At 45.2% G+C, this 288,358-nt stretch overlaps 1 protein-coding gene across 5 annotated transcripts; it reads right to left on the bottom strand.

Annotated features, from left to right (window-relative positions):
- Positions 1 to 49,421: 49,421 nt before the first annotated feature.
- On the bottom strand, positions 49,422 to 285,279 carry VSIG10 (V-set and immunoglobulin domain containing 10). 5 transcript variants are annotated; one of them, XM_069214493.1, is made up of 9 exons: positions 284,813 to 285,279; positions 188,249 to 188,524; positions 151,313 to 151,618; positions 118,805 to 119,086; positions 101,519 to 101,812; positions 95,375 to 95,485; positions 81,922 to 84,069; positions 81,268 to 81,349; positions 49,422 to 54,494 (listed from the first exon to the last, which is right to left on the bottom strand). In XM_069214493.1, exons 1-7 carry the CDS (start codon positions 284,880 to 284,882, stop codon positions 84,056 to 84,058), a joined length of 1,353 nt encoding a protein of 450 aa, XP_069070594.1. In that variant the 5' UTR covers positions 284,883 to 285,279; the 3' UTR covers positions 49,422 to 54,494; positions 81,268 to 81,349; positions 81,922 to 84,055. The 5 variants fall into 5 exon arrangements, with proteins under 5 accessions (XP_069070594.1, XP_069070593.1, XP_069070592.1 ...); XM_069214492.1 differs by lacking the exon at positions 81,268 to 81,349 and having other exon boundaries at positions 49,422 to 53,122; positions 54,387 to 54,494; XM_069214494.1 differs by lacking the exon at positions 49,422 to 54,494 and adding an exon at positions 60,917 to 61,135.
- Positions 285,280 to 288,358: the final 3,079 nt, after the last annotated feature.

Genomic DNA, 288,358 nt, shown 5'->3' with positions numbered 1-288,358 from the left:
CTCTGTTTTTTCGGTGTTAAGTTTGAGGCGGCTGGATTCCATCCAATTGGAGATGGCTTGAAGTCCGTTGTGTAGGTTGTTTTTGGCAGTAGTAGGGTCTTTTGTGAGGGAGAGGATCAGCTGGGTGTCATCCGCGTATGATACTATGTTGATGTGGTGTGACCATGCGATGTTGGCGAGGGCTGGCCATGTAGACATTGAAGAGCGTTGGGCTGAGGGAGGATCCCTGAGGGACGCCACAGATGATCTTGGAGGCTTCTGACAGGAATGGCGGAAGGCGGACTCTCTGGGTTCTGTCGGCGAGAAATGATGAGATCCAGTTGAGACCCTTGTCGCGGATTCCGGCGTTGTGGAGTCGTTTGCAGAGGGTGTGATGACATACCATGTCAAAAGTGGCAGAGAGGTTAAGCAAGAAGAGTGCTGCGGTTTCTCGAGCATGGTTCTTATGTTGTCTGTGGCAGCGATGAGTGCGGTCTCGGTGCTGTGGTTTTGTCGTAGTTTGGACCCTTTTTCTGAGCAAGACTGCTGGTCTCAGGATGACAGTACTTTCGTTTGTAGGTGACTAAGTCTCTTCCTACAACTAGTTGTAACTGTTGTCCAAACCTTACCGGCTTACTAGCAGTACCTCACCAGAAACACAATAGTAAAAGGTGATTTTGTAGCAGTCGCTTACGCATGGACTCAAAGTAAGATCTCTCAGGGTTGTCGTGGTTAAACGGAAATTACCCTTTTCTCACAGATTTATTATGTCTCATACAAACAAAGGCAATAACACAGATGCAGTGAATTTATAATAGTTTTTATTCAACATAACTGCAATTTGTGATAAGTTGCATGAACTGCAATGATTAGGATAATGAATATACCAAGCAACAGTATTGTAAAGAAGAGAGTCATTGTTATAAAGACCCCCACCATTGTGCAATATATAAAAGAAATATATGTATATGTATAAGATGGAATATGCCCTAATACCCTAAGGAGAATAGGTCTAACCTCCTACCTAAAAGGAGAGCTGGGTTCGTTAAACCTAATCTGCCAAAGCTGTGTCCATGAGAGGAGCCCCCAACCCTTGTTACCTTGGAATGAGGTCTCTATCTCAGACTCCGCAGGGACACGAAGACTGGGTCAGCGTCAAGATGACTGCAGCATCGGTATCAGTGATGGTGGCGATGCCCTCTGGTCGGAATCCCTCTGATTACCTGTCTAAAAGTGTGTTGTATTTATACAGATCTTCAAGGTCCCCTGACATAAGTGTTATTCATAACAATAGTAACAGGCATGCTTGGGACGGCAATTAATATCAACAATCCCTCGAAAGTATAGAGAGGGAAAATCCCTAAGTGTGAATGCCTACTGTATGTTTGTCTTTCGTGCTTGATCTTGACGCCTTGGCGCAGTGACACTGATAATAGAACCCATAACAAGTGGCCTAACTATAAACAAGGCCGCCATCTTAATGGAAATAAATAATTAAATGGACTAAGACAGAGCAAGCTATGTAGGTTAAAAGTCACTGGGTGACGGGGGCACGAGTTTACAAGCCTACAGCTAAACTAACTCCTGTTATCCCGTTAAAACAAACTAGGATTCACTACAGTTTTTCCGGAAACCGGATTGGGACGTGTTGAGCGCCTTACTGTCTTCTAGGAAATGGGAGAGCTGGGTGTTGATGACTTTTTCGATGACCTTGGCCAGGAAGGGGAGGCGGGAGATCGGCCGGTAGTTCTTCGGGTCATCTGGGTCCGCCTTGGGTTTCTTTAGTAGTGCGTTGACTTCTGCGTGTTTCCAGTTTCCGGGAAGGTGACTGATTCGAAGGAGTTGTTGAAGATGTGGTGAGGGGAGGGGTCCGATGGGGATCCGGAGTGGATGGAAGCCATGGTGTGAGTGACGATTTCTGTGTTGATGAGGGTCCAGTTGTGGAGGAGGTTGGTGTTACTCAGGACGTTGGGTTCGTGAATGTTTGCGGTCTGTTTGGGGTTGAAGCTGTTGTGGGTTTCTTCTATCTTGCGGCGGAAGTTGGTGCCGAGGGAGTTGCAGAGATCTTGTGACAGAGGGGGTTCGTTGGAGCAGGACTTGGAGTTTGAGAGATCTCTGAGGATGCAGAAGAGTTCTTTAATGTTGTGGGCGTTGTTGTCTATGCGGTTCTTGACGTGGGTTCTTTTGGTGGTGTAGATCAGTTGGTGATGCTTGCGGATGGATTCCTGGAGTGCGATGTGGTTGGGTTTGGTGGGATCCGTACGCCAGATCTTCTCTCTTTTGCGGCGTTCTCATTTGGAGTTCTGAAGATCAGGGGTGAACCAGCTGGTCTTGGCGCTGTGCGGGATGTTAGAGGGTATTTTGAGCGGAGCAAGGGTATTGGCGCAGTCCGATAGCCAGTGATGCAGGTCGATGGCGACTGTCGGTGTCCGAGGTACCTGGCGGTGGGGTCTGGGCGAGGGTGGAGATCAGTTGTTCTGTCGAGACTTTGCTCCAGTTGCGTCGGGGGGGTTGTGTGCGGTGGTGGTGAGTAGTTGTTTTCTGGTAGGTGAAGTGGATGCAGCGTGGTCTGTCCAGTCCAGCTCAGAGGTGTGGCTGAAGGAGACGTGGCTGTTGGTGGGGAAGATAGGGTCGAGTGTGTGGCCTGCGATGTGGGTGGGTGACGTGACGATTTGTTTGAAGCCAAGGTTAGCGAGGTTGTCCAGCAGGTGGTTGGTGTTGACGGCGTTGTTGTTTTCTAGGTGGAAGTTCAGGTCGCAGAGGAGGATGTAATCTGCTGAGGCGAGGGCCTGGGTGCTGACGACGTCGGCAATGGTGTCGCAGAATTGTGCTCATGGTCCTGGGATCTGTAGATCAGTGTTAGAGCATTAACAAAGAGCATTACCGGATGTTTGGAGATTGTGTAACCCCACATTACAGGAATTTTCCTTTTTTTCCCCAGTACATTCTTCCCAATCGAGTATTGATTATTTATTTGTCTCAGAGCATCTCGTACAACACGTTTTGAGTTCGGAAATTGGTTCCATATTAATCTCGGATCATGCTCCAGTGAGTATGGATCTTGAGCTTATCGCACATAATCAGCCAAGTAATAGATGGAGATTTAATAATTAATTCCTTCTCAATACTAATTTTATTCAGGTTTTTGAGAAGTTTGTCACACAATTCTTTGTAGAAGATGATACCCCTCCGATATCTGTTCAAATTATTTTGGATACATTCAAGGCGGCCTCTAGGGATTTTATTATATCTTATGTTGCCAACAAAAGGAAAACGGCTAATAAAAAATTACTTAGTTTAATGGATCTTATCAAACAATTAGAAAACCTGTACTACTCTTCCAAATCTACAAGTTGTCTTAATGACTTACTTCAAGCTAAATTTACTTTCAATAAAAACTCAACTGATATTGCTAATTCTTAGCTTCTTAAGTCCAGTGCTAAGTATTATGGGGGCCAAAATAAATCAGAAAAACTTCTAGCAAATTATCTTAAAATCAAAAAAGATAGAACAACGATAGAATCTATTTATAATTCCTCCAACCTTTTATTACATAAGAACGAAGACATTTTGGATGAATTTGTTCATTTCTTCACACAATTGAATACTCCTGATTCTGTTCCCACACAGGATCTTATTGATCAATAACTTGTCTACCATTAATCCACCTGTACTTCCCTCTTCTGATTTTTCTGATCTTGCTAATGATATTTTGATTAATGACATTCTCAGTGCACTAAATCTTATTAAAAAAAGGTAAAGCCTCCGGCCCTCATGGCTTTACTATTGAATTCTATTTACGTTTTTCTAAATTATTAGTTCCAAGATTATTTAAACTTTTTACCTATTTTGTTGATGCAAAATCCTCTGGAGGGTCTTTTCAAGAAGCCTTAATAGTTCTTATATCAAAAGATAACAAAGATCCAAAGTTTTGTAAGAATTATAGACCTATATCTCTAGTAAGTTTGGATTATAAAAGTTTTGCTAAAATTATTTCTATGCGTTTGGAATTGATTCTCCCTAAGTTAATTGGTAAAGAGCAGTCTGGCTTTATTAAAGAACGCTTACTATCTGACAACACATGCCTACTTTTTAATATTTTAAGTAAGTCTGTGACGTATAAGGACGCTCTATCTGCTATTGCTCTAGATGATGAAAAAGCTTTTGATTGTGTTGTTTTTTTATTTTTTCAACGCTTTCATGGTTTGGCTTTGGAACTAAATTCATAAATGTAAGCTTGTTATTGTATTCCTCTCCTAAAGCCGCTATTTTTCTAAATGGTCTCATCTCTCTACCTCATTCTCACTTCATGAAGGAGTTTGTCAGGGATGTCCCTTGTCACTGCTTTTGTTTGTTCTTGCCTTGGAATCTTTTTTATTGAAACTTAGAGCTAATCCAAATTTGCATGGTTTCCAATATGGGGAAAGACAGATAAGATTTGGGCTTATGCTGATGACATCTTACTTTTTAAATCAAATACGAAATCTTCAATTCCTTCCTTTCTATCAGAAGTACAAACTTTTGCTTCTATTTCAGGGTATAATTTAAATAAAGATAAGTTTGAAATACTTCCATTAAATAAATTCTGCTTTCCTGAAGATTTTAAATCCTCAAATGTTCACTGGAACAATGATAAAATTAAATATCTAGGTCTGTGGTTTAAACCCTCTTTTAAAGATACAATTTCTTGTATTTTTTGCAATTATTTTCTGTTCTCGATTCTCCTATATCTAAATGGAACCCTTTATTTTTATCCTGGTGGGGTAGATTAGATTCTCTTAAAATGATGTTACTGCATGTAATTCTCTTTTATTTATCAAACGTTCAAATTATTATCCCATGTTTTTCTTTTAAGAAGCTGAACTCTATTTTAATTAAATTATTATGGAATAATAAGAAACCCAGAATGTCCCTCCAAAAGTTAATGAGACCCAAATGCAGCGGAGGGGTTAATTTCCCAAATCTCTGCTCTTATCATATGGCTTTTTCTCTTAAGCAAGCTTTTTGTTTATTGAAGGATGATAATTCTACTTTTTTACCTTTATGGGTTGAAGTTGAAAAGTCTTTCGTTGTTCCCTTTACATTTCCGGAGGTATTAACTCTGTCAAATAAACCAACATCTATCTCCCTCCCGATTTTGAACAACTCCTTTAGAATTCAGCAGCCTGTTTTTGCTTCATTCAACGAAGATAGGGTGCAGCTTTTAAATTCGTCAATTTGGTACAATAAGCTCAATAAGTTGAATAATAGAACCATCTATTGGAAATCGTGGCATTTGAAGGGGTTAAGATGGGTGCATAAATGATTTGAAAATGATTCCCCTCTTTTGTACAGGCACAATTTATTTTTTTGTTTCCATCCTCTTTTCATAAAAAATATGACACTCTAATACACGTTATAAATAGTTTATATCAATCTTTTCCAGTTCAGCAAGAACCTTTGGCACGTCCTCTTCCAATTAAGAATCTGTTATTACAATTTGCATCAGCTTCTTCTCTTTATCAAACTATTATGGCTCTTCTTGAAGATAGACCTAAATCAGCAATAGAAATGCAATGGGAGAAGTATTTGGATATTTCACTTTCACCTTCTTTATGGAATAAAGTGTGGATTAAAATACGAAAGTCCTCTAGAGCAGCTAATGCAATTTTTTTTTATATATAATAGGTTATTAATTACACCTTGCTCTTTACATAAAATTAGTTTTAACCTTTTGTCCTCTTGTTGGCCGTGTAATAAGCCGGTATCCAGACTTAAACACATGCTTTTTGAATGTCAATATACATTTCAATTTTGGGTTAAAGTATGGAGTCAAATTAATACTATTTTTAAAACTCAAATTCCCTTAAGCTTTGCAAATATATTTCTAGGTGGCCTTGCAGCTGATTGGTTTCTTTTTCCCAAAAATTCTATTGTAATCTTGCATTTATTGTTGGCTGTTGCTTTCCAACAAATTACGAAAAATTGGAAGGATTCGTCTCAATTATCCTTTCAGACTTGGTGGTATGGTGTATGTTATAATCATAGGCTGGATAGAGCTTATGTCTCCCCCGTATCCCTTGCTATTAAAAGAGACATGTTATGGTTACCTATTACAAATTACCTAAACTCTTTGGCTTATTCTTTGTGCAATCATATTCCTAGAAATGAGGAGGTCTCTAAACCCCCATGAATTGTGTTTCTTTCTCTATCTTATTGTACTTACTTATATTAAACTCTCTCTCATAATATTTTTAATATATGCATATATACTTAGTGAGCTCTTCAAATACGTGTTTCTCATGAAATTGAACTGCTATTGTATTATTTCATTTCTGTTATCAAACCTATTTATATTTCTTGTATATTGTATTATTTTTCAATAAACTTTCTCTTTAAACGTAAAAAATAGAGGCAATCAGAAAGAGCTGCTCACTCTATCCCCTGTTTTGAGCCCCTAGTATCGAACCTTTTGCTGCATAGATTAAGGCAGAAGCAAACATCCAGGGCATCCTGTTCGTTGGCCACAATCACAAGATTATCCTGTTTGCCGAAGATGTGCTTCTCCCACTTACATCACCACACTCCTTGCTTATCCAGGTGTAGGATCAATTATCACAACTTGAATCTGTTTCAGGATTTATGATAAACACCAATAAATCTAGGCTTACCACAAGCAGAAGCCACCAATCTTCAAAACAGCACCACCTTCAAATGAGCGACTAAATCCATTAAATATTTGGGAATTAATGTCACAGCACACCCAGGACGTAGCTTGAACAGTTAGATTGAGGGGAGGGTAAGCTTCAGGTTTTCCAACAATCACGCTGGCATATAATCGTAAAATACATTATACAACAAGCAGGATGCATGAGAGGTGTTTAAGGGGCAGTAAAAAGGGAGAATAATGTGGATTGGTATGGGTATTAATTGAGAGAAGCCTTTCAAAACAGAGAGAGGGAGAGTTTTGGGTGATTTTTTGTCTATGGGTATGTAAAAATTACTGGTGAAATCTGACACACCTCCCCATACCGGACTGAAAACACCTGTACCCAACCATTTACCAGAAAATGCATTTACTAGGGGTTGTAACACCCCAAACACTCCGCCTAAAGCTATGCTCCTGGCCAGATCTTTGGTGCTAGTGTCTACTATTCTTCTTGTGGTTAGGCCGAATGCACACTATAACAAGCATTGGCAAAGCTAATAGGTCATGCCTATGCAAGTGCAATTGGCTTTGTCAATGTGTTTTGGCCACGTTGTATACTAACGTGGCTGCTGTTCACCATGGCTATAATTTAGTGCCATAGAGAAGAGTGGCTGGCATGGAATGGAGAAGAGTGGTGTGTGTAGAGTGGTGTGGTGTAGAGTGGTGTGGTGTAGAGTGGAGTGTTGTAGAATGGAGTTTTGTAGAATGGAGTGTTGTAGAATGGAGTAGTTTCATCAAATTTAGTGGTGTAGTGTGGTATAGATGGAGTAAAGTAAAGTAGATTAGAATGGTGTAGAGTACCATAGGGTGGTGTAGAGAGGTGTAGAATGCCAGAGTGGAGTGTCAGAGTAGATGGGTTTGGAATGTGTGCTCATAAACAATTACATTTTGTAGTGTGTAGTAAATAAAATACAATATTTTGCAACTGTAATCTTACATAGGCCCCCAACCATCAAAATGTGTAAATGCCTAAATCCAACAGGATTCAGAATTTGTTTTAAGGGGAGGGGATATGGCAGTTATGCTGGAAACATTTAACTGAACTCTTGGGGGGAAAAAAACAGATTTTAACAACACAAATCTCAGATCCGGAAAGGGCAAAAACCATGGTGTTGCAGTACCACTAATTGCAACTTTTGTGTGCCCAAAAATATATGGTTTTATAGAAAAGAGAAAAATACAAATATATATCCATTCTGTGAAGAGGGTTTCAGTTAAGCTCTTTTAAAAGTTGTTTTCTTTGCAAGTTCCTCGATACTGTGCTGCTCCTTTATAAAACCGAAATTACATTGCCAGAGATGCCAAGACGCCCCATGTCAGGTGTGAGTAGTTTATGTCCATTATGTTCTGGGATTTGCAGTTTTGCTTTTTCCACTACAGAAGATAGACTATCTTTCCAGAGAGATGAAAATGGAAATAGATGGGCAGTGTAGTGATCCACCCAGAGAGTTTTGAATGCTGTGGCGACCCGGATGTACATGACACGAATCCTCAGGCCAGGCATGCTTTAATATTAGGCTTCCCAATAAAGCCATGAAAAGAGAGAGGCACCTGACCCCAACCATGAATGACATCATAGCAGATCTCAATGGGCACGAAGGTTCTGAGGCTCAACCTAAACTCAGGCTACCACCAGCTGCTCCTAGTGGAGGAAAGCCGCTATATTAAAAGATTCTCGACCCGTCTAGGGCTCCAAAGATACATAAGGTTGAATTTTGTAATCTGTTTAGCTGCAGATGTGTTCCAGACAGCCATTAAGGAAACCCTCTCTGCACTCCAGGAAGTTATGAGCATAAGTGATGATATTTTAATAATCTCAACAACAGCAGAGAAACACCTGAAGACTACATTGAAACGCCTCCAGGAACACAGAGTTACGCTACACAAAGACAAATTGTCTTTTTTTTTTTAATTCCATTGAATTCTTCGATTATGTATTCAACCAGGATGGCATATGAGTGGACCCAAGAAAATTGCAATCCATCAAGCAAGCCCCCGGCGCCTGTTTGAAGTCCGCAGCTTCCTGGTAATGGCCACATACTTTGGCCATTTCTTCCCCAACCTAGCCACAATCACAGAGCCTCTGAGGACCTTAATGAAAGAAGACAGCACGTGGAGGTAGGGACAACCAGAAGAACAAGCATTTCAGAAAGTCAAGACAGTTCTAGTGAGCAAAACTACGATGGCACACTTCGACCCCACCCGACAGACAGAACTTTTGGTAGATGCTAGCCCAGTGGGAGTCAGCGCTGTGCTAACACAAGAGGTGGAATCTGGCAAGTGGGTGCTGCTAGCTTTCGCCCCCTGGGCGCTCACCCAGACAGAGACCAGATACGCCAAGGTTGAAAGAGAGGTGCTGGGGATCAAGTGGGACTGCACTCATTTCCACTTATACCTCTGTGGTAGACCATTGAATGTGGTGACCGACCATCAGCCCCTCATCCCGTTATTCAGTGGCACGGCTCGACACCCACTGCCTCGGACAGAATGTTGGGCTACCCAATTTCAGCACTACACTTCAGCATCGTACACAGACAAGATGCCAGGAACTCCGCAGATTTACTTTCACACCATCACGTTGATGACTTCAAAGGAACTGAGAAGGAGCCCAAGGTATCTGATGACTATGCCTACCTGGTGACACAAGGGGCATGCCTGAGAGTGATGAGCCTCAGTGAGGTCCAGGAAGCCACCATGAAGGATACCGTGCTAGCAAATGTTTTGGATACACTTAAACAAGGGTCCCGGCTGAACTTCCTCAGAAATGCGAACCACTGGCAAGGAATGGAAAGGGAAAACCTTATACAAATGTAGAGGATTTGGTGATCCCTGCGAGCCTGCAACATCATGAAACATCCCTCACACATGGAGGTCACCATGGTATGGTGAAAATGAAGTCAAGTTTCAGAGGCAAAGATTGGTTCCCACACCTTGAACGATGGTGGATGAGCTTATATGGCATTATCCTGCCTGCCAGCTTACAAGCACCCAAGAGATGCCAGCACCCATAGTCACAGAAGATCCATGCCCGGCCCTGTGGTATAAGGTAAACATGGATTTTGGAAGTTTCCCAGGTGGAAGAATGTCAGTGTCCTGGTTGATGGGAAATCCAAATACCCCATAGTTGGTGTTGTGGAATCGACAGCATTCGTCGACGTGGCCCCCTCTCAGGAAAAGATATTCACATTATTGGGACTACCTGATGAGCTGAAGACCGACAATGGGCCTCCGTTCCAAGGGACTGAGGTCAAATAATTCCTAGAACACCTGGGGTTCCGACACTGCTGTATCACCCCCAAATGGCTGCAGCCGAATGGGGATGTGGAGAATTTTATGCACACTCTTAACAAAGCCTTGGGATAGCAGTCCTGGAAAGAACAGGCCCAGTCTCCACAGGTTCTTGAAAGAGTATACACCACATTTCACCACTCAGCAAGCCCCATGGACCATGAAGCTAAAAAGGAACAGACGGGACACGATCCCAACATATCCTTAATGGTACCCACCATCCTACGATCCACATGAAACACAGAACTGGCATCAACAAAACAATGTTTGAGTCAGTGAAAGGAGACATGCCAAAGTCTGAAACATCATACCTGGCTATGAAATGATACTGAAAGATAGAAGACCTGGCTGGAAATTCAAACACCCTTCGAGTCTAGAAGGTTGACAATTCTGAGTGGAATGATGTTACAGCTCACAAAGGATTATAGAGACTGTAATGAGGAACGTATCATGGTTCCGCAAAATCTTGACTCCTATCACTCCAGCAGCAGGAGAAGTTGAACAGACGGAGACGATGGACAGTTTCATCGATGGGAGCGAGGAACACCACCTGACCCCTATGACTGACAATCCACACCAAAGCCAGAACAGAAAATTCACGAGTGAGACCAGCCAGGCAAGAAAGCAGGCAGAACAGACAATGGAGAGATCTCATTATCCCCGATATGACCCGAGACTCAATCCCCTATCGAACCAGAGGCTCAGACACTATGGGCCTGATTCTAACTTTGGAGGACGGTGTTAAACCGTCCCAAAAGTGGCGGATATACCACCTACCGTATTACGAGTCCATTATATCCTATGGAACTCGTAATACGGTAGGTGGTATATCCGCCACTTTTGGGACGGTTTAACACCGTCCTCCAAAGTTAGAATCAGGCCCTATGTGAGCATAGTTCAAGGTTAACAAGGGAAAGGTTGATACCATGTTGGGGATGGATGTAGTGAGCCACCTGAACCATTGTGACCCAGATGTATACAGCACGCATCCTCTGGTCAGGCGTGGCCAGAGGCTATAAATAAAAAGGTTGTAGACTGCACAGGGTCTTTACACCCATCCATATCTCGAGTTGCGTCCATTATTGTCAATGACTATTAGATGTAGGCCTCTTAGCATTGAGGCACATTGGAGAGGCCAGTTAGAGGCAGCTCACATCACATGTGGGCCAACTTAAGTAACTGAACTCAGAAGCACATTTTATTACAGTGTTCAGGTTCCACATTTCTTATCCTAAAATCAGGACTGCAAGCACCACATTGCAATGCAAATTGATGTGGCATGGCTGAGTTAATCAAATGGAGGGCCATTTGAAATGAATGTGGTGTGACCCACATGAGAGGGGTGGGGATAGTGGAAAAAAGAAATAGAAAGCAACCTCCCTCCATGGAGTAGAAAATGGGATCTCCTGCATTGAGTGTGCAACAAATCAGCAATAGATTAAACTAGGGCTTTTTCTTTAACATTAGAGGTCATATATTTTTGTGAAGACAAGAACATATTTAGCCAGAAGGGTGGTAAGAAGACCTCATAAAAGAGCACAGTCACAAATGTTTAAAATTAATTCCAATTTTATAAAGGTTCAATTAACCTGAGTCCCTGATGGAGTAATATTTTTGCTTTATAAACCCTGATTTGATTTGATTTGACCTGCTCTCACTTACTTAGGGGTCCGAATGCACACACAGAAATCAGAATTGAGCCCTGCATGTTAAACATGAAGGCTCCAAAACGCTCTTCTGTGGGTGCCGGCAGCTGGAGAAATGTTTAAATTTGGGCGAAGGATTTCAGACTCACTGGCAATGTCCACCCCTGTGCCTTCTGCCACTCCCACTGACACAGGCAGTATGTGCATTCACAGTATCCCAGTTCAGGTCAAAACTGCAAGCAACACATGCCCTTTTGACCCCAGGATGAAGATGGTTAAATACAAGGGTCAGTAAATGGTATCAACTCAGCTACAACATGAATGGGCATGTAGGGGGTACTAAAGGGGAACTGATACAAGGGGACAGCAAGTGGCGTACACTAAGACAGTCCAGATGAACAGCGGAAATCATTTTAAAATATATGTATCAACTTCGAATGCGCCTTTCCGCTTGCTCTTGTCCCCACTGCACTGTGTGGCTGAGACAGCAGACTGGATAAACACCAGCACAGCGCTCTTCTAACCTGCATTTTAATTCTCCATGAAATGCGCAAACAAAAACAAGCGATCCTCCAGAGCTTCAGGGCACAGACCGAGGGCTTCCCAGGGCACAGAGCATGCACAACAACATTGCAGCATTGTGCCTTTCATTTGTTAAACAATCATACACCACTCCAGAAATAAGTGTAAACGGCCTTTTATTAAGATAGGATTGCCACAAATAAAAATCAAATCAAATCAAATCAAATCATTAACATTTATAAAGTGCGCTACTCACCCGTGCGGGTCTCAAGGCGCACGGGGGGGGTTACTGCTGCTCGAAAAGCCAGGTCTTGAGGAGTCTCCGGAATGCGGAGTGGTCCTGGGTGGTCCTGAGGCTGGTGGGGAGGGTGTTCCAGGGGTGTTGCCGAGGATGAGGACTTCCGTTTTGTCAGAGTTCAGCTTTAGGCGGCTGAGCCTCATCCAATCTGCGACGTCCTTCATGCCCTCTTGTAGGTTGGTCTTGGCGCTGGCGGGGTCCTTGGTGAGGGAGAGTATAAGTTGGGTGTCGTCGGCGTATGAGGTGATGATGATGTTGTGCTCGCGTACGATGTCGGCAAGGGGGCTCATGTAGACATTGAAGAGTGTTGGGCTGAGCGATGATCCTTGAGGTACGCCGCAGATGATCTCGGTGGGGTCTGAGCGAAACGTTGGGAGGTAAACTCTTTGAGAGCGGTTTGAGAGGAAGGAGGCGATCCAGTCCAGGGCCTGGCCTTGGATCCCGGTGGAGAGGAGCCGGGTTATTAGGGTGCGGTGACAGACGGTGTCGAAGGCAGCCGAGAGGTCGAGGAGGATGAGGGCGACTGTTTCACCGTTGTCCATCAGGGTTCTGATGTCGTCTGTGACTGAGATGAGGGCGGTTTCAGTGCTGTGGTTGGTTCGGAATCCGGTTTGTGAAGGGTCGAGAAGGTTGTTGTCTTCCAGGAAGTTGGTAAGCTGTTTGTTGACGGTCTTATCTAAATGAAATAAATATTTTTATCATAGCATCAAAACCGCATCTTTTAATGCAACTTTCCCCACATTCTCCTTTTACCCTGAACTTCCACTCCCACACACCCTCTCGCTTCCTTACTTAACTTCATCCACTCGATAACCACTTACCATTTCCAATCTCTTTCTCATTTCTGTAACCTGAGCATCCTCCAGTAAAGCCTCCTTCACCCATCCCAAACATGCTGCACACATTCATCGTTCACCTGTGCTCCCTTCCTCCCTCTGTGAGAGAGTGGATACACCTGCATGTGACTCTCCACCCCCCCAAACTACAGTCCCACTGTCAAGTGCATCGTGCAACCTGTCCTATCATGGCAAAACAATTCAAGAAAAAGCTTTGCTCGCCCCTGCCCTATGTCTTTTGTAGGGCGGATGGGTGGATGACAATGTAAAATCCGTCCGATAGCACTGCATTGCCGCCAAAGAGAGGAACATCCCTTCCTCTCAGCAATATATAAACCCCTAACTAACCCTCCCACCAAGCTACATTTCCTGTCCTGGCCCATTCTGTTCTCACTATGACTCCAAGGGGAAGACTAGACTTCACCCTTCACTTCCCCTGGGACCCTTCATCATGAAACAATCATACACCCCTCCAGAAGTAAGTGTAAAAGGCCATTTATTAGAACAGGATTGACATAAATTAAAACATAATAAACATTGCCATCATCTCGCTTCCTCACGAAATGCCATCCACTTGATAACCACTGACCATTCCCGATCTCTTTCTCACTTCCTTTACCCAAGCATCCTCCAGTGAAGCCACCTTCATCCTTCCCAAACATCCTGCACACTTTCATTGCAGGGGCGGCTCCTCCGTTAGGGCGGAGGAGGGGCAGCTCCTCCGTTAGAGCCGAGGAGTGTCGCCCCCCGCCAGCAGCAGAAGCTGCAAAACTATGGTTATTATCCCCTTGTTGTGAAAGAAGTGAGGCATCTGGGATGAGGAGCAGTGAGGGGGAGTGCTCAGCACTCCCCCTCACTGCGCATGTATGTTTGGCCAGCCGTCTCGGGCCAGCCAAACACACATGCGAGGTAGGCTCTCTCCAGCCCAGCAACACAGTTGCCGGGATGGAGAGAGCCTGCACAGGCTCCCAGTCTGCCTGGCTTTGAGCAGCATCAGGATTGGCCACAGGGCAGACTGGGAGCCTGTGCCTGCGTGACGCCAGATTTTCCATGATCACGCTGGTATCAAATGTTAGTCATTATATTAGAAGCAGCGCATGAGGGGGCTTAAAGGGGCTAGTGGAAGGAAGAGTGAACTGTGAGTGTTACATAAAACACAGCATTCTGTAAAATAACCATGTTTTAAGGCATTCAAGACAAGAGTGTGTGTGTTTTTGTCTGAGTATTCAAAAATCCCAGGTGAAATGCGACAGACAGTACTATACCTCCCTGAAACTATGCCCCTGCCCACAAGCAATTTGGGGAGGCAAATTCGGTCCCTCAACTTAAAAAAGCCTGCAAGAAGGGTTGGACGGGCAGACATGTCTGCCAATAAACATTCTAGTACACCGGCATGCCCTGTGTATCTGTAGGAAGTGGAGCACTTCTGTACCATTTTCAGGATACAAGCATTCATAAAATAAAAACACAAATGGCACACTGGACTGTGCTATGGGGAGGGACACACTGCTATGCCAAGGGGAGCAAAACTGTGAGAGCAAATTGGATTGCATGCACAAAAGAAAACTAAACAAGAAAAAAAAGCTCTATGATGGCAGGCGTTGACCATGCCATAGCGATTGCCTTTTTTACACAAAGGTTGCACAGCAGCCCTTGCTGCTGTGCAATACGTTTAAAAAACGTGTGGAGGGGGTACTATGGGGCAAGCAAGACGAGGAGGAAGGAGGGAACACCTGATTGGTGCAGGAAGATTTGGAGGGAGGAAGAAGAAATAATACCTCAATCACAGCATGAACAGTGGACAGGTACTAATTAGGTTGAATCAATATGTACTTGGTCCAAGCCTCATAAAAAGGAACACAAGTGATGCTTGCGCTGTGCTGGCAAATTAGGAAGCTGCAAAGAAGAGTGACACTAAAGCCAGCAAATAGTAAGCAATGGGTGAGTTCCAAGCCCATTACTGAACACAAAAGTCTCACTGGCAAGAGAGCATGTGTTTGCACATGCTCATCCAGGTTCGACCTAAAAATTTATATTTTACCAATAGTACTATAACACTTTCAGGCCGTCCCATCTCAGTCCGGTAAAACTGCTTTGCAGCATTGGTAAGTGCAATTCTACGCATTTTATGGCAGGAAAGATGGCCATGACTAAAATATAAAGTAGTGTGCAAAGCCCTATGGCTAAACACTGGGGCAGCATTGATAAAATCGATAAAGCTATTGTGAGAGAGACAATACAGGAATTGGCCTGGAATCAAAATGTCGTAGACCCCCTAATGTGTATTTGAGCACGCTCCCACACGCACTGCACTAGAGGTTTTGGATTATCTCACTTGACAAACTTCAGAAGTTTCATTCGCATCCCAGCAGACACCCATCCATCAAAACCCAGTGTATACCCCAGCACTGAACCCAGATTAATTGTTTAAATGAAAGTTGGCACCTACCTGACTGTCTTAAAACCTTTTTCAGGGCCAGACCTACTCTCCTTTATGAGTTGTAGGCAGAGGTTTCACTTGGACAATGTGGAAAGCTACCAATTTGTTCAGCTGAGACAAGGAGTGATGCTGCCTGAAATTAAATCAGCTGCTACACGAGATCTTACTCTCTTGGAAACATTTGTTAAAAATGCTCGAGCTACAAAAGGTCATATATCAATGTTCTGTCCCATTTTACTATAGGTCTTGAATTTATTTCCACATCCCTACCGAGACCACAATGCAGCAGTTCTGGTGAAGTCAACAGATGACAATCAATGGATCCTCCTTTGGCAAGACTTAGCCAAAAATACACATAGCAATCTAGGAAGAGAGGCCCACTAAAAATTGCATACAATTGGTATTTTTATCGAGCTAAATTGTAGAAGTACTATCCCCAAGTATCTGATGCCTGCTGGAAGAGATGAGCACTCCTATGGGACTTCAAACTACCATAGCAAACAGCGAATTGGAGGAGGAGGGAGCCTCCTCTGGTGGTGCATTGGTTCATAAGATTGTGGATAGTCTACCAATGGAACACTTCTCAAACACATTCACAAATAGACATGTAGGTTTTTATACTATTTGATACTCTCCGTGATTACCTATTACAGTGACTATTGATGGCCTCAGGCCCCCAGTGAGTCTATGAGCCCTAATCCTCTTGCATTCGATGGATATACCACACTTGAAGGGTACAATGAACCCAATCAAACACATTAGCTCACTGAATTATAAGGGTACATATGGCTGCCTTTCGAGGGTTAGACCACCACTTCCTAATCACTGAACTCAGCCTAAAATGATTTATTATAAGAAAAATCAAAATTGATTGATCATGGCTGTTTTTGTTTTTTCTTCTTTTTCTTTCTCTTATTGTGGAAGGGAGGGGGATATGGAGCTTCTGTTTATTATGGTAATGTGCACCTGGAGACACATGTTTAAACCACTAGCTTTTGTTTATGTAACCCTAACTGTGATATGTTCACTTTTCTCACAAAATGATTAAGAAAAGAGACATGATTTAAAAAAAAAAAGATGAAGGAATTGGGACAGAAAGAGTAGACGAGTGTAAAGGTTAGGGAGAGAAGGGAACAGGAGGAGATAAGGAGAGTACTTTAAGAGAGAAGAGGCAGATTAATGGGATGGCTACAATGGAAGGGGTGAGTAGGGATAGAAGGGGACCGAAGGGAATGGGTTTGGGTAGGATAGGGAATACGGGTTAAAGGGAGGAGAAAAGAAGGGAGGGGTGTGTATGGATGAGAAGGAATGACAAAAGGTAGGTAAAGGATATAGGCCCATATTTATACTTTTAGACGCAAAACTGCGCCGACGCAGTTTTGCGTCAAAAATATTACCGCCGTCTAACACCATTTATTTGCGCCGTGCGGGTGTCAAATTTATACTTTGACGCACGGCGCGCGCAAACCACAGGTGTCATTTTTTTTACTTAAACCACTGCGTGACTGTGAGCCGGTTTACGACGCCGCAAACACTGCAAGATGTTTATAGGAGAGCCAAAATGGATCACAGATGCTTGCACAGACCCCAGGAAGATGACAACAGACCAGGAACCAGCCAGGAGGACCCACACAAGACCCAGGACAGGGAGAAGAAGTAAAGAAAGTGTTGCTTCAGTGGCGAGGAGCAGGAAATTCTGGTGAAAGAGGTGACGGAACACCAGCACCAACTGTTTGTCACCTCAAAGTTGCCAAGTAGTAGGAGAGAGTAAAGGGGCATGGCACGGGGGCATGGCCCGTTCAGAGGAAACCTGGGGCACAGTACTACACTACACTAACAACCTTTGCATGGGGGTATGCTGCCATGCCAAGGATGATGGAAAGGTAAAGCCTGGCCAGGAGGGTAGGGTACAACGTAAAACTGGTCTGCTGTCACACGTCAGCCAGTATTCTCCCTACATGAACTAGGGCCCAATTAACAATCTCAGGCCATATCTTCAAGTGGAATTTAACATTGACAACAGTTGCCACTACCACCTCTGCTGTGTGTGCATGTCAAGAAGCTAATGGCAGTAACGTCCGTATGGATCTAACACACCCAAATTAGAGGGTTCAGGATGACAACGTTATCAACCCCCTGAAATCAATACAAATGTTCCAATCCTGTCAAATGTGATTGTCCAGAGTTGCTACAAACATCAGCCTTTGTCATAAACATTATGAGGTACTCAGCACTAATGTCATACCCATGCTGCATATGTCAGGGTCCACCCTATGCCTGGGTCACAATAGCTTCAATGCCACCATGCAACATCCCAAATGTCATACTGCTCAGACAACAGCATTGAGGAGGAGGACATATGTAAATGGCTAGTGAAATACACCCGCAAAGTCAGAGGGGGAAATGGAACACTGCTAGGACCATCAGTGCAATCCAATGTAGCACACATTTTCCAACATCAGCAGTACACACTACCAATGCTGACACCCGTATCATGCATGCCAATGCAATACATAGTATGTGCTAGGTCTCAGCAACATATAGGTGGATGTGAAATATCTGAGACTGGATCAGTTCCAGAGTGTTAAGTGTGGTGCAAGTGCCATCAGAACACCCACAGCCAGTGAAAGGCCTCACCATGAGACTGGAAGTAGACGGAGGGTTGAGTAGGACAAGAAGGTAGCAATTCACAATCTTGCCAGAACCAACACCTAGAGGATGTGATGCAGACAAGTCCACAAACTGACCACACTACTTGTGGGGCATAGGCCTGGGAGAATGCTAATATGAAAGACAGGAACAATGAACAGGAACCAAAAACACAATGTTAAAATATTTGGAAGGCAGGCATGTCACATTACAAAGCCCACAACACAGACACACTAATTGTACCGTATCTCATTGCAGAGGACGATGGCTTCCCTGCAGATATGCCTGTCATAGACTTCCCTGATGACAAGGATGACGAGCTGACAAACATATGCCACCAGACCCTCCAAGATGTCCTTGAAACCCTACAGAGCCCACCTTCAGTCACAAGGAGGAGAACAGATACAGCAGACATTACAGAGGACCCAACCACCACCCCAATTGTACAACCTGCCAGCTCCAACCCAGCTGAGGACTCTGACGACCCTGGCGCCAGGTTTGCACGAATTGTAGTTGGAGTACAGCAGGAACTGGCCAAGGAGGTGCCAGCTCCTGCAAACTATGGCAGCCAGCCTAGAGGGGGTGCGTTTGTGCATGATGTCAACTGAAGAACAGGCAGCAGCTATGCAAGGGCGAACAACAATCATGCAGGAAGTAGAAAAAATGTTGAAGGTAATCAGCACAGCTGTAATACAGTTGACCCAACACTTACAACAACAATCCTGTCAACGCGTGCACAAATGCAATATTGAACCCCTTAGGTCTGACCTGGCTGCCTACCACCATCATGTGGCTGCTATTCTTCAGAACCAGCAGCTCCTCCTTGCTGCAGTACTGCCCTTAATAGACCCACAGTTGGCAGCTACCGGGATGTCTGATGCCATGTCTTCAAACACTGAGGTGTGTGTTGCCCCTTCACAACCACCACCACCAAGGGCAGAGGAGACAACACACACATCAGAAGATGAAGACATGGAGCAGATCACCTTCACCCATAAGAGTACCCGGTAGCACTAGTCCCTGCCACATGGCCACCTTATACCAAGGTCCTGTGCTTTGTAACATGCCAGTCTTGCAACAACTGTACTCAAGCACTGTTCTTCAACCCACTGTTTATCTTGTCACCCTGCCCTGTGAATGTCTCTCACTAACTGATTGGCAAATCCTGTCCCTCTGCACTGTCTGACACTTCACCCCAGCATGTCCAATGACATGTCCTTTTGCACTTATGTAGCATCACAATGAAAGATGTCACACTAATGGACTCACAATAATGGACAATGTACATATAGCACTACAGCACTTTTAAATAAATAGCACTTACACAACAAATTTGTCTCCGTGTAATGTGACACATCAACCGTGATGGCCATCCGTGATGTTAACCTGAGGTCAATGAGCATTGATTGTCTAGACACCTGACCTGAAAAGTTCTTGGCTGATAACTATGCTCAGTGGCCTGGATTGTACCATCATCTGCCCTCCCTGTGGATTATTTCATAGCAAAATAGAAACTATGCACCAAAATGCTGTGTTGTACAGAATAACGCCTCCTCAAGGGATGTCTAAGCCAGAAAAAAGTCCCTTCGATTGTTACCGAAAGTCAAAACTTATGTATGTGACATATTAGCCAAATTTTACCTAACACACACCAAACAGCATGAAGGGATATGTATGAGTTACCATACAAATAAGTAACCGTGCTGAACATTGTAACAAATGATAGGTGTGAGTTATGTATACCATACTACATGAGGCATACTACCACTCACCTTATAAGGATTTTCTGGGACATCAGGCTGCAGGCAGACTTTACACAGTGTCCCCAATACCAAATGTGGTAGCAAAGTATGAGACCTTGAAAACATACAGCACTAAATAACCACACTTTTGGATCCATTGTAACCGTGAGTGGTGGGTGCAATGGATGGACGAATCTTAGCTAAGTAGCTTTGGCGTAGCTGCCAATGTAACAGATCAGTTGGGATATGGTTGCAGCATGGGACACAAAAGCAAATACCAAAGAGACACTGTTCGCTCATGGCAAGGCCCTGACCTACAAGTATGTGACACATACTGTAAAGGGTTACCTAGACATTTATTAAGCAGTAAAAACAGAAGCTAAAACCAGGGGAAACACCTAACCTAACCTATTCTACTCTAACTACACATTACCCACAACTGTCCCTAACTAACCTAAGCTAAACTTACTTATCACATTTAACGAAACGATCTAAACATCAACCCCCCACCCCTGTTATGAGACGGGACACATGGAGGACAACAGATACTAACCTAAATACATACTATCTTATACTAAACAAAGATATATTTTTTGTTTTAATTTTTTTGTTTTACATTTTTTTTTTTTTTTTAAACACCAAAACCCCAACATTGCCCAACACACATAATAAACAACAGTTGAAAAAAGTATGAAACCCCCACCCACTACCACTAACTAAGCTAACAGCCTATACTAACCTAACACTAAGCCCCCTAAACTCACTAAGTTAAAGAACCAGGAAAGAGGAGGGAGGGAAGGGAATCATGTCAGAGTCGAAGCCTACAAGTTGGCCCTCCTCAGGGTCTTTTTAATGGCATGCAACCTCCGGATGAGTCGTGCCACCTCCTGCTGCAGTCTGGTCATTTTACGTAGGACACGGTCCAAGTTCCTTTGCATCTGAGCAAAAGCTGCAGGGTCTATGGCTGTAGCAGGGGTGGTCTGGGTACCAGTCGATGACGTATGGGCCCTTGTCAGTGCCATGTCCATAGGCTGAGGTGCAGGTGGTGCTGTGAGTGGTCCTGGAGCTGTTGCTGTAGATGGTCCAGCAAAGGACCCAGCTACTGTTGGGGCTACCTGGGTGGTAGTGGTGGTGCTGGTGGTGGTGGCTGTGGTGGACACGGAAGAGCCCCCGTGTGCAAATCCCCTCCACACTCCGGAGGCTCTCTCATGGCGATATCATCTTGCCATGTTGTGGTACCCAGACTCCACATCCAGAATGTGGTGGTAACGCATTGCCCTGCATTGAAACTCTCGAAGCTGGATGGGAGTCATATTGGCTGCTGTTAGACAAATAGAAAACCAAACATTAGGTACTGCATTGTGTGAAATGACTCAAAAAGTAAATCAGACAATACATCTAATGTACCTGTAACAGCCCATATCATCATACAGATCACTGATAGTCCGTGACTAAGTACATGGCAAGCCAGCCTACAAATGTCCTATCATCAAAAAGCACATCCAAACCCTACAAGATGGGTAACAACTGGAATGACTTTGGCATCATAGTTCTGCCAGTTGTCAGCTACAAATCATGCTGCATATCCTCCACCACTGACAGGACAACAAATTTCTATGTTCTGGATGGCAATCTAGGGCCACAACATCTGCGAGTTTTAAATGGACTTGCCAGTATAGAATGCATGTGCCAATCATGGGTGGGTATCCTAGGTATGGAGAAGTGAATTACTGATTTACATGTCTGTGTACCACACTTGGATCATCAGTCCTAGGTACACTATTCACAACCCTACGCCTGTGTCTGATGGAGGGGGGGGTGGACATGCAACTAATCATTTCTAACAACAAGGACACCCAGGAAGCTTTGGAAAGCTGTACATGTGGTGTGTTGGCCAAACCCAGGTAAGGAGGAAGTCCAAATAGGATACACCCAAACCTTGGACAATCCCATCAACACTTATCTTTGGAAATGCAGACCATTGTCTACATCATTCCCTCCCAGTAAGCCATGACTTACATCAAACAGATAGATGCAAGCACACTTCTGGCCATGAGCTGCATGCACACCTAGGCCATTGTACTCAAGTGCCTCATACTCGTAGCACAACATGTGGAGCTACATGCTGCTAGGAAGTTAAACATACAGTCCAACATGTTCATTAGTGATTATGGAAGCTGAAGTCTGTGGGTAAGACTTTGGCATCTCTATTATGTGAAAATCAGGGTCTGACTTGCTGACTAATTAACTAAAATGGTACACTGCTACATTTTCTGATTTCAACCTTTATCCATATAACTCATCCCTTTTCACATTGCTGTGCCTACAGGACTGACCTAGGATCCCAAAATATGCCAATAGGATAATGATTGCCCAACTCAAAGATGGTGATATAATGATACACTTTGCTATGTGTCCAACACACAAGAGTCAATCACACATCATCAGCAAACACAACACAGAACAGGAATATCAACACTTACTGGAAATGTCTGGGTCCGCAAATTGAGCCACCTCGCCAATAGCGTAGGGTGCAGGTCCACCTGTAAGGCATGGAAGGGAGAAATGTGCTCAATGTCTGTGCACTGTACAACACTTCAAAATACAAATACTATGTGTAATATTAACTCAGAAAGTAAAGCCTATCAGACATGATGATACTGCCTCCTACATACCACTGCAAACATGTACAGACCCGGGGACTCCAGTGAGTGATACACACATATCCGCACACATGCAGTGGCCCCAACTATCATGTGTTGGCAAAAGCTCCTTCATTGGTGAGCAGACAAAATCATGGAGTGTATTCATCTCATCATGTGTATCCATGAGAGACATCCAAAGCCACTTTCCGTGAGGACTGCAATACCAGTCACCCAACATTATGACAGACCAATTTTAGACACACAGGTACAATGTACAGAGGGCCAGGGACAGTTGTCAGCCCTCAATTTGTATCATTTTCTTCATTTTATGTGCCACAGCTATGGTGAGTTGCACCAACCATAGAGATATGAACCCGTGTGCATACCTTTTGCCAGCCATCCCAATTGAAAAGTGGCACTACAATCTCAAAATATCAGTCTAAGATGTTACCTAAGGTAGGCTATTACTTTTTACGTCTGTGTCAGAATCCAGTTCAGACATGTATCCGAAAACAATTGAGGGGCACAATATTTACGAAAAAAATCTGGTTTCTAAGATATGTTTCCTGATACACTCATCGACCACACCTGAAACATATGTTTCAGCCACATTGCCATCATCAATTGACGTGAAGCCAGCACTCATTTTCAGGCTCATGTTGTGTTTAGAAAGTTAGTCTATCTGTTGCATCAACAAATGATGATAATGTGTAGGATAGTTGTATACCTCACAGGCAACTGTGGCTCATATCTATACCTAATTTGCACCACATTTGTGTTGCTGTTTTACACAAAGGTGGTGCAAACTTACAAAATACAATTGTATTTGGTAAGTTTGCACCCCTCTTGCTTCAAAACAGGTCGCAATTGCAGTGCTAACAAAGTAGAACTATGGCCCTCTATGTTTCTCTAGCATTCCACATGTTCCAAAACATTGCCGGCAGAATATGAACAATTCAGCTTCTGTCACTACAGAGCATTTAAACATGCACATTACTCTGATCTGATTTTTACTCACCAACAGGGCCACCAATTACAATCCCCAGGTGGTCCAGAAGATCTTGCTCCCTGGCAACAAGGTCAACCCAGCGGTGCTTCAGCTGGTGGTCATTTTGTGGCATGTTGTATATTCTCTGCAGATGGTACAACACCTTTGCCCACCAGAGCCTCCTTGCCTCTGTGTGATAGCCTTGGATCACAGGACCACCTGCCTCTATCATCAGGGATAGGAAGTGGCACACCAGCCAAATAAACCCACCTAGCTCCTCCTCTCCCATCCTGCCAAGACGAGGCCTACCCAACATTATAGTACCAAAAATAAAGAGGGGATAAAGGGGAACAAAGGAGAATAGAGGGAAAGTAGGACAGGAAAATGTGAAAAACTACAAACACAGCCCAACTATACCCAAACTACCACTACCCACAACAGACTCCCAACACAACAAAGACAAATGTTGACAACACAACTGACCACAAAAACACTCAGACAGGATACCACAGACAGTTATTATACACAAAAAGACAATTTAAAGACCACACTGGAGACAAAAATCACAAAATGCACAAAGAGACAGGTCTATACACAGCCACACAGTCAGGAAATATCACAGACTGCAAAGTGAAAGTGAAAGTACAACCACTGTACCAATTCTGTAAACAGGATATCCTATTACATCACTTCCTGCCTCAAATGCGGTGCGTTTTTATTGTTATGCGTCAAAATATAATGCCACTTACAGTCTGTGCGTCATTTATTTTGACGCACATGATAAGAAATAACCCTGCAGCCATATTGTTAAATATGTGTTATACTTAACCAATTTCCCGGGGGGACAGTGTGGGAATTGCCGCTCAGGGCCAATGGATGTTGCAGGGCATTGTGCGGCATATTTTGACGCATAATTTTTAGACGCATGTGCCTCTTTTTTTGACGCATATGCATCAAAATTTCTGTCATTAACAGGGTTTGGGTCATTTCCCATTTTGAATGGGACATGACAGTTGTGAAAATACAGAGATAGGCTGATTGCACCCACATTGGGCATTACGGTGTATGGGCACATGTGACAGATCATACTACTGCAGACCATGATCCTCTACTTGGTGTACCGGATTTTCACGCATCACTGACGCAATACATGGCCAAACGTGTGGAATACAATTATGTATTACCCAGTTTGGGCATGTTTAGCATTGAGAGGATAGCAAGGCGACGCAACTCACTACAATAACTCAAAGCCTATGGGTCAGTGTGTGTGAATTGGCTATTACTATTGTTGTTGACCCACTGTGTGAACATCACAAGATGCATTTTTGCTAATCTGCTGGTATGCATGTGGAGTCAATGTGTCCAACCCTCAGATGCAAGTCAGTGTGGAAATGAGAGAGGACATGTGTTTGTCATACAAATAGCAAGAACTGCTGTGTGCACTTCCTAGCTTCTTTGGAACATAAACACCACAAATGACAAAGCATGCACTGGAGAGTTAGCAGACGGTTGTCAATGTTCCAAAACTTAGCCATCACATGTCCTGGAATATCGGATACTACTTCCTAGGCACTTGTTTGTTAACACACCATGAGTCAGGCATGGGATCATACAATGTGGGTACCTTGCTTGTGACACGCAGTCACTTCTATAATACACAATTGTAATGTTACACCGCAGTTGGAGTCACATAAATGAGCCATGTCTCTCCTGTGGCAGTGGAGGACCAGCAGACCAAGCAGCATGTGTTCACATATTTCCAGTGGTAAAACGCACAGAGGTGTCTGGTTCATGTGTGTGGGCCAATGTTTAGCCTGTATAATTATTGGGGTCTAAGTTGTCACAGTTACATGCAGGTCTAGTCATGAGTCCGTGGAGCTATTTCCTGCATTTACAAAGTATCCTTCCCAGATCTATAGAAGGAAAGCCAATGGGAATGTGAGAACACACATGGGAATGGTCCAACCCTGTCACTGCAGACGTGTTATGAGACTGTCAACAGGGCAACCTTGGTTTGCTGACAAAGTTTATCTCTGGAATCTTATACCAGCAGGTTTCCTGACAACATTTGTACACAGGTTGGCCTTTAAAATTCCCACAGCATCTGGGAACATAAGTGCCTCTGTGCTGATAACTCTCACAGCTATTCACCATACAAGCCCCATCAATATGTTGGGAGCAATGTGAATCAGCATGCGGACTGTCAGGGTCCTTAGATGTGTAGACATTTCATGCACAATATCTGACGTTGTTTGTTGTGCTGGAGGCACCACACCCAATCCATGTATACAGCCATGGTACACTGTCACAATTTGTCACTCATGCATACATGAGACCCAGACAAGGGATAGGCAATGATTCAGCTATTTGGAGACAAGTTCCCCCCCATGGTGCAATAAATAAACTGATTCTGCCATACAATGTATTTGAGTATGCACTGTAGACCCACCTGAAACAATACCCCAGGAGGATTATGAGGGTTGGGAAAGCAACTATGATACAAATGTAGGCCCAAGGAACCTTTAGGCTAACGCTAAGACAGGAGCCAGTCAGGCTCATAGGGTCCAGGGTCAATCAGGTTCCAAACATTTCACAAGGTAAATACACAGTGGTCAGACAGAGTGGTCAAAGGAGGAACAAGACAGTGGAAATGGAAAAGTGTGTTTGTCCTGTGTGTTGGAAAGTAACACATTAACCCAAGGGCTGTGTTACACTGCTGATTTATACTGGAAGGCATAACAGTATTATGGATGAAATGACAGCTTCTATTCTGTTCCAAGCAGTTGCAAGGGCAGTGCATGTTCAAATCACTGGTGTCTACGGAGGTGCTCACAGGTGTGTGCAGCATCAGTCTCTCGCAAGTCCTGTAGGTGAGATCAAGTTCAAATGGCCAACAGTACCTTTCACATGGGAAGTAATGTACAGGTGATAACAGGGTTTAGAGACTACAAGCCAGTGCATTATTTAACCTGACATCCATGCAGACAGAAGTACAATGACTATGGCATACCATATTAAAGAGGGTAGCACACTGGATTTACATTGTTAGTCTGGAAGTGTGTAGAAGAGGGATTATCTGGCAACACATATTATCATTCCAGGAACCTCTGACAAAGGGTGGCGTGAGACTGGGAAAATGTGTGTGTCAGGACTTAGGACATGGGCTGCCACGTGCAGGGGATGTCCTGTGAGCAATGCTAGTCACACCTGGGGCACTTGTGCTATGACTTTGCTGCTTATATGTAAATCTAGTCACACATAGTCCTTGCAAAGATAGGTGATGTAACAGTTACTGCTGTCCAGAGTCTGGTCATACATTCCTGTTACCAATGCAATAGCACATCCACTGCCTCATGTATGATGCATTTTTTTTCCATTATTGATTGATGGTGACATATGCTGCAATGAACCATGTTGCCAACATGTATGTGTGAAGTAGGTGTGGTCCTCTGCAATTTCCCTTCAAATGTGACATGTACAGGATATATGTAATTTACAGTGTGAGTGAATGTGGCTGTACATTCATACGCATCTAACTACTTGTTCTGTGTCCTAATTGGTATTTCAGCAATGCTCCATGAGGCTACACTCTGAAGCTGATAATGTTATGCAAAAATGATTATCCAGACCATGATATGGTGATTAGTATAGGTGTTTATTTACATATGGTAAGACAGTGGTGATGGTTAAGTAGGGTTAAAAGAAATTTTGGGCAATATGTTGTCTCCGACGCAATCCTGCAGCTGTGTTTGGATGGTCCCCCTCATGTTGATGGCCAGCATCCTCCTCTTCCTCCTCTTCAGGCATTTGGGGGTCGGGTTCATATAGGGGAATGTTCCTTCTTACACATATGTTGTGCAGAATGGCACAGCTCAAAATTATTTTGCACACCATTTCTGGTGAGTATAGGATAGGATAGGAGGCTGCCTCCGGTGATGTCAAGGCACATGAATCTTGACTTCAGGATGCCAAAGGTCCTCTTGACTATGGTGCATGTCCTCCTATGTGCCTCATTATAGGCACGCTCTGCTGCAGTGCTTGGGTTGGCAAATGGGGTCATAATCCATGGCTGGATCCCATACCCCTGATCAGCTGAAAGAGATCATGTTGATGTAGCTTGCCCCATTAATATCACCTTTCATGGCAGTAGTTATCTTGTGTTGTCTGTGACTCATTGGTGTTTGTGTTATTGTGTGGATTCCTAGGCTTCAAGAACGTACCATTAGCATTGGGTTGTTTCCTTATCTGAACGGGTGTTGGCTGTTGACCGGATGTCAGCAATATTTTTGGAGAGTTGCAGTACAGTGTGTACTCCCTTGCATTGTGACTTGTGAAACAGGTGTCACTGTGTCTTAACTGGGGTGAGAATGATAGCTCCATACAGAGAATCAATTTGACATTGGTGGTAACACGGTTGCATCTCTGTACCCTGGACATCCCATACAATTTGACATATGCAATAGATTAATTTAAGCATCAATGAGACACTTAAATTTTGAAAGGTGACAATGAGCAAAACATCTCCATACGTTGTGAGCACTAAAGTGTTAACAATTGACTATGCACTAATTTCACATGTGTGACAAGTTCACTGCAGACCTATTTCTCTGCCCTTGCTAAGTTGACTCAGGTTGTTACGTGTTCCTATACTAGTGAACATGTTCAGGTTCCGATGGCTAACTTGGTTGTGAGGTTGTCATTTAGAGTTTCAGAAGTTCCGTATGGCAGTACATCTGTTGTGTGTGTGTTAATTTGTCGCAATGCGTATGTGTAGGAGTGTGCACTTTCAATATTGTTCCATCAAGATGTGTTCTTTGCACAGTCCACTTGCTTCTTGGTAGTGGGCAATGAGAGAGCAGGAGTGATGTGAGACATTGGAATGGCCTCTGATTGCACGTGACCTTCATTGTAGTCATCATCATGCTATGTGTGTCATGGTGTTTGACCTGCAGCAAAAAACATTACACCCCCCTTACACAGTACATATTGATTTGAAGGGTGTTGGATTGGGTATTATTGATGTAATATTGAAAGTTTAATCTTCCCAGATGTACTGCCAGTTGGGGCCATGTGTTTGTCATTGTGTTGTTTTACATTTTTCCCTTGTGTCTGTGGAGTGGCATCAGTTGATATTTGGAACGGTCATTTGTCCCTAGGTGTGTCTCCCATTGGGTGAAGATATCAAACATGCCTAGCGGTGTCACAACCTCACTGTGTTCCTGTCCACGTGACAATGTCGTGGTGTATGTGTTGTGTGTCCTAGAGGGTTGCTGTGCAGTGTGTACATAAGTAGGTTTCTGTACTTACCAACAAGTAGTCCATTTCCATATTGTCCATCCTGAAAGTGTTGATTGATGGTGCAGTGACGGAAGATGAATGAATCATGTACACTCTCAGGATACTTTGCCATGTTGGTGATCAATCCCCGGTGATCGACAATGGCCTGCACATTAATGGAGTGTGTGTGTGCTTCCTGTTGCGGTATAGATGTTCAGTTGCAGCAGGTAGTACAATGCGTACGTGTGCAGTCAATGGCACCAAGGACGTGTGGGAAGCCATTAATTTGGTAAAACCCCTGTTTTGTCTCCTGCTGCTTCTGCTGTGTGTTGGGGAAGCTGATGTGAAGGGGTGTGAGTGAGATGATGGCATCCAGTACCTTGGGTAGGAAGCCGGAGAATGATGGCTGTGAGATCCCAGCAACCAGGGCGCCAGTGGTTTGAAAGGAGCCACTTGCCAACACGTGTAGTACAGCTAGCAGCTTGGTTTCTGGTGGAATGGTGCGGGGTGTCTGCAAGGTGGGTGCCAACTGTGGCTCAATGTTGCGCAGCAGATGCTGAATGGCTTGCCAGTTAATCCTGTACCTCTGAATGATGTCTTGTTGGCGGAGTCCCATAAGGGTGGTCCTGGTGCGGAATATCCTCTCCTGCCTTCTGCGTTGCCTTTGGGGTCCCTGCTGGTGTTGTGGAAGCTGCTGTTGTTGGTCCTGTGCTCTGCATCTGCATACATGCTGGATGAAAAGCACCTCCATGTCTTCCTTTTGGAGCTCTGCTTTTGCTTCTGTGTGTTTTAATTAAATACAGGTGTTTGCCCGATTTTAAGGCCTGCCCTGACCCAGGCGTTATTTTTTTACGCAAATCGGGTTGTGCGTAATTTTCTGACTCCCGGCCGTGCATCATTTTTGTGTGGTAGCATAAATACAGCGCACAGGTGTTTAAGTCATTTTTTGAACGGGAACGCCTACCTAGCATGTCATTAACAGAAGACGGTTTCCCGCATCCAGAAAATGACGCACACAGCAGGATTTTGGCGTTCGCGGGCGTCAAAGTTTAAATATGGTGCACGGGTTGCGCCGATTGGGTGTCAAAATTTTTGACGCACATTCAGCGCAAACAGAGTATAAATATGCCCCATAAAGAGCAAAGGAAATACATGCGAACAGAGAGAGAAGAGATGGGGACGGGCGTTAAGATAATAAGTGGAGTAGAGGAAGTGGAAAGTTTCAGGAAGGTGACGGAAAATAGTGCTTGTGGTAGGGTAGGGGTTGGGTTTGGAAGGAGAGTGGTGGGAAAGAAAGAAGTTGGGATGGAAAGAGGGCATTGGACGAGTTTGGCATGGAAGAGACTGAAAGCAACAAGGGAGGGCAGTGAAGTGGTTAGGTGAGAGATGGGAATATGAGAAAACTGAAAGGAAGGTGAGTGGTAGAGAAAGGCATGGGAGAGTGGGGAAGGAGGTTGGTTATGGAAGTGGAGTAAAGTGAATAGGGTGGAGGAGGGAAAATGGGAGCGGTGTGAAACATAAGAGGATGGGAAAAGTGGTAAAGGGCTGAAGGAAGAAAGGTGATGAGATTACAAGTGAGGTGACCATTGTAAATGCTGACTGAATGGAAGGATAATGAAGGAACTGTAAGGCCTAGGAAGTAAAAAAGAGTTTGGTTAGGTGGCAGGGAGCAATGTAATTAATCAGTAAAAGGGAAGCAGAGTGTGAAGTGGGGGGTCGAAGAAATGGAAGGAGGTAAATAGGGAAGTATATGAAAGAAAAGTGAAGAATAAGGTTGGGCACGGTTGGGTTGAAGGGTAGAGGGTTGAAAGAATGCAGGTTGGAGAATATACGGCAAAGAAATTGAAGATTTTTATGTTATCTTTATTTGTAGATTGGGTGGGTAGCCCGGTGATTAGAGAAGGGGGTGCTGCCTTAACTGGGGCCCATTGGAAGAGCCATGTTTTCAGTTTCTTTCAGAATTCTAGCTCTGAGCTGGCGGCTCTAATGTGATGGGAGAGTTCATTCTAGGTTTTAGGAGCCAGGAGCCAGCAGGCACTGTTGTCACCTCCAGCTCTTCAAATGTGAGAGACGGAGGTGAACAGACGGCTGGAGGATAGTAGGTGTCTGATGGGGGTGTGAAAGCTGGTGGAGCTGTTCAAGTAAGTGGACCTAGGTTGTGCCATGCTTAGTATGATTTATTTTAAACCATTGTTATTAAATTTCAGAGGTACAACTCCATATGGCATACATTCTTAGGTTAACAGATTCTCATACATAATACATCTCCATGTATTATGCAGAGTTCGTAACCTCATAGGGAGAAATACTTCATAACACAAAACACCCTATTCCACCCTCCTACCTCTCCCATATGTGCATCTGTTCATGAAAAGACTGTGCCGTGGGTGCCAGCCGGATTCCCAGATATTGCACATCAGTGGTCTCCTGTGGTATTGTCAATCGTGGGAGGGTTTCAAGAGTCCGGCCTGCCAGTGAGCCCAAAGGTAATAATTTAGATTTGGAGAGGTGAATTCTTAGAGGTGAGACTCTCAAAATCCTGCAATAGTAACATGAGATGGGGCACTGAGACTGATGGGTTGTGCAAATATACCAAGGTGCCATTGGCATACAGAGACTACATGTGTGGCCTCACCAACTGAAATGCCCCATGGGTTCAATGCTTGGTGAAGGTGTGCTGCTAGCAGCTCCATAGCCAGCTCAAAGAGTAACAGTGGAAGAGGGCATTCCTCTCTCGTTCCCCTATCAAGAGTAAAAAGCGACAAGACATTCGTCCTAGTCTTCAACCAAGCGCATAACTCCGTATGAAGGAGCTGGACCCATCGTATATCGGCTGGTCCAAAACCATTGCAGAGAATCGAATGCCTGTGCTATATCTAGAAATGCCAATGCCATTTCCTTCGGATGAGATTGTGTGGAATGACAGACGCCGGCTAGCCGGCGTAAATTATGTAAAGTGTTGTGTTTAGGAATGAACCCCGATTGGTCCGAGTGCACCAGGGAGGACACATAAGGTAGGAGGGCCAAAGCACCACTCAGCACCTTAACGTTATTGTTCAGGAGGGATATCGGTCGATATGCCGATGGTACAGTGGGGTCCTTATTCTGTTTAGGAACCATAATCATAAGCGCTTCCTGCATTGTGGGAGGAAGCTGACCAAGATTCAAGCATTCCTCAAAAACTACAAGGAGTTTATCCACCTAAATATTGGCATATTTATGATAAAACTCCACTGGGAAGCCATCGTTACCAGGAGTCCTCGAGGTTTTTTAGGAAATGGATTACTGTTACTAACTCCTCCTTAGTATTAGGGTGATCAAGGGTCTTGCAGGCCTCCGGGGTCAGCCCTGGGAGAGTCACCAATGCAAGGTATGCATCAATGTCTCTTATACGTATGGAGGGTGGTGGTGCATCGCAGGTGCTAAGGTAAGCGAAACACCTCATTGATAGCCTCTTGAGAGTAGTATGTTTGGCCATTGGTGTCAGTTAGGCAAAGGATAGGAGTGTCCGAATTTTCCTGACTTACCAACCTAGCCAACATCGCCCCGATCTTATTGCCTTCAGCGTGAAGACGCTGGCAACGGGCTGTATAAAGATGCTTTTCCAAATGGCCCCATGCTTCTAGTAGCAGCTTGTGGGTTTCATTCCAATCTCCCAGGCGATCAGGTGTAGTCAGGAGCTCCTGTTTGATTCCCCCCAAGTGTTTCTCTAGGGTTTGTTTATCCTTCTCCAATTGTTGCTGAGCCCCATGAGACGTCTTAAGGCAGACCCCATGAAGGAGGAATTTCATTGCATCCCAGTCAGTGGCTCTATTAGCCGAGATGCCCCAGTTTTCCTGAAAGTAAAGGCCTAAGAACTGTGCAATAGTCTGCTCAAAGGGAGGATCAGTAAGGGTTCTACGTGCATGCACCACAGCGGTATAGGTGGGTGCCCCAAGATCAAGAGGACCAGAGAATGGTCCGATAGGAACCTCAGGAGATTCACTATATTATCTACATCTATAGCAGAGGTTAAACCTTCTGAAGTGAAAAAGTAATCCAGACGACTGTGAGTTCCTGCCGTGGGAATATAGCAGGAGAACTGTAACGTGGCAGGGTAGCAAACCCTCCACACATCACAGAGCCTCATTTCCTGCAGCAGGGAACGGAGGTCAAAAGTCATATGTGGCTAAGTGTGAGGTGTGGGTGGTGAGTGGTCCAGATCTCCGTTAGGCACACTATTGCAATACCCCCACTATCACCTCAGCACTGAGAAAGGGAGCGGCTGCTTGTGCTGCTTACGTAAAAAAAAGTCAGGGAATCCAAATTAGGGGCGTACACATTAATTAAACACATTTTGTGTCCATTAAGCAGACCGTACACAATCACAAATTGACCCTCGGGATCTAAAATATGATTCCGGTGTACAAAGGGGATGCCCGGGCCACCCGTATCAATACTGCCCTGGAAAAGCCTGAATAGAGTGTGGAGTATAGTTGCCCCCTCCAACTTTTATTGAGGGACCGGATGCATTCTTCCTAAATTTGTGTCTCCTGCAAAAAGTCTATGGAGGATCTATAATGTTTTAAACCTGCATAAATCTGTCTACACTTCTCCAACTGAGCGATCCCTGGACATTCCATGTTATGGATTTAGTATGGAGATCCATGTTGTCGTGGAATGGTATGTGTGTTTCCCATTCTTTGCCTGCACTTCAATCGATCAATCATAATATTTGTAAAGCGTGCTACTCACCCGTGAGGGTCTCAAGGCGCTTTTGAGGGTGTGGGAGGTGGGGGGACTGCTACTGCTCGAACAGCCAGGTCTCGAGGAGTCTCCTGAAGGTCTGTAGGTCCTTGGTCTGCCGTAGGTGGATTGGGAGGGTGTTCCAGGTCTTGGCCTCTTCCCTCATTTTGCACTTCCCTCATTTTCCCATGAGTGACAGACAAATGAACCAGGTGTCGAGGAACATGACACCTACGGATGCACAGAATATGAACAAGTATCTCAAAACCAATTTCATCATCCAAAACTGTAATACCCCAATCCCCCCACCCAGGTGGGCAGCTCTACTAAATATACCCACCTACCCTAAGGCCAGTAGTGAACCCGGAGGAGCCGCCCCATCACCCTGATTATGTAAAATCAACTAAAATCGAAAATACAACTATTCATTAACAATAGTGTCAACCTTGGTTGTGAAGCTAGAGGGGAGAAACCCTGAGGGGGGCGATGCAGGCATGCTCCACCTCCCCCTCTGTATCTCCCCACTCATAGATGTAAACTCTAGTTCGTCAAGGGACCGATGATAGAAAAGAGGAGAGACAAACATATGCACTAGCATCATTTACAATGGTCCCATTAGATGTGCCCCCCGATCCCACTCAAAGCAAATTCAGGATAACAAGGTAGCATGAATCCTTATTTGGAGGCGAGCCCTCCACGTCAGATTGATAAGGATAAGCAAGCATGCAGGGTCTGCCCTCCCCCCCCAACCAGGGCATGAGTCTATCTGCCAAGCCAGAGCCAGCAGTGGACATGCATTTAAAAAGTTATCAGTAACCATAATCCAACAAAGCTGTCCTAGGATTATTCAGAATCATTATAGCACTGCTGGGATAAGTCTCCTGGGCCACCTTGATTACTGGATTCCCGCAAAGTACCTTCCGGGCACACTCTAATCGTACTGGAGGAGTGGCCGCCCACCTTCTTTCTCGCTCGAGGCTGTCGATGGCCGGACGGGGTCGCCGTCCTGAGGCTGAATCCCAGCCTCACCAGGGATGGTCTTGGTCCGACAGCTGTGGCAGTGAGTTTAGCCACTCGCACGCGTCCGAGGAGCTATAGAAGAAATGTACCGTCCTTTCATGCTGGACATGTAGCTTGGCAGGAAACAACAGACTATATTTCAGGTTTCTAGTATGCATCCATTATTTAACAGCAAGGAAGGATTTACGCTGTCCTGAACCCGCTGGGTGTAGTCTGGGAAGATGGATATCGGTTTCCCCTGAAACATTCGAGAACCTTGGGCTCTCACTCATTGGAGGATTGCGTCCGTGTCACAAAAATTTAATAGACGTGTAATGATCGCTCTAGGAGGGGCCCCGGCCTGGGTGGTGGGGCAGCGCTCTGTGGGCCCTCTCAATGGTGAAGAAATTTGACAATTTCTTGGGCATGAGCAACGTTGTTATCCGTTCCCCCAAAAATAATTCCATGGAGGGACCCTCTGCTTTCTCAGGGAACCCCACAAGGCGAAGGTTGTTCCGGCGGGAGTGTCCCTCTGTGTCCCCCACCCTGTCATCCAAGCGAGCTGTCATTTTTTGGCAGATCCTGCACCACAGATAGTAGGACTCCCATCTCTTGCTGTAGCGCCTCCACGTATTTTTCTGTCTGTGCCAGGCCCTCTGACACTTTGCGCAGGTCCGCATGAAGTAGATTGACCTCAATGGCCACCACATCAATTTTATGTACCACTTCAGCCTTGGGGCCCTGTATCGCCGCCATGAAGTCAGCCATTGAGAGGGATGAGGTTCGTTTGCCCCCTCCTCCCCCCAAATGCCACTGAGGGGCTGTCCCCTGAAAGCCCTATGTCCTGCTACTGGGGGCGAAAGTACCTGCGTGTAATTAATAATTTTATTAGATTGCGGCAGCATTTGACCTTTATCTTTCACCATTGTGTCTCTCGCACAGCAGAAACCTAGACGGTCAGGGCATCCACTCACCGTATCTAAAGTCCAGTATCAATGCTGCACCACGCAGGACTCAGCACTCCTCCCATGGGGACATAATGGACCAGAGCAGCGGCCCTCCACCTGTAGTCAATGGGATCACCAGGCGCGATAAACGAAAGCCCGGTATCACAGCTACGACTGGGCTGTCATTGAGGATCCCCAGCACCACCAGGTAAATATGGGGGCCTCGGGTGACCCCGCAGCTGTGCCTTGAGGGCCCCCAGAGGGTCCAGGGCCGGGCGATCCACACTGGCCCACCAGCTCATTGCCCGGACCCCAGGCCACCACTTGGACACAGCCCGGTGCCAGAGGGGAGATGTCCCTTCACCCCAGGGCGCCGGACCAAACCCTTCTCGCATCGGTGCAGGTCGGAACGCGGGGCTTCAGGGCACTCCACAGCAAAGGAGGGCTGTCCCGTCTCCACTGACCCAGTGGGTAAGAAGGGTTTGGTCCAGCACCCGGGGATGAAGGGATGTCTCCCCTCTGGCACCGGGCTGGGTCACGGTGCTGAGGCCTCCCCTCGCTGTACGCCTCTGCTCTTTACTCTTTATCGGCAGGGAGGCCCCCTCATGCCTCCGAGCGTCCACTTCAAGGGGGGCTGCCTCCATTGGGCCCCCTTTGGGATTCTCAGTTGCACCCTCTGAAACATGCCAACACAGCTCTGTGGGGGCACCCCAGCTCAGAACAGGCCGCTCTGCCATTCCGGGCCCAATAGGCCCTCCACACCGTGGCAGTTCTCGGCTAGGTTTCTACGCTTCCTCGACCGGAGTGCGGGGACTGGGGCAACAGCACTCCTTATAATGGTGGGGTGGGGCTTCTGGAGTTGCGTTAGGCCAGGTGGGCACCAGGATAAGCAGAATAATCCCGAACAAAGATGGGAGCTAACAGGGGTGCAACTACCCAGCCATCTTGCTTGATGCTTTGTATGTTTGTGTGCAAGTAGGTTGAACAGTGGATGCTTGTGGATGGGGGAAAAAGTGGAGATCTTTGAGGTGAGCGGATATGAGGGTGCAGTGTGGGAGGTTGACAGTGAGCCTGGCCTCTCCATTTTGGATGGTCTGGTTCCTTTTGGTGAATTGGGTGGAAACTCCAATGTAGAGTGTGTTCCTTTAGTCTATCTTGCTGGTGATTAGCACGATTAGCCGTGATTGTTCGACTTATGTAGGTGAGGAAGCCGTCTGAAGATTTTCCTGAAGATCTTGAGAGTGTGGAAGCAGGAGAAGGCAATTGAGTTAACTTGGCTGGACCTCAGCATTTGGCTTTCCATCACAGTCCCTGGGTTAAAGGCATAGCTGGATGGTTTGGATGTTGCTCCTAGCTCTGATGATCACCAGACAGAGAACTTCTGAGGAGTAGAGCTTTCTTCATATCCAAGTCGAGCATCAGGCCATTGGCTTTCATCAAAAAGGTGACTTTGACACCGTTGATAAAAATCACTTAGGTCCTGGGGGTGTTTATGACATCTTGTATGTCATCAGCATATGAGATGATCTTGGGTTCCCATGATGTTGGCAAGTGGGGCCATGTAAAAACTGAAGAGGGTAGGGCTGAAATATGATTCCCTGGCCGCCAATCCAGATCAGGTTGGAGGGTTCAGAAGTGTAGAGGGCTAGGCTGACCTTGTGCATGCAGCCTGTGAGGAAGGAACTTCTCCATTGAAGACCTGTTTCTTGAATTCCTGTCTTGCGGAAGCATAGGATGAGGACTGGGTGCAAGACGGTGTTAAAAGGCAGCAAGGAGGATGAGAGCTGCAATATCACCCTGATCCATGATGAAAGGGATGTCGATGGTGTCAGCATGAGTGCAGTCTCAGTGCTGTGGTTAGGTCAGAATCCTGACTGGGATGGGTCAAGAATATAGTTGTTGTGGTGTGCTAGTCTCATGTTAAGTTTCTCCAGGACTTTCACCGGGTAGGGTAGCTGGGCGTTGGGTCTGTAGTTTCCTTGTGTAGTCTGATCTGCTGTAGGTTTTTTCTGTAGTGGCGGGATAGTTGCATGTTTCCAGGCGATCAGAATGGTAGCTGTGATGATGAAGTCATTGAGGATCAGTGTGAAGGTGCTGCAGGTGGGCTTAAGGAAAAAAAAAAGTGCAACTAAGTGTCGAAGGGAGCTCCTCAGTGGATGCAGCAAATGGTGGTGGCGGTTCCATTGGGTGATGGTGGGACAGCAAATCAGGGTGATTTCTGGCATATTCTCATCATGATGGATGCTGCCAGAGTAGAAGGGTTTAGTTAGGGTGTGAAGTTATCATAGATTGCTCTTTACTTCTGCGACAAGATGAGCACAATCTGAACTAGTAGGCAGAAAATCAGAGAGGGAGTGATGGTCATGAAGCAGACTTCAGGGGAGGTAAATTACTTCACTGTGGAGAAGATTTTCTTTGAGTTATTTGTGCTGTTGTCAGGGACAGCCTAAGGATTTTGGGGGCTAAGGGCCAAACATATTTTGGGGGCCCCTGTTCGAACAACTTTGAATTTAAGATGCAGCTTCAGTTCTTTCATTTATGGATGTTGTAGGAAACAAAGATATTTCTCTGCAAAACATCCGCAATAGACTCCCACACATCTCCCACATTAAAAATAAATTTAAGGAAAACTGTATTTTAAACAAACTTTTTAAGAATTATTCAAGGTCATCAGCGTGAGACTGTTACAACTCTGTTTTTTCTCCTCTGGGGGATGCTGTACACGGATCATCTGCAGCCTGGGAATCACCATTACAACACATCCAGAGCCCCTTTCCAACTCCCACTTGCTTACCATTTTGATATTGTTTGCTACTGAAAACCTACAGTTTCCATGGACTTCAAGACCCGCAATGCATTGCCTACTAGTCCGTATGACCTGGAATCCTGTCCATTGCTTCCTTTTGGAATAGTCCTGCTGTTCCTCTGTACTGGATTCTCTCCTCCAGGACTTGTGAGAGACATTAATTGTACACACCTGTGATCAGTCTTGTGCAGGCCAGCCATGTGACTCTGCCCTGGGATTGCTGCTGCCTGGAACTGCTTATAAGCGGTCATATCCTGAAGCTCCCTGTTCGTGCATTGAAGTTTTTTCTTTGGTGCACCAAGCTCTTGTTGGTTTGTTTTCCAGTCCTGTTCGCTTCAGCCTTGTTTGCTGTCCCTGTGCACCCTGCTTCAGATTTTTCCCAGTCCTGGTTGCTGTGCCCTGTTCCTGTGCAGCCTGCTACAGATTTCTCTAGCCCTGCTTGTTTTTTGTTTAGTCTGGCCTTTTGTACTCTTGGTGCAGCACTTGAGCTGCTCCCTTTCTAATTGTTCTCAGTTTGTTCCTTCTGATCCTGCTATTATTTTTAAATTACTTATTCCTTTTGCTTGAACTTCTGTAATTTCTCCTTTGTGTCTTAGATTTTGTTCCTGGTTGATATTCCCTTTCTCTGTGATTCTCTTGCCTGTTACAGTTTCCTAGAATCCTTGTAGATCTTGCCTGTTCTCCCGTTTTGTTTCATGCATAACCTGTTCCTGAAATATTAACTACAGTTGTTAGGCTCCTCTCTACCACTTGCTCTGTATTTTCCTCCTGGGCTATTGTGTCTGGTGTGTACTATTAGTCCTCAACTGTGAATAAGTGTTTTCACATGTACAGGGGTTGGCTCTGGTTTTCAGGAGGCAATTTCGGCCCCATCCTTTGTCTTCTGCTGTATTGAGTCTCAAGTGCTTTATCTGTGAAAGCGTGTGATTGCCTGTTTACCAGGAATTGCCACTGCGTCCCTAGCTGGACCCACAAGGGCTTGTCTCATGTATGTAAGTACAATCCTTGCTTGTGCTCTAAGGGTTCAGAGGCAGAATCGCTTCTACTGCCTCCCTTCTATGGAACTTGTGGGGTGATTATCTGTAAGAGTAATCTGCACAGAGGCATTGACATTCCCCGTTACTGTGGGAAGTTCTGAGCCTTACCTGAGTACAACCTTAGTGGTTGCCAGTGTGTTGTCCATTATTGGTTTGTTCTCTATTTGTTCATGCTAAGGGTGCTCTGCCTTCACTATCCTGTTCTTGTGCTCAATCTATAAGTGTTCTTTCCTGGTGTATGCCTTTTTCTGTTGTGGTACACTACGTCCATAGGGAGATATTTTGTGGCCTCGAGGGGTGCTCCACCTGGAGTCTTTGCAGAACAGAGCTGGCTCTAAAAGGGGGCCCCCTGAAAGGCTGGGGCCCTGGGCCAGAGCCCACTTTGCCCATGCCTTAAAACATCTCTGGATGTTGACCTGTTTGGTCAAGGCTGAACGCTTGGTAGCTCTGAGTTGCTGGTGGAAGTGTTGGAGGGCTGATTTTTAGGTATGTTTGTTGTTGTCCTTGTGGTTAAGTCGCCAATGGCAGCACTTAATTTCAGCTGCTGGTTGTCAGTGGGGGCCACCAGCACTCAATACTGGGGACAATCAATCACTTATTTTTCCTCTTAAAACATTTCCCAAGAGCAGAAAAAGGGGGAGGGCAAAGCACAGAGAGGAAAGACAGATGAAAGAATACCACAAAGGGAGAAATCAGGAACGTGTAAGAGATGAAGAGGGAGGGTTTGGCAGTGAATAAAGATGGCTGGGTGGATTCAAGGCTACGTAGCCTTGGTAGTCAGCATGCTCACGTTTAATAGTGTCAGATGCAGGCTTTTGATTAGAGATTTGGCACTGCTACAAATTAAGCACTGGCCTTAGATCATTGTTGTAACAACTAGCTAGAGGTCTTGTTTGTGCAGTTGTGGTTTTTAGTGGGGCTATGATGTCCATGAAGGAAGTGATCCAGGTGTTGAAGTTGTCAGTAGTTTGGGTGAGGTTGAATTGGTGCTTTGGGTGGTGTTTTAGCAGTTCTGTGGTCTACGTTTCCTCAGAATTGGCATTCCTATTGCATCAAGTGGTTTTGGTTGGTGCATTTCTTTGTTGATAAGGTGTTGGTCAAAACAGATGAGGGAGTGGTTGGTCCAGAAGAAGGCAGGAGAAATTTGTGACCAGCAATGTGGAGGGGGCCTTTCACTCATTGGGTGAGTCTGTGTTCCTGTTTTCTAGGTAAGTTGTTTGGGCTATGGAGTCTATGGAGGAGGTGATCTGGTTGTTGAAAATGTCAGTAGATTGGGCATAGTTAAATTAGGGCATCATGTGGTGCATTAGCAGTTCTGTGCTTCAAATTTCCTCAGAGATTGAGTTCCAATTGCGTTGGGTGGCCTTGGTTAGTGCTGTTCTTCACTAGTGGTTAAGGTATTGTTCAAAACAGATGAGGGAATGGTCAGTCAGACGGGTAGGTTTATTTACTGTGATGTTGGAGAGGTTGAGGACAATAAGGTCCAGGAGATTACCAACAAATTGGGTGGGACCACGCACTTGTTGGGTGAGTCCAAGTGTGTTCAGGTTTTTAGGTCGATTTAGTTCTCATGGTGGTTTGAGGTCACTGAGCAGGATGAAGGAGCCGGAGTTGAGCATAAGGAGGTGGCAATGATGTCTGCAGTGGTGTTTCTGAAGCAGGCTCTTAGCCTCAGTGGCTGATAGGGTAGGGATCCTCCCACTGTGATGTTGTTGGAGATGCTGAGTTTGAACGCCAATTGTTACAGTTAGTTACAGGAGTTCCCTGATGTGAGGGAGCATTGCATTTGATCCTTATATGTATGATAGGGATTCCTCCTCTGAGTTTACTGATTCTGTCCTGTCTTGTGATCTTGCAGTCTGGTGATAATGGCTTTTGCGATGCCTAGACATGAAGTGGCCTTGAGCCAGATCTCAGTGAAGAAGAGTACTTCTGGGGAGAGGTCATACTCTAGGTCCCAGTTTTCAGTGCAGTTCTCAGGAGGGCGCAGGGCATTGTGGATTGGGTGATGTGTGAGTGTGTGTTGCGAGGCACGATGTGTATGTTTGGAGAGGGGGAGATGTGGGTGGGATGAGCTAGAAGGGCACAGGGAAAAAAAGCAGGGTGCACAGGAGAACACACCTGGCAATGGCCAGATAGAAGCACAGGGGGAGATGCCCAGGATTCAGGGCATGGAGGACTTTGGATGGGTAACATCTTGGAGTTTTTTGCTGGGTGGGATGAGGACAATGTGATCCTAGTGCTGGGTGCAGGTGGGGCACACAAGGGCTTGCCTTTGTTGCGCCTTTGGCATGCTTGCCATGTGTCCATGCAGCAGTCACTATTAAGAAGGTTTGAGAGAGGAGCAGAGATCTTGGGGAAGTGGATGGGGCTAGGATTGGCCACAGCATGTTGAGGGTGAATGCATAAACCAGTAGCAGGACAAGTACGTGAGAGCATGGGGTGGAAGGCACAAAGATGGGAAAAACGGCTATCGAGGATGAAAAGAAGCAAAAAGAGGGTACGGCCAGTGGACCAAGGTAATGAGTTAAGGCGGTCAGATCAGTCAGGCAGGGCCAGGCAGAACCTTATCAATCAAAAAGAATTAAGGTGAGTTGGGATTTCAGGTCAATTTCAAGTCAGCTTACATTTCAGTTTTGTGTTCGGTTTTAACTTCAGTTTTACATTATTTTCATTTGGTTTATTCACTCACCTTTGTCCTCTTGCTCCTTCCTTTTTGAAGCCTTCTTAGCCCCTGCAGCTTTCAGTGTCACCAGCTCTAGTCACCAGCAATAGTAATTTCAGTTTTTGTGTCCAATGCTGCAGATCCCTGGTCAACAGCGTTTTATTCAAAGGACACGTCACAATGAATATTTTTCAACTTGTCATCATACATCACTACCTTGTGAGTAATATCATTTGGTCTGAGTTAGCAGTGTAAGGCATGGACAACATCCAGTTTTTATTAGCTTTATCCAGAGGCAACCATGAACCTGAAAAGAAGCTATCCAACATACTTCACAAACACTGTCCTCTCATTTTTTCTACTTCAGTGGAAACCTCTCCTCTGCACGTACCATGGGTCAAAGGACATCTCATTGCAGGGTCTGTGATATCATAAGTGTTCCACTCACAGGGTCCTTCTTCTAGTGCTGCTTGTAAGGGACTAACATTTTCAAATTAATTGCTGGAATGTATGTTTTTATCAGTTATTGTATAAAATAAACTATATTCAACATAATGCCTATTCTCACAACCTGTATTCCTAGAGCTCTTCATCTGTCTATAAGGATCCCCATCCGGCCACATCCACACGTCGGCCTTGCTCTTCCATTCCTTTCAAGAAGTGTAACTATCAATGGAGTATACTGTTTATGCGAAAGGTAAATATAGAAGTTCTCAAACTGTGATTATTTAATTCAGTGATCAGAAGGGGTAGGTCTTAGTAGTGCTTATGGAGTCCTGCATGCAGGAAAAACCCTGCGCTGTGTTGGTAACTGCCTCGGGTTATCTCTTATGCTTCAGGAGATGTCTTCTGTGGTTTCAATGTGGCACTCCTAATGAAGTCTGCGGCTACTCCGGAAACCCAAAAGGATTAGTGGTAGATTAGCATAGGGAAATACGAAAACAGCATTAGTATTAGGAAATATGAGTTAATCTGAGTGGTGCTGTTAAATCAAAGGCAAGATGTGTTTGTACAGTGCACATCCTGAACTCACGTATTTGAAGATGATCTCAAATGTGATAATCAACAAAAAGGAGGCTCTGTGAAGTAAAATACTTGCCTATGATCACACAATTTGGTAAAGCAGGGAAGCCAGGATTGATCCAAGTTTTTCAATGTTCTAGCTGTTGAATTCAGCAACTAGATTGGGACCTCATACTGATATCAAAAGTTGCTGCTTTCCCACAATAGACGCCAATTATGTTACATGTTTTTTTTTTAAGCCTGGTTCCATATGTTACATGGTCAGTATGGCCAGCAGAGGTATCTATTAGGCCACATTGCCTTCCGTGAAGGTACTGCTCGTTTTGGGATTGTGGTTCCCAGAAAACCTTGCATTGAGCCAAAGCCAGGCGTTTGGCTTGAACTTTAAGTGGCTCGACCATCTTTACTAGGTGTCCATGTGTTGTTACAGAGAGCAATCCTAAATGGTTAGTTCCATGGATAATGCCGTTTCATTTCCACAGGATGCTTAACATGATGAGTACTTGCGCAGTCACTCTTAAATGCCTGATAACCTTTCAAATATGAATTACCTAGGCATGCATTTTTAGTCGCTGCTTAAAGTGCACTATAGCCAGCATCAGAAGTACCTGCTGCAGGAGATGCTAATGATAAACGTTGTTAATTCGAGGCTTGAGCAGCAAAAACACAACAGGTGTGCTCTACCTCTTTAGAAGCTCAGAAAAACTCCTGTCTCAGTGTATCCTGATTCACAGGAGACCATGAGAACTACAAGTAGTTTGTAATGCTAAGCTGTGTCGTCCCACAGTTGGTGCGCACTGAACTCACACCTTCACAGCCCAGGCAGGCAGTACCAAATAAACACAAGCATTTGCAATGCAGTGGGTCTTGTGTTTACTCGAGTTAAAGCTATTAGCATTCTAATTGCCAAACCAGACTTTTCTCGCCACATAAACTGAAAAGTAAAACAGTTTCACATAAGCGAGCTGACAGCTTCCATGAGCGCAAAACAAACACACAAAAGGAAATGAAAGTTTGCTTGCAGTGAAACGTATCTGCAAAAGTCAAATTATCAATGCAACTGGCAAAAGTGCAAATATCCAGGTAACAGGGTCGATGTCATGCAAAGCGCCCTACTACTGCCCAGCGAGATCACGCTGCCTATGAATTAAAGAGAAAAAATAGGTCAGAAACCATATGGAAAACATGGAGCCTTGTATGTTTTCAGTAGTTGGCCGGGGAGCTCGAGGTGGGCTAAACACCGGAAAAGGCATGACGTATGCATACCTTTCACTAATTAAATCAAGCAAATTTTAAAAGGCAAGCCCACGAACCAACCAAACTGATGGGCTTGACATGGGTGTGGTTAAAAGCCCACAGAGAGATTACACCAGGGACAGAGGGCTTTGCGCTTACCCCTAAAAAATTGAGCAGGTGGGTAAAACAAGTACAACAGGTGCAAGACAAGCTAGTCCCCTGCCCCTCTGGGCCCCAGTGACATTGCACCAGCTGTGACACTGATAGCTACGCTCTTGGTCTGGAAATCTTTAAAGTCCTGGTTGTTGAGTATGCCACCATTCCAGGTTCCTTGCACTGGAGAGGAAAGAGGGGCTTGGCCCTCATTTAAAGAGGGGCCAAGCTTCCCTCACCTTCAAAGTCGGAAGACCAATTCAGACCAAAGAGAGGTATTAAAAAAGACAAGGTCTGTCTTACCTGGAAGACCAGTAAGAGTAGAGAGGGACAGGTACAAGTACACTTGTTCCACCTTTCACCCCTGTGTAAGAGCCACTTTCCTGTGAGTTAGAGAGAAGTTGTCCAGCTGAAAGGAATTAAACTGATAACTCCATAGTCTCCCGCAATGATTTATTGACTTATCCATGGAACTAACAATAGCTCACAGGGATATCTCAGTTAAACATGGTTTCCCATCGCCTAATAACTGACTCACTTTGTCATATGGACGACAGTTAGGGAAACGTATTTATTGGCACCATAAGAATTCACAGGCATGCTGTAATGACCTAGAAACATTATCATATTTTATGTAAATCAAAGATTATAAAATAAAGGCCTTGTTCATGATACTATACAACTGCTGATAAGTCAAAGAGGCCAGCGGTAAACATACAATACCACACTTTTACCAAATGACACCTCACCCCATTATAAAAACAAGTCACACAAAATGTCGTTGTGCCACATGAACCACATCATCTTATAAAACACCATCACCACATCACACCGTACATCATTGGGGTTAGGAGGTGGTGGTCTGGGAGATGCTGAGAAGATATCAGGGTCAGAACAAAAAATTGGAATAGGCAGGGGCTGGAAAGATGCAGAGGTGATGCAGCACCCAAAGACAGGTAATGAAACTAAGTAATATCGGAGGTATGAGGGAGACACAGATATAGGTTGATCATGGGGCATTAAGAATGGCATAACTATATTTAGGCAAGCAACCATGGTGACTGGGCATCCCAAAGAAAATAGAGTAGGGCGACATAAAACCTTTGTGCAAAGCAGCTTTGAGAAAATGGGATTTGGTGACCGGGAAATGCAGGCAGGGGATGCACAGAGACAAGAAGACATGATGACAGAGAGATACTTGAAAAGAAGAAGATAGTAGATGGGGGGATTTTCAGACAAATGGATAATAGAACAAGAGGCACAAGAAGAATAGATAACGTGGGAATTATGATAGATCGGACTAAAGTACAAAGAAGAGGGGTAGCAAGAAGGCACTAATAAGATGTAGATCTAAAATAAGAACTGACAAAAAAGAAAAATCAGTAAATCAAAATAATGGCAGATCAAAGACTCCAACACACCTACATATGTCATATGGATGGGCAATTTAATTGATTCCCGTACAAAAATCTCTCTGCTCCCTCCCCCAATCACTACAATAGAAACACTGGTATAATTGATGACTTAGTTGATAGGACTCAGGATCCAAACCACGCCTAACTTGCATTCCAACTGGATTTTCTGAAATCCAGCTCAAATTTACACTAGTTCGGTGAAAAATTGAGAAATCAGGCCCCTAATCATCCTAATGATTGGCACTTCTGAGAACACAACCCACAATTCTTCGGCCCAAGGGAGTATTTAAAAGAACTTCTTTCTTGGAGCCAATTTTTTGACTTAACAAATTTCAGACTCCAGTCTTCCCTGAAAACCTATGACATCAATGTGACAGGGAATTGGTTAAAAAAAAAGAATAGCATTGTACGAGCCAAAGCCATCTTTAACAGACATGGAATAAAATCCCTGATATTCTTGACAATATTACACTCCTTGGTGTGATAAAAATGCTGGCGGTGTTCCACTGACCAGTTTTCAGTCCAGATTTTAGCCATATTGTTGACCATTTCCAATGCGCATTAGATGTCTAAGCATCTCGATATAAAAACAAAATAGTACAGAAAACAAATATTTATCGGTAAGTTGATCTAAACTTCAATCACAGTAGCAGGTAAATTGATGCCATAGGGGTGCTCCGATAATAAGGTAATGTTGGCATCCTTAGGTCAATATACTGCCAAAACACTAAGAGGCAGAGTTAAATCAGCAGGAAAGTGAAAACGTGAGCACAGGACAGTAAAAGTAAGTCCAATTTAGAGAAACAGTAAAACAGCCATTGGCTAATATTGTTTAATATAATGAAAACTATGACTTTTGCATAGGAGTCCTTGTATAGCCTGTATCTGGGAGCAACCTTTCTGCAATATTGCATGTGTTGTAATAATTACTAACAATTTTAAAAATGTTTATTGGTTTGTTGTAGAAAGTCAGCAGCTGGAAACGATGGACCAAAAGCCCATTTTTAGGGTCAAGCCTGTGAGTGCAGGTGCTAGCGTCTCGCTTGTGAGACGCTTGTGTACAGTAAAGGACTTGGAGCCTGGCTGTCACTTACCATTTGGTGGTTTATGTGGCACTCTTCTTTACAGCCTCGTAATTCGTCAGTACAGGCCAAGCATCATTTCCGTTCCTCTGTGTGGAGCAGGGACCAAGCTCTGATTGATTCAATTTAATTAGTGCCTGTGTGCTGGTCCCGATGTGATTGAGGTACTATTTTGTTTTGTTTTTTTAACTTCCAGTGCCCTGCAAACAGAAGGCTTGTGACTGGCAAGAACGTGCTTAGCAGGACATTCAAAATTGCAAAGCTTTATTTTTTATAGCTAACTTTATTTTGTGCTGCCAAGTCGTCTTTTCTCACTTTCCATTAATGTTTTCTTTTGTTTTTACTTGTGGGCGCTGTTCTCAAAAGATGACGATTATCTTGTTCTAAATATTGCAAAGCGACATTGTTTCTTTATTATGGGTGATTTCTGAACTGATACTTTAACACATAATCATGCAGTACACCCCAATCCAATTTGCCTGTCTACAATCCACCTTAATCCACCCCACCTCACCCATCCACCCCACTACAATCCAAACCACTCACCCCATTCCACTCCAACCCACAGCACTCCAATCCTTCTAAACCACCCCCATCTAATCTGACCCCCTCCAGTTTACCCAACTCCACAACAAAACAATCTGTACCAATCCAAAACATTATGCCTCATTCCAATCTTCCCCACTACAATTCAAATCAATCTGTCCCACTCCAATCCGCCCCACTCCAATCCAAACAATACACCCACATTAATCCACCCTACTCCAGTCCAACCCACTCCACGTCAAAGCACCTTAATCTACACCACTCCAGTTCACCCCTCATCAATTAATCCACCAACACCAATCCAATCCACTTTACACTTTATTTCATCAACCCCATTTTCTTGTGTGCAATTTTATATAGCGCACTCTCAACCCAAAGGTATTGGAGCACTTTATATGAGCACCAGTTACATTACACCAGGACACATTAATTATTTTGGTAGGCAAGGGGAGATTAAGTGATTTGCCCAGAATCACAGGCTGTTGAGCTGATGCCGAGACTCAAACCTGGTTTCACAGCTCCAATGTCGCATCTCTGGCAGTTACACAACATCCTCTCTCTATTCCACTCCAATCCACCCCAACCCACCCCATCACAGTCCACTCTAATCCACACTACCCAACCCTATCCAATCCACCCCACTTAATCGAATCCAATGCACTTCACCAAATTTCAATCAACCCCACTCCGATTGAATCCACCCCACTCCAATTCAATTCACCCCACCTAATCCCAATTTAATCCACCCACTCTATTCCAATCCAATCCAATCCACCCCACTACCTCAATCCACTCCAACGCCACTGTACAACATTCTCTGCCACTGTCCCACTAAATTCTACTTCCCTCTACTCAATGACAATCCACTCCACCCAGTCCACCGCACACCATTTCAGTCCAATCCACCCCACTCCAATCCAATCCATCCCACTGCAGCCCACCAAAACCCCTATCCAATCCCCCCTTTCACATTCTAATCCCCTCCACTCCAATCCACCCAACTCACTCCAATTCACCACACTCTATCTCAATCCCCATCCCAGTTCAGTCCACCCCACTCCAATCCATCCAGTTCACCCCACTCCAATCCACCCTACTCCAATTCAATCAACTCCACTCCAATTCACCCCACTCCAGTCAAATCCACCCCAATCCAATCCACCGCACCCACTCCAATTCAGCCCACCCCACTCCAATACAATCCATGCCACTCCAATCCACCCCACTCCAATACAATCCAGTCCAATCCACCCCACACCTATCCATTCTACCCCACTCCAGTCCAATCTAAACAACCACACTCCAATCCACCCCACCCCTATCCACCCACTCTACCTCAATCCAATCTGTTCCAATCCAATCCACTACCACAATCCACCCCAAACTACTCCACCCTATTCCACCCCAATTCACTGTACGACAGTCTCTGCCATTGAACCACTAAACCCTACTCCCCTCTACTCAACAACGCTCTACTCCTCCCTACTCCACGGCACTCCAAAAAATCCAGTTTACAACACTCTACTCACCCACTCCACTCCATGCTACCAATTTGTAGCCATGCTGAACAGCAACCACACTGGTGTACAAGATGTCAAAACACATTGCCAAAGCCAATAGCTCTTGTATAGGCGAGACCTATTGTCTTTGCCATTGCTTGTCTGTATACTGTGCTGTCAAAATCCAGGTCTCAAAGATGCTGTTAACGAGTTTAGCTGTAGCACTCACAGCAGAGATTAAAGCCGATCGTAATCCATTTGACATTATGGATCAGGCATGTGCAATACACCAATATATAAATATCTTTATTGCTTTTTTGACAATAACGACAGATGCAAATCTGAAAATAGAACAGTGTACATGTGCTGGAAGTTAAAACAAAGAATACTTATTACAAACCATGAAAAGCAACGTCACAGATGCAATTCACACGCACCACATTGGCAGATCTACAACACATTTGAATTTAAAGGGCAGATATATCCACTTCGTCCAGGTATCTGCTGTGTTGCTCTTTTTCCGAAGTCCCTGTCACACTATGAATGCTGCTCTACAGACCTTTAGGCACTAGAAGGAGCGAAAACCTGATCTTCAGAAAACAGACAGTTAAAAACAGACGCCACGGCCGCAGGTGTGCCTTCTGGGGCAGGTGGATGGGGCTTTCGAGGTTCAGAGTTGATAAGGTAGGTAACTTTAAAGAAGAGTGACCGCATATCCGGATTTTGAAAATCTCGACATTCGCTACTGGTAGTCGTTACGATTTGAGTTTAAAATCGTTTGTTCAGTCTTTAAATTGTCATATACTAGCACCAGCCTATCGAAACACCATAACCATCCTACTTCGCCGTGCCCACATGCTGAGACAACGGTTAGCAACCTGTGCAACCATTCCTAATTATGTCTTTATTTCCAGTGTATTATATGACTCTAAAGCTGTCGCTTTGTGGTATTCAGAGCATCATATTGAAACAAACTCTTCTCCAAAGATGAATAAGGTCTACCTATCTCGTCACTCCGTGACAACAGTACTTTTCTGATTTTGAGGACAGTTCTAAGACCAGCCCACACAGGTTTATTTGCAGTGTAGCATACTATATACCTGCTCTCTTATTCTGACTCAAATCCACAAGCTGCTAAATGTGGCATGACAGGCTACCGGGACCACAGTACCCTCCTCAAGAAAGGTTTTCTGTCTCACCACGTGAATCTATGGGAACATAGATGAAATATAAGGAATATACCCAGGCATATTTTCAATATAATTTGCAGACACCAGTCTTTATTACTGCTGTTAAACACTGTGTAGTGCGGCACTGTTAATACTACACAGAGACCATTCCAGCAAAGATTTCTGATGCTATGATAAGTGTACAGGCACTTTAACTGCTTTGCTGACACATGTTTCGCTGTGTAGCCTGGTGGGATCTAGAGCACTAGCAAGATTGGAATATAGCTGTCCTTATGAGCAACATATATGTCAATAAATTAACAGACAGTTCTCAGAGTTGCCAAAGGTTGATGCTTCAAGACACGTTTGTTTGATTTCTGGCATCTTCTTGTGAAGACAGTCAGATATAATGGCGCTGAAAATGCTTTTCAGTTAAAGTGTCCAATCTCCTCCGTGAACACTTCTGCTCACATATTAGCTTTTCATGCTTAAGTTCAACATTTCAGTATATTTTCTTGCTGAAATTAAAGATTTCAGCATTGACCACCTCTCTCTAGAAAAAAGAGAATCACTGTTGTAACGTGTGAGCAGGAACACTTGTGCACTAGGCAAAGCTCAACTGCCTGTAGAGGAAGAGTTGGGAAATCTCTCACCTGAAGATGCTATCTAGAGCTTCGATCACTGCCAGTGGCGAACACCGCATAACTCAAGGCGAGGAGTGGGGGGAGGGTGGGTTGCGACGGAGACGTCCCTGCTGTCTCTTGCTTTTCTTCTTCTGGTGTCCCAGCATTCACTGCTGGGACACCAGTACAGGTTCCCCAGCAATCCTGGCACTGCTTTCATGTAACACCTTGCATGAAAGAAGCTCCAGAACTAGTCTGAGGGCCTGTGACTGCTGCTCAGATACAGCCCTGGGGTCTGTGCAGTTTCTTTAGCCCAGTTGGTAAACACAGCCGAGCTGGAGAAACCCTAGTGCCTCAGACGGCCGGCCAAACACACATGTGCACTTAGGTGCTCTCCCTTTCTTCCCTCCTCCTACCACCCGAGGCCCAGCCTCCCCTCCCTGCATGATTGGCTGTGCCAGAAGCAGAAAAATAAAACAATAGTCAACTATTGTTTTATTTTTCTGCTTATGGCACAGCCAGTGGGGCAACACTCCTTCGCCATAGCAAAGGAGGCACCTCTGGTCGTTGCCCTCCTACCTTTAGAGGAAGACTCTTCCACCACCTGAAGCCAGAATCTCCAGTATTGCTCACTATTCTCCTTCCTTTAAGGGGGGATTTCACAAATGGTCACTGTGGTTTTGGATTTCGAGGGACGCTACTGTACTGGCCATTGATCACCTGCTAATTAGTGAGAAGTTGATAATTGCTGTCCTGCCGTTACAAAGAGGCTCCTGCATAGGTCACTGTTTTTCTGCATTTAGAGGGAGGCAGCAAAATTGGTCACTGTTTATGGGACTTTAGCGAGAGTTTCCTGCCTTGGTTCCAGCTCGATTGCCTGCAGGAGACAACTGCAGTTGTCCAGTTCTTCTACGTACCTATGAAGACTGCTGAACTGTCCACCTCCACCCTATATTTTTTATTAGACTCCTGCACTGATACTGTTACAGTCTTTAAATAGAGGCTTCTGCGTTAATCACTGCTTTTCTGTCTGCAGAAAGCAATACCTTCATTGCTCTCTTCTATCTTGTCTTTTAAGGCAGAACCCTGCTTAGGTCACTCTACTTCTGCCTGACAATGGAAACTCTAGAGCATTGGTGACTGTTCTGCTGTTTGAAAGTAGAGACTCCTGCATTGACCACTGCATCTTTGCAAGAAAAAAGAGGCTACTGCATTGGTACCTGTTGTCTTGCCTTTAGAGTGAAGACACTTGCAGTCACCATCACAATTTTCTCTGAATATGGTGTTGACTGCATTGGTTATTGCTCTCCTGCTTTTAGATCGAGAAGCATGCATTGGCTTTTCTTTTCCTTTATGATGAAACCCTTAAGATATTTTTTACTATTTTTTTTATGCTGAGCCCCATGCATAAGACCCCACAAACCAGTGTAAGGACCACAGTTGTGCCAAAAAAATCTCACACGTGTCAAACATCCATGTTGACTAGAAATCCTAGATCTGTATTATTGGATTCAAGTGGTGTGTTGAAAAACCTCTGGCAATTTACACCATATTTGTGTAGTATGCCAAATCTACAAACATCTGCTTTGAGATTTCAGAGATGCACAAAGTCCACACTTTTCTATAAAAGACTGTAAAGATTCCCCAAAAGAAGCAAATCTTTGTATTCAAAAGTCAGTGGTGCACAGAGAACACATTTCTGGTATTATGCTAAAATGATTTCCAAAAATCTAAAAACTCAAATTAGGGCTCTTACAGTCCCTCTACATTCGATATCACTTGTATTGTATTTCAAAAATGTCCAAAATCCTCCCATTACTTGCACACGTCTCCACTGATGCTGCAATACCTTGAATGACATCAGACTCCATTGAAGCTCCAACATGTCCAGAACCAAAATATGAAGGCAGGCTGGCATCCCAGTTACAAGGCACAATTGTTTTACGTCTCAACCAACTCTTCAAGAGGCACTGTTAATCCCTTCTGGAGGCCGTTTGTCCTTGTGATATCATGGGTTGGTATCCCAGGCAGAATATTTTCTTCTGCAAAGTACATTGAGGGAGAAGGAGGAATCTGGATGCTGAGTTGAAGGAATCCTTCCCAAATGCCACATGACACGAACAATCCATTAAATTCTATCAACCTGAGTTATTCAAAGTTATATTACTACATAGAAGACAATAACGGCTTGAGCAAGATCTACAGACAGAATCAGAGGGAAAAGACAATACAATAAAAAAATTATTTTATGGATATTAGAACAGGGAATACAAAGTTTCTCGAGATAGAATTAAAGTCGGTGTGACACAAAACCAGACAGGAGGTAGGGCAGAATGGTACAGCAATAAGGGGAAAGTAAAGAAATGAGAAACATCGAAATAGGAGAAACCTAAATATTGAATGATGCATAATAACAGTGAAGCAAAGAGGAAAGGAGGGAGAGAGGAGAAGAGTGAGGAAGACTGAGAACTGAAGCTAAGGAACTAACAGTGTAAGAAACAACTCTAATTATGCCAGAGGTTAAAAAACGTTAAAATCAATATATTCCACATTGAAACAGAATGTTTTAATTGTCTTCTCACATATTATAAACCATCCACAAGCTACATATAGAGGATTCTGAGTAATAATGAGCCAGAGGACTTTAAATTAATCCAGAACCACAGTAGAGGCATTCATTTTCTAGATCCTTTTGGAGAATCACAAAGACATAGGTGTGCACACAAAAGTAGAGTGAGAGACAATCAGAGGAGCAAAACCTAATAGGTAAAGACAAACAGCAGAAAATTCTGAATGCAAAAAATACTATAAGAAATGAGGAAATGTGTGAAGGGGGGAGGGAGAGAGGTGAAACTGCATGATTACTATAGAGCCAGAATCAAGAAACGCTGCAGAGAAAGAGTAACTGGACAATTGTCTCGGGTGGCAAGGGGAGCAGGTTACAGGGGAAGAACCAGTTCTAAAGGGTTTTGGAAGAGAACAAATAAGTCAATTAAAGGACCAGCAGAGGAGAACACATATCCTTAGCAACACAGCGTGAACAAGAGAGAAACTGATCTTCCACAATTATATCACGTCTGGCACCAGCGCTGAGTGAAACAGACAACCCATTTTCCGCTAAGCTAAGGATTTCTGTCTAGATTTTAAAATGTGGTTACCTGGAGTAGAAAGAGTATGCTAGCGAGAGAAAAACAAAAGCAACACCAAAAAAGAAAGAGAAAAAATGATAATTTCAGAATAAATAATAAATAAGAAGATAGACTGTGAAAGGTAAAGCAGTAAAGAAATAAATAAAATGAATGAATATCTAAGGGGTCGAAAAAGAGAAAGAGAACGATCTAAATAGTTCAGACTTAACAAGATAAACTGAGAATGAAGGAACACGCTGAGAAGTAGTAATAAGGACACAGTTCATGAGGAGGGGTAAATACCAAAAAGGAACATGCTAATAAGGGGGACAGACCGGGAGGCATTGTGAGGTCAACACAGAAACGTTTTGTCTTGGGCTACACATCAGGACTCAGTAAATCCTCTTCAAACGAATTCTCACTTTGCAGCTCGTTATTGAGACCTGAAAATGACACAAGAAGAGGACCAGATTTTTAAAAAGATAAGATCATATAAATGGTAGCATTTTATTTTGACAAAGCGCCCATTAGGACACATTTTATCTGCCCAATGTCATAAACATCTCTAATCGTTTGCTATCCCTGATTAACAATTTGTTGAAAACACCAGCCCCCCAAATAAGTAATGAGACCTTGTAAAGCAAAATGCTACTTACTTTGTCAGCATCTCTTTGTAACGTGTAGTGCTATAGATACTCATGCTTAGCATACGCACCCCTGCCATCTAGAATTGGGCTCGGACTTTTGCACATTTTTTTGTTGTTCAAAGAGGTCTCGTGAGTCACAAGAGGTGTTGTAATTCCTCTTGCTGTTCATTGCACATGGGGAAGATGCCATGTTAGCTTGTTTTCTGCACAGCGGGTGAGAGTAGGTATGAAGTGTAAAAGTAGGTAAGCTGCATGAATGCCAGTGTGCAGTGAACCTACGAAAACAAGAGATCTGCAAAAGATCCTGGCTTTGGGTGAGGGTATACGAATCAACAGCACTATATGCTACAAACAGATGTATACAGATGTACTTTCAGTTTGTAGCATGTGTGGCTATAGAAAAACATACTTAGCATAGACTGTGGTGACCTCTGAAAGCAGTGACTAGTGTGTGGATGATACAGCTTTCTGAAACAAAGGTTCTTAACACCTTCTGCGCCACCATAGCCTTTTGCTGTGGCAGGATGTCTATACTGTAGTGCTTGGTAAAGGTGTGTGGTGTTGATCAGATGGCTGCCTTACAAAATATCCAATAGTGAGATACTTTCCAGGAAGGCCATAGTTAGTCTTATATTGCAGTAGGTGTGTGCCCTGGACAGAGCAAGTATAACCCTCTTTGTTTTATGAGAAGAGATGTAGCCAAGGCCTACTTTCTGCAAGTGTAGGATGTAGGTAATAATATCCTGAACCGTAGGGTTTAGTGGTTCCAGGTTTCGGGAATACAGTGGTGAACAAACCTTTTAAATGTTGCTGTGTAAAAAGGCAGTGTTGTGGGCCATCTGACTTTTTTTTAATGAAGTATATGTATTGTTAGGGAGGTTTGAGGTACCTGAATTCTAGGACTTTGGCTGCCAAATTTAAAATCTGAGCTGTCCAGAATCTGAATGCCTCACTCTCTTAATTTCTTATGAGGTCTCTAAGGATGGGTGGAGTACCAAGACTTTCTGGACCAGGTTGGTGCTACCAGCATGAGGGTTAGTGACATTTGCTTGTGTTTCTTCACCAAAGAGTAAAGCATAGGCACATCCCTAAGTAATTAATTCATAGTGCTTTCCCCATGGACTGTGGAACAAGGTAACTGGGGAGGAGTTTGGGTGTTCGGAATTGGTAGGCAGCTCTATCTGTAGCGTTTCCAGTGTTGTAAGTATCTGTGAGGGACCTCGGGAAGGCCTTCCTACTTGTGGACTTGTTGATGAGTTGAGTTGCGCTGAGTAGGTCCGTGAAGTTATTGTCTTCCCTCGCAAGGTGTTCCACCAGGAGCTGTACATTGTGGAAGAGTGCCTAATGCCAAATCGCCAGCCCTAAGCAAGAGAGCTGAGGAGACTGTGTGCCACCCTACTTCTGCATATGGTACATATTGGTCATGTTATCCATCTTAATTAGAACCACTTTGCCCTGAATGACTTGTATAAAGGCCTTCAGAACTAAGTGAAAGGCTAGCACTACCAAGCAGCTGATGTGGCAATCCTGTTGTGGAGTAGGCACATTCCCTGCACAGTCATGTTACTGAGGTGCATGACCCAGTTCTGTGACAGACGCATCTGTGTAACAGGCACACGTAGTACAGGGTCTGTAAAAGGCCTGCCTTAAAACACATTGCTATTGTTACACCATTGCAGGGAGTGGTGTGCTTTGGTCTATACCAACATGAGATATTCCCAATGGCCAACCGCTTGAGACCACGAGGCACTCTTGGAGGGGACGCATGTGAAGCGTTGCAATAGGAACAATGGCTGCAGGAGGCCATCATTTCTAGAAGGCACATGACCTTACGTACTGTGAGCTGACAATTTTACTTGAACAAAAGGAAGCAGGTCATGAAATAATACTCTTTGTTGATTGGGAGTACATTTTCCCTATCACTGTGTCCAATACAGACCATAGAAAAGGATAGATTTAAAGCTGCTGCAAGTGGGACTTGGTAGCGTAAATGGTAAAGTGCAGACTGTGGAACAGGGACACGCTGTTTTGGTGCATGCTAGGTACTACAGCTTGCTGCTCTTGATCAACCAATCCTGGAGATAGGGAAAGTAGTGAATGCCTTACCTTTGTAAATGTGCAGCCACCACTGCTAGGCATTTCATAAACACCCTTGAAGCTGTGGTGTGCCAAAAAGGAAGTAATTGAACTGGTGGTGTTGTCCACTTACAAAGCAAAGGAATAGTCGATATTCATGGCAGATGGGAATGTGGAAATAGCTGCCCTTGAGTTCGAGTTCTGTCATGCAATCACCTGCTTAGGGAGGGGGATGACATCCAGCAGAGTTGTCATGCAAAAATGTTCTGATAGAGTATAGCAGTTGAGGGGCCTTAAATCGAGGATGGGCCTAAGACAGCCATACTTCTTGGGGAGGAGAAAGCATAGAGAGTAAATGCTGCCCCCATGGTGTTGCGGGGGCACTGTTCATAGGAGGGAGAGGTATTCTTTCCTGAGTGTGTGTGTACAGGAAAGAATGTTGGGACTGTGGTTGTGTGTAGTTTGAAGCAATATCCATGCTGGACTATGATTAGGACCTACTTACAGGGCAGGAGTTCCTTCCAGTGAGAGATGACCAGGATTGGGGGAGAGAGGGCAAGTCACTGTTTGGAGGTTGCAGTTTCTACCTGCCCAGCTGCTACTCTACTGTAACCCCTCCTGGCTTGTAGGTGTAAGCCTGCTGCTCCCGCTGGCAGGAGTAGGGCTGCTTGGGGGAGGTGAGCTTTGCTCCCCAGGCTACTGCTTTTGAAAGACTCTGAATGGAATGGAGTGGTCTAAAGTGCTCCCATGGACTTTGCTGTCCTTTACTTTTTTAATTTATATCCTGTGGCCTGAAAATGTGCTCTCCATTGAATGGGAGATTGAGGAGATGCCCTAGTCATCTACCTTAAACCTAAGATACAGAGTAAGGCAATGAGTTTGAGTATGAGTCTTGTATTGCTCTTCCTAGGGCTGTGCCCCAGGCATCCAATGGACAACAGATGCTGGCATTGGAGATGACCTTGCCTTCAGAGACTATCTCATCTCCACTCTTCCTGTACTACTCTGGAAGGTGCTTGAGGAGCTCTTGCACCTCTTCCCATCGTGCCCTGTCACAGCATGGCAGAAGTGCCACCGAACTGGATATCTGCCAATGGGTTACTGCTCCAACTGCCACTCTCTTGCCTGCTGCATCTAAATACTTGGTCTCTGTGTCTGGAGGAGGGAACATCTCTAGTGGTCTGTGGCAGAAGCGCACTTGGAGGTGGTGTGCACCACTTGGGAGTTGAGTAGAACCTGCCCCTTAATATATGTTGGGTTTTCGGGAGATGGACTGAATTTCTTTTTGACTCTCAGGGTGATTATCCTAGCCCTGACAGGCTCATTGAAATTGTCAACACTCCGATATGGAGAGTGTCTCCACAAGAAAGTCCTCCTCCTCCTGGGTGAAATGCATGTCAACCCTGTGGAAGGTTGCACCCCTCTTCATGACCCCATGATAGGTTGTGATGTTATGAGGCAGTGCTTCCCTTACTGGGTAATGTTCCACTCTGGGATCATCTGGGAATTCACGCTGTAATCAACTGAAAGATTGTCAGTGTGTCCTTTTCCTGATGGCAACCAGACCATAGGGTCTAAGTGGCTCTGAATATGACAGAGTGTACCCCTTTAGTGACTCTAATAGAGAGAGTCGGGGAGTTGGGAATAGGTGTGGTGGAGGTGGGGAAAGAGGGGGTAATGGAGGTGTGGGTGGACTATGGCGAAGGAAGAGGACTGGAGCTTCTTGCAATTCTTTTTTTTTCACTGGCTCAGGTTAGGGAGACCTGGAAGAAGGTTTGCCCTTGAAGGCCAGTCTTCTCTTTGGGGGAAGAGGTTCCAGAGGTGGCGGTGGAGATGTTTTCACCGTGATTGCCTGTGACTGGGTGGATGAACAAGTGCTTTTGTGTGGCTCCAGTTCCTGTTGCAGCCTCTCCAAAGGTGAGGCGTCAACGTACTCATCTCTTGGCATTGATAAAAGTTAGGTTCCGCGTCAAAGAAGGTTTTGCCATTTAGGCAGATTTCTGCTTGACGGGCTCTTGTGCACTGGTACGGATGAAACCTTCGGTGCAGGTTTTGGATGGGACTGATGGTTTGTAGTGCCTTTGGCTGGAGGCTTGCCTGGCTCTTGAAGACTTCTGCCAGTGTCAAAAGGAACCTGAAAGCAGCTGGGGCCCTTAGCTGGCCTCTTCTTGGTGTTCATGCTCAGGACTCAATGTCAGGCTTCCTCAGGAGTGGTGCTCTGGCCTTGGCATGGAGCTTATCGTGTGCCATTTCAATGTCCGCCATCTGCTCGTCACTGGCTCACTTGGCACAGTTTCTAGACTAGGTGATGGTTTTGGCAGTTGCGTAGCTGGGAGACCTGATGGGCTGGCCTCTTGCTGTTCCTCAGCACAAAAGGGATTTATTTTCTTTGTGGCAAATGCCTGAGGTGTCCTGGTGCTGCATCCTCCTGTGTGCTCAGTGTCATTCCCTTCAATACCGGAGGATCAGAAGGTGAGGCATGAGGGACAGAAGGCATCATTGTGGTTGGGGACAGTCACAGATTGTACACCTAATGCTGATCGGCCCTGGGGTATTTTGAGTGGCCGCATGGACAGGTGTGAAAGGTTGTATGATCCATGACCCTTGTCGCATTCTCTCAGTGCTGCTGAAAGTCTTCACGTGTTGGGAAACCTAAGGCACCTGAATTCAATCAAGTCCAATCTGAAGGGCTGGAAAAGAAACGGAGCGGCCTATGTGATCAGGTCACAACGATCGCAAAGCTAACTTGGGTGTTCACCCGAATCAGACTGCGGGGAAAAAACCCAATCTAATATGGACTCAGTGCCCATGCACAATGTACACGAAGAGGAGACATCACACTACATCTTGTGACTCGAGAGATTTCTTCATACAAAAACAACTTGCAAGTGTTCAAGCCCAACACTAGATGGCAGGAGGACTCCAAGCATGTGTATCTATCACCACACATGCTACAAACATAACCTTTTTGGATCCTAAAATCGTGTAAAACTGGCAGAGAGAAAAGTGCAAACCTTTTTAGTTTGGAGCACATCCTCCACATAGACCGCTGAATATGTGCGTATACTTTAAATCAGCCTCACAATGGACCACTGGATATAATACTGGAGAGGAAGCCATCAGAAGGAGGTTAAGAACTGAGGCATCAGTGCTACAAACGTAAATGCTCCTTTTACATCTAGCACCTTCCCATTCAGAGCTTGTTGGGGTTCTGTCTAGGTTTAATAATTTAAAAATTATACATTTATTAAGTGAATACCATAACATTTCATGTTGTTCTGCGCTTAAGTAAAAGGTGTTTACCCTTACACAAAGTACAACCCAAATGTGATATTTCATATGCCTGTAATTAAAAGAAAAACAAGCGAGATGGACAAAGCATTTTACCATTCACAAACCCTCTGAGTCGGTAAATCAGATGGTTTGCGAATGCTGAAACCCTTTCCTAAAAGTACTAAGCCCACTTAACCATTCAGATTTTTTTTCTAAACTGTTAAATGGGCATAGAAAACCATACCCAATCAGTATTCTGGAGAGGTGTGTTTAGGTAATCCTTCCCAAAAACAGATTACTTATAGTATGTATCATTGTTTTGTGATCGAAATCCAGTCGCAAAACATTGATATTTTAACAACATCTCAAAGGAGTTGGCAACAAATTTGCATATGTAAAAGAGTCCACAAGGCCCCCTTCTCCTTTGTGAACACTGAAAAAATGCTTTTTAGGGGTGGGCAGTGGTCCCTGGAGCCACTGCTAAATCCTAAAAAAAGTTTGTGAAAATTCATTATGTTGGTTAAACATGTTGTTTACCTCTAAGGAAAATGAGCTGCTTTTAAAAACAATTGATTGCTTTATTTAAAAGCAGTCATAGACACTGTGGTCTGCTGACCCCACAAGGCTAACATACCTGTGATGGCAGTAAATCGTAGTGGGCTGCAATTGTCACAAACTACCTGATTAATAGTCATGAAATAGTTCAAATTGCGACCCACTACAATTCTGTATTTTGTGAGCCACCCTATTGGTACATCGGTGGGTTTACAAAATATGAATGCATTCGGTAAAAGCGGGTGTGCAAATTACGAAACCTTTGACCGAATACATTCTTAGTACAACTGGCCCTAATAGCTTGTTTCATTTCAGTGAGCTTTTTAATTCATTAAACATACACACAAGTTTTATTTTCTTAAAAAGTCAAATTGGTAAGAACTAGTTCAGTTTTTCCTCCTTACTTGCCTGGGATGTAGCAAAGGGGAATGCGCACGACTCCTTGATGAGATGAACACTAACTCTTTGTAAGATGATATCGATTCATTTTGGCTACACACAGTTGTTAAGGCTTTCGAAGACATGGGAGTGAACTGTAAAAGAAATTCTTGGTCACAGCAGTAGCCACTGTAATTATTTACAATACTCTGCCACCGTTTGCAATGTATGCAAATCCGCATGAAGTCACCATGCTGCATTTTGTAATTTTTGTAACTGTTTTACGTGATACACAGGGATGCCAAAATGTAATGCACTTTCATATGAAGAAGCTGTGGAATAAACATTGTCTTTGCTTCTACTGTGCTGTGCGATTCTCCATTGGAATAAACAGTGGGTTGGTATAGGGGCCATATTTCAGTTTGAAATAAGGCTACAGCTATATATGCTGGTTAAGCATTTGACCCCAACTGAACTGTGGAAGCAAAGCCAAGGCTGTTGATCTTGGTAGGTCTATAAGTAAACATAAAATAAATATTTTGTCCTAACCTGTTGTCAAGTTGTATATTTGGGAGATGAGCTGTGCATCATATAGATTTATAAACATTTTATCAGATTTACTAAGATGTGTGTATGAATATATAAGGTGTTTTTGTTTACCCCTTTGTTGTAACATTTTGTGTGGCTGAGGGACCAGTAGAGTACACAGTGACAGATAGCAAATTCATGCTGTGCAGCCCGAGAACTCTAAAGCACGCTTCAGCCAGAGGAGTGGTGAGGTGACAGAATATGGCACCTTGTAACATGGGTCGTAAGCCATTGGAGGAAGCGACAATGAACGATCAGCGACTGCATGTAATGATAGCAAGATAGGTGCAAGGGAAATACTTTTTTCTAGGCTCATTAAACTGCTCAGAGCCCAGGGCTATCTCCTTTGACTACACTGACTAGTTTAATGTGAGCCAATAAGATCCAGACGTAGGACTCTTCATTATAAAGGAGCAATCGCTCAAGCTCATTGGCAAAGTGAGAGAGACGGCAAGGAAATAAAACCACACAAGATCATCTAAGAGGATAATGCTTCATACGGGGTGTGATTTGAGATCCAGTACAACATAGAGACCTATTAGATAGCTGAATTTCTGCTGAAAGAGAGCAGACTGATAAGAGAGATTGACACTGAATGATGTTTCTTCACTCAAGAGATTTGGTTCGGTTAGTTGAACACCTTCGATGCAAGGCGTAATACTATGATACTATGAGTAACTTTAGGCTAGGTAAGCCTGTTTAGAAGTGCATTGTAATCTTTCTATTTTAAGTCTGAAAATAAAATAGGTTAAGTGTACATTTGGATTAGGTGAAATCTTGGCCCGACAGTACAAAGGACATATTGCAAACCAAGATGTGCATGACTGTATTGCGAAAATGTCTGTAAGTTGCTAATGTAATCAATTGCACCACAAAATGTATATTCACAAGTAGTCGTAAAATCTTCTGCAACATGAATATGAATTAAGTAGTAGTCATTTTGTGACCTCCTGCAAGGGGCTGCAACTGCATGGATGGAATTCTGCAAGGGACAGCAGACTTCCAGCTATGCAGTCACTTTTCCATTCTGAAAAACGTTTGTAAGTATGGCATTTGAGGCTGATGTATCTGTCTTGCCAGAATATGGTTTTCAAAGAAATCAAACGTAATATACTTAAACAGAGGGTCTTTTGGTTAGTAGGCTTCATCCATTTGTCTATTAAATTGTCATTCACATTTTGCTTCAGTCCACCAAAACAAACAGCATGAGACAATGGGTCAGCCAGCACTACCCACTGACTCCCTTCACTTTGTGTGACTGCACAAAGCTTGTGCACATTGCTCACTGCAGACGAAACAGTTCCTTTCTCTTCAGTGATAAATCACTTTCAAAAGTGTGCTTGTTTACATTTCTTTTTGTATCTAAAATTAAAAAAACGGCTAATTCATACACTTTGTGGATCTTGTGAATTATTTTGTGCCTTCTTTTAGTCATGTGCGCAAGGACTCTGGCCCCGTTGTAATCTCTCTGTGGACTTTTAACCACACCCATGTCCTGCTCATCACTTTCATTGGTTCGTGGGCTTGCCTTTTAAAATTAGCTTGATTTAATTTGTGAAAGGCATTCATACGTCATGCGTTTTCCGGTGTTTAGCCTTCCTCGAGTGTACCGGCCAACTACTGAAAACAGAGGAGGCTCCATGTTTTCAGCATGGGTTCTGGACTACTTTTTCTTTTTATTTCCTACGCAGCGTGATCTAGTTGGGTTTTACACAGCACAATTGCGCTGGTTTTAAAAAATATATTTTTGGGTAAATTTCCCCCGTCCCCTCCCACACCCCCACCCACCTTCCCCTTGAGATTTGCAGCGGCGCCACTTCTCATACACATTTCCAAGCGTCCTCTAGTTGTTACCATGTATTTCCCCTTTTAGCCCTGATTGGTTTGAATGCACGATCATTCATTCCTAGCTGCATGTTGCGTACTCTTGACCTTTAAACTTCCCACTTTATAACTTGCTTTACATGTACCATTATTGCCGCACTACAGTAACTCTCTCACCTAAAACTTATTTTGTTCATTAACTTTAGGGGGAGCCGCCATTTCTGTAGGTGGCTGGCTTTGTAACAGCGATTACCGAGCACTTGTTTTATTTTACTCACAAGGGTGCAAGGTCATTGTATTTCTTTCATCAGTGATATCCTCCTCACCACCATAGTCATCACTCTCAATTACATCGTCTGTGTTGGTGTCAGAGATCAACTAACTCTACGTTAGTAATGTTAGTGTCACTACAACGACCACGATGGTCGCCTGCAGAGGATACCGCCACTATTTCATTTATTGCTGCTCCAAGTGAAGCGGAGCAATATTCAATGTACTGTGTGTTGTTTTGTATGTGTGTACATGTGGGTGAGTGTGTGAGGGAAGCGTATAGTAGATCAGAGAACAAACACTGCCATGGTTGGTATACATACATTTTAAAAGTCGTATTCATTAATTACCGATTTTCAGTATACCATTTTCCATGGTTAATAAATTGAGTGAAAATGAAAATGATGTATGTAACATCACAGTTTGGTCGGTGGTCAAAAACTATTAGTGGTGTGTCTTATTGTATTCACAAGAGTGCTTAATTTGTAAATAAAAACGTGCCACTGCCTAAAGCCCTCCTCTTAAACAATGCTGCAACTAAATGTGCGAACACAGAATACTGAGGCAGCGTAATCCTGAAGCCACCTGTGGCCTCTTCAATCCATTTACAGCCACTCTCTGCCACTCATCTTTGCAGCTTTCTGCTTTCTCCCGTTGTGATGCTTTTTCGTTTCTCTTCTTCTTTTGTCTTTCCCATTTGTCTTTTGCTCGCAGTAAATGCTTGAGGCAGAAAAATAAGTGTGGCCCTCAAAAATAAGCGCTGGTGCCCCACACCGAAACAACAAGCACAAATTAAGCACTGATTCACACTATGAAATCTGATCATTGATCAAGTTCTTGAATATTAACATTTTGCGCAAGTCGAACTAAACTCTCTCGTCTTTCATTAGTTTCCTTGTGCCTCTTGTTTTATTATCATTATAACAGCAAGTGTGCCCACAGATGTGAAGTCAGCTTCCACCATCTAGGGATGAGCAGTCGGCTCTCTCGGTGCGCTCTCAGCGGAGAAAGAGACTGGAGATCCCTCTTGTGGCTACGGGAAAGAATGAGCAGGGAATGGGCGTAGAGATGTATACAAAGAGGAGAGAACCCAAGTGAAAACAGGGTTGACACATTTTCTGATGAAAATACAAGGCATTTGTTACGGTTTGGAGATTCAGGATGGGCTTTCAGTTTGCTCTTGAATTAGAATTAAGGTAAAATCTGCTGTATTCTTTTTTTAGGTCGAGTGCTCAAGCGCTCTAATGTGTTGTAATATATTTGTGGGCTTTTAACCACGTCCACTGCATGCCCATTCCTATCACTCGTTTGTGGGCTTGCCTTTCAAAAATTCTTCTTTATCATTGATAAACGCTTTACATTTGTCCCTCTTTGGGGCAGTTTTGTTACCACCTTGGCCACCGACCCTGTTAAAAGGATAATTGCAAGTTTGCTGGTACGTTTGACTGTGACCGAACTTCTTTTTCCTTTTGTGCCTCTCCTCCACGCTCATGGCGGCTGTAGCGCTTTGAATCGGCTCGCTTATGCCAGCTGCTTTACTTTTCATTTTCAAAGTATGTGGCAGGAAAAGTCCAGTTAGGAGTTTACAACGTTAACAATTCTAAATCAAGCAAACGCGATACCCATTGCATTGCAAATGCTTGTTTAAAGTTGCTGTTAAGAAGAGTTTGATTGACATTATGACATCATACCTGTCTGGATTCTGAGTATGATTATGTTGTCTTGTTGCCTTCACAAAAATTAATGGGAAAATGCATGCACAACAAAAAGGTTTGTTTTAAAAATCACTTAAAACATTCATATCAGTGAATGTTTCTTAAATTATTTTTTTGTTGCAAGCATGTGATGGTCACATTTAGATTGTGGTGTATGTTTTTTCTTTTTTTTTCTTATTTGCACATGCTTTCAATAAAAGGTAAAAATATATATATTAACTGTTGCACCAACATGCCAAGGCCAGACTCATTGACTTTGCCATGGCTTGTGTTTTCAAAGAAGTGTACATGCCTTAACACCTTCGCTGCCAAGCCTTTTCCCCTTCCTGTGCCCAGCCTTTTTTTTGGCTATTTCGGATAGTTTGCACTTAGGCCCCCATAACTTTTTGTCCACATAAGCAATACATGCCAAATTTGCCTCCATTTTTTTCAACATCCTGGAGATTCTAAAGTTATCCCGAGTTTGTGGATTCCCCCGATGGGGAAAAGAAATTAGCCAAAATACAGCTAAAATTTGGAATTTAGGGGAAAAACAAGAAAAAAGTGCTGCAGAAGAAACCATCTGGTTATTTCCCTGCAAATGGCATCAACGAAGGGTTTGCAGTGCTGAAACAACTATTTTCCCAGCTTTCAGGAACAGGCAGACCAGAATCAGAAACATACATTTTTCAACACCATTTTGGCATTTTACTGGGTCATTCCCAATTTTTCCTATTTTTTGTGCTTTTCAACCTTCTTCCAGTTAGCAATAGATATGGATCTGAAAACAATGGTGGATCCCAAAAAACCACCTCCCTTGTGTGGGTGCCCAAAGCAGTGTCAGTGTAAAAACATTTTAAAAAATTGCACTTATCAACTGTGATATCCCTCAATCTCTACACATTTTTTGGCCTTTCCCTGTTGCAGGCACTTGGCCCACCCACACAAGCGAGGTATCATTTTACTCAGTAGACTGAGGGGAATGGTGGGTGTTAGGAAATTTGTGCTGGCCCGGTGATACCAGACAGAAATGTGAGAAAAACGTGAGCCCTGACCGAGTCCCGGGCCCCGGGATGGGCACTCCCTTCCTCCAGCCTGCCGTACCCTCAGTGGCCCAGGCCTGGGAGTCCGCTGGGCCCAGTGAAGCACCCCCTTCTGGTTCGAGTTCCGGGGCCCCGGGCCAGGGCTCTGTCAGGTCCTGGGATGGGAACCCCCGTCCTAGGCTTTGTCCTCCAGCATGCCGTGTGGCATGGCACCAGGGAGGACAGGGTCCAGGGAGGCATCCCCTGCATGGCCGTGTTCAGAGAGCCCCGGCCAGGCCCCACTGGGCCCTGGGACAGGCATTCCCTTCCTCCAGCCTGCCGTACTCTGAAGGGCCCAGGCCTGGGAGTCCAACGGGCCCAGGGAGGCTTTCCTGCCAACTTGGGTTCAGGGGCCCTAGCTGGGCCCCCACTGGGCCCTGGGGCAGGCCCTTCCTTCCTCCAGCCTGCCGTACCCTGATGGGCCCAGGGCTGGGAGACCACCGGGCCAAGCGAGGCTTCCACTGCCAGTCTGGGTTCAGGGGCACAGGTGGGCCCCGGTGTGGGAGCCCCTGTCCTGGCTTTGCCCTCCAGCCCACCAGGTGGCAGGGCACCCGGGACAGGGTCTTGGGAGGACTCCCATGCACGGCTGTGTTCAGAGAGCTCTGACAGGACCCATGGCCCCTGCCGGGTCCTAGGATGGGCACTCCCTTCCTCCAGCCAGCCATGCCCTGAGGGGCCTAGACCTGGGAGTGTACCGGGCCCAGGGAGGCTTCGCCTGCCAGTTCGGGTTCAGGAGCCCTGGCCGGGCCACCACCGGGCCCTGGTGCGCTCCCTTCCTCCAGCCTGCCGTACCCTGAGGGTCCCAGGCCTGGGTGTCCACCAGGCCCGGGGAGGTTTCCCCTTCTGGTTTGAGTTCAGGGGCCCCAGGCCCCCAGGCCCCCAGATGTCCTGATGAGGGCTTATTTGCTTCCTCAAGCCCAGCCAGGGCTCCACGGGGTTGGGTGCGTTCTTGCCGACAGACCCCTCCGTCCCGCAGTGTGCACTGAGTACAAGAAAGGGAGTTAGCCTTCCTCCAGGTAATAGGGACAGGCTACTCCGGACCCCCTTGGGGTCCAGTGGTTTCAGGACTGGGGCCCGGGAGTGCAGCCACCTTGCAGCCCTATCTGATGGGTCTCTCCTCCAAACCTGGTTTCCCACAGAGCAAACTGACGTCCCAGAGCCTGGAGTGGGTGCTCCCTTCCTCCAGCCTGCCGTACCCTGGAAGGCCTTGGCATATACTGGGCCAAGGGAGGCTGCCCCTGCTAGTTTGGGTTGAGGGGCCCCAGGTCAGGGCTGTGGCACGCCCCAGGGTAGGAACCCCTTGCCTGGGCTTTGTTCGCTGCCCTGCTGGGTGGCAAATAGCCTGGGACGGGGTCCTGTAAAGCCCAGGGAGGCCTTACCTGCATGGCAGAATTCATGAGCCCTTACCAGGCCCTGGGGTGGGCACTCCCTTCCTCCTTGACTGTAGCGGAAATATCTATCTATTAAGATCACATATGACCTGTGGCAAAAAATATGTAATATATATCATAAAATGCAAATGTGAACGCATATATGTTGGCAGCACGATACATCCATAGAGACTAAGAATTGGTGAACACTTGAGGGCATTAAAACAAATGGATGAGAGATATCCAATTGTACAACATATACTGTCTTGTACTAATCAAAATACCTATGCAAATATAAAAAAAATTGGTTTGGAATATATTCCTGTGGACCCCAGGGGAGGTAATAGGGAATTACAGTTGAGATGTAAGGATTCACTGGCTGATTTGACGGATATATTGCTGATGTAATGTGGAGATCTAACGCAAAGGTAAATGATTTGGAATTTGGATGGACATTTAAAGGATTTATGTTGGACTTTCATAAGTTACAAGGATCAATGTGGATGCCACATAGGCGCATATATGGACTGTGAGGAATTTAAATAAAAATCACATGAAACAAATTGGAAGCATTGGTAGTATCATAAGGCCAGACGTTTATAATAAGCAATTTTAATATGTATTGTTGTGAGGGTTGAATAATGAATGACTGTTATCAATGAATACTGATTATATACTGTGAAATATATAAAACTGTGAATTATTAACAAGATGAGTGCCTGATAATAACTAAATGTAACTTACCTGCAATAAATTGTTTTGCTGGTATACAGGGTATTTTTGGGGGTGTTCACCCTGTTCAGTGCACCTTCTAGGCTAACAAATGAGTGAATCAAGGGCAGGAAGCGCCATTATACTCTGTGAAAACTTCCCTTAATATATTAAGATTACTTGGGAGTAGGCAGCTCCGTCTTGATTCTTTAAAAAAAACATACACAATGGAGAGGGAGAAAATGGCCGAAGATTTATCCAGCAATTTACTGAGAGGTCATACTTTACAAGAAGCAATGAGTAGTGGGTACCAGACACACAAACAAAACTTATCGGAGAAATTTAGGAGATCAGAGAAACTAAAAAAGACTGAAATGTCAAGATGGTGGAATGGGATGACATTGAAACAGTATAAGAAACTCAATAGAGTCCCTAGAGGTCTCAGGTCACAGATTTTCCCAACATACGATGATTTGGACTTAGATCTATTAACACGATGGGACAAAGAATTAACATCAAGTGCCATGAGATTAATGGATATCCTCATTGAAAGTGCTGACAGGAAGGTTTTCAAAGTACAGGCAGAAATAGAAATATTAGAACAAGAAATCAAAGATACTGGTCTACTGGAAAAACTATGAAATATTGAATGGTATTTTAACTCACCATCAAGAAGAAATTAAACAAAGAAAAGCAAGGAAGCTAAAAAGGGACAAATTATTTGAATGGCAGAGTTTTTACTTTCGCTAGGAAATCTGATTATTTAGCCAAGGAGACCAATATTAAAACCCCTTCAATTTCCTCTTTAAGCTCTGATTCATCGTCAGTGGGTAATGGATCAATATGTGAGAGTGACAATATTAGGAGAGAAGCAAGTACAAGTGCAGATCCCACGAATGGGAGTTCTTTTTCACAGGAGATATTGAGAATAAAAAAAGGGAACCAACAATAAAGAAGAGAAGCAACAGGCAAACCAGGAGGGGACAGAGAGGGAAGAAACGTCATACAGAGAAGAGGAATGAAAACGAGATCTTGGGCCAGGAAGGCACAAGGCCTGTGACAGGGCAGCAAATTAATTTAATTAATTTCTCAGATGAACACTTAACTACAGATATGATCTTGTTGCTTAGTAAAGGATTAGGATTCTGCCCCACGAACAAGGGAGACCTTTGCAAACAGCAAATTGATGTTTTCAAATATGTGAGATGTTTGAAACTTAAGAGATTCTTTGAAATTAAGAAGCAACTGGGACAGAACTCTGATCCTATCAGAAAGGAGATTGAATACAGTGAATTGACAAAATAAGATATACATGATACAGCAACCATAATGTCCATTACGGACTATGAGGGAATACCTACTATCACTCAAAAACTACTAAATTATTTAAATATCTTTTCAGATCTACATGAAACTAGTGGCAACGATAGTAACATTGAAGTTTTCTATCAATCCGTAATTAGGGATTATAGAGAACACTTGTCTAAAACAGAATAGAAAAATGAGGAACAATCTCACTAGGAAGGTGTGGCAGGCCTTAATCTTGTTACAAGAAGATGAGGACATAATATTTAGACAAGCCGACAAAGGTGGTAATATTTTTTTTATGAACAAGAGAGACTATGATGAGGGCATTTATAGACGGTTAAATGATAAAGATTGCTATGCTATGAAATTCTTCCCCTCCAATCCAATACATAGCCTTACGAGTATAATCAACAGTCTATTTGGAACATGGTATCAGCAAGGCTTATTGGATGAAGAAGAATACATGTATTTGAAAGTAGATCGACCCAGCTATCCATGCTTCTACACTTTACCAAAAATACATAAAAATCTCCTGTTTCCCCCTGGGAGACCAATTATTTCAGGGATTGGGGGACCCACGGAGAAAATCTCAGAATTTGTTGAAATTTTTTTACAACCACTAGTGGTCAACCTACCATCCTACATTAGAGATACTAAACACATATTAGGACTGCTGGGAAACATACAATGGGAGACAGATATGATGTTAGTAACTTTAGACGTGGTGGCATTATATTCGAGCATTAAACATGGAGTAGGTCTTGAGGCATTGAGGTATATGTTAAATCGTAGATCAATAAGTCTGCTCAAACATACAGAAATGATCCTGAATATGGTGGAGTTAATTTCGAATCACAATGTGTTCCTTTTTAATGACCAATGGTACAGACAAAAACAAGGAGTGGCAATGGGAGCCAGATTCTCCCCTTCTTATGCCAATCTCTTCATGGGATGGTTTGAGGAGAGGTGGGTCTGGGGACCTGGTGCCAGTGAATGGCAAGACTATATATTATACTGGGGATGATTCATTGACTATTGTTTTATGATATGGACAGGCAATACAGAGCAACTCATTGAATTTTGTGATTATTTAAATAATAATGATGTGAATATTAGGTTTACCTTCTAATATAGTAAACACAAAATAGAATTTCTAGATGTAGAGCTATTCATCAATGAGGATTAGATTCACAGCAGAATGTTCAGAAAACCCACTTTGTACAATGCAATATTACATGCATCTCGCGCACACCCGAAGCACCAAATACAAGCGATTCCATTTGGGGAGCTAGTGAGGGCAAGACGTAATTGTAGCAGAGATATTGATTTTGAAAAATGCATACAAGATATGACTGTATGTTTTGAACAAAGAGGATATAATAGGAATACTATTAAGGCTGCACAAGAGAGGATCAAGAAAATCAAGAGGATGGAGACCTTATTACCAAGCTTATAGGCTTGAGAGATGGATACTAACAAGGTACAAATGATCATGGACTACACTGATAGTGCGTATACTATGAGAAAGATGATGAAACGACATTGGAATATCCTTAAACAAGACAATGTTTTGAATACCTTTACCTCGTCAGATCTGCTAATTACATATAGAAGAGGAAGATCATTAAATAATTTGTTGTGTTGGACCTACTCAAGACCAAAGACCGAGGAGAATTGGCTTACAACAAAGAATTTAGGTTTTTATAATTGTGGTCATTGCGGTGTTTGTAAATGGGCTTGTCATGGCATAAAAGAATATGTTGACTGTGGCAGAAATATCTATCAATTAAGATCACATATGACCTGTGGCACAAAATATGTAATATATATAATAAAATGCAAATGTGAACGTATATATGTTGGCAGCACGATACGTCAATTGAGAGTAAGAATTGGTGAACACTTGAGGGCATTAAAACAAATGGATGAGAGATATCCCACTGTACAACATATACTGTCTTGTACTAATCAAAATGGCTATGCAAATATACATTTTTTTGGTTTGGAATATATTCCTGTGGACCCCAGGGGAGGTAATAGGGAATTACAGTTGAGACGTAAGGATTCACTGCTGATTTGACGGATATATGGCTGATGTAACGTGGAGATCTAATGCAAAGTTTATGTGATTTGGCATCTGGATGGATATTTAAAGGATTTATGTTGGACTTTCATAAGTTACAAGGATCAATGTGGATGCCACATAGGCGCATATATGGACTGTGAGGAATTTAAATAAAAAACACATGAAACGAATTGGAAGCATTGGTGGTATCATAAAGCCAGACGTTTATAATAAGCAATTTTAATATGTATTGTTGTGAGGATTGAATAATGAACGACTGTTATATACTGTGAAATATATAAAACTGTGAATTATTAGCTGGATGACTGCCTGATAATAACTAAACACTCCCTTCCTCCAGCCTGCCGCACCATGAAGGGGCTGGGAGTCCATTGGGCTGGTGGAGGGCGGAGGCTTCTCCTGTCGGTTCAGGGGCCCCAGGGTGAGAGCCCCCATCCTGGGCTTCGTCCTCCAGCCTGCCGGGTGGGAAAGTGCCCGGGTTGGAGTCCTGCAAGCCTCAGGAGGGCTTCGTCAGCATGTAAAGAGCCCTCGGAGGCCCGGGACAGAGGTCCGTCGAGGCCCACCTCGGAGCCCTGTACCTGAGGGCCAGCGGGGGCTCTAAGAACCCAGTCCAAAGGGTCTCCATTCCCTGTAGGGGAGAGCACAGGCTCCTTATGTTAAGGCACAGTGCGACCAGATGTGTATTCTCTGAGCCCAGCCATCTGGTCACGCTTCATGCATTCCTATGGCACGTCCAGATGGCCGGGTTGCCGCGGGGTGGGTGCCCCCATCCCGATCTCTGTCTTCCGGCCCCCGAGGCCAAGGCTCCTGGAGAGCCTTACGTCCATGTGGCCTGGCCATCTGGTCGCTTGGACAACTCGGGTCATCTGGTTGTGCTCCATGTGTTTCTATGGCACGTCCAGATGGCCAGGATGCCCTGGAACTCCCGATGAGGGCTCATTTGCTTCCTCAAGCCCAGCCAAGGCTCCAGGAGGTTCGTTGCTTTCTCATCGGTGGTCCCCTCTGTCCCTCGGTGTGCACAGAGTACAAGAAAGGGGGGGGGTAGCCTTCCTCCAGATTACTAGGGACAAGGTATGCCAGACCCCCTTGTGGTCCAGTGGTTCTCACCGGGCGATACCAGGGCCCGGGCCAGGGTTGGCCTGCCCTGGGGCCCGGGTGTGCAGACACCTTGCAGCGCTGTCTGATGAATCTTTCCTCCGAACCTGGTTTCCCAGAGAGCAAACTGACATCCCCATACACGGTGGCCTGCCCCCCCCAACAACTCCTGCCCCCATCCCCTCTTCCCACTGGGGAAGAGGGTTCAGCCAGCATTGTACTCTGGTCAATTGGGCAAATGTGGTCCATTTGGGGATGAACTGCTTGGCCAGCCTCTGCTGTTGTTTCAAGCAAAGAGCTTCGACCCCCCCCCCACCCCCCCGGGACCATCTGTTCGCAGAGGTCCTTCCCTTATCTGGCAGAGCGAAGGCCAAGCAGCCTGACAGCTTGTGCCCCTCCATCAGTCTGACCAGTGTGGAAGGGATTGGGTGGTGCCAGGTCCTGCAAGCTGCCTGCCAGTCCAGGCACCTGTGTGCTAGCACCCTCCTCCACCCAGAACATTTCCGCAGCATCTCAGAATTACCATTTCGTGGGGTGCCTCTGGTGGCCAAGGCCGGCAGGCACCCCTGTCTCTCACTCAGGCTGCATCTTAGCCTGGCTGTCTCTCTCCTGTGGAGATGGCTGGTGCCTGCCGGTGCCTGTGCAACTGCCCTGTTGTCCCTAGAAAGCCCCAGGCAGAGGCTTCTCAGCAACAGGCTTCCCCCTCTGGGGTATGAAGCTCGGTCCAAGACAGACATGTGGTCCCCCCCCATCCAGCAGGTGCAGCTACCTGGTTGATCCTTCCAGTAGCATATGCTCATCTCAAAGATTAAGCCATGCACGTGTAAGTACACATGGCCGGTACAGTGAAAATGTGAATGGCTCATTAAATCAGTTATGGTTACTTTGATCGCTCCATCTGTTACTTGGATAACTGTGGTAATCCTAGAGCTAATAAATGCTGACGAACGCTGACCTCCCAGGAGGCGTGCTTTTATCAGACCAAGACCAATCCGGGCTTGCCTGGCCAGTTTAGTGACTCTAGATAACCTCAGGCCGATCACACGTCCCCATGACAGTGATGACACATTTGGATGTCTGCCTTATCAACTTTTGATTGTACTTTTTGTGCCTACCATGGTGACCACGGGTAATGGGGAATCAGGGTTCGATTTCAGAGAGGGAGCCTGAGAAACAGCTACCACACTCAAAGAAGGCAGCAGATGAGCAAATTACCCAATCCAGACTTTGGGAGGTAGTGACGAAAAATAACAAAACAGGACTCTTTTGAGGCCCTATAATTGGAAGTAGTACACTCTAAATCCTTTAACGAGGTTCCATTGGAGGGCAAGTCTGGTGCCAGCAGCTGCGGTAATTCCAGCTCCAATAGCGTATTTTAAAATTGCTGCAGTTAAAAAGTTTGTAGTTGGATCTTGGGCTCGAGCTGGAGGTCTGCTGTGAGCTGAGCTACCTCCTGTCCCAGCCTCTGTCTCTCGGTGCCCCCTGATGCTCTTGACTGAGTGTCCTGGGGGTCCAAAGCATTTACTTTGAAAAAATTTGTGTTCAAAGCAGGCCGGTCGCCTGAATACTTCATCTAGGAATAATAGAATAGGACTCTGGTTTCTATTTTGTTGGTTTTCGGAACTGGGGCAATGATTAAGAGGGACGGCTGGGGCATTCGTATTGTGCCACTAGGGATGAAATTCTTGGACTGGTGCAAGACGGACCAAAGCAAAAGCATTTGCCAAGAATGTTTTTGTTAATCAAGAATGAAAGTCGGAGGTTTGAAGACGATCAGATACCGTTGTAGTTCCGACCATAAAGGATGCCGACTAGTGATTTGGTGGTGCTATTCCCATGGCCCGCCGAACAGCTTCTGGGAAACCAAAGTCTTTGAGTTCCGGGGGAGTATGGCTGCAAAGCTGAAACTTAAAGGAATTGATGGAAGGGCACCGCCAGGAATGGAGCCTGTGGCTTAATTTGACTTAACATGGGAAACCTCACCTGTCCCAGACACGGAAAGGATTGACAGATTGATAGCTCTTTCTCAAATCTGTGGGTGGTGGTGCATGGCCATTCTTAGTTGGTGGAGCGATTTGTCTGGATAATTCTGACAACGAGTGTGACTCCTCCATGCTAACTAGTTACGCGACCCCCAGCGGTTGGCGTCCAACTTCTTAGAGGGACAAGTGGCGTTCAGCCACAATAGATCGAGCAATAACATGTCTGTGATGCCCTTAGATGTCTGGGGCTGCATGTGCGCTACACTGAATGGATCAGCATGTGTCTACCCTTTGCGGACAGGTACGGGATACCTGCCAAACCTCGTTCATGATAGGGATTGGGGGACTGCAATTATTTCCCATGAACAAGGAATTCCCAGTAAGTGCGGGTCTTAAGCTTGCGTTGAGCAAGTCCCTGCCCTTTGTACACACCGCCCGTTGCGCCTATCGATTTGATAGTTTAGTGAGGTTTTTGGATCGGGGTCGGCAGAGGCCCTGGTGGAGCACCAAGAAGATGATCAAACTTGACTATCTAGAGGAAGTAAAGTCATGACAAGATTTCCGTAGGTGAACTTGCAGAAGGATCATTAACGGCGGAGCGGCCCGAGAGACTGACGGCGCCAGACCGAAGCCCTTGGCCGCCTCCAAGAATGGAACACCTGTAGGCACAGGGCCTGGCCCTCTCCTCGTGCTTCCTAGCTAACGTAAAGGTCTGCGGCCACTGGGGCGCTTGGGAGAAGACTGCGCGTGGGGTGGGCTCCTCTGCCCAGGAGTGGCAAGACAAAAAGCCCCTCCTGAGATGGAACCCACTATCACACAGCATGACCCTGGGAGGGAAACTGAATTGGAGTGTCTCCCCAGACTGGGACCACCCCCCTGAAAGCCCTGCTGCATGGGCTCTGCCGCACCTAATTCCCAGCCTGCCTGGGCTTTGGCTGACTGAAGATTGGCCCTTCTCAGGTGGCAGGGCGGCCTGGATGAGGAGGAGCTGGGGCTGTGAGGGAACCCTGTCTCCCCTCGGTCAAAGTGTGTTAGAGGGGGGACTCTTCCCTTCTCGCACCTCTGGCCAGGGCAGTGGGCTATCCCCCAGCCCACTGGCACAGCTCAGGGCAGCCGCCTTAAGCCAGTGACTCTCAACATGCAGGGGTCAAGATCTGGTGGGGGATAGCTGGTGTGCAGGTGGGGGGACACTCCCTTGCTGCTTTCCTCCCACCTCTGCTGCACACACAGGACATTGATCATGTCGCATCTTGTGGCCCGGGTTACTCCTGCCTGTCTAAGGGTTGCTTGATTGTCAATTGCCCTGGGACTTTCCCAGGGCACAGCTGGTGCTGTTGCAGGGTAGCTCTGCTCCCTTTGCCCCCCCCCTCCAAGGTCAGACCCCCTGATTGCCTGCAGCAGTATCCTACCCTTGGTCCTGTCATTGAGGTATGCTGCCAGTGCACCTAACCTTGCCACCCTGCCTTGGCAGTGTATGGGCAGGGGACCGGTCTGCCCTGGGCACATCCTGGGGTGCCTGGCTGCATGCGGTTGTCTGTGGTGTTCCAGGGTTGCCTATGCACACCTCTGTGGCTGGTGCTCTGGGGGTGGGGTGGGCCAACTGCTGGCCTCGGGTTCAATCCAGGAAAAAGGGTGTGCTGCCATGATTCCCTGTCCCCTGCAGCCCAGGGGATAATGGTCCTGGCTTTCACTACTGCTTTGGCATCTGACTACGACCTCAGATCAGGCATGGCAACCTGCTGAATATAAGCAGATGCGGACAGAAGGGGGCCGCCTCCATCGCCCTTACTGCACCGCATATTCGTTGGCACCCCATGCTAAATCATTTGTAAATGACCTGATTCTGGTTCAGGGTTTCTTAAGTATCAGAGCTTATTGAAAGTCATCATGAGCCAAGATTTTGTCTCTGTCTGTGGGCCCTCGTGTCCCCCCACCACCACACCAAGGTTCCCCGGCCACCAGGCTGGTGGGGAGGCAGGGGGCTGCGGGTCTGTGGGAGGCTGCCTCCACCACGTGGCACCCGACCCGGGGGCCTCCCCCTCCCGCCCTGCGGCACTCGGTGCAGAGATGGGGGCCACAATCCCTTGCAAGTCAGCAGGGTGACCAGATGGTCAGGGTGGGAATCCCTGGTCCACACAAGTCACCAAGAGCCAAGCTGCCCTGGGAAGGAGCCTTTCAGAGTACACGGCCGCTCTTGTCTTTGCAGGGGTGACTGCCATTCTGCCTGGTCACTCTGCCCGCTGGGTCATCCCAGGCCATCTCCGAGTCCTCAACCATCTGCTTGCTTGGCAATCCAACCAGATGGCCCACCGGCTGGGCAACCAGATGGCCGGCGGGATGGGCTGCCGGGCTAACTCAGACTTTTGTCTCCACCCAGGGTTCTGTAAGCTTAATAGTCAAGGAAAATGGGCTGGCCAGTAGGGAGAGGGTGTGGGGCAGTCCGGGCTTAAGCTTCCTGGTCTCCCCGTGCCCGGGCTCCAGGAAGGTGGAAGGCACCCACCCAAAGGCAGCACCCTGAGCCCATGGTTTGGTGAAGGCAGTCACTACACAGGGGAGGGTGGCTGCAGACCGGAGAGGACTCTTGTACTCCCCCACCAGGTTCAGGCCTAGCAACCCCCCCCCCTCACCCGGAGGAAGAAGAGGAGCCTGGGAGAGGTTTGAGAAGCCCTCAGCAGGGTCCATACCAGACAGCAGTGCTGCAGACGAGGACATAACCATTACGTCCTAGGCACAGAAGGGGTTAGGGGGACAAAGTATTCCTTCTACCCAGGGCTATGGAGCTATAAGTCGCGTAATATTTCAGGATTTTCCCTTGGATGGAAGTGAACAAATAAAACATTCACATGGCCCAAAAAGGTACATCAGCCCCTTCACAGTATCAGTTCCTGGGCCTTCAGTGCCTGTGGCCCATTTCCAGCACCTGTTTTAGTGATATTTGCATCATTTTGAGTTTTTCTGGTTCAAGGGCGCAAAGTCACTCCTTCTAACCAGAGTTATGGGGCTCCAAGTCGGGTAAGGTTTTTCCCTTGGATGGAAGTGAACAAAAAAAACAAAAAACACTCCACATGGCCCAAAAGGTATACAAACTCCTTCCCAGTGTCACCTCTGATCCTTTAGTGCCTTAGGCCCCTTCATTGCCTCCCAGCACCTGTTTTAGTGATATTTTCATCATTTTGCGTTTTTCTGATTCAAGGGGGCAAAGTCACTCCTTCTACCCAGGGCTATGGATCTCCAAGTCGGGTAAGATTTCAGGTTTTTCCCTTAGATGGAAGTGAACAAAAACAAACACGCCACATGGTCCAAAAGGTATACAAACTCCTTCCCAATGTCAGTTCTGAGCCTTCAGTGCCTCTGGCTCCTTTCTAGCCTCCCAGCACCAGTTTTAGTGATATTTTGGACATTTTGAGTTTTTCTGGTTCAACGGGGCAGAGTCACTCCTTCTACCCAGGGCTATGGAGCTCAAAGTCGGGTAAGATTTTTGTTTTTCCCTTAGATGGAAGTGAACAAAAAAACACCACGCCACATGGTCCAAAAGGTATACAAACTCCTTCCCAATATCAGTTCTGCGCCTTCAGTGCCTTTGGCCCCTTTCTAGCCTCCCAGCACCAGTTTTAGTGATATTCTCAACATTTTTAGTTTTTCTGATTCAAGGGGGCAAGTCACTCCTTCTACCCAGGGCTATGGAGCTCCAAGTCGGGTAAGATTTCAGGTTTTTTCCTTAGATGGAAGTGAACAAAAAAAAACACGCCACATGGCTCAAAAGGTATACAAACTCCCTCCCAGTGTCACCTCTGATCCTTTAGTGCCTCTGGCCCCTTTCTAGCCTCCCAGCACCTGTTTTAGTGATATTTTAAACATTTTAAGTGTTTCAGGTTCAAGGGGGCAAATTCACTCCTTCTACTCAGGGTTATGGAGCTCAGAGTATGGTAAGATTACCGGTTTTTCCCTTGGATTGGGGTGAACAAAAACAAAAACAAAAAACACGCACACATCAAGTAGTCCAAAAGGTACACAAACTCCTTCCCAGTGTCAGTTCTGAGGCTTCAGTGCCTCTGGCTGGGTCTGGAAGCTATGACGTGGCCTGGCTGGGTGGGGAAGCTATGACCAGGCACCGGCTAAGAGCTATGGCTGGCCGTGGGTGGAAGCCCCACTCCAGTCTGCCAATCCGCAAATATAAATTAACCATTAACAAGTGCTTCTAGGTAAGTAAACCTTGTGGGATCCACACAAAACACACCACATATTATTTCTTTAGTGACTAGTTTCCAAAAAAGATGTGACGGCAAGGTGTTCGCTACGGAGAGAGTATGCATGTACGGTAAAAAGCAAAGATAAACACAAAAACAATATTGCACACCCACCCACTAGTCCATCTGAGGTATACTGGCTGTATTTTGCATGAGGGTAAGTAAATGGTTAAAAAAAAAAAAATGACTTTATGAAATAAAATCCCTAAATATCATTGATAAATCAAACATTTAAAAGTGCTTTTAGGTAAGTAAACCTTGTGGGAGCCACGCAAAACACACCACATATTATTCCCCGCTCTGATGACGTGGGCTCGCCATGCGTGTGTCGCCATCATCAGATCACCAAAAGGGGTGTTTAGGGGGGAGGGGGGTCAGGGGTGGCAGCGGAAGGTATTCCTTTGCCATCCCCAGTGGGGGCTTGTGGGTGGGTGGCCCACGGGGGAAGCACCAGTGCTTTCCCCGTGGGTCAGTCCCAGGACGTAATGGTTACGTCCTTGGCACAGCAGTGCTGCAGCCTAGGACGTAACTATTATGCCCTGGGCACAGAAGGGGTTAAAAGTGCAGGTGCTCCTTTGAAAAATAACAATGCTTGCAGGTTGGGAGGACATCAGTGGTAGCATGGAGTGGTCCTCTGGACCATGGTCTACCCCTCATTATCCACCCACAATGATTCTCAAAGGAGAAAAACATCTTCCCCCACATGATTCTGGTATCACGCCAGCTTGGGGGTAAGTTACTGACCAGTAGTTTGCAACTGCAATTACGTTCACAAACTGCAGATACATATATTTGGTTGTCACACAAATGTAGTTGGCATTTCTATTGTGCTACCGCCTATTTCCAATTCTGAATGCCTCCTTGGAAAGGCAGTCTTCTTTGAAATGTCCCACATTTTATGGACTCCAGCCCCCCACAGCCATCGCCCTCCCCTTCCCCAAAATTCAGTATACTTCCCTACAATATGAATCCGATATACAAAGGAATTTTGTAGTAGCAAGGCTTGGAGATCAAACTCCTCCTTGAACAGGGCAGTTTCCAGTGTCTTTTGTATGACAGGAAAGCAGGCACAGCCATTAAGTAAGGATCTAGTGCTGCTGCCTGAATTGTGTTTAGCAGATCATCTTGAATGTTGCTTGACATAAACTTCAATGTTTCCTTCTATAATTATTAAAATATTATATCATTAATAACTTAGTAAGCAGAACTTTGAATCTAATTCTTTGTTCCAGTATGACCTAGATGACTGTTCCCAGGACTATTGGGATGTGATCAATTTATGCAGGGCTCAAGAAAAAACTGGCTGGAGTTTTCTATTTTAGAGTAACCTACATTGGAAAATGTAAAATGTATGTTGTTTCCACCAAGTGGCTGACGTGGTACAGTGATCCATACTACCATCACCAGCTGGATGTCAGGGCTATTTACGACAGCTACAATCTTTTGGAAGAAATAGTGTCCTGAATCCAACCACATGCCAAGGATACTAAAAAATATGATAGTCGGTTCATAGCCATCCAGCACGTTTTGTGAATCCCGTCTTTCTGAAGGCTGTGTTAAAAGAAGTTATATTTCCTTACTGGCGCCTATCAAAGAGTTTCAAGCTCTTAAAATGGCTCCCGCAAAGACACCTTTCTCATAACGTTCCGTATTATATTCTAGCAAAATTAGAAGAAGTGCCTTGAGGAAGCGGGAGATCCGCAAAACATCTTGACTAGCTGTAAACTGAATGCCTTTATCAATCATAAGTTGTGCAGCAAAGTTTTGTAATAAGGAGGATTCATTTGGAATATTTGTACGTATTTAATTTGTTGTGATGCGACCACCCCTTAAAATAATTAATATTTCAAATATTGGCAATGGGTATCGAGAGTATGGAATGCACCACAAAGTGCTGGGCTACATCCAATTTAAAACCTAAAACAAAGTGAAGACAGATTGACCAGCAAAAAAATCAACCAGATCGTTAAATCCACAGGCTTTGCCTATGGATAAGTAAAATTAATCTGTGTGGCTGAATGAATATTTACCCACTCATCTGCTGTAATGTGGCCATGCTTTTCTCAAAACCAACTCCTGTCTTGTTCAAAGGCCAGTTACAGGACTGCCTGTCTAAACAGTTCAAAGACATAAATATTATTACATTTTATGGACACATAGGACACGATGTAAGCACTTGCAAGGACCTAGCAACACTCAGTCGAAAGGATCCAAAATACACAAAGCAAGCTAAAGAGGAAGAAGGATTTATTTGGCTTACAGATTCCCCCCGACCCTTTCGACAATCCCAACAAATATACGTATTTAGACTACAGAAGATCTACAAAACCAAAGTGCAAATAAGCAAAAACAAGGTTAGACACTCTTGGTAACCTAGCTATAATTAGAAGTGGAACTAACTATTGAAACAGTCTCGCTGATTATGAAATACCTGAAGTTAGATTGAAAGGCATAAAAAGAAAAGGCAGACATCTAGATAATTAAAAATGTAGATGCAAAGAGCTCAACTGAAATGCGTGCAGGCACAAGCTAAGCAAAAAAGATCTTGAAAAACACAGTGCAAACTGACAACTCAAAACCATGGTTCTGGACATAATTATGCAGCTCATTCTTTCCATAATTGTAGGTTAGAGAGTGTTACTACTCTACTGTAGGGCTTTGCTTCTGTGCTACACCGTACTTACTCTCTGGGACATGGTGGAAGATAACTGCATGTCTGATGTTACCATTTGCTGCTGGGGCTGTGGTTGTTGTGTCACTGCTGTCAGATACTTTCTCCTCTGGCATCTCTTCCTCGTCATCTGAATCTATTAACACCATGACGTCCCCTGTTCCATGAGCCCTACACAAAAGAAGAGGGAGATACTTGTCATTTTTAAGGCTTGTGGAACATGGTCTATTTAAGAATATAATTAATTTCCATCCTCGCACTGTCCAGCTGAAATTAGGGAACTGCAATAAATCACTAGACTGCAAATCTCGACAGAGAATTGCCGGAGGAGACTTTACATGCTTTTTTAGCCCCCTGTAGCTAAAGGTTTCCATATCCAAACATAACTTCCTACCTGTTCAGGGTACACAGAAATAGTTTATAGGGAGTGAAAATAGAGTTTGTCCTCAAACCATTTAGTCTTCAACCTCTCCCTAAAGGCCTTAGGGAAGGGAGGTTAGCCTTTGTGCCTCCACACTTTCTCTGCTTTTTCTCAAAATATAATCTCTGGGATATAGCTACATCTTTTTCTTTGCAGGGCACATGCCTAAGCGGCAATAAGTGAGTTTATTTTCCATATCCATGCAATCTGCTTCATGTTAGCAGGTTGGAAAGAACCTAATTTATGGAACAAAGAGCCTATGTTCTTCTGCATACCGAGCTGCTATAGTTCCTATACCAGTATGGACCTTCTCTTGCATTCATAATGTGTGGTTGTTATTTCCTACATACAAGCTGTGGGCTCTTCCTAACCACCACCACCAAAAACTGTTTATTCATGACAGCAAGGTGGAATTCTTACTTTGCAGTCTCAACACTCCTTAAAAGAAGTGGTGGAAGACGGCTCCCCCACTTGACACAAAGGACACAGAGTACAAGACCTTCAACTGTTCACCAGTGGTTTGAATCTCACTGGAATAGTGGTCATCACAATTTGTCACCAATTGTCACCAGGTTTGTGGATGCTCTATGCTAAACAAGGCTATGGTCAGTTACAAATAAGCTGCAGCCCGATTAACAAAGCACCACAAGGGGTGTAGAAGGGTTGTCAGGGGACATAATAAAGCAGAGACAATAGGTTCTCTTTTCCTACCTGTTTGCATAGTAAAAGACAACCATAATTATGTTTTAGTTGTCCCCTTGTCTCCTGCACCCTGTGCTACTGCACTTTCAGCAATATTAACTGCGCCCCTGAAAAGCTTTACAATAAATACCTGCCATTCCAGGAAGTACCGGGGCTGAAGCCAAGGAATAACTAAGAATGCACATTCAAGATTCCTCTTCTCAACAGAGCAAGATATTTAGTTGCAGGTCAGTATAAAGGGGAGAAACGCTAGGTACCAGATAGTGCTGCATTCTCTACCTGGTACCAATGAAAACATATGTCTGCCTGATAATACACACAGGTATTGCGGGGCAATATACAACTTAGTACTTTGTGATCAAGCCATTACCCTATCTACATAGCTGACCCCAGCAAGTATAGGGCAATCATGCACTTTCAGAATTAATTCTGGTCCTTATTCTTTACTTTTAGTGCTAACTATGATTTGGTGCTCTAACCAACCAACAAAGTGGCTGAGACTAAGTCCTCTGTCACTACATTTAGAAATTACTTGTGAGGGCCTGATTTACGCAAACCTGTGTCCAGCCCCAAAGCAGAATCTAAATCGTGAATGTGAAGCACACAGCTCCCCAGTCATCCAAGGATGCATTCAGGGGCTTTATGTGCAAAACACTTTTTTCTTGATGACATTACACTACAGTCAGAAGCATCAGCATACAGTTTAATTCAACGTTCGATGCCTATTTTTATTATTTGCTCTGTGATAGTGTGATGTCTGCACACTGCTTGGGGTCCACGCTTTTCCACGATACTTGTTCTCGTACAAGAGACTTCCAGTGGAGGACTGACTGACCTGAGGTTTCCCCGTATTAAAGCACTGGGAAGCAGGATAGTGAATGTCTGATCTTTATCACTTTTCTAGGTGTCAGTAAATACTTATCTCTGTACACCTCAGCCTTAACTGGACCGCCTGGATGCAGTTCGCTTGCTGTTGAGTCTTTCTTTTTGTACCAAGATGGTTATGTTTTTTGGCAAGGGATACTCACCGTGAGCGCACTGAAAGGTAAAAAGAGAGACGAGAACATTAGCAATACTAGCCAACATTTTGTTTGAAATGATCTAACCATTGTTTTTGGAGCATCCTCTAAGTCGCGTGGCATTGTTCTAAACAAACAGAAGCATTGGATTTGGTGATAAACAGGATTATGGGCAACACCCAGACTTCACATACTGTTACCTCTTTGGGCACCACACACCATAGATGATCTCTAACTCTCCCCTTGCATTCTGGGCACATTTTACACAGACCTTTGTGAAACAATGCAGTTTTGGTCTCCACACCTTTACTAGAAAGATGCTCTACGAACTCACTACCCTTTAGATTAGAAAATATGTACATAATGAACCCCTGAACATGCTTATTCAGTGATTTACAACTCTATATGAAGATGTATGATTAGATTGGTTAGCACTAGTACGTCATCGGTGGTGGTTGGCACAGTACTTGGTGCAAACATCATTTACCAATATATCATGAAATTAGATTTGTGGCGGTACTAATAGGTGACAAGAATGCTTGCACATACTGAAGCACAAAGATTTCAGCTAAGATTTAATGATACAAAAGCACCGCAGCAATATAATACCGTGTTACAGTTTGACATGTCTTTGGTGGTAAAAAGCACTCTTCTTGCTGTTAACACCTTTTACCTTTGCCTTATTAAAGAAGATTTGAGGAGGTGGTAATGTGTGAAAATAATGGTTGTGCATATTTGAGCCGGTAGACTGCTACCACAACAATGGTAATGTAACACTGCATTACAGTAACAGGACTACAAAAGCAATATAACACAACTAAGACATTACACTACATTAACAAATGCACAACACAAGAACAAAGAGAAAATAACATAAGACATAAATGTATTTTTTATAAACCCCCTAAGAATGTGTAAGGGCGCTTTGCAAACGAATAGCACAAACCATGTCTTAGCACTAGTATATAGCAAGGGAAAGATGAATGGTTAGGTAGGATGAAATAGACATTTGTGAGTGAGGTAAAGCCGAATTGGTGAGCATTTAGGTGACCCAAATTTCCCTTATGTCTAAGAGACATAAGGAAAGGTTGGGTACTTAGATCAGTTGGAAGCGAGTTCCATGATGTAGCTGTCATTCCAGAAAATGATTGGCGTTGGGCTAGGGTGGTTCTGAACTTCAGTACTTATAAGTAGACAGAATCCTGAATTTTAGTTCTCTTTTTCCACCCCAGAGGTAGAGTAGACAGGCCAAGCATGAAAGGTAACGAAGCTGAAGAGCCTTCCACACAGGGCGTTCAACTATTAATTCGACTCTTGCAGCCACTGGCAATCACTGAGAATCAGACAAGATGGCATAAGGAGAGCTGAGTGAGGTTTGAGGTAACCTGGAAAAGTAGCATTGCCGGAGCCTAGAACGACCAATGCGTGGCCAGTCATCCTTAAATTTGAGTACAACAGAAAAAGTTTAATTTTTTAAGGGAATGTAGGTGAAATTTGCTGCTTTTTTATTTTTGTGTATATAGGAGGCCAGGGAAAGAGAGAAGATCAGATTGAAGTTTAAAGATTTTTCTGTAGAGGACAAGGACATATAGAAATCTGTTACAGTTAAAGCCAGATATAAAAAGAACTGATTCACTAACAGCAGCAGAAAATTGTGCACCAAGGTTTTACAAACTGTCTGTGGTTTTGTGAGGCGACCTATGTACTAATAAGCTGGTTCACGCAATTCCCATTCTGAGTGGTTTGCACTCCAACCTACCTCATGATTACTAATGAGGTACACTGCAAAAAGTGACTCTCTAAGACTCGAGGCCACAAAGAGATGGTGGCCTGCTGGGGTCAGCACACTCTATGTTTGTGATTGAGTCTTAATAAGGTAAACATTATTTTTAAATGCTGACCGTTTTACTTACGTAAAAAAGGGCATTTAAAAGGTTCTTTAAAAAAAAAAAATATGTTTTACATTTTGCAGTGGTCCAGTGGACCACTACCTTCTTATCAATAAACTATTTTTTAACCTTCACAAAAGGGCATGGTCACATTAGGGACCCTTCACTTTTATGAAAGAGTTACCACCTCTTTTAAGGTTTTGGTAAGTATCCAATGGTTTGCAACTGGAATTCTGATTGCAAACTATTGATACACCTGCTTCCGAATTTCAGTTTGGAACACGCCTCTTCCAAATTATGATATGCAATCTATTTCCAAACCGATTTTGCGATTCAGTAAGGCTTTACCGAAACGTAAAATGGGGTTAGAGCATACCTAAAAGCTATTTTTAAGTTACAAAGACTTTAATTTTGCATATCACAAGGTTTGCACCCATAAAATGGATTAGTATATCTGCCCTTAGTTCATTACGAAGAGCTGGGTCAAATTTGTTTCTATGATTTATGATCAAGAGGAAGAACTGTTTTTTTACCGACTGAGCAGTAGGCAGTTGTTAACCATTTACGACCAGAGTTTGATGAAAGTAGTGTGCAAGACGATTATGCCATTTATGGAGAATATTTTGAGACTGGGTATCATCTGTTTATTGCTGTATTGAGACTTCTGTTTTATCAAATTACTAAAATAATACAATCCACCACAGATGCACATTGTAGTAAAATCTATTAATTTTCAGTTGTATGCCTTTTCTGTCTCACACTGGCAATTGCACTACAAGCCATTCAAGAGGTGGTTTCATCTATATATTTTTTTCATAACAGATTTTATTGAGGGTTTTAAGATGATATGGCCTACGATTCCCTCTAATGCATAAGAAATAAAATCATCTATTTGTTAATAGACTATAATATAAACCTTGCAAATAAGACCCCCTCTGTCTTGCCACCCCACAAGCATTAAAAGACCCCCAAGCAAATGACAGTTCACAGGGATATCTCATGTCCCCTTCCTTTAACTCCATACATCTGAATCTCTTCCTCAAGATGCATGATAATAGTGTGGACCAGCTCCAAAATAATCCCTCCATAGTCGGTCCACCTGTGACAAATTTTATGGTGTTTCTGAGGACATCCCCTTGCCTAATACACCGAAATCTCTAGCCCCAGGCAATGGTCGAGTCATCATTCCACAACGCGAGGAAAGGGGAGGTGCTCAGCCTTCCACACTTTAGCAATGTCCCTTTTTGCCAATGTCAACTCTAAGAAGAGGAGTGCCCTTTTATATCTATTACCTCTAAACATGTCTGTGACATGCAAAAAGGATCAACTGTGGGTCCAATGGGATCGCCAAATAGAGGACTTCACTAAGACAAGAGGTCACCACACGTCAAAATCTGTTTAGCGGTGTACAAGCCCATACAGTGTGTAGGAAAGTCCCTTCAGTTATCCCGTAACGCAGGCATATCGGGAAACTCAACATTCCAATGTGCCATTGATAACTGAGTTGGATGGGTCCGAGACGTGCCGATATGGCTGCTTCTCGAGGTGCTCTCAACGCTGTGCTCCAATCATCATCTACAGGGAGTGCAGAATTATTAGGCAAGTTGTATTTTTGAGGATTAATTTTATTATTGAACAACAACCATGTTCTCAATGAACCCAAAAAACTCATTAATATCAAAACTGAATATTTTTGGAAGTAGTTTTTAGTTTGTTTTTAGTTTTAGCTATGTTAGGGGGATATCTGTGTGTGCAGGCGACTATCACTGTGCATAATTATTAGGCAACTTAACAAAAAAAATATATACCCATTTCAATTATTTATCATTACCAGTGAAACCAATATAACATCTCAACATTCACAAATATACATTTCTGACATTCAAAAACAAAACAAAAACAAATCAGTGACCAATATAGCCACCTTTCTTTGCAAGGACACTCAAAAGCCTGCCATCCATGGATTCTGTCAGTGTTTTGATCTGTTCACCATCAACATTGCGTGCAGCAGCAACCACAGCCTCCCAGACACTGTTCAGAGAGGTGTACTGTTTTCCCTCCTTGTAAATCTCACATTTGATGATGGACCACAGGTTCTCAATGGGGTTCAGATCAGGTGAACAAGGAGGCCATGTCATTAGATTACCTTCTTTTATACCCTTTCTTGCCAGCCACGCTGTGGAGTACTTGGACGCGTGTGATGGAGCATTGTCCTGCATGAAAATCATGTTTTTCTTGAAGGATGCAGACTTCTTCCTGTACCACTGCTTGAAGAAGGTGTCTTCCAGGAACTGGCAGTAGGACTGGGAGTTGAGCTTGACTCCATCCTCAACCCGAAAAGGCCCCACAAGCTCATCTTTGATGATACCAGCCCAAACCAGTACTCCACCTCCACCTTGCTGGCGTCTGAGTCGGACTGGAGCTCTCTGCCCTTTACCAATCCAGCCACGGGCCCATCCATCTGGCCCATCAAGACTCACTCTCATTTCATCAGTCCATAAAACCTTAGAAAAATCAGTCTTGAGATATTTCTTGGCCCAGTCTTGATGTTTCAGCTTGTGTGTCTTGTTCAGTGGTGGTCGTCTTTCAGCCTTTCTTACCTTGCCCATGTCTCTGAGTATTGCACACCTTGTGCTTTTGGGCACTCCAGTGATGTTGCAGCTCTGAAATATGGCCAAACTGGTGGCAAGTGGCATTGTGGCAGCTGCACGCTTGACTTTTCTCAGTTCATGGGCAGTTATTTTGCGCCTTGGTTTTTCCACACGCTTCTTGCGACCCTGTTGACTATTTTGAATGAAACGCTTGATTGTTCGATGATCACGCTTCAGAAGCTTTGCAATTTTAAGAGTGCTGCATCCCTCTGCAAGATATCTCACGATTTTTGACTTTTCTGAGCCTGTCAAGTCCTTCTTTTGACCCATTTTGCCAAAGGAAAGGAAGTTGCCTAATAATTATGCACACCTGATATAGGGTGTTGATGTCATTAGACCACACCCCTTCTCATTACAGAGATGCACATCACCTAATATGCTTAATTGGTAGTAGGCTTTCGAGCCTATACAGCTTGGAGTAAGACAACATGCATAAAGAGGATGATGTGGTCAAAATACTCATTTGCCTAATAATTCTGCACTCCCTGTAGAGCATCAAGATCAGTCTCCCACAGTGTTCTAAGTGGGTGGGGCAATGTGTGTGGGCTATGCCAAATCAGTGAACAAGATATTTTTGTGACTTTATGATCCCCTAGATCCCTCAGGAGAAGTTTGCCTTTAAGGAGATTAAAGTCAGGGAGGGTCTTGAGACAACTAATATAATGGGTTATGGCATGGCGAAGCTGTAGGTAGCAATGAAATTGGCTATGGTGTAATTGGTATTCAAGCTGTAACTCTTGAAATGATTTCAGAACTGTGCTACTCATTACATCTCCAAGAGTGGAGATACCTATGGTATCCCATTTCCTAAAGCCCTCCAATTAGGCCACAAGTTACAGCACATTACCGTGACATAATGCGGTCTACTCATTCAATTATCCCCATCACCCCATAGAACACAAGGAACACTTCTGCACCTTTAGGACTACCTCAATTGCCGGCGGAAGAGCAGCAATTCTGCCTCCTCCATATAGATCTTCCAGCAAGGGGACCGTACACATCGCCCATTTCACAGCTGCATACGCTGGGTCTCCATGATGGTCATACCACAAATCATTTATGATTGCTAAGTTAGAGGCAATGTAATAGCAACTGATATCCGCTGTTGCAATGCCCCTATTATAAGTAGATTGGAAACATTTAGAGAGGGCAATACGTGGAGTCCCTCCATCCCAGACAAATTTGGTAAGGATTGTATTTGGCTGTTGAAACCAGGACCGGGGGATGGCATATGGATACTTCTGCAATTGGTATAACAGTAGTGGTAGGGAGATTATTTTAAATATAGCTGAGCGTCCCATGAAAGATAACGGCAGGAGAGACCAGGTCCTCACCTCTTACCTCACCTGGACCCGAGCCATTTCTAAGTTCCTTGACCATGATGCATCCGGTGATATATACAATCCTAGATATTTAAAACCATGTTCCACTGATTTCAATCCTGGTGCTCAGTCTGCTGGCCCTGTGCACCCATTCACGGGAAACACAATGGATTTTGAAATATTCATGTAAAGACCGGACGTTTCTCCGAAAATGTGCATGATCTTTATGAGCTGCGGTCCTGAGGTCTCCAGGTCGGTCACAAAAAAACAGGATGTCATATAAGTATAGGTCTATCCTGTCAGAGCATTCTGAGCTCCATTCAAAACCCTGTACCTGGGCATCCATCCTGACCCAAACCGGCAGGGGTTCGACAATCAGCACAAATAGCAGCAGGGAGAGGGGACACCCCTGGAGCATCCCCCGCTGAATCAGGAATGAGTCCGATATATGGTCCGCCACTCTGACCACCGCCATCAGGTCAGTATATAACAGCCAAACATAGGGAAAAAATCTGGGGCCAAATTTCAGGCTCTGAAGCAGGGCAAATAGATAGTCTCAGCAGACTGAGTCGAACGCTTTGGCGACATCCATCAGGCGTATTGCTGCAAGCCACCCCAGGTGATGTGCAAGAGCTAGGGCATTTGAAATGTGACATATTGTGGCGTGTGGCTCGGCCAGGCATAAGGCCTGCCTAGTCGGGGTGGACCAATTCTGAGATGTAACATGCCAGTCTAATTGGCAGGGTTTTGGCCAGAAGCTTTGCCTTTATATTCAGGAGGGAAATCCAGCAAAAGGAGGAATAGTTGTCCTGTGAAATATCACAATTTCGGCATGTCACCACTCAGGTGGAAGGGTCGCATCACCAACAGTGGTGTGAATGGCCTCTAAAATAGGTCTCCTACGTTTAGGCATGAATGCCTTAAAAAAATCCACAGGGGAGCCCGTTAGGACCTGGAGCTTTACCCCATTGAAGCCCCATAAGGGCCCCTGAGATTTCTACCTCCGAGAGCATCTTGTCTAACTGGGCAGCACTGTGTCTGATAGGGTCCGACGGGGTAACAAGTCAACAAATTGGATTATCTGGTCACGAGGCAATGTCTCTCTATGGGCATACATGGCCCTAAAATAAGTTGCAAGTCTGCAGGCTTTCACCTGTGGGTCTACCAACAGTGTCCCCTGTGTGCCACTGAGTAAAGGAAGGGCAGTAGAACGATACGCAGACTGGCACAACCTATGAAGGAGTTTGCTTGATTTGCCACCCCATTGGTATATTTGGCTCTGTGCTGTCCACCAGATCGGTTTGGCTTCTTCTAAAAGTAGTTGTTGACATTGCTGTTGTACTAGTCCTAGCTGCTGCAGCGCCACCTGTCCGTCTGCATGATGGCTGTGCTCCTCCAAGTCCTGTATCTGTGTCTCTAGATCTACCAGGGCCTGCACTTTACAACATCTCTCCTCAGCGCAATACCTGATGTCAAACCCCCACAGTGCTAGTATAAAGGCCTCCCAGAGTGCTAACACAATAGATACCGTGCCCTCAATAAAGACAAAGTATTTCTCTATAAATTGTGGCATCTGCAGTCTATATATGGGGAGCTGCAAATGCCACGGCAAGAGGCGCCAGTAGAAGGCTGACCCCCCTGCGGGCCGATTCGGAGCCCAATAACTGCCAGCGAATGGTCAGACAGACCTTTAGCCAAGATACTGGCATTTAAAATCCTGAGTACTTGAGTCGTGGATACAAGAAAATAGTCTAATCTAGATAGGGACCCATGGGCAGTGGAAAAGCAGGTATAACCTGATCCTGATGGGTGGTGAGCTCTCCACACGTCGGCTAGTCCCAGGTTAGAGGCCAAGGCGGCAAGCCTAGATTTTTGCGAGTCTGTTACATTGGGATGTGTGCACCACCTATCCACCTTGGAGGGTTCATGACACCATTCCAATCTTCCCCATTCACGGACAAGCCTCAGGGAGACCCCCTGCCCTTGAATGCACAACAAGGTCTACAAAGGCCTGTCGAAGAAGGGGGAGGGGCATATATACTACAAAGCGTAATGGATTCACCATAGAGGATGCCTGTGACCACTGTGTATCTGCCCAGATGGTCCACCCAGGTCCGCCAAGAAGATGGGTCTCCTGTAACATCAATATATTCCCCTCCAGTCTCTTAGCACATTTCAGGACTGCATCACGTTTGATTTTGTCTAGAACCCTTCAGACAATTCACAACACTATGCGGACATAACACATGGGGTTGTCAGGTCCCACAGTACTTATGACATATTACAGTGAGCAGGGCTGTGTCGCCTCAGGTGATCATGGGCATGAACTTATGATGGATGTGTGCGTGCACACCTTGTTCAACAAATAACTTCCCCCAATTTGTTGTGGACAGTGAAGACAGAAGGCCCCAACGGGGGACCTCTATATTCACCCCAAATGGATCCTTCCTCCCCATGAACACAACCCCTAGAGACTAATCTACTTCTATTTCCAGAGTTGGAGGTCAAGCATGATATAACCAACACTGCTGAATACACAGACAATATGATTTAGATATGTAGTACCCTGGTGCCAATATGGTGGTTCTGTTTGCAGAAGGGGGAAGTCCGATCAGCAGGCTGTCTGGTCAACACTACAGGTCTCTGTCCTGTTAATAATTTCTCCAGGAGGAGCGGGACCAGTTATGCAGCATCAATGGTGTTTTCACTGGAGGGTCCCTCCTATTATCCTGCGATGAATCGGAGTCCAAGTGAGCTGGAATATGAGGCTTCAACATCACCTTCTAGTCGGTCCAGTGAAAGACCTCCTCTGGAGTCTCAAAAAAAAGTTTGCGAATTAAAGATGACTTTCATGTGTCCTGGGTAAAGTAGCATACACTGTAACTTCAATTTGCAAAGGCGTTGTTGCTGCACCATTTTTGTATAGTCTGGAAATATAATTATTTGATAAGATTAGTAGATCTACCAATCTTGCCCACCGAGCTGATCCACTGTGTCAAAGCATCCATGGGCTGCACCTCACATCCCTCTGAAAAGCCCACCAATCTCAGAATATTGTGGTGGGCTACCCTTCAGCCTCCTCCAACTGTAAGGCCAATTCCTTGGTCACCACCTCAAATCTGTTCACTTTCTGTTGAAAGGCAGTCACCAATTCCTCCACTCCTGAAACCCTTGTCTCAGTCTCAGTTATCTGTTCAACTGCTCGTCTGAGATCATGATGAAGCAGAGTGATGTCAAAGCCAACTGCTTGGTGTCAAGCATGTCTCATGATTGTGTTATAGCCACCAAGAGCATTGCATTGTCTGGAGCTGATGCTGCCTGCCCACCAGCCCCAGGGTGATGCACAGTGCTCCTCGGCTGTGCATATTTATCCATGGTGCTTTTATTTAGTAGCAGGGGTGGGGGGTTGTCTTTAGTCATGGATGTTATGGCATTGCAGTGCCCACAGCCCCCTCTACATGTGTCTGAGTCTTTCCCCTCCATCCACTAGGTTCACAGTCATTCAGTGTATGCCTGGCACGCCCAATCAGCTGCTATCCCTATATTGGCAAGGCTCTGTTCATGTACTGAGGCCTCCAAGTCCTTTCCCGGCCTGACCTCAGAACCGTCCCAAACCCGGTCCTTCCTGCACCTCCTCAAACCTTCAGGTGGGAGTCGAAGTAGTTACCGCACCAGGAAGCCAGAGCCTCCATTGATTGGGTGGTCTTTGCTTACGCAGGAAGGTGCAACTGGCAGCACATGAACCAGCAGGGAGGCGGTCCACACAGGTCCACAGGTGAGCGACCGCTGCACTCCTCTGCTTCTAGTTGCGGCAGGCTGATGTCAGGGGTGTGGGGGGCAGATGAAGGTGGAGGATGAGGCCAGAGGGATCCAGAGCCCCCAGCCAGCATCAATAAGTCAGTCTGTAGCTCCAAGGCAGAGTTGCGGTCTAAAGCAGTGGCGCCATCTTGGGTGGCGCTCAGCGGCGCAGCCCCTCTAACTCCAGTCCGCTTCACAGGGTGGAAAGCCTGTGTGGGCAATTCAGGTGTCGCTTTCGGTCCCCCTCAATCCAGCAGTGCCAGGGCCCAACACAGGGCATGATACACAGGCAGTGTGGATTGAATTGCGGATAAAATGCAACTGCCGGGAGCCTACTTAACAAGCGGCCGCCATAGTTGACGGTTAAGCCAGTCCCCCTTACATCTATATTTTAATATAGCTGGGCACAAACATGTCTCCCAAACTATAAGCAGAGATTACAAAAGGCACAAAACAGATCTGTCTGTATCAACTACAGCCTAAAAAACACGCAACCATTTACCACCCAAGAAGTCTGAAGTGGCATATTTGACTTATCTGGAGTGAAGTGAGTGGACAAGCCTAAAATACGGAACCTACCAACTTTGTAGTCAGAACTTTGAAAGTTGGAGAACTTAACTTTGGAATGACCTTTATAAAAACATCAGAGTTAAAAAAAAAAAAATCTGACATCCTTCGAAACGAAACTCAGACAGTATTAATTATCTTAATTTTCCTTACGTACTATATGATATACATTTTATTACGCACTGTAGAACTATAGTTGTTTGTTGAGCCTTCAAGCTAGACTCCCACCAATATTCCACATTAGAAATAACAAACAATAAACCAAAGCAACACAACAAAAATAAAAATTGTGTTTTGTTAGGTTAGGTTTTATTTTTGTTAATGTTTTGTTTCTGGGCGAGTAACTGTGTTGTTATTGGTTGCGGTTTTGTTGTTGTGTTGACTTGATATTGTGATGTCTTGCTATGTTGTACAGTCGTAATATATTTTTTTGTGGTGCATTGTTTTTTTTAATTACTATGGATGTGTATATGTCAAATACTCTCTTTTATTGCAATACTGTGGTGTTTGTGTATTGTTTCTATTCTGCTATTTTCTTCTGCTGTTTATTGTGTTATTCTGGCCTGTGCTGTTTGTGGCGTTTAGTGTTGTATTTTGGAGTTTTTAGAGTTACACTTTTATGTTGTGCCTTTGTGTTTTGTTAAGAAGTTAGGTCATATTGTTTTGTATTACTGAATTGTGATAGTGGTGTACTTTGCTACGTTTGTGGTGAACTGCAATAAGTTATGTGGTGTTCGGCTCCTTTTTCGATAGCATTATTGTGTCTAAGCAAGTGCTAGTTCTTATCAAATCGAAATCTGCCATTTGTATTAAAGTTTCAATGAAAAACATCCTTTTACATCCGCGAAATACGGTGACATACGCTGCAAGAGCGCTACCACTTTGACACCAGTTAGTCTGAAACAAGTCATAGCAATAACTGCCTTTTCCTCACTTTAGCCTCATTACAGTCTGTTAAATAATAAAGGTGTAAATGTATTCCCAGGTCATTTCTTTTTAAAACCCTCGGGCAAGCAAATGTGAATTCCTTGATATAATTCAGAATGAACTACAGTGATATTTTACAAAAAAGATGCACATTACTTGACTTGACATACCTTTCAGGCAGAATTCAGGGTTACAGTACAAAATTAAAATGGTGATGCTCCCAATGGCGAAGATGAAGAGGATCACCAGGGCAGTGACTATCCCCACAATGTTGCGCTGACCTGTGGAACAAAGGACAAGGGGTGGCTGAGCTTTGTTTATTTCCTCAACTGATGCCTTTCCAGCCCCAGATTCATCTGTCTGGGACACTTGACCATCATAAAATATCTGCCGCCCCCCACACACAGACACATCGGACAGTCCTGTGACAGGGTTCTTGCCCAGCAGTAGCACCCTTGGACACAGATGAGATTCAATAGAGCACACACTGATATTCCTTTTGCTCCCCATCAATTGTTAGAACTGCAGAGATCCCCGTTACCCAGGTGACAGCATGTCCCAAACTAATGCCATACACTGATTTGCCTCATGGTGTTAGTTCTAAAAGAGAAGTCAATAAGTAGTATCTATAAAATCTACCACCCAGCGACGGGGGGTATATATTCTATCTCTTTATGGAGCCTGGTATTTCTTTTACATATCCTTTTTCTCACGAGACTTCAACATGTTGCTGATTTAGAACAACTGTTCTACATCCAACAGTGAAAGCCAACAAACTTGCTTTTTTCTTGCAAGCGTTAAGGTAAAGGAATTGTGATCCATTTCTACTTTCTGTAGTAGGTTTAGAGAAGCATCTTTACATCTTACTGTGCTACTGGGACGCACCCATCTTCATTAGAGTCTGTGTTATTGCTATATTTGTGGAATCCAACATCAAAGCGGTATTGAGCGACAGGAAAATACATCTTAATAGGGCATTAGACTAAAAGGTAACACAGAATGCCTATATCAATTAAACGTTATGTTCTCAGCCTTAGTTTTTCAAACTTCTCAGGTTATCAGTGACTACATACCACACAGGACTACAACGCCCGCCTAGGTTACTGTTTTGAAAAAATTTGGATTTATAAGCACATGCCAGTGGTGCTGTTTGTCAAAATGTATAACATTTCCAGTTGATAATTGCATGCTGGAAAGCTATCGACCATTAAACTTAAAAGGAGGTGTATTTAAATAATAAAAGCTCAATAAAATCCTATTTCGAAAAAAACACTCAACCATTGTTCCAAATTCCAGACAGTGACACTTGGAGAAAATATGTACAGAGTCCATTGCATGTTATCTTCTGTGCACTGTTTCACAGTGCACACGCACGTGATATATGTAATGCAATATCATTATAATGTCAACTTGTAATTATATATTATGAAAGCTGTTTATGGGAACATTATAAATTTAATTTTAAGATATACCGCATAAAAAAGTAATATAATCTCTGGGAACAGTCTTCCTGATGGATGGCCTATTAGTCCCGATATTGATCATATATCGATAGTGGTGCCATGTGCAGATTGGACCTGGAAAATCTTATCACAGCCACAAAGAGGAGTTGAGCTGGCTTTTAAGACTTCTTCATCGCATCAATGACATAATTGACGCCAGAAGTGACATCACTATTGCATTTGGGTACCATCCATGCACGTTTCAGTTCCCACTTGATTTCTCTCCGGAAGAGTAATCATGGAAAGCGATTCCCGCACTTGACGACACTGACAAGAAAGGCATGGGACATGTAGCCCTAGCGGTAGCAAAGACAGATATAGCCAAACGATGGGGGAACCCCCTTCTGCTCATAATGTGCGAGTGGGAATTGAACCTTAGCTGGTGTAGGAGCAAGTGTATAAAGCTCTGGGTTGCCCCTGTTCAAGAAAGTATAGAGCCCCTGGAGGACTGAGGAGGCCTACTGTCGAGGGCCGCTACCCCGATGAGTGGTACTTAAAACGGGTAACTGGTATGGACTGCATAAGCAAAAGTGGGAGGGTTGCCAACGGGAGGGGGGCTTGCAGGGGCGCACGAGGTAGGCCACAGCAGACACCCGAGGATAAATCCCATGCTTGTATCCACACCTGTGTTTTGACCATCTGCTAGAATTAAGGGATGTGAGGACAAACACTAATGCCTGATACAGTTGCACAATGCATGACAGACAGTCTAGAAAATGTCTGAGTTGGGGGGGGGGATAGTTTTGTTGAAGATGATGGGGGAAAGTTACTTGGCGCGTATCTGGCCTCTGCTCTGATCTGCCTTTCATCTGATTCATCTGATGGAGTAATGTGTAAGCGTATGAGGAAAATGCCAATAAAAAGATTCTTAAAATATATATATATATATATATATATATATATATATATATATATATATATATATATATATATATATATACATACACACACACACACCCGATTCCCAATCAAATGTGTAGGAAGGATGGCAATCATCAATCACTATGCTGGAGGCAGTACCCATGAGTAAAAACTGGCCGCCAAAGACAAGCAAGTAGTTCTTCTGTCGGATACCCTTTATACAATTTGTTCTTTTCTTGAAAAACTCACAAAACAGTAATAACAAAGAAGGTGGGCTAAAGGTGGAACAAAACTACAATCTACTGCAGAAAATGCTGTAGCATGCTATGACCAAAGTGAGCTTCCTCGCTTGACAACGTGTTGAAACAGCACCACTTGCCAAATGAGTATAGAGGTGCCTACAAGTCCAGGAGTAGAAAACCCCTTTTTAACTGCCAGGTTAGGCCCTCTCTGAACTGGAACACAAGCAATGAAAGACATGTTTGGCCCTCTTCTGCGCTGTGCCTTAGGATACAAACAATACCTCACTGACAAGGACTAATAAGTCTGAAAGCAGTCTCGAGTTGCTTGTGTTCCCTTATGAAGGGGGCCTCTCCTGACAGTTTGGGATGCACTGGTCCCATTAGAAGCAGAGTCAGTACTGATTTGCATAAGGCGAGTCTCTGTCCAATGTTGCACAGTGGGTGAAAAACAATCGATTGGAATGCTACCCCAAGCAACTGCAGGCATTCCTTGCATCATTTGTGTGTTTGTATTGCCCATTCTTTAGATCTGGAAGGCAAATGGATGGCCTGATGCACCAAAGCCTTTATCTCTTTGTGATACAAGAATAAATCACAATGAAGAAGCTAACTGGCTGTAAATTATAAATACATACATAAATAACTACAATTCCGACATGTACTTTGCTACCCTTTTTTATTGGACTAATGCTATTCCAATGCAAATACTTTATTCTTCAATCAGGAACCACTGCTGTAATGCATATCTTGGACATCTGGCAGAAAGTTTGGTCGTAAATACAGATCTAGGCCTATATGTAGTGGTTTGTGGCCTGTATGCTTCCTAATTCTAGAGCACCGGGTTGGGGAGTTCTGCCAGAATACCATCTAGAGGCTGATAGATGCCATGATGATGGTTAGTTTAAGGTTCAAGCTGCCACTTGTATACGTTAGGCGCCAAGTGGTCACTGGGAAAATCATTATGTCAGGAGGTGGATTTATTTTTGCAGATGAACAGCAGAGTGAATGTTGACCTCACTGTACACACTGACAGCTTCTTGACCCACCCAGGTTGCCATCACTCTATCCCAACAAACCTTCAGTGTATTTACTCCTGCTCAAATGTTTAAAACGAATCTGGAAACAGCAGATGCCGTGAACCCAGCCACACCCTCCTAGCCCCACTGTACCATAGTAATATGTTTTCTAGAAGTCGTAACTGATTAAATATTAGATGTAGTACTACAGACACCCTAATTCACTCTTGTAATTCTACTCACTCTCTTGAGAAATGGTACTCCTGAGATTCTTATGGTGATTATTTAACTGTAGACGTAGAACTCATTACAGCACACTCAATTGACTGAAAATGCAAGCTGTGTGATCGGAACGATGCCTATTTATTCAGATTGCTTAATTTACTGCAATATGGAATTTCATGTATTGGGACTCAAAACTGCTGTAAAATTGTTGCCATATTTGTAGAACTTTTCTCCCAGTTAAATCACAATAGTTACAATTTCTCCAAAAGTATAAAATGATTCCGAATTCATTGTTAAAGAAGACTTGCCTTGCTAAAAACGTGTATTGCAGCCTTCTGGTACACTGCCTTCATATTTTGCTAGTAAATTGCCGTTTGAACCAAAACTCTTTTCCAGAAGGAGATTGTAGAAGATGGTAATCTGTGCCAGTGATGGGAGTTTTGTAGACACAGAGAGATGTATTCTGAAGCTGAGATGTACTAAATCATGGGTACTCGCAAACATTTTCCCAGGGGCCAAAAAGTTTGGTCTGTGACGTGCCTGGGGGCCGTAATGATATCAGGGCAGTGGCGGTCGGGTGGGGTGGCTGGGGGGATTGGTGGCAAGGTAGTTGTAGGAGAAGCAAATGATATACATTTAGTGGCCTAAAAAAACAATGGGAAACCAGAAAACCTGGAATTCATCCCGGCTTACCCACTTTTCTAAATTGTGTGATCCTAGGCAATTGTTTAGTCTCACTTTCCCTCCTTTTTCTGCATTATCACATTTAAGATGACCTTGAAATACAGGATTCATGGTGTGTGTTGCACAAAATCTGCTTCTATTTTTGATTTATTAAACTATAATGTTGTTCATGTATGATAGGAACCAAGGCCACCCATAAAGTGCACATACCAAGTGACTTGCATATTTAATTTACTATTGGTGGTGTTCTCAGGGTAAGGGAAATAACTTATGTTTCCAAATTTATGTTTGAAAACTATCACTTTTAAATGAATACATCTCAATGCACTGATAAAATAAATTGTACTAAGGCGAAAAGGTTCTAAATGTTAACTAAATACACTTTTTTAAATTTGAAGAGTCTGCCTTAGTTTTACACTTGTGCTGCAAGATGTCTTTAAAAATGAAGGCGTTTCTAAAGTTAAGTGCAGGAGTCCCTAGTTACTTCCTTTCTTTAACACCAAATAAGTTTGAAATAAATGATTGTGTGTTTATTTAATATTTGTATTGTTACTCCTGTTGCCCAGGGGGCCGCATGAGGCCCGCGGGCCCTACTTTGAGTATCCATGTACTAAATCATCCTTCCTTTGAGCATTCATTCTCCTGCAATATTATGCTTCCCTAGCAGCTCGCAATGTCTCCTAAGTACTTTTGCCAATTTCTATGGCTAACCACCCCGTCCATCTGGTGCTGCTGCGGTTCTTTCGGCTGGCTCACCCGCAGTTATAAGTCATGTGTGTCGTAGAGTCTAGGGTTGACACCGCTTATTTTTCTGTTCAATGCAACTGTCTAGAATTGCATGTTGACAGCACCGATTCTGGCGCTGCTCAGGACCAAGTCAATATTTATACTAGGTTCCAAATTTTACCTCATCAGGCAAATAACTTAAGGTCGAAATAGGGATTACTAGTAATACAAAACACCAAAATAGAAATTTCATAACATGTTTAGGAATCTAGCAAGTAATATAGGTCAGGTACATCTGAGGTATGTGTGCTATCTGCATATCACATGCACTTTTTAAGAGAGATGACTCAGCCTTTCATCCTTTTGAGGTAAGTAAATAGGTAATAGTAATATTTGTTTTTGCTTCTCTATCCTACTGTTATTTGTATATGTATTATTCACTTGAAAACCAAAGGAAGCAGTTTTACCACGGTAGTTAAAATTCTGGGATTGGTTTATTTTGTCTTAATTTTGGCATTATTACCTCCTTGGTGTGCTTTTCAACTTAACAAGGATTAGTCTTGTTTCTACATTAATGTACCTACAGGTAGGTTTATGTACCACGGTTTAATCTCACTGCACAGTTCTGCAAGTGAATGACCATACAGCAGCATAGCTAGTGGACATCAATGAGTAGTAAAATATTTTCGAAATCTATATCTTTGATTAGATGGGTCTTTCGGGCTAACGTTGTTTATTGTACCCAACAGAATATGGTTGGTCAGTAGGGTTTGCTAGCCCATCAGAAAAGAGAAGAGTCACTACCTTCATGACATGAATTCAGGTGATGGGACCCACTGTGATCCCCATGCCCCATCTTTTTCTACCTTAGTCACAACATTAGAGAGGCGCCATGAAGTTTGGCCGACTTGTCTGAACATCCTAGGACATACTCAAAGATCATGTGCACCAACCGTGTAACCCACCCTTATTGCATGCTCTGAGGTAACTGAACAGAGATGCAGCCCTTTAAAAACAACTAAAAAATAAAATATAAATTGAAAGGCTCTGTCACTCACTGCGTACGGCCAGCCAGACGTCCAGTTCTCTAACCCCCAGGGGGTTCTCAGCTCTGCAGACATAGTAGCCTTCGTCAATATCCCGGGAGCAGTTGTGAATGGTCAGAAGTGATGATGTGGCATTCTGTGTGATCTGATACTTCTCATTGGGTTGAATCTCCAACCGAGGCTCGTTGATGTTCTTGAGCCATGTGAAATTAGCCGGGGGATTAGTGGATGTTGTGAGGCAGACCAGGGTAACGTTCCCTCCAGAGAAGCAAACTTCCATGGGGTGAGGCTCCAGCGTTGGCAAGGCTACCGTGAAAAGACATGTTGGTGAGGAAAACCAGTGATCATAAAAGAAAAATGTGGAAAAACGGGGAAGGGCGCAACAAAAAGAAAGAAAGAAGCAGGAATAGTGATAACAATACACATTCTGGAACAGAAAAAAGTACTGGAAAAGAGGAAGCCAATGCTAAAAGAGGGAAAGAGACAGATGGCACAGGGAAGGGAAGAGGGAGTGCAAAAGCAAATGTAAATATGAAGTGGAGTACATTAGAAAAAGAGTGCGGCAGAAGGACGCAAGAGGGGAAGGAATGGGAAAACAGATGGAAGTACATAACTAAGTGGAATAGTCAAGAAAATGTATGGAGTAAAGAGGTAAATGGGCAAAGAGAGGGAAAGCAGATCTGATGGGAAGAGGGTGAATAAGAGGGAAGAGATGGAATGAGGCAGAAGAAGAGAGGGAAAGACATGAAAGTGTCAGAATCACAGAGGAAAGAAGGAAAGGGTAGGCTGAGCAGGAATGAGGTAGAGGAAGAGAGGCAAGGAACGTGGGATGCTTAGCAAGGGAAAATAGGCCCTAACGAGTTGAATTAAATTAAAACACAAGGAGAATGGTAACTGACTAGTCACAGAAAAACACAGGGCATAGATGTCCTTCCAAACACGGGTTGACATCAGAAATTTTCTATTGCATTGACTGATGTCTGTCTAGCTCTGTGAAACATTTAAACACAGATGGTGATCACTGAAGGGTGTTGAAGCTGAAGCTATATAGGTGGCCCAATATTACAAGTACTTATGGCACTCTTTCCAGAGAAGATGTGGAACACTCTCCACACAGTTGTATTATTTAACGTGCAGCTGTGCTAGTTTTTTGTACTTTTGCCAATTTAAGGCACTAACACGCATCACAACTAATCAAGGGCATTTGACCCACAGGCATAACTGCTCCAAGATGTGACGGCATTGTGGGGGTTGCAGTTATTGAACAATTTTGTGACAGCTCTGAGCAGTTAGTGGGTCTGGGACCATGCTACTGGTATGTGTGGTATATGTCTTCTTTCTCTGACAAATCGGTGATGTTTCTCCCTTGCTTTCAGTTCATGATCAATATATCACACGTGATATAAAAATAACTGGTATCAGATACAAATGTATGCAAGAGGCCTAGAATTGCAGGATTTGGAATAATGAAGTATGTGGCAAAGCACAGAAATGGAGGCATATGATATTGGTGTTTATAAAACAAATTATGAACTCCTACCATATATAACTGCTTTTTTAAAATATCAATTTAGGATTAATGCACGTTAATTAGCACTGCAATTTAGGACACTTGGCATGACAAGTTGTCTCCAACCAGTTGATTGCCCGAAGACACCTTCAGAGTAGCTCACACCCTTGAGTTCATTTTAAAATAAGCACAGGTTCATATTTCCTTTTTAAAGTTAATAGAAAGCTGTGCTTATTTTAAGATATTATATTCAGGCTGTAGATTCAGTGCCTGATAATGAGCAGTCCTGGAGTCAGAATTATGACGGAGGGCACAGAGGTGAAGAACTGAAGTAATGAGGTATTTAAGTTTTAACTAAAAGTTATTGTCTATTAGTGAGAGGAACAAATTGATGTTTCTCAATGCGTTTAATGGCGAATATTAAAATTAAGTATTAAGTTAATGATTAAGTAAACTCTTCATTTTCATTTTCTCCTATTGCAAAGTGACACATTTACAAACAGCACGCCTCGTGCTCCCAGTGGCCAGTAGATACTGATATATTTTTAACTGAAAAATTTGTCATTTTTAGGGTCGAGCCTGAGCAGCATACGCTAGCGCATGTGCTGTTGCTTGTGAGATGCTGTTGTGTATATTAAGGGGCTTACAACCCACCCATTTGTTAGTCCCTCTGTCCCACTTCTTTACTGTCTCCTACTTGGCCAGCATGTACCTTGGTGTCACGTCTTGTTTTGTCTGGGGAGCACAGCCTAAGCACTCTGCTAACTACGCTGTGACTCAAGTACTGTTTGTTCATCTTCTTTTATCTCCCTATTCATCCACCAGTTATTCGCTTTTCTTTCAGTTATTTGTAATTCTTTATGTTGTTTGTGGTTTTTTTTGTGCAGTTTATATAGCGCTGTACGCCGAGACTTGAACCTGGTTCCCCAGTTCCAAAGTTGGCAGAACTATCCATTATGCCACCACATTTTCTCCATGCGTTGTTCGAGTTTCTTTAGTTCACAGCTTGGTTAACTGATTCGGGTAGTTTTTGTGCAGGCAGCACCTAAACAAAGCTTTGAGTTTTGCCTTTTATTCAAAAGAAAGAATCAAAATGTAGTATGCTGATTAACGCTCTGTAACCATGCTTGCTCTGTCTGGGTATTGTGGAAAGACTAAGTGGAGTCTGGTGAACTTTGAATAATGGGCTCAATATAGCGGGTTTCTTTTGACATGGGCCATATTGCATTTTTATAAAACAGAAACTCCAGTGGCCAGTATTGCCACCTGGCTCAGTGTGAGCAGGAGGTGGGTGTGGAAGAATCCACGTAGTGTTTCCTGCTGACATACATTGCACTGCTATACACTGAGACTGCATGGGCATTTTGTTTCTGCTGTGTGCAGATTGTGTTCAGTGGCATAGTCATGAGTAGGGCTAACAGACACTTTCACATTCACAAAATAACATAGAGGTTTAGAAGGAAATAACAAACTTATGACTTCCAGCCTGTGTTTTGAACCAGCAACATTAGCATCCTTGGGCTTGTAGGCCACACGTGTAGCGGGTAAAGTGAGATGACATATCTCAGCATGCTTGGACCGGAAGGCCGCAAAGCCAGGACAGGCGTAAAGTCACCCCAGTGTGCTTGGGCAGTTGTTGACATGTACTGTATAGGTCATATATAGTGCTTTCATGAACGTGGTGGAGGGCACCAGGCAACATTGGAATAAAGAAATGCAGGCCAAATTTGTCATAAGTAGACCAGCACCCACACCCTGCATTTTTTTTGATCTTCTGCTTTTGTTTAACCCCTTCGCTGCCAGACATTTTCCCCCTCGGGTGCCAAGCCTTTTTTTGGCTATTTGGGGCAGTTCGAGCTTAGGCCCTCATAACTTTTTGTCCACATAAGCTACCCACGCCAAATTTGCACCCTTTTTCCCAACATACTAGGAATTCTAGAGGTACCCAGAGTTTGTGGGTTACCCTAGAGGAGTCCAAGAAATTAGCCAAAATACATCAAACATTTCGTTTAAAAAAAAAAAAAAATGGGAAAAAAGGGCTGCAGAAGAAGGCTTGTGTTTTTTCCCCTGAACATGGCATCAATGAAAGGTTTGAGGTGCTAAAATCACCATAGAAAACCATATTTTTCAACACAATTTGGGCATTTTACTGGGACATACCCCATTTTCACTGTATTGTGTGCTTTTAGCCTCCTTCCAGTTAGTGACAGAAATGGGTGTGAAACCAATGCTGGATCCCAGACAAATAAACATTTTTGAAAAGTAGACAAACTTCTGAATTTAGCAAGGGGTCATTGTGTAGATCCTGCAAGGTTTTCCTACAGAAAATAGCAGCTGAAATAAAAAACAATATTGAAATTGAGGTGAAAAAATGGCCATATTTCTCCACGTTTTACTTTAACATTTTCACCAGCTATTTTTCTCCATGTTTTACTCTAACCTTTTCCTGCAATGTCCGATTTTTGAAACAATATAGTATTACGTCTGCTGGACTCTTCTGGTTGCGGGGATATATAGGGCTTGTAGGTTCATCAAGAACCCTAGGAACCCAGAGCCAATAAAGGAGCTGCACCTTGCAATGGGTTTTCATTGTAGACCATGTATACAGCAATTCACTTGCGAAATATAAAGAGTGAAAAATAGGTATCAAGGAAACATTTGTATTTCCAAAATTGGCACAGGGTAAGGCAGAAATGGCCTAAAATAAATTTGCCCCCAGGGAAGAGACCCTTGCCAAAGGGGTCGCTCCCTTTGCTCCCTTGCATATGATTGGCGCAAAAAAAAAAAAAAATCCCTGGAGTCTAGTGGTTTCTGCCCCCCTCGAGGGCAGACTGGCCTAAGAAAAATAGACCAATCTGCCCCCAAGGTGGGCAGAAATAGCCTAAAATAAATGTTCCCCCCAGGGGAGCGACCCTTTCCTAAGGGGCTGCTCCCCATCTGTATAAAATAAAACAAATAAAAAATCCCTGGTGCTTAGTGGTTACTGCCCCCTTTGGGGGCAGATCGGCCTAATAAAAATAGGCTGATCTACCCCCAAGGTGAGCAGAAATAGCCTAAAATAAATTCCCTCCCCAGGGGAGCGACCCTTGCCAAAGGGGTTGCTCTCCTTGCGTGAAATTGTCACGAATGAATAAAAATTTCTGGTGTCTAGTGGGATCTGTCCGCTAAGGGGGCAGAAATGGCCTAAAAACAATTTGCCCTCCACCTTCCCAGGGGAGCGACCCTTGCCTAAGGGGTTGCTCCCATTATCAATGTAAACGAAAAATCCCTGGTGTCTAGTGGCTTCTGCCCCCCGGGGGAAAATAGGCCTAATTAATATAGGCAGATGTGCCCCCGGGGGGGGGGTGGAGGAAAAGGCCTAATAAAACAAATTGGCCCCCGGGGAGTGACCCTTCCCTAAGGGGTCGCACCCCTTATGAATATAAATAAAATAAAAAAAACATCCCTGGTGTCTAATGGCTTCTGTGCCCCCTCGGGGCAGATCAGCCTAATTAATATAGGCTGATCTGCCCCTGGGGGGAAGAAATGGCCTTAAATAAAATGCCCCCCTTGGGTAGCGACCCTTGCCCAAGGGGCCGCTCCCCTCATGCAAAAATTCCCTTGTGTCTAGTCGGCATTCGCTTTGCGATCATGCTGCACGAATGCTCAGAGAGACGTGAAAAGGGAAGGAAAAGCCTTTCCTACCCTTTTCATGCCTTTCGGCCTCCACTGCCCCCGTACTGAGAAGAAACTAATCAGTTTCTCCTCTGCTGCGCTGGAAGCAATGCTTCCAGTGCAAAGGGATGGGAGGCAACTTCTGATGAGGTCAGCGCGCAATGGCACGCTGACATCATCAGACATCACTTGGGGGTATGTGGAAGGGGAAGCGATTCCCCTTACAGCCTTGGGGGGGGAATAGGAGGAAGGCCCTCGGGGGGAGCGCTTCCTCCGAGGGGCTCTACCAGGACGTAATGGTTATGTCCGTGGCATCTCAGCGCCGCGCAACCAGGACGTAACCATTACATCCTTGGCAGGGAAAGGGTTAACATTGTCCATCTACTTTTCCTTTTGGGGACAGATTTGTGATTGACAGTTTATATATTTCCCACATGTGGTAAGTGAGGAGACTGTAACCTGCAACGTTTCTTATGTGTTTGATATTGTAAGTGTTTACTGCTGAAGGAGCTTCATTTCGTGATACCACCAGGCACCTCCGTAGAAAAGTGATGGTGTTGATTTACATTAAATTATTGAGTTTCTGACTCGAAAGCAGTCGACCCAGTAATGCATGTGGCTTTAAGTTCTACAGTGGCTTATGGGTGGATGAAATGCACTCACTAACTGTTATTTACAGTGCAGTCTTGCCTCATAAAAACACATTAAATTTAGCAGCTACTGGACTGACTCAAATGTGGGGGTGAAAATTGCAAAAGCAGACTTGAGCACTTAATTATTTTCAAATTGATCCAAATCTTTTGTTTTCTGCTCTGTGTGGAGCATTGGTTGTTTGGATTGGGGGGTGAGGGGGAGAGATCTTGTCTTCACAGGTATATGAAAGCTAATCACATGGTGGCACCAAATCCCAGTGGTCCAGCTTCCATTCCAGTCAGAACAGTCAGTGCTTCAACATGGGAAACAACAGTGCCATTTTATTTTTAAAAGACTGAGACACAGTGTAGTGATATAAATGTATCACAAACTGAAACACAGGAAGGCCTTGGTCTATTTCAAAACTTTGTTAGAAACCAAAATAATAGAGAGATGTTAGAGCTATGTGTTTTATGTATTGAATTGTATTTAGTACTGAAATATATTTACCAGGGTTTATTTATTCATGCTTCTTGTTTTACCCCCTTTTTTACCTTGTTGCATTGATACTGATACTGTCCAGTTGTGTTGTAAGCTGTCTAAATCCACCTGCTATGTTTTAAAGTGCAGTGAAGACTCAGGTGGCCAAGAGTTCTTTAATAAATGAGCAATACCTGCATTGACTACAATCTCCATAAAATGTAAAGTGACGCCGTGGTTCTCCACTAGACACAATTCTCGTATATTGTATGCAACATCACAGACAAAACACAGTGAGAAAAGGGTCTTAAATATTTTTTTAGTATTCTTTTCTATGGCCAGGACTATGTAAGCAGCATGAGCTAACGAATGTGCTCTCGCTTGCAAGACACTATTGTGTGCAATAAGGGGCTTATAACCTACCCACTGTTTGGCAGTTGTTGGCTTAATTGTCACTCTTCTTTGCTTCCTCCTAATTGGCCAGGGTGTGCCTTTTGTGTCACTTCTGTTGCGCATGGACCAAGCCCAGATTTATTCATCTCAATTAGTGTGCCTCCGCTTATTGCACTGTGATTAATGTCCTGTTTCTGTTGTCCATCTTTCTTTACACCCCTCCTCATCTGACCGTTGTGTATGTTTCTTATGTTGTGCGTGTTCCTTTATTGTTGCTTTTGTATCTTTATTGTTGTTCACGTGTCTTTATCCCCCACCAACCCCTTGTGGTTCATGTTGATGTATCCTCTTTCCTAATCACTTTGGTGTTGCCTTTTTTTTTTAGTGGGATTTGCCTCTTCATGCACTTCTCTTAACTTTTAAACGTTATATGGCACTCTGGGATGCCTGCTAAAACAGCTCAGCCAACCGACATGAGTGTGCAAGGAGTTTCTTTTTAATTTAAAAGGCACTTATTTTAAACAGTAGGTATCTGTTGATGTTAGAAATGGGGTCTTTGGTTGACAGTCTGGTTACCCCCTGTTCAAGCAAGGACCCTCACTCTAGTTAGGATAAAAGAGAATCACCCTCAGCTAACCCCTGCTTACCCCCTTGGTAGCTTGGCAGAGCAGTAGGCTTAACCTCAGAGTGCTAGGTGTAAAGTATTTGTACCAACACACACAGTAACTTAATGAAAACACTACAAAATGACACAACACCAGTTTAGAAAAATAGGAAATATTTATCTAGACAAAACAAGACCAAAACGACAAAAATCCAACATACACAAGTCAAGTTATGATTTTTTAAAGGTTTAAAATAAAAAGAGTCTTTAGGTAGTTGTAACACCACACTAGCGCTGCTAGCGTGAAAATGTACCTGGTTTGCGTCAAAAATAACCCCGCACGGGCGGTGTGCGTCGAAAGTAACCCTGCACGGCTGTGTGCGTCGAAAACAACTCGGCACGGCGGTGCGTGTTGAAAAAGCCAGCCACACGACGATCCGAAAGTCCCGCGGCGCAGGGTGCGATCTCTCAGCCTCCGTCAGCGATGCTGCGCGTCGTTTCTCCTGCTCCGGGCGTCGGTTTTTCGGTCGCGTTTCCTGCGGCGTCGTTTCTCAGCTGCGGAACCGGCGTCGCGTCGTTTTCTCAGCCGCGATCGGATTCGCGTCGATCTTTTCTCCGCACGGCGCTCGGTGCGTGTATTTTTGTCCTTAGGCTGCCAGCCTCTCCTTTCAGGGTCCCAGGAACTGGAAGGGCACCACAGAGCAGAGTAGGGGTCTCTCCAGAGACTCCAGGTGCTGGCAGGAAGAAGTCTTTGCTATCCCTGAGACTTCAACAACAGGAGGCAAGCTCTACATCAAGCCCTTGGAGATTTCTTCTTCAAGATGGAAGGCACACAAAGTCCAGTCTTTGCCCTCTTACTCTGGCAGAAGCAGCACTGCAGGAAAGCTCCACAAAGCACAGTCACAGGCAGGGCAGCACGTTTTCCTCAGCTATCAGCTCTTCTCCAGGCAGCGGTTCCCCTTGGTTCCAGAAGTGTTTCTAAAGTTTGTAAGTTTGGGTGCCCTTCTTATACCCATTTTAGTCTTTGAAGTCACCTTCCTTCAAAGGGGACTCACACCTTCTTGTGAAATCCTGCCTTGCCCAGGCAAGGCCTCAGACACACACCAGGGGGTTGGAGACAGCATTGTCAGAGGCAGGCACAGTCCTTTCAGATGAGAGTGACCACTCCACCCCTCCCTCCTAGCAGAGATGGCTAATCAGGAAATGCAGATTACACCCCAGCTCCCTTTGTGTCACTGTCTGGTGTGAGGTGAAAAACACCCCAACTGTCAAACTGACCCAGACAGGGAATCCACAAACAAGGCAGAGTCACAGAATGGTTTAAGCAAGAAAATGCTCACTTTCTAAAAGTGGCATTTCCAAACGCACAATCTTAAAATCAACTTTACTAAAAGATGTATTTTTAAATTGTGAGTTCAGGGATCCCAAACTCCACATGTCCATCTACTCTCTAGGGGAATCTACACTTTAATCATATTTAAAGGTAGCCCCCATATTATCCTATGAGAGAGAGACAGACCTTGCAACAGTGAAAACGAAATTGGCAGTATTTCACTGTCAGGACATATAAACCACATTACTATATGTCCTACCTTATCCATACACTGCACCCTGCCCTTGGGGCTACCTAGGGCCTACCTTAGGGGTGCCTTACATGTAAGAAAAGGGAAGGTTTAGGCCTGGCAAGTGGGTACACTTGTCAAGTCGAATTTACAGTGTAAGAATACACATACAGACACTGCAGTGGCAGGTCTGAGACATGATTACAGAGCTACTTATGTGGGTGGCACAACCAGTGCTGCAGGCCCACTAGTAGCATTTGATTTACAGGCCCTGGCACCTCTAGTGCACATTACTAGGGACTTACTAGTAATTCAAATATGCCAATCATGGATGAACCACTTACATACAATTTAAACAGGAGCACTTGCACTTTAGCACTGGTTAGCAGTGGTAAAGTGCCCAGAGTAACAAAGACAGCAAAATCAGAGTCCAGCACACATCAACAACCTGGGGAACAGAGGCAAAAAAGTTAAGGGAGACCACGCCAAGGATGAAAAGTCTAACACGTGTCCCCCCCAGCTAAAAGTGGGGAGCAACTACCCAACCTCATGGGAGTTCTCATCACTAAGGCGGAAGAACCTGGACAGACCATCAGCATTGGCGTGCTCTGTACCGGGTCGATGTTCCACCGTAAAGTCCATCCCCTGTAGGGAAATGGACCACCTCAACAGTTTTGGGTTCTCACCCCTCATCTGCATTAACCATCTGAGGGGTCTGTGGTCGGTCTGAACTCGGAAGTGAGTCCCAAACAAGTAGGGTCTTAGCTTCTTCAGTGCCCAGACCACAGCAAACGCTTCACGTTCTATGGCACTCCACCTACGTTCCCTGGGTAGTAACCTCCTGCTAATGAAGGCTACGGGTTGATCTAGGCCCTCTTCATTCAGCTGTGAGAGTACTGCTCCAATACCATGCTCTGAGGCGTCTGTCTGTACAACAAACTCCGTGGAGTAGTCAGGTGCCTTCAGCACAGGTGCTGTGCACATGGCAGCCTTCAGGGCATCAAAAGCGTTCTGGCAAGCCTCTGTCCAGATCACTTTCTTGGGTTGCTTCTTAGAAGTCAACTCAGTTAAGGGGGTAACAATGGTACCATATCCCTTAACGAACCTCCGATAGTATCCTGTGAGACCTAAAAAGGCTCTCACTTCAGTCTGGGTCTTGGGAGGCTCCCAAGCCAGAATCGTGTCAATCTTAGGCTGTAGGGGTGCCACCTGGCCACTCCCCACCTGGTGTCCTAAGTACACAACAGAACCCTGCCCTATTTGGCACTTGCTCGCCTTAATAGTGAGGCCTGCCTTCTGCAGGGCCTCTAACACTCTCCAGAGGTGTTGCAGGTGTTCCTCCCATGTGGAACTAAACACAGCAATGTCATCCAGGTAGGCAGCACTGAACTCATCCAGTCCTGCCAACACCTGGTTGACCAACCTCTGAAAGGTGGCAGGGGCATTCTTCATCCCAAAGGGCATCACATTGAAGTGGAAGTGCCCATCGGGGGTAGAGAATGCTGACCTCTCCTTTGCCCCTTCAGTTAAGGCAATCTGCCAGTACCCAGATGTTAAATCGAACGTACTGAGGTACTTGGCAGCTCCTAACCGATCAATGAGCTCATCAGCTCGGGGGATGGGGTGTGCGTCAGTCTTGCTGACCGCATTGAGGCCCCGGTAGTCCACACAGAACCTAAGTTCTGGAGTGGCACCAGGAGCAGCAGCCTTTGGAACCAAGACCACTGGGCTGGCCCAAGGACTGCTGGAGTGCTCAATAACCCTGAGGGCTAACATTTTGGAGACTTCCTCCTTAATGCAAGCCCTCACCCTGTCAGTCACCCTGTAAACCTTATGTTTAACAGGTGTACTGTCCCCAGTGTCCACATCATGTGTGCACAGGTGTGTGACTCCTGGGATCAGGGAAAACAGCGAGGCGAACTGTCCCAGCACGTGGCGACAGTCCCTCTGCTGTTCCTCAGTCAGGGAGGGGGAGAGGATCACTCCCTCCACAGACCCATCTTTCTCTCCTGCAGACAGGAGGTCAGGAAGAGGTTCACTCTCTTCCTCCACCCCGTCATCTGTCGCTAGGAGCATGGATAGCTCAGTTCGCTCAAAGTGTGGTTTGAGGCGGTTGACATGTAGGACCCTCAAGGGGTTCCTGGGGGATTGCAAGTCTACCAGATAGGTGACCTCGCTCTTTCTTTCCACCACCTCAAAAGGCCCAGTCCACTTATCTTGGAGAGCCCTAGGCTCCACTGGTGCCATGACCCACACTTTTTGTCCAGGCTGAAACTCAACCAGAGTGGCATTCTGGTCGTACCACCGTTTCATATCCTCCTGGCTTGCTTCCAGGTTCTCCTGAGCGAGACTCCTGAAGCGGGCAGTCTGGTTTCTTAGTGCCAGCATGTAGCTAAATACATCCTGGGGTGGTTTACTAGGAGCTTTCTCCAAAGCCTCCTTCACCAGACTGAGCGGTCCCCTCACAGGGTGGCCATAGATGAGCTCAAAGGGGCTAAAGCCAAGTCCCTTTTGAGGCACCTCCCTGTAAGCGAACAGAAGGCATGGCAAGAGGACGTCCCACTTACGCCTCAAGGGCTCTGACAGGCCCTGAATCATGCCTTTCAAGGTGCGGTTGAATCTCTCAACCAGACCATTACTTTGGGGGTGGTAAGGGGTGGTGAACTTGTAGGTTACCCCACACACCTTCCACAGAGACTTCATATAAGTGGATATGAAGTTTGTACCCCTATCAGATACTACCTCCTTGGGGAACCCCATGCGGGTAAACACCCCCATCAAGGCACGTCCCACCACGGGGGCGGTGACCGTCCTTAGAGGAATAGCTTCTGGGTACCGTGTGGCATGGTCCACTAAGACCAGGATGAACCTGTTGCCCATGGCTGTCTTGGGATCCAGAGGCCCCACAATGTCAATTCCTACCCTTTCAAAGGGAGTACTGACTACCGGTAAAGGTTGGAGGGGAGCTTTGCATTTCCCCCCACTCTTGCCACTTGCCTGACAAGTCTGACAAGATCTACAATAAGCAGCTGACTGCTTGTTCATCAAGGGCCAGTAAAAGTGGGAGACAAGCCTCTTATAGGTCTTGTCCTGCCCTAGATGTCCTGCCAAAGGCACATCATGAGCCAAACCCAGTAGGAAGGTCCTGAAGCCCTGGGGTACCACCAGCATACGAGCTGACCCCGGCTCAGGAACCTTAGGCTCACTATACAGGAGGCCATCCTCCCAATAAATCAGGTGAGTACCTGGCGCCCCGCCAGCCGCCTGGGCTGCAGCCTGCTGCCGCAGTCCCTCAAGAGTAGGGCACTCCTTCTGCGCTGTGCAGAATACTTCCCTGGTGGGTCCCCCTTCCTGCTGCCACTGCGACAGCTCAGGGACCTCCCCCAGTTCAGCCACCTGTTCCCCTGTAGGTTCCGGGGCATCACCCTCAGGCTCTGCCTCCTCCCGGACCGTGGGAACTTCTGGGGCGGGTTTCCCGCGCCTCCTGCCTTTCCTCTTCTTGGCGGTCCCCTGGGCCACTGTTTCAGGCTCCAGGGGCTCTTGACTACCCTGATTGGCTGCCATAGACCGGGGGGATACGCATACCCACCCAGGCAGACCCAACATCTCCAAGTGAGACCTGTGTTCCACCTCCTTCCAAGGGGAATCTTCCAGGTCGTTGCCTAGCAAACAATCAACAGGCATGGTTGGACTCACAGCTACTTTCCAGGAACCTGAGACCCCCCCCCATTCAAAGGGAACCTGCGCCACTCTGCAGAGGCGCTCAGAATTGTCTACTGCAACTACTTGGTGAAGTACCCGGGGATCAATCTGCTCTTCAGACACCAGGTGACTCCTCACTGTAGTCACACTGGCTCCTGTGTCTCTTAGAGCCTCCACCCTCTGTCCATTGATGGTCACCCATTGCCTGTACTTCTTAGTGTTATCAGGCACTAGGTTTCTCTGGACCATCTCACTGTCCCCTAGTGAAACAAGGGTCATTTCTGCTGGTTCCCACCCACCTGAAACCAACTCCTCCCCAAGCGCTACACTGGCCAAACCCTGGGACGGTGCACCAGTGGGTGCCGGTGTACTTTTGGGGCATTTGGGGTCCCCCCTCACATGACCCACCTGGTCACATGAATAGCACTTACGTAGGGGACCACCTGCCATTGGCTTCCCTTTGGAGAACCATGGCTTCTTTTCACTGGGGGGTTGGGAATCCTTACCCTGGGAATCAGTTTGGGGCCCTTTAGAGAACTCATCCTGTTTGCCCTTACCCCCCCCTTTCTTCTGAGAGGGACCCTGCCCACCCTTGGCGTGGTCTCCCCCATACCTCTTTTGGACCCTGGTGCTCTCCCAGCGGTCCGCTTCCTGTGCAAGCTTCCTGGGGTCAGTCAGCTTGCTGTCAATGAGGTGCTGGCGCAGCTCTGGAAAACATAAACTGTACAAGTGCTCCCAAGCAATTAAATTGTAAAGCCCCTCATACGTGTTTACCTTACTGCCCTTCACCCAACCATCCAGTGACCTGCAACAAGAATCAACACATTCCAACCATGTTTGGGATTCCTTTCTCTTGTAGGATCTAAACTTCTCCTTGTACTGCTCAGGGGTGAGACCATACCTGGTAAGTAAGGCCTCCTTCATGGCAGGGTAGGTGAGACTCTGAGCATCCCCTAAGGCCGTCAGTGTGTCCCTCCCCTCTGCCTCAAAATGCTTCCACAGGGCTGCCCCCCAATGAGCTTCAGGGACCAGGTTCATGTGGAGAGCTGACTCATAACCCTTGAACCACAAGTAGATATCATCCTCCCTCTTATAATCCCTCACAAGGTCTTTTGGGATGTGTACCCTTCTCTCAGGCTGCACTGTAGAATTGCTGCCACCATCCCTACTGGACTGACTCCTCTGATCAATCTCTTTTAAACTGAGCTCATGAGCCATGTTTATCTTCCTTTCCTCAAGGGCCAGCTTCCTCTGTTCCACCTCTAGACTGAGCTTTTTCAGCTCCAATTGGTACTCCCTCTCTGCCTGTCTGTCCTGTAACTCTCCAGGTGTCAGACTCTTGGAGGACACACTGCTACCTGCCCTGGAGATTCTCCCCTGAGACATAGCAGGCCCACCCACTACATCAGTGTGAGTGACTTGCAACTCCTCTTCCCCCTCTGGCTCCTCATCTGTGTGCCCCTCAGCTGCTTTGGCTGTCACCCAGGCCCTCAGCGCCTTTTGCAGCTCATCCTTCTTGGATGAGCTCTTAATGGGACAGCCAACATTACTACAAAACTGCTTCAACTGAGCCACTTTGTAGCTCTCCAATTTCTCCAAGTCAAAGGCAGCTTCAGCTAGGGCATCTCCAGACTGAGACATGATGAGAGGTTAAAAAAATATGCACAGTTCCAAAAACAGAAAAGCAAGTTCTCAAATGAAGTTCCAGAAAAGTCAATCACGGGATCAGCGAAAAAAAAAAGAAACTGAATGCAGAGAAAAACAGTCCAAGTAGAAAAAAACAAAAATCACAAGACTAGTAGTATGTGGTCACGTAGTGGTCTGAGATCAAAACAGTAGTGTACACCTAATTACTGTATGTCAAGTACAAATACAAGTCCAAATCCCGACCGCTGGTCACCAATGTTAGAAATGGGGTCTTTGGTTGACAGTCTGGTTACCCCCTGTTCAAGCAAGGACCCTCACTCTAGTTAGGATAAAAGAGAATCACCCTCAGCTAACCCCTGCTTACCCCCTTGGTAGCTTGGCAGAGCAGTAGGCTTAACCTCAGAGTGCTAGGTGTAAAGTATTTGTACCAACACACACAGTAACTTAATGAAAACACTACAAAATGACACAACACCAGTTTAGAAAAATAGGAAATATTTATCTAGACAAAACAAGACCAAAACGACAAAAATCCAACATACACAAGTCAAGTTATGATTTTTTAAAGGTTTAAAATAAAAAGAGTCTTTAGGTAGTTGTAACACCACACTAGCGCTGCTAGCGTGAAAATGTACCTGGTTTGCGTCAAAAATAACCCCGCACGGGCGGTGTGCGTCGAAAGTAACCCTGCACGGCTGTGTGCGTCGAAAACAACTCGGCACGGCGGTGCGTGTTGAAAAAGCCAGCCACACGACGATACGAAAGTCCTGCGGCGCAGGGTGCGATCTCTCAGCCTCCGTCAGCGATGCTGCGCGTCGTTTCTCCTGCTCCGGGCGTCGGTTTTTCGGTCGCGTTTCCTGCGGCGTCGTTTCTCAGCTGCGGAACCGGCGTCGCGTCGTTTTCTCAGCCGCGATCGGATTCGCGTCGATCTTTTCTCCGCACGGCGCTCGGTGCGTGTATTTTTGTCCTTAGGCTGCCAGCCTCTCCTTTCAGGGTCCCAGGAACTGGAAGGGCACCACAGAGCAGAGTAGGGGTCTCTCCAGAGACTCCAGGTGCTGGCAGGAAGAAGTCTTTGCTATCCCTGAGACTTCAACAACAGGAGGCAAGCTCTACATCAAGCCCTTGGAGATTTCTTCTTCAAGATGGAAGGCACACAAAGTCCAGTCTTTGCCCTCTTACTCTGGCAGAAGCAGCACTGCAGGAAAGCTCCACAAAGCACAGTCACAGGCAGGGCAGCACGTTTTCCTCAGCTATCAGCTCTTCTCCAGGCAGCGGTTCCCCTTGGTTCCAGAAGTGTTTCTAAAGTTTGTAAGTTTGGGTGCCCTTCTTATACCCATTTTAGTCTTTGAAGTCACCTTCCTTCAAAGGGGACTCACACCTTCTTGTGAAATCCTGCCTTGCCCAGGCAAGGCCTCAGACACACACCAGGGGGTTGGAGACAGCATTGTCAGAGGCAGGCACAGTCCTTTCAGATGAGAGTGACCACTCCACCCCTCCCTCCTAGCAGAGATGGCTAATCAGGAAATGCAGATTACACCCCAGCTCCCTTTGTGTCACTGTCTGGTGTGAGGTGAAAAACAACCCAACTGTCAAACTGACCCAGACAGGGAATCCACAAACAAGGCAGAGTCACAGAATGGTTTAAGCAAGAAAATGCTCACTTTCTAAAAGTGGCATTTCCAAACGCACAATCTTAAAATCAACTTTACTAAAAGATGTATTTTTAAATTGTGAGTTCAGGGATCCCAAACTCCACATGTCCATCTACTCTCTAGGGGAATCTACACTTTAATCATATTTAAAGGTAGCCCCCATATTATCCTATGAGAGAGAGACAGACCTTGCAACAGTGAAAACGAAATTGGCAGTATTTCACTGTCAGGACATATAAACCACATTACTATATGTCCTACCTTATCCATACACTGCACCCTGCCCTTGGGGCTACCTAGGGCCTACCTTAGGGGTGCCTTACATGTAAGAAAAGGGAAGGTTTAGGCCTGGCAAGTGGGTACACTTGTCAAGTCGAATTTACAGTGTAAGAATACACATACAGACACTGCAGTGGCAGGTCTGAGACATGATTACAGAGCTACTTATGTGGGTGGCACAACCAGTGCTGCAGGCCCACTAGTAGCATTTGATTTACAGGCCCTGGCACCTCTAGTGCACATTACTAGGGACTTACTAGTAATTCAAATATGCCAATCATGGATGAACCACTTACATACAATTTAAACAGGAGCACTTGCACTTTAGCACTGGTTAGCAGTGGTAAAGTGCCCAGAGTAACAAAGACAGCAAAATCAGAGTCCAGCACACATCAACAACCTGGGGAACAGAGGCAAAAAGTTAAGGGAGACCACGCCAAGGATAAAAAGTCTAACAGTTGATTTCTCAGTCGGTACACATTTTGGTGTTAGTAGTGAAGTGAAGGGTAATATCCCTCTCTTTACAATTCTCCAGTACTGGCAAACAGAGGAGTGCATGAAGACTACAGGCCAGGATGCCCACATGTAACTTATGATTTATGTATTAAAGATATCCCTGAAATGAACAACATTCACCTGCTCTGCCTTAGTAAGTATTATGGCTTCCTCCACGTCTACGCGACTACATATTGCAGTTGTTACATATTAACAAAACAATGCAGTCCTGGTTAACTTCAAAAGATTTCAGTTGTTTAAAGCGCAGTACTGGGCTACTTTGTGCCCGGTGACCATGGATGTCAATTCACTGAAATGTCAGGTGTAGCAGAAGTGACATCACATGCCCTTTGAACTTCACTTTCATTCTCACACATTCACACACTCTCTCTCACGTAAACCCACTCTCACTCGCAAGCATGCACACAACATAACCTCTGCTTTTTCAACATTTATTTCTTTTGTTAGCTATGCTGCACAGCGTCAGGGCTGGAGTACAGCAAGGCTAAAACCTATTGGCAAACCCAGTAGATACCAAAGACGAGATCAATTGGCTTTGAAAAGGCTTGTTTAAATGGGAGAAATGTAAAATGTGTTGGTAGCACAGGGGTATATCTACATGTGAGACCTCAAGATTACTCTTAAGGAACTCACAACACAGAACAGGAATATAAAAGACAGACTTACTGGTGCGTATGGTACACGTCTGTGGCTCCTGCTGCAAGATGTGAATCACCCGGCACTCAAACTGCTTCCCACTCTGAAGATGACTCCTATCCAGTGTTACAGCAAAATGATCCATAGATCCCAGGCCAGCAGTAGAAGACTCCGATTGTCCCAGCACTTTCTCTCCATCCCGCCACTGGAAAACAGGATGAGGGTAGCCACCTTGCCAAGCGCAGTGGAGATCTACCAGGAACCCAGCTTGGGAAGTCTCTGCCCAGCACTCAGGTGGTGATTTTGGCAGAACTGCAAAATACAGGATAAAAAGGGGCAATTGTTATCAAGAGAGATCCTTCACGTTTGAGACCCAGAACTTCACAAATTCTGCCCACATTTTACAAGAACCTTTCATATGGTTTCTATCCAGGCTTCTCATAGCTGTGCAGAGAAAATACATAGATTGGTATTCTGCAGTTTCTCTAAACAATGTAGTAATTTGACTCACATTCTGCAGAAAATGTATGGTTTCTGCAGAATGTTTTATGAAAAACTGGATTACCCTGTGGGAAATTTCAAATGCAGTTGCACCCTCAAAAACTTTTTTTATGGTATTAATTGTATTGTTTGTATTCGTCCTTAGATGTGTTCATTTATACACAGCTTTGATATAACTCCCCATGTTCAGTGGACTGGACTTATTGAGCTCGAGTAATGATTACATCCCCTAAAATCTTTTTTCCACGAGAAACCATGTTTTAACTGGTCAACTGGAAGTCCCATTCGGGTACATTCTTTCCGGTACAGACCCAAGTTGTGCACAAGGCATCAAGTCATAATAAATCTGTATCATGCAGCATGGTGGAAGAGTTTAGGAGACGAGTAAATCTGCCTACATTGGAAAAGTAATCATTTAGCTTGCACGTTTTTAATCTAATCCTTTCGCATTAACCCTCTGGAATGAAATTGCACAATTTCAACATGACATAAAAAATATTACTGTAGGGAGCCAGCACGTGCTAATCTGCAAAGAACTAGGATCTTGCACTAGAGCAGAGCTGCATTACGGGCAGAGCTTTCTGAAGTTCTAACAAACTTACGTTTCTTCTTTGAGGGCAAAACCCTGCTTTGTAACACCCAAAGCATATTTGCTCAAAGCTGTTTAAAGCTGTTAAAAGGCTGTTTATTTCTCAGAATGGCAAAGGTATTTGTCTGCATCAGATATTTACATATAGCAAGAGAGGGAAAACGCACAAAACAGAAAGTCGTAGGAAGAGAAGCTGGTAAAAACGTCACAAAGGGAGAAAGCCGCAACATGTATGAGTGACATAAAGGGATAGGGGGTGATTGGTAGTGGATTAAAGAGGTCTCAGGTGAACTGAAGATTGCACAATTTTGGTGTTCTGCATGCTGACATCAAATTGCACCGGCCAAGTAGTTCTGTGCCGATTTTTGGGGACCAGGACACATTCATTTACAAATTAAGCACTGGCTATGTCTGAATACTAAGACTGCCTAGGGCTGATTCCACTGAATGCCTCTTTCTTCCACTACCCAACACTTCCTGTCTTTTTAACAAATTTTAGCAGGTTATTTTTCATACTTCTCCCATTGTCAGTGTTTATGGATCTTTCTCTTCCACCTTTTTTCCATTTTACGCCTCTCTCTCTCGGTCAATTTCTGATGATGAAAAATAAGTCCCCAAAAATGAGTGTGGGTGTCCCCCACATGCAGCCACTTACACAAATTAAGCAGTCCTTCTCCTCTTTTCATTCTGTTTGTGCCCTAATGTCATTCCACCTTCTGCTTTTTTTGGGATAATATATGAGGTTTTTCCATGATTATATCAAAAGTAACATTCTTCTACAATAAACGGGTGCACTTGACTTCTTTTATGTGGTACATCGGTTCCTTCAGACTTCAGAAATGGAACTGTTCTCTGTTGGCCTGTATTTAAAATAAGGTTAGGGTGGGTATTGGACTTGACCCTCTCAGCAGGGTCATCCTTATCTTTTTACCTCCCCCCTCCCGTTTTCTGAATTCATTTTTGTTGGCTTTTAGGACTCTGCACACTTTACCACTGCTAACCAGTGCTCAAGTGCTTGTGCTCTCTCCCTTAGTCATAGTGAAATTTGATGTAAACCTAGTTGACACATTTACTATATCTGTAATTTCCTAGTAAAGTGGTACTAAATGTACTGAGGGCCCGTAAATGAAATGCTACTAGTGGGCCAGCATCACTGATTGTGCCACACACTGAAGTAGCCCTTTAAACCCGTCTCAGGCCTGCTATTGCAGCCTGTGTGCGTAGGCTCAAACTGACATTTCAACCTGGCATAATAAACTGTCTGCTAGGCCTAAACCTTCCTTATTAATACATTTGTCACCCCTAGTGTAGGCCCTGAACAGAATATATGGAATGGTGCTGTGTATTTAAAAAGTAGGACTGTATTTTTAGGTTTTACATGCCCTAGTTGTGAAAAACTCTTACATTCGTTTTTCACTACTGCAAGGTCTGTGTTTCCTATAGGATAACATTGGGTTACCTTATTACATTTAATAAGTGATAATTTTTAATTGGGAGCAGATAGAAGGGTTGAATTGGTGTCTTCAGAATTGTAATTTAAAATCCTATTTAATGGTAATGTTGGATATTGAGTCACAATTCAGAAATGCCACTTTTTGAAAGCTGCATGTTTTTGCCCCAATTATTTAGTGTCTGCAGCCTGCCTCCTGGGTCAAATGAATAGGCGTAGCTGACAGTTGGTCTTTGTGTATTTCACTCAGGCAGTGAGACAAACCGGGAACAGGTATTGGTAGGATGGTTCATCTCTGTCCAGATGAGGGAGAAGTGTACCCCCAGAAACCTTCTGGAAATGCATGTTATTGCAGTTTGCACAACGTTTACTTCTGGAAGTTCCCAAGGCAAGGGGCGGTCACAAGATGCATGAAAGAATTTACTGCATCTCTGGCCATGGTAGATGAACTGCTTGATATACAATTTTCTGATGGTAAATCCTTTTAAGAAATAAGATTTTAATGATGTAAATATTAGTTTGGTGAATAAGGCAATGAATATCCTAAAAGGTTCTGACAGAAGGGATATTATTAGTGATTTGACCCTTTTTTATAGAATTAAAAGACAAATCAAGAAAGAATTGTCTAATTGTTCATGGAAATGTAATGCAAGAATAAACTCCACTTTTTGAATATGTATATGCTTTGTTTTAAACCAAAATAAACAATTAATAAATGGTGATGGCAATAAAGTTTTTACAAATTTATGTAAGAAAATATGTCCAGGCTCGGATTTTATGGAGAAAACAGGCCAGAAATCTATGGATGAACCCATAAAGCTCTACATTCTTGAGAAACTTTTTTAAATTAACAATTCAGAAAAAAAGGTTATTGTGTAGGTTGGGCAAGGTTTTACCCCAAAGAAAATTATGATCTGCTCTATAAACCTGGTCACATTGGATTATCCCCAATTGGCATAATTAATTTACTTATACGTCCCTAATAAAGTGGTACTACATGTACCCAAGGTCTGCCATTTAAATGCTACTAATGGGCCAGCAGCACTGGTTGTGCCACACACTTAAGTAGCCCTTTAAAAGATGCACTGCAGAGCCTGGGTGTGCAGTTGTAAACTGTCATGTCGACTTGGCAAAGTAAACCTTTACCATACTCAAACCTTAATTTTTAATAGATATAACTCACACATAGGGCAGGCCCGAGAGAGCCCAGAGGGCACAGTGAAATTTGTTCAAAAAGTAGGACTTGCAATTTTAGGTTTTACATGTACCTGCAGTAAAAACTCAAATTCTTTTTTCACTACTGCAAGGCCTATCTCTCCCCTCCAATAGGATAACATTTGAGTTGCATTAAAACATTTTATAAATGTTATTTCCAAATAGAATGGATAATCAGATAATGTTGGTGTTTCTGGAATCACAATTTAAAAACCTAACTTATGGTGAAGTCAGATTTTAAATTGCAATTCTGAAAATGCCACTTCAAGAAAGTTGGCATTTTCCTGCCTTAGCCATTTGGTGCCTGATCACATGATTGGGTGTAGTTGGCAGTTGGGCTTTGTGCATTCCTCCTAGACAGTCGCACACAATGGGAGCTTAAGTGTGACTGGATGGGCTATTACTGGGCTATTACTGGCAGGATGGGAAGGAGGAGCTGGGACAAGCCTCACTTATACCTAAATAGGCTGTGCGGTCTCCACACAAAGGGCTGGATACTTCCTGTAGTTATTCTGGACCCAGGGTCAGGAAGGTAGGACATCTGTGCCCTTCAAAGGGATGCCTATAGAAGCTGCTCCCCCACTTTAAAGGCACAACTGGACCTCAGACAGTACCACTTCAGTACACTTCTGGACCTGTGGATACTCTGGCAGGAAGGACTGTTTTGCTGCTGAAACACTGCCACTCCGAAGGACTGGACTCTGCTGGACTCCTGCTTTGGTGTGCTGACCTGCTGTCTGCTTCCTTCTTGACTGGGTGAGAAGGTCTGGACCTGCATCTCTTGAATCCAGAACCCAGAGTGACTCCAATGGCTAGTTGGCTGGCCTCCTGATCTGAAGCTTCAGGGACATAAGAGGCTTCCAACAATCTTGCATCTGTACCTGGACTCTGCCATCTGTGGGTCTACCATGCTATGTGGTACCACTCTACTCCTGGACTTTTGGAAATGGGCTTAAGGTGCTTTGCCATTCTATGTGGATCCAGCAACCCTAAGCAGAACGGACTAGTCGCAAAGACTCGCATTACCAGAGCAGCAAGCATGATATCGGAACTGCTTCTGTGGGAAGCATCCTCAGTGCAAGCCCTCACAGCTCAGCAATGGCAGCCTCGCCAGCGACCCAAAACTCCGCACTGCAGCCTTGCAGCTCATCGGAACTGGTGCATTGACTCATCTGATGAGGCTTCCTCGACTCTGGACTTTGCATCTCAAGCCCTTATCGACGGGTTCCTCGACATTGACAAAATCGGACCTTGCACCCCAGCCTTGCTGCATCTCTGAACAGACAAATCACTTCGGCTGCACGACAGATCTTTGACGCGGATCCAAGCAATGCTCCGCAAACGAGGACGTAAGATACTCCGTTCAGTGGTCATAACTGTGTCCCTGAAGCTGGCTTATGCTCCATCGCAGTCAGCCTTGGTCTGTAAATTTGTCCTTCTCCAGTGTAACAAAATATCCACAGTTGGCGCTTTATGTCTTTTGCGTTTATTTTCTCTAAAAACTTGAAATGTTAACATCTCTGGTTCTACTAATTGGATTTTTGTCATTTTGTTCTTGTTTTATTTATTAAAATGACTATTTTTCTAACACTCTTTTTGGTTTCTTTTGTGAAGTGTTATCACTGTGTTACTGTATGAAGTGTTGCACAAACACTTTACACATTGCCTCTAAGTTAAGCCTGGCTGCTCTGTGCGAAGCTACCAGGGGCCTGAGCACAGGTTAATTTGGGGTTTGCTTGTGTCTTGTCCTGACAAGAACTGCAGTTGCTGCTTGACCAGGGCTCACTCCCTAGTCAACCACAAATCCAATTTCCTACAGTCTCTGTCCCTGAACACATCAAACAATGCCCTATGTTCTTGTGCTTTTGAACTAGAACCTGGGTGGATTACTTCCGACTGATTATTCAACCATGAGTCTCCAACAGAACAAGGCTGAGTGCCCAGCACCACCTACCGGTGAGAGGGGAAATGCACCAGTCAGTCGTATGCCTGAAAAAGAGGATTAATGTGGATTTGAAAACAAGCATCCACACATAGTAGTGTCCAAGACCTTACCTAACTGTACCAAGGGGACCACCTTTTGCAGGATTTCAATCTTGAATGGAATAGTGGAAAGTAGTTCAAACTCAAGAGATCCAAAATCAGTTGTGATCCCTGACACCTTTTAGACTCTAAACCTGTTTGCGCTCCTATTCCACAAGATGGTCCCCTTTCTCAAGAGACCTTAGGCAACTGTGAAAAGTGTGTTCCTCTTCAGGTGAATATTGGGAGAGAAAAAATCACATATACTTTGGAGTCAGCAGTGTAAACTTGACTCTGTAGCCTGACTGGGCATTCCACAACACCCACTGCTCAAATGGATGTGACCCAGAATTTTCAAAAGGACAGAGTGCGGCTTCCTGCTGGCAATTACTTGCTAGGGGTCCAACACTGAAGAACTGGGGTAGCCAGGAGGGAGGACACTCCCTTTGTGATTGACTAGAAGCTTCATATTCCTGTAGACTGCTTAATAAATGTGTAGGCATAGAGTCTTAAAAGTTACAACTGAGGGCTCCACTCAGCAATCCTTCCCAGGGCACAAGACAAACAGTAACAAGTCAGAACTACATTACCATTTAATAACTAGGAGAATGGGAGGCTGAAATGCCAAGACTACAGCTGCGTAGTGTTAGAAAGGCGGTCTCTGGTTGGCAGGCAGTTTGCACTCTGTCCAAGCAGGGAACCTCACTCTAGACAGGGTAAGGGAGTTACACTCCTCAGACAACCCCTGCTCGCCCCCTTGGTAGCTTGGCACAATCAGTCAGGCTTATCTCAGAGGCAATGTGTAAAGTATTTGTACAATCACACACAGTAACACAGAGAACGCACCAGAAAAGGACTAACACCAGGTTAGAAAAATAGCCAATATTTATCTGAGTAAAACAAGACCAAAACAACACAAATCCAAGATACACAAGCAAAGAAATCGCATAGAAAAGTAAGTAAATTTTCTATGCGATTTCATCATACTGTATACATGAATATTTCATTAATAATTCTTGTTACAACTCCTGCGCTAGCGATCCCTCCTCTGATGACTGAATGTGTCATCACACTAAATCTTCCCCTCCAAATTTTTGCATCAGCTAAAATTCTGCATTTCAATTTCTTCATATTTTCGTTTCCCCTCTGAATTTTCTCTGAACAGTTTTTCCCTTTTCTATTCTTCCCTCCTCTGGTTATCCTTTGTCCTTTTTAATTTAATTCTTTAGCAAATTTTATATATTCCCCATTTTCCAATTAAGCAAATCACAATGATCAATACCCCTTGTATTATTTTCAATAGTATTCCATTCCAAATGTTGCTGAGCCAATTTCCCATTGTAGCAAAGCCTTTGCCAACCTTTTCCCAATCACCTGATTCCTTTAATTCTTTCAAATCAGCACTTTTATTAGTCAGGTTAGTAAATAAGCTCCTAATCTCTCTACTATTATCTGGAATATATGAGCAACAATGTCAAGCATCTGAATTTGGCAAACTCACCCATTTTTCGCTAAAGGAATGTCTAAAGCAAGCCTGTTTTGAAGAGACATAGCTCTTTCAGCAGCAAGTTCAGTATCCATCAGGAGTATAGCTCCTAAAAACTTTGCCAGCATGTTATTCACAATAGTAGACAACTTTTGGATCTTTATTAAGTTCAAAACAACTCCTACTGAAGAAATTATTGCTACAAATATATCTCCCACTATACTTGAAGGAGACTCCCTCCTCTGTCTAACACAATGTAATTCAGACAATTTAGGAAATTTCCTTAAATCATCCGGTTGGTAAATCTTTGGGAAAACTATTCCCAAAAAACACGTCCCATACCATCCCTTTGGAAGACGGTAATAGGCGTTAAGACCACAAATATAGTATATCCCTGGAATAGCTGGGTCCTGTCCATTCAACATAAACGTCCATTTACTCTGAAACAAAAACACGTCTGCATTCACTCGTGCCCACAAATAAATGTCAGTGTGTGATTTACGCCTATGAAAACAAAGCTTCCCTATGTGTAGTGCATCTAAAGCTAATTTCCCTTGTGTTTTTATTGCACTGAAAGCATAATCATTTGCATAACTTCGCTGTTCTAATCCTTTTTATAACTTGTCTTTTAATGCCTTCCTCCTGTCATCTGTGTGATCTAAAAAGCTTTTCTCTACAGGTGCAAGCAAGCATGTCAGGTTATTCCGGTGAGCGTATGTCGTGCCAAATGTTAAGGTAAGTTCAAAGAATCCTCTGATACTATGTCATTATCTCTAGCTATCTAACTCAAATACCTAATTATAGGAACAAAAGAAAAGACAATTTCCTGATTTGATTAGAAGTACTGAATATATTCTTGGTTATAGAATCTTGTTAGTAACAAACAACTTCCATAAGTAAGGGGTAAGCTATGATATGTAACTCCTTCTTGAACTGATGAAGGAATCTGTGCACACACAAAACAAATCTTTGCATCCATTGTCCCAAGAGACTCACTCAGCAAGCAATAGAAAATATTAGAAGAAAGCTCTCCATTTGCGTTAGTACCCTCATGTAAATATTTCTTGTCCAGTTTGAGCTTCTCTGTGGCTGCTAGTGCAGTAGTTGTTTCAAAAGCAGAAGCATGATTAATTTTACTCTTATCAAGTATTGTCATACCCACAATCAACACCACAAACAATATCACACACACAATTGCTAAGCCAAGACTCAAATATCTACAGCATCTATTCTTCCTACTCTGCTGGCTAACGTTAGTCATGATCTGTAAAGAATCAGAAAAAAGAAGAAAAATTAAAAAATTGCAACAAAATCAAAAATAAAACAGAATCTTCTTTCAGCAGTTATTTACAGCTCAGTCTCACTTCCAGGATCCTTTGTCGAAAATCGGTTTAGCAGCTTTGTCAAAATCGGTTTCAAAAGTCTTATTCGGATACTTTTTCTCAGTCTATTTTTCTCTTTGGCACTCTTATCAGATTGCTAGACCAGTTCAGTTCATTAGCCCCCTGCAAGTGCCAAAATACTGACCTGGAACTTTTCGATCAAAACAAAAGGACATAAATTCTTTCTGCCAATCACTTGTAGTTGCATATGCCCATTCAGGACCTGCGTACTTTCTACTTGCTATTTTCTTCCTTTTCAACTTTCGATCCCCTTGCAACTCTCCTTCACTCAGATCTTCTTTCCTTGTTGTGTCTACTTCTTCCTCGATTGTGGTCTCAACAACCACTTCCTTTCTCCTTGCTTGTGATTCTGACCACTTGTCTCCTTTCAGTGTGCTTTTGTCCTTTGATCTTTTCAGTGTTGAGCCTGCGTTTTCCTTTTGCTTTATGGTGTTTTCGCTTGATGGACCTGCAACTGGTTCAAGGGGAGTTAGAACACCTTGGCTTTGTTCCACCTCAACTCCTTCTCCTTAAGGGTCTGGCAGTTGCTCCGTTTGTCTCTCAAAATCATCTGCTTTTGGGAAAGCCCTCCTCTGACTGGGCTCTCCTGCTGCCTCAATTAAAATAGGCTCACTGTCACCCTCTTGGATGCTTTCTCCTTCGTCTCTCACAGGAGTGACTGAACGGTCCTCAATGGGCTCAGATTCGGTCTCAGTTTCCTTTTGATCTTTCTCCGGCCCTGAGACTTGGTTGACTGTTGTTGGTACTTTCAACAACTCTACTTCTTCATCCGCTGGACACGTCACCTTTTTTGTATGACTGGCATGAATCCAGTTCGGAACTCCAGCACACCTCACAGCTGTGGTAGTGGTTAATAACCACATGGTATGGGTTTTTCCAACGAGGCTCCAAACACGTTTTCCTTACGTGCTTCCGGACCACAACCCAGGCTCTGGCTCTCAGGTTGTGTCCTGGGTCATGGATCGGAGGCAGGGTGGTGGCTTCCACCTGGTGAGAGAAAGAGCGGACCACATCAGCCAGACCTTTGCAGTAGTCCAACACCATATCATCTGTAATGTTCACAAGTGCATTTGCAGGCACTGCTGGCAATCTCAAGGCTCCCATGAGGATTTCGTGCAGCGACAGTCCTGTCTTTCTGTCAGGCGTGTTTTCTCATTGTCATCAGAACTAAAGGCAATGCGTCAGGCCACTTCAAATTCGTGACGCACACATCTTTGCAACTCTTGACTTCAGGGTACCATTCATTTGCTCCACTAGTCCTGATGCTTAGGGGCGGTAACTACAATACAACTTCTGCACAATGTTCAATGCTGCACACAGTAATTTAATTACCTCATTATTGAAGTGACTTCCCCTATCTGATTTTAAAGAGATCGGAAATCCAAAACGGCGTATCAGTTCCCTAAGCAGTAGTTTTGCTACTGTGAGGCTGTCATTGCTACGTGTATGGTATGTTTCAATCTAGTGACTAAAAATGCACACAATTACCAACACATATCTCAAACCTCCACACACAGGCATCGCAATGAAATCCAATTGCATTCTGCTGAAATGACCTCCTGCTCTTCTAATGTGGCTCAAATTAACCACTGTCCCTTTCCCCGCATTTATTTGCTGGCAAATGACGCAACAATGGCAAACGGCTCCAGCAACTTGTCTAAACTTTGGATTGAGCCAATCATGTTGGAACAACCAGATCATGGCATCCCTCCCAATATGTGCTTGTCCATGATAATATCCGGCCATTTGAGACAACAGACTGTTTGGCAAAACCATTTAACTATCTTCTGAAACCCACAATTCATCCTGCCTCTGTACACATTGCCTTTTACTCCAGGAACGCTTCTCATCCCTGCTGACATGACTTTGCAACAATTTAAATTCTTCCAAAGTATCAATTACTTTTAATGCATAGCTTGTATATGCTTCATTTTCTTCTTCTGGTAACAGTTCCAATTTTTCTTTGAACTATATACAATTAAGTGTGAAAAACACATTGATCCACGTATCCATTACCAACTTGATCCGCATATCCATTACACATAGAGACGAAGTCCTGCGACTTCAGATGTACACTGCATGTCACCACAGCAATTTCTTCAGGCATTTGGATAGCATGCAAAAATTCCTTAATTCTTTCACCATTTCTCACTGGTGAACCAGAAGAGGTCATGAAACCTCTTTGTGACCACAGTTGGCCAAAATCATGAACAATTCCGAATCTGTACTGACTATCAGTATAGATAGTGACTTTCATCTGAGCAGAAACATGACATGCTCTAGTAAGAGCTACCAGTTCCGCCACTTGTGCAGAATACACTCCTTGAAGCCTTAAGGCTTCCAGGATACCAGAAACCATGTATACAGCATATCCTGCTTTCAGTGTCCCTGTAGTGTCTCTTAAACAAGAACCATCAACAAAAACAATTCGGTCATTTTCTTCCAATCGAGTGTCTCTAATGTCAGGTCTCGGTTTTGTACATAGATCAGTTACCTCAAGACAATCACGTTCAATATCTTCTAACTTTTCAATTTCAACATTTTCATTTGGAAGCAAAGTTGCCGGGTTCAGTACTGTACACCTTTTTAACTATACGTTTGGTGACCCTAAAATACTTGTCTCCTATGTGGTCAATCTTGCACCAGTCAAATGCTGTGTCTTAGTACAGCTTAGGAGAATTTTTAACTGAGTGAGGGACCATGACTGTCAAAGAATGCCCCATCACTATACCTTCACACTGAGTGAGGCTTTGCCCAACTGCTACTACTGCACGCAAATAACCTGGTAAGGCTACTGCGATTAGGTCCAAAGTAGCTGAAACATTTGCTACTAGGTGGTTTATGCCTCCATGGACCTATGTCAAGACAGACAAAGAACATGCATCACGCATATGACAAAACAAATTGAAAGGTTTCGAGTAATCAGGCATACCTAAAGCTGGAGCCCTGCACATGCATTCTCTCAATTCAGTAAATGCTCTCATTTCATCCTGTTCTAACACTATGGGATCGGTGATTTCTTTGTGTGTCAGCTTCTGTAATTGCTTTGAAATAACTGAGAAATTTGGAATCCATTGGCGGCAGTAACCTACCATCCCTAGAAACATTCGGACAGCTCTCTGTGCTGTCGGGGGGTTCAATCTGCAATACAGTTGTGATTCTTTCTCTGGATATTTTCCTTGACTCTTTTTCAATCTGATGACCCAAATATTACACCTCTTTTTGGCAATACTGCAACTTCAACGGGGACACTTTATGTTCATGTTTTCCCAAATGATTCAGTAGGGCAATCGAGTCATACTTACACTCATCCCTTGTTCTGGATGCAATCAACAAATCATCAATGTACTGCACCAAGGTTGATTGGAAAGGCAAGTCCAACGACTCCAAATTATTTTTCAAGATCTGGTTGAATATGGAAGATGATTCTGAAAACCCTTGAGGAATACAACACCAACAATAGACTTGGTCCAAGAATTTAAAACAGAAGAGAAACTGGCTATCCTCATGAAGAGGCACAGAAAAGAAAGCTTGTGACAGGTCAATGACAGCGAACCATTCTGCATCGCATGGAATCTGAAACATTATTCACAGCTGGTTTTGGTACCACAGGGCAACATTTGATCACTATGTCATTTATTTTTCTCAAATCCTTAAAAATCTGAACTTTCCCACAGGGTTTTTTCAGTCCCATTATCCGTGAATTACATGGGCTGCTCAATACTTCTTTTAAAACCCCTTAATCTGCAATTATTTGGGCAACCTTCATAAGGACATCTTGTGGCATGTGGTACTGCGGAATCTGAGGGAAAACTGCATTTGGTTTCACACTGACTTTAACTGGCTCAACTTCTTTTATCAGACCTACTTCTTTTTCTGTCAGATCCCACACCTTATCTTTAACCATTCCCTGAAAGTCCGGGTGAAGCTCTTTCACTGTGAACATCGGGAAGAAATTAATCAGGGGGTATTCCTCATTACTGTCTCACATTCAATCTCTGGGGTTTGCTCTTCATCATCACTATTTGTCTGAATCTCAATTCCATAATTTGAACAAGTGATCAAACATCTGGTTTTACACAGCAAGTCTCTTCCCAGTAGGGATACTGGACCTGAATCACAGAACACAAATCAGTGTAATCCCTGAGAATTGCCACGTTCAACCTGAACCAAATCTGTGATCGGGTTAGTCAGGAACTTACTTGCTACTCCCACTACCTCTACTTTTTTCCCTGAAAGGGGCAAATTAGGAACTTCGGCACTCCTAACTGTAGAGCGTATACCTCCTGTATCAACCAAGAATGAAACTTTGTGATCCATTACTTTTTTCTTCACATAGGGACCTTTCTGATCTACTTCTAAAGAAGCTGCAAAGCATGCACTTGCACCTGCTGCATGGGTTGAGCATCTTGCATCTGATTCACATTTTTCTGAAAGTTTGGGTTTGGACTGCTCAGTCTCAGTACTCATGTTCTGAAATGAAATTACGTCATTACTTTGCTGAACAACACCTTCTTGCATCAACATTGGATACTCCTGTTTCCAATGTCCGACGGCCCCGCAAGCATGACAAGGCAACAATTTCTTCACTCCCTGCACATCATTTTGAACCACTACAGCACCTAAATCTGGACCGCAATTCATATTTACTCTGCGACCTCTGCCTCTCATCTGGGGTTGAAACATCATATTTCCCTGCTGCTGCAGCATCTGCTGTGGAAAATTTCCCTGAATCCCTGTCTGAGCTGCTTTAATTTGCATCACCATTGCTTTCTCCTTCAGCTTTTTCTGTTTCATTTCAATGTCATTGCTACAATATTTTGCATATTGCAACACCTCATCAACCGGTTTTGCTTGCCAGCAAATCAAATGACTCTTTATCATCGGCCAATTTGGGGTTTCAATCCTTCCACAAATCTGAACACAAAATGAATCATGTCCTTAGCCTCGATTGTCTCTGTACCACTATAATGCTTGAACGCCTGCATCAGTCTCTCATAATACATAATACGCATGTATTGACTCCTTGGCTTCCTGAACTGTCTTGTCAATTCTCTGCCAATCAATATTCTTGGGCGAAATTCTTGTTTTCAGGAATCCAATCACTTTGTAATAATATTTCACTACCTCAGGAGACGGTGCACCTGTATTTCTAGCTCTCTGTGGTTCACCTGTTGGTCAATCTACACTCTGATAACATTCTATCCATAGATCAACTGGAACCACTATCTCAAAGAGGGTGTTCAGGTCTTCCAAAAAGCATTTTGCAAGTTTCACAAACCTATCTGTCTGCTGACACCATTCTACTGGTTTCTCTCTCAATCTGGGGTATTCATTCGTAAATGACAAAATGTCACCTCTGCTCCAAGGTACATGAACAAAGTTCCCTTCCGGGGTTTCTCTCATTGGTAACATTTTTATGGGATCCCTATCCTGCTGTATTTTTCCAGAATGATCTACAGGATCTTCTTTCTTCTCATCTCTTTTCTTTACCCATATGCCTTCCCAGTAGTCTAACGCTCTCCAAAGTTGAGCACCCTGAACTATTTCCATAAGGTGCGCCTTTATTCCAGCAGATCTCATGTGTTCAAAATCTTTTGACTCTAAATCTATTCTGTAACTTCTTTTCAAATGCTTGTTTTTTTCTATTGCTATGCCACGTTGTCCGGCCACATTTGCTAATCTCTGGAGCACATTGCTCACTTCTCTTGTAATTTTTGGACACAGATATCTCAATTCTGCTTCGGTGTATAATTCTAACCTATTCACGCCCATAGTTCCTTCAATAACCTCACCTGCTACCAGGCCCAATTTAGTGTAATTCAAGTACTCCTCTCCCTTAGGAGCGCTCTGTGGAGTATTCAGTTTATCCAACCATTCAGTCAACTGCTGAGCCATCAAACCTTGCAACGAAATGTTGTTTGCCTGTACTGGTGGCAAGTGCGGAACTTCAATTGGACTAAGCTCGAACAAGGACCTGGACCCATTAAAGGTCGGTCCCACAGGAGTCACTACTTGAGTGTTTTCAGTAAAACCTCCTCCTATCGCATTTTGTGTCATTACACTCTGATCACATACACTAGGTTTTGGCTAGGAATACAATGGTACAGGAGAACCAACAGTGATTGGCAAAGATATGGCATCTGGAGCCTGTCTGCTACCTAAATTCTGTGGGAGGGTAACTCCCATATTCTGATTCGTTATTTGTGACATGTCTGATTGTGTCCCTGTTACCAGAGTATATCTCGGCATTACTTGTGGCTGCACTCGGGGCAGAAAAAGTGGAGTCGGTTCTGTCTGAACCAATACTCGTCTCGGGTGAGCCTGTTCTGTCGGCACCATCAGATTGGTGGCAGTTTCTAAAATGGGCACATCAGGATAAATTCTCTGAATCTGTGGTGGTTGTAGCTTGTTTTGCATCCGTTGAGTGGTAGGCACACTAAGGCTACTCTGCATCGGAACCTGTGTCAGGACAGGATTAACCTGCACCAAACTCGTTGTTGCATTACCCTGCATCAGACCTGAAGGATCATCACTGGTACTTGGATCACTCTCATGTGCTGCATATTGTGGCAGACGATCTCTCAATAACTGTGTAAGGAACTCATCATCATCTGACTCTTCCTTCCCTATCGAGGATTTTCTAGCCTCCCTACTTTTGGAAGGGCTTCTATTTGACTTTCGGGTAGCTTTCCTTCCTTCTTAGGGTCCTGAGTAATTGCTAGAAACAACTTAATTCCCTGCAATTTCTCACTTCTCCAAACTCTCTGAACACAGTCCCATCTAGCCTCTGCTGGAGTCTTTTCTGCTTTCCTCGTTCTAAGCTTAAATTGCTGTTGCTGTCTGGCTACTAGCTCCCAGATCGTTAATGTCTCGAACTGTGCTGGTCTCGGAGGGGGCTTCAAATCATACACTACCATCCTTAAATGCTCTAAAATTCTCAAATTGAATGTTCCACTGATAGGAAACGCTGAACTCCCATCTTTCTCGCTCGCATTGCACCAAAAGACATGGCGCAACACCCTTTTCTTCCACTAAGATATAAGCTGGTGTATTCTCTGGCGGAGCAATCTACCCAACACTCGCTGTAATGTACGTATCGCCCCTCAAATCACTCTTTAAAAGCCTTGAAAAATGTAATCTTTTCGCCTTTTATTTTGTTCAAAATCAAATCAGGAAGTGACTTTTATTCCCAGAATTCTCTTTGCCTACCTTCTCAAACAATTACGCCTTACGGATGGCTTCCAATCCATGCGCGACCCTACTCACTAACCAACCGATCCCAGCGCGGCTCCAATGACATCACACTCACACCTACTGCGGCTGACAAAGTCTTGCGGCTTGTCCTCCCAAACTCAGATCCACATAAACTAATGCGATATATTGCGAGCACTAATCAAAAATCAAAACCCAAATCTGCTGATTTACTACAGGAAAAAGGTAACACAATAGCATCAGAAGCGCTACGGATTTTTCACTGACGATCGTGGCCACTCTTATAGCTACTCTCTCTTTATCAGCTTCCCAGATTCGCTAGCAAAATTCGACCCACAAATTTTACTCTCAGCTGATCAATGGACCTGTCCTGGTGCACATAGGACTCGCCAGGTCTCAGTCAAAATTTTCTTTCACTCACTTTAACTCACACTCTGACTCGTCGGCCACGCCCAATCAACCTATTAAACCGGACAAATTACAACATAAACCAAGTGTCTCATACATTTTTCAATATACTCCGGAGTCTTAGACCATGCAGGATCCGTTCATCAACAACCATGTGAACAATTTTTTAGCACAAAGTGCCACACACGATTGAAGTTTGACGACTTCCCTACCCTCACACTGCGGAGTACGCACACTCCTGCTAAAACCTAATTTGGAGTACACAAACTCCCTAAAAAACCCTCACAATTCACCTGAGATTTGCATAAGCTGTGCAAGCACAAAACCTACCTCATTCACACTATCACTAGAACGCCGAGAACATCCTCAAACAACCATCGGCAAGCTCTGAGATTTCGGGAAAGTCATTTTGTGACTTAGGGACACATCTCTCCAATTTGTATAACTGAAAAATAAATAAATCTAACCTACTCTGAATATACCAAGGGCTGTGACTGGCTCCCAAAGTGCCAAACCCTCTACTACTATCTTTCTTCCTTAATAACACCTTACTTCTGTGATGGGTTCCCAAAGGGCCTAACCATCAGTCTGCTACCATCTACTGATATCGCGTAAACTTACAAGAGGACACGAGTTTGATAAATCTTTTGACCAAAACATTTGAGATGATCCCACCACAATGCCCAGTGTCATCACAAATCAATAATCAATAGACAATTGCCATCAATAATCAACATAAGAAATCAATAGGAGTCAGTAATTGACGCACCAGGACCTTTTAGTCATGAATAACCACACTTTTGATTAAAAGTTAAAATATCTATTTCCCTATATTAACAACGCTAGTGTCACGTGAGTTAATTCTAAAAATCAAATGATAAACTTACAGAAACACGACTGGCTGTCCGAAGCGCCTAAAGAAACACAATCTAATCAAGGCTTGAGCTACAACACACTGATATTATGGTGCAGATTAATAACAAAAGAATCTGTGAGAGAGTTATCCTATACATCTAGTTTAAGCAAAGAAAGACTTCAGTCACTAATTCAATTAGCAGGTTTCATCAGATGATTCCTCACTAACAGCAGATTAGCATCAGCATGTTGGGCTTCATGCAAAACAATTTAGTCAAAACAAATTTAAAAACCCATCTAGCTATGGCTCTGTCAAAATATAGCAGTTGGTACCTGGAAAGAAAAGCAAATAGACCATACATTTAACATTTTGTGATTCACTTATCCTCAGTATGGATCAGCAAGCAGTGTCAGTCTTTGTCCTCAGGACATCAGATTGTCAGAAAGATATCAGGCTAAGTTCGGAAAGGGCAAAGTCTTTAGCATTAAAGTTAAGCAAAGTCTCTTTTCAAGACACAAATTAAAGTACTGGCCTTTCGGCTAGAAAAAGAACAGGGCAAGAATCTCATGGATAATGGGCAGTTTTTCCCCTGTGTTTTTGCGGCTATATCAAAGTCTGCAAAACTATCTCCCAAACCCTATTGGTCAATGGATTGTATGTTAATACTTTTGTCCAAAAATATTAAAACATCCAAATAGTGATTTCTAGTATTTCACAGTTCACATGTCCAGGATTGGTCCAGCTTGCGATGTCCTCATCATTCGGCTCGTCAGGTAACAATACTGTTGCATTTCGTAATCCAGTCAGTGTCTCTATTGTTTTCTCCTGAGAAAGTCAGTCTAGCACATTTTACAATTACACTGTTGCATTCAACAGGAACAGCATCTTTTAGTAAGCAGTTCTCTTGAAAAAGTCTACAGTCACAAGCACATTATTTCTTTGGAGTGGAATTTTACAGTAAAACTCTTTAGCTTGCTGGTTTATTAAACGTGTTAAGAAATACAGTTCAATATGAGACGGGCAACTAGGCCAAGACCTCCGCTAAGCTTTCAATTATTAAGGCTAACCCTTAATATATAACCCAAAATATGATGTATTACTACATTTATAAAACAAAAGCTCAATATTTCATTTTATCATGGCATTAGTTTCATATTTCGTGTACATTTTCAACCACTTCTCGTCGGCACATTTCAAATGAGTGTATTATTTTTCTACGATAAGTAAATTTTCTATGCTATTTCATGATGAATATTTCAATAATAATTCTTGTTAATACTCCTGCGCTAGCCTGAGCATTTTGGTCTTTCAGGCTTCTCGATGGACGAGTTGTATCATTCCACTGCATACTTGAGAGGGACTTATTTTTCGTTTTACTCCTTGCAAGTGCTTGTTTTTCCTCACTGTCCCCACTGATTTTTTCCCTCTGCCTACCGCTTGTGCTCTCTTTCCACTCCGTTCCCACACTTGTCCTCAATGCTCCCACCTTGCTCTCTATTATTATCCCAGAGTTCATTTTTTCACATTTTATTTTATTTATTCTTTTTTTTTCAATGATGGCCCAGAAACCTCAAAGTGCTGCCAGACTGCATGCTTCTTTTCCTGCACGTTACATATATTTCTTTTTCAGATTTTTTAAAATATATTTTAATTTAGTTTTGTAACACACCCAACCACCATATTGGAACTGTAAATGTAAAATGATACCCTATGTCACGATGCAAGCAGAAACAGGTGTCAAGACGAATGAATACACGTTATTGCATTACAAAGGATTCATGCGCATCCGAGGCCTTCTTGAAAGAGGCTTTAATAGAAAACCTAATGTAAGATTGACGGCCATGCGTGTGCCTGTGTGTTTGTGCAGGCATTTGCATGAGCTAGGCAAAAGAAAAAGCAGAGCCAATAGCTTAGCCTTTGAGAGCCAAAACCTATTGGCTGTAGGAATTCTTGTTCTTCATGCCAGATGATGAACGAGGGACTAGAAGAGTGCGGAAGATAAGAGGCACATGAGTAAATGTGAGTGCGAGTGAGCGGGTGATACTGTACATAAAAAAAACATTTGAGGTATAAAGTGGATGAGTGATGGCATACTTAAGTAAGTGAATTGATTAATTAATGAGTGAAAAGAAAGTGCGGATGAGTGAGTTGATAATAGTGGATAAATAAACGGTTTTGAGAAACTAAGTGGATTAAAACATTGCTGATAAACAGCTAAGAAGATGTCACTTGTCACTGCCACGTGATTGGCTATGTGCATGAGCGAATGGGAGGATGACAATGCACAAAGGCAAAAGTAAAATAGGAAAAAGTACGAAGTGAGTAAGCCAGACACATCATTGATAATTCACATTTTATTTTCACATGCGGTCTCACGGTAGTAAATGACTGAACATTGCATGGGCTCGTGGGACTACACACGAGGGCCGTACCGGCCGAGGTTCTATCTAAACGTCCTTTTGCTAGATGTCTCATGGATAAAAGTAAATAATTGATATCCTCTCACATGCTCGGATCAAAACACTTAGAATGACCTGTATCCTTCCTCGAGATATATATGTAGCCACGGATGGGACACAACGTGAAAGTACAATGCCTGAGCCCCCAAATTTAAAGGTAGTGCTAACACCGTGAAACGTACGAGGCAAAAGTAAAATGGAGCTGCTCTTTCATACAAAGATCTGTCCCTCATTACAGTAGCCTCATCTGTCCCTCATTACAGTAGCCTCTTAATTCGGAGGGGGCCAGTAAGTCCAGCTGAAAGTAGCAGCCATAGTATGTAGATGATAGTCAGTACGAAATGAGGAATTACCTAGAGGAATCAAATCGGAATAGTTGATTCTCAAAGTAATTCCTTGTTGCCTGGATTTTCCCCACCTACTCATAATAACGGCCAAAGTAAACAAGCTCTGGCAAAGTCTTGACTTTGGGTCCCACGGGCATTGCCTATTGACTCTGGCAGTGCTGCAGAGCGTCAAAATAAAAACAAGCATTTGCAATGCAATAGGTCTTGAGTATTTGCGTTGTAAACTCCTAACCGGACATTTCTTGCCACATAAACTGATAATGAAAAGTAAAACAGTTTCACATATGCAAGCCGACGGACGCCATGAGTGTGAAGGAGACACCGAAAAGGAAACAGAAGTTCGCTCGCAGTGAAACTGGCAAAAGTGCAAATATCCAACGTCATGCAAAGTGCTCGACTACTGCCCAGCGGGATCGCGCTGCGTAGGAAATAAAAAGAAATAGTGTAGAAGCCATTCGGAAAACACGGAACCTAGTATGTTTTCAGTAGTTTCTCCGTATTGTAGAGGAGGGCTAAACACCGGAATAGGAATGACGTATGCATGCCTTTCACTAACGAAATCAAACAAATTTTAAAAGGCAAGCTCACAAACCAACCAACTGATGGGCGTGGTTAAAAGCCCACAGAGAGATTACAACAGGGGCCAGAGTGCCTGCGCGCTCGACCCTAAAAAATTTAAAAGGTGCAAGGGTGGTTGTGTCATTCCACTGACGCCCACATTTGTTCTAATTTTTTTTTATTTATCAGTGCATGATTGTAGAGGCCACTTGGATGGGTAAATAAAAAAAATTATGCTTTTTTAGTGTGAAAGCACCAATTTAAAATTATAAAAGGATGCCATGTTTTTTTTTTTTTTAACACAGTAGCATGTTGGGGAGGAAGGGAAAAAGCAGCACATAGGGAGGGAGGTGAAGCACAAGAGGAAGGGGACATAGGAGAGCAACACAGAGCGTGCGGGGGGTAGAGGGAGAGAAACAAGCAGTGAGCAAGAACAGCTTGTGGGAGAAGAAGCACTCAGACATGACAGAGCAACATGGAGCAGGAGAAGAGAGAAGCACGCAAGGGAGACAGCTGGAAAATACATTCACTTGTGGAGTGCTTAAGCAAAACGAAATGAGAGAGAAGGACCGGGAGAGAAAAGCAAGAGTGAGAGAGCAACACAGACCTACCTGGGTGGGGGGTTAAAAGCACTTGAGAGAGACAGCATGAAAACACATGTACCCTTGTGAATTGCTCAAGCAAAAAGGAAAAAATGGTTCTCTAAAAGTGAGCAGTGAAAGGACACTAGTAAATAGGCTATGCTACAGGGGACAGACATAACATGGACACTGCATGCCATGGAAAACGCAAAGACATGAGCATGAAAAAACATGCATAAAAGTACTAAGCTGACCATAATTCTTTTGTAGTCAGACAGCTTGTGCTGTCTAGTGGGCTTGACGTAAGAACTACTGTATTGTACTGCAACATATTCTATAGCACTTACTACTCCTATATGTGGCACTGAAGAATTTCCATATATGGGCAGCAATCTATGCTGTATAGGGTGTATAATTTGAAGGGCGTTGTCTTTGTTCTTGAAGCATTTCCATGCCATGTGTGATGACCTGTGAGATGCAGATACTGCGGTGCTGAGCTTTAGGTGGTCATCATCCTTGTATTTATGGGACAAAGACAGTTGTCAACTTTTAAGCTGTGGACATCTTTTAAGCCATCCATTGTTGAATCATTTGCCTACTATATTGATAGTTCGAACAGGGGAAGTTGAATGGTTTAATCAGGTCTGGTAAGGGGAGTAGGTGATGTTTAATAATAGAGGTGATGTCATGGACCCCTGAGGGATACTTCTGAGTGGGGTGTGGGGAGCTGATGTAAAAGGTGGCAGGTATACCACAGGTTGTCTATCTCTTAGGTAAGAAATCCATTTTAGAGTATTTTCATATATTCCAAGATGAAGGAGTCTTTGTAGTAGTGTGTGGTGGACAGAGGCAAATGCTAATGCAGAAGTAATAGGGCGGACACTACATTCTTGTCCAATGTTAGTTTTAGGTGGTCCCAAATGGACATGATGGTGGACTCTTTGCCTCTGCCTGGTGTGTTGGTCTGACAAAGTCATTTTATGCTGTCAATTTTAAAAGCTGAGTAAACATGGCTCTTTCAAATATTTGTCTTTGGAATGGGCCACTTGATATTGGTCTGTACTTCACTGGGTCAGATGAGTCAAAGTTGTTCTGCCTGAGGAGTGGTCTAATGTAGGTTGTTTTTAGCTTATGTTGTAAATTAACCTAGTGTGCCAGGAACTTGTCGCGTAAGCTTCTAGACACCTTGCCTGCTCAGACTGTGAAGGATATCTTTAAATATTTTTGGTGGTGCTGAGTCTGAAGTTGATCCTGATGGTTTGCTGTCCAGACAGTGTTGGGAAAATATTTTTCGGATATGGTATCAAAAGTATTTATTGGTGGTACTTTTGTTTCCATGGTGGTTGGGTCATGTGTTGGCTGTGTCCTCAAGGTAATTTTCTATATTTCAGATCAATTTTGTCATAGAAGGTTTCAATTGCAGTGTTTATAGGTTTTGGCACTTGGACAGCTTAAGTCTGTTAGAATGTTGGGAAGTTCTATAGAATGTGTTCTGCTTCAGTTATGTGTGTGGATTAGTGTTGTCTTTTTGTGGCTTTGATGGCTCTTCTGAAGTCTTTGTTACAATGTCACAGTAAAATTGTGTCTCGTTCTCTATCTTGATTTTCTGCACTTGCTTTGTAGTATGGTAGGTTGTGTTTTCATTCCTTTGATGTTGCTGTTAATCCATGTAGTGCTCTTATTGTGGTTAACCATGGAAGTTGTCTTTGTCAGTATCCATTTGACCAATGTGGTGGAGATCCAGTTGTAGAAAGTGTGTATGTTTTGATGCGGCACATTTACTGGGGTTTTTTCAAGATGGTACTTTAGATTTGGAGCACTACCTTTTTCTATTGCCTCTATGAAAGTTTGCTGATGTTGGCTGTTTCTGTTTTTTTAAGTGTTGTTGTAAGTGTGTTGATCCTGAAGGTAAAGATGTTATGGTCACTTTAGCCTACTGAGGAGTTGTCTGTCACTGTAGCCTGTCCCAGAGGAGCCACCATGATCTCCAGAGTGTGTCCACAGGAGCGAGTTGGCACAGAAACAGACTGCTGCAGGCTAAGGGTTGGTTGTGATAGGTGTGGGTGTAGATTCTTCTTGTCAAGCCATATTTTGAGGTCTCCTCGAATGTATAGGCTTGGGTGGCTCAGATGGATTTTGGTCACTGGATTTAGTAAGACATCTGTAAAGTCATTATTTATGTCCTCCTGGAACGCTGAATGTGATTGGCAATCGTTTTTGACGGCAGAGCACGCACATATACTGCATATCAAAAATCTGGTGACCTAATACTATTGTTATGTTTTGGTACATTGGTGCATAGTGTAACAAACCAACATACTGAGGCAGTAGTGAGCGAATAACTGTTAATTCAATTATTTAAAATCGTTACAATATTTGCATACTACACAATAAATCTATTTCTTATTATTAAAAGAAATGTAAATAGCGAAGTGTTAATAAAAAGATGAAATTTCATTTATAATGGCACACAAATACAAAAAGACAGCGGGAAGTTATTTTGTTGCCAATAGTCATCAATTATGGAATTCTAAGTTGCAATAATGAATGCCGTTCCTTCATTCTGATGCTATTTGACATTATAACATTTTCATTTTTGTTACTATGTTTATACATTTTCCAAATTAAGAAGGTTCTGTTGTGCTATGAGTAGTGAAACACGTTAGTGCATTTCTACAGGCTTTCATAGCATTTTTTAGGAAGACTGACCCAAGTAAAGTGTGACATGTAGTTAAAAGTTCAAGCAGCAGAGTATATGGGCAATCGATTCTCTGTCACATGTAAAAAAATCGTTTAACCCTTACTGTTTTCTCTAGGTTGCTCTCTACTAATTAGCAGGCAGTACCATAAACATAGTACACAAGATTTTATTTCTGTAAATTCTACTCAATGCCTTTTTAAGAAAGGCTGCATTTGATTAGTTTTGTATTATTTGGAAATTAATTTAATTGCTTTGAAAGCTGCATATGACATACTACAAGGACTAAAGTCTGAGAAGGAATGTAGATTTCTGACTGCATAGGTCAGGTAGTTCAACCATAGATTATTATTTTGAGTGAAAATTACTTGGATTACTGACTTGAGTATGTCTGGTTTCGTAATTATAACTTGATGATAATATTTAATAAACGATGACTCGCATTCCAAGTCTTGTCTTGAGTGACCAAATTGTAGGCAAATCTGTGCCTGTGTGGTGTATTGTGGTAAACAATAAATATACACCTATCGGCTACGCACTGCAGTTTATCTAGGAGCTGAGAAGTTTGGAAAGAAACACCAAGTGTCCATAGGAAACTTGGAATAAGCTCCGCTTTAGTAACTAAGTACTGCTTCAGCTGTTGAACTGTATAGTTGCGAGTTAAGATTATTGAGCACAAATGGTAAATTACTGGCTTTTTTCTTTATATCATTTCTATGAATAATCGATGCCCCAGTAACTGAAAGCTAAACATCCAAGTAATTGTATGCTGCAGTATATCCTATCTTAAGTTGGCCCAGATACCAATACTGGGTTGGCTTGTTTAATTTTCCAAATACCATCACCTATTTGCTTTCCAAAATGTACTTATGCAATTTGTTCAGTTTCTTGCATTCACATTTTAGTATGGTCAAGTATGACCAGATCATCTGTGTACTGTATGTACTGGACTACGTGTGTGCCAAGCCTGACTGTGAATAACTGGCTTTCGATAGTGTGCTCCCATATCTGCAGCAAATAGTTGTAAATACAAGTGTCACCAGAACGCATCCCTGCCCCACTCCTTGATTAATTTGTATATGGTTGGTGACTTTCGCACCTACTTCAAACTTAACTCACACCTATTTGTCTGAATAAAAGAACCTATTCCATTAAGTAGGATTGTGAGATACCCCAGCTATTTAGCTTAGCCCACAATAAGTTGCAATACACTCTATAAAAGGCAGCAGAATAATCCACAAAACAAGCAAATAAGGGGGGTTTATTGTGTAAATTTGAATGGTATATTGTATAAATAAGGCTACAATGTTATCTAATATGAAAGATTTTTGCTTGAATGAGAGACGGGTGAGGGTATGTGGGACTTTTGTGGATAGTGTTGGTGTTGTAGCTGCAGTGTTGACTGGAGGTTTGAATGGGATGTGGAGGGCTTGGGGTTAAAGTGCAATCAGGGAACCCGGTAATTGAATGTTTGCACATTTCCTTGACTATTTATGTCATCCTAGAACGAAGCTGAATGTCAGTGGGAATTGTTTCTGAGGGCATATCATGCACATATGTTGTAACTCTAGTCCCTTAATAATACTATGTTTTGGTACAGTGGTGTGCAGTGCAACACCACCAACATACTGAGGTAGTAAGGACTCACAGTCCTAGGCAAGAAGCATCTTTCATGCATCAAATCCCATGGCCTCTGCCAAGAATTGCACCTCTACTGTCATCAGTAACGTTCACATTTCAAACACAGGAAGTAACTTTTTGAACCAACTGATGTGGTTGCTCAGAAGAGTGCCAATTTGTCCTGATTACCTTGATTGATTGGCCAGACAGCTGCCCCACTTACCTAGCACCAGAGTTAGACAAATCTCACACAATACTACATATGCTAAGGAAACAAATAGCTCCTCTGTTCTAAAGTAAAGTATCAAGTTGGATCTGCCCTGCCTGCACTCTTCGTACAAATGCTTCCTCCTCCCTACCAGAGCTGCACATCAATGATGCAGTAAACTCCATCACCTACAGTGCTGCCCACTACCCTAGAGGCTGCTGGACTCTATGGTGAAGATCCTGGGTCATGTTATCTTGTGGTGAGCTGAGATTTGGGCTGAGGATACCATTATAAGCCCAGTATAATACAGGTTTAGAGAAGGCCTGGGGATGCAGGAGAAGTGCCTAAACTTACACTTGTTAATTGGCAAGTACACAATTGCCAAGAAGGGAACCCTATGCCTGACAATCATGGACCTCAGTAGTGCCTTTGATAAAGTTAACCACACTAAACTTTGGGGAATTCTTCATATATTGGGTGTGCCTCATTCCATAGTAGAATTTTACAAGTGCTCTATGATGGAACTAGAGGTATGGTGTTGAGAGGGAATGTACTGAATGCTTAAATATATTTAGGGGTCTGTGTCAGGGCTGCATTCCAGCTCCAATTTTATTTTTGTTATATATTAATGGTTTGCATTCTTTTTTAGTTGATAAGGGTAAAGATGCACCAGTTTTAAATGGCAGGGGCGTCCCGGCCCTTCTGTATGCTGACGATGCAGTTCTTTTGTTCCGAACTTTGAACAGCCTATGGGCAACAATGGAAGTCTTTGTTAAATTCATGGACTTGGATCTAGATGTTAGTATTGCAAAAAAACACTATATGGTGTGTGCTAAAGCTCAGAGTAAACAGACTCAGTACCCATTAAAGGTCTACCCATAAGTCATGTCCTTCAGTTCCCCTACCTGGAAGTGACACCTGATGACAAGGGAAGATGGTTACTAGGTATATCCAAATGATGCACTTGATTTACTGCTGCAGTCGGCGCAGTTTTTGACTACAGTGGGCAATTAGCCAATTTTCCCTCTGCTCGAGGTGTATAAACTAAAATGCCTACCGGTTTTAACATATGAGGCACCTGTTTGGGGATACCAGAACAATTCCTCACTGCATCAGGAAGAGAACAGATTCTGAAGGTGGTTCCTGGGAGCTGATTTGCTTTTACGTGAGGAATTGGGAATTGACTATGTTGAAGATCATATCAAGCTTGCACCATTACTTCTTTCGATTTCTATCCGGGCAAATAAGCACACAGTCCTCAATAGGGAAATAATCTCCGATTGTTTCTCTTGTGATATGGATATGAAAATACCCCGGCTGAATTATATAAAAAATATCACTATTAGTTAGGGCCGACCAAAGTTATTCACTTCCCACAACTACCGAACAAAAGGGAGCTGGGTTGGGCCACTAGGGAGTTAAAAAAATTAGCCATGGGTAATAAGGAAGCAAAAGAATTGGAGAAATCATCCATGGGAGATTTTGTCATGGTTAAGACTTGCCAAGGTACATAGCTCTATATTTCTCAGATCAATAACGTGTGGGAAAGGTCAATTGTAACCAGATTCCACAGTTGGGCACTATTAGGTGTAATCTGAGTTTTCCGCTGGGCCAGTTTGACCATAAAAATATTTTTGTGTGCCCTAGTGACGATGTTTCTTTTCAGACCTTGTTGCACTTTCCTTATTCTGTAAATTTTATGAACCTTTTAAGCAAAGATTTTTATTATCTAATTTATAAAATCTGCGTTTTCTTTTTTTTTTTTTTTTACAGTGTAGTCTACCTTGCAGTGGGCAGTTTTTTTTTAAAAGTGTAATATTTTGGCGTAACTGTGTGAACTTTTAAATTATTATTGTATTTATGAGTCTGCTTTTTTTTATATTCATTGTGATTTAACACTGTTTTAATAGTGTGTTAATTTTTTTTTTAAAGTGCAATATTTTGGTGTAACTCTGAACTTTTAAATAATTATTGTATTTATGAGTCTGTTTTTTATATTCATTGCCCAATAAAGAGAAGAAAGAGAGAACCCCCTAATTATTTTATATTCTCTATAGCGTATATGTCTCACTAAGTAAGCTTCATTAACTTACAATACGGGTATGGTTTGGGCAGCAGCAGTGCATTCTTTAGTCAAACAAAAAACAATTAAAGGATAGGTTGCAACAGAGTAGGCGTTCTCACAATTACGTCAGAAGTACAATATGTGTAGCATCAATATAATATTCACAATTTCTGCGACCTCTTTTGTGCATTACTCAGGCAACATATTTCAACACACAAAAGCCAGCTAAAATGACTGACATTTCCAGTCCTGGTTATAATTGTCACGTATCTTTCTATAAAGCAGCTACAGGGTATCAAATGAAGCACCCAATGAAACGGGATAGTAGCAGTTGTAGACAGTACTGCCAGGTTGAAATTGACTTGCATTAGGAACAGCAGGAGGGGTATTCAGATGGTGCCAGTTAGTCAGTGTCCCAGTAGCTCCTTGACCCCTTCAGAGTAGCTTGTGGCCCTGAATTTATTTGAAATAAGCAGAGGGTCACATTTTTCCTTTTAAAGTTAAGAAAAAGTTGTGTTTATTTTACATTATCCTCATCAGGCTGCAGCAGGCAGAGCCTGATAAGGAACAGTGCTGAAGTCAGATTTATGACCCAGGTGAAAAAGTGAAGCACTAAAGTATTTAACTCTTAAATAAAAGTCCTTTTCAACTCAATTTTGGAGGTGAGAGCAAAATGATGTTTCTCAATGCTTTTAAATCAAAGAATATTAAAATGAAACAGAAGGCCTTTAACTGGCAAAACATGTCCAGCAACACAAACAAAATTGCATTTTTTTTTTTTTTAAGATAACTTTTTTCTTTTTGGCAAGATGTGTTTTCTCAGTTTCCATGCATGTTTTCTTTTGTTTTTGCTTGTGGGTGCTGTCGCCAGAATGACAATTAACTTGTTCTAAATATGCGAGACCTATTACATTGCAAATGCTTGTTTTAAAAGAGAGAAATGTAATGAGCAGAAAAATGTTCCACATTTGAATATTTTTGCACTTTAAATTTCCCCCATTTAAAAAATGGCTGTATGTTTGTGTTATGCATGTAATGCTGCCACATATGGCAAAAGGTACGACCTTTGCCGCAAGTACATACAACACAGGCTCTCAGTTACCCATACACATATATCTCATTCATATGCACACATATTCATACATTACCAAGACCAAGACCAAGCTCTCACTGATATGCATGGCAGCCTTGTCATAGTGCCCCTAGCAAAGTATTTTGTTCAAACCATAGTATCTGGCTCTATGGACATTAGGCTTCAAGTCAAGGAAGCTGGGCATGGGAGTGTCTGTTAATAATGCACTGCTTGTTTAGCCTTCGGTAGCTCACGTTGATTTTCAATGGTCAGAAGTAGGTTTCACTACAGAAAAGGTTGGAGACCCCGTATGCTATGATGGTTTTATAGGCCCAAAACCCAGTCATAGGGCTGAGCCACAGACAAGGATCTATAATGAGGGAGGGGGTCATTTGCATTTCATGTATCCCACAGCAGAAGATATATAATGACATTAGAACATTCCACCCACATGAGACAGAATGGCACTGAAATCTTGGAACATAAAGGTCTGTAGAAGCCATTAGTAATCCAGAACAACTTCAGTGTCTTTAGTGGAGGTCTCAATATTACAGTGTTCTAATTCCGCATATGTCCTTGGTGCCCTTGACAGTGTTAAAGGTGTATATACAAAGGCGGGACCATCTTTTACACGATTTGGAGGCACTGTTCAGTACTATTAGTGAACATACGCACGCACTACTGATAAACTGATCAGGGATTTGAATGTTAAGGGGTATTTAGACTTACCCATCTAAAGAAGGATGTGCACTCCACAACAACCACAACCATAGTGAAGCATGAACTAGCATCAGCTTTACGTTCTGAATGACACCGTGGGTAGCACAAGACTAGCTTCAAAGACCTTCTAACGAAATCAGAATGTCTGAAAATTAATCACACTGCATTCATTGTGGATCTGTTCGGAGTATTTGAGAGGGACACTAGACATCTTTCCATTGATTTATGTCTATGAACCGTTAAGCACCCCTTGACAGGTGCTTCACATGAATGTTTGTTGCTCACCTACATACTAGACTCCCTTGGGTGATGCGGTCCTCCCAAAGTGGTACTATTTCAACACCAGTGTCTACCACCACTGACTCATAGGCCATGACGTGATATCGGCTTCTGGCAGCTGGATAATAGCCCTGGGCTGTGCAAGTCACTCTAATTGTATCCCAGTTGGAAGTCCGTGTACTGGCACCCCTTGTGCGTATCCATTCATTTTGCCATGACTGCCCTCTATTCTCTGTGGTATGCATGAGTAGTGTTTGTTCCCCATCCTTAGAGTACGTAGCCCCTGCTGTTCACTGTAGTCCAATAAGGTCTAGTGGTAGTATTTTCTGCTGTCTCTCCTTTCCTACCTGGCCCCTGACCTATTGTTCTTTTCTCCTCCTCCATGCAGAAACCCTGGTACATCCTAGTACATCTGTGTTTGGATGGAAATCACAACTAGACGAATGCACATTTCGTAAAATATTTGCTGCTTCTCAGTAACATTTATCAAATCTGATTGGGTAAGATGTATGTTTTTGGAAAAGTTGTCATAACCCATTGTTCAAATAATATAAATAAACATTCATGTCTGAAATCCATAATTGAATGTAAGTTTTCTAAAATGTTAACTGGTATTTATTACCCATACATTTGCGTACATGGCATTTCATGATGTGAAAAGGTTAAACGAGCCATGCAGGTGCAGAAGATTTTTCATTACATTTTGGTTTTTGAAACCATTTCTAGACAAAAAGCATTGCAATGCAGTGAATGGTATTCACTCAATGAGTGATCTGGAAAGTACTGATCTTCTAGTAAATACTTAGAAAAATTAGTCATGTAGACTTGGTAGAGATGTTTTTTCTAAATAAATGAAAGCTGGTCTATGCAAGCTGTCAGACATTCTTACAACAAAAAACAGAGGGCACGAATTTAAAAGTGATTCATGAGTTACAATGGAGGAGGTAATAACAAAACAATATACTAAATAGTTCTGAGTTCTGGGTGCTGATGGCTAAAAGGCTGTGGATATGCAGGTTGGGGAATGGTGTTTAATACCACAAGTGATACTGACATTTAGCGAGGAGCATTTTGGTGTAGAAGAGACATTGAATGGTTTAATATGAAAGGGTTTAGCCTAAATGTAAAATGTAGAATTTTAACATTTGGTAGGAATTCTATTTTGTTAGATACAGAGGTGGCCTAGGTGTGCATTAAGTTTTGAATGACGGTTAATAAAGGAAGGTGACCATGTTCCATCAATGTGGAGTGGGACTACAGTCGCTCAAATGCATAACCTAGGACCTATCGATATTTCTGACTTGCCCAGATGACTCTATAAAAGACTGCACAGAGAAAGACTTTAATAAGACTGCAGAAGACTGAGAGACCTGAGCAGTGGGCTGAGGTTAAGCATTTTCCTCGGTTCAAGCAGGCAGGTTTTGGTGTGTTAGCCTATGCTGCTACTTGGTTGACTTTAAGGGAGCCCCTGATTATGCGGAGAGGGAATTCTCAATACTAAACCTAGAAAGAGGGGAGTGGATAAAGCATAATTGATCAATATTGTACAGCTACATACACCACAGTTACAAGAAAAATTATTTCAATATCCAAAAATTCTAATTAACTATGGACTGAAGAAGGGCTATGTTTTGGCTCCCTTTTCTTTAGCCCATTGTGCCTCACTTGCCAAAGGATTGTACAGGTATACGTACTTACAAGTGTAAAGACAGGTAATATTTGGGTTACCATGTGTGGGTGATTATATGTTGTACTTTTGGATTGCAGCACTTATTAAACAGATTGAACGATTAGAAAGAGAACACAAGCATATCGCACTGAAAAATAGGGGCCAATAAAAAGCAACTCTTTAATGCCAAACAACTGGAAAGAATAAACCTATTTCCATCATCACTTGGAATGCAGTTATATAATGACTAACAAATGCAAAGAGTAAACCCCTTGTTATTTAGCTACTACTTATTCTTTTAAATTTCAAACTGAGAAGTCACTTGTGATGGGGAAAGCAAATGGAATTATATCTTTTAAATGTAAGCATCAGAGGCAACCTGTGAAAACATTCCTAAAAAACGAATCACAATGATGGTGGTGTCAGTGTGTTGGTAGCAGGAGCATCGTTGTGGAGCTTGCAAAATGTAACCAATTTTTAAGAAGTCAAAGTTAAAATTTACGTTAGTATATGTGAATGTTAAGTAAAATGTGCAAAACAGCCTAAAAAAAGTTACTTTTAAATTAACAAAATGTCTAGTGGAGAACTGGAAAGCTAAGAAGTTAACCGAGAATTTCACAAATAATAACATCTTTTATCTGATGACAACAAAAGCTGTATGAAAATGAAGAAAGTTATTAGGTCTGCAAACCAATTATGGATTCTGGAGCAGCTACATCATTTGTAACAAACTAGCAGCATTCCCTTTTTCTACCGCATTATTTTTTATATCGATGTAGACAGATCAACAGAAGAAATTTTCATCATGATTTATTTCAATCAATTCAACATCTTGGATTTCAAATAAAGATAATCGTGGGATTAATGTTAATGATGATTTGGAACACAGTTTCTAGGAATACGCTCCGGGTGGCAAATTAATGAAGGCGTTTAAGTGACCTCCCAAACAGTATATTAAAATGTTTTCTACATTCCACATTCTTTGCTTTTTCACATTATAAAGAATCTGGCTTTGTAAAGCTCCATACAGCAAACATATTTGATTGATTGTTTGCTTGATTGACTCATTGATTATTTGATGTATTTATCTTAGCATTCCATCCTGCTATTTACTCACCATACACCAGAAATTCAACTGTCAGTTTCTGCATCCTCAGGTTGAGCCAGTTTCTCACCAAACATGAGTAATTTCCCTGGAAGGAGGGGGGTGTTCGAAGCAGGGTGAAGTTGAGAAAAGTGCTGTTTGCACTGGCGAAGTTCTCTGATGGGGACCCAAGTGGTGAGAACACCCAAGTCATGCTGGCATCTGGATAAGAGTTGGTTGCACAGGCAAACTGAATAATGGAGTTTATGGGAGCATAAAATGTGCCATTGGGTAGGATCCTGGAAGGCGTGAGGCTCACACTGGTATGGCTGGGACCAACTATGATTGAAGTAGAAAAAACAAAACTGTAAGAAGAAACAGTGGGCACTATTGTGCACTTTCATCACAATCACTGATGTGTCCAGTCAGAAGTCATCATTCCAAATGTTAGCCCATCTTTAGGAAATATAAATATTGGGTAAATCAGAGTGTTGCAGGATATTTTACTTCTAATTTTATAATCTAACACTTTACTTCTATTTTTTTAATTAAAAATCTGACCCTGCATTTCGCACTAAAGTTGCTAAGTCGTCCTGTGAATGGTCAAGAGTGACAAGCCATGGGAAACACCAGAGGGAACCAGGCAGGAGGATAACTCAAAGGTTGGAGGTTTCTAGTTTAGCACTCTGAAGCAAAAGAGGAGTTTATCTGGGAAAAGGGCAAAAACGCATGCGCTCCAAAACCGCTGCCATAAATCTTTGGTTAAATTAATCTTGCAGCAATAACAAAGATGGAAACCAGTTTGTAAACCTAGAATAACAACTGGATAGTGCTGTTGCAGAAAACATAAAGAAAGCTCACTATACGAGTCCAAACTATTACACTAGTTGTACTGATAACTGTTAATGAACTGACACAATCAGTTCATGAAATATATGGTGCCTTAACGTTTGTGGATTCACTTGTCCATTCTGCAGAAGTAACCAGGTTGTAATGGAGGAAACAAGTTTGAACAAATCCGGTGCTGCATCACGTGACCAGATACTTGTTTTGTTATTTTAGACTCACTAAGGCAGAAAGGTAATATTAGAATGGAGGTATGTGCAGCTGGCAGCTAATTGTAGTTATCACAAGAAGATGCCTGTCTAAAGGCAGTATTGCTCAACACCAGGAAGAGATGAGTAAAATCATGCTAGGTACAAGCTACTGCAAGGTAATTGTTGGAAAATGGGTTATTGGTAAGGGCAGGTAAGTACCTACTCTTAGCAATAGGCCACTAACCTCCACTTAGGTCCAGTTAGGTCTCAGTAAATTAAACCCAGCTCAACCCTTGGTAGCTTGGCAACGAGCGACAAGGCTTAATATAGGAGACAGAGTGTGAAGCATTCAAATATCACAAAACAGTAATTAAATAAAAAACAGGAAACTGTTTAAAAATCCACAACATTTATAAAAATAGATGATATTATTATCTTTAAAATGACACAAAAATGAATAAAATCGGATAAGGGGAACCGGAGATATGAATTTTTAAAGAATTTTGTTTTTTAGCGCCTAGAAACAAAAAAGCGCCAATCGGGTCATCTGGTTGCACCTCGACCGGGGCAAAGTCAAAGTTTAAGGCTGACCGTGATGGAGCCCTGTTGGGCTACAGCTCGCGGTAAGCCTCTGTCAAAAGTTTACCTTCGGTCTTAGGCCCTCATTACAACCCTGGCGGACGGTGTTAAAGCTGCGGTAAGACCGCCAACAGGCCGGCGTAATTTTTTTTGCAATTACGACCGTGGAGGAAACCGCCAACAAAGACAGCCACTTTAACACTCCGACCGCCACGGCGGTACAAACAAACAGTGCGGCAGTCACCGCCAACAGACAGGCGGAAGACAATGTACCGCCCACACTATTATGACAGGCCAATCCGCCACCTTTTCCGGGGCGGATTCACCGCGGATAAAAACACGGCAGAAACAGTAATTTCGAAGGGAAAACCCTCACCTCTACACACCCCACGAGGAACGAGGATACCATGGACCCAGAACTCCAAATTCTACCTGCGATAGTCTTCCTGCTCCTGTACCAGGAGCACGAATGCCGGCGGCGAAGACCATGGTGAGTACTGCACCTACGACACAGGGGAGGGGGAGGCTAAATACAGGGACACACACACGCAACACCCCCACCCCCACCCTCAACTACTACAACACACACACTAATACATATCTATACATTATAGTTACACCCCCCAACCACCCGGAAGAATGCAAAGACAAAAGGAAATGAGTGTAACCATTGTAATCTATTAAAATGCAGTACGCAAAAATATACATATATACACTATTAACAAAATATACACCAACAATAGTAGTCCAGGTATTGCACCATTTATAGTCTGTGGACCACTGGGCCCAAAATGCATGGGCGAAGCCCACACTCAATACCAGATCAAAACAGAGAGAACACTGCAGAAATACAACAAGCACCTCAGGGGGAAGGAAAGGGGGGGCACCTCAGCCGGATGACTGCACGACGCCAAATCCACGAGGGGGCTCAATGCCCACTGTTCAATCCTGGGGAGTGCAAAGCCACAGTCTCTCAAGTCTCTACAGTGGGTGGCTTGCCCACTGTTCAATCCTGGGGAGTGCAAAGCCACAGTCTCTCAAGTCTCTACAGTGGGTGGTTTGCCCACTGCCATACCCTGGGGAGTGCAAAGACACAGTCTCTCAAGTGGATAACAGTCTCCACTGGTTCTGGAGGGGGACTGGTGCCCAGAGTGCTTCATCCTGTGAAGGGCAGAGGTAGTGGATGGATCTCTCCACTGGTTCTGGAGGGGGACTGGTGCCCAGAGTGCTTCATCCTGTGAAGGACAGACGTAGTGGATGCATGTCTCCACTGGTTCTGGAGAGGGACTGGTGCCCAGAGTGCTTCATCCTGTGAAGGACAGAGGTAGTGGATGCATGTCTCCATTGGTTCTGGAGGGGGACTGGTGCCCAGAGTGCATCACTCACTCCGTGACAGTCCCAGTTGCGTCAGTGCCCCTGGCGCTCATGGGCTAGCCGTGCTTGATTTGGCGGTGCCCTGTTCAGCGGTGCTTGATTTGGCGGTGCCCTGTTCAGCGGTGCTTGATTTGGTGGTGCCCTGTTCAGCGGTGCTTGATTTGGCGGTGCCCTGTTCAGCGGTGCTTGATTTGGCGGTGCCCTGTTTAGAGGTGCTTAATTTGGCGGTCCTTCATGGCCCAGCAGGTCTTTGCTGGCGGTCCTTCATGGCCCAGCTGGGCTGGGGCTGGCAGGGCACTCCTGGGCAGCAGGGCTGGGGCTGGCGGGCCCTCCTGGGCAGCTGGGCTGGGGCTGGCAGTGGCCTCCTGGGCAGCTGGGCTGGGGCTGGCAGTGGCCTCCTGGGCAGCTGGGCTGGGGCTGGCAGTGGCCTCCTGGGCAGCTGGGCTGGGGCTGGCGGTGGCCTCCTGGGCAGCTGGGCTGGGGCTGGCGGTGGCCTCCTGGGCAGCTGGGCTGGGGCTGGCGGTGGCCTCCTGGCCAGCTGGGCTGGGGCTGGCAGTGGCCTCCTGGCCAGCTGGGCTGGCGGTGGCCTCCTGGGCAGCGTGGATGGGGCTGGCAGTGGCCTCCTGGGCAGCTGGGCTGGGGCTGGCGGTGGCCTCCTGGGCAGCGGGGATGATGGCGGTCTTCTCCGCCGTGCTGCTCTTCCCAGACATGCCGTGTTTCTTGTGGCCCTTCCCCACCTTGGGAGGTGTCACAGCTGAGTCCACACACCCACCGGGACCCCTGGGAGCGGCTTTGGTGGCTGGAGTCTTCCCCCTCTCACGCCGGGCACTGGCCAACTTCTGATGCTTCACAGGGGGGGGACTGGCTGTGCTGTGGCTCCGTGCCACACTGGCTGTCCTGGTGGCCGGTGCACTCCACATACCTGTGACTACAGGCACCACTGGTCCCGGAGATGTTGTGGCTGAGGTGCTACTTAGGGACCTATGAGATGGACAGGGTGTGGGAGGTGTGGGAAAAAGGTCAAGGCTGGACAGGAAAAGTTTTTTGGACACACTGGGACGGGCAGCTGGAGGGGGTTTGGGAGTGGAGGAAGAGGTGGTGGTAGTAGGAGGTGTACGTTTGGTGACTTTGGTTGCAGGTGCATGCGCTGGAGGCTGACGTGAGGTGGATGGCTGTTGTGTGGGTGTGTGCCTGCGTTTGTGTATCTTGGGAGGGGGCGTCACAGACACACTGGGAGAGGACACAGGGGACGTGTGAATGGTAGTGGGGGTGGTGACTGCACGTGAGCGGGGTGTGCTGGTGAGGGAAGTAGTGGCTGTAGAGGTAGTGCATGCAGGTGTGTGTGTAGACGAGACTGGGAGGGAGGAGGGAGACGACGAGGAGGGGGACACAGTGGAGGCAGTGGATGTTGGTGTGTCTGCATGTGCGTGATGCTTGAGTGAGTGCCTGTGGGATGTGTGGTGCTTATGTTTGCCTGAGCTTCCCTTGCGTGGTGAGGTGTGTGCAGGCTGGTCTGATGGTGTGCTTGGGATAGGCATAGATACAGGGGATTGGGTCTGGTTGGAGGAAGTTGGAGGGGGAGGCTAGACACAGGGACAATGGCTGCCATCAGTGCTGAGGCCAGAGTTTGAAAGGCTCGGTGAAGGGCTGCCTGACCAGAATGAATGCCCTCCAGGAACGCATTAGTTTGTTGCAACTGCCTTTCTACACCCTGGATGGCATTCAAAATGTTAGACTGCCCAACAGCGAGGGACCTGACGAGGTCAATGGCCTCCTCACTGAGGGCAGCAGGGGTGACTGGGGCAGGGCCTGAGGTGCCTGGGGCGCAGGTGATGCCCACCCTCCTGGGTGAGCGGGCACGGGGCGAAGGGTGAGGGGCTGCTGGGAGGAAGGTGCTGGTAGGGGGGGTGGCGGCTGTACCTGTAGATGCGGGGGCACAGATGTTGCCGCCACCACAAGGGAGCTCCCATCAGAGGACGAGTCCGTGTTGCTGGTGTCAGCTCCTGTCCCTGCCGTGGAGCTCCCCTCGCCCTCCGTCCCACTGGTGAATTCAGAGTCCGTAGTGTGGCCCTCCATGGCCATGTGGGATGCAGCTCCCTCGTGCTCCGGTGCCACTGCTCCTCCGCCTGATGATGCTAATGCACACAAGAACAGGGAAACCACAAAAAGGGGGGGGAACAGAATAAAGACATGTTGAGTGCATGGATTACCGCTACCGTTGGCAGACAATACAGACACAGCAGCCCCCTGCACTACGCCGCGCTCTTGGGCTCTACAGTGCAATTCCTGGGAAATGGCCTACAAGGCTATGGACGACATCTGCACACATAGATGACACAGGGGGATGAATAGCTGTACTTGGCACTCTACAGAGGTGGGGTGGGGGGCCACAGGGCCATGCCTTACGGAGGGGCCTGGCCTACGGAACTTGCCCCGGACTAGGGAAACCCAGAGCCCTCCTCCCCCACCCAGACAACTCCACTGCGCGCAAAGTCAGCTGAATGAGAGTGTACTCATCCCCTTGTGTCTGCTGTGATGCCCTCAAGCGCCTATCCAACTCCGGGTAGGCCACCGCCATGATCCTGAACATCAGGGGGGTCATGGTTCGACGGGCACCCCTCCCACGTTGGGAGGCCATCCCCAGCTAAGCCTCTGCCGTCTTCTTGCTCCAGCGGCGAATGTCCTCCCATCTTTTCCGGCAGTGGGTGCTCCGTCTGTGGTAAACCCACTGGGTCTGAACGTCCTTGGCGATGGCACGCCAAATATCTTTCTTCTGGTGGGCGCTGACCTACATGAAATGTACAGGGGAATAAGAGAAGTCATTACCAACTGCACCATCAAAGTGAGTGGCCCCCATCCCTACCCTTGCCATGTGGCACATGCACCCACTGTCTTTCATGCACACAGAACTCTGCTCCCTTCCTTCTTACATCCAGCCCCCTCCACACAGGCATAGCCCATACAACATGCTCCCTGTGTACTTACCTGTTTGTCTGGAGGACCGTAGAGTAGTATGTACTGGGGGAGGACCCCATCAACAAGCTTCTCCAACTCCTCCGATGTGAAGGCAGGGGCCCTTTCCCCAGATGCACGAGCCATTGTCTCTTCCAGACTGAGGTCACAGCAGCACTTGCAGTGTAGGTCCTCTCCTGTCAAAGATCAGGTATCGAGTGATTGAACAGATAGAAAATGGCGGTCACGTCCGCGGCGGTGCGTACCATCACCGCCGGCGTACATCGTCATTGGCTCCTGGGACCCATAGGGTCCAATGTTAACCAATGCAGCCTTGCGCCGCGGTCTCCGACCGTCTACCGCGACGGTGTGCAATGCCAGCGCAGTTACCTCACATCCCATTGTCCCACTTTAGAGGTCAGGCAGCCGCCATTTCAGGGGCCCACATGGCCTAATTTCCAACTGCGTCACACATACCTAGGCCTAGTTTCAACACACATACAGGCCAACTTTTGTGTATGATTGGTGTTCTGGGTAAACTGTGGGTACGTACCTCTGAGTTGTTTGACTCTGTGGTCGCTGTTGTCCTTCATAGGCACCGTCCGCTGGGACATGTGAGGAGATGGAGGAATCCTCCGGTGTACCGACCAACGGTGGACCTGTCGACAACGGAGGAGCGACTTTTGATAATCACCTACAGGTTTGACCGTGCCACAATCCAGGAACTGTGTACCCAGTTGGAGCCAGACCGGATGTCAGCAATCCGCCATCCCACAGGAATCTCCCCTCAAGTGCAGGTGCTATCAGTGCTCCATTTCCTTGCAAGTGGGTCTTTTCAAACAACTGTGGCCATGGCATCAGGGATGTCCCAGCCTATGTTTTCCAAAGTATTGCCCAGAGTGTTGTCTGCCCTGCTGAAACACATGCAGAGCTACATCGTTTTCCCTCAGGTGGAGGATTTGCCTACAGTGAAAGGTGACTTCTATGCCCTTGGACATATCCCCAACATCATAGGTGCCATTGATAGGACCCATGTGGCTTTGGTCCCCCCCCCACAGGAGTGAAAAGGTGTACAGAAACCGGAAGAGTTATCATTCCATGAATGTACAGATGGTATGTTTGGCAGACCAGTACATCTCCCATGTGAATGCCATGTTCCCTGGCTCAGTGCATGACGCCTACATCCTGCGGAATAGCAGCATCCCTTATGTAATGGGTCAACTCTAGAGGCACTGTGTTTGGCTATTAGGTGAGCCCCTGGAAGCAAGACAGTGGGAATGGTTGTCTTGGGTTATCCCTCCAGGTTAGTGTGTGTCTAACAGTTGTCCCTCGCCATTTGCAGGTGACTCTGGGTACCCCAACCTGTCATGACTACTGACCCCAGTGAGGAATCCTAGAACCAGGGCAGAGGAACGCTACAATGAGGCCCATGGGCAAACTAGGAGGGTGATCGAGCGGACCTTCGGCCTCCTGAAGGCCAGGTTCAGGTGCCTCCACATGACAAGTGGATCCCTATTCTACTCACCAAAGAAGGTGTGCCAGATCATCGTGGCCTGCTGTATGCTTCACAACTTGGCTTTACGACGACAGGTGCCTTTTCTGCAGGAGGATGGTCCAGATGGCGGTGTTGTGGCAGCTGTGGAGCCTATGGGCAGTGATGAGGATGAAGCAGAGGAAGAAGACATGCAGAACAGGGACTCAGTGATCCAGCAATATTTCCAGTGAAACAGAGGTGAGAATACATTCCTGCCTACTACATGTACTTTTACTCTACTACCTCTCTACTGTCTGTCGTTTTCACCCAGTGTATGGTCACTGAGTTGTCACTTTCCCTTACAATTTCACAGATGTGGGTCCCAACGTGTGTCATCTGCTTGGATTCCTCATGGACTAGAGCTGTGTGACATAGGTATGTTGACATTATTATTTCAAGAACATTTTGTCACTGTAATTGCAAATACACTATTTCGAAATCACAGACAGACTCCAGATCATTTTTTGCTTTAGGTGTGTTTATTTAAATGCAAAATATTGGAGGGGGAAGTTAAATGGTGAGGGGTGATGGCGGAGGAGTGTCCATGGCAGAGTCCAGTCTATTAGTCTCACAGGTGCATTGCCCATATGGGCATAGGAAGTGGAGCAGTTTAATTATGGACAGGGTGACAAAGTGGGACAGTAGGATGACAATCAGGGTGGTCTCATTTCTTGGCGGGGGTCTTGGCATCGTGCTCTGTCTTGTTCCTGGATCTCAGGGACCGTTTGCGGGGTGGTTCTCCCTCTTCAGGGGGTGGGGTGCTGGTGTGGTGGTCCTGTGGCGGGGCGTCCTGTCCACTAGCACCGGCGGAGGTGGTGGGCAGTTCATCGTCCATGCTAGTGTCAGAGGCCCCTTGGAGTGCCACAGTGTCCCTCCTGGTGTTAATTAGTTCCTTCAGCACCCCTACGATGGTGCCCAGGGTGGAGCTGATGATTCTGAGTTCCTCCCTGAAGCCCATATACTGTTCCTCCTGCATGCTCTGGGTCTCCTGAAACTTGGCCAGTACCGTTGCCATTGTCTCCTGGGCGTGGTGGTATGCTCCCATGATGGAGGAGAGGGCCTCATGGAGAGTGGGTTCCCTTGGCCTGTCCGCCCCATGTCGCACAGCAGCCCACCCAGTTCCCCTGTGTTCCTGGGCCTCCGTCCCCTGGACCGTGTGCCCACTGCCACTGCCCCCAGGTCCCTGTTGTTGTTGGGGTGGTGGGTTATCCTGGGTTCCCTGTAGTGGTGGACACACAGCTGATTGACGTGTCCTGGGGACGGAGGTACGGGCCCGCTGGGTGGGTGCTGTGCTGGTGTTTCCAGAGGGGGGAAGGTCTGTGGTGGCCTGTGCCTGTGTGAGGGTCTGTCCCGAGACCCCCGATGGTCTGGGCTGGTCATTTAGATCCAGTTGGACAGAGGTGCTGTCATCACTGTGGGCCTCTTCTGTAGGTGGAGTGGACATGTCTGGACCCTCCTGTCTGGTGACGTTGGGTAGGGGTCCTGCAGGGGTGGAAAGGCATGATTATTGCATCTGTGTGTGGCATGGTGTGCAATGGGTGGGTGACCGTGTACCCCAGTGCTGGCATTCCTGTGTGGGAGCTTGTGTGATGATGGTTTAGGGGGGTGTATGGGTATGTGCAGTGGGCATGCTTTAGTGATGGGTGTCCATGCTTTGTTGTTGCATGCAGGGCTTGGTGTTAGGATGTGTGGTTTGTGATATTGGTACATTTGTGAGGAGTTGGAGTGATAGGGGTGAGGGCGAGGGTGGGGGTATGTGATAGAATGCAGGTAGGGTGGGGGATGTAATAGTTAAGATTTGACTTACCAGAGTCCATTCCTCCACCAACTCCTGCGAGGCCCTCAGGATGCAGAATCGCCAAGACCTGCTCCTCCCACGTTGTTAGTTGTGGGTGAGGAGGTGGGGGTCCGCCGCCAGTCCGCTGAACCGCCAGGTGGTGTCTTGAGACCACAGAACGCACCTTCCCCCGTAGGTCGTTCCACCTTTTCCTGAAGTCCTCCCGATTTCTTGGGTGTTGTCCCACTGCGTTGACCCTGTCCACTATTCTTCGCCATAGCTCCATCTTCCTTGCAATTGAGGTGTGCTGCACCAGTGATCCGAATAGCTGTGGCTCTACCCGGACGATTTCCTCCACCATGACCCTGAGCTCCTCCTCCGAGAACCTGGGGTGTCTTTGCCGTGCCATGGGGTGGTGTAGGTGATGTGTGGGGTGGTGTGTGTGGTGATAAGTATGGTGATATGTAGTAGTGTGTTGTGTGAGGTGCATGGAAGTTGTGTGGGTGATGGTGTTATGTGCCTGTGGATGCTTGTTGTACTTGCTGGTGGTGTCTCTCTCTATGCTTCGTTCTCAATTTGTGGTAGTGGGGGTTTGTGGGTGATGTGGGTGTGTGTTTTATAGTGTATTGGGTGTGTGGGAGTGGTGTATGTATGTGTATCAGGTGTGTGTATTTTAAATTGTCCTATGTGGCTGTGTTTTGTAAGAGTGTGTGTATTTTGAGCGTGGCGGTGTTTACCGACAATGGAATACCGCGGTTGAAAGACCGCCACGTGGATTCGTGTGTCGTGATAGTGTGGGCGTATTTCCATTGGCGTGATGGTGGAGGTTTTGTTTTTGCCAGTTTATCACTGACCTTTGGTGTGGCGGACTCGTGTGGGTGTCTGAATTTTGGCGGGTTCCGAGATGTGAGTCATAATAGCTGTGGCGGAATTCCACAGCTGCTGCGGTGTGTTGGCGGTCTTCTGCACGGCGGTAAGCGGCTTTTACCGCCAATGTTGTAATGACCGCCTTAGTCTCTTTTCTGACGAACCTGCCAGTTCAATCCGACCTCCTGGAACTCTTCTCCGGATATGCGTCGCGGGAATCCTCGGTGGGGATTTTTACCTTCGTACTTAGTTGTTTTTTCGAGGTGAAAATCCTTTGACCGGGGTAAACCTGGATCTTGATCCAACGTCCTTGGAGCCCTCGTCAGATACGCTGGCTGGGAGGTCCCGGTCAACTTTTTACCTTTGGACTTAGTCTTTTTTGGAGGTTTTCTTCACCGGGACGAGCCAGCAAATCAGGCCGGGTCGCGGTTGAGGCAAGCCGGCTAGAGTTGCTGCGGCGGGTCGGTCCCTCTATGGAGCTTTTTTTCAAAAGTTATCCAAACTTCTGGGGCTTCTCCCAGATGTTCTTTTAAGGTTCTTTTGGGGTCCACAGCTTACCCCAAGGGTCCAGAAGCTCTGAGATGATCCTTGGGGGGTGCGGACTACAACTCCCAGAATGCACCTGGCGCAAACTTCTTTTTGGCCACTGGGCAGTGGTTAGCTGGTTGATTTCTTCAGGAGTTGGTGCAGGGGACTCTGGTTAGCAATTTTTGACCTGTAGCAAACAGGGAGTCCCTCCTTGAACGAACCAGTTGAAGCCAGGCAATGCCCTTCTTGTGTTGAAGCCCAAGTGTGCAGCTGGTGCAGTCCTTCAGAGTGCAGGTTCCAGGTGCAGGCCAGGGGTCCAGCAGGGCAATCCTTCTTCTCCTTTGGTTCTTCCTTGTTGTATGTGGTAGGGAACTGAGGTGTGGGTGTAGTTCTGCCAGTTTTATCCTTGCTCCTGCGTGAAAAACAGGGGGGACCAGTTTCTCCAATCAAGTGCAGGGTCCTTCCCCCTGTGATGACCACGTCCTGGGAAGTGTGGCAAAAATCAATCCCAGGAGGCAGCATTCTTCAAAACTCCATCATGGCTGAATCTGATTTTTGGAGGTTACATCTGGCTGAGCCCACCCACTGGTGTGGCTAAAAATCATAAACACACCCCTCTCCTGCCCTCTCCTAATCTAATCAAGGGGGCACCTAGTTGTCTGGGGTTGCAGGATGTGGGGGTGTTGCTGGGGTGCTCCAAATGTCCTTCTCTTCCTTTTGAAGACCAGTTTGGTAGCCCTCCCCGTCCTGCCTCACCATCTGCTGAGGGGAAATTTCCTCCCACAGGCACATCTCTGTGTGAAGCCAGGCCACTTCACACCTCATCAAGGCAGCCTGGCCAGGCTGCCAGAGGCTGGCCAATCAGGGCACAGCAGCAAATACAATGCAGGGCTAAAACTAGCAACTTTTCAGATAAAGTTTAAAACTCTTTACCTGAACAAGTTATATTAAATCCAACAACTGAAAGTTGTGGGATTATAACAATTAATTTGATACCAAACTCTTGGTATCCATTACTTAAGGGGTCTTTTAAAATTAAAATAAAGTCTCCCAATTCTAGCCTATGAAGGCCATTCACTATAATGAGGGAAAACCGAATTTGGCTGTTTTTACCTCACCAGGGCTTATAAAACTATTTGTATAAGGTCCCTGCTCAGAGTTACATGGCACCCAGCCCTAGGGGCACATAGGGCACACCTTAGGGGTGACTTATATGTAAAAAATAAGGTAGTTTAAGACTTTGGAACAACTTTTAATTCCAAAGTAGAATTTGCATATAACTTTAATTTAAAAGCAGCCAGCAAGGCAGGCCTGCCTTTAAATAACACTGGGCACCTCAGCAGTGCACCTATGGGTGCACTACTTATGCTGTGTTCCCTAAACCTACATGCCCTACCATATACTAGGGACTTACAGGGAGTGCAGAATTATTAGGCAAGTTGTATTTTTGAGGATTAATTTTATTATTGAACAACAACCATGTTCTCAATGAACCCAAAAAACTCATTAATATCAAAGCTGAATATTTTTGGAAGTAGTTTTTAGTTTGTTTTTAGTTTTAGCTATGTTAGGGGGATATCTGTGTGTGCAGGTGACTATTACTGTGCATAATTATTAGGCAACTTAACAAAAAAAAATATATACCCATTTCAATTATTTATTATTACCAGTGAAACCAATATAACATCTCAACATTCACAAATATACATTTCTGACATTCAAAAACAAAACAAAAACAAATCAGTGACCAATATAGCCACCTTTCTTTGCAAGGACACTCAAATGCCTGCCATCCATGGATTCTGTCAGTGTTTTGATCTGTTCACCATCAACATTGCGTGCAGCAGCAACCACAGCCTCCCAGACACTGTTCAGAGAGGTGTACTGTTTTCCCTCCTTGTAAAACTCACTTTTGATGATGGACCACAGGTTCTCAATGGGGTTCAGATCAGGTGAACAAGGAGGCCATGTCATTAGATTTCCTTCTTTTATACCCTTTTTTGCCAGCCACGCTGTGGAGTACTTGGACGCGTGTGATGGAGCATTGTCCTGCATGAAAATCATGTTTTTCTTGAAGGATGCAGACTTCTTCCTGTACCACTGCTTGAAGAAGGTGTCTTCCAGGAACTGGCAGTAGGACTGGGAGTTGAGCTTGACTCCATCCTCAACCCGAAAAGGCCCCACAAGCTCATCTTTGATGATACCAGCCCAAACCAGTACTCCACCTCCACCTTGCTGGCGTCTGAGTCGGACTGGAGCTCTCTGCCCTTTACCAATCCAGCCACGGGCCCATCCATCTGGCCCATCAAGACTCACTCTCATTTCATCAGTCCATAAAACCTTAGAAAAATCAGTCTTGAGATATTTCTTGGCCCAGTCTTGACGTTTCAGCTTGTGTGTCTTGTTCAGTGGTGGTCGTCTTTCAGCCTTTCTTACCTTGGCCATGTCTCTGAGTATTGCACACCTTGTGCTTTTGGGCACTCCAGTGATGTTGCAGCTCTGAAATATGGCCAAACTGGTGGCAAGTGGCATCGTGGCAGCTGCACGCTTGACTTTTCTCAGTTCATGGGCAGTTATTTTGCGCCTTGGTTTTTCCACACGCTTCTTGCGACCCTGTTGACTATTTTGAATGAAACGCTTGATTGTTCGATGATCACGCTTCAGAAGCTTTGCAATTTTAAGAGTGCTGCATCCCTCTGCAAGATATCTCACTATTTTTGACTTTTCTGAGCCTGTCAAGTCCTTCTTTTGACCCATTTTGCCAAAGGAAAGGAAGTTGCCTAATAATTATGCACACCTGATATAGGGTGTTGATGTCATTAGACCACACCCCTTCTCATTACAGAGATGCACATCACCTAATATGCTTAATTGGTAGTAGGCTTTCGAGCCTATACAGCTTGGAGTAAGACAACATGCATAAAGAGGATGATGTGGTCAAAATACTCATTTGCCTAATAATTCTGCACTCCCTGTATAGGTAGGATGACTTAGCCAATTATAATTAGCCTAATTTGCATATTGATTTTACACAGAGCACAGGCCCTGGGACTAGTTAGCAGTACCCAGGGCACCTTCAGAGTCAGGAAAACACCAGCAAAAAGTAAAAAATGGGGGCAAAAAGTTAGGGGGCCTCTGCAATCAACCCTGTTTTCTCACAGTAATCAGCTACTCACCCAGAAGGGTTAAACAAAGTCTACTTAATTGTTCCATGTACCTGTAGGTTGGTCTAACTGAAGGCAATTTCTGAAAGAGGTTGTTAGGTGTACCAGGCACAAGATAATACAATATTTTGCCCTTCAAACCAAAGAAAGCCCAGGTTGAGAAAACCTTACTTATACAAATATGATTATGATTGATTAAAATCAACTTCTGACTTCAAAAATATGCATATGGGGTGAGGATCTCATAACTTTTAAAGACGAATATGCTAAAACCAGGGTGTTCAAACGTGATTCAGAAGATGTCACTATTTTTGTTAGGCCATATCAAAACAGCGAATCATTAAAAATAATTCATAAAAGCTCTGGACTGAAACCTTTAAAAAAAGACTTTAAAAAAAACCTATTTATTTCTAAAACAGATGGGATGACACAAATTAAAAAAAACAACTAGACAGACGGGTGTATCTAGCAAATAAAGATTCTATTTACATATTAAACATCTGACAGAGTTTGGCCCTTCAACTTTAAATAAGGTCCTACTTGTCACTCCACTAGCTTTCAGTTGTCCTAGGATGCCAAGACCCTCTTTACCCGTGTATTAAAAAAATAAGGAGTACCTAGAATGAATGGTGCTTTTACAAAACAAAAGGGTACTGTGGAACCAGGGTGCCGGCTAAATAAAACTGAGGGCTAGGATTTCACCAAGGAACAGACAGCGTTGCAGATTGTGCATCGGAACAGCAAACGTGCTGTGTGTCTTTATCCCTGGTAGTTTTGCCCAACCCACTTACAGAGCATAACAAAAGAATGTTGGAAGGAGCCCTTTAAATTTATGTTTTATCTTCCAGTAACCAAGTGAAAAAAGGTGCTTCTTAAAATGTGCATGTCTTCCTACAAATGACAGAACATGATTTACATAAATCAAAATCTGTAGGGTTTTGCAACTATAGTTTGCATTTATTCTTGTGGCAAATTTGAACACTTTCCATGTTTCCTAAAGTTAATGTGCGACTTCCAATGGTGATGTGTTAATATCAGTTTAATTATCTTCAGATACAAATATCTCATGGTGATTAAATCAGAATAACAAGAATATCGGAAGAAAAACAAAACGGGACCATATAAGTGATAGGGGAAAGAGTAAATAATAAAAATAAAGGAAGGTATTGGAGGGTGAGTAGGAACTAGTAAACAAGCATTTGCAATGCAATATGTTTCACATTGCTTGAGTTAGAGCTATTGGTGTTTTAAATGCATTACTGGAATTTTCTTGCCTCATAGATTGGTCATCCCTGCCACATAATTCCAGTGGCCCTGCATATAAGTAAAGCACTTCCATTTACCTTCTTCCCCTATCTGCAGAAAAAAATGAAAATATTGCCATTATTTATTCTAATGATTTATTACATTATGGTAGTATCTTGACTGTAATGCTCAGAACAGTCCCTAGAGGGCAGCACTATAAAAAATAACATTTGTAAGAAACATGGTCATGTAACCATATAGTCAGCCCCCAGATAGCATAACCAATGAAAATAGAACAGCAAAATGCAATGCAGTGTAACCATAAATTTAGCCCCTAGAGGGTGTTGTGCCTTACACATTTTCAGGCCTAGCAGACCTACTGCAATACTATTACAAACAAGGCCCTTATAACACAAACTACTTCCAGCTGTAAAACAAAAGTTCCAGTCATGAGAGAGCTTAAAAAAACATTGAATGGTGGGAGAGGATACTATTTTGGCCCCTCTTCCAACCTAGTGTGGGGACCCAGAGAAAGAGCGTGTTATGTTGAATGTTTTGATGGTGGTTTCATTGTCCTATGACCACCACACAGTGAGTTATGGGCAAAAATGTTTTGTTAAAGGAATGCCCTGCAAAGCATTATTGGGGCAAGTTTCCAACTACAGCGAATATTGTAGTATCTTGATTGTAATGCTAAGAACAGCCCCTAGAGGACACCATAATAAAAATAGCATTTGTAAGAAACATGGACAAGTAACCATATAGTCAGCCACTAGATGGCATGACAACATAAAAACAGAGTGGCAGAGAGTAATGCAGTGTAACCATGTATGTAACCCCTAGACGGCGTAGTGCCTTACACCTTTTCAGACCTATCACGCCTACTACAATGCTATTCCAAAAAAGGCCCTTAAAACACAAACTACTCCTAACTGTAAAACAAAAGTTCTAGCCTGGAGAGAGCTTAAAAAGACACAGAATGGTGGGAGAGGTTACTATTTTGCCCCCCCCAGACCTAGTCTGAAACAGTGAGTAGTGAGGAATGGTTTGGTCATGGCCCCATTGTTGTAGGACCACCACAGGCTTAGTTATGGACAAAACTGTTTTGTAAAAGAAATGCTCCGCAAAGCATTATAAGGCGAGTTTCTCCAGTGCAGTGAATATTGTAGCAGGAGAGCCGCTTTGAGGATTTCTGTGTTAAATGCTCCAGTTTGTCATTTTCAACTGCTAGGCTTGTTAAGTGGTACTCATACAAAGCACTCCTCAGATCAAGGTTGTGCTATATGAAACTCCACATAGGGGGTCATTCCGACCCTGGCGGTAAAATCCGCCAGGGCCGGGGACCGCGGATGCACCGCCAACAGGCTGGCGGTGCATCCCTGGGCATTCTGACCGCGGCGGTACAGCCGCGGTCAGAAACGAGAAACCGGCGGTGTACCTCCGGTTTCCCGCTGCCCTGGGGAATCCTCCACGGCGGCGCATCTTGCTGCGCCGCCATGGGGATTCTGACCCCCTCACCGCCATCCTGTTCCTGGCGGTTTTGGCCGCCAGGAACAGGATGGCGGTAAGGGGTGTCGTGGGGCCCCGGTAACAGGGCCCCACCAAGATTTTCAGTGTCTGCCATGCAGACACTGAAAATCGCGACGGGTGCAACTGCACCCGTCGCACCCTTTCCACTCCGCCGGCTCCATTTGGAGCCGGCATCCTCGTGGAAGGGGGTTTCCCGCTGGGCGGGCGGGCGGCCTTCTGGCGGTCGCCCGCCCGCCCAGCGGGAAACTCAGAATAACCGCGGCGGTCTTCTGACCGCGCAGCGGTATTCTGGCGGCTCCCGCCGGCCCTGCGGTTACCGCGGCCGGCGGGAGTCAGAATGACCCCCATAGTCATGTAATGTGCTCCTCCGATCGAGTTTGTGCTTTATGAACCTTTTTTTAAAAATTATTAAATAAATGAAAAAGAACCTCCCTGCAGCGTGCAGCCTTTGTGCTCTGATACCACAAAGAAACAGCAGCATGCCCAAAACAAGGAAGAGGAAGAAACCCAGTGCAAAGAGTTGAGGCAAAAGAAAAAAGTAGTGCTCCATGTTGCAACTTGATGTCACTGTGCACCCCTAAAGAACAGAATGTATTTTGCATCTAAGACATCTCCCTCTGGCATGTCCTCCTCTACATGCTACGTGTTCAGCAATTTACATTTACACCTGAACCCAAATGCACATTAACCACTTTAAGCATCTTGGTAAATCCCTAGATTTTTATATGTAAATATTTCACATTTCATAATTTACTTTCTCAGCATTTCTTCCTTCGAGAAAAATCCTCAAGACCGTCTGTTGTTGGCTGGAGACTGGAAAACAACACAGACACCTTCTTCATTATGACAAATGGGGATTGCTGGACTTGGCCCTCTCTGCAAGGTCATCCCCATACTTTTTATCCTTCACTCCTATTTTTGCAGAATTCATTTTTGCTGGCCAGTGCTAACCAGCACCAAAACACTTGTGCTCTCTTCTTTAAACATCGTAAAACTGGTTTACACCAAATTGACACATTTATTTTACCTGTTAAGTCCCCAGTAAAGTGGTACTACATGTACCCAGGGCCTGTAAATTAAATACTACTAGTGGGCCTGCAGCACTGATTGTCCCACCCATTTAAGAAGCCCTTTAAACATGTGTCAGGCCTGCCATCGCAACTTGTGTGTATAGTGTTAAAACTGCCATTTCGACCTGGTAAAGTAATCTATTGCCAGCCCTAATACTTTTCTGTTTCATATGTGCAAGTCACCCCTAGGGTAGGCCCTAAACAGACCATAGGGCTCAGTGCACTGTATTTTAAAAGTTGGGTATGTACTTGCATGTTTTACATCTCTTGGTAGTGAAAAATTCTTAAATTTGTTCCTCACTACTGCAAGGCCTACCTATCCCATAAGATAACAATATGTTACCTTATTACATTTAATAAGTGATAGCATTTAATTGGGATCAGATAGGATCTGGGTGTTGGCAGGATGGACCATCTCTGACAGGATGATGGGGCAGGGTTGTCACCTACCACACTTGCTCCTCAAAGGGACTACTCAAGCACACTCACAATTTCACACTTGTCTACGGTGAAAATAGACAATTTGTGGCCAGGGCAAATAAGAAGGTTATTCCAGAAACATCTGAAGGGGTAACATTTTAGAAACTGCTCCCACTTCAAGGTGGGTGCCATGTATAAATAGTGGACCTTCAGACCCAGCTCTTCAGATCACTTCTGGACCTGTGGACTCTGCCAGGACAAAGGGCTTCCCCACTGTGAAATCTTCCTTGCTGTCCAAGCTCTGCTTTGCTCACCAAGGATAGTTTTGCCGCCCAAGGCCTGCTGCCCAGGACTCTTCTGCTGCTGCAAGTTGTCTTGCTGAATCCAGCCTGCCTGTGTGGACCCAGGACTCCTGAGAATCTCCAAAAGTCAGTTGGCTGGCCCTGTGTTCAAACTCAAAGGGACATAACAGGCTTCTTCCACATCAAAGCAACTCCATGCATCTTGATGCAGCACAGCTCAACACTGACACCAGACCAACACAATGCATCTTGTCTTCAGTGCTGACACATCGCAGCATAAGTCCTCGCATGCTCCTGCCACCAGCCTTCTGGACGACGTTGCATGGTCTTGCATCACAAGCTCCCATCTACAGCTTCATCGACTCCATCACTGCACAGCACATCTCAACACTGGACCTATCAGCTTCTCGTCCATGATTCTTCAACCTCGACTCACACAGCTAGATGCAAGGAATCTGCATCTCAACACCAAAGGCATTATGTACATTTTCAGCAGACTGAGCTCAGTTCTGTATCCGTCTCCAACACACAACTAAATAACCGAAGCTGGCTCTTCTTAGCTCTTGTTTTCTTCACAATCTTTAAAATTGCATATATTTGGTTCTAATGATTGGATTTTTGTCATTTTGGTATCAAATAATTTATTAACATTTATTCTATCATCTGAATTGGTGTGTTGTTTTACCATGTGTTTTCACTTTATTACTGTTTGAAGTGCTACATAAATACTTTACACAGTGTTTCTAAATTAAGCCTGACTGCTTTTGTGCCAAGCTACCATAAGGTTAAGCACAGACTAATTTGGGGTGTGCTTGTGTTTCACCCTGACAAGAAATGTGATTGTTTCTTCAGTAGCCAATGACCCAATTTCTCACAGAGATCTACCTACTTCTAGATGTTGTTTAGCTGTTGAACTGGGTCTAATTATACAAACACCTCAGAAGTGTGCAGTATTCATAAATAAATCTCAGCTACACTGAGTTCATAGTTCCCAATCTAGGATTCTGTAGTGAAAATGTCTCTATAGAATGTATTCATCTAACAAAGTTTTTGGAGTCATAACGTTATTCTGACGCCATTCTCTGTACTCCAACAACTTCCTAAAATCTGCCACCCTCCAAGTCTGAACATATTAATAATTTAATTTCTTAGCATGCAAAATTTTAACTGGAGCTCTAAGCCAATACCACATGTTCAGTCATGGTCAGAGGAAAAGTAGGTGTGACCATGAACGTGAAGAACACAGTAGAGGAACGGTGAATTACATAATTTCTCTCAACTATACACCAGTTTAAGTCCTTAGTCTTTAGTTTTAGTTTCACCATCCTCAACTTTTTTTTTGCAGTTTCATATAGCACGAATTCGACCTAGAGCGCTTTACAAGGTCACATTATACAAGGTCACTTTGTAAATTAAGGATGACCACACAAAGAAAAAAAACAGGTCATGCGTCCCAATTGCTTCCCATGCAAGTAGAAAGTACATGGAGCTAAAGTGGTACAGCCCCTACATCCTTGTCTTAGTCATATAATTATGATAAATATTGACATAAGCAGATTACTATGACCTGAGAAAACACATAATTCAGGATATGTCCTCCATGCAGTATTTGGATGTCTCTCAGCTGTCTGGATCAAAGCTGCTGTTTTTCTGCTGTTTACCAGGTACAGCAGTATCCCATCCAAAATGCAGGAAAAAAGGCTGTATAGGTCTGAACACAGTTTATACGAGTTTCAACATATGGCACTGTGCCCATCAGCAACTAAAGCAGTTTTCCATACTATTTTAGGAGGAATTGTGGGATATGTGAACCAGGTTTAAGTCTTCTTCCACCTGGAGAATATATTTGTGCGTACAAGGCCACAGGAAACTACAAGAGATTCTGCAACCAACTGGAAAAGTAAAACTAGTGGTTTATTCAACAAGAACCAATCCTACCACTCCAGCATTAAATATATCAGTTACATTTCATCCAATAAAGGTACTAACATTGATCCTGCCAAGACATTGTCATGACAAAATTCAAAGCCTTAAAAGCATGAAAGACTTGCAGCATTGTCTTGGGTTCTGTAACTACTACTTCTAAGTTTTTCAAACAAAGTCCAATAATAATTTCACTGTCCAACAGAAAAGAACAGTAAGAATGCCAACAATACAACTCAAATTGGGCTTCATTGGATTCTACTTTGTGATGGGGTCTTAAACACACTGGTAGAGTAAGTGCACACAGTACACCTGTGTTAGCATTCACAGACCCTTGCCAATTCTATTCATGTGGCATAATCATCAGTTCTGATGGGTCACTGAGGTTGCTGTGTCAAGTCACGAGTTGAGATGGGCTACCTACAGCTTATACCAAAAGAAATAGATAGCTCAGCACAATTTCACTGTTGACCTTTTAGTCCTGATTTAGGCCTGAAGGATCAACATCCTTGCTAAGGTCTTATAAAGTAGAAACTAGATGGGATGATCACTGAGTGGTGCTTCAATTAGTTCTTGCAGACATATCCAGAAAATGTCAATACACAATTCACAAAGGGTTTTCTATGAGCAATTGTTTAAATCCCATAGTATTTCCTCCGTGTAGTTGTATCTTACTCTAGGCTTTTGTGTGACTTACTTATTCACTTTCAGAAGTAAGACATGCTTACTAATGGGGAAAAGGCTTTGTTAATCAAAGGAAAGCTTTTTTCACATGCAAAAGCCTCTTCGCATTACTGTCGCTATTCACCACATAGTTCAATTGCTATTTACTTGTTTATATGCATGTGTTAGCAAAATTAACCTTTTCACTAAGGCAATCATATTGCTAACTTCCATTCATGACACTCCTTGGTACTTACCTACTGCCTTCCATGGCCACACCTACTGCACACTGTATTCTTGTCATGTTCACTCTCCACTTTTTCACAGGGTTAATAATGTAATCTACTTTCACTGCAGTGTTACATCACTTGACACGCACCATGGTGTTCACACTTAGCCTACATTCCCCACCTTCTTACAATATCCAACATCTTAGAAATTGTAGGTTTCATGAACAACTGTAAATTAGCATTTGTATAATAGCTCTCATAAACCCGCTACAAAACTAACAATGGCTGTGTGTGCCACATCTTTTACTCATGGCCCAACTCCATTCAGTGAGCACTCTGGAGATCAGTGAGTAAAGTGTGCCTCTGTAATTGTGTATTATGTGTGCCCCGTTTCCGCAGAAACATATTTCTATATTATGCTTGAAAAAACACATCAAATTGTTTTAAACCCTTCCTCTTTTTCTCACATTCATGACCACATATTGTATCAGGTAGACATCTAAACATGTGACCACTTCTGTACCCACAGAATGCAATAACATGTTTGCACATTATCGACTGAATGCCCCATTTAATGTCACTATGCATACCTCAAACTATATATTCTTGTCCCTAAAGTCACTACAGGTTCTATTAGAATTGGCAGAAAATATAAATGTAGTGACATCTTTTGTGCCATGTCAAACACCAGACAAATATAGAGAAAACTAAATAAACAATATTATATTCAACTGCATTCTCAGCTCTATAACATACCAACGAATTGCCAAAATGGAGAACACCAGCCTAATGCAACTAGACAGATGAAACTTCATTTGTGGTTATTGTCTTCACAAGTAAAAGGCATTTCCAGGAAATTCTTAAATATTATGTGGAAAAATGTATCAGACTTGGGTTAGAATCATGGATCCAGTATTTAATAAATATAAAAATGTCTTAACATTCCTAAAATATTAGGAATTGTCCGGTTAATTACTTAAAATGGAAGGGTTGCAGAAGTTTTTTTGATGTCTTCCATGGCCCGGAAGAAAATAGCAGAAGACGACCCGAAAGAAGGAAGCAGAAACAGATGAGCGCTCATAAAAGATAAGGTATTAAAACAAGCTAGATAAGCAGAAGGAGGAAAAAGAGGGGCGAAACGATGATAGGAGGCAGACAGGTTTTATAAACGACCGGGCAAAAGGCGAAGCAAGAGTCTCCCTTTCTGTGTGTACGGTGTGGGTCACTCCCACCAAAAAATGGGAGCTACAGCGGAAGATGTCCCCCTTATAAAGAATCAATGACAAGTCACAGGGAGTAGAGAATGGTGCAGGTTAAGTAGATGGAGGAAGAAAACGAAATCAACACTGGGAGACTAAGGGCTAGATGTAGGAAAATCCGATGTTGCGACTCTCAAATTGCGAGTCTGAGCGACTCACACTTTGAGAGTCGCAAAATCGGATGCTGGATAGTGTCCCTGACACCATCTGCGAATCGTAAGGGGGTCGCAAAGACCCACCTCATTAATATTAATGAGGTGGGTCGCAATTTGCGACCCCCTTCCGATTCGCAGCACTCACAGGGATGGTGGTCTGCTGGAGACAGCAGACCACCATGTCTGTGACTGCTTTTTAATAAAGCAGTTTTTTTTTTGTATTGCAGCCCGTTTTCCTTAAAGGAAAACGAGTTGCAATACAGATGAAAAAATGAAACGTTTTTGTTTCATTTTTTCAGAGCCATTCACAAAGGGGAAGGGGTCCCATGGGGACACCTTTCCTTTTGCGAATGGGTTAATTGTGAATTTCTTTGCGACCGCGGTCACAAAGCAATTCTACATCCCAATGCGAATTGCAAATAGGAAGGGGAACACCCCTTCCTATTTGCGAGTCGCATTCCCATTTTGCGAGTCGGTAATCAGGTTACCGACTCACAAAATGGGAATGAGCATCGCGATGTGCGTTTTGCATTGCGCAAACAGCAAAATTCGCTGTTTGCACCATGCAAAACGCTTGCTACATCTGGCCCTAAATGTGCAGAAAAGTTCTGCCAACTTGGTGAATGCCATTCAAGTAGAAACTTTAATTGAAACCGGTTTGATGAAAACGGGTAAACAGAACCGGTTTAACCAAGTTTGTTTTTCGTAGAGTTCACACAGAACTGTTTCCTCAATGTAAAAGAGAACCGGAAAAACAAAGAACTGGAAATGTATATAATTAAGAAGATACCACTGTAAGGGTCTATGAAACTGCAGATTGGAAATGCAATACGTCAACATAAAAAATGCAGCCATCATTGTCTAGTACAAATTATTTCAGAGCTGACTGTATCAACACGTCTGTAAATTTCGCCTTTGTTTATTTGCATTTTGGTTTTGGTATTCTTGTTAGAGGGGGCATTTACCTTTCTGTCTTAGCACCTACATGCGTCATTTCCTTTTCATGCTCCCCCTGAGCACTCAACGATATCCTTTAAGTCTACTCTACAGTTCTTCACTTCGGCCGGCACCGAACTATGCAGAGTTTTTACTCTTCAGTGACATGGTACCACTTGCCTCTGAATTGTCCCCTTCTGGATCATGTGCCTGCTGCAACCTTACCAAAGATTATCCCTCCCAATTTCGGGCTTATTGTGTCATTACTTTTAGGCTGTGCAACCTGGCATATCTGGTTAACGGAGCTGTTTGGGTAGGAAAGGGCTTTGAGACAGCCTCCCTGAAATTGTACTCTGATCTCCTCCATTTTTCACATAACATCCTGGACTGACCCACTGCGGGCCACAACGATATTAAGCTAGTGCACCCCTTTACCAATGTATGTATACTACAACATATGTACATCTAATACTTAGCTATTGGAAGGTGAGACGTTCTTGGTTTGCACCCCCTACACTCCGGGGCAAACCCCGCAGACTGGTAATAACAAGGTGGTTTGCAGAGCTGTGACTTAGGTGGGTGGCACATCTTTTACTCATGGCCCAACTCCATTCAGTGAGCACTCTGGAGATCAGTGAGTAAAGTGTGCCTCTGTAATTGTGTATTATGATGAGGTCTTTGACTGGAAATATTTAAGAGGGAGAATTGGCTTAGGTTTGCACATTAATGTAAACTGTAATCATCTTGTTTTAGGTTTGTTCTTGATATGATTCTTGGAGGACAGAGAGGGGTCAATCAGGGAGCTCAGAGATTTAGCAGAGGTGAAAGTCTGGGGGTGAAGCTAAGTTCATAGTGTTGAACAAATTCAGAAAGATGAGCATAAGGATTCCTCCACTGGATAGAACACACGTGGTCTGTATTGGGCGAAGTTTCAGATGAACAGTGGAGATCCATATTTGAAGGGCTTTCAGTTCAGGCTCTGACTTTAAGCATGCTTTCAGGATGCTGAAGTTCTAGGGGAGGATACTAAATAAGCATAACACTCAACACAGTACCATATACAACAAAGTATACAGACAATCAGGCAGCTCCACCCATGCTTTCTAAGAAGGGTGCTGCCTCTGTGTCCATGATGCCTTACTGTCCGCTCCATCAAGGGTACAGAAAGCTCAACACATGAGTTCTAACTGAGCACGGGCATATACAAAACAAAGCAAGGACCCCAGCAGTGCGTGCACTGGTCGTGTTAAAGCTCATCACAGTACGAGCAACCACCCTCTATCGGAATTCATTGGTTGTCCAATCCGCCAAGATGTAAGTGAGTATTCCAAGCTCCCCAAGACAATGCAGAGATATCGGGTGATCTGTTGGCGGACAAGGAACGAAGTTTACATCTAGGCGGTCAACCTCTGAGCACTGAAGGGCTTCCAGCACAGCGGGAGTCAATTAGACAGAGCAGTGCAAATCACATTATATGGTATATTGAACAACAAAAACTAGGTGGTGGTTCTGCAGTGCATGTCTATGTGGTTCAAGCGAGAAGAGAGAGCCGATAGTGTGCTCCAGCGGCCTAGATCATTGGTTCCCAACCTTTTGATTCCTGAGGACCCCCACTGAAACACTACTGGAAGCCAGGGACTCCCAAGCAATTTGTATAATTGAAATTTCAAACATTAAAACAGTAATCACAAAAAATACACCAACAAGTACGCACAAAACAAATACTGAAATTACTAAAGATATAATTATTTAATATTTTAAAAAATAAAAAAAAATCGAACATTTTTTATGGGAAGGTTGGCGCTGCATCTTGGCGACTAACTTTTCAATGTTTGGTTTTATTTAGGAAAGCTGCCTCTTCAGGTCAGATTCTACATTTCCCAAGCAATTTCTGTTTTTATTTATTTATTTTTTAGATACATAAGATCTGAAAAATCTTTTTCACATAAATATGTGGTGGGGAAAGGAAATAAAATCATAAGGGCCTCTCATATCTCCATAGCCTGTCTGTCACATGTAATTCATTTGTTTTATAGCACCTCACATACCACTGTAGGGTCTTGGAGCACTTTACAGGGGACTATAAGGTGTAGGATTCACGTCATCCACACTGTTAGGCATCTTTTAAGAGTGCTTGGTCTGGCGAAGCACGTGACTCAGAACATAACACAGTGGTTAGCGCTGACTTTAATAATAAGAATGTATTTCCACGCAAGCAAACCTTTGTTTTTTTCAGCAGCATAAGGCTAATGAACGACTGGGGAAAAAAACTTTCCAATTTGTGCCATGCAATTTGCATGCAGCTCTTTGATGACAGTTCATAGCACTGTGCTAAATTAGAGTTCTAACTTATGAGCTGCACAGTGACAAAAGCAGTAACCCACTGTAATATAGCCTTAGAACCCGCCGTAGCGGGCTCTACCGGCTATTAAAGGCCCGCTCCCCGCGTTAAATGCCCGAGCCGAAGGCGAGGGCATTTAACAAGGGAGAGGGACTTTAATAGCCGGTAGAGCCCGCTACGGCGGGTTCTAAGGCTATTAGAACATTCTGCCACACAGGGCAGAATGTTCTATTAAAAAAAAAAATGTTCACGGAGCCCGAGGGGATTAAAATCCCCTCGGGCTCCGTGAGGCTTTGTTCACAGCTGTTGCTGTGAACAAAGCGAACATTGGAATGTTGGCACTGCAGGCTTTTACCAATGTTCTAATATGCACATAAAATACTTTTATTTGCATTATACACTTCATTGCAGCTACCTTATTAACCATCTGTGCTACCTCTGATGAGTCAAAACTGCTACCAGCCAAAACTAGCTCTCTCCAGCAGATACAATAATCATCAGAGTTATCTGGAGGCTTTTATTACTGCCTGAAAGCTGACGGTTGTACAGGGAACTGTGCAGTGCTTTTAAAACTGCTACACAAATAAAGTCTTAAATATAAAAGCACGCACGTATTCCTGTACAGAGGCCCAAACCCAGGCCTGCGGACCCCTTGGGAATGTGTCACGGACCCCTAGGGGTCCGCGGACCACAGATTGGGAACCGCTGGCCTAGATAGTAAAGGGGTACAAGGCCATAGGGGAAGGGGGGGGAGAGCAGACACCCAGCAGGCAGTCATGCAACCAACTCAAGTGAGGGGGAGCCAAGAAGGGAGGGGGCAAGGTGCGAAGCAACTGCGTCCCACCCCCAGCCCGTGACCCACCAACTCACGCGCTCATGGGCCAGTCGCCCCCAACATTCGTACAGGGGGATTCACCTGCCGAGGTTCCCCAGCCTCCCACCTAGGCTCCCCATGCAATTGCTCAATCATACTATTCCAGGACTCCAAGTCTCGCTCTGCTATCAACATGTTGGGGGGTTCGGGTTAACCTACTGGATAGCAATGAGCCTCTTAGCCAGTTCAAGCCCCAGCTGCACGAGTCTGTATGCCATTTTTCGCCCTTTTATAAATATGGGCAGCAATCCAGCAAGCAGTGCCGCATTGTTAACTTCACTTTCATTGTAGTTGCTGCCATTAGCATTTGTACTGTCTGACACCTGAAGGGTTGTAGGGAACTGCATATCCATGTGACGAGCCCAAAAGTGACTAGGGATATGCCGCAACATGCGGATGCACCAGGTCGTGTTGGTAATATTCTATTAAGGCGCTGTGGCATCAGGTATGCTCTGTGCAAATAGTAAAATTGCATCAGCTAAAATCTAGTGTTGCTAGACCCTTTCTTCACAAGTATACAGGCCCTATTCCATTCCCCATCTTTAAGGGGCATCTCCAGGTCCGCATCCCACATTGCTCGCTCGCATGTACATCTATGTCTTTTTTTAGGGCTGCTTATATTCGGGAGAGGAGACCACAGTCACTGCTTGGGTCTATAAGCTCCTTCACGAGGTGGGATTCGGTGGGCTCCCCTGGAAAGGAGGTCCAAATCTCCCGGGCCGTTCGTGAGAAGCTAGCACATTGCAGGAATTGTCCTTGGTCGGTCCCAAGTAGGTCCTCAGCCTCTTCTAGGGTGACAAATGAGCCATTTTGATATAAATATCCCGCGTTATTACATCCGCCTGCTCGCCATCTCAAGAAGTCAAGTGTGTTATTGACGTGTGCAAAGGGGCGAGGCCACAAGATCGAGAGCAGGCACGCGTTGGGCGCCCTCCGTAGTACCTGAGTGACCGTCCGCTCAAATACTCGCGACACCTGCAATATTACAAAGGGAGCACCCTCAGGTAGTCTAGACTCTCTCATGAGAAGGCTTGGAAGCAGGGATATGCATGTAGAGCCTTCTAGTAGTTTTTTTTTCTCCCAATTGGGGCATCATCACACCACATAGCCACGTACTGCAGCAAGCCTGCCATGTAACATAGATGGAGATCTGGTAGCCCCAATCCACCATCCGCCAGGTCCAGCTTCAGCACCTAAAGTCGAACTCTACATTTCTTACCCGCCCAGACTAGGGACAGCAGCAGCTTAACCAGCTGGCAAAACAAAGCAGGGGCAGCTCGCAGAATGAGTTCTGGATGATGTACAGGCTGTGCGGAAGCAAGACCATATTCAGCGCGACCCTACCCATAACTGACAGTGGGAGCGTGGCCCAAAATTGGACAGAGGCCCGAAGTCCATCCATCATCCTACACATGTTCAGTACCTCTTGACAGCTTGCTTCGTCCACATTACTTTTGCCTTCTCCACTTTGGAGCATAGTCAGGAGACCCCCCTGCTGTGTGAGCTTCCGCTCCAGTTTTATTTTTTATTTTTATACAGTAGGATTTTCCAAGGCTTTCGCCTCGTATGACGACCTTTAAGGCCTCACTCGCATCAGGGCCGTGGTCCAGTTCTCCCTGAAATATCCAGCTAGTGCTGTCTGTATATCCCCCCTGTTAGAAATGGGGTCTTTGGTTGGCAGTCAGGTTACCCCGTCCAAGCAAGGACCCTCACTCTAGTCAGGGTAAGTCACACACAATCCAAATGATCCTGTGCCCACCCTCTGGTAGCTTGGCACTGAGCAGTCAGGCTTAGCTTAGAAGGCAATGTGTAAAGTATTTGTGCCATAAATCATACAATACCTCCATATAGCACCACACAGTGTTTAGAAAAATATATAATATTTATCTGGTTAAATGCAGGTCAAAATGATCAAAGATGCAATATGTAAATGTAGAGATATCACTGAAAAGTGATATAAAGTGTCTTAAATCTTTTTAAAGCAAACAAAGTATCTTTCAAGCACAAAGTACCTGGTTTGCTTGAAAAATCTCCGCAAAGGGCCACAGAGGAGGAGAAGCGTGGGAACAAAGGAGTGTGCGTTGATTTCTCGGGCCGCACACGGCAATGCGTCATTTGGTTTCCACGCAGAGACGACTGTGCGTCGATTTCTGGCGCTCGTCGTGGATCCTCTTTGGGTTGTGGGGACGGTGCGTGGATTTCCTGCACTGGCAGGACATAGGGCCAGATGTAGCAAAACTTGATTTTGCGACTCGGAAATTGCGACTCCGAGCGACTCGCAATTTCCGAGTCGCAAAACCATATGCAGAACGGTGTCTCAGACACCGTCTGCGAGTCGCTATGGGGTCGCAAAGACCCACCTCATTAATATTAATGAGGTGGGTCGCAAATTGCGGCCCCATAGCGACTATGGGCACTCACTAACATGGAGGCCTGCTGTAGTCAGCAGACCTCCATGTCCGTGACTGCTTGTCAATAAAGCATTTGTTTTTTTTCGTTTTTTTAAGTGTAGCCCGTTTTCCTTAAAGGAAAACGAGCTGCACTTAAAAAAAAAATCCGAAACCTTTTGTTTCGGAATTTTTTCAGGGCAGGTAGTGGTCCCTTGGACCACTACCTGCCCTGAAAAAATATTTTGGGGTCCATTCACAAAGGGGAAGGGGTCCCATGGGACCCCTTCCAATTTGCGAGTGGGTTACCATCCACTTCAAGTGGATGGTAACTGCGACTCCATTTGCGACCGCGTACTGCATCCTACTGCGAGTCGCAAATAGGAAGGGAACACCCCTTCCTATTTGCGAGTCGGAAATGCATTTTGCGAGTCGGTTCCGACTCGCAAAATGCATTTCTGCATAGGAAACTCCGGTTTGCGAGTCGCAAACGGCAATTTTTGCCATTTGCGAGTCACAAACTGTTTCCTACATCTGGCCCTAAGTGACAGGAGCTGTGTTGATCCGGTGAGCGTTGCGTCGAATCTTCTAACGCACAGCAGGTGCTGCATCTATTCCTCTCTGGAAGTCAGGCAGCGTCGTTCCGGCTCGGTTATGCGTTGATCCAGTGGGCCGTAGGTCGAATTTCCGGTCCCTACGCTGGCGCTGCGTCTATCCTCTTGTTGTGAAGTCGGGCTGCGGCGTGCAGTCAAATTTGCACCACGGTGCAGGCTGTGCATCGTTTTTGGCAGGCTGTGCATCGAATTGCGCCGCACAAGGAGTCCTTCTTGAAGAGATGAAGTCTTTTTGGTCCTGAGACTTCAGGGAACAGGAGGCAAGCTCTATCCAAGCCCTTGGATAGCACTCCTTCATAACAGCCAGGGAGCAGCAAGGCAGCAGGGGAACAGCAAGGTAGCAGTCCTTCACAGAAAGCAGTCAGGTGAGTCCTTTGGGGAGTCAGGCAGTTCTTCTTGGCAGGATGCAGGTTCTGGTTATAAGTTTCTTCTCCAGGACATGTCTGAGTTGGAAGAGGAAGAAGCCCTGTTTATATACCCAAATGTGCCTTTGAAGTGGGGGATACTTCAAAGAGTGGCTTAGAAGTGCACCAGGTCCCCTTTCAGTTCAATCCTGTCTGCCAGGGTCCCAGTAGGGGGTGTGGCAGTCTTTTGTGCGAGAGCAGGCCCTCCACCCTCCCAGCCCAGGAAGACCCATTCAAAATGCAGATGTATGCAAGTGAGGCTGAGTATCCTGTGTTTGGGGAGTGTCCGAGTGAATGCACAAGGAGCTGTCAACTAAACCCAGCCAGATGTGGATTGTAAGGCACAGAAAGATTTAAGTGCAGAGAAATGCTCACTTTCTAAAAGTGGAATTTCTAAAAAAGTTATATTAAATCCAACTTCACCAGTCAGCAGGATTTTATATCACCATTCTGGCCATACTAAATATGACCTTCCTACTCCTTTCCGATAAGCAGCTACCACTCAAACAATGTATGAGGCAGCCCTAATGTTAGCCTATGAAGAGAGCAGGCCTCACAGCAGTGTACAAATGAATTTAGGAGTTTTACACTACCAGGACATGTAAACTACATAGGTACATGTCCTGCCTTTTGCCTACACAGCACCCTGCTGTATGGGTTACCTAGGGCATACCTTAGGGGTGTCTTATATGTAGAAAACTAGGGGGGGCTTAGGCTTGGCAAGTACTTTTAAATGCCAAGTCGAATTGGCAGTGAAACTGCACACACAGACCTTGCAATGGCAGGCCTGAGACAAGGTTAAGGGGCTACTTAAGTGGGTGGTACAATCAGTGCTGCAGGCCCACTTGTAGCATTTAATGTAGAGACCCTGGGCACATATAGTGCACTCTACTAGGGACTTATAAGTAAATTAAAAAGTCCATTTGGGTATGATCCAATGTTACCATGTTTAAAGGGAGAGAGCATATGCACTTTAGTACTGGTTAGCAGTGGTAAAGTGTGCAGTGTCTACAAACCAGCAAAAACAGTGTCCAGAAAGTGGAGGGAGGCAGGCAAAAAGTTAGGGGTGACCACCCTAAGGCTGTCAGGTCTAACACCCCCTATATTTGGGGTCTTCAAGCAGCTTAGGCTGCATTCACCACAGGGGGATCACTGGCCAGGGGGCACCAGTCTCACAATCCGGCACCAGGGGGGCGTGGTCTGATAGGAATCTGATCTGGTAGGCCGCCCGCCAGACATCTAGAGTGCCATCATTTGCTAACAGAAATCTATCCAACCTGCTGTATGCCTCATTGCCGGGTGTGTAGCAGGAATACGTTTTGGACATGGGGTCAGTTCCCTCCATATATCGACAAATTGCAGTCTAGTCATGACCACCTGGAGTCTAGCAGTCATGTGGGGCTTTGTGCCCAGTTTCGGTGTGCATCTGTCCAAAGCACCGTCTAGGACGCAATTAAAGTCCCCTGCCCAGACAATGGGCATCAGAATGTAGGGTAATAGTTCTTGCTCCAAATTTTTAAAGAACTCGGCATCATCAGAGTTGGGGGGCATATATATTCAGGATGCAGAGGTCATGCCCATCAAAGTTCCCATGTAGGAGTACATAGCGGCCCTCCAGGTCTGCCGTTAGCCCCTTTAGTTGGAATGATACTCCAGGGGCAACCCATATCGACACCCCCCTAGAGTAGGATGAGTATGTGGACGAATAGAGCTGTCCCCTCCACTTCGTTTGTAATTTTTGTGCTTCATTGTCCTTCAAGAGCATCTCCTGCAGCAGGGCAATGTGTGCACCAATTTGTTTGAGGTATGTATGTATTCTGTAGCGTTTTACAAAGGAGTTCAACCCCCTCACATTCCACGTGATAATATGCATTAGTTCACCCATCTCAGCCTATCCCGGTCAGCAAACGCAGCGCCGCTCTTCAACATTACCCCCTGCCCTGCCCAGGTCCCCCGCGCATTGGCCAGGTGCACACATAGTAGTAAAACTCGCTCCATGACCTGTTGCAACATCCGCCGTTACAATGCACAAAGCTCACCAATTTTATAAAGCATAACTCCAAAAACAACAAACAACTCCACCCAATTGCCAACACCCCTCCCGGGTAAACACCTCCTAACAACTAGTGCATGCCCAACGGTGCGTGATTCCTGCTATCCCTTCTGGGGGTACCTAGAATGGGGAGGGGAGCGGGCCGGCTACCCCACCTGACAGTGAGGAGCAACTCAAGATGTCGTGGGTTGGCGTGCAAGCTGTTCTCCAGCACCCCTCCTGCAACCATCCAGCTCACATACACACTGTTCTCAGTTGTCAGAACTATAACAATACAATGAAGATCATAGAATAAGAGTTAGTAGCCTTGTAGAAGGTTAGAAGGGGGTGAGAGGCAAAAAGAGAATAGTCGCAGCTAAAGTAGGGAGGTTAGCCTGTCATAGCAACCCATCCCCATTCGTTGTTGCCGCTCCAAAGCCCCGCCGCCCCCAGCACTGGCAGGAGCAGATAGAAGGAAGGGGGGAGGAGGGAGGAGGAGAGGCAAGGGGAAGGAGTCATCGTTCCCCGATCACAGCAATGGGACGGGGCCACAGTAGGAGTCTCGGGGGAGCGAGTAGCAAGGTACAAGGGGAGGGCAGTGCCTCCTATTTCAGGTTTCAGCCCCTCGTCATTCACTCGTTGTCCATTGTGCGTTGGCTTTGGGTGCATGCCCCCGCCACTGGTGCAAGTGGATCCTCCGCGGCATTGTCAAGTCTGGGGTTGGGTCCTCCTCACCCCGTAGCAACCCCATGAGGATGCCACAGATGTGACAGACTCTAGCAGTAGTCTTGCCTCCTCTCACTCCGGTCTCTTTTACTCCAGGCTCAGGGTGCCATTGGGGCGCACTATCACCCTGTTGTCCCGGCTGGTCCGGCGACATCAATTTATTCTGTGCGTAGTGGCCTGCGAATCCCCGGCCCCCCAGTCATCACTGCAACCTCTTCCATGGGGGAATCTCCCTCTGAGTTCCAGCCAGTCCCATGCTGCTTCTGGTGTTTTGAAAAAGTGCGAGCGGCCCGCATGTAGGACCTTAATTTTGTCTGGATATAATAGCATACAGGTGTACCCCATTTCTTTTAACTTTTGTTTAACACCTCCATATGATTGTCTTTGGAGCTGGACGGCCCTCATATAATCTGGGAAAAAGAATATAGTGTAATTCTCGAGAGGTCGCCGTGCTTGCGTACTTCCTGCAGTATAATGTTGCAGTCTCTGTAATTGAGGATCTTGGCAATGATCATTCTGTGGGGAGCACCCAGTGGTGTCAAGGGGGCTAGGGCCCTATGCACTCGCTCCACCACAAACACAGATGACAGGGGGGCAGTGGCATAGTCTTTCTGATCCAGTCCTCTAAGAAGGCCTCCGGGCCCGTACTCTCCGCTCCCTCCGGAAAGCCCACAACTCGTAGGTTGCATCACTACGACCTCCCCTCCGCATCGTCAGCCCTTGCCTCCAGGCTGTGCGTTTTAGCCTTAAGGGTGGCCACAGTGACCCTCAGGACATCTATGACCGTCTGCATGCCATTCACCTGCTGCTCAGTGGCCACTGATTGCTCCGCCACCAACCTCAGATCAGCTCTCAACAAGTTAACATCCACTGCCATAGTGGCGATCTGCACCTGCGCCGACTGCCCAAATGCCTCGATGGCTGCCAGGATCTGGGCCCCAGAGGCTCTCTCTGTGATCTTCCCCCACGCTCTGGGCAGTGAATTGGTCCATCCTCGTCTGTTGCGCGATTTTTGGCTGTTTTGTCCTTACCCATGATGCGCGAGGCCCACCGTACCGGCCGCTGACAAGCCCACTAGTTATCTGGTGTTCATGTTGTGGGCGGCGCCTCCTCGCGCGTCAACAGCCCCATAGCACCACACCAATCAGGCGGAGTTGGTGTCCGTCCTGGTCACAGAGAGCGTGATCAGGGAAGCACAAAAGTTTTGACTCTGCAGGTGATCTAGCCTCCAACGCCTCCTGGAGTGCCCCGCACCTCCATGATCAGCGCTGTAGTCAGGTAGCCTGTGGGGCAATGTTCAGGCAGATAATAGGTGGGGTTGGGTGGGGGGGCAGTGGACAGCCATATGTGTCGGCCCATCGACGACACTCCAATTGTGCCCCAGTGGCACTTCTCCGCAGTTCAGACTCGGAGTTTCTCTGGTCGGCGCGGCCTCATTTACAGTCCAGGCAGGCCGCACCCCTCATAGGCCAGTCGCTGTTCCAGGTGTTCCCCACTCGCTCACAGGTGTCCCCTGCCGCCTCTCTGGATCCCCAATGCGGCTCCCTGGCCCCTGTCATGCAGACTCTCGGCCCCCCCCGTCGGGTTAATCCACGAGACCCTCCAGACCAGGGGTGGTGACCAGTGGGCCCAGCATCAGTCAAAAGGGAGGCAGAAGCGAATCAGGCAGCCCCCACATCCCAAAGTGCTCACTGTCAGGCACCTTGGGGCCACAGGGGGCATCTGTCTACTGCAGCAGCCACGGGCCAGGGCCTACCTCTTCAGGTGCTGCTGGCCCAGCGTGCATCATTTACCCCGGCAGCCATGTTAGGGTCAGGCACTCTCCTCAGCCTTGGCAGTGCAGCACAGTTCTAGGCGTCCATGTTTCCCTCCATCGCCTCACCCGACCTCCCCAACCCCGTCACTGAGTCCGCCAGGTCCACGGGGCGGCAGGATTCTGTAAGTTTCTGTAGCTGGACCGGGAGCACTCATTTAGTGCGATCGGTTTGGCCATCTGGTTGGCCACACCCTCCCCCGACTATGTGCATTGTAAACGAAGTGTTTGCACAGTAGGGACACCATTTTCTCTGTAAGTAGTATTGTGGTCAAACAAAGGTATGAGCGACTACACATAATTATAGTTCCCTGCCAGCCTTTCCTATGGACATTAGATGATTTTCTTCTTAATAGAGCATAAAAAAGTCATATCTTTTTGAGCTTGCATTTACCCTTTGCTATGTTTCATGTTTCATACCTCTCGGTTCGCACATGTATTGCTTACTTTGGGTAAATTTTCATTACATTATTTTGCTTCACTTCTTTCAAGTAGGCCATAGTGACCATAGGATACTGGTGATTTCCCTCATGGAAAAATCTTTTTACCAAATTCCACAAATGTTGTGCATGAAGAACATCATGGTACTATACATCATACTTGCATATAGTAAGTAGCATGATGCAGTTCACCAATATTCATATAACTGTTGTAATAAGCAGACCCATGAATATTGAGTGTGTATCCTTTCCAGGTGCTGAGGAAAATCCCCAATGTTGCTCACACAGGGGGAAACATCTTAAACCTCCGAAAATGATGTATGTGTTTTCAAAATCATCACAAGCCAACAGGAAGCATGCAGTGTATTCCTCAGAGTCCACCCTGCCAGTGCCTCCTACACATGAAGCTGAGACTTTTTGCTTGTAGTCCATCAAGAGAAATTTACTTTTATTGGCTTCTTTCACCAATAAATGATTTCTGGTTTTAATCATGTACTGCAATCTGATATAGGGACGGTTGAGTTGGGATACTTTGTGCTGTTTGCCCTAATTTCCAATAGAGTTGAAAATCGTTGAAAGTGCATGCTCTTTACAGTTCACCTGGTCAAAAACGTTTTTATTTTCAACAGAAATAATGTGCCTGTCTATTCAAGTGTTGAGGTGAGGGCCTGCTAAGCGTCTGAATGAGGAAGGTGACAAAGCAAAGGGTCAGGGAAGAGTATAATGTCTTCGTTTTTTTACAAATCCTGTACCTCAAATGCACAGTTTATTGCTTAATACATCTTCAGTTAGGTAATGCCTATAAGCTAGGTACATATGGTAGAGTACCAGAGAAAAGGGGTAGTGTTGTCCCCCTGCAGGTACCCTGTTCGTTGCCATCAAGTCATTACAAAGCTTTGACTACTCAGAAATCTCCTACTTAGTGTTATCTATCAGCAAAATTGTTTTACTATGTGTGAGGGATTGCCACACAAACTCTTCGGGAGAAAGCAACGAAGTCAATATTACAGCTGGACTAAGTGATTCTGGGCCTCATTCTGAGGCCGGCGGGCACCGCCAGATGGCCGCTCCGCGGTCGAAAGACCGCAGAGGCCATTCTGGCTTTCCCGCTGGGCTGGCGGGGGACCGCCAGAAGGCCGCCCGCCAGCCCAGCGGGAAACCCCTTCCCACGAGGAAGCCGGCTCCGAATGGAGCCGGCGGAGTGGGAAGGTGCGATGGGTGCAGTTGCACCCGTCGCAAATTTCAGTGTCTGCTAAGCAGACACTGAAATTCTTTGTGGGGCCCTCTTACGGGGGACCCACGACACCCCATACCGCCATCCTGTTCCTGGCGGGCGAACCGCCAGGAACAGGATGGCGGTATGGGGTGTCGGAATCCCCATGGCGGCGCAGCAAGCTGCGCCGCCATGGAGGATTCCTGAGGGCAGCGGAAAACCGGCGGGAGACCGCCGGTTTTCCCTTTCTCACCGCGGCCAAACCGCCGCGGTCAGAATGCCCTTGAGAGCACCGCCAGCCTGTTGGCGGTGCTCTCGTGGTTGTTGACCCTGGCGGTCAATGACCGCCAGGGTCAGAATGACCCCCTCTGTCCTACTTTGAAAAGTTCTTGTTGATGGTGGACAGCTCAGAAATGTCCCTTTCCAAGCCCCGGCACAGAATCCCCTACAAATAGTGAGCTACCTCTCCAACACTCTCCCACTTCAAGTTGGGGCTCCCTAAGAAATTCCTCTTGAAAGACAAATGATAAACATGTCATTAGCACACCGGTTTCATCACCTCCAAGCTGACAGTACTCACAGGCAAGAAGAAGTTGGATCTGTGGCTGGGGGTTTCCAGAGCTCACCAGCATGCATGTGTAGTTCCCTTCATCCTCTAGTTGAAGCTCCTTAATTTGCAGAGAACTCTGATTTCCCCACTCAAAGCGCACATTCCACGTTGGCCAGGACAAAGACAGGACAGGATGATCATTGCCGATTTTAAACCAATCCACCTTGTCCGTTCCAAGGGATGCATTTCTACAGGGTAGAGTCACATTTCCTCCAACTTCTCCCATGATTGTGTCTACTTCGGACCCTAGAGAAGGAGACAAAGTCAATTAAAGGCTGAAAAGGTAACTTTGTTGTTAGATTTGTCTGTTGTTAAGTTGCACCAGTGCTAACCAGGCAGACTCACTCTAGATCTTTTAAAAGTAGATAAATCAAAGAAATGACCAAACTGTCTCTTTCTAACTAAACAGATATACGTTATCACATACAAAAAGCTATCCATACACAGTTGGATAAAAACAAGGTTTAATGAAACCTATTCCATCAGACCTATTCCTGGGTCCTTTAATAATTTCTAAATAATCATAAAATGGCATTTTAATTTAGCAATTCTTTCCTACATAATTTCCTTCCTTTTAAGATGAGAAGTCTGAGTGCTGTGAGTTTTGATCACATTTAAAAAAATACTCCTACAGTGGTGCTGTTGTCTCTTGCCCAAGCACGAATGTTCGCATGAGTAAACCTTTCTTACCAGTATATCTTTAAAAACATCCATTGTTACATCAATTCTCCCAACTAGAAACGGTACCTGTAATGTAGCCAGACCAGAAGTGCCACATTCTCCTTGAAAGGCGACCTTCAGCATGGGAGCAGTGCTTCTGCACTGAGAGGACCCGCATTAAACATCACCTTTGCTTCGCCACCCTGGGAATACTGAGATCTTAGCCACCCTGTGATTTGCTGGCTATTCAGTGAGGCCTGCAAAGTGCAGTTTTGGCTAAATGCCAGATAGTTATAACATTTTTAGGGTGTCTTTCTGGTTATTAAGTATGCTCTACTGGGCCCTACTGCATTATGGACCTCCCTGTCCGCTGCCTTAATAGTAAAAGACAGCCACAAGTGGGGTACAGTGGGTCGCTCACACACCTGATCCTGTTGCCACTGCACCTGCTGCACAAATACCCCTGCCCCTGACTTAGCACCAAGAACTATATTGTTTCTTCAGTGTCCTCGGCATATTAATTCATGTACCTGTAGTTTATCTAAAACCTTTTCTAGCTTATTTACAAATCTGCAAAGACGTTCTTATACTGTATATAAACATGTTTGGTAAGTACCCCAAAATCATAATAATAAAGAAAACCTAAAAGTACCAGAATTTTGCAACTGTTGGTGAAAAGGCCAAAACTAGCTGTTGGACAACATGAAAGGATGGGATTTGGAAGTTACAAATAAAGTACAAATCAGATATATATGAAGAAATATGGGCAGTGCTCACACAAGGGTCCCGCCTCCGGATGTTGATCCACTGCCTTAATACATCAGATCAAACTTGGCAAATCAGAGTTAACATTGCCCAGTTCCATGGCATTCACTTTACCAACTATGGACCAGTGAGCGATGAGAAACTGTAGGGCATTCAAACCTGTACCTTCCAATTCATTTAAAGACCGCTGCTGCAGCAGGCGCAGTGACCAATGGAAATGCCGTGGGGGCGAGTTTAATGCAGGTCCTATGACCACAAATTGTTTTACTATACATTTCCACATGAGCATTCAGACCTGTAACCTATTAGTTAAGTAAGGGCTATGTTTAGCTTCAAAACATTGTACGGGAACCTAGAACATTTAGGCCCTTATTACGAGCCTGGCGGTCACTAGACTAATGTGGATCCCAACCGCTGCCAATGCGGCGGTCCAACACCAATGCAACAGTCCGATGACCACATTACAACCCTGGGGGTCGGGCCATCAGGGAACTGCCAGCTCCGCCAGGATCAGAGATCTCGGCAGTCCTAATCTGCCAGGGCAGCGCTGCCCTGGGGATTACGACCCCCTGCTCTGCCAGCAGTTTCATGGCAGTAGCAGCGCCATGAAAATGCTGGTGGAAAAGAGGTGGAGGGGGGCCTCGGGGCATTTATCAATTTTACAATGGTATAGGCCAGTGGTTCCCAACCTGTGGTTCGGGTACACCTGGGTGTCCGCGAAGCCTCCTCAGGGGGTCCGCAACTGCTTAGAAAATGAAATATTATTAACAGATTAGGTCCCCAGCTTTCAGTAATGACTCATTGGGGAGTCCCCAGATTTAAATTATGATTCAGTGGGGGTCCCTGGGTTCCAGTAATAATAAAGTGGGGTCCACAGATGTCAAGGTTGGGAACCACTGCCTTAAGCTGTTTCCCGCTAGGCCAGTGGGCGGAAACTCATGTTTCTGCCCACTGACCTAGCGGGACACTCTTAATGGGGCCGGCGGGGAGGTAGCCACTATGGTGGCAACCTCCTCGTCTGAAGTTCCATCCACCGAACTCATAATCAGCCCCTTAGTATCAATGCCTCCCAGACCTTCCTCTCAAATTCTCTTTGTGAAAATTCTGACTTCCTCCAAGACAGAACGATCACATGTTCTTGCACTTGTAAAACTTAACACACGCCATACCAGTGGAAGCTGACGGTCAAAAGAGTTTGCAACTGCAAAGCTGATGCATATGACTTTTGCTGTTGTAAAGTCTTAATTTGCAGCACATATTAATGTGTTGCGATTCATAGATGCAATTAGATTCCAATCCACACACCACAAACCCTGGCAAGTGGCAAAGGGGAAGGGACAGCAAAGGGGAGTCCCGCATGCAGTCTTTAATGACATGCACAAATGCTTTGAGACCGCTTCTGAGGTTGCAAATCATGGAATGATTACCAACTGCCAGAGGCAGGTGATAACCAGTCCTAAAGCATAAGCTGCCAATATTTGCATGGTAGGGGACATCAGAAGGAGCAAATTAAAGTCACCTGGACAACTGCATGCAACCGCTGGTGTCAAAATTACAATATGTCACTGCTGGTATCATTGTGAACCTTGTCAGTTTTAGACTTTCTGCTGGGAGGTGTAAGCGCATTGCCATTCTATTAATATCACTGAGGTATGAGGTTATTGGTTTATTGCTACTAGTCCCTTTGTGCTACAAGGATTAGAGAATCTCTAACACCGCAAAGAGTGAGGGTGGCCACTGCACATGACAAGACACAGCACTATGCTCATCTTTTTGATCTGATCAGGCATAGCCACAGTTGTATATTGGTGCATTTTCTGTGTTTCTAGAAGTGCTGTGACATTTTGGGGGAAGCGATAAATTAAAAAAAATATCCTACATTGGTACAAAATGAACGGAATACACAGATATATCATCTCAAGTTTTTATTTTCTATTTACTTTTTATCTATGTAGTTGCGGAAAATGGAAAATTATTTTTCACCTCTGTCAATTCGAAGTGCAAATCAAAAGTGGAAAACAGGTAACCAAAACGCACAAATGGCAAAATCCACATCGGCAACATGGAAACTTAAGAGGCTTATTGCTCCATAACCTGAAAGGAAATGGAAAGACCTGAACTGAACAAGGGCTTGGGGTGTGAATCGGCAGGTGAGAAAGGTGAGAGACCATGAACAAACTAGTGGTCCTGGGAAAACTGTGTTGACGAATATATATGCCTTTTGGAACAAATGATTTGAGAGGAAACTGATAAAAGAATCAGATCCACCAGAATTTTTAATATTTTATTTTTGGAAGAAATAAACACAAAGGTTCCCTGGTGCGACGATCAAGTCAGTTATTTGAAAATCAAAGACCAAATTAAACATCCTCTTGTCCAGGATGTTTACACTTACGCTTGGAAAACTAATCTCACAATCGATCATACATACAGTTACCAAGTAAGTCATGTCATCAGTGACACCATGTTCCAACCCTAAGCTTTCCTTTTTTAGGACTGGCATTGGCCAAAACCTTTTGAATTTACTGCAATTATATCTATACCATACTTCACTAAACAGGCTTACAGCCAGCCCTTTTCATCCATTGGTGTATGGTTGTGTCATTCACATTTTAATTCTGCTCACTGCATCACAGAGCATAGAGCACTTGGTCAGCCCACTTCAGCCACTGGCTAAAGTCACTGTGAGTGGCAGCACTTTGGCCTTTCACACAAAATAGTTCCCTTCAGTGCCACGAACTACTATGGCAATGTGTGGTTTTAGAGGCCAAAAATGTATTTTTGCTTCTAGCAATGCATTTATATCTGTAACTAGTAGAAACCTTATGATTTTCCCAGAATTGTATCTATAATTAACTTAGAGGAATTTGCAGCCATCTTGCTTCGTCCATTGAATTGTTATTGTGTCAGTCACATTTTCCTCTGCTCAGTAATACATACCGTATAGGGCAAAATGTCAACCCACTTCCAGCATTGCCTAACTTGGCATGTGCCTGCAGGAAAAAATAATATATAAAATTATAGATGGGTAACAGTACATTATAGGGAGGTTTTTCACAGAGTGGTGTCAGAGTGACATCAAATGGGCAATGAGAGTGAAGCTTGAGTTGTCAATGATGTCACCCAGAACCCTGAGATGCAAAACATCACTGTTATTCACTTTTTATCTATACTTTAATGTTATTTATAGCCCCCAAAATAATCTGCCCCTGATTTTAACTGATGCACATGGATAGAACAGTTATTTGGGGAACAATAGATAAATGGCCTCTCCTCTCCAATTCAAATGGTGAAAAACAATACCTCACCTGCAGTGCTTAATTTGTAAATAAAAAGGTGCCTGTGCTCAAAGCACTCCTCAAACACGCAGCTGCTGCAATTAAATGTGTGAACACGGAATACTCAGGAAGCGTAATCCTTAAGCCATCTCGGGCCTCTTCAATCCATAAAAAGCCACTCCCTGCCCCTTCAGCTCACTATTGCAGCTTTCTTCTTTCTCCCTTTGTGACGCTTTTTCATTTTTCCCTTCATCCGTCTTCCCCATATGTGTCTTTTGCTTGCAGCAAATGCTTGAGGCAGAAAAATAAGCCCCGGCCCTCAAAAATAAGTTCCGGTGCTCAGCACCGGAAACAACAAGCACAAAGTAAGCCCTGCTTACCCTGCCATGCCTGACCAGCTCACACCACCTGTCCTGCTTTCATTTCCCCTACCGCAGCTTTCAGTCAATCAAAGTTGAGCTCAAAGGCTCTCAGACTGCCACAGCAGTGAGCTATCACATTTCAAAACTGATATAAACAGTAGAGGCTCTCTATGATAGCCATACACAAAAAAAAATCAATTAACCACTGCACCAGTTTTCCAAAGCCCAGTTATTCGATTTCCCCAGGCTTGTTTTATATTGATACATTATACCCAGCACATTTTGCAAAAAACCACAACATAACAAGTACAAACAACGCCAAAAAGTTGGCAGCCAAGGACAAACCTATTGACTTTGTCAATGATTGTGATGTCATTTCAATTGTGTTAGTCCAACAACTTTAGTTCACATGAACAAGGTCCCAAAATGCAATAGGTTGTTAAAGGAAAGCAGAGAAATCAAACAACACGTCCCTGATGACCAGATTTTGGTGGTCATTATGAACATGGTGGTAAACACCACTCTGCCGGCGGTTGCGGTAGCTAATGCCAAAAGGCTGGCGGTCCAGACGGCCAAATAATGAAGCACATGAAAAACAAGCAGCGGTCCATCCACACACCCCCATCTTTGTAGTCCTGATGAGGACAGAGGAGGCTGCCCACCGGCCGGCGGAAAGGACCTACCCGCCCACCAAATAATGAAACACCAGACCGCCAGCAGTTCCAGAGCGGGAACCACCGCCAGGCAAAGTGTTGCAGAAATTAACAGTATAAAAGGAAACACTCACGGGAGGCACACAGAAATCATTGACGCAGACATGGAGTGAGAGTTGGAAATAATTCCAGTGCTGCTCCCTGCCATACCCCTCCAGGACCGTGACTGACGACGACAAAGATGAAGACGACGGTGAGTACCGCACCCTAGTACACATGGTAAGAAAGGGTACAGTTACACACCCACCCCACCCACCTTGCAACGCACTCCCAACCACTCTCACATCCCAAGCCATACATACCAAAACAAGATGTACTTGCTAGACACAAGGCAACAAAGCCCTGCACCAAAGTACACACATGTGCAAACCACCCACCCACAGGGAAACGTTGAACAACGTCACTATATTGTGCCAACAGCATTACTGAGCACTGAAATTCTATTTGAACGAAAAAACAGTATTGTCCTAAAAAGGCCATTGGCTAGCCAATTTGAAATTCCCTGAACGGCCAGTGTAGGCCAAACTTGACTCCCATTTGTGCAAAGGGTACTCCACTCAAAAGGGCATCAATGGGGCAGCCAGGCATCTTAGAGAACAGGAGCAGGGGGTGGCGGGTGTGGGGACTTAGGTCTGGAAGGGGGGTGCATGGGCTTAGTTTTGGGAGGTGGAGGGGGTTTCGGCTTGCCCTTGGAAGGAGGGGGAGTGGGCTTGGCCGTGGGGGGTGGCAGAGGGACCTGGGGCAACACAAGGCCTCTTCCTCCCTGGGGAAGGGGCATGGGAATGGGAAGGGCAGACTGAGGTGGACTTGGACGAGGAAGGAGTGGACTGGGCAAGGACATGGGCACATTTAGGGACAAGACGGGGTTGGCCAGTAGGTTCAAACAGGTAAACACAGGTTAGGAAAAACTTTTAGGTGCAGTTGGAGGGGGTTTGGAGGCAGGTCTGGGAGTGGAGGTTGAGGGAGTGCTCGTTCCAGGTGTAGGTGTGCCGGTCATGGATGCAGGTGCCTGTTTAGTATGCTTGTGTGTGGTGGATGTGTGTGATGTGGATGTGTGTGAATGTTTGAGTGTTTTAGGAGGAGGGGGGTGGACACAGTGGGATAAGACATGCTGCCAGTGTAGATGGATGTTGTCTTGGTGTCTGCAGGTCTGGTGAATGTGCTGCAAGTGTCAGTAAATGTAGTTCTGGTGAGTGCAGGTGTGGTGTCAGGGGTGCATGTCTGGATATCAGATGTTATGTTGACTGCATGAAATGGGGTAGCAGCAGTGACTGAGGGTGCAGTGCGTGTGGGTGTGCATGGTGAGATGACAAACAGGGTGGCGGGGGAGGATGACACACTGGGGGAAGTTGACGTTGTTGTGTGTGTTTTTGTATGTTGGGTGTGTGCATGCCTGTGGTGGAAGTGTGGTGCTTGTGTTTTTTAGTGTGCTACTTGAGTGTTGATCTGTGTGCATGGCTGTCTGTATGTGTGCTTGGGATGGGCGAAGGGAGTGGGGTGCTGGAAGGTGTGGAGGTGGTGGGAGGGGGGACAGAAAGACCAGGGACACTGGCTGCTGTCAAAGAGGAGGCCAGAGCCTGAAAAGATCTCTGTAGGCCAGACATGGCACCGTGAATGCCTTCCAGGTATGCATTGCATTGATGCATCTGGGATGCTAGCCCCTGGATGGCATTCACAATGGTTGTCTGCCCTACAGAGATGGTTCTCAGGAGGTCAATATCATCCTCCGGGTGGGCAGCAGGGCTGACTGGGGCAGGGGATAAGGGGCCTGGGGCAAAGGAGATGCCCACCCTCCTGGGTGAGCGGGCACGGGCAACTCGGTGAGGAGCAACTGGGAGGGAGGTGATGGTATGGGGGTGGTGGAAGATGGCAAAGAATGGGTGGACCCAGTAGGGTCTGCCACCACCAGGGAGCTGCCATTGGAGCAGGTATCAGAGTCACTACCTTAAGTGGTAGTTGCCTCCCCCGTGGTACTCCCCTCGCCCTCCAACCCATTGTCCCCTTGGCATCGGATGACTCTGCCTCCTTGAAACCTTAGACTGTTGCATCCCCACTCGCCGGTGCCTCAGGTCCCTCGCCATATGATGCTAATGTACACCAAGGACACAAGAGCACAGGGGTGGGGAAACAAAACAAGGGAGAACTATGTCAAATCCTGAATATATGTACATTTTGGCTCACACACACTCCCACCCAGGTCACGCACGTACCCTCAGCACAGACAACATACGTAATGAATGTGCCCCTGACTAGTGGGCATAACCCCAGAATACACCAAATAACCCTCATGAAACACAAACCTTACACACTGTGTGAAGTACACCCATAAGAGACCATGCCCAGCCAGTGCACTTATAAGTCCATAAGGCCACAACGAATACCAGGTGACAGAAAGGGGACCCTCATAGGTCATTAGAGGTTGCAAGAACTAAACTAGCCCTTACACCATGCCAAGGACTTGGAGGGGGCAGGACTGCAGGGACACACCTGTCTAAGGGCCTGGCACTACAATGCATGCATCCTACAGCCCCCAAATCCATCCATCAAAGTGGTATCTCAACAGTGTTCTTACTCACCCCCTTGTGGCTGCCTTCAAGCGCCCATCCAGATCCGGATAGGCCACTGCCATTATGCGGGCCATTAGGAGGGTCGGGGTCCGATGGGCACTCCTTCCTCGTTGGGAGGCCTTTCCCAGCTGGGCCTCTCCGGTCTTCCTTGCACAGTGCCTCATGTCCTCCCACTGCTTCCTGCAGTGGGTGCTCTACCGGTTGTAGACCCCCAGGGTCTGCACCTCCTTGGCGAAAGCTTGCCACAGGTCTTTTTTTTGATGGGCACTGACCTGCATGGGACACACAGAGCACTAGAAACAGACGTCCGTGTGTGTGCAATGAATACAAATGCTATGTCATTCCATATGGAACTGCCATTGTTGACATGCATTTTTTCAACTCACAGGTAGAACATGCCAGACAAACTACGGCTGGGCAGTCACACATCGAACTCGCATGCATACAGGCATCTGCCACAATCACACACATCTAAGGATGACAGATGCCAACTCACCTGCTTCTCTGGTCGCCCATAAAACTTTGCATACAAGGGTAGGACCCCATCCATCAGCTACTCCAGCACCTCCGCGGTGAAGGCCGGGGCCTGTTCCCCTGTAACACGCGCCATCTCAGGGACCAGCGTCAGAACACAGCAGCACACGCAGTGCAGTATTACCCTTCACATGAACCAGGAGTCAAGTGTCAATGGTTTGCTAAAATGGCGTAGGTACCGCAGCGGTGTGCTCCGTCATGTACGGCGGTAATCATGATTGGCCCAGGTTCCCCATTGACAACCATGTAATCCAATGATCAGGCGCACGGTGGTGAACACAGCCTTCCGCCATGACGACTAACGCCAGCAGAATTAAGTCACTTCCACTCTATCATACCTGGATGGCAGGAGGCTGCCATTTTGCTACCACCACGTCTCCATAGCCTGGGCAGGGGCCTCATCCAGGGCCCCAGTCTCTCTCCCCTTCGTTGCTTGCTGACATCATTCTATAATCCTCACATGTACCCATCTTTGGAAGTGTGTCCACACTGTGATGCCATTATGACAGTTAACTCAGCACACATTTGCCTGACGGTGTACCTCATTCTTTCCGTCTGTGTGTATTACCTACGTGTTGCATAAATACAGTGACATCATGGGATGCAAGTGTATGTGGATACTCAGAATGTGTTCTCCCCGCTCCATAGGTACAGACCCATGTGGCGAGGGAGTGCCCCATCTGTATACAGACCCCTGGTAGATCCGGAAACTATGGAGGAACATCACATCATTATCACCTACAGTCTGAACAGAGCTACAATCCACAACTTCTGTGCATTAATGGATCCTGTCCTGAAACCGGCAAATCAAAATCAGCATGCCATCCCTAAAACTGTGCAAGTGCTATCTGTGCTCCATTTTTTGGCTCTGGGCTCATTTCAGGTGACAGTGGACATGGGTGTAGGGGTCTCACAGTCAATGTTCAGCCACATCCTGTCCAAATTCCTGGATGCCTACGTTTAACACTTGCAAGCATATGTCCAGTTTCCCCAAAGGGCTGAACTCCCCACCATCAAATCTAGATTCTATGCCTTCGCTAATATCCCCCATGTGATAAGTGCCATTGATAGAACCCACATAGCTCTCATACCCCCAAGAGCGAATGAACAGGTTTATAGGAATCATAAGAACTATCACTCCTTGAATATACAATTGATGTGTACTGCTGATCAATACATATCACATGTCAATGCCAGGTTCCCTGGCTCAGTCCATGATTCATTTGTCCTGAGAAACAGCAGTGTGCCACACATGATGGAACAACTACAAGGGGAGAGAGGTTGGCTCATAGGTGAGTGTGTATGACACCGGATCAGTACATAGCTGACAGTCAGGCTGTATGCAAGTAAAGGCAGTTTGTTCAAGCCCTCTTTCGACCACTTTTGCAGGTGATTCGGGCTACCCCAACTTGCAATGGCTCCTGACACCAGTGAGGAATCCCAGGACAGATGCAGAGAGGAATTTTCATGAGGCCCATGGACGTACTAGGAGGGTGATTGAATGCACTATAGGTCTCCTGAAGGCTAGATTTCGTTGCCTTCATCTCTCAGGGGGATCCCTGTGCTATGTCCCTGACAAGGTGTGTATGATAGTGGTGGCCTGCTGCATGCTGCACAACTTGGCTGTGAGGAAAGCTATCCCACTTCTGGAAGAGGAGGGTGCTGTCCAATGAGCCCTGCAACCTCAGAGAGGGGATGAAAGTGATGGTGGTGAAGAAGAGGGGGAAGATCTCAACTCCAGGACCCAGCTAATCTGCCTATACTTCCAGTGACTCTAAGGTACTGTTTAATTATGCTGATGTCTTCACTGCATACTTAAAGTCTGACTCATGTAATAAGTACTGTGGTGTCTTTTGTCAGTGACAATGCTAAATGATGACTGAAGTGGCATGTGCCAGGGAACCCAATATTAGGTACAGTGTGACATACTTCAGACACTACAGTCCCTTGAATCCCCTCTTGCAATAAAGGTGTAATTATGATATTAACTGGCTAACGTGTAGACAATCACAATGTGCATAGGTGTATTTATTAAATGGCAAAATATACATAAGTGTTGGGACAGTGAAAGGGAGTGGGCACATAGTGCAAATACATACTCGGGTACATATGCTCAGCTGTTGGTAGCACTGGGTTTTGGTCCATGTGGCCAGAGGAAGACGATATGATGGTAGTGGCATGTCAATAAGGTATCTCAGTGGCACACAAGGGAGACAGTTCAGGGCAGAGTCACTTCCTGGCGCTGAGCTTGGTCTTGGCTGGTGTTCAGTGGCATATCTGGGTCTGAGGGCACGTTTGCAAAGGTGCAGCTGGGCTGCAGTGTTAGAGGTGCTGGTTTCCTGTGTGTCCTCTGGCAGTGCCACCATTCCAATAGCTGCTGCAGATGTAGATGGCAGGGCAGTGTCCTGGCTAGTGGGCGGGGCTTGCGGGTGGGTGGAGGACTCAGGCTGGCTGTGGTACTGGTGCTGCAGCACCCCTGCAATGGAGGTCATGGTGGCATTGATCCATGGCGTCCTGGTGGTGTGCTATCTGCAGCCTCTGATTCTGCTCCAGGGTGGCCAGGATGTGGCCCATGCTGGCTGTAGGTATGGTGGTATGCTCCCAGACCTCAGATATCACCTCCTGGCCTGCAGCATCCGTCCTTTGGCTACACCCCTGGGCCACTGATGCCCTCCCACTGGCCCTAGTCCCCTGTGCCTGTGTCCTCTGCACAGGTCTGGCAGTCCTACTTGCAGTTGGCCCTTCATCATCCTGCCTGTTGGTGGGTGGAGACTCTGGCCTCTATACATGTGGGCCGCCAGTCCGTGGCCGGGAGACACTGGTGTGGGGTCATTTGGCCAGAACTGATGATGGTGGCTGGGTGGTAGGGGTGTCAGTGGTATCTTGGGTGGAGCTTCTGAAGGGTGACAGTCCAGGACTGTATGATGGGCCAGGGAGTTCCTCTATTTCCAGACATCCTTCTGCACTCTCCTGAGTGGGGCCTCTGTCTTCAGGTGGAGGACTGGCACACGTTGACATTTCCGTCCAGGTGGCATGGGTGGTGGTGCCTGTGTGTGGGGAAATAGACAGGTGGGTGTCAGGTACTTTATCGGCAATTGCTGTCCTGCTCTGCACTATTTGACGGTTATATTCCCCTGTTGTGGCATGCAAGGTCCCTTCATGTACATTTAGTTGCATTTCATGTGGTGGGTGGAGGTGCATTGTGTGTGCTGTAGCGACACTGGGATTCCATGCAGGGGTAGGTGGCTGTGCACAGGGGGCTGGATGGAGATCTGTTTGTGGGATTGTGGGCATGCGGGGAACTTGGATGTAGGTGTTGTGGACTGGGTAGGGGATGGGGTCCTGGTGGTAGTGAGAGGGTTGAGGTGATACATGCATTATAGGTGGGGTGACTGTTAAGGTACTGTAGCTGACTTGCCCGAGTCCAGTCCTCCAGTGAGTCCGGTGAGGCCCTCTGGGTGCAGGATAGCCAGGACCTTCTCCTCCCAGTCGTTATATTCAGGGGGAGTAGATGAGGGACCACCACCAGTCTTCTGTGCGGCGATGTTGTGCCTGGGTGCCATTGACCGAACCTTTCTCGCGCAGGTCGTTCCACCTCTTCCGGATGTCGTCCCTTGTGCGTGGATGGTTTCCCACTGCTTTGACCTTGTTGACTATCCGCTGCCAGCTGCCATAGCTCCATCTTCCTAGCCACAGGTGTCTGCTGCACCTGTGCCCCGAATAGTTGTTGCTCGACCCTGAGTATTTCGTGAACCATGGTCCTTAGCTCCCTGTCTGTGAAGCAGGGGTGCTTACGGGGTGCCATGGTGTATGTTGTGGGTATACTGGTGAGGGTGCTGTTGTGTGGTTATGTGTGTGGCTTGTGATGGTGTTTGGGGTATGTATGTGTTTTGGTGATGTATTTGTGTGTGTGACTTGTGTGATGTTGGGTTTAGTGTATGCATTTTATGTTGTCAATCTCAGTCTTGCTATTGGTGATGCAAAGGATTGTGGGGTGTGTATGTGAGTGTTTTATATTTTTGTGGATGTGTGTCAGGTGTGTGGGTTTCAGACTTGCCATTGTGTGCACTTGTTGTTGGTGGGTCCCATTACTGGCCGTGGCGGTCCTTACCGCCAATGGTTGTTCGTCATTCACTGTCCACCACGCTGATTTGTGCATCATTATTTGGTGGGCAGAGGATTTGTCTGCATGGCAGTGGCGGGTGGGGTGTACTGCCTTTCCGCCGTCGTATGCCCTGGCGGTGGGTGAAGGTTGCAGAATTTTTGGCATCATTATTCAGTGGTGTGCAGTCCACCGCCACTCGCGGTCTTCTGTCCACCGTCACCACGGCGGTCGGTGGTGATTACCGCCAAGTTCATAATGAGGGCCTTTATCTGGTATCATTGTTATTAAAGGCTTCTATTTTCCCCCTTGAATCCCAATCAGACCCATCAATTACTTATATGCAGTCCGGGGACAAAAGCAGAGTAGACAAGACTAGACTAGACCTAATAGTAAAGAAGACCTAACAGGTGAAAATGTGAGGGGAGGGAGGGCATACTACATTCTAACATAATAAACATATTAATGCTGCTGCAGTGCAGATCCTAAAACAGCACACCAGAATTTGTGATGCCATAGAATAGTTACCACACAAGGTGTCAACAAAAATCCCTTTAAAATGAATTAGGGATAAAGATGAAGTCTGCGAGTAGAAAAAGGCAATGACTGCAGAGGATATGTAGTTAAGATGTTCTTTTTCAGGGTTTGAACAACAAAAACAACCAGGGAAATGAATGATTTCTGCAAGCGATGTGTTGATGTAAAAGGTCAATAAGGTCCACATGTGGGAGAAGACAGATTTAACACTCATGGTGAAAAGCCAATTTAGGACTAAATGGGTCTGAGGTCCTTAATAACAAGCTATCTAGGTGATCCCCAAGTGCATTCTATCATTCCACCTGAGTGTATGTGACTTCTGAAGAAGCAGAGAATGTCACCTAAAAGTAATGATGACCATGTGCTGAACCAACGCTCTTCGGTCTCATTGGAGCACAACTGCGGCCACAAAGCTTCCACTGACTTACCAAGCATAAACAGAACACTTTAAAGGGAACACTGAAAAATACGCATTTTGTGGTAATTATTGACACATATCAACTCGCAATAAGCAAGTGGCTATGTGGCCAGAAGATGGACTAGAAATAAGGAAATTAGATTGGTGATATTGATATCTTCTATCTCCATTAGATATGGTCATAAAAGGAGATAGGTCAGAATCCCCAGGTAATAATGACACCAGTTTTGCAAATAAATCCAGTATTGGTAATCCAAGGCTCGGTATTACCACTCAGAATTAAGGGCCAACTCTAAATAGAGCTGTAGGTGAGTGTTTAGCTTTCAGTTCAAAGCAATCACTATTCAGGTCTGTTTTATCTGTTTTATCTGTGTATATTAAAGAAGTGGCTCCATCTTTTTCACTTTCTTCCACTAAGTTACTGTGAAAACTAATTTGCCTTCACAAAGGAATACAATTGCAATGCCACATGTACGGTCTATGTTGGACCAGGCCCATGTGGTAGGTTCATCCCCTGACTTTTTGCCTCTTTCCTCCTATTTTGTCTGACCTCTCGCTGTTGGCTCTAGGACTCTGAGCACTTTAGCACTGCTGATCAGTGCTAAGTGGCAGGTGCTCTCCCTTCTAAAGTTGGCATGATTGGCTTATACCTAATTGGCACATTTAATTTACCTATAAGTCACTTGTACAGTGGTATCTCTATACCCAGGGCTTTTAAATAAAATGCTACTAGTGGACCTGCAGCGCTGCTTGCACCACCCACTGAAGTAGCCTTTCAAACCTGTCTCAAGCCTGCTAGTGCAGGGCCTGCGTGCACAGTTTTCTGCCACAGCGACCTGACATGTGAATTTACTTGGTAGACCCAGAACTTCCCTTTTACTACACGCAAGTCACCCCTAAGGTAGGCCCCAGCTTGCCCTATGGGAAGGGTGCTATGTACGTAGAAGGCAGGACATGTGCCTGGTGTTGTGGCTTGTCCTGGTAATGACAAACAGCCTATTTGGTTTCTCACTGTTGTGAGAGCTGCCTTCTCATAGGATTACATTGGAAATGCCCTGCTTTATGTGTAGGGGGTATTGTCTGATTTATGAGGGGTAGCATAGGCATGTTTGATATGGTTGTAATGTTAGTGAGAAATGCTGCTTACTGGTGTAAGTGGATTTTTGTATTACTATTACAGAAATGCCACTTCTAGAAAGTGAGCATTTCTCTGTGCTTATGACGCTGGTGTTTTGCAGCTTGACTCCAATCCATGCCTGGGCAGAGTGACAGTTGGGATTTGTGCATACTTTTCAGACAGCCTGTATACAGGGAGGGTGGAGATGTCACAGAGGTGCATCTGCACACTGAATAGTCTTCCTGGGCTGAGAGAAGGGAGAGGCGGGGCACACCTGCATTTGTAATCCCCCAACTGATGTTTGGAGCCTGTGCTGGAGGAGAGAGGGGGCACTCCCAGCACCAGTTGTAACTGGTTGGAACCTCCTCTCTCCTTTCTGTGTAAACACACTGTAAAACTGAGTCTAAGTACAGGGGAGTTTTCCCCACATTTTGGAGACACTTTGGGGGTTATTCTAACTTTGGAGGAGTGTTAATCCGTCCCAAAAGTGACGGTAAAGTGACGGATATACCACCAGTCGTATTACGAGTTCCATAGGATATAATGGACTCGTAATACGGCTGGTGGTAAATCCGTCACTTTTCCGTCACTTTTGGGACGGATTAACACCTCCTCCAAAGTTAGAATAACCCCCTTTGTAACTTACATGAAACTGGACACAGAATGCTGGAAAAACTCACCAGGAACCGCCATGTACGGCTGCTGCTGTGCTGACCTGTGACCTGCTTGGTCACTGAAAGGAACTGCCACTTGCCTGCATCCCCCTTGCGCTGGCCTGCTGCTGGGCCCTGCGGCCCTGTGCTCCATAGAAGTCTGTCCCCCAGGGGCAGGGTGCTGTGGCCCCTAACCCCTGCATTTGCATCAAGCACAAGGAGTGCTTCATCTCACATTATAGCGCCTGGAAGGTGCTTTGCTGTGCTTACTTATGATGCCTTTTGCGCAGTCACCCCACCTATAATGCATGTATAGGAGGAAACTGTGCAGCCATCACCGCCGCAACCTGGGCTCATTGATCTGCCTCTCGCGCTTCAAATCGCTTTGTCAACTTCAAGGATCACCGCCGGAGCCTGGGCGGGCTGCTTGCATCAAGTCAGAGTGAAGCGCTATCCCCGGGACCCCCGGGGGACCACTGCAATCAACAGAGGAGCGAGCTCGCTCCTACTGTGCCCCCGGGGTGAAGCGCTCTCTCAGGAGCACCCCCGGGCACAAGCAGGCACCCACTCTGGTGCCTGCTGTCTTCTACAGCCCAGGTGGGCCGCAGCCTGCATTTAGGAGCTGAAAGGGGAAAGGAAGCCTCATCGGTGGCTCGCCTGCCCCACCGGAGCCCCTTTGTTGTTGTGGACAGGCAGGAGGGAAGGAAGCCTCATCGGAGGCTCCCCCTGTCCCAACAGAGACCCAAATTGCCTTCACAGGACGCGGTCGGGGTGGAAGCCCTCGCCAGAGGCTCGCGCCCGGCATTGTCCTCCCTAGTGTTTTGTGGACCCCGCGAGAGGCAGGTGGCCCCTTGTTGTTTTGGGGCATAGTTTTGCCCCCCCTTGTTGGAGGGCCAGCAGAGGCCCAGGAGGGGGGGGCCCCAGAGATCACAAGCCCCAGGAGGGGCCCATTATAAAAAACGGAGGGGGTGCGTGTCACCCAGCTCCCCACAAAATTACCACAAGGCCCCCGTTAGTGCAGCAGTGCGCCCGGCCCCATTTGTTCGCTTCTTGGCACTTGGAGTGCCTGGCATCATAGAAACAGGTACTTTTAAAGAACATGCATATGTCATATGGTACTTGTATGGACATTCATGGTTTATATGTTAACCTGCCTAATTTTATGAGGTGTTTCATGTATGTTTGCTAATGTTCCCTTTATGGGCATGACATGCTAATATGTATTCCTGACTTGCCATATGTTTCATAATGTTCCTGCTATGGGCATTTATGATATTTCTATGACAAGTGCATTTGTGTAGTAATGTGATTCCTGACTAATGCTTATGTTGCAGAATAATAAGTAACTTGTGTGTTATATGTGACTACTACTGGCTCTGCAGAGTAAGTAATGAGATTCTTTAGAAGATTTGGTCAACCAGTATTGTTTGTGTATATCTAGTAGTTGGATTTGAGACTAATTTACGTGATATTAGCATTGTTAATCTAGAGAAATAAACATTTTAACTTTTACAAAAGGTGTGGTTATTCATGGCCAGATGGGTCATGGTGCGTGACAATTATTGCGTCTAGAGACATATTTGCTGATGTTTATTGGTTATGATGTTGTATTTGCATTGAATAAGGACTTATGGTGAAATCACTCTAAGCGGAGTCAAAAAGTCTATCAAAGCCTCTAATGCATCCCTTTATAAATCAAACAATAAAAGACTAAATACGGCCTGACATGCTAACAGAAATGGTAGCAACGTAAGAGGGTTTGTCTCTTAAAGAGGCCATCATAAGGTTCTTTTCCTCTTTAGAAATAGGTAAAAGAGTTGGATGGTTTGTCTCGTGTTGGATGGGTAGTCTCCTTAAGAGATCAATATAATTTGCAGATTTGGTTGAGTAGTTGGTAAAGATTAACATTTTCAGATTTGATGATACAAAGAGTGAAGAAGATGTCTCCCTAAGAGCCTACCATGACTTTCCCAGAACCTTAAAGTTTGCCAATGATTTTTTGAGGATGTTCTCTGTGATCTAGTGAAAGTGTGAATGAAATAGGTTTTGCGCTGGCACAGTTTAAGCAAATTGCAGGTGAACTGTGATGTTTGTGAGTGTTTAGGGACTCTGTGTACTCCAAATGAAGTTGTTAAAGGTGTTTGCATCCTCCAAAGTGTGAGAGTAGGGAAGTCGCCAAACTTCACATGTGTGAGGCGCTTTGTGCTCAAATATTGTCCACGCGGTTGTTGCTATATGGACCATGCATGGTCTAAGACTCCGGAGTATTAAAAAGTGTATGAGACACTTGGTTTCTGTTGTAATTTGTCTGTCGAATAGGTCAATCGGGCGTGGTTGACAAACTCGAGATTGCATGTTGAAGTGAGTGATAGGTTTTTGACTGAGATTTGGGGAGTTCTATGTGCACCAGAAGGATCCAATGATCAGTTGAGAGTAAAATTTGCTGGTCGAATTTTGCTTGCAAGTCAGGGAAACTGAGATAGAAGGACTATCTGTCAAAGCAAAAGGCCACAGAGAAAAATCTGTAAGGTTTATGAAGCGATTGTGTTACCTACCTGTAGTAAGCAGACAAATTTGTGTATTGGTTTTTATTTAGTGGTCGCAATATTTGCATTCGTTTTGCGCAGATCTGAGTTTAGGAGGGCAAGCCAAATGGCTTTGTCAGCAACTGTACGTGTGAGTGTGACGTCATTGGAGCCGCACTGGTATTTGTTGGTTATTGAGAAGGGTCGCAAACAGATTGGTGGACAACCGTGAAGCATAATTGGTTGAGAAGGTAGGCGAAAAGGATTTTAGGATTGAAAGCCGCTTCCTGATTTGATTGAAAGTAGCGTAAATTACCAAAAATGAATTTTTTAAAAGCATTAAAAAGTACCCTAAGGGGATACGTTTATTCCAACTAGAATCGGAGAAATTACACCGCCAGAAGGTACACCCGCCTATGTTGTATTCGGAGAACAAGCTGCTGCGCCATGTCTTTGGTTTAAACAGTAGTGCAAAGAAACAGAGAAAGATAGGAGCTTAGCATTCCCTGCCCATGTAACTTTTAATTTGAGAATTTTAGGTGAGTACTGTATGATTTTAAACCTCCTCCGAGACCTGCACAGGTCAAAGCATTAGCTATTTGGGAACAGCAACAGCAATGAGGAAAGCTGAGAAGACTTTAGCTGAGGAGAGATGGGATAGTGATCAGAAATTTTGGAGAACTGAGACCTTTCAGGGAATTAAGTTGTTTCCTGCAATTACCCAAGAGAGCGGGAACAAGGCTAGAGGGATTCACATCCTTCTGATGACAAAGAGCAGAGATTTGCAGAGTCTAGAAAGTCCTTGACTTAGGAGGAAGACTCCGATGATGATGAGTTTATTTAGCAATTACTAAGAAATTGTTCCCCACCATATGCAGCACATGCGAAAGGTCCAAATACCAGTGTAGACCCTACAGCTCCGATACCAATTGAACCCACACAGAGTCAGCTACAGGTTAGCCAAATACTTCTCCGATTCAAATGCCTATGCTGCAGTTTGACATACCAAGAATTTACCCAGATGTGCCTATTGTAAATACTGCAACAAAATTACTAGTGCCGACAGGAGAAGTTTATCAGAAGCCAATTTTGATCCAGCTAGAGTCCACACCAAATTTGATGCCCCCAATGCAAGCACAGAAAATCCCAAGATACGCCCCCATAACAGGATCATAGACAGAGATGTCTGCATTGATAAATCAGAATAAAGGAGTAATGTGCCCGAGAAAGTAAACTGCCAGATCAAATCCGGACGCAGTGTCAGTACCGGTTACAATAGGTCCAGTCATTCCATTGTTCGCTAGGGAAATAATAAGAGTAGTGAGCAGAAAATCCTAAATCTGACTGTAGAAGGGGAGAGGTTTAATGAAAACACCAGAATGATGACCCCCATGAGGCCGAAATTTGATGGAACAGGTCCATTAATTGATTAAGGGTTCTTTTAGAACTCCTCCAAAAAGTCAGGGGAGATTCGAGACATGTTCCAATCTGAGCATGGTGACACCAGAGACCCCAAGCCTAACGTTACAGCAAGTGCCAGGTGCGAGTAATAATAACATTTCGTTACAAGGCTTTACAGCTCAGCAGTTAACTTAATGGTTAGAGAAGCTGATTAGCACCCAAGGTGATTCCAGAGGAGGAAGTGCCCTGAATTTGACCAGGCTTAGACTAGAAACAGAAGACTTGATTGAAGGAACAATGGGGTTAGAAAGAATTGTCTCATACCGAGAAGATGAGTTACGTTACTTGTGCAAATTGATTACCAACAAAGCAGGAATAGTACATCAGAAATGAGCAGACTTAGCAGAAAAATGTGACGTAGAAATTGAGAAAACAAAACACGTAAAGAGGAGTTACAGGTTAGAGTTTAACTCAAAGGACTTTGAGAACATGAGAATACTGGGAATGAAAATTCACATTAGAGAACCAATTCAGACCATTCAAACATGGGGAGCATTAGAAAAGTGGGAAGGCAGATGGGTGAAGAAAAGAGACAAACGGAAAAGGGATTCTGGGAATCTTACTGCAAATGTGCAGCAGGCTGAAGACCCAGTGAAAATATTACCAATGAGAGAGATTCCAGGAGGACATTTTGTCCATGTCCCTTTGAGCAGGAGTGACATATTGTCATTTAAAAATGCTTATCCCCGGTTGAGAGAAAAGCCAACGAAGTGGTACCAGGAGGCAGATAGGTTTGTAAAACTCGAAAATGCCTTTGGGAAGATTTGAACACCCTGTTAGAACTAGTAGTTCTAGCAGACTTATGGGTCGAGTGCAAGGGGAGTGTAGATTGGACAACAAAGGAACCTCAGAGAGATCCAGCTAAAGATGTACCAAATCCTGATGTAATGAAGTATTACTTTACGGTGACTGAATTTTTGAAAATGAGAATCTCACCCAATAATATTGAATGGCAGAGAATAGACAAGACAGTTCAGGAAGGCAAGGAGTCAATGCATGCATACTATGAGAGACTGCTGCAGGCATTCAAACATTTCACTGGCACAGAAACAATTGAGCGGAAAGACATGATTCATTTCGTGTTCAGATTTGTTGAGGGATTGAGACCTGAAATTAGCCAAATGATTAAGGGGGTCATTCTAACCCTGGCGGTCGGTGTTAAAGCGGCGGCCAACCCGCCAACAGGCAGGCGGTAAAAAAAATGGAATTCTGACCCTGGCGGGAACCGCCAACACAGCCCGCCACTTTAACACTCCGACCGCCACGGCAGGGCAAACAAACAGCGCGGCGGTCACCGCCAACAGACAGGCGGCAGACAATGTACCGCCCACCCTATCACGACCCACCAATCCGCCACCTTTTACGGGGCGGGAGCAGCGCCGATAAAAACACGGCGGAAACAGACCACGAACGGGAAAACGCTCACCTCTATACACTCCACGAGGAATCTGGACAGCATGGAACCCGAATTAAACATCCTACCAGCCATTGTCTACCTGCTCCTCTACCAGGAGCACGAACGCCGCCGCAGGAGACAACGGTGAGTACTGCACCTACGACACAGGGGAGGGGGGAGGAGAAAAGGTTACGGGCACACACATACGTGACACCCCGCCCCCCCCCCCCAAATCGCCACACACCAATGCAGAGCAACAAGTCAGATTTACACCCCCCAAACCCCCTGGAATAATTCAAAGACAAAATAAAATGATCATTAAAATCGAAGTATATTAAAGCATATTTGAACTTAAGTGAAATATGAGATTTTTTAAAACAAATAAATCACAACATGAACAATGTATACATAGTCCAAAAGTCCGGCACATATTGGCTACATGCCATTGTTCGTGGGCCAATGTGCATTAACACATGGGCAAAGCCCACACACGAGACCCGATTCCATTGGAGAGAACACTGCTGGGGCATCAGATAGTAAAACTACAGCCACCTCAGGGGGAAGGGAAGTGGGGGCACCTCAGCCACATGAGTCCACGACGCCAGATCCACGAGGGGCCTCAATGCCCACTGTACCATCCTGGGGAGTGCAAAGCCACAGTCTCTCAAGTCTCTACAGTGGGTGGGGTGCCCACTGTACCATCCTGGGGAGTGCAAAGCCACAGTCCATCTGGTGGATTACAGACTCCACTGGTTATGGAGGAGGCATGGTGCCCAGAGTGCTCCGTGAAGCCCTGCCCGACACAGATCCGGCCCTGCCAATGGGCCAGCGATGCTTGACAGGAAGGGCCCAGCGGAGCGGTGCTTGAGAGGAAGGGCCCAGCGGAGCGGTGCTTGAGATGAAGGGCCCAGCGGAGCGGTGCTTGACAGGAAGGGCCCGGCGGAGCGGTGCAGAGACGGCGGGGCCCGGCGGGGCCCAGCGGAGCGGTGCTTGAGATGAAGGGCCCAGCGGAGCGGTGCTTTACAGGAAGGGCCCAGCGGAGCGGTGCTTGACAGGAAGGGCCCAGCGGAGCGGTGCTTGACAGGAAGGGCCCAGCGGAGCGGTGCTTGACAGGAAGGGCCCAGCGGAGCGGTGCTTGACAGGAAGGGCCCAGCGGAGCGGTGCTTTACAGGAAGGGCCCAGCGGAGCGGTGCTTGACAGGAAGGGCCCAGCGGAGCGGTGCTTGACAGGAAGGGCCCAGCGGAGCGGTGCTTGAGATGAAGGGCCCAGCGGAGCGGTGCTTGAGATGAAGGGCCCAGCGGAGCGTTGCTTGAGATGAAGGGCCCAGCGGAGCGGTGCTTGACAGGAAGGGCCCAGCGGAGCGGTGCAGAGAGACGGCGGGCCCTGTTCAGCGGTGCTTCTCACGGTGGGGCCCTGTTCAGCGGTGCTTCTCACGGCGGGGCCCTGTTCAGCAGTGCTTCTCACGGCGGGGCCCTGTTCAGCGGTGCTTCTCAAGGCGGGCCCTGTTCAGCGGTGCTTCTCACGGCGGGCCCTGTTCAGCAGTGCTTCTCTTGTGTTCCTAGGGAACCTGATCTGGGCAATCATTCCCGCTCAGTCGCCATCCGACCTATCGCTTGCGGGGCCCTCCTGTGCTGGACTCCTGGGCCCGTGGGTGTCCTCCGTCACACCCCAAATGGGGCTGGTGGGGCCCTCCTGGGCAGCTCGCCTGCTGCCGGACTTCTTCGCCTTGCTGCCGTTGCCCTCCTTGGAAGAATCTCTGGGGCCCTTGCCCTCCTTGGAGGAATCTCTGGGGCCCTTGCCTCCCTTGGTGGATGGGCCAGGTGACGGTGCAAGGCTGGTGCAAGGCTGGTGTCCTTGGGGGCAGCCGTCTCAGGCCTGTGGCGCCGGCCCTTCCCTTTCTTGCTTCTTTTCCCAGGGGGTGGGCTGGCTGTCCCCTTGCTGCTGGCCGATGTTCCTGCACTAGGAGCTGGTGGACTCCAATAGCCCTGAACGATGGTCCGAGTAGGTGCAGGGCTTGTGGTGGCTGAGGTGCTGGTTGGAGTCTTACGAGATGGAGGGGGTGGGTCAGTTGTTGGAAAGAGGTCAAGGTTGGAAAGGAAAATCAATTTAGAAAGACAGGGACGGGTAGTTGTAGTGGGTATGGGAGTGGAGGAAGAGGATGTGGTTGTAGGAGAGTCAAGTGTGCTGTCTTTGGGTGCAGGTGCTTGTGACGGAGGCTGTCGTGAGGTGGATGGCTGTTGGGTGGGTGGCTGCCTACGTTTGTGTGGTTTGGAAGAGGGGGTGACAGACACACTGGGAGAGGACACAGGGGACGTGTAAATGGTAGTGGGGGTGGTGACTGCACGTGTGCGGACTGTTCTGGTGGGTGTGGTGGTGATGGACGTACTGGCTGATGGTGGTGTGCATGCATGTGTGAGTGGAGACGTCACAGGGAGGGAGGAGGGAGACGAGGAGGAGGGGGACACAGTGGAGGCAGTGGGTGTTGCTGTGTCTGCATGTGGATGTTGCTTGGGTGAATTCTTGTGTGATCTGTGGTGCTTATGTCTGGATGAGCTGCCCTTGGGTGTTGATGTGTGTGCAGGCTGGTCTGTAGGTGTGTCTGGGATAGGCAGAGGAACAGGGGAGTGGGACTGGGTGGAGGCAGTTGGAGGGGGGAGGCTAGAGACAGGGACAATTGCTGCCGTCAGTGCTGAGGCCAGAGCGTTGAGCGATCGCTGATGGGCAGCCTGACCCGAATGAATGCCCTCCAGGTATGCATTGCTCCGATGCACCTCCCTTTCTACCCCCTGGATGGCATTCAAAAGGGTAGACTGCCCAACAATGAGCGTCTGGAGGAGGTCAATGATCTCCGCACTGAGGGCAGCAGGGGTAACTGGGGCAGGACCTGAGGTGCCAGGGGCGAAGGAGATGGCCGGCTTCCTGGCCGAGCGGGCACGGGGCGAAAACTGAGGGGCTGCTGGGAGGGCGGAGCTGGTGCGCTGGGTGGCGGCTGTACCTGTTGTTGCGGTGGGCACGGATGTTGCCGCCACCACAAGGGAGCTCCCTTCCGAGGACGTGTCGGTGTCGCTGACGTCTCCACGGGTCCCCGTTGTGGAGCCCCCCTCGCCCTCCGTCTCACTGGTTAACTCGGAGTCGGTTGCAGGGCCCTCCGGGGCCATGTGAGATGCAGCTCCCTCGTGCGCCGATGCCACTTCTCCTCCACCTGATGATGCTAATGCACACAAGAACAGGAAAACCAAAAAAAGGGGGGGGGAGAAGAAAGGAAGACATGTTGAGTGCATACATTGGCGGCACCGTTGGCGGAGAGGACAGACACGGAAGCCCCCTGCACTACGCCGCGCACTCGGGGTACACTACTCAATGATAGTGACTTGGCCTACAAGTCTATGGACGACAAATGCACACATAGGTGAGCCCGGGCCATGGATAGCTGTACTTAGCACCCTACAGAGGTGGGGGGCGGGGGCACAGGGCCATGTCTAACGGAGGGGCCTAGCCTACAGAAACCGCCCTGGCCTAGAGATAGCCACAGCCCTCCTCCCCCACCCAGACGCCTCCACTGTGCGCTAATATAGCAGAATGTGCTGGTACTCACCCCCTTGTGTCTGCTGTGATGTCCTCACGCGCCCATCAAAATCGGGGTAGGCCACCTCCAGGATCCGGGACATCAGGGGGGTCAATTGACGAATGGCACCCCTCCTACGTTGGGAGGCCATCCCCAGCAGAGCCTCAGCGGTCTTTCTGCTCCCGCGGCGGATGTCCTCCCACCTCTTGCGGCAGTGGGTGCCCCGTCTGTTGTGGACCCCCAGGGCCCGGACGTCCTTGGCGATGGCACGCCAAATGTCGATCTTCTGATGGGCGCTGACCTATGTGACATGGGCAGGGTTGAAAAATAAATATCATCACTTTTCTGCATGGTCGATGTGCGCGGCCCCCGCTCCCCAACCTTGCCATGTGGCACATGCTCTCATCTGTCATGCGTTGCACTCCTCATTCGCTCCCCTCCCCACCATCTTACATCCACCCCACTCAACACAGGCATAGCCCATACAACGTGCTCCCAGTGTACTTACCTGTTGGTCTGGAGGACCGTAGAGTAGCGCATACTGGGGGAGGACCCCATCAACAAGTTTCTCCAATTCCTCAGATGTGAAGGCAGGGGCCCTTTCCCCAGTCGCAGCAGCCATTGTCTCTTCCAGACCGAGTTCACAGCAGCACTTGCAGTATAGGTCCTCTCCTGTGGATGATCAGGTCTGGAGTGATTAAGCAAGTAGAAAATGGCGGTCACGCCCGCGGCGGTGCGTACCGCGACCGCCGCCGCACATCGTCATTGGCTCCTGAGACCCATAGGGTTCAATGTTAACCAATGCTGCTTCGCGCCGCGGTCTTCGACCGCCTACCGCCACGGTGTGCCACGCCAGCGCATTGACCTCACATCCCATTGTCACACTTCACAGGTCAGGCAGCCGCCATTTCAAGGGCCCACATGGCTTAATTTATACTGCGTCACACAGGCCTAGGCCTTGCATCGACACTCATACAAGCCATTCAATGCATAGCGAATCGTGTACTGTGCAAGCTGTGGTTACGTACCTGTGGGTTGCTTGACTCTGTGCTCCATGTTGTCCTTCCTAGGCACCGTCCGCTGGAACTTGCGAGGAGATGGAGGAATGTTCCCGTGTACAGACCGCTGGTGGACCTGTCGACAATGGAAGAACGACATGTCATACTGACATACAGACTTGACCGAGCCACTATACATGAACTGTGTGCCCAGCTGGAGCCAGACCTGATGTCCCCCATTCGCCAACCCACAGGGATTCCCCCTCTGGTGCAGGTGCTGTCAGTACTCCATTTTCTGGCAAGTGGATCATTCCAAACAACAGTGGCCATATCATCAGGGATGTCTCAGCCTATGTTTTCTAAGGTTTTGTCCAGAGTGTTGTCTGCCCTGATGAAATACATGCAGAGCTACATTGTTTTCCCTGAGGTGGGAGATTTGGCTACAGTGAAGGGTGATTTCTATGCCCTTGGACATATTCCCAACATCATTGGTGCCATTGATGGGACCCATGTGGCTTTGGTTCCCCCCAGAGAAAGTGAACAGGTGTACAGGAACCGAAAAAGTTATCATTCTATGAATGTCCAGGTGGTCTGTTTGGCTGACCAGTACATCTCCCATGTAAATGCCAAGTTCCCTGGGTCAGTGCATGACGCGTACATCATGCGAAATAGCAGCATCCCTTATGTGATGGAACAGCTACAGAGACACCGTGTGTGGTTAATAGGTGACTCTGGTTACCCCAACCTGTCGTGGCTACTGACCCCAGTGAGGAATCCCAGGACAAGGGCAGAGGAACGTTACAATGAGGCCCATGGGCGAACTAGGAGGATTATAGAAAGAACCTTCGGCCTCCTGAAGGCCAGGTTTAGGTGCCTGCATATGACAGGGGGATCCGTAATGTACTCACCAAAGAAGGTGTGCCATATCATCGTGGCCTGCTGTATGCTTCACAACCTGGCTTTGCGACGCCAGGTGCCTTTCCTGCAGGAGGATGGTCCAGATGGTGGTGTTGTAGCAGCTGTGGAGCCTGTGGAGAGTGAAGAGGAAGAGTACGACGGGGACGACACAGACAACAGGGACACAGTGATACAACAGTATTTTCAGTAGCACACAGGTACGAATCAACCACGCCATTTTACATTTACTTAAAGTCTCCTGCCTCTCTACTGTCTGAGTTCCCCCCCCAGTTCCTGTTAACTGAGTTGTGACTTTCCCTTCCGTTTTCAGAGCTGTGGGCCCCACTTCGTGATCTCTGCTTTGTTTGGCCATGGACTACAGCTGTGTGACAGCGGTATGTTGTCATCACAATGTAACTGAACATTTTGGCACCGTTATGTCTAATACATTTGTTAAAAATACAAGCAGACTCCAGAATTTTTTAGTGCAAGAAGTGATTTAATTCAAGTGCTAAATTTAAGGAACATGATTGTAAAAGGGGGATGGGTGATGGTGGAGTAAGGTCCATGGCAGAGTCCAGTTCTCAGTCGGTGCATTGTCCATATGCCTGTGGAAGGATGGAGCAGGGGCAGTTCAAGGTTGGACAGGGTGACAATGTGGGACAGTGGGATGACATCAGGGGGTATCGTTTGCTGGCGGGGGTCTTGCAATCCTACTCTGTCTTCTTGTGAGATCTCAGGTTCCGCTTGCGGGGTGGTTCTTCTTCTGCAGGAGGTGGGGTTCTGGTGGCCTGTCGTTGTGTGGGGGCCTCCTGTCCACTAGCGCCGGCGGAGGTGGTAGGCTGTTCCTGGTCCAGGCTAGTGACAGGGGCCCTTTGTGGTGCCACATGGTCCCGCAATGTGGTGACTATCTGGGTTAGGGCCAGGACGATGGTCCCCATTGCGGAACTAATGTTCCTCAGTTCCTCTCTGAACCCCATGTACTGTTGCTCCTGCATGACCTGGATCTCCTGGAACCTGGCCAGTACCGTCGCCATCGTCTCCTGGGAGTGGTGGTATGCTCCCATGATGGAGGAGAGGGCTTCTTGGAGAGTCTGTTCCCTGGGCCTGTCCCCCCCCTGTCGCACAGCAGCCCTCCCAGTTCCCCTGTTTCCCTGGGCCTCTGTCCCCTGGACGGTGTGCACACTACCACTGCCCCCAGGTCCCTGTTGTTGTTGGGGTGGTGGGTCAACCTGGGTGCCCTGTAGTGGTGGACACACCGCTGATTGACGTGTCCTGGAGACAGAGGCATGGGCCCGCTGGGTGGGAGCTTTGCTGGTGTTCCCAGAGGGGGTTAGGTCTGGTGTAGCCTGTGGCTGTGTGAGGGGAACCGACTATCCTGAGGTCCCCGATGGGCCGGGCTGGTCATCAGGGTCCAGGGAGACAGAGCTGCTGTCGTCACTGGGGGCCTCTTCTGGGGGTGGGATGGACATCTCTGGACCCTCCGTGGCGGTGTGGTGGCGTTCGGGTCCTGCAGGGGTATAAGAGTATGGTTATTGCTTCTGTGTGTGGCATTTCGTGTAATGGGTGGGTGCCCGTGTCCCCCAGTGCTGGCATTCCCTTGTGGGGGCTTTTGTGACAGTGGCTTGTGGGGGTGATGGGTGTGTGCAGTGGGCATGCTTTGGGGATGGGTGTCCATGCTTTGGGGACGCACGCAGGGCTAGGTTTTGGGATGGGTGGGATGTGATGGTGAGCCATTTGCAAGGGGTTGGTGTGATGGGGGTGGGGGTGAGGGTGGGGGTATGATTTGGCATGCAGGTGGGGTGGGGGGAATGGACTAGCGAAGATTTGCCTTACCAGAGTCCATTCCTCCACCTACTCCTGCGAGGCCCTCAGGATGCGGGATGTGCAAGACTTCCTCCTCCCATGCTGTGAATTCTGGGGAAGTAGGTGGGGGTCCGCCGCCAGTCTTCTGCACCGCAATGTTGTGCCTTGATACCATGGAACGCACCTTCCCCCGTAGGTCGTTCCACCGCTTCCTGATGTCGTCCCGATTGCGTGGATGCTGTCCCACAGCGTTGACCCTGTCCACTATTCTTTGCCATAGCTCCATCTTCCTGGCAATGGTGGTGTGCTGCACCTGTGCCCCGAAGAGCTGGGGCTCTACACAAACTATTTCCTCCACCATGACCCTGAGTTCTGCGTCAGAGAACCTGTTGTGTCTTTGGGGTGCCATGGGGTGGTGTGGATGAGGTGAGGGGGGGCGTATGTGTTGTAGAGTGTGGTGAGTGTGGTGGTGTATGGTGTTTTGTGCGTGGATGTGGTGTGGGTGATGTTGTGATTTGCCTCTGTGTGATGGTGTACTCTATGCTGTGCTCTCTCTCTCTCTGTGCTTCTTTCTCAATTGTGGTCGTAGGGGTTTGTGGGTGATGTGGGTGTGTTTTTTATATTGTATTGGGTGTGTGGGAGTGGTGTGTGTATGTGTCTCAGGTGTGTGTATTTCGAATTGTCCAATGTGGTAGTGTTTTGTAAAGGTGTGTGTATTTTGAGCGCGGCGGTGTGTACCGCCAATGGAATACCGCGGTTGAAAGACCGCTGCGGGGATTTGTGGGTCGGAATGGCATGGGCGTATTTCTGTTGGCGTGACGGTGGAGGTTTGGTCATCGCCAGTTTCCCGCTGACCTTTGGTGTGGCGGACTTTTGTGGATGTCGGGTTTTTGGCAGTTTGCCAGTTGCGGGTCAGAATGACCGTGGCGGTTTACCGCGGCCGCGGCGGTGTTATGGCGGACTTCTGGCCGGCGGTAAGCGACTTTTACTGCCGAGGTCAGAATGACCCCCTAAGTGTCATTTGATTTGTTGGCAAGCGAAGACGATTGATGATTGAGTCGAAGCAGAGAAAGTTGAAGGAGAAGGCAACAGTGATGCAGATTAAAGCGGCACAAACAGGGGCACAGGGAAGTTTTCTACAGCAGCAGCAGCAAGGAAACATGGCAAAAGGTCGAGGTAGAGGTGGAATTCGAAATGTGAACCATGGTTCTGATTTGAGTACAGTTGTTGTTCAGAATGATGTGCAAGGAATGAACAGAATGTTACCATGTCACGCTTGCGGAGGCCTCAGACATTGGAAACAGGAGTGTCTGATGTTAGGTCTGGAAGGTGTTGTTCAGCAGACAAACAAAATCAATTCTTTCCCAAATATGAGAGGTCCAAGAATGAGAGGTCAAAATCCAAAATTTCCAAAGTACTGTGAACCCAATGCAAAGTTTTCAGCCTATGCAACAAGTGCAAATGCCACTTTTGCAAATGCCCCAGTCGCAGCAAATGCAACCTCAAGTGCAAATGGTACCTAGGCAACAAATTCAAATACCTCAAGCCCCAATGGAGCAACAGCAGGTGATGCTTCCTCAGCAGGACACAGGTCAAAGGTTTAACCAGAGCAATAACACAATACACCAATTCCCACTACACAAGGAGGATGAAGCGAATGACAACTGGGTGAGTCAGAGTTCAGATGTGGAAGAATGTGTGTTAGCAGGTTCATTAGAAGTAGATCAAAATCAAAATGGTCCATATGTGAGGGGAAAAGTGATGGGTCACAAAGTTTCATTTTTAGTGGACACAGGAGTTACACGCTCTACAGTGAGAACTGCAGAAGTTCCAAACTTAACACTTTCAGGGAAGACAGTGAAGGTTGTAGGAGTTGCCAATCAGTATCTGACCAATCCAATCACAGAACCGGTTCAGGTTAAAATTGACAACTTTAAAGGGTTACACAAATTTGTGGTTTGTGATTCAAGTCCAGTATCCTTACTGAGATTTGCTATGTAAGACCAGATGCTTGATTACTTGCTTGAGCAATGGAATTGCCATCCAGACAAATAGTGATGAAGATGACTTGCCTGCAGAAACAGATTGTGATACCATGAATGAGGAGTACCCTTTGATTAGTTTCTTTCCAGTCTTCACAATACGTGATCTTCCTTCTGACTTACAGGGAACAGTTCAAATGAAAGTGGGGGATTTTACAGGAAAATACATTGTTCTAATCAAAGAAATTGAGCCAGTTAAGCCAAATGCAATTTTTCCCCAGATACCCCAATACCATATGACACAATTGAGGGGATTGCTCCCATAATTGTAGAACTAGTAAACAAAGGTGTTTTGAAAGAAGTGCTGAGCAGCCCATGTAATTCACCAAATAATGGGATTGCGAAAGCTATGTGGAAAATTTCAGCTTATTCAGGATTTGACGAGCTAACAGGCTCCCAATCTGCCTAGGAGCACCCTGGTTGGGCCCTCCCAACCAATTGTAATGCTGCTCTGAGGAGCATCAGGATTGGTCGCCGGGCAGGCTGGGAGCCTGGGCCTGCAAACGTAAGTCGGTGCAGATGGAGAGGGGCATTGGCGTGGAAAAAGGTACGTTTTCTTATAATTATAAAACATTTTTTGGTTCCCCCACCCCTTTTCCCTCCCATATTGTACAATGTGTGGAAAGTTCATAAAATATTCAGCCAGCCCCGGGTTTTTGATCGCCAGCAATTTCTTTGCTGTGAATAGTAATGTCAGACAAAAATTAGAGTCCCAGAATGCAAAGTACTATTGGTTAAAACGCCACTGATACACAAATAGAACATATTTTTAAATATATACAGTTATCTTATTGATAACAATTTCTTTCTGCTGTTTTATTATTTATTTTTGTCTTGCCTTCAGGACATAAAAGTGTGATTAAAATACAGTTTTACGTGTTTTATATTTACTGTGCTCCTCTGAAATGTTTGCTAGATAGGTTTTTCATTTCACCCAAGCCTACTGTCCCAGGCAGTGTGTTTTAACAATAGTGTGTGTGTGAAGAGCAGGAGGCTTGACCAAGCTGGTTGCAATTAGGCAATGCACTTGGCGATTCCTCTCTGCCAGTACCAAACAAATTAAAAACAGCAGATGTCTCAAAAACAAAACAGGAATTAGACAGAATTCCATTCCTGAAGAATGGCCCTGGCAGCACAGCCAATTGGGAAGACAGTAATGCCGTTTCCTGCTTCACAGCTTATTTCACTTGACATTTATATACCTTTCGCAGTATTCATAAACTCAAACAGCCACAGGCCAAGCCAGTTGGTCTACTCTTTGTTTAGTGCATACCTTCATAGACACAATATACAGGCATCCATGTGCATACGCATAAAGCAGGTTACTATGCCTAAAGGCAGATGCTGTCAGTCAACCTGGTTTGCATTAGATTGTACTACTGAATATCGAAGCCAGAAATATTGTCATGTAAGAATATAGTGGACAAAACATCAAAGACCAAAATATCGAGAGATAGGCACAAATAGCAGAAGTATAGATTTACTATCCTAAACTGCACATCAATGTGCCTTCAAGATATATGTACCATGTAGGTACATAGATGAGCAGTGGCGTAATGAAACTGGGTGGGATTCCTCTTCACAGAACATGGAGAGGGCCCACTCTAGACTCACTCAGGCCATGCGATGTGCGGGGGGGGGGGTTGCTGGAGCTGGGGGGCCCCCGCACCGCAGGTGCTGTGGGGGCTTTTGTTACGCCCCTGTAGATGAGGAGTTAGGTATAGAAGATCTATACTTACTTACCTTTCGATATTTCAGTTTTGATATTTTGTCCTCAATATTTTAGGCCATAGTATTCCGTCTTCAATATTCAGGGGTCGCAATTACTGAGCTGATCCAAAATGGGACTTACAATGCCAACAGCTAATGGGGCTCTGACGTCCCCACCCCGCACCCTTCACTGTATGCATTCCGTGCTGTCCTCTAACTTAACATTCAACTGACACTTCAGTGGTGCAAACGCTCAAGGCGACTGTTGCAAACGCTGTTTATTTATAACTACTTTGAATTTTTGTATGTATTGTTTTTGTTTACGATAAACAGATGGTTATCATACTGCTAAGAAGGAGGGAGTATGTGCTCTGAATCAAGCATGTCTGTCTGGGAGAAAAATTGTAGTATATGAGATACGTTTCAGTGGTACAACGGTTCAACAAAGCCTATTTTCAAGTGCCTACTAGTACCTTGGTTTACTGGGATTTCATCTCGCTGCACAGATTTAAACCCTTCTGCTCAGGCTTTCTATGTTATGTCCGTTCAGCATCACTGTCTGCATCATCACTGGGTGTAAGATTTGTTTTGCAACTTGGACTCTGAAATTCGGGGAACAATTTGGTTCCAGAAAACGAGTTATAATGAGTGAATGTGAAATTCTGTGTGCAGTGAATGCATTTGTTTACAATCCATATAGTCAAATAACTTTAAAAAACTTCTCTAAGCAAAGAAAAGGTTCATATCGCTGAGTTGACATGGCAGAGTGAGGACTGTATGATGGGTCTGGTGGCTCGGTGGACTAATGCATCCATTACAGGAATAAATTAGCCAGTTCTTGGGGAAAGCTTGGTTGAGGACACTACCTTCTTGAAACTACAAGTAGTAGGAACCAAACAACGGAGCCCTGGGGACGTGCATTAAACATTAGGACCCCCACAAACTTTTGGCCAAAAATTCATCCAAGGGAACATCTAGGACCAAAGGAAATTGGCAGGAATGGCACATCTGCAGAAATAAATTTTATTCTACAAGGAGCGAATCAATGGCATACCTTTGGAGGTTGCATCTGTAAGTAGAAAGGGGCTTTTAAGGAAAACTGTGTAGATGATATGGAATGTGATTTTATTTGAGTAAAACTTCTTGGTGATAGTCCATCAATGACTTTAAAATCTCTGAACATGTCAAACATAGAGAGCCACTGTCGGACTCTAATGTCTATCTGTATTTTGGCTTTTATATTTACATATAAAGCGACCAAGATCTGATCAATAGTCCAAATGCTCCTTACCAAGTTCTTTTTCAACATCAGTGAATAAGAAAATTGATCCTGCTATGCTTACCCAATAGCATTCCCCAGGAACATTCTGCCAAAACAGTATATTAAGTTGTAAATGGGTGTATCATACCTTTGGCCATCAAAGGTATATATATCAGTTTTCAGGAATTCTTTATTACATAGTTAATATGTAGCAACAAATAACATTAACCCAATGAGCAAATAAGTTAGGTTTCAGAACAGGCAAAATCACTCTTAATAGTCTTTGACTGAATGTGGTGTGGTGTGAGCAAAGCTATGATAATAAAATGCTAATACACTTTCTATTGTGAACTGACACTTGCTGTGAAGAGCATTCTAGCCCATCTAATACATATTTTCTAATTGGACAGTAACTCCTTGCTGCCCTTTGGTATTAGTGATCTCTAAATGGCTACCACAACATAACTTGCTTGGTTGTGGCCTGCTGATCAAAAGCATTCAGTTTGTAGACCCAGTATGAAGTTCACAGACTAAATATGCATAATGGGAAAAAAAACTCCCCATCGAATAGGATTCAATTATTTTGTTTTAAATTAGCCTGCGGATGGTCTGCAAACCCTGGCTCGTTGACCATTCGTGGACTAACATTTTAGATATCTCTAACATTTTAATCCTTTGAAGCCCACCCAAAACATTTCTTAAATGCTCATTTCTCATAAAATACCTAATGTATTCACAACAAACTCATAAAAGGTACTTCATTGAGTAATGTTCTACTTTCATGTAAAGTTTGGAGTAAGTCCGTTCAGCTATTTCTTTTGTATTGAATTCTGTTCCGTAGATTGTGCTTTTTGTAATTTGGTGTAAATCTCTTCAGTAGTTTTGGAGATATTGAAGTTTAAAAATATAGATGTCTAGGGACACGGACCCTCTGCATATCCAACTGTCCCCATTCTGCTATTTGATTGGCTGCCAACACTTCAACAAGGACATTTTGGCAGTCATTTTGGGACTCGGATTCAAAAGTTTAAAAAAAGGAAAGGGGCCAGTAGTATAGGGTTACCCTGACCCCCTTACCTTGGTCTAGGGATCCCTCACGGACCCCACCAGGGCTAAAAAGCATTTTATTCAATTAAAATCTCAGAAACATCAGCGGGTTCAGAACCGCACATTTTACTGAGTTTTTTTTTTTTTTTTATAAAAATGGCAGCCTTCCTCCCTTTCCTTTCAATTTGGCCCCAGATTGGCCAGGTCCCAAGGGCTTTGGAAGCTCAAAAAAAGAGCCCCCCTCCTAGGGCTTATATTAACCCCAGAGACCACCACCTCTGCGAAGCAAAATGTTTATTTGTAATGGGGGATGTCTGTACAGTTTCCCCCACAGCCCGGGGGACTGCCATCTCCTGGTGCAATTTATTGCAATTAATGCACCCCTCCCCAATGCCCCAGGGACTGCACTTCCCCTAGGCAATTTATTGCAATAAGTGGGGGGGTGGGGCAACCCGCAGGGAAAGAGATTAAATTATTGCTCTTGCACACAGGGAGCTGCGTGTTTAGCAGATCCCTGTGTGCAAAAGCAATGCTGGCTCCTGCAGGAGGCAGGGAGCCAGCTGGGACCGTGGGGGCCTTGAGGATCCCCCTCCAGTCCCAGTGGACTCTGGGTGCCCGTGGGGTACTTTGGAGACATGGCCAGGCAACTGGGTCCCTGGGGACAAAATCATCCTGGGAACGGTGGGCCGCGCGCCCTTCCCCCCACTGAATGAAGGACAGGCCCTGAGGGTTGTGGTCCCAGCGGCCAAAATTTGACTGGGGCGGGTGGCCGCGCCACCCCACCTACTCCATTTTTTATGCGCAGGCACGGGGGATAGGGTACCTGAGACTGAAAACAGCCCGGGAAAGGGGGGGCGTGCAGCCCCTCTCCCCTATTGAATGAAGGCTGGGCCTCTGGGTATGGGGTCCCTAGGGCCAAAATTACCCTCCTCCATTTGTATATGGCCAGGCCCTCGATTCGTCAAACGGCACTTATGCACACACAGACCTTCACACACTCACTCACCCACCCACTCAGATACACACACACCCATTCACAGACCCGCTCAGACACTCACGCACCCACTTACAGACCCACACAGACACTCACACACCTACTCACAGAGACACTCTCAAACCCACTCTTACACCTAGAGACACCCTCTCATACCTACTCTCACACTCAGACAGATAACTCTCACTCCCACTCTTACAACCAGAGACACTCTCTCACACCTATTCTCACACCCAGAGAGGCAGGCCCTGTAGCCAACAGCAGTCGTGTATGGCCTTTGGCCCTGAGAGACATGGGGTTGGGTGGTTATATGGTCTGGACGCATGTCCTTGACACAGGCCAGGCCCTACGACTTAAAAATTCACACAAAAAATAAAAAGTTACAGGGACGTTATAGTTAGGAAATAGAACTAAAAAACCTATAAATTCACTAAAGAAACAAAGGTTATAGGGACGTGATAATTAGGTTCTGAATTTACTCATACAAAACCATAGAAATTCAGCAGTTATAGTTAAAAGTATTTCAACTAACTATAACTCGCGCCCTAAGCAAACTATAACTCGAGCCCTCACAATGCACTGCTAATTACCCCAGATATTACAGCACTCATGACAGTTTATATAGCATTATTAAAAATATAAATGAAGCATTAGCAGTCAAATAAATGAAGAAAAATCTGCATATGGCGGGGGTGCGAGTTATAGTTACCTTAGGGCATGAGTTATAGTTACTTGAAATAACTAACTATAACTGCTGAATTGCTATGGTTTTGTACAGGTAAATTCCGAACCTAATTATAACGTCCCTGTAACCTTTGTTTCTTTCAGTGATATATATATATATATATATATATATATTTACACACAGTGGCAATCACCACTGTGTAGTTACAGTTAGGAATTAGTAACCACAGGAAATGCAGTTTTGGTTTGTAATAATTTTGGAACTATTTATGAAACTTGACGAAACTTTTAAAAAAAAGTTTATCCACCTGAGCTCCTTCCAGAAAAATTTTGCAGTGATCTGTCAACATACTGAATGGAATTACATCAAATAAAAAAAAACATGCTTTCTGGTTAAAGATCTTGTTTTCTCTCACATTTGGTGTAACTCTGTTCAGTCATTTTGGTTGTAGCACTGTTGACAAATTTCTATTGAAATTGCATGAAGAAATTGCATTTGTGGAGCCCTACACCTTTTTGTCAGCCTCTGCTTGATGGATCACCCCAAAACGTTCAGGGAAGCAGCTGGGATAGATGAACGTTTTGTTTTTAAAGTTTTGTGAAGATTTGCCAAACTGCACCACAGATACTAGCAAAATAAATCAATTTCCTACGGTAACTAGGTCTTTTCTATAAAGTACACAGTGGCAACTCCCACTGTGTAATTAAAATATATATATATATATATATATACACACACACACACGTATATTTATATGTGTGTGTGTTTCTGCAAATGAGAACATGTTTGTATAGGTGTCATTCAAGAAAAAAAACGAAAAAAAAAAAAAAAATCTTCCACACTCTCAAATCAAACCAGCTCATCCTTATCTGACGCCCATCCTTTGCATGCACTACTATTTCCCTACCCAAATCTTTCTTCTTACCATCTCTATGACTCCTTCCACTAGCACCAGAATTCAACAGTCTCTCAAGGGTACGTTTCAACCTCCCTTAGAGTAATCCACTCATCTAACTAACAAGGGCACACCTATCTCCCAATTAATGACTCACACCTAAACCCTCTTAATCAACCTCTGTTCACAAAACTGGCAGTGAATGCTTGGGATTTCTAAAAGCACAAGGATAACCAAATAACAACTACTTTCCTACACTATTACCTCTAATCGTAGTGGTGGAGTGGCATGCTATTCACCACAGAGTGCTTCAATGCCTCGTCAGTGGTAGTAAGTACTAGATAAATGGAATTACAATATATGGCTAGATGTGAATATATACATAGAAATAGATATATACATAGATAGGTGTAAGGATAGGTATAGATAGAAAGATAGGTATAGGTAGATTCACATATAGGTTTAAATAGATACAAAGAGATAGATACAGATCGATAGAAAGATAGATGTAGACTTGGATAGAAAGATAGCTACAGATTCAAAGATAGATATAGATAGATAACAAGCGAGATTGATTTGGATAGAAATATAGACATAGCTATGGATAGATTCGGATAAAAAGAGAGATAGAGAGCAGGGATGCAGAGAGATACCAAGAGAGAGAGAGAAAGGCAGGGAGGGAGAGAGAAATGCAGGGAGAGAGAGAGAAATGCAGGGAGAGAGAGAGAGAGAGAGAGAGAGACAGAGAGGAAGAGAGCTAGAGACCCACAACCCCCAGAGCTGTATTGCCATATTTTCCAACTACATACCCCAACGGCAGAAGATCTGGCTCAGGGGCTTCATGTTCCAGCAGTCATAACCCTTAGACAAAATAGAGCCATGTGATGATCAGCAAGCATTTTTAAAGCCACTCTAACTGAAGGAGTTCTCTCACAATAACCACAAAGAGAAGCATGCAACCAGTGGGACCACGAGTAATGATGCCACAAACAATAAAAGAATCAACACTTCAACGAGATGCCAGAAACAGGGTGTTGCCCAGAACCCATAAAATATGCCAAACGATATGTCATATAACCTGAAGTTGACAGAAAGGAGGGCTATCAAGGCACTGAAAAACAACTTCAGCATCAGCGTCAAACCATAGTATGTGGTGGCAAAAGATACCATAATGAACACCAAAGAATATGTCAAGGAAGTAAATAGGCAAATGTCCAGTACAAGGTGATAAATGAAACTGAAAAAGACCTTAACAGGATAATAGTGCTTCTGAATGGCACCAGGAAATATATCCAGGATGTGGTAACAGACCCCAGAACCTGAATATGTGAGCACAATATTCAGAGTTCAAAAAGAAAACATTGGGCACTTGGTTCAGGTCCAGAACGGAGAACATCGGTGACTTGGTAGAAAACATCCAGCAGCCGTTCTTAAGATGTACCCCTATTTACACCCTGGAGTCTATTGATATGCTAAACAAACTGTAAATCATTAACAATTTCCCAAGTAAACTTTCGTGGCAGCCACGGATGTGAGATACAGTACACAAATATCTCACATAGGATGAAGCCTTGTAAAAGAGCCATTAGAGCACCAAACTCACTTGCTGACCCTGTAGACAAGAATACAACATTCACATCAACCCACAAACATTTCATATTTGCAAAATTACACCTCTTCGGCTGACAAGTGCTCAGTGGGAAAATGGATGGCGCCACAATTCTCAAACCTACTGACTGCACAACCAGAGACTGAGTTATTTTCCACCTGTGAATAAAGACCAGGCCCGATCTACATGATGACAAATTCTTTTTTGGACTTCTAGGGAACGTGCCCTCATAGTTCCACAGGAGATTCAATGACTTTCACCCAACCATCAACCTCAAACTTGTCTATTCTCCAGGAAAATTACAATTGCTAGATGCAACAATCCCAAACGGTTTACAAAACAAAGTGAATTATGAAGCAACAGACTGAGGGGGTTATTACAACTTTGGAGGAGGTGTTAATCCGTCCCAAAAGTGACGGTAAAGTGATGGATATACCACCAGCCGTATTATGAGTCCATTATATCCTATGGAACTCGTAATACGGCTGGTGGTATATCCGTCACTTTACCGTCACTTTTGGGACGGATTAACACCTCCTCCAAAGTTGTAATAACCCCCTAAGCTAGCTAATTTAGGAGTCACATTTTCCATCCCCTGAACAGACAGCACATGACAATGTACAGCCGGGCTACACGATACAACTGATTAAGCTCAGAATTAACAGAGCTGAATGAAAACCCTGAAGCCTCATGATTTGACCACAGATATAATCAATCAAATTCTGGCCAATCCGATCCGATTCACAGGGCAATCCTGGCCCCCGTGAGAAGTCTCTTAAACTACGGAGCACATGAGGCCACAAATCGGTTGCATGTGATTTACACTCGACTGCGCAGCAAAATGAGAACCTTCAAGAGATCCTCCTGAAAAGGTCGTCTTTGCCTTCTGACAACCACACATTCGCCAATGAAATGAAACAAGAGTCAAATTATATATCCATTAGAAGGAGTACTGTTAAAGTCACACAAACAGAAAGATGTTTACTCGGCCAGCAAATCCATACTTCGGACACAGTCAAAGCACGTGGGTAGGATTGCAAAATAACAGGGAAAGCTCACATTTGCCTGTGTTGTTTGCTTAATAAGGTGTGTAAAATGTCCCCACAGTGGTTATTGTGAAGAGGAAACTGGCCAAGAAACAAATGAGCGAATGAACAACAACTGCCACAGTTTTAGGAAAGACACTGAGTGTAATATTTTTTAGGATCCAATCATAGGTTCCAAGATCTAAAGATTGCAGCGTTCAAAAGCAACTAGAAGACAAAAAGGGTGAGGACAATCTCACAAGCAGCATACGGATTACCCCAGCCCCAAAAGCCTTTAGGACGCACTGGCTACTAGTTGGACTGTTTCTCACTAGCTTTGTAACCTTTAAAATGCTACGTGCTACATGAAACAAAATGCTTACCTTCTGTACCAGCCACCTAGAATCATCATTCTGGTAGAAAACTGACTCCAGCTCAGTCAATCTTATCATTTTAGAGGTACTGGCTGACTGGACCCCTACTTCCAGATCCAGAATTAACTGCCTCTCGGAGATGGCTGCAAAACATGTGGCTGAATCTTCCACATTCATACAGACATCTCAGATAAAACTGTGATGCACGGGGCTTACTTCTGGACATCATGAATAACTGGGGTGGATATGTGGCCTAACGGACAGAACTACCTACTTTGGAACTGGGAAACCAGATTAGAGTCCCAGCCTTGACTCAACATCATATGAATTTTGGGGGAAAAATGCTTAATCTTCGCGTGCTTAAAAAAAAAAAAAAAAAAAAAAATGTAATACGATCTGCTGCTAATAAAGTGCTCTAATAATGCCATTGGCATTAATGCTATGTAAAAATGCAAAAACATAAAAATAAATTGTTCTGCGAAGGCCAAGATAAGGAATGTGTGTGCATCCCTCATGAAAGACAAAGAAAATGTAATAGTAATACTTAAGATACTAATCATTTATTTTCAGGACAGAGTACATACGAAATTTACTATATATTCCTTTTCACTTTGTCCTTGAGTGTGTGTGGAAGGTTAAAGAGAAAAGCATAGCCCAACAGTGTGGAATTAAACTAGGTGTAAATGGCTGTATTCTCTCCTTAGAATGACTCAGAGGAGGCGCGACAAAGCTTGAATATTGAACTGTGGAAGGAGCAAACAGATAAAAAAATATTGTGTCCCTTTTGCCACTATCTCCACTCACAGACGTGGGACCCAGAAGGTCACGATGTGGAAGGGCATGTAGTGCCATGTCACAATAAACTACAATAGCTGTCAGAAAGTGAGGATGGTGAATGCCTGTCCCGAGCATCCCTTCCTCCACACCAAGACAAATTCTGGTGCTTCTTTGGCCTGTGCTCAAAGAAGGTGCCACACCCTATTGATAAGAATAAACGAATGGAATAAAAGAAGGGTGGCCTATAGTCCTTAGTGATGCGCAGTTCTCGGCTCACTCCTGTGCAAATGAAAAACCATGGGTCACAGATAAATATTGTTATATTATTTTAAAGAGCTCTTAGAGAGCGCAAACAGCTACACAACTCAAGGGCATCCCGGCGCTCTAGAAAAGCACATTATCTTGTATTTTTCAGCTGGCTCTAAATAAATATGTGAGTTTTTATTTGATTTCTAAATTTCTGCAAATTACTGTTGGACCGAAGTTTAAGTGGTAAAGAATTCCACAATACCGCATCCCTGTAGGCAAAGGATCGACCTCCTCCTCTTACTCTCTCAATTCTAGGAACGTCCAAGAGGGAGAGGTTATTGGGTCTTAACACTTCCTTGGCAACATGAAGAGTGATCAGATGTTTCAAGGGATATGTGCCTGGTGAATGTTTCAGTCTATGTGCAATACATAGGGCTTTAAATTTTATCCTTTCCTTAATCAGTAGCCAATGAAGTTGAGCTAATGCTTGGCCCGCAGTTTTTCTCCTTGGCACTCCTAATAAAACATGTGCTGCAGTATTTTGAATGACTTGCAAAAGATGAATACAAGTGTCTTCAAGGATGCAGCCTCACATTCACAAGGTCTTAGAAAGAACCACATCACAGGTCAATCAATCAATCACAGATATTTACAGAGCGCGCTACTTACCCGTTAGGGTTCCAAGGCGCTGGGGGGGTGGACTGCTACTGCTCGAAGAGCCAGGTCTTAAGGAGTCTTCTGAAGGCCAGCAGGTCTTGGGTCTGTCGGAGGTAGGTAGGGAGCGTGTTCCAGGTCTTGGCGGCGAGGTAGGTGAAGGATCTGCCGGAGGAGGTTCGTTGGATGCGGGTGACGGTGGCGAGGGCGAGGCTCGCGGAACGCAGTTGGCGGGTCGGGGTGTAGAAGTTGAGTCTGTCGTTGAGGTAGGAGGGGCCGGTGTTGTGTGCGTGGGTGAGGAGCTTGAAGGTGACCCTTTTGTTGACGGGGAGCCAGTAGAGTCCTTTGAGGTGAGGGGTGATGTGGCTGTGGCGGGGTGTGTTGGTGATGAGTCGGGCTGAGGCGTTTTGGATGCGTTGGAGTCGCTGTAGATGTTTCGCTGGGATTCCTGCATAGAGTGTGTTGCCGTAGTCCAGTCTGCTGCTGACGAGGGCGTGGGTCACTGTCCTCCTGGTGTCGGTCGGGATCCACTTGTAGATCCTGCGAGGGTGTTGTAGCAGGAGAAGGTGACGGTCTGTCCATGGAGAGTGCGGAGTCGAGGATGAATCCCAAGTTGCGGGCGTGGTCGGTGGGCGTCGGGGGAGTTCCGAGGGTGGTGGGCCACCATGAGTCGTTCCAGGCAGAGGGGGAGGTCCCGAGGATGAGGATTTCTGTCTTGTCGGTGTTGAGCTTCAGGCGGCTATTTCTCATCCAGTCGGCGACTGCTTTCATTCCCTCGTGGAGGTTGGCTTTGGCGGTGGCAGGGTTGTTGGTGCGGGAGAGGATGAGCTGGGTGTCGTCGGCGTAGGTGATGATGTTGAGGTCGAAACGGCGGGCCACTTGTGCGAGGGGGGCCATGTAAATGTTGAACAGCGTAGTGCTCAGGAAGGAGCCCTGGGGGACGCCGCAGATGATGTTGTTGGCTTCTGAGCGGAAGGGTGGGAGGCGAACGGTCTGTGTTCTGCCGGAGAGGAAGGATGAGGTCCAGGCTAGGGCTTTTTCCTGGATGCCGGCTTCTTGGAGGCGTGATAGTAGGGTATGGTAGCAGACTGTGTCGAAGGCCGCTGAGAGGTCTAGGAGAATGAGGGCGGAGGTCTTGCCGCGGTCGAGTTGGCGTTGTTGTCTAGGCGGTCTTTGAAGGAGGACCTCTTGGTGGTCCTGATGAGGTGGTGGTGTTGGCGGGTTGCATCTGTGAGGGCAGCGTGATTGTCCGGTGTGCGTTCTTGGAGCCATTTCTTTTCCAGTTTCCTGCAGGCGCGTTTGGAGGCCAGGAGTTCGTCGGTAAACCAGGAGGCTTTCTTGCTGGTGGGGTTGTTGGGGGGTTTCTTCAGTGGGGCGAGGATGTTGGCGCAGTTGTTGATCCATTGTCTGAAGTTGCAGGCCGCGGTGTCTGGGTCGGTGGGCTCGTTCGGTGGGTTCTGGGAGAGGGTGCTGAGGAGTTGTTCTTTGGTGACTTTGCCCCAGTTGCGGCGGGGGAGTGGGCGGCTGCGGAGGTGTGCAGTGTTTTTGTTGTAGGTGAAATGGACGCAGTGGTGGTCGGTCCAGTAGGGTTCGGTGGTGTCGTTGAAGGTAACGTGGTTGCTGGTGGAGAAGATGGCGTCCAGTGTGTGTCCGGCGGCGTGGGTTGTTGACGTGACAAGTTGTCTGAGTCCGAGGTTTGCGAGGTTGTTGATCAACGTGGTGGAGTTGTGGTCGTTGTTGTTCTCGAGGTGAAAGTTGAGGTCCCCGAGGAGTATGTAGTCCGTGGAGGCGAGTGCATGGGTGCTTGCGAGGTCGGCGATGGAGTCGCAGAACTGGGCCCGTGGTCCGGGGGGCCTGTAGACGAGCGTACCTCTGAGGGTGGTGTTGGGGTCGGTGTGGATCCGGAAGTGTAGAAGCTCTGCGGTGTTGAAATGGTCATCGGTGTGGGTGGTGATCTTGAGGGAGGATTTGTGGACGATGGCGAGTCCTCCTCCGTAGCCGTTGGTGCGGTCCCTGCGGGAGATCTTGTATCCGTCTGGGATGGCGATGGCGATGTCTGGTGCGGATGATTCGTTCCACCATGTCTCGGTCAGGAAGGCTACGTCCGCGGCGGTGCTGTTGAGCAGGTCCCAGAGTTCTACGGCGTGTTTGTGTGCGGAGCGGGTGTTGAGGAGTATGCAGCGGAGGAGGTTCGGTCTGGTGGTCGTTGGTTTGGAGGTTCGGTCGCAGGAGAAGTGGCAGGTGCGGCAGGCGAACGGTCCATGGGTGTACTTCGGTGCGGCTTGGTAGCAGTGTTGGTTTTGGTTTCGGCCGTTGTTGAGTGCGTAGAGGGAGGTAGCGTCGTAGCTGAGCCTGGGCTGGGTGAGGAGCGGAGGGCGAGGTCCAGGGGTTCTGGCGCTGGGCGCGGTCCGGGCACGGACGGGCGCAGACGGACTTGCCTCTGGCACGCCATCGGCGCGCCCGCGCAGCGACCTGCATTAAGAGGGGGTGGAGGGAGGGAGGAGGTGCTGGGGGCGGGAGGGGGGCGGGGCCGAAGCGGCAGGAAAACGGGCGAGGGGAGCGGCAAGAGTGGAGAGGGGCTGGAAATAACGCTGGGTATCTAGAGGGGAGGGGGAGGTGGGAGGGCAGGGGGTGTACAGAAGTGGAAAAAATCAGGGAAGCGGGCGGATGGCGATGGATTGGGGGTGGGGGGGTCAGAGGAGGAGAGAGATGCGCGGGATCAAGCGCACATAAAAAACAATAACAATAGAGTCACTACTGGGCAATACAGAAACAGATTACAGATACAGAGTACAGAAACTAATGAACACAGAGGGCACAACAGGGACAGCAACACAACAGAGACAGAAACGAAGAGACAAACTAGGAGAATACAGAGACACGACAGAAGCAAACCTTACTGCCCACCACTGGGCCACCAGGGATGAGGCGCAGGCGAGGGCCTGCGGGTGGAGGAGGGCCTCGAACACGGGCAGCAGCAGCAGTCAGGGAACAGGGCACCTGCAGGGTGCGCTGCGCGGCGGGGGGAGCGTCCTGGCCTGACAACGAGGTCCTAGGTCAGGCTTAATCATGACAGGGGAATCTGGCTTATATTACATTCATTGACCCAAAGCCAGGCAGAAGACCAACAAAAGGGCTAATAACCATTTAGCAAAGGCCTATCAGACGAACAAAGGGAAATTATCCGTGTGTGCTCGGAGTTACTTTCCCAAACAGCAACTGATCAGTAACCTGTTGTAAGCTGCATTACAAGCCATGGTATTCAAGCCAAGAAGGTCCTAGATCAGGCTTAATCATGACAGGGGAATCTGGCTTATATTACATTCATTGACCCAAAGCCAGGCAGAAGACCAACAAAAGGGCTAATAACCATTCAGCAAAGGCCTATCAGACGAACAAAGGGAAATTATCCGTGTGTGCTCGGAGTTACTTTCCCAAACAGCAAATGATCAGACACCTGTTGTAAGCTGCATTACAAGCCATGGTATTCAAGCCAAGAAGATTCTCCAAAGCCTGGCAAAGGCCAGAGAGACAGATTTTTGGGCAAGATGGTAGACCCACTACCAGCACTTCCCTGACAACTTACAGGAGCACCAGAGCATTAAGTCCATCCTGCTGTCTCAAGCAAACTACCAGCCCTCCAACATAGCCTTCAAGAGGTGCCAGCACAGTCTTAACCCTCAATGGAAGCCGCTAGACATGTGCGCAAACAGTAGTCAGACCCTGAAAACAAGACCGATTAAACAATGAACTCCAGAGATGTGTCCTATTTCAGTCGCTATTTTTCAGCATCCATGACTGTCCAACTGGTTTCCCTTGGGACAATGATATATGTATTGTGATATCCTATTGTTATTTTCAGCTGTTCGACTATTACATTCATTCGTTTTTTTGGGAGGGAAGTTTTAACATGAAGGTTTATTGGCTGGACTCCCCTGGTTATAAGCACTGTCACTCAAACAGACGTATACCGGTCATATGAACATCTCATGGTTGTGTGACTGGTCTAATGAAAGGCATCTAACGCTATCACTCCAGTTTACAAACTAACGAAGTGTCTGTGTTAATCCTTCTTGTGCTGAACCACAACGAAACAGGCACTGTCAGCTTCTCTCTCCTGCTTCATGTCAATGACAACGAATGACTGTAGCAGTGGAAGCCAACCTATATGAGACCTTAATTTTGAATTTTCCAATCATTTGTTAATCATTACACTCTGGCGTTTTGTCTCATGCCTCAGCATCACACAGATCTTGCTTTTAGAATTGTGTAACTCTTACATTCTCTTAAGGATTGAAGATGCCACACTTCAGCCAACAACAGTCCTAGGGCAAATACAAGGTGGCCTTTGAAAAAGACTAGGCGCTGGTTAAATCAACAAAAATGGAATACTATGAAGGTAGCATTGAGGATTATGTTAATAAAGCAAGCAAAATCTTTATAATTGTGAAAATCTTTTCAGAACCATTAGCCTGTCTAAGAAGGAAGGAACCCCCGGCTAAGAAAGGTGAGCAACGGTCTGCTTTCTTTCATAATAAAATTCACTAAATACAAATCAGCCTGACGTGACAATGGCACTTGATGCTTGTCTTAATACTAGGACCAATGCCCTAAATAATATGTCTAGTTCATCATTTTCCTTTACTCCTCTTTCTCTAGAAGACAGTAGGTCAGCTATTTGAAATCTGAAGCCAGGTTCCCCTTGGGATCCTTGTCCCCTTTTCCTTTTAGCTCTGGGGGTATATGCCATTAATCCAGTGAATAATACACTGTTGAACGATTCCTTGTCAACAGCTTCAGTTCCTGCAACCTGGATACAGACACAGATTTTACCCCTTCTTAAATAACCCCACTGCTGACCTGAACGTTCCAGGGAAATAAATGCCCATCTCGTTACTGCCAGCAATGCCCAACGTATTGGGCAAAATGTGTTAATCAGCAACTGTCAGACAATGTAGAATCCAATGAACTAATTCTCCTCCGCCAGTCGGGCTTTAGACCAACGTTTAGCACAGAGACAGCCCTTCTGGAAGAGTCTGAACTTGTAAGTGAGACCCTAAATGCTGAGGGAAGGGCTGTACTGATTCTGCTGGACTTGTCAGCAGCCTTTGATACAATGCCCTATCCCAGGCTGATTACTCACCTACAATATAGGTATTGGGGGCACAGGACAGAAGTGGATGAAATCTTTTTTAGATGATAGGGGCCTGGTAGTATTGATGCCCCCATATTTCTAAGACAAAAGAGAAGTCACAGTGGGAGTTCCTCAGGGCTCTTACCTTGCCCCACGAGATTTCAAATCGATATGACCCCACTAGATTCGCCGGTAGAATATTTTGGGGTCAAAATAATCTTCTACGCTGATGACACTCAGCTTTTCTTTAATCTAACAAAGCCAAAGATACCATTCCAAATTCCATCAAACCTTATCTCACTGGAGTCTTTCAATGGATGCAAGTGGACCAACTAAAGTGCAATGCAGAAAATATGGAGATTCTTTGTTTCAGGTGTAATGTCACCTTGGACCGGGAAATGTATTCACCAGAGGAGGCTTCCCCACCAGGTCTGCAAGATGAGGATGGCAACAAAGTGGGGGTCAAGATCAACAAGCAGTTGGCATTCCATAAACAAATAAATATGGTGGTGAGAACATGCTTTGGCCTCTTATGCTCTGCCAAAAAGGTTTTACATTTTCTCTCCCTTCCGTCAGGAAAACAGTGGTCATGGCTATGATTATAGCTAGATTGGACTATGCTAATGCACTGTACTCATGTCTACTACATTACCCATTATAAAATGTTAGGTAATACAGAATGCTGTGGCTCACTAAATGCTCAGTCTCCTAAGGGGGCTCATACTTCCTCTCATTTGCGTGACTGGCATTGGATCCCAGTGAATAAACACATCTCATTTAAAATCTTCCTTCTAGTGTTCAGAGCGCTACATCAAACAGACCCAAGATATCTTTCAAACTAGAGTACAATACTACTGCCCAAACAGGAACCTGCGCTCCTCCAACAGATACCTTGCAATAGTCCCTAGGTTCCATTGTTCAAAGTTGGCGGACATTCTTTTTCTTAGTTGGGCCCTCTAGTATGGAATAAACTACCTCTAGACCTTCGACAAATTGAATCTGAGTGTCAGTTTATAAAGAAATTAAAAGTTTGACTCCTCTCCCAGTAGCAAGCCAGTATGTTTTCCTCACCTTTAGCTGTAACTAGCGCTAGGACTCTGCGGAGTAGTCCTGCACTGTATAAATCTGGTTTCATTTCATAAGTCATCACTGGGGGAGTACTGTGATGAGAGCTATTCATTTTAAGTGCATTCCTTTTCTAGTTCATTGTGAGGAGCAATTTAAGTTATTTCAGAGGGATAAATTTCTCCTGCCAAGTTAGATAACATATAGAGAATTAGGAGAGAGCAAAAGAGCAGATTACTTATGTGTGCCAGTCCTTTATTTCGTAAGAGAAACTCATTATGTGAATGTATTGTTTACATTCAATAGTTTTGTTCCATGTCTCCAGGTTTGAAAATAACACAGTTAGCAAAACAACATCATAGCACCTAGACTGGTCAACTGAGACTCTGCAACTTGTATGTCACAAACTACAAATAAGAAGTGTCCGAGATGTGGAAGTCTGCAACAAAAGTGCTGCAGCTTTAATAACAAAAGAAATGTGCTAAAGAGAGTGTAGGGAAGGCAAGTTAAAGAGCGTTTTGGAAGAATAAATCTTATTACTACTCACACTCTCTACTGTTAACACTAGATCATGGCTGCCACTGTATTCGAAGACCAAACCCAAATAAAGCAAAATAATGTGTTTACATATCAGCATATTTGGCTAATAAAGTAATAAAGTGTCATTAGTACCCTAGCAATTTCCTTTCTTTGTATTCTGGTTCGTGCAGTTATAAACTCATAAGCAGAACTGCCATTACTAGAATGCAAAGTATTTCAGCTGCATTTTCATGTTAATTTGTATACAATTTTGAAATTATGGTTCTGCTTAACTTTCGTAGTGATTAAAGTCACAGAAACCCAACCCCTAACAAATATGTGTTTCAAGTTTTATCTGCACACGCACATGAAGAGGAGCTTTTTCTAGCAACAATCAAAACTGCATTTTGAAATAGAGTTTATGTTTTCCATTTAGGAACAATTACTCTTCAATTGTTGTCTTTTAAAACTGAAGTACATTATGTTTCTGCTACTTAATTACACACAGCAGACTCTTCTGTTCCTCTCACTTGCCCTGTACCCTCACTTGACCTTGTACCCTCATTAGTCTCCACAAGCAATCTGCTTCAGGCGGTTGGATTTATCACCGCTTTGAAATTTCACCATGGGCTCTGCTGCTGCAAGAGAGAGCCGAAGGGGCAGGGAGTGGCTTTAAATGGATTGAAGAAGCCCGAGGTAGATTCTGGATTACGCTGTCTCAGTATTCCATGTTCCCACATTTAATTGCAGCAGCTGCGGCTTGCTGACTCCTCTTTTCGAACAACTGTGCTTGGATTTCCCTATAGTGTGTGTAATGTCTTTAAATATATATCATGGCTCTCCAGTAAAAGGACGCATGTTGCCAAATTTTTGAAAGAAAAAAAATAAAGCCAAATTAATTTTTTGGTGAAATTCAAAGCCCTTTATAATTGATTTTCCCTGGGTGTCACTTTTCAGTTAAATGGCTGTAAAGTTTCCACAAAATAACCTGTGTTAAACTGCTGGTGAAGTCTGAAGTTATTCGTAGAATTGTGCCTCGGGAAGTACTTCCTTCAGAGCTCTGACTAACTCAGACTCATCCTTGCAAGCCTTCCAAGGGGTACCGCCTTCTTAGAGAGCATGCTACTGATGTCCCTAGAGAAATTTGTGATGGTCCCAGATTGTCTCTCTACCCTGCCTCTCCTTTTGAGCTCAGGTGTTACAAATAAACTAAAATGGCCAACAGCTGCGAGCGTCTTCCTTAAAATAAAATAAAATGCCGGGCGCTGTACGCATTTAGTTCCAAAAGCCACAAAAAAAACAAAAAAGCCATCTACATTTAACAAATAATACAAAGGCCATAAAGTGAGCCCGTTTTATTCTGAAAGCCCAACATCTGAGTACATTTTGATAACAAGGAAAAAGAAAAGAAACAAAAGGGAAAATGCCATCATCTGGACGCATTTTGCGGCAAAAGTCAGACGAGGCAAATGAAAAATGTAGTGCACCCGAAGTAAAACAAGTTGTCACAAGAGAATGACTACATGTAAAGGGGCCACTCTCCATGGGAGGGAACAAAACAACAAAAGAAGGGATAAAGATAAGCAATTGCCCACAGAAAAGCAAGGATTTTTGAACAGCACAGAAAGGTATGCATGAAAAGCGGTGGGCTTGGTTTAAGCCCCAAAGCCCCAAAGAAGATATATCACATCTCAAAATAGCGCACGCGTGCTGCCTGGGCGAGACCTAAAGAGCTGTTACAGCTCACGAGATCCGTTTGGAAATATCTGCAATTAGAAAAGAATAGCCAAGGAAAGTCCAAGTTTAGTTATTATGATAAAATTAAAGGATTACAACTTAGTCTTGCAAGCAATAGTGTTTCAAAGTTGTGACTTATCTGTACAAGGAAACACAATATATCATAAAATGCATTGTTACAGTGTCCAAAAAGATAACACAAATTAAAGTTTATTGTGAGCTAGGCCATTTTACTGTGAAAAGTTATTTAGACCCCTTAAGTGAAAACAATGCAGTTTAAATCATAAATATATAATAGAAATGAGTGTGTATTTTTGCTTTGATGACCTTTTTGAGGGGTGCTCCTTGTGATGATCATTTTAAAGTACTATTCAACTTTAGGGAGAAGATTAAATTAGTGGTTCAGCTGTTAATTGGTGAACCCAGAAACTTGGCTACAATCCCAATTTTTTCTCTTCACCGCCAGATGCTAGCCAGAATACATCAGCTCAATGTGCCTCCAAAACAGAAACACTAGTAGGGATTAATGCTGATGTGACTATGAATATAGTTGATATGAAATCTAGTGGTTAAGGTGCTCGGTGTGGATACAGGCAACCTGAGTTATAATCCATGCTTTCACTATTTTGTGTGATACTAGGAAAATTATTTTGAGGGTCATTTAAGGCCTGGAGGGCAGTAGAATACCGGGATACCTCTACTCATGTAAAAAGCGACAGGTGCCCCGCCCTGGAAATGATGTAATCAATGACTGAAAGCCTTCCCCGGAAATGACATAGGTGTAGGTGGGGTCAAGTGAGTTGTGACATCATCTGAACATGTGTTAATCTCGTACCAGGGACCGTGCCATAGTGTCTGGGCTATGGAATATGTAAAATGTAGCCCTACTGGTGTGTGAAGTGTTGCTGAGGCTAAAAGGGCATGCCTGGGCATGTTCAGGCAGACACACGCCTGTGCCAGCTGTCTGGCTCATCAGAGCATGGATCTGTGTGAATACACAGCCAACATCCCCATTGCTCTCTAACCCAAAGGGGGCTGGTCAAATGTGGCTTTTAAAAAAACAGAAGTGTCTTTCGATAGAACCAACTAGTCAATTTTGACTTGAAACCCTAAAACACAGATGCTTGCTCCAAACTTCCCACCAGAATCGTCAAACGTGATCAGCAGATGTCAAAGTATAGAGTGACCACAAAATCTTACACATACAAAGGTTGAAGCAAACAGAGGCTGTAAAATGAAACCCTAACACAGATGCTTGCTCCAAAATTCCCACAAGGAAGGTCAAACGTGATTAGCAGATGGCAAAGTATAAAGGGGTCAAAAACGCTTGCACATTCAATGGCTGAAGCAAACAAAGGCTGTGAAATGAAACTGCAAAACTCCAAAACACAAACACATATTTCTGACCCTATTCTCTTTGATCTCGTGGTTGCTCTTTACTCCTCCACCTGGTGCAGAGCTCTGCGGGGGGTGAACTATGTCTATCTCATGTTATTCTAACTAAAAACAGCCTAAAACAAGGATGTATGCTGGCTCCATTGTTATTTTCTCTGTATCTTTCAGATTTACCAGCACATTTAATCTCATGTGAGGTTTTGCTCCCAAATTAGGAGACAGATTGTTATGCTGTCTTCTTTACGCAGACGACATAATCATTTTAGATCGTACCCCAACAGGGCTTAATAACAGATTAAAAGCCCTTGAAAAATATTCTGAAGCGCACTTTTTAAAGATAAATTGCTCGAACAGTAAAATCTTGTGCTTTCATGGGGAAAACAAATTAAAGTACTGCAATTTTAACTGGATCATGGGAGCTCAACAGCTTGATAGAGTAACTTCCACATTCCTGGGTAAAATTGTCTGCGAGAATCTCAAGAGAGCACATTGAGCATAATCAAAGAAAGGCCCAATCCCAAGCCAATGGTTTGAATACCCTCTATAGAGCAACAGGCAGAAGGCATTTTAAACATCTCTTAGAGGTTTATCGGGTAAAGATACCTCCATCATTACTCTATGGTATTGAGCATATTGCAGTTTCTAAGTGGATCTTTCTCGATAAACTCGAGGGACGTGTTTTAAGAAATATTTTAACCGTAAACTCTGCCTTCTCTGCACCGTTATTAAGACTTCAGTTGTGCCTGTGTAGTGCTTTTATACAAGGCCTGGCCGCGTTAATTCGCTGGATGTTTAATCTGATGACAAACTGTGACGATTCCTTGCGGTCACTGCTAAAAAAAGAAATACTAGCTGGTCACAAAGTAAAATACACCATTAGCAGGAAGTTCTTATACACCACGGATCTTTTAAAACTAGATCCATCTGCAATCTTTACCCTCTCACCATCACAGCTTAAATTTGCTCTTAGGAAAGCAACTCGGGCAGTGAGTTTCAGCCAGGATAATAACACATTACAAGCAAAATGGTTTGGCTCTTCCGCCATTTGTAATCTAGTAATAATGGCATTCGGATTAGAAGCAGGCTGTCTTAATTTGTTCGACCTACCTGCCTTATCGTCGTAAGTGGCTGCGCCCCATTTGTCCATCTCTTTCACTTAGATCTGCTTCTAATTTATCTCAAGCCTTATTTATCCCGCCCAATAAAATGTTTTGTGCTAGAGTTTTTAACTATCTTAAGTGTTTTTTAACTTTGTATTAACTTATTTCAATTTGTTTATCAAAGTCAAATGTATTTGTTATTTCTTATATTTCTTCCATCTGTGTATTTATGTTTTTATCTTATGTGGATCTCCATCGGAGTTCCATAACATAATAAACTTAAATTTAAACTAAACTACTTTTTTGAAGTCTGCAGAGAGCAGGTCATCAAGGAGAAAAAAGATTGCTGAGAAGAGCAGGGCGCAAAGTGTTAGTGCAAGCTATCTTAAACTTAAGGTAAATAATTATGGCATGTTTTATATTTACAATGTAGGTTTTAACTCTAGTTGGTTTTGTATTCATTGAGACTAATCATGCATCACATGGCTGGAGGTTCTGGGTGGCACCCCAGCTTGTAACCTTAAGGCTTTTACAGCCCGTTGAAGCTGTTTTTCAGGGTGCGTAGCGCTGTAGGGTCAGAGCTGCCTCAATTCACTAAACAGTTTACAAATAAAAAATAATGCTTTTATGTACCCATCTAAAGGCGCTTGCGTCATTTGTAGGGTGGCTGTATGCACCCTTAGAGGTAGTCTCTGGATGTAGGTGCGGCAGTAATGGAGCATCTGTTGAGGGTTGTATTTATTTTTTAAAGGGTTAAGCTATATTAAGCTCTATTAAGCTCTATTCTCTGTTGCCCTTATGTGTCTTTTTGTTTTGTTTGTTTTTTCGGAATTGTGTTAGTCAGCCAGCAACTCTGATAGTGGGACGGTGAAAATTGTATTCTTTTGTAGTTAGCATGGCAGAATTAAATTAGGAGGCTAAATGACAACATTTTCCTTTTTATTTGCTGCAGACAGAGAAATTGAAGTGCTTTAGTTATTTGCAGGGCCATTGGGGTTGGCATATGGCAGAAGAGGACCAACTTATGCGGCACGGTTGACCAATTTATGTGGCAATGAAAGTGCAATTATGCATTGACTGGTTTGTAGTGGGTACCAAAGGTACTGACACCTTATACCCGGGCCAGTTATCCCTTATTAGTAGAATGTAGTCAGCGTCTAGAAGCCAGGCTCTCTAATGGGTAGTGTAGATGAGCAGCCAAGGCCTAACTAGGAGACATGCAAAGCTCATGCAATACCACTGTAGTCACACAGTACTCACACACATGAAAGGAAATACTCAGTGTTACAAAAATAAAGGTACTTTATTTTGGTGATACAAATGCCAAAAATACCTTAGAGACTATATTCCCTTAGGAGGTAAATAACATACACAGTATATACACTAGAATGCAGTAATATCTGTAAAAACAGTAAGAAAACAGTGCAAATAGTGAAAATCACAATAGTTAGAAATGGGCCTGGGGGAACACAACCATATACTAAAATAGTGGAATGTGACAGTCGGTTTCCCACCTAGGCAAGTGTAGTGTGTGGAAGGGTGCTGGGAGTGTAAGAAGACACCAAAGGTAAGTAATAGAAGCCATCCCAGAGCCAAAGAAAGCAGGAGCAAATTACAGTAATGTTCCTAGAACACACAAGAACACTTGATAGAAGATTATGCAAGAACAAGAAGAGACTGCAAGACACCAACAATGGATTCCTGGACCTGAAGACCTGTGGAAGAAGGGGACTAAGTCCAAGAAGCACTGAAGAGTCCAGGGAGAACAGGAGCCCCTGCAAACCCGGATGAAGGTGAAAAAGAAGACCCACTGGTGAAGAAGAACAGTCAGCACTGCACCCAAGAAGACAGATGCGGGTTCCAGGTTTGTGCAGATGATGTCCCACGCCGGATGGATTATAGCAGTCTGGTTTGCGTTGCTGGATTCTGCCAACAAGCCGTGGCACACGGACATCTCGCAGTTAGCGGAAAATGCCGCTGCTCGGGACCAGGACGGACCTGGTGACCTCTACCCAGAAAGGGGGGGGCGACAGACTGAGGTCTCAGCAACTCAGAGAGCCCTCAGAAGGTTAGATAAACAGCGTGCACAGGAGTCCCACAGCATGGGGACAAAGGAGGTGCAAAAGGAGGCCTGCGAAGCACTACACAAAGGGATCCAAAACCGCCTGAGAACCACTCAGGAAGCTGTGCGTCGCAGGATAGAGTGCTGGGGTCTAGAGCTTCACTGTGCATAAATAACTTTTTGGAAGGATGCCAACAAGCCTGGGCAACTGCAAAACACGTGGTGCACAGGGGTACTGTTTTGCAGTGCTTAATTTGTGCTTGTTGTTTCCGGTGCTGAGCACCGGCACTTAATGTTGAGGGCCGGCACTTATTCTTCTGCCTCAAGCTATGAATGAGAGCAAAAGACACATATGGGAAAGATGGAGGAAGAGAAAAACGAAAAAGCGTCACAAAGGGAGAAAGCAGAAATCTGCTAGAGAGAGCCGAAAGGGCAGGGAGTGGCATTAAATGGATTGAAGAAGCCTGGAGGTAGATTCAGGATTATGCTGTCTCAGTATTCCACGTTCCCACATTTAATTGCAGCAGCTGCGTGTTTAAGAGGAGGGCTTTGAGCACTGGAACGTTTTTACAAATTAAGCACTGCTGTCTTGCTTGGGGAGGCAAGCTCTTACCTCCACCAAATTTGGACGTCAGGACCATGGAGACCACTTCAGTCCACCACCCGTGATGCTGGATCCACGCATTTCATCAGGATAGGGGACCCAAGCCACCGGTTGTCACTGCAGAGGGGTACCTGCTGAAGCAGGGAAGTGACTCCTTCACTGCAGAGATATTCCTTCATTCTTCTGATGCAGGCTGAAGACAGGCAGTCCTCGGACGATGCACGACTTGGAAACAGTTGCAGCTGCTGGTAGGAGCTGAAGATACAATGTTGCAGAAGTCATCTTTGCTTCTTTGTTGCAGTTTGCAGAGTTTCTGGATCGTCTCAGAAACACTCAGAGGAGAGACCCTAAATAGCCCTGAAAGGGGGATTGGTCAGCTACACAGGTAAACACCTATCAGGGGAGGGCTCTGATGTCTGACGTCACACAGAGAAGGAGCTCTGGACACCACCCCTGGGGTGGTGATGGACAGGGGAGTGGTCACTCCCCTTTCCTTTGTTCAGTTTCGCACCAGACCAGGGACTGGGGGTCCCTGAACTGGTGTAGACTGGATTATGTAAGGGGGGCACCATCTGTGCCCTTCAAAGCATTTCCAGAGGCTTTGGGAGGCTACCCCTCCCATGCCTGTAACACCTATTTCCAAAAGGAGAGGGTATAACACCCCTCTCCCAAAAGAAATGCTTTGTTTTGCCTTCCTTGGCTCAAGCTGCTTGAGCAACAGGAGAGCAGAAACCTGTCTGTGAGGTGGCAGCAGTTGGGACTGCCTGGAAAACCTCAGAAGGCTGGTATGGCAGTCCTGAGGGTCCACTGTTGAGGCTCGAGAGTGCATGGAATTTACAACCAATGTTAGAATAAGCATTGTGGTATACTTCCAAGATGTTAAACACTTTACATGGCCATATTCAGAGTTACCATTGTGGAGCTGGACATAGGTATTGATGGCGTCCCCGCACTCACGAAGTCTGGGAAAATGGTCCTGGACGACATGGGAGCACCTCTGCTAGTGCAGGGGTGCTCTCACACACAGGTACTCTGCACCCAGACTTCAGGGTTGGAAGGCCTGGTAGATGGGTGACTTAGAAGTGACCTGGTGCTGTGTAAATGGCTGTGAAAGGGTACATGCACTATTTTCACCCAGGCTGTGATGGCAGTCCTGTAGAAGTCTTTGCATGGGCTCCCTACGGGTGGCAAAAGTAATGCTGCAGCCCTTAAGGATCCCCCGAATCCCAATGCCCATGGTACCCAAGTACCATATACTAGGTACTTATAAGGGGTGTCCAGTATGCCAATTTGGGATGAAATACTGGGTTACCAGTATAAAGTGACAACATTTAGAGGAGAGAGAGCATAAGCACTTGGGTCCTGGTTAGCAGGATCCCAGTGACACAGTCAAACACACTGACATCAGGCAGAAATTAGGGGTAACATGCCAAAAAGAGGGTACTTTCCTACAGTTTGTCCTTTTAAAAATGGGCTGACCCCCTCCCCCCCCCGGGCAATTAAAAAAAAAAAATTAGGTTAGTTTACCCCTGGGTGGGGGTGCAAATGTTGTCTTGCAGTGTGCGTTTTCAAAGCAATGCACATACGCCAACCAAGCCGTTTCAACCCTTGCTTTTAGGCAGCAATACAAAGGTCAAGATAACTCTTGTGATTATGCTCCTGCTAGAGAAAGAGATCGGACTTTTGTCTAGTGGCAGTTTTGATGCCATAAGGTAGCCCAGAGGGTTTATATGCTTGCTGCAAAGAACAAGTCAATATTTTAGGTCAATAGCTGAGTGGATTAGAAAAGCCAGCCATTACCTATGCTTAAATGAAAATGTATGTGTGAGGGGTGCTATCGAGAGATTAAGGGCACTTTTTCTGGGTGGTAGTGATAGAATCCGAGGAGGAGGTCACTGGAGTGGAAGCATCAAAAATGATTGTTGGAATGGGTGCAACAGGTGCCAAAGACTGGGATGATGAGTATATGGCAAGGTGAAGTAATAGTGTGTCTTGTTTACTTTTTTCAGTGTCTTCAGAGAACCTACTGATTGGAGGAAGAAGCGAAGGTAAGGTGACTGACATTTACTGTTGCACACATAACACATACACCCACCAGCAATGTTGTGACCGTCTACGTAGGCTAGTGTTTTAGAGGGACAGTTTAGCGGTATCAGAGTTGGCGTCTCGTTGGATGACTGCTGCTCAAGCCCTAACTTGGGTTATGGAGGACAGCCCTGATGTAGGATCAAAGACTGAGACAGAAGAGACTAAACCAGCATCTGAGGGAGAGGACAATGGAGCAGAATCTGGGACTGATTTTTCAGTCAGAGGACTCCCATTCAACAACTCCTCTTCCAGTGATTCTGAGAGAGGCAATGAGGACAGTTATGATAGTCCCTTCGCAAGCACAGTCTGTGCAAAGGGACAACAGGGGCTTAGCCCACCTCAGAGAGCAGGTACGTGTGGCAGCAAGCACAGACAGTGTGCTCTCTTGGCATCCCCTCGATTTAGTTTAGCCCCAAATTCCACCTTTTACTGGTGACGCTGGATGTAAAGTCGATATGGCCAACTTTTTGCTAGTCAACTATGTCCATCTCGTTTTGAATATTGACTTCCTTAAGCAAATTGTTCAGCAAACAAATTTGTGTGCAGAACAATTTCTGAGGGAGCATGGAGGCTCTCTAAGGCTCCATTCTGGGACACATTAGTGGACTACCACTTTGCTGGCAGAGATGAAGATATGTTTGGGGCTTACGCTCAAACTGGGATTAGTGCAGAGACCCAACATAGAGTCCTAGTGGATGGCTCGTACGGTTTGGATAACCCCCATCTTCACACAAGGCAGGAACAGGGAAGGGCCCAAATTGTATTGTGGCGACATCTAAATTATCTATCACAAAACAACCTGGTTTTGTAAGGCGTTTTTGATCCTGGGCTTGGCGGCCATATAGGGAAACCTACCAAACCCAGCCATTTTTTTAAACTAGACATCCGGGGAAGTCCACGGAGGTGTGGCTTGTGTAGATTCTGCAAAGGTTTCTTTATCCAGAATACCCTGCAAAGGTGAAACGTTGAAGAAAAACTCTATTTTTCCTTGCATTTCTGTCACACAAACTACAGAAGTATGCAGGGATCCACCAAATTCCTACCACCCAGCGTTTCCCCCACTTGTCCTGATAAAAACGCTTCTCCACTTGTGTGCCTGTGCCTAGTGGATCACCCCAGGGTCAGCAGTAGCCCTCATATAAGGACTATCATTGATGGTTGTGTTCTCTATTCCTGTCCTGGGCACTTAGCCCAGGTACACCAGTGGGGTAGCGTTTCTTTTGGAAAAAGTTGGGGAACGCTCAGTGGTAAGCAGTTGAAGTACAGCTGGCGGTAGACTCATTACAGCAAATCCTAGAGGCCCAAACACAGCGCCCATAGTGCAGCAGGATACGGCTCTTGCAGGTAAATAAAATGGACCGTGGTGTAAATGCTATGTAAGCATCAACCCTGACAGTCCAAAACCCCATAGAGGCCCTGTAGGTGGGGCCCTTACAGAGCATGCCAAGTCCATGTATTATATTGTAAATGTGACATTTATTTATTTTTCCTTTACAGATCCCCTGGAGGCATACAAGGATAACATACTGCGGCAAAAGGTAGAACCAGAGGAAAAAAAGGGGTCCAAAGGGGAGGGCCTCAAAACATAAATTTAGGAGAGAGCTTCACGAACTCCATATGTTTCAGACATTCACGGGGTAAAGTTGAGAGACTCAAATACCCTGAACACCTAGAAGGTACAGCTGCCTTGTCTGTAGCAGGGTAAGCTGCGAGGACACAGCTTGGAAATACAACCGCTATTGTTCAGATAGACTGTGGGAGGTTGCCTAAAAATGGGTGGGCTTGTGATAAACAAAAGTGGACTAATAGCACTAAGCAGTGCAGGCTTTTAATAAGTAAATTAAAGAAAGCCAGAATATGTGCTACAAGGAGGCTTAAAAATATGCTTGCTCAGAACCAGAGTCAGCCATCCTAAACCTTTTCACCTGATTACTCACTATCCAACACCAATCCCCAATCTGAGGATTCAGAACCTGTGTTTCTAGAGAGTGTTAGAAGGTACAGGCATACTGTAGAGATTTAATGCTACAGAGCATTAGGAAGAATTCAGGTTTATTAACCTACAGTGCATAAACTCCTCTGATGAAGAGGTTTTAGCTATTCACCAGGCCGCACAAACGCTCACAGAGCAGATGTTACATGACAAGGGCCCTAATGATTTCTTTCAACTACATTTAAAGGGGAAGGGAATTGACAGTCCCTTGTTCACCAGACGAAGGCCCCACGATACGTTTGACACTGTAGAATTTCTAGAAAACCTCTCTCAAATTTTACAGAGTAAGGCAGAAATATTACCATATGGGACCTTCAGAGTCATAGCCCTTGTTGTTCGCGGCCATAAGAGGGATGTTTCCAGTCTTTTAAAGAGTATCTTGTAAAGTAAAATCATTGGAAAGAAGCAGCGTTGGTTGCTCAACTTTAACAACGGATCGCCAACACATTTCTGGTGGCTAGCGTTGCTGGGTTACTTCTGGATCGCAGCACCCCGATGCGATATTATGTCTAGAGCGGCTGAATCCCATGTGACGTTTGAACTACCATACGACAGACTGGTCGGGTTTGGGGACATAGGGCTTTTTGAGAACTATTTTGCCATTAAGATGAAAATTATTTACCACAACAGATCTTGGAAGTACTTCACAGCCGGGGAGAGTGAAAAACAAGACCATTAATTTTTTTTATCATGAAAATCACTTTTATGGCATCTTGAACCTGAAGGGTTTTCTCGGAACCAAGTATGTGTGCGCCCATTGCGACCACATCTACAGCACTCAGTCAACTCACCTTTGTGAAATGCACAGTAAAATGTGTCAAAGGACGGCTGCATCGTTGTCGCCGATTAGTAGGCGAGATGTTGTACATGTAATCTGTTTGGCGTTCACAAAACTGTTTGCGTATACACAACAGGTTTGTTGGATGCATCCCTAAAACAGACTGCAGAGGGTGTGGGCGCTACATAGCAGAAAATCACAAATGCAAAGGCATGAAATGTCCCAGGTGAACTACTTCTTTTCAGGCGGGAAGAGAACACGTTTTACATGTTTAAAGGGCAGCCCCAGATCAAAACAGAAGACTACATAGTGTTCGATATAGAGTGTACACAAGAGACAGGTGTACACCAACACAACTATATTTATGCTCATCATAAAGCTTCCGATGACAACTAGGAGTTTGAAGGCCACTCACGTGTAAACTATTTCCTCAGCAGTTTCATTCAGCCAAAATTTAAAGGTAAACCCTGATGGAGCATAACTCAAAAGTGTATGACTCATTCTTTATTTTGCAAACCATGATTTGTGATCAGGTGCTTGTAGAACTTATCACCCAGTGCTCCAAACGGATGTTGATAATGGCTGTGCATTTACAAATAAGGTTCATAGATACCCTGAATTTTCTGCCCATGAAATTGAGCAAGTTGCCAAAAGCCTTTGGTTTTCCAGGGTGTAAAGATTATTTTCCCCGCTTTTTTTACCTTGGCAAATCAGAATTATGAGGGTCCGATGCCTGCCTGACAGCTACGGTGTCAAGTATATGATGCCTGTGGAGAAAGAGAGCTTTCTACAATGGTATGGTGAAAACTGTGAAAATAGGTTTCATTTTCAAACAGAGTAGAAAGCTTACTGTCAGGCAGATGTAATGATCTTGCAAAAAGCCGGCAATCTCTTCAGAGACGTTGTGGTTGGAATGACTAATCAGGAAAAGTTTTGAAACCCAACATCCCCAAGATGACAAAATCAATAGAAAACATAGACCCTTTTCAACACATTACGCTGGCTTCCATGTGTATGTCTATCTACAAGCACATTTTTTTAAAACCTGAAAGCATAGCTCCGACCTCTATAACGGTAAACAAAAGCATTATTCAACCCCTTCTATCTAATGACACATGTAGGCCTCTGACAAGAAAACATCTTCATTCAGCACGCCTTACAGGGTGGTGAATACTGTTTGGGGCCTTATTACCTACATGGGTACGCTGTAATAGACTGAGTGCCAACTGCCTTTGAATACAATGGATGCTTTTACAACTGTTGTCCTCGTTGTTACAAACCCCATGAGCTTAACAGGGTGTTGGGTACCAAGTTTGAACACTTACACTGTCGTACTCTGGTGAAGGTGCAATATGTTGAAAACTGCTGCTTTGTTAGAAGATCCCTTTGGGAGCATGATTGGAAAGATATGCTAACCTAAGAAGCAGAACTCTGCTCTTTCATCAAGAGTCGCAAGTTACCGGAACCTATGGAGCCCTGCGACACCTTATTTGGGGGTCGTACAAACGCTATACAGCTGTATAGGGCAGTAGGCAAGGGAGAGAAAATACATTATTACAATTTCTGAGTCTGTATCCGTTTGTGAATAAACTGAAGTTATACCACTTAGGCCATCCCACCATCACATATAGGGTCTTTAAACCCATAGGCGAATACCTTCGGCTAGTTAAATACCAAATGTATCCAGCCTGGGGCTTTTCTTCCTAGTGAAACGTACAGAGTTGATGGTAAGGTAATGTTCCCACTATGTCAAACATGCGCGGAAAGTAAAGAGACTAACAAGTGAAAACACATTGACAAGCAAAGGATGCTGGTGGGGACCTGGTATGGCACTGAGGTAAAAACGGCCCTAGAGAAAGAATACCAACTTGGTAAAATACTGGAAATATAGCACTTTGAAAGGAAACCAACACAGCTATTTTCTGACTATATCAACTTATTTCTCAGAGACAAGCAGGAGGCATCTTGGTTTCCAGAATGGTGTATTAATGAGACCTCTAAGCAAAAGTACATTGATGATTACTAGGTTCATGAGGGTATAAGCTCGAAACCAGAGTTTATCAAGGTCAACCCAGCCATGCGTCAGTTAGCCAAGCTCTGCTTCAACTGCTTATGGGGAAAATTCGCACAGAGTACAAACTTGTCAAACGCGATCATAATAACAGATCCTGACGAACTGTTTAAGTACCTTTTTGCGCCATGTTATGAGGTGTCCAGCTGTGTGTTTATTGATGATGAGACCGCAGCTCTGTGTTGGAAATACACAACAGAGTACTCCACAACGTGTAACAATATAAGCATCTTCATAGCATGTTTCACAACTGCTTACTCTCGTTTAGAGTTTTACAGGCTTTTGAATAAACTTCAGGACAGGTGTTTGTATCACAATACCGACTGTTATTTTTGTAAGCAAAGTAGAGGATGAAGACCATCCACTACGTGATTATATAGGACAGTGGTTCCCAACCTGTGGTCCAGGGACCCCTGGGGGTCCGCAAAGCCTCCTCATGGGGTCCGCGACTGCTTAGAAAATGTATTAACTGTAACAGATAAGGTACACAGCATTCAGTAATGACTCAATGGGGGTCCCCAGATACCAATAATGATTCTGTAGGGGTCCCTGGGTTCCAGTATTGATAAAGTGGGGGTCCACAGAAGTCAAAAGGTTGGGAACCACTGATCTAGGAGATTTGACCAGTAAGCTAGAAAAGGACGAGGACATAGTCAAGTTCACCTCATCTGGACCCAAGACCTATCCTTACAAAACATCTAACAATGCAGTGTGTATGAAAGTCAAAGGCATCAACTTAAATGTTACCAATATCATCAAAATCAATTTTGACAGTCTAAAGGATCTGGTGAATGAATACGCTAGATTGAGCGATCGTAAAAATGATATAACAATTGTTGTAAAATAACCCGGTCCAAAAAACAGTGGGAAATTACAACCCAACCATGGGATAAAACCTTACGTGTAGTGTTTGATTAAAGGGTCTTGACTGAAGACTACAATACCTAACCGTATGGTTATTAAAGGTACATTACAGTCTCAAATCCCACCGCCCCCCACTATTGTTCTCCTGCGTTTCAGAAGGGCCCTCAAATTGTGGTTAAAATTACTGTATGCAGAAGCTATTAGAAAATGCTCCTGGGGTTTTATCCTAAACCCCTAACAATACTATATGGCTTTATTCAAGCTGCCAAGATCTTTATATGGAACTATCTCGAAGGTTCCCCCACATCAAATTTATAGAAGGTATACCTAGTAATCTCAACGACGCCGCACTGTTACATGCAGGCCTTGTAAACATGGCGATTGTAGACAATCTTATGCATGAAGGAGGGGATAACCCAGAGACAGAAAAAGCTTTTACTCAATATTCATAACATCGCAATCTAAGCATATGCTACATTGTGCAGAACTTGTTTTACAAGGGTAAGAGCAGCCGATCTATAGCTCTCAATGCCTCATACCTTGTTTTATTTTTAAAAACTTGTGCCAAACAGCAGATATCTTTCATAGCTAAACAGATGTACCCTGGAAACACAGTTTCCCTTGGACATCTTTAACAACTCTACCATGAAACCCCATGGCTACTTACTGGTAAACTTAAAACCCAATACTCAAGAAGACTACAGACTAAATGTGGGTATTTTCCCAACTGATCTCCCTGTCACATCCACACCCAAAACCAGACCCAGAGCCTCTAAAAAGAATTGTTAAAAAGACTTTCGTAACATTTTCACTCTAAGCCTTGTCATATAAGGAGTTGACCATATCTGTGCATCTATGCCGTAATTTAGCCCGCCTAAAAATGCTAGTCACAGCTAGCCCCCAGCAAAGAAAGGCTATCTTGTGCATGGCTTCGGACGACTTAGTGGCTGCCTTTTCAGAAATCACCCTAAACACCCTAAAAGGCAATGTCCCTATATCAGTTAGCCAGTTCAGTGTGGTGAGGAAGAGGTGTCACCTTATCAAAAGAGCTTAGTAATAAAAGGGCTTCACTCATTTCTAAGAACAAACTGATAAAGCAGTTGGGTGATTTTATAGGTTCTTTGTTGGGCATAGCAAAAGCTGTAATTAAAAGCCTCCTAGCAGGGAACTGATGGATTACATCCAAAAGATGTACCTGGTGCCACGCTTGCAGCTGGAACAGTTGGGCCCATCTACGGGAAACACTTGGGATATATGGAAAAATTAAAAGCTACGTCTAGATGCTGAGATTAAAGACATTTTGAACCGTACGGATTTAAAATTGCATGACAAAGCAGGTCTTTACTGCAGCGCTCTTCAAAACTTTTTACAGTATTACAAGCAATAGAATAGTGAGAAAAAAAAAACTGACGCTATATACCCCTGACTCTGAATCACCTCCACCACCCCCTGCAAAGCCTCAAGATCAACAACCATCACCGTCACCACCACCATTCTCGATTGTCTTCATTGAAGAACTTAAAAAAAACATAAGTCAAAGGTACAGAGGGACAGCACAAATGTTCCTAAGTAAGATGTCAGCTTCTAAAGACCTGACCTCGTGGAATGAGCGGGGCGAATTCCTCTACAAAGGTCAACGTGTTGTTGGGTCCCACATGTACGACTAGTCAAAGATCTTAAGCACCCCAAAACACTATTGTTCCAGAAAGTGCCTCGAGGTTGGGAACAATTTCTATGAGCCTGCGCAGAACTCAACATTCATTCTACGATCGACTGTAATGCCAAACACAGGGGACTGCTTGAAAGTTTGAAAGATCCGACTTACAGCCCCTAAAGTATTTCCAAAATCTGTTTTTTTTAACCCCCAACCTGAGATGCCAGCAACCCTGTTTTTTCCCTGGCTATCCCCTTCATGGAACACCACAGCTCTGGCTTTGGAACCTTAAAAATAAAAAAATAAAAAGACATTGTCCAAAATGAACACGGGGTTAAATGTCTGATGTTTCTTATGTGTTCCAATGTTTGTGTGTAATGTTTTGCAACTGGTAACATATTGAAGGATTTTCCTCCTTTTTTCTCTCGTAAGTTTATCAGCATAACGTTTATACTAAAAACTGATTGTAATAAACACTTTTAATTTTCCAGAATGCTTCCGTCATCTTTTAAAAGACTTTATAAAATGTGTGTCCTGGTGTCAGAATAAAGATGTGTAGTCTGAATTCAAGTTTACATTCTTTTATTGTAGACATTCATCGTTACAAATACATGTGTTAAGTGACCTTACACTTTTGACAAACACCATATTCGGTTTTAACAGAGCTTGAAGTAGACCTTGTTTTCTTTTACATATTTCACAACACATTGCTTACTAGATCGTTCGAATATAGATTTAAAACATTTCTAAACATCATAGCCCCAGACATTTAACCAATAAAATATATACAATATTTCCCACATGTGGTGGTTAGAGGATCCTCTACACCCATATTGTTATACTCTACCGTAGCAGCAGCTTTTTTACATATTTGAACATAGGTTTTGTATAGATGCTATGTTCAGGGAGCGTCGCTGAACTGTCGAACACTGTAACCTTGTTGATATCCAGAAACAGAGCCACCCAGTGTGTTCCACCCATGTAAAGCGGATCTGTGTTAAAGACAAGCGTGCTGGGTCTTTCTACCCCTATTTCACCAGGTAGTCCGTCGTTTGGAAAAACACCTAAAAGGTATTTCCTAGCAAGTTTATAACAGCTTAAGAACTTGCGTATCTTAAAAGTGTCCATTTTACAATATTTTAAAGGAAGTCAAAAAGTATCTGTCGGGCATTGCTGATGTGAATGATGTTATTGAATACAAAGAATACAACCATGTTCACATTTGTAGCCAAGAGTTGACAAAATTTATTTCAGTTTTTAGACGCCCATTTTTGATCAAATTATATTGGTCACCGTCTTCCATGTCAGGCGACAGATCGAAACCAAACAGTGTGTAGCAGGCCCATATCCCTCTCTTAATAGGACGACTCCTGAGTCCCAAAGGTGTTTCCCGGTTATTGAAACCAGACCAAGATATTCCCTGATAAAATGATCTGTTCCAAAACTAGGTGTGTAAGGTTTTGCAGGAATCACAGACCCCTCGTGGATCAACGCAGAGGGGTTGATGTCGTAGTGTTTGAAATTGAAAGGGTTTGAAGTATAGAGGCTGCTAAATGCAGCATTGTCCACAAAAGCGATGATAATAAGTTTTGGTACTTGCCTGAGAAATACGTTTTGCTGCTGGGTTAATCTGGTACCAGTTGGGATTCTGAGTATCTTCAGAGCTACTCTTTTAATGAGGTACTTGGCGTTTGATATCTGTAAAGCTTCAGCGTGAGCCAGTCTGATGCTTAGTCACACTTTCATTCTCTTTACAAACAAGCTAGCAGACAGTATGACCAGTTAATACTGTTCCGCATCCCCACTGATCAGACAGAATGAGTCCTTGTTGTGGTTAAATTTGATCTTAAGATCAATACTGCTGACAAGCAGTTTATCTTGGAAGAATAGGTATGAATGTATACGTCCAAGGAAGTCAAACTGTCTATTGTCTGCAGCAAAGCTTGCTCTTTTTACAAAATCTTGATTGTTCCCATCCAGCTCCTTGTCTTCAAAATGTCCGTAAGTATCTTTGTGGAAGAGCCCCGCTGAAAGCTGGGTGTCCAGGGCGTCACAGCTGTAATTTAGTACACTCTCTATGAAGGCCCTAAATGCGTATATGTTGTCACTTTGCATGATAAGTCAGTCGCAGAGGGTGATGTCCACCTGATTAAACAGGGAAACGCCCTGAAGCCCAACTCCGGAACAACGAAGTCATGGACAACGAAAGTGGAACTACGCTTTCCTTAACCACGACTTCGTTGTTTTATGCCTTAACCACGCATGTGCTGAACAACACACATGCGTGGTTAAGGCGGGGGTTTAGGGGCAGGGTGGGGGGCTCGGAGTAGTTTTAGGGGTGGGGATTGGGGTACTGTAGGTTTCAGGTGTGGGGGTTGGGGTGGTTTTAGGGGGTGGTGGGGGGTTCGCTGTAATTTTTAGGGGGGGACGCATGTAGGAACAATGCATGCCTGTCACTAATGCCTTTAACAGGAATGCCTTTACAATGAAAATTCGTTGTTAAGGCATTCGTGGTAAAGGCATTAGTGGTAACAACGAGGTCGTTGTTCCGACCTCGTTGTTTCGGCATTCGTTGTTCCGGCAGGTGTCGTTCCGACATACATTCGATTAAACATGGTTGCGATGGGTAAAGCGATCATCACCATTTTAGTGTGGTTCGCTATGTCGGAACCATCCGCTTTTACGATTTTACAGATAAGGTGCAGCAGCGTATTGATGAGATCCAGATACATATCTGTGAACCCGGACACAAAAAAACTCTACCAGCGCCAAAGGTGTCAAAGCGGTGATACCTCCATGAAAAAACTGTTTTCAATGCTGGGTGGGTTTTAGAGAAAACAAGTCTAACTCTAATTTGGCACATTCACCTTATGCGCAATATACGAAGGCCATGTTTGAGTTTGTTGTGCTTTAAAAAATATTTATGCTAGCGTCTGTTCTCTTCTTCTTCGAAGCTCTCTTCCAAACTATTGATCTTCTTTTGTGAGTGCTTCTTGAAGAGCGCCAGCTTTTTTTTCTTTTTTTTATAGGGAGCCTGTGGCCCCCTGCACTTTGAAGCCATTCACTTCCTTTTAATACTTGTGTGAGACCTGTACACCAGACCCACTCTTTTTTAGGGTTGTTATTCATGTGGTTGACAACAGCAGATGACACAGAACCCACCACATTGTGTGCATTGTTCGTTGCTGCCACTTTAATGTGGGGTTTTTCTTTTTTTCTTTTTTTTCTTCATACACCGTCATCAATAAGCTCTTATTAAGATGCCACCTGAGCTCATGGAAGGAACCCCATGGGTCATAGGTAATCGGGTGTGACCAACACCCTGCCTAGCCTGGCCAGGGCATGCAATCATCGGACAAGATCACCTCACAGCTTTAAAAGGTCCCAGATCCCATCATCTGTCTTCTCTGCTTCTCTTTTATCTACTTCACTGAAAAAAAGAACAGAACGCCTCCATTCTTGCCAATTAGGAGGGGGAGGTTTGAGTCCAACTTCTACAAATTTCCCAAAGAATCAGAGATAGTCTTACCCACCGCCGACCAGAATTCCTCAAGTTTCAGACAGGTAGCAAACATGTGAACATTATCCGCTTCTGGGCAGCCGCATCGTTTACACTCACAAGTTGGAGTGCATCTTACCTTTGCCAATTTCGAAGGAGTCCAATATATTCTATGAAGAGTAAAAAGATGGTTCCTTCTTAGGGTGTTGGTTTAATCACGGAATATAAAGTAGCAAAGGATACTTGCCATAACTGCACCAGCTCCTCCTCCGGCAAGTATCCACGCCAACTCCTGTGTAGAGGTTGCATCACTTTCTCATCTCTTGTTAAAAGGTACTGGTACCAACGAGAAACTTCTTTCTTTGTGTCCTGGATTAAATGTAAATCCAGTTCCATCTGAGCTGGATCCAGGTCCAGACCCCCCCTGACTCCTGAGACAACCATTCACCTGAAAGATCTTAAATCTGGATATAGCCCCACCTGTCTTGTTACTCAAGAACTCCCACGACTGTCTTTGTCCCTCATCAACTAGCTGAGCCCATCTAGCAACACCACTTTCTTTCAATGGCAAGGCTAGGCTGTCCAGTAAGCACTCCGGAGTCCCAGGCGAATCCCAAATAGGAGCTAACTTACTATAATAGCTGATACCTAGGAAAGATCTAATCTCGTACCAAATAGAAGCTACTGCTTGTAGGTACTTCAACCTCACTTTTTTTTTAAACTTCAGGGCACCACATTTATAAGAAAGTCTATCCAGAGGGTAGCCTATTAGCATTGCCCTGAACATATTACCCATTAAGGAGTCATCTAGAGTCAATAGCAACATCCTGTTTTTTTATTGGTATGACCAGCAAATAACTGTAAATCAGGGAGGGCCAATCCGCCAACTTCCAACCTCCTCCTCAAGTTTTTCCATGATAAGCGAATAGCTTTACTATCCCAGATAAAAGAGGTGATCTTCACCTGCAGGTTTAAAATATATTTTTTATCAAAATGTAACTAAATATTATCAAATAGGAAAGTGATTTTTGGTAGAATGGATGTCTTAACCAAGTTAACTCACCCATATATAGTTAGCAGCAGGTTTCGCCATTATTTCAAGATTGTCATGATCTCAGCGGTCATCTTTTCTAAGTTCCTACTAGTTAACTTACCCTAGTTATGCGTTATCCTTACACTCAGATATCTCAATTCTACAACCTTTCTGGGGTCTTCATCTCGTAACCGGTTAGTTTTGAAAAACTCATCACTTCTTTTATAGGATTCTAAGATTCTGAATAGCAGATGAAACATCAGAGGTATACACCATCAAGTCGTCGGCATATAAAGCTATTTTCCTATAGAAATCCCCAACCACAAATGGTCTTCTATGGTCTTTAACCTCAGACTTTCTACAAGAGGCTCAATATATAAATAGTATCGGGAGAGTGGGCAGCCTTGTCTAGTTCCTCTTTCTATCTCAACTTTCGAAGATAATACACCATTAACAAGAATTCTCGCGGAGGGTGCACTATAAATCTTTGCCAATACATCAATTAAGGGTTTACCCACTCCGAAATGAGCCAAATCCGTCATAAGGTATTTCTAATTCACACAATCAAATGCTTTAGCGGCATCTACCGTTCTAACCGCCAGAGGACTATTTAAAGTTGTGGCCAGGTCAATAAAACCAATTAGGGCATGATTAAGACCTTTCATATTCCTGCCCGGCAGGAATCCCTGTTGACCTTGATGTATCAACTGGCCGGCAACTTTATTCAATTGATCTGCTGTAATACTGGTAAACACCTTATAATCACAATTAAGTAATGATATTATGATGATAGGATTGACAATGTAAAGGGTTCTTACTGGGCTTCAATATTAAGGAGACTACTGCCTCGTTTCAAGGATTCGGAATATGAGAGCCCTTCAGCAATATAGCATTAAACAGATGCACCCAAACTGGAATAATAACCTCCTCCAATAATGCATACAGTTCATTTCGGATCCCATCGGGGCCGGCAGATTTCCCTTTTTTGCTTTCCTGATAGTGCCTAAAATCTCACTACCAGATATTTCTTGACAAAGAAACTGATCTTGCTCACCCGCTAGTCTTGTCAAGTGCTTCTGTCCGAGCCACACTTCAATCGCCCCCTGAACCGGGTTTAAATCTTCATTGTACAATTCCTGAAAAAAAGATTTAAACGCTGCTATCATCCTGGAGATGTGTTCAACCACCAGACCTGCAGGATTGTTCATAATTTTCTTAATTTTATTCTGGCATACTTTCAGTCCGGCTTTCCAGGCCAGAAGCTTACCACATTTTTCACTGTGTATAATATCAAGCATATATATACTGCTGTCCACTGCTGTGCTACCTTTCCCTCCATCAAAACCCAATATTTTGACTGCAATTCTTGTAGGTGTTCTAACGCTGCCCCCTTTCCTACCCCACTTAATGTGTTTTCTTTTAACATCTCTTCTACCCTTCCAATCTACCCCTCCAAATCAACATGTTGCAGTGTTTCATGCCTTACCCTGCGTATTGTTAAGCTAGTTATCTCCCCACTTAGCCAAGCCTTATTGGCGTCCCATATCACATGTATTGGTTCCGGGCAAAAAACTTCTTTAGACAGTTGTAATATCCTATCAACAAACTCTGGGCACCCCAACATTCTTCTATCCATTGTCCACCTCCTTTCTTCCCATGCCTGCTTCTGCTGATTTTTTTTAATTAAAGCTGCATGGTCCAATAAATGGATAGGCCTGTATTCTAATTTGATAACACTCTCCATCTGTTTATTCTCAACAAGGAAGTAATCCAACCTAGAATAGTGACCATTCTTCTTGCTGTAAAAGGAGTACTCCCTACAATTCCCTCCCAGTTTCTGCCAAACATCACATAAATCAAAGTTATCCATCATATCTAGGAGGTAAGCTCTCATTTTGGGGGAGTTAATTTGTATTCTTTCAGAGGATCTATTTCAAAACATTATCCAGCAGTAAGTTAAAATTCCCTCCTAGGATAATCGGGGCTTTAAAAGCAAGCAAATTGTCAATGAGCTGAGATATTGCGGAAAGATCATCCACATTTGGCCCATAATAGCTTACCAACTTACAGCGTCAAAGACCTTTATTTCTGCTATTAGCCAACACCCTTCCGTATCAGCCTTATATCTTGCTAAACTAACCCGAGTTTGTTTTCAAAACCAGAGCCACTCCTTTAGAACAATATTGTTGATCCATTGCTAGAATAGTTCCCATCCACCTTTGACTAGAAAAGAGATCGTTGCATTCCTGTCTCAATGAGTGAGTCTCCTGCAGTATCAGTACCTGAGCTTTACTATCCTTTAAATATTGAAAAACTGCACGTCGCCTTTTGACGACCCGAAGACCATCTACATTCCAGCAAATGATTGACCAAGACTTCACTGTGTTTCCCACAACCCCACCCAGAAACATCTATTCCAAACTGATTACTGCTGCACCTTAACCCGAATGGACTGGTTAATGTTTCCTTCCATCTCCTAGTTACCTTACTGGTTATTCTAAAAGGCCACTTGGCTATAATTGAGGACGTTTATTTGTCTCACTGCTCCCCACCACAAGTGCCCCTCCCATGGCAACCCTACCATCTATAACTAGGCATATTCTGATGCCCATTCCACCCGCTCCCGTGGGAAAGCCCACACCGCTTCAACTACTGCCGGGGTCCCCCTCCTTCGTTATCCGAGAAATAAAAATATCCAAATGCGCTGGTTCCATGAAGTTATACATCTTGTTTTGCCACATAACCTTAATAACGACGGGAAATCTAATTTGGGCAGTAGCACCCAACTTCCTTAACTCCTCCTGCCTCTTCCCCAAATCCCACTGCCTGTCAGCAATCTCCTTAGAAATATCACATCTAATCCTAAATGAGGCCCCTAATGCTTGTAGGGTCCCAGACTTTAAGGCTAAGCCCAACAGCTTCTCCTTCACAGAGTATGAGAGAAAATCAACTAAAATCTTGCTGGGACTCTTTGGCCAAGAATGTAGTTTAAAAGGGTATCTATGCACATGCTGAATTTCTCCCTCTAAATTGCCCATCCAGGTGTCCTGTAGAAAAGCATTTATCAGCATATTAACCATGAATGTTTTAATATCCGACCCTTCCAGACCCTTTTTCACCCCTAGGATCCTAATGTTGTTCTGTCTAGCATTGTTTTCAAGCTTAAATTTAAGGCGTGAAACCTGTTGGACATTTTCCTGCACCACCACTTGAAGCGCCTGAAACCCCTCCTCTAAATCCTGTGTGCGTTGGGCTAAATTCTCAATTTTAGCTTATAGGCTAGAGCAGGTGGCCTGAATCCCAGTCTGATTAGACTCCGAAATTACAAAACGTTCTTTGATTTCTTGGGATAGTTGGGCCAGGGTCGACTGCACCACCTCCCAACCCCTGAGCTCACACTCCTGGGTACCCAGTTTCTCTAATTCTCTGGCCTCTTGGGATCCTGGCTTCTCTTTGCTTTCTCCTCCACACATCTCCCTCTCAATGACCTCAAGAACAACCGTCCCCGAACCTGCCGAGTTTTTATGAGTAGTCGACTTTATTAAGGTAGAAAGGGGGTCAATAATAGATGTTTCAATAGAAAAACCGCCCCTTCAGTATCCATCCTGCGTACTTTGTGACTTTGTTCAATTGGGGCTAAATGTTCCATCTGATCCACCATGAGGCCGTTGCTTGTGTCAGACCGAATTTTGAAGTAGGACTTTAAAGAGGGTGTGATTCTCTTAGGGTTTCTATCTGGCACTCTTGTGTCTTTAAATAGGATTTTCCCTGCTACCGCTCACATTTTAGAAGGATTTTTAGAGTAGGGGGACTTAATTAAAGGGTTCTTGAAGCAGGATTTTCCCGTCCTTGCCGAAACACTAGTCTTCTTCTGTTCAGCATCAGTGTTAGAGTTATTACTGCCCTCCAGCACATTACGAGGTCCAATTGACCTCAAAGAATATCTTGCTGCACTTCCCTGCTTCATAAGTTTAATACATTAAATCTCAGTGTCTCTCCCTGCCCATTGCGCCAACTCACAGCCTAAATTTTGTCCAGCATTCTCCATTAACCACCTACCTCATTCATCTGGCTCATCACACTGCCCTCGGCATTTTCCTTCATTACAGCATTCAATTCTACTGAAAATCAGCACTTCCTTCTTGTGCGGACTCTGCCCCTCCTGCTCCCGACAAGGTCTCCACCAAGAAGCACCTTGACCCCAGAGCGTGCTTGCTGCTGAGCTCCAGGCCAGGATCTCTGGGGCCACCATGGACTACAGTGCAGCAAGAACAGAAGGTAAGAAGAGGGAAAACCCTCACCGGCACGCCGCTTGCCAGGAAAAGCTAGCGGCGGTCATTGCTTCGGCAGCGACGCGCTGGACTTTCTCCAGCGGCCGTTCTGACTGGCGTTAGCCAGCAGCCATGTTCCCGTCACTCTTCGGATCTGTTTCCCATCACCGACCAGGTGTTTCAATAGTCCACATTGTGTTGTCTCCCTTAAAGTTCTGTTAAAATGCTCTATAACAGCTGCTTTTATTTGATGAACAGCTTGTTTTTTTATTAATTTCTGAAACTATTTATTTACAAATACTTTTCCTGCATCTGTTTGTAGTTTTTGAAGGGTTCAACCTTTCCTGAAGATGGCTTAAAGGCCTAGGGGATGCTAGTCACGCTTTTATCACTTAGCACTTCTGAAAAGGCGTACTTGGACAATACATCTATGACTCTTTATATATATCGAGGTGCATTATCTATTTGGCATTAACAATGGTAGGTCTCCTCTTAAAACACCTCCTGGCAGGCTTGTGGAGTGAATATGCCTCTTCCCCTGATAACCAAGTCTTTACCCACTCTGTGTTTACTAGCTTTTTTTCAACTTAAGCCCTTCTAAACAGTGCTTCGGTGCTCCAGAAGCTACCGACCCCTCTTGTATCGTAATGAAGCTTCCTTAACCCGTCCACCGACATCTTATCAGCTGCTACAACCCATGAAATGAAAGACAATTGTTTTGTGTAAGGACATTTTATAAAAAATAAAGAATGTCAACAAAACAAACAAGGCATACTTTACAGTTTCTTGGTACACATTTTATTATTGTTGTCAGACAGTTTGCTGTCTTCTCACTACCTAAACATAGTATGACACTCGCTACATACATTACTAGGGGCCAGGTCGCTAATCGGCATATCGGCCTCGGCATCACAAGTTTTGATATTTTTACAGATATACACTCAATGGCTCTAGACACAATTTCCCGCTCACTCCTTTGATAACTTTGTACACTCAGGATACTGAAGGCATTCAAAAGTTGGTACAGTTATAGACCGGACAATACAAAACCTTTATTTCTGAAATAATCTTTGGTCAGATGCTCCAAGGTGTTGCATAATCTGGTCATCGGCGATAGTCTTAACTCCCACGTATGACATTTGTACATGCTCCAGTATTCATCCGTTGTAGATCGTCATGTGCGGATACACCATTTGGCGATACACTTAGGACTGTCGCACTGCATCACTGTGGGCCGTTCACAAAGCTTCAGGTAACACAGAGCTACAGGGTGTATTTCAGCTAATCTTTTTTTAAGTAGCACATATACCAATTTGGCAATACATATGTATCCTGGGTGTAACTCATAGGCATCTAGCGCAGCGACATTCTGATGCTCGTTCCAAAAGTAAGTAAGTATGTACCGTTAAATAACACAATGATGACCCACTACCGTTGGACTCATTTTTTTAAAACAGTCGTCGGTGGGGCTAAAGATCAGTTTCTTCTATTTTTAAAATACATATCGCACATATGTCTTTCTATGACCCTTTCTATGATACTTCTATCAAAATACACACACATCCCTTGCAAACGCTCGGGTTTTGAGCCTGGTTCACTTGAGTATCTGATCTCTTTGTGAGTTATTGACATGACCTTAATCATATCAGGGTCCACATATTTATTTTCCTTGGCTAGCCCCTACACCACCCTTAACAGCTTATACACCTTGTATGGGTCTAGCTTGCTACATATATGGTGGATTGTTCTTGATGTGTACGAGTCATATAGACACTCATGAGCCTCCTGCTGTGGATCATTAATTTTATGACTATAACAAAGGTTATAATAGTCATGTTTGACACAGGTGCTCACAAACGTTGCAGCAAAACCTTTAACACGCCATATGGCATTGTAGGGGACACCTTGAATTTCCTTTTCAAAATCTGCACTATTATAGGTACAAACATATTTCTTACGTGGCTCTTTGTTTTGGCTTGTGAAACTTTCAGACTGTTTTGAACAGCATAAGCAGTAAAAATGTACACTGTGAACCTTTGACGGCGGCCCCTCTACCATGACTCTTTTTGTTGATGCTTTTTACAGTTCAAAAAAGAAAGGCAAACTATTAATTAAAAATAAAATATTGCCATATATAGGTTAAGTGTCTATAGTGATTTTTTTTCTAACCTCTTAATTTTTTTGGCACTCTGCGGCGGCAGCATTAGGAGCATTTTTTTTCAGAAACCCCATATCTTCACAGACAGGTGAGTTAGGAGGGACTATAGATTCTTCAACATCTTCTGTGTCAATGAAATTGTTTCTAATATTTAATGGAACGCTAAAATGAGGATATCAGCTGAGGTAAATCCTTGAGGCTCAGCTTTTCAAGCCGATTGCAGAGGCCCACTTGAAAACCTGTAATGTCGTAACTCGCGCGTTCTCAACCAAAACCAATGGTGTTAGGCTATGATAATATCTATCGATATTGTTCAATCCACCATCGGAGGCCGCCTTTTTGATGAGGGGGTTGTATCTCTTCATAATGACAGAGATGGGGCTCCTGGGCTTTCAGGATGGGGCTCCTGGGTTTGGCATAGGCCACTTAGGAGGCTCCGTACATGCATTCTACAGATCAAAAAGGCATTCTCTTCTCCAGCACATCACTGACACCTGCTCTCCAGGGGGGGTCTGATTCGTTGAGGGCTGGCGCATAACCCTGAACACGTGTTATCATTGGCCAGGGTACTGGCCATAGTGTCTAGAGCAATGAGATACGTAAAATTGTAGCCCTACTGGTGTGCACAGTATTTTTGAGTCTAAGAGGGCATGTCTGGGCATGTTCAGACAGTCACAGGCCTGCCCTCTGACTCAGAAACACTGCGCACTGGTAGGGCTACAATAGTACATATCCCATAGGCCTACACACTATGGAAAGGACCCTGGCACGTGACTCAGATGTGTTCAGATGATGTCACAACCCACGTGACCCCACCTACACTTATGTCAGTTCCGGGGAGGGCTCTCAGTCATTGATGAAGTCCCTTCCGGGGTGAGGCATCTGTCCCTTTTCACATGATGGGTAAAAGTATCCCATTATTCTACTGAGGGCCACCCACCAGGTCAATGCAGGCACTTGCCTATGTCCCCATGGTGAAGAACCACCAGCCATCGCCAGATACCCCCCACCTGCAAAAGCAGAGATCCTTAAATCCTACCTGTGAAGCGCTTTCAGTAAAGGCTGTGACTCTGCCAAGCGAGCACCTTTATTAAATGATGTGGTGGTCCTGTGGTGCATGGGCTGCCAGGTCAAAGGTTTGCACTGGTGGAGCTCGTTGGGGAGCTATTGGCGCAAACCTGTTCCATTCCCCACTGCTAAGTAGGACTGGGAAACTGCTGGTTTGATGAGGCAGGAAAACTGCCCATTCTCCCACTCCACCAAAACCTAAATGACCCCCTTAATGCATGCTTCCATTCCTTTTTCTGTCAAAGTTGCTAAATGCTGGTACGAAGCACTTTCTGAATAGAATGGTTAAATCATATGATTTACTTGAACATATTTTAAAGATGCACTGTAAAGCCTGGGTCTTTGTTTTTGCCTTCCTTGATCTTTGGGGATTTGTAAGGACAGTATTAATGACATTTTAGACAGTTATTAAACTAAAGAAACTAAATGTAGAAAATATTTTGTAGGGTACAAACATCTTTTAACATAAATAGAAAAAATGTTTTAAACAACATTTTTCAACAGTATCAATCTCTACACTCCCTTTTGAAGATTGGGAACATGTTGACAATCTGTCAACACAACACATGTATTAGCAGATAAACAGTAGTGCAAAATTAGCAATAAATACAAGACTAAAGGTAAGCATGAACTCTAGGGAGCCTTGCAAATTAGTGATTAATATCTCCATTTGTAATTTTGACACTGACACGTCTTACAAATTGAGGGCACCGTAAACACGTTTAAAAAAGCAACTAGAATCTCCTTTAAACGTTTGACATTTTCTGCCAGACAGAAATGTTCCACACTATGACTTTGAAGGCATCTTACCTCTCACTAGGAAACACTTTTGCCAGGAGCTTGTAGATTAGACAAGTCCTACATTTGTTACTAATAGTACAGAGGTAGAGTTCCCCATTCTCAGCATCCGCATATAAGACCCAATCATCTTTCCTACTATTGTGGGAATCTTCTCATTTTAGGAATGTTGGAATTCTTATAACTTCTTCTATCTTCAGCAACATTAACCTACCTGGACAGAACAAAACAGAAACCGTCCACTGGGAGTTTGTTACTATGAAGGAGGTGCATGGTCGTGCAAGAATGATAATCTAGATCAGTACACCAAAAATCCACCTTCCAAAGTGAGGACTAGCGCTCATTACCAGGGCTAGTTTGGATGTAGGTAGCTATGCCCAAAACTGAAAAAAATCAAATGTCTTTTCACCATAAAATTGCACAACAGAACATTAAAACGTTTCTGCCTAATGCAGCGAAAGTGGTATTTCAGTAACAGCTGAGGCCCCCATGCTGTACAGTCATCTGTTCAAGATGCAATGTTTGTTTACATATTGTGCAGTACATAACCTCTTAGTTATGATGATGGCAGGCAATTTAATGGAATTTGCCTATATTAATAATTTAATTAAAATTGGTTAATTAAAGAACAAATAATATTTACAAGTTTTGGCCCTTATCCTAGTTGCTTGTTAGGAACTAATTAATTGTGCAATACCGGGGTATGGGTGTTGCGGCTTTAAAGGCTCATTTCTTCTGCCGACCAAAACAGACGTAACCCCTCCTCCCCCCCCAAAATACGTATGCTTTCCCCAGAAAAGAAATATCCTGGCCCTAAGACAGGAAACAGTAATGCCATTAATCAGCAGTTTTAAGTGTTTTCTAATAGTTGTCAGGCAAGGAATAGAGTGCATATTGGAAAGGAGCCTTTAGAAATGAGAATGGAAAAACTGAGGCCCTCATTAGGACATTGGCAGTAAATCCCAATTACCGCCATGCCAACATAACGCTGCCGCCGCGGATAGCCATGAAGCATATTATGACACACACATACCAATCCGTCACTATACAGCCACACACACAAGTCCCCCAGCACAAAGGTCAGTGATAAACTGGCAGTATCAAAACCCACACCGTTATGCCAACAGAACTACAACCCACAACATTATGACCCACGAATCACTGCAGCGGACATTCAATGGCGGTAAACCACTGGCGGTACATACTGCCGCGCTCAAAATACACACACTCAAACAAAACAGTACCACACTGGACAATTCAAGCTACTCATCACTGCCAAAGAAGAAATCAGGACCTTCCTGGAAAAGGCGAAAACACAGCCCTCATCCTCCTTGACCTCTCGGCCACCTTTGACACCGCCTTTGACACCATCTGCCACCACACCCTGCGCACACGGCTCCACCCTGTGCACACGGCTCCACGACGCAGGGATCCGCGACAAAGCCCTAGACGGTTTCACCTCCTTCCTCTCCGGCAGAACCTAGAGAGTCCGCCTCCCTCCATTCCGATCTGAAGCCACCAAGACCATCTGCGGCGTACCACAGGGCCACTCTCTCAGCCCAACACTCTTCAATGTCTACATGGCACCGCTCTCCAACATCGTCGGATCTCACAACCTCAACTCCGTCTCATATGCCGACAACACCCAGCTGATCCTCTCCCTCACCAAGGACCCCGTCACTGCCAAAACCAACCTCCACGAAGGTAGGAAGGCCGTCGCCAACTGGATGGAGAACAGTCGCCTAAAGCTGAACTCAGACAAGACAGAGGTCCTCAGCCTAGGCCCCACCTCCTCCGCCAGGGACGCCTCCTGGTGGCCAACCACACTGGGAGCCGCACCAACGCCCACCAACCACACACGCAACCTGGGTTTCATCCGTGACTCATCGCTCTCCATGACCCAACAAGTCAACGCTGTCTCATCCTTCTGCTTCAACACCCTCCATATGCTCTGCAAAATCTACAGATGGATCCCTACCAAAACCAGAAGGATGGTCACTCAGGCCCTCTTCAGCAGCAGACTAGACTACGGCAACGCTCTCTACGTGGGAACCACAGCCGTTCTCCAGAAAAGACTGCAACAGATACAGAACGCCTCTGCACGCCTCATCCTCGACATCCCCCGCCACAGCCACATCACAGCCCACCTGAGAGACCTACACTGGTTCCCCGTCAACAAAAGGATCACATTCAAACTCCTCACCGACGCCAACAAAGCACGCCACAACGCCGGACCAGCATACCTCAATGATCAACTCACCTTCTACACCCCGAGCCATCGGCTCCAATCCGCCGACCTTGCCCTCACCACCGTTCCACGCATCCACAGGACAACAACCGGCAGCAGGTCATTCTCCTGCCTCGCTGCCAAGACCTGGAGTACCCTCTCCATCCACCTACGTCAGACCAAGGACCTACTGACCTTCAGGAGATACCTCAAGACCTGGCTGTTCGAGCAGTAGCAGCCCCCCCCCACACAAATGCACTGATTGATTGATTGATTGAATGTTGGGGATATGTCCCATTGTACAGAAATCAGCTTTCACTGTTGCCAAATCCTCCACCTGGGGGAAAACAATGTAGCTACACATGTGTTTAATCAGGGCAGACAACACTCTGGTCAGCACGTTTGAGAACATTGGCTGAGACATACCTGCTGCCAAGCCCACTGTCACTTGGAAGGAGCCAGTTACCAGGAAATGGAGCACTGATAGCACTTGCACAAGAGGGTGGGTGCCGGTGGGATGACGGATAGCAGAGTTTAGGTCAGGCTCCAATTGGGAACACAGCTCAGTGATTGTGGTCCTGTCAAGGTGAGGATAATGTGCCTGTCCTCCATTGTTGCCAAGTCCACCAGGGGTCTGTACACAGGGGGATGTCTCCATCTCCTATTCATCCGCAGCGGTTACAATCAAGGGGGCAAATAGTGAGCAGCTGGTCATTATCTCTTAATTCCAACCACTACAGTTCAATGCATGTTGTGATGGTAACGTTATTTTGTTGGAGAAATCCAAATGGTGCATTTGTGTACTGTGATGCAGTTAGGATCCATGGCCTGCCCCCCTGTGAAATGGCGTCCACATGTCCTGTATGGAGGGACAGGTGGATATGAGGCTGACGTTGTGAGCAGTTGTAGGAAGAGGTGGAAAACCTCCATGCAACTCCTCATTGGCTAACATTGGGCCCTATGGGGTACAGTGGCCAATGGTGATGTACGCCAGCGGTGACTGTATGCACCGCTGCGGACGTCACTGCCATTTTCTATCATATTCCTCACTTGCTACCTGACCTTCAGCAGGAGAGGACCTACACTGCATGTGCTGCTGTGACCTGTGTCTGGAACTGACTATGGCTCGTGTTACTGGGGAAAGGGCCCCTGCCTTCACCTCTGCGGTGTTGGAGAGACTGGTGGATGGGGTCCTACCCCAGGACCGAATGCTGAATGGGTCTCCAGACCAACAGGTGAATACACCATGAGTACAATGCATGCTGCGTGAATGCATAGAGTGCTGTGTGTGAAGGGCTCATGTAGGGGGTGGGTGGTGGATGGGCCCTGGGCACCGTGCAGCATGTATGGTGGGCCATATCTGTGCAACTGGAGGTGGGAATGGGCATGGTGGGCCATGACTGTAACAGGCAGGACGGTCAGACTAATACCTTTCCCTGTGTCCATTTCCCTGCAGGTCAGCACCCATCAAAAGAAGGGTATATGGCGTGCCATCGCCAAGGACCAGAGAACCCTGGAGGTCTACGGCAGGCGGAGCACCCACTGTCAGAAACGGTGGGAGGACCTGAGACACTGGGCACGGAAGACTGCGGAGGCCCAGCTGGGGATGGCCTCCCAACGAGGAGGGGTGCCCATCGAACCCTGACCCCCCCTGATGGCCTGCATACTGGCGGTGGCCTATCCAGACCCAGATGGGCGCTTGGGGGCATCACAGCAGCCACAAGGGGGTGAGTACAATGCCCCAATATACAACTTTGGGATGGTGGGGTGGTATCTGGTGTGGGGGGTGGGGCCCTGTGGGTGCCCCTAGGCCAGGCCTGGTATAGCAGGGTTGGTCCCATGTTGGGCAGGGTTCTGATGTGAAAGTACTCCACCCAAGCTAGTAGGCATCCACTACTGGGCAGGGGTCTGTGGGTCTCAGGTATGCTGCATTTGGCATCAGGTGTCTCCATCCATGGCCTGGTGACTAGCATTGTGACTGGTAGTGCATTGCCTAGTTCGTAGGGCTGTTCTCTGTGTGTGAGTGTGTCGTGCACGCCAACGGAGGTGTTGTTGGCACCACTGATCAAGTGTATCCTTTGTGTCTCCCCCCCTTTTTGTTTTGTCATCCTGTCCTTATGTGCATTAGCATCATCTGGCAGAGGCACAGGCGACGGAGGGAGCTGCATTCCATAGGCCCTAGGATGCCGGATCCACCGACAGTGAGGGCACCAGTGGAATGGAGGGCGAGGGGAGCACCACGGCGGAGACAGGAGGGGACAGTTCGGACATGGATTCCTCCTCCGATGGAAGCTCCCTAGTGGCGGCGGACACCTCTGTGCCCACCCCATATACAGGTACAGCTGCCCCCCGTCCCAGCACCGCCCTCCCAGCAGCCCCTCAACAAGTTTCCCGTGCCCGCTCACCCAGGAGGGTGGGCATCTCCTTCGCCCCAGGCACCTCAGGCCCTGTCCCAGTTAGCCCTGCTGCCCTGAGTGAGGAGGCTATTGACCTCCTGCGATCCATCTCTGTCGGGCAGTCAATCATTGTGAATGCCATCCAGGGGCTGGCAGCCCAAATGCAACAGACAAATGCATTCCTGGAGGGCATTCACACTGGCTTGGCAACCCAACAGAGATCAATCCAGGGTCTGGCCTCCTCTCTGATGACAGCCATTGTCCCGGTTTCCACCCTACCCCCTCCAACTTCCTTTTACCAATCCCATTACCCTCAACCCCAACCTATCCCAAGCACATTTAGTCAGATGAGCATGCACCTGTGACAACATACAAGAGTGGGCATGGCAAACAGTAGAACCACACTTCATCCCACAGGCACTCACACAAACACCATCCAGAATCAGACATACCAACATCCACTGCCACCACTGTGGCCCCCTCCTCCTCCTTGTCCACCTCCCTCCTAGTTTCATCTCCACTCACACCTGTATGCACTACATCCTCATCCACTACCCCCATCACCAGCACACCTAACAGCACATGCCCCTCACTGGCAGTCACCACCCCCACTTCAATGCACATGCCCCCTGTGTCCTCTCCCACTGTGTCTGTGCCCCCTCCTCCCAAAGTACAAACGCAAGCACTCAGACTCCCAACAGCCATCCACCTCACAACGGCATCCAGACCATGCACCTGCACCCAAACACAGCAGACACCTCCTACCACCACTCCCTCTTCCTCCACTCCCAAACCACCTCCCTCTTCCTGCCCCAATGTCCCTAAGAAGCTTTTCCTCTCCACCATTGACCTCTTCCCTACCCCTCCCCCACCCCGTCCCTCACGTCAGGCCAGGGCGGTCAAAACCCAGGCAAGCACCTCAGCCACTCAGTCCATGGGCACAGTAGTGTCCACAGCTACTCCAGGTGGGAGAGGATCCCAGGCACCAGGCAGCCACACTGAAAGGGTGCCTGCACCAAGTGCTGCAAGGAAGGGTAAGGAGGCACCCCCCGCTCATGAAAGGAAGAGCAAGGAGGCACCCCCAGCTGATGAAAGGAAGAGCAAGGAGGCACCCCCAGCTGATGAAAGGAAGAGCAAGGAGGCACCCCAGCTGCTAAACAGAAGGGCAAGGAGCAATCCCCAGCTGCTAAAAGGAAGGACAAGGGGCCTGCACCAGCAGGCAGAAAGGACAAGAAGCCTGGTGGTGGGACTCAGTCGGAGCCCCCCTCCCACCAACCATGTTGGTTCAGCCGTCCGAGGCTGCAGGGGAAAGGGCTGGAGCCTCCCCCCACCACTGCCAGCACTGCCACCTGCAGCAGCAGCCCCAGTGGGCAGCCGTCTGAGGCTGCAGGGGATAGGCTGGAGCCTCCCCCACCACTGCCAGCTCCACCAGCAGCACCACCACTACCACCACCACTGAGCAGCTGTCACTGCCAACGGACAGTGTGTAGTCCTGCGCCAATGGGCTGTTGTGCGGCCTGGCCCCAGCCAATCCTGTGGGACTGACACCCAGGTGTGAGACTGTGACTTTGCACTCCGCAGGATCTGCATCACAGGGCACAATGCCCCCTCCAGAACCAGTGGAAGAGGTCATCCACTCACCCCATCCTCCACAGGAAGAAGCTCACTGGGCACAATACCCCCTCCAGAACCAGTGGAAGAAGCCATCCACTCACCACATCCTCCACAGGAAGAAGCTCACTGGGCACAATGCCCCCTCCAGGACCAATGGAAGAAGTCACCGACTGAGAGACTGTGGCCTTGCACTCTCCAGGACCAAGCAGTGGGCAAATCACCCACTTGAGAGACTGTGGCCTTGCACTCCCATGGACCAAGCAGTGGGCATGTTGACCCCTCTAGGACCAGTGGCATTGTTCCAACTTCCGGCTGAGGTGCCCGCCCATTCCCCACCTCCCTGAGGTGCCTGTCTCTTTTCGAACTGATGCCCCTGCAGTGTTCTCTCCGTGTTGTTGCAGGACTAAGGTGGGGCCTTGGACTATGTGATGTGGCCCTGTGGCCCATGGACATTGAGGACTGGGCAGTGTCCCTACATTTGTTAATATGTATAACCTTGTTGATTTGGATGCATGTATTTATAGTATTATATCTTATTACACTCACTTTAATCAATTCCATTCGTCCTTGCATTATTCCTGAGGGGTTCGGGGTGCATATGTAATATTACTGCATCTGGTTATGTGTAGGGGTGGGGGAGTTGCGTGTGTGTGTCACTCTCTTCCCCCCCCCCCCTGTATGCTAGGCGCCAGTACTCACCATGGTCGTCTTCGCCGGCATTGGTGTTCGTAATGGAGCAGAAGGTAGAAGATCATGGGGAACACAGGCAACTCAGGCTCCATGGCGGCGTGGTTCTTCCCTGAGTCTCCAGAGGGGAGTCCTTTGACTTCTGAAATCTGTTTCTGCCAGGCTTTTGATGCTGTTGACTCCGCCCCGGAAAAGGTAGCAGATTGTTGTCTCATAATTCAGTGGGCAGAACATTGTCTTCCGCCTGGCTGTAGGCAGTTACCATCATGGTGCCTGTTGATGTCGTCCTGGAGGTCGGTGTGTTAAAGTATCTGTCTGTCTGAGTGGTTTCCGCCATGGTCATATTTCGTATTTATTACCGCCGGCCTGTTGGTGGTATTACCGCCGCTTTATCACCAACCGCCAGGGTCGTAATGAGGGTCTAAATTCCAAAGTCATACAACTCTGTGGCAGGGACAGATGTTACCCACTCTTTGGTCCCTTCCTCTTTAGGTTCTGTTGTTTTGCAGTGTAAAGCATAGGCAGTAATGGTAGTTATCTGCACTTTACTGTTATGGTGGCGATGAGCAGAATTTGGAAGGGACCACTCCACTTACGTTGAAGAGAGGTAAAGTGATGATTTGTGCTGATGTACCTTTACCTGAACCCAGATTCCTGGTTGTAGGCCACAGCAAGTCAGGCTTCTCAGTAATGCTTTTTGAACCGAGAATGGAAGCTTTTGAGACAGTGAATAGCAGAGGTCAGAGCAGGACCAAGACCTTCATGCCATGAAGCGTGGAACCATGCAGAGCAGCTGCCAACAATAAGGACATTAACCTTGTCTGTGTCCAGGTGCAATGTATCATAGTTCATCATAAGGTCTATAGCTTGCAAGCATTCTCTGATCAGCGACTGAAGACTGAGTAGTGGATCATCTAAATGCAAAATAAATTGTGAATTGTCTTTATATGCATACAAATGCAGCTGGAAGGAGTGGGTGAGAGCAACTAAGGGGTGAACATACATATTAAAGAGTTATGGTTTAGGGAACAGCTCCAAGGAAAACCAAATAAATGTGATCTGAATGTGAATTGGAAAGAAGGCAGAATACCTGCCTATACTCTCCCTATTAAGAATGAGGAAAACCACTGAAGAGTGAGATCTTTCATGCCAATAAGAGCATGACAATTTAAGAGGTTGGAGTGAGGCACCGTGTTGAAGGCCTCAGATAAATCTAACAAAAAGAGTGCAGCTTTGCCACCAGCGTCTAAATGTTTGCTGAATTGTCTCATTCCTACATTTTGGTGGTGGTCAAGATAAGAATGATCTCAGTGTTAAATGTTGTTGGCTTCAACATGTGCAGATAGTTACTGATTGGACTACAGATTTGGTCATTTTGGCAGCAAAGATAGCAGAGATATGGACTGATAATTGACCAGAGTTCTGATCCACTCCAGGTTTTTTTTTAACAGTGGTACAAGTAAGGGAACTTCTCCTGAAGCTAAAGATGCCTTGCAGATTAATCTTAGAGCAACTGTGATGGAAAGGCCCTGGTACAAGCAGGGCAAGATTCTATTGTGGTTCCTGATAAGATACAGCTTATTTTAAAAAGGATCATAAAGGAAAATGCATGGCTAAAGCTCATAAAATAGGATTCCATAGAAAAGGACGGAGGCTGATTATTGGAAGCCAACAAGGAGAAGGGAGAAGAAGACAAAGATTAGAAAATGGTATTAATATTATCAGATTTGGAGAGATTGTTGCTAATTTGTTAAGAGAGCATGATGAAAGATTTAGAGACTGAAGGATGAGCAAGATTGTCGACAATGGCAAATCCTTCTAACTTCCAATGAATTTTTTTATCTTCAACATAAGCAGGGGTGTGGACATTAAAAAGCTCTATTCAAGAGATGAGATGCTACAAAAAACTACTTATCCTGTAAAATAAATAATTTTCCCCATTAAGTGTCATCCAGAGAGGTAACATAGTATGGCAGTGGCAGAGCTATGAGAATAAAAGAATGATTAAGGCAAGGTTTGAAATGAAGCAAGAGTTAGATTATGCCCTCTTTCTGATTATACAGTACAGACTCTAAATATCAAAGGGCTCTGTTCATGTCAGCTCTCTGAAGAGGTGCTGTTTATATGTGAACTGTCTTTCAACCCTGGGCAGTCCAGGAGTCCCGATGGACAGTCCCATCGCGCATTTCACTGCACGAATTACGGGCAGTGAAATGCACGACGGGTGCAGACACACCACAACATTGCCGCCGGCCGGCATCAATGTTGTGGTGAGTTTTTCCCTGGACCAGCGGGCAGAAACGCTATTTTCACCCGCTGGCCCAGCAGAAAGCTCCTAATAGGGCGGCCAGCATACCACCAGCCCTGGCGTATACTGGCTGCAGTGGCTTTGGCGGTCTTCTCTGAAGACCACCGAAGTCGTAATGAGGCCCTCAGTTTCTGAGGAAGTTTTGAGTATTGCTGTAGAAAAGAGTCCACATTCAAAGTGACCTGTTCAAGTGATTTAATCAAAATATTACAGTGGAAAACTCAGAGGACATTTGTGATCAAGGAGGCTGTTTGCACTCTTACTTTTTCCACGTGACCAAAATGTTTTTTTTAGCAAACCCCTTCTTTTTACTGTGCCTCGGTTCCATTGTATCTGAGCACTACGTAGATACAACAGAACATACATTTTATATGTAGATTAACTCTTTATAGTCTTGATAGACTCAAAATATTATGGTCCATATTGAATTGAATCCACAAAATATTGGCAGGCATCATACACATTTTATTGAACGATGCCGTAGAGCACAGGTTTCCAAAGTTTCTGGAAAAAAATCATCCCATCTACTAAGAACTGTGACTCATGCTACAATAGTAAACACATTATAGAAGATTACATTGGTACGAACCTAATCAGGATTACTAATATTGCTCTTCAGGTCACATAAGGCAGGGTTACTAGTAGTAACACTGTATAATGTTTAGCAATATGAATGCCTCTGTATGTGTAATGAAATAAAAGCCATACCAGCAAATACCTTCTGGTGCCAAAGATATAGAATCAGCATATGTGTTCCAAAACCAACATGAATGATCACTCAACAATCAGCTTTAAATATATTCTGGAAATGCAATTGATTTGTTTCTAAACATCTGTTTATCAGTTTCTGAAACTACTCACATTTTGCTTTCAAATATATGCTTTCCATTTTTTATTAAAATACTTAATTTCTCCAAACAAAAATTTTATATAGTCAGGAAAAATACACTATTTTTGCCTCAGAACAGAAGTTCTGGTTTTAAGTAAACAAATGTTTGGTCCCCAAACATCCTGTCTGTTAAGTAATCTATTGTAAGACTGCCTTGCATGCTCATGGAATACCATCACTGGCCAGAATGGACAGCATGCCAAGGATGGCTTCCATTATCCCACTGGTGGATACTGTAGGTCCAAGGATGCCACTAATATGCCAAGGGTGCCCATCATAATGCCAGGGTCACCATTTGCACCAGGCCTGCACACCATGACAAGGATGCTGACAACAAGCCAAGAATAGCCTTCATTAATTGTGCCAAGGGTGGCACAATTAGGCTGAGGATGTTCTGTCCTAAATATGCCAAAAATAGACACCAATAAGCCTGGGCCACCATTTTGCCAGGGCTGCACACCATAATTCCAAGGATGCTCAAAATATATCAAACATAGATGTTGTTGTGGTAGCTGTGAACAGTATCATGCCAGAGAGAAACACAGCTATGGTTTGGATGGGCAGAATTATGTCAGAGATGCTCGGAATTTTTCACTCTGGCCCCAGCACTCCTCTTAGGTTATTTTGTACTCTGATCATAAACTTTCACCCCAGTTCCAGCAGTGAGGCAAATTTCTTCCCTGCACCTGTGTTCTCACTAACACAGTGTGACTGGTAGAATGCGTGCCTGCAGTACAATCATGTGGATTTGCCATTTGTTACAATCTGACCACTGTACTAGGTTTACTTTATGGTGCTAGCCCATTTCCAGCACCAGAGGTTCCCATGCTGAATACTGATGGGGGTTGTAACTGGCCTGCACCATAAAGTATTGTGTGTCCTGAGAATGACTAGCAGATATATGTTAACTCCATTAAGAGAATATCAAATTTTTCTCTGATTTTCGGAACTGCCCGTTTTAACCCCTCGGGTGCCTTGGACGAGTGGTCTCGTCCCAGCACATGGTTCAAGTGTGCCTGGGACGAGACCACCTCGTCCTGCACTGGGCCCACGGGGGAAGGGCTAGCGCTCCCCCCATGGGCCCCCCACCCACACCACCAAGTCGAGGATGGAAGGGGAATCCCTTCCCCTTCCACCCCCAAACCGCCCTCGGCAATCTGAGGACGTCGGCGGAGGACGCGCTGGAAGCAAGTCTCTCTCTTTTGGGGGGTTTTTGGGGGTGAAAACAAACACAGGGGGAAAGGAAAGTGTTTTTCCTTTCCCCCTGTGCCTGTTTTCAGTGGATTCCTGGTCCACGATCGCGGGCGGGGCCCGCGATCGTGGACCAGGAATCCCCACTAGACACCAGGGATTTTTTTTTTTTTTTTGGGGAGCGACTCCTTGGGCAAGGGTCCCTCCCATTGGGGGCAATGTTTTATCATATTTCGCCCCCCCCCCCCCCGGGGGCAGATCAGCCATTTTTTTTGTCCGATCTGCCCCAAGGGGGGCGGGGGTCAAAAACCACTAGACCACCAGGGATTATGTTTACATTATGTTTTTGGGCAGCGACCCCGTAGGCAAGGGTCGCTGCCCCGGGGGGAATAATTTTTTATATGTTTCAGCCCCCCCGGGGCTAGATCGGCCATTTTTTTTGTCCGATCTGCCCCAAGGGGGGCGGGGGTAAAAAACCACTAGACCACCAGGGATTATGTTTACATTATGTTTTTGGGCAGCGACCCCATAGGCAAGGGTCGCTGCCCCGGGGGGAATAATTTTTTATATGTTTCAGCCCCCCCGGGGCTAGATCGGCCATGTTTTTGGCCGATCTCGCCCCCAGGGGAGTCAAAACCCACTAGGCGCCAGGGATTGAGTGGTGTGTGTGTTTTGTATGTTTGGGGGCACCCCTTGGGCAAGGGTCGCACCCCCAAAGGGGGGGAAATTAGAATTGGCTATTTCTGCCCCCTTCGGGCAGATGGGCCTATTTTTTTAGGCCCATCTGCCCCAAAGGAGGGCAGAAACCACCAATAAGCCAGGGATTTTTGTTTTTGTTCCCTTTTTTTTTGTTTTGTGCTGGGGGTGCCCCCTTTGGCAAGGGTCACCCCCAAAAGGGGCACAGAGCTGTTGGCCATTTCTGCCCCCCTGGGGGGCAGATTCGCCTATTTTATTTAGGCCCATCTGCCCCCAAGGGGGGAAGAATCCACTTAGGCACCAGGGATCTTGTGTCTGTGTGTGTTTTGTGTTTCGGTGGGGGGGCGGCCCCTTTTGCAAGCATCGCTCCCCAAACGGGGGCACATTACTGATGACCATTTCTGCTCCCCTTGGGGGCAGATCGAGCTATTATTTTAGGCCTATCTGCCTCCAAGAGCGCAGAAGCCACCAAGACATGAGGGGATTTTTTTTTTTTTGCTCCCCTTAGTTTTTTTTGTGCTGGCCCTCCCCACCCCCCAAACAGGGTACAGAGCTGTTGGCCATTTCTGCCCCCCTTGGGGGCAGATCGGCCTATTTTTTTTAGGCCCATCTGCCCCCAAGGGGGGCAGAAGCCACTTAGGCACCAGGGACAATTTCTAAGTTCTTGGTGGTGGGGTGTTTGTCAACTGGTGAAGTATTTGTATTTGTGATTATAACAGTGTATTTCTTCTTTTTGTTCTAGTTCAAAGCTTTTGCTTCCATTGCTGTGGATCCTTGCAGTTTTGGCAGTAGTTGTCCTGCGGTTTGCATAGTTGCATGCTTTAGGTAAGTGAAAGCAATTTACTCCAAAAGAGTATTGTTGACATGCATGAATGACATGTTTGTAGGTGATGTACTAAATGTAGTATTGTGTGTGAAATTGTCCTTAGATTTGGGCACAATGATATTTGTGTTGTCATATGTCTAATTTGCTTTTTTCTTTTTTCTTTTTAGTGGGGTATCATTGGTGATTGCTGTGTCTGTGCAGAGTAGTAGCTGGTGAGTAGCTTTTTCAGGCAAGTGAGTGGTATCGTTTTTTAGTACATAACTCTTTGTGATAAAGCTACACTTTGTTTATCACTTATTTTAGTGCTGGTGGTTGTTGGCAATCCATTTGTTGTTAGTGAGGCTCATGGCTAGCCGCAGAGTGACCGCTCAGCAGGTTGCTGGCATGCTTTTTGAGTCGTCTTCAGACCATGATTACAAGACTGACTCTGCATCTAGGCAGAGGAGGAATTGAGAGATTCTGGCAGTGAGTTTTCTGTCCGGGAGGATTCTTCTGATGAGGAAGCCACTCTTAGTGCAGATGAAGGGCCTGTTTTAGAGGAGGACATTGATGTGCCAAGAGTGCAGCAGCCTGAGGCTGAAGGGTTTCCCATTAGAAGACCTGACACCTGGATTGCCCCAAACATGGAGCAGCCAGCACGGTTTTTAGAGGTCTATGTTCCAGGCAAAGAGATAAGTGTGGACCAGTCTTTGGTCCTTTTCAAGGGGCGTTTCGTTTTTAAGCAGTACATTCCTAGTAAGAGGGCATGGTATGTGATAAAATGGTATATGCTGTCAGAAAGCAGTTCAGGATACGTGTATAATTTCCGGGTCTACACTGGTAGGGATTCCAGTATTGACCCTCCTGGTTGTCCAGCCTCTTTTGGAGTTAGCGAAAATATTGTGTGGAAACTTGGTAGACAACTGTTTAACAAAAGGTCACCATTTTTATGTAGATACTTTCTACACTGGAGTGCAGTTGTTCAAGGAGTTGTTTAGAATGGACACTGTTGCTTGTGGCACAATCCGTTCTAACCGGAAAGGCTATCCAAGGGAGCTTGTCTGTAAAAAACTTGAGAGGGGACAGTGCAGTGCTTTGCGGAATAATGAGCTGCTAGCTCTGAAATTTTCAGACAGGAGGGATGTGTACATGCTATCTACCATCCATGATGAGAGTACTTCCCCTGTGACTGTTTGGGGCCAGGTTGCCAAAGCGCGCAAACCTGCGTGCATTTTGGACTACAATAGGCACATGGGTGGTGTTGATAGAGTAGATCAGAGGTTGCAACCTTACACTGCTCTGCATAAGTCTTACGTGTGGTATAAAAAGTTGGCCCTACATTTATTTCATCTGGCAACTTTTAATGCCTTTATTGTGTTCAAGGATTGTTCACCTGAGTGAAGGATGACATTTGTTAAATTTCTGGAGTTGGTGATAGAGAGCCTTATTGTGGTGGAACAGGCAAGAGTTCCTAGAGTAGCAGTGGTGGACGAAGTGGCTAGATTGAAAGATCGCCACTTTCCAGATCACTTTCCTCCCACTCCCAAGAAAGACTTACCCACTAAGAAATGTGGAGTATGTGCCCAAAGAGGTATCCGGAGGGAGAGCCGGATGTACTGCCTCGATTGCACTTCAAAGCCTGGGCTGTGTGTGCCCGGCTGTTTCAGAAATTACCACACACAGAAACTTTTTGAGGAAATACCGTGAGCGTAAGCTGCCTATTTTATATTTTCGTATGTTCAGTTTCACAGTTGGCATTACTGTCATGTATTTAGTTAGAGCTTTTGTGTTTGTAGTTTTGTACTTATTTTATAATTAGTTAGTGGTTTCTTTGTTGTTTATAAACAGAAAAAAAAGTGATGGCGGTGTGTGTGGGGTGGCGCTTGGCTGGCGATGTGTGTGGGGTGGCGCTTGGCTGGTGGTGTACATGGGGTGGCGCTTGGCTGGCAGTGCCAGCCAAACGTCAGTCCACACACTCTCATCAGCTAGTGTGACTGCTGTATCAGATATGTGGGCGTATGTAAGTGATGGGCCCTTGACTGGCACTGTCTGTTGATGCGAGTGTTGTAATGTGCTGGGCCTGTGGCTGGCAGCGTGAATGGTCTTGTGCATGTCATGTATGAAATGTGTGTGAATGGACTGTAATACGGTTGGTGCCTTGACGCGGCTTTACAACTCACGAGCTGTGAGTCATTGGTTTAGTTTTTTGGCCTTTCAGTTGTTAACAGTGCATTTTACTTTTATGAAATCTCTTGTTAATAAAATTTGATCTACTGAACCATCACTCACCCTCGTGCCAAATCCAACCAGTATGTGTGGAACAAATGACAAAACCTGCTCCGCTATAATCAGGCATCGCAGCACACTTGTGACACGCTAGGTGTCTCAGGTGGGACCCTGATGATAAAACATGCCACCAACTTAGTTGGTGGGTGAGGTTTTTTTTTTCACATAACCTAAGTGCGTTTCTTTTCACAATTTTAGTGTTTGGCACATCACGGACGTACGTGGACACATCAAAATGATATATTGCAAAACTACCTGTGTTTGGGGGAGAGGGGGCACCTATGTTTTTGGTCGTGGGTGCGGCCTTCATCTACGGAAACCTACCAAACCCAGACATTTTTTTAAACTAGACACCCCAAGGAGTCCAGGGAGGTGTGGCTTGCGTGGATCCCCCAAATTTTCTTGCCCAGACTCCTCTGCAGACCTCAAAATCTGCTTAAAAAAGCATATTTTCCTGACTTTTCTTAGTAGGATCACCGCTACAGCACAAAATTCCTACTCCCAAGCGTTCCTCTCAGTCTCCCAAGTAAAATGACACCTCACTTGTGTGGGTCCCCAAAGCAGAGTCAGCCTAAAGATGTAAAAAGAAGACTATGTCCTTATCAACTCGCTCTGCTATCCCCTTTATCGCTACAAGTTTTTGGCCTTATTCTGTTGCAGGCACCTGGCCCACCCACACAAGTGAGGTATAATTTTTACCTGTGAGAGCCCCACAAGTCATCCTGTCTTGGATTCCCCTAGGTCTCTAGTTTTCAAAAATGCACAGGTTTGGTAGATTTCCATAGGTGCCGGCTGAGCTAGAGGCCAAAATCCACAGGTAGGCACCTTGCAAAAAACACCTCTGTTTTCTTTGAGAAAATGTGATGTGTCCACTTTGTGTTTTGGGGCATTTCCTGTCGCTGGCACTAGTCCTAACCAGACAAGTGAGGTACCATTTTTATCGGGAGACTTGGGGGAACATAGAATAGCAAAACAAGTGTTATTGCCCCTTGTCTTTTTCTACATTTTTTCCTTGCAAATATAAGACAGTGTGTAAAAAAAAGACATCTATTTGAGAAATGCCCTGTAATTCACATGCTAGTATGGGCACCCCAGAATTCAGAGATGTGCAAATAACCACTGCTCCTCAGTACCCTATCTTGTGCCCATTTTGGAAATACAAAGGTTTTCTTGATAACTCAAGGTGCAGCTCATTTATTGGCTCTGGGTACCTAGGGTTCTTGATGAACCTACAAGCCCTATATATCCCTGCAACCAGAAGTATATTGCTTTCAAAAATCTGACATTGCAAGAAAAAGTTACAGAGAAAAACGTAGAGAAAAATTGCTGTTTTTTTCACCTCAATTTCAATATTTTTTTTATTTCATTGTTATTTTCTGCAGGAAACCCTTGTAGGATCTACACAAATTACCCATTGCTGAATTCAGAATTTTGTCTACTTTTCAGAAATGTTTAGGTTTCTGGGATCCAGCATTGGTTTCACACCCATTTCTGTCACTGACTGGAAGGAGACTGAAAGCACAAAAAAATCGTAAAAATGGGGTATGTTACAGTAAAATGCCAAAATTGTGTTGAAAAATTTGGTTTTCTGATTCAAGTCTGCCTGTTCCTGAAAACTGGAACGCTGGTGATTTTAGCACCGCAAACCCTTTGTTGATGCCATTTTCAGGGGAAAAAAACACAGGCCTTCTTCTGCAGCCCTTTATTCCCATTTTTTTTTTTTTAAACTAAATTTTCACTGTATTTTTGCTAATTTCTTGGCCTCCTTCAGGGGAGCCCACAAAGTTTGGGTACCTCTAGAATCCCTAGGATGTTGGAAAAAAAAGGACGCAAATATGGCGTGGGTAGCTTATGTGGACAAAAAGTTATGAGTCCCGAAGCGCACCATGCCCCAAATAGCCAAAAAAAGGCCTGACACCCGAGGGGGAAAAGGCCTGGCAGCGAAGGGGTTAACACCCTGAAGCAATATCCTTGACGTCAGGTGGAGCCTCTATTTATTTTCGGTGGTTTAGAACTTTGGACAGTTTTTGCAGATTCGCCAAAGAGTTTTCTCAACTTGCACCATCGGCAACTGAGAAAGCAGGTTAAAATGCATTCCTATCATGTCCACTTGATACAGTGAATCTTCATTTCATTGTATATTGACTACGATTTGTAAATAGAGAGCATTAAGTTTCCAAAGCTTAGTCGAGAACTCCTGAACCTTTCTCCATAACTTAGGCGATCACCCCCATTGTCATGTGCATACTAGTCCTTCACAATGTAAGCACTATAAGGATGCAGTGGTGCCAAGGCCTTGTGAATCCCGTAACATACGAAAGTACATTAAACGGATACCGCCAATCACTGACTGTCTCAAGACAAAGATAAATTCCTCGAAACACCTTCCTCTTCCTGATTTAAAATGCGCCTATTCTTAACTTACAGTTCTAGGAGCTGTGCTTAGTAGAGTGGCATGCTATTCCATGTCATCTTAGACGCTGTTTCCAGGCCTCGGATTCAGTTGGCACCAAATACATCCTGGATGTTGTCTAAGTTTGCTACCATGCAGTTAATTAGACTAACACACCAGTGACCAATGATTTGTTGTTTTAAAATCCAGGACTGGAAACAATATCCATGATAACTTGGAGTGAAGTAGTCACCCTCGAACTTGGAGGTCCATCTGAAAAGAGTGGGCGTTGATGGTAGGAGCGATGCCTGGGCTGACTGACCGAGGCTTTTCTAGACACGGCACTCACGGGCGTAGCTACCATTTGTGCAGCATGTGCAGGGCAGCGGGGCCACTCAACCCTGAACATTGCTGTATTCCACTACCCAACACCTGTCAAAGGGGCTATTTTCTTTGCTTGCACCAAGGCCTACACCATCACTGCTACGCTACTGACTGCACTTCCGCTAACGGATACGCAGAAAACTAATGGCTTCCAATTCCGATAAGATACCAAGGACTACAGATGGCCACGTAATTCCAGCCTTAAGAAAGATAAGTTTTTTCCTGGTGCAAGAGAAGTCAGTTTAGGGGCCCACTGACTTTAGGGAGCATCCCTACAGGAAGCGTCAGTTTGCAAGTTACACTGAAGTGTGCTTCGTCCTCCTCTGATTAAAAACATAGCAACATGTACCTTGCACATGTGTGTAAATTCTGCATTTCACTGGATGAAGTACCTGTTTCCATTGGACGGTAGATTTGAGGGGAGCAATGTACAACAAAATATAATCTGAGTAGAAATAAGCATTAGAAGGAGGTGAGCACGGTAGGCTATCTGAATGAAAGAGGAATTGAAAACATATTTTTGTTTAAAATTGCCAACTGCATTCCCTCGACACTGACAACTGTTGTTACTTTCTTGGATTCCGAGTAACGTATTTTAAAATCAACCCTGAATTGACATGGGTTGGCAGAGCTGTGTGGGGTTCACAAAGAGAGTAGAATAGAACACTTCAGGCGAGTGCTGAGCTGCATTGGAAGAGCAGCGTGGGGTCTCTCGCCTCTAATTGGGAGTTTACTAATGATCAGGATATTAGTGAATGATTCGCTTAATGAATGAACACAAAGTCCATGGATGCTAAGTGAACACGTGGATAAACTCTTCCACACGTTCAATGGATTACCTACCCGTCAATCGTTGCTCTTGATTGTCCAGATGTATATTTGTAGCGCCATCTCCGGGCAATGGCCGCATCATAGTGCTTTACATACAAAACCCACCCCATTCAAATGTCATAAAATACACAACATGCGAAGGCTATAGTGAGGCCTAGAAATGAGGCATTAAAGATCCGCCCTTTTCACAGGGCCTGTAATTAGGTGGTTTCACCACAGTGTTATGGCACAAAGCAACAGGTAGAAAGGGAAGCACTTTACCTGCAGCCGGGTCACAGAGCAGCAGAGCTAGCGTCACGAGGACTCTCCGGGTCGGCACGAGTGCCAGCATCTCCGCCACACGGTCTTTGCCAACCTCCAGGAAAGTCGAGGGGGAGTTACGAAGAAAGGGAGGAGGGGTGGTTACGGAGAACTTATTGAGAAAGCCAACAATTTAGATAAAGGTGTTCTTTTGCCTCCGCAGTGCAGCGGGATACAAACCAACAGTTGCTGGATGGGGGCGGTGCACGGCTGCAGTTTCGTCCATGTAGTTAGCACAGCCTCCATTAACCTCAAAGAAATGAAAGGGGCGCACAGCAGGTTAAAGCCAAATGGGAGTAGCCTGGATGGTTGGGGGCAGAAAGGGGCTCGGATCCTCTAAGGGTTTGCAGCGTGTCATTTCTCTACCTTCCTGGGCGTCCAAAGGCTTCTTCCGGGTTTCTAGCTCATTTGTTGGGAGGAGGGAAGCCACTCCCTGCACAGGTACAACCAGAGCAGGCAGCTTGTAAACACAGCTAGAACACGGGCCAGACACCGTGTAATATGGTCCAAGGTTGCCACCAAAGGGTTCGGTTGAATCATCTCTAGATTTGTAAATGTCACCGGAGCCCCGAGGTGTAAATATAGGACCACAATATACGTTACCTGTTATCTATATTACATATTTATTATACAATAATTAGAAAAGGGTGTTTATTTTACCTGAAAGGCAATATATTATTACAATAGTGAAACTCTAGCCTGCATTGTTTGGTTTTCAGCAGCAAAAAAAGAGATCAATAATTCTGTAGTTAAGAATGTACAGTTTTGTTAAAAAAAAAAAGGTTTGTGTTTTTAAAAACATCTTCGAACTGCAGAAGGGATAAATTCTTGAAGCGGGTCTCCTTAAGCTGCACCTAGCAAAGGGTAGTGGGTCTAATTGCAGTATCTAGGGTTTGTTTACCTTTCATAAAGATGAATAAACAATGGCTACTACCAGTGGAATTAAGGAATTATTTTGCAGTGGCATTGATAGCACCGCAGTAACTTTACAACCTTTGCCATATCATTTTCAGGTTTAACAAAAATGTTTTTTCTTACTCAAATAGATCAAAATCGTACTACCAGAGAATGTGCTGCACACTGCCACCCAATTTGCCTTTTCATGCTGTTAATTTATATAACAGTGACGCTTTTTTTGTCCTTCCGTTGATATGCAAACCTGGAAGCTCTGCAGAATGGTAAGGGGAGTTGTGAAACGTAGGAGCCGTGTAAAATAAGAGTTGATATCCCATTACATTATTATAAGTATATGTATGCTATGGGAGAGAACATAAACTTGGTCCAGTAACATGAGAAACAGAGCAAACGCACGAATAAACACAGGTTTATACATGTATCACTATTGCGCAAAAATAAAACCCCAGTTAATAGTGCACAATTGTCACGAGAAACACTGTTTTCTGCCTTACAGGTTGCATGTTGTAATTACTTTACTCTCCTAGTAGCTACAGAGCCTTTTCAGTGTGATTGTACCTTGCTGGATAAATCCTACTCCTTGCTTCCTGCTTTTGGTTACATACCTGTTTTAAAACATTCCAATGCATAAATCATATATGCAGATGACCAAAGTGTAAGCTGCCAGTAGGTAGCCACAGTTAGGACCCAGTTTCCATAGAAAGAGTGTTTTTTGTTTTACCACTAACTTTGGGGCTGTGTGATGAATCTTCACAACATTTTCAAAATTAGTACGCCACTCACTTCAGCTGCTGTCATGAAAGTTTCTGGGTTATCTGTCAAGTGGAGGCAGAGAAAAAGGGGGTTCCCGAAAAGCTTTAGCCCCATGAAATTTCCATAGGGGTTTTAGACACAACTACAGCCTGAACCGCTGGATGGAATTACAACAAATTTGGCAGAAAACTATCTCTTGGTCCAAAAAGTGTGCTTTTTTGATTTGGTGTAAATCAGTTCAGTAGTTTTTGACTAATTAAAGAAGGCAGAGCGTAAGCACAGATCTCATGGTGAGATCTGATGAGGTGCCAGCAGTTCAACCAGGAAATGCTGGCAGCCATCTTGGGACCAAATATACATCATATCTCCTTTTGAATGATCTACATAGGTGAAAACGCGAACTAAAGCTTAAAAGTAGGGAAAATGCACTTCGTAGAAATTCACCAATTATAGTTAGTTACCTCAACTAACTATAAATCGTGCCCTAAAGTAACTATAACTATAGCCCCCTCCATGCAAAGTTTTTCATCAAAAACTTTACTGCAAATATTATATTGATATTATCAATGATGCTATTAAAGGTGTCATGAGTGCCGTAATTTGTGGGTTAATTAGCAATGCATGGCAATGGCGCGAGTTATAATTAGTTGAGGTAACTCTAACTATAACTGGTGAATTGCTATGGTTTTGGACGTTTACAATGTGAGCGAACTATAACGTCCCTGTAACCTTTGGTTTTTCAAGTGCATTTCTATGTTTTTTAAATTCTTTTTCCTAACTATAACATCCCTGTAACCTTTGTTTTTTCCAGTGAATTGCTATTTTTTTTAACATATAGTAATTTTGATTACTATATGTTACTACAACCACTGCTGCGCACGGCCTTTGGCCATGCGCGGCAGCCATTGGCCACAGAGCCGGGGCTGCGGCCAGGCTTTGAGGCCAACCCTCTATAAGCACCCAACCTTGCACCGTACATGGCCTTCACCCATAAGCAGCAAAGGTTGCCCGCAAGATCTGGCCTGCAGCCAAACTTTGAGGCCAACCATGTAACCACCAAAAATCCTGCTGGGCATGGCTCTTTGAGTGTGCATGGCAGGAATTGGCCGCAGCCTCTCTGGGTGTGAGAATAGGTGGGAGAGGGTATATATGGGGGTGAGAGTGGCTGTGAGGGTGTCTATCTGGGTGTGAGAGTGCGCATAGTGGGTGCGCCAGTGTGTGCGCAGGTCAGTGAGTGGGTGCATGAGGCTATCAAGGGGTCTGTGAGTGGGTGTGTTAGAGTCTGAATGGGTCTGTGAGTCAGTGAGTAACTATCTGAGTGTGTCTGTGAGTGGGTGCATGAGGGTCTGACTGGGACTCTGAGCAGGTGCACAAAGGTCTGGGTGGGTGTGTGAGTGAGAGAAATTGATTCAAAGAGAGAGAGAGAAAGTGACAGGGAGAGAGATACCAAGGTTTTTAGGCTTTGATGTATGATATACTTATAATTAGATATTTCTGCACAATTTCAAATTTAAAAAATGTATTTGTCATTTTTAAAAAGTAAAATAATTTGTACTTTAAAAAAAAGGGAAGCAAGTCCGACTGGACTCAAACAAATCTTCTTGACAGGTCCTGCTGTCAAACAGCAGAGTGGTTGCTCTGGCTAGGCTGCAGCTGCAAAGCTGCAGCCAAGCCACAGCAAACAGCTGTGTCCTGGAGGTCGGCCCTCAGAGACATAGCAGGAGCCAGCCCAGGGGGGTGGCGGTCCACAGGGCCATCAGTGGCTCTTTGAGGCGGGGCCGCGTGACCCCCCCTTCAATGTGCCCATAGTCCCAGGGAGGTGGTGATCCCTGGGGCTAT

Source organism: Pleurodeles waltl, chromosome 11, assembly GCF_031143425.1.
Source record: "Pleurodeles waltl isolate 20211129_DDA chromosome 11, aPleWal1.hap1.20221129, whole genome shotgun sequence".
Classification (NCBI taxonomy): domain Eukaryota; kingdom Metazoa; phylum Chordata; class Amphibia; order Caudata; family Salamandridae; genus Pleurodeles; species Pleurodeles waltl.
The sequence above is the reverse complement of the archived record's forward strand: the minus strand, read 5'-3'. Positions and strand labels throughout refer to the sequence as shown.

Coding starts and splice junctions, on each gene's coding strand:
- VSIG10 (XM_069214493.1), bottom strand. CDS start 284,882: ATGCTGGCACTCGTGCCGACCCGGAGAGTCCTCGTGACGCTAGCTCTG. Junction 188,525..284,812: donor GCTCTGTGACCCGGCTGCAG/GTAAAGTGCTTC, acceptor CTCCTTCTCTAG/GGTCCGAAGTAGACACAATC. Junction 95,486..101,518: donor CGTCTGGCTGGCCGTACGCA/GTGAGTGACAGA, acceptor TTTGTTCCACAG/GTCAGCGCAACATTGTGGGG.